Here is a 238,767-nt window from a genome sequence, read left to right as displayed (position 1 = left end):
CAATCACACTACCACCACATTTGACTGTGAGTATGATGTTATTTTTTTTTATAAAACACCGTGTTTATTTTAGGCCAGATGTAATGGGTCACAAACCCATATGTTCCCAGAATTCATGGGGATCATCATCAAGATTTTTATTGGCAAATGTGAGACAAGCCTTTGTGCTGTTTTTGGTCAGGAGCAGTTTTCTCCTTGGAACTCTCCCATGGATGCAATTTTTTTTGGCCTCAATCTTATTGTTCAGTCCTTTATGGGTTCTTTTGTGACCTCCTGGACGAGTAGTCAAAATGCTTTTGAAGTAATTTTGGTAGTGGGGAGGTTCGCCACTGTTCCAAGTTTTCTCCATTTGTGGATAATGGCTCTTACTGTGGTTTACTGTAAGCCTTGCCACACTCATACACGTCAGTGACTTTGTATCTAACCTGTCATGGTCCTGGGCCATGTGGGCCCAGTATTCTTAGTTTTCATGTATTTTTGTATTTTGTTCTTTATTTAGGCCATGCTTCCTGGGTTGATCTGTTACGTTGTTCCTTATGTGTTTTCCCTTCGTGACTCTTACCCCCTGTGTGCCCCTCTGTGTATTTATGAGCCCTCGTCTCTCTTTGTGTTTTATTCTATGTTTTCCCCAGCCCGTTATGTCTGCGTTCTCCCCGTGCTCTCTCTCCTCCTGTTTGAACCTCTGTGTACTTCCTGTTTTACTTTGCCCATCTCCCATCAGTGTTACGTTCACTCCTGCCGTGTCTTGTTATGATTATCAGTGTTACCTGTGTTCCCCGTGTGCATCCACTTCCCCTGATCATCCCTCATGTGTATTTAGTCTCTGTGTTTCATACAGTCTGTGTCGTGTCGTCTGTGTTCCCACCCCCTGTGTTCCGTATTTCCAGCCATAGCCTTTCCTTAGTTTGTCCAGTTTAGGTTTCTGTTGAGCTACTACTCATATGCTGCCTTCACTCTGTTTTGTTCCTTTCATCAGCCATAATAAAAGGCTCGCTTTTGTTTAAATCCACTCCTGCATCCTCGCTTGTGTTCGCACCTGGGTCCACCATACACATTCCCGCACGGTCTGCCTCCGCAGACCGTGACATAACCTGTTTTTGAGTTTCTTTAGATTACTCTTAGATGTTATTATCCTTTGCCTTTTTTTTAGCTAATTAATGATTTAATGAGTGGGTGGGGGTAGTTTTTCACACAGGGCCAGGTAGGTTTGGATAACTTTTTTACTTAATAAATTAAATCATCATTTGAAACTGCATTTTGGTTTGGTTTGGTTTGGTTTCTTTCACTGGATTCAGGCCAACCAACAGCAGGGGAACTGAGGGAGGTGAGAATAGAGCCAATGAGTTGAATCTGTTTTTCAATAGATTCGACACCACAGTGTCTGCTCCTACCCCCACAACCTCACCTGTAGTCAGCCTGGAATCCAGAGCCACACCACTGTGCCAGCCTCTCTCTTCACATGTTGCCTCCTGTGAGATTCCTGACACCCCTCCCCCACCCATCACCTTCACTCAATACCAGGTTGAGATGCAAATGAGGAGACTTCACTCAGGCAAGTCTGCTGGACCAGACGGAGTGAGTCCCCTTGTCCTCAAGACCTGTGCCCCCCAGCTGTGTGGAGTCTTTCATAAACTGTTTATGCTGAGTCTGAGTCTGCAGAGGGTCCCGGTGATGTGGAAGACATCATGCCTCGTCCCTGTACCAAAGACGCCACGTCCCAGTGGCCCCCAGGATTACAGGCCCGTGGCATTGACCTCCCACATCATGAAGACCCTGGAAAGGCTCATCCTGGACCAGCTGCGACCCATAGTAAGACCACACCTGGATCCCCTTCAGTTCGCTTATCAGCCTCGTCTCGGAACTGAGGACGCCATCATCTACCTGCTCAATCGTGTCTACACCCATCTGGACCAGCCGGCGAGCACTGTGAGGGTCATGTTTTTTGACTTTTCCAGTGCTTTCAACACCATCAGGCCGACCCTCCTGGGTGATAAGTTAGCAGCGATGCAGGTGGATGCTTCTCTGGTGTCCTGGATTGTTGATTACCTGACAGGAAGACCACAATATGTACGTCTCCCACAGTGTGTGTCTGACAAGGTGATCAGCAACACAGGGGCACCACAGGGGACTGTCCTCTCCCCCTTCCTCTTCACCCTCTACACCACAGACTTCAGCCACTGCACAGAGACCTGCCATCTTCAGAAGTTTTCTGATGACTCTGCGGTGGTTGGATGCATCAGCAGGGATGATGAGACAGAGTACCGGGCTGTGGTCGACTCCTTTGTCACATGGTGTGAGCAGAATCATCTGCAGCTCAACGTGGCAAAGACCAAGGAACTGATCGTGGACTTCAGGAAGACCAGGAAACACTTGACCCCTGTTTCAATTCAGGGGGTCAGTGTTGACATTGTGGAGGACTATAAATACCTTGGAGTACACATTGACAATAAACTGGACTGGGCTAAAAACACCACAGCACTTTACAGGAAGGGCCAGAGTCGTCTCTATTTTTTGAGGCGACTGAGGTCCTTCAACATCTGCCAGAAAATGCTGAGGATTTTCTATGAGTCTGTTGTGGCCAGTGCGATCCTCTATGCTGTTGCATGCTGGGGGAGCAGGCTGAGGGTCGCAGATGCCAACAGACTTAATAAACTAATCCGTAAGGCCAGCAATGTTGTGGGGATGGAGCTGGACTCCCTCAAGGTGGTGTCGGAGAGGCGGATGCTGTCCAAGATAAAGACAATGTTGGATAACACCTCCCACCCACTCCATGACATGCTGGTCAGTCACAGGAGCTCGTTCAGTGAGAGACTGAGATTACCGAAAAGCACCACTGAACGACACAGGAAATCATTCCTGCCTGTGGCCATCTCCCTGTACAACGCATCCACTTAACACACTGTTTGCTGCTACAACTACACATGTTTCTTTTCCAACTATTTATTTATGAGTGACTTATGTATGTATGTATGTATATATATGTATATATTGTACTATTCTTAGTTAGTGTATTGTCTGTCTTGTCTTAATGTTGGTTTAAAATGGAGCACTGTAACAAAAAAAAATTTCCCCCAGGGATCAATAAAGTATTCTGATTCTGATTCTGATTTTGGTGATGAAGTGTGACAAATATGCACAATCCAGCCCCCTCAACCCACCCCCCCCAAAAAAACAAAACCCAAAACTGAGAAATCAGGAAGGCGCAAATACTTTTTCACAGCTGTGTAAATGTAGTTAGGTGGCCTAGGTGTCCAAATTTGTGTGGGACTGCTAAGTATTTTTACCTCTTGTTTCCCAAAAATTGAGAAAACGCCCCACATTTTCAAAGGTTATAGTTTTCCAAATATTTTAAAAATATTTTACCCAAAGAAGAAAAATACAGCTCAAAAGGGGATGAGTTAACAGCTTTAATAGCCATTCTATGAATACAAACTTTAGCTGTCATTTACAGCTAAAGTTTTCACTTATTAAATATAGTATTAGTCCTTCAAATGACTGATGACAGAGCTGTGTTAGATGTATCAACAGTTTAAACCTCTCATTATTGGGTAAGATCCCAGTCCCTCATACAGGCATATTCCTTACCCCACACGTTTTAGTTATGAACTGGTCAACCTACAGTCAGTACAGTGCTCAAAAATACTCCTACTGTATGATAGTGCTACTGTAAAATTTTGGGGACAAAGTTCAAACAACATAAAAGTCATATTTTTACGTTTTTACATTTTTAAAGTGGAAAAGAAAAACGTTAAATACAACCATCTCCAGGTATGGCTGTGTTTAACTATTTACCTTCTCTATACAAGCCAATGCACCCACGAAAAACAACGCAAAACGTGTTAGCTACAACTGTAAAAGCCTGTGTGCCTGAACGTCACGTGCGAGAGTGCGAGCACGGTTTTAAAACTACAAGACCCACGATGCTTTGCAGCGAAACAGTCATTATCATCACATATCTTCAACATAAGGAAAAGCTTCCTCTTTGGAAGGGTTTTATTTGCTAACCTCGGGCAGAGGGTGACTCCTACTCAGAGTCAACATTTTGAGTCAATAGATAGTTCCTTCTCTCGTAAAGTATTGACTGTTTGGCAAATGTGCGCCATAAGTGACATAGTGCTAGCGTTGTAGCCTAGGAGCCTGCTCAGAGAGCGAGCTTCAGAGGCTAGTGCGAGCTAACGCTAGCAAAAGCTAGCTAAACTAAGACCGAATCCGTGAGATTATAACTGTATTCACCGAAAACATCAGGCGACGGGAGTAACCGTTGATGTTATATCTGCAGGAGATGTCAAGAAGCAGCAGCATAAGGTAAGCAGATCATTACTGGTGGTGTTACTGTGTGTCCTGAAAGACTGCTGATAGCTAGTTAAACTTGACAGCTAAGTTAGCGTTACGACTGGAGGGATTGAAAACATGTATGAAATGTCTGCTTTTGCACAGTGACAGTGAGCTAAATGCACGCTTTTGTCTAAACGGGAGAAAAAAATGCTAGTCAGATGAGGTATCGGTAGCTGTGTCTTAATGCGCTGGCTTGTGAAACGTTATCACGTGAGTTGCCACAGCACAGGAAGCATATGTTAACCCCTCTGACGTGGATTTTTTATTCTTCTGGTGGTGTTATTTTTGTTCTGTAGCGTTAAATTTTTGAATCGTTAAAACTGTCTCTGAAACTTTTCGTTCATTATTTTCAGTAGCGCACCTGCGGTCGACACGTAATCTATACTTGTTTAGACGTGTGATTTTCAGACTGTTCAGCCCTTGATTGTATGATAAGTTGATTAACCGGGCTCGTAGGGTTACAGTAAGGTGTAACCTGCACCGGTGATCCATTTAACCCTCCGTACAAATTCCCTGCACCCTTTTGATTAATGGACTCCTTGTATTGAATTTACTTCGCTGCCAAATACACAAAGGTGAAATACTGTTTTTTTAAAGTGTAATTAGTGAACCCTTTTAAATCCCACATCTGTTCCTGTTACTGAAGGAACAGTAACTCTGGGAGAACTGTTTTGTATTTGTCTTTTGTTAAGACAGTCAGTGCTGTTTCAGCTATGTGCAAATATGTACCTTTGACAGTGGTTTCAAATTTCCCTCCTGTAACTAGATAATGTGCACAGAGCTAGCAAAACATGAGCTACACCATCACCTTGCTTCTGCAGTGCTCCCAATTTTAGCCACAGTGAAAAATACCCTTCATATTTTAGCCCCTATCACTTTTTATCCGTCCTGGTTGTTACTCCATTTATTACAGATTCTGAATACTTTTCTAGCACAATTAGAGACTGGTCTGCCAAGCTGACTGCATATCTCTTTCAATTAAAGCCCTCTTGGTTATAACCTCTAAAAGTGCTGATGTTGAACTAATGGTGTGCATTTTTAAATTCGGAGATGGGTCACGGGGATCAGAAGAGCTTTGGTGCCAGTTTGCTAAGCTGTCTGTTTGCTAAATAAAAAGACTAATACCAAGGTACACCAAGGCTCTTTTACAAAATATTTTTAAGATTACTGAATCTCTTGCCTTCATAGTGTGGTTTGACAAAGACTGTTTAGAGACATGTATTTCTTCCATGCTAATATTACAAGTGCTGAGTGTTAAAATTAATTTGCAGTCAATATCCGGGAGTCGGTAATGTACTTGAGGCTTGACGCTGACTGAACCAAATCATGTGCTGTTTATCTCTTCCTCCTCTTCTTCTTGTGACAGCAAGTCTGTAGTGATGCTGCTGATGTGAAATTATAGGTTACGCACAAAGATGAGCAAATCCTTCTCATGGTTTCCCATGAATCTCACCTGGAGTGGGAGGGTTCTGTGAAAAGGGCAAGAAGAGGAAGGATAACACGTGGACTATAATCAAGAGTCATGAATCTCCATCAGGTCCTTACGGGAGCTGTCAACCCTGGAGACAACTGTTTCTCTGTAGGAAGCGTCAACAATGTGCCATTCACGGTAAGATATTTCAGACTCTGGAAGTATTTCCCCCCTCAGCAGTTTAGGAGCTTTGATTCATGGGGGGTGGCTAAACTGATTTGTCACAATAGCAGATTTCCTAGCAGATTCCTTTGAAACCTAATGTGCTAATGTACCGCACAGAGTTGTTTAATGGGCTTGGGACTTTGTTATGTATGAAAAACAGAAGCTGAAATACATGTGATCTCAAAGCTTAAAACTCTATTAGAGAATTACATAAATGTTCGCCACACTGGTGGCAACTTTGTAAATAAAATAAATGTAATTAAAAAACAACAACAATAATGAAAGTCTCTGCTGTATTATAGGCTTTCTGTGTCATTGTTTTATTATTTGTCAAAATGTTATTGTATGTTCTGCTGTCACCCAGCTCTGCCTCGAAGTAAGTAATAAACACCAACTAATCACCAGTATGTGAAAACCTGCCTGTACTGGTCATTCTGTGGTGTCATGAGTTTGTGAGGAGGCGGCCAAACCTTTGAGACCATGCAAAGAAGAATGTGATTGCAGTAGAGTCTGAACAGTGAAGAAAGGAGATTTAAGTTGATTAGAGTAATTAGATTACATTACGTTTTTTAATGCTCTAATTTTTCAGAGCATTGAGGGCTGAAATCAACTTCTTTTTTCCTTCAAGGGTAGGTTTTATTCAAAATGTAATTCCATCTCATGAGACTGGTATAAAAAAACAAAACAAAACAAAACCTTACTGATGGATTTTGTCTACCTGACCCCTTGACAGGTGAGTCAGAGTGCTAATTTCAGACACTGGCAACATGCTTTTCAGGAATGGATTAATCGGGGAGCCATTATTGTCCTTATGTCCTCTTGTGAAAGAGGAAAAGTCATAGTGAATCACAGTTCATGTGAGGAGCTCCTTTTGAGTGCCACAGAAATAGAGCATGGAATTCTAATCTTATCTGCTTGGACTTGAGGGCTGTCATATGATGGCATGTTTGATGCCTTGACAATAGCTCTGGGACAAGTGCAGTTCAAGTGACCCTTCATGCAATCCTGGCCGGATGAATCTTAGAGTTTTATGTTCATTTCTCTAACCCTCTCACTGTCTTGTCTCTTGATAGGCCTATGCATCAGGTTGTGACGTGGTGATTTTGGGCAGTGATTTTGAGCGACTGCAGATCATCCCAGGGGCCAAACATGGCAACATACAGGTCGGCTGTGTCGACTGCTCATTGCAGGGTGGACAGGTAAGACCAACGGTGTGGTGCTTTTTTTTCACTGGGGTCCTCAGGTTGACTTGTGCTTGAATGCGCAAGCGTGAGATCCCAGTGATGTAACTAAAGCAAATCCCAGTGAAAATAAATGGAGCCAGATTTCAGTAAAAGATAAATGGTTTGCCACATAGAGTAATTATGTAAGACCATTAGACGATAACATATATTTATAGCTAGAGCAGGGTGATATGACCAAAAATATTTATCACGATATACATTTGAAAATTTGCGATAACGATATAACTGACGATATAATTGACACTAGACAAAATACTTTACAACTCCACAACTTTATTAGTGCAAAAAAAAAAAAACCCATCAATGTATTTTCACTTAAAGAAGCAGCTGTTTTTTATTTGCATTAAAGTTACATAAATATTTTACAGTGCAAATGCAAATTCCTTGCTGACAGTTTAACCAAAAGGCATTTCCAGTGGAAATTGGCCAACATATCCTCAGCATAACCATGTATAATATCCACAAAACTTAAAAAAAGGTTATACACACACACAATACAGTAATATTATGTTGAAGCACAGTAAGTATCACTCTGCGAGGTTCCTGCCTACGATAGCTGTAATGCCCCGACAATCCATCAAGCGGTGCGGCTTCGTAGCTTAGCAAAGTTGTACTAAAACATTTGACAGATTTTTGAGCGCCGTGTACGACATAAAATCGTTTCGAGGTCAGTAAACACAACCAGAATTCATACATAAGGCCCACAGGATCATAAGGGGCACTGTCGATTTTCAGAAAAATCAAAGGATTGATTTTAAGTGTGCCGTATTTTCCAAACAACACGTAATAACGACGGCGTGCTAGCACGCTCTACCAAAAATAGTGCTGTGTTGTGTATCTGACGGATGAAAGCTAAACCAGTTCCACACCACTGAAGTTGCAGCATTTTTACAAACCAATTCTGGTTCATCCGTTTCATTCAACGATCCACTTTCGCCCTTCTCATTCTCCATCGCCGCCATGCTTTTTCCGCCATACGCATATGAAAACAAAGGCACGGTGCATGCGCATTTACCCATATTCTATCGCGATATTTCATTTTCTTATTATTGCCCAACATTATTACAGTGAACGGTATGATATGGCCCAGCCCTATTTATAGCTCATTAATTGTTTTAATTATATTTATTTTTCCACATAAAAATACCAAACACTTAGTTGCTTGAGCTTAGAAAATGTGCAGATTCAGTGCTTGTCTTTGTTGTATATCATTTTAGGGTATTCGTTTGTGCTCTGAATGGCTTTTTAAAAGTTTTGTTTTTTAGACAAATTAATTGAAAAATGGAGTTTAAATATATTTTAGTTCCAGCCTTGAATAAAGTTATAAGACATTATATTCATTCCAAACCCATAAACTGTCTTTTGGTTACATGGGACAAAGCAACGATCAACTATAAATTAGCTTTAATGTTTGAAAAAATATCTGACCCATAATTAAATTAAAAAGAAAAAAAGCAGAAGGTGCTAAACATTGCAGGGCCCCATGACATACCGTTTTCTTTGACTTTAATATAATGACCACACACGTGTGGTTGATTATATTGAGTGGTAAGCAAGTTCCACTTTGTGACTTGCTGTTTTTAGTTGTTTTGGTATATTAGCTGTTTTGCAGTGCAATTTATTAGCAATCTCTACTGCTGTCTTAAGTGTTGGCAGCTTATGCTTTCAGGAAAGTCACTTGCGGGCAACATCAATGGGCAGCTTAATGAACTCGAGCTTCCCATCATCAGCTCTAAGTGAAGTAAAAACCACCCAGTAAAGCTGGTGATTGTACAGCAAGTGCATTTGCTGTTGTCACTGACAAGTCCTTTAATGTGGGCACAAACAAAAGATCTTCTGTGATTGTAATTTGCATTTAAGAAAAAAAGATGTAGTTATTTAATGTAGTCTTTCTGTTCTGTTCTTAATTGCCTTTCTCATTTCATTTGCAGAACAAAGACGATGAAAGATTTTCTTTTGCATTTGCTTTGATGGACCTAATTAAGGAAGTAGATAGTGATGTCATTGCAGTTGCAAAGTTCTTAGGAAAATGAGGAAATGCATAACGTTACTTAAAAAATTAAGTTTGCAATTTAAAGAATCTGACTGATGCTTGCCATTCTTTCTGAGCTTCATATCAGTTACTCTGCAGTCAGACCACAAATGTTTGGAGACTCATAGCAGGTGACCTCTGCGATTGCCTTATGATCAAAAGCGGTCAGCTAAAGATTGAAAGTGTTGCACGTTCAACATTTGGTTAATCAGTTAGTGGCCACAGCTGTTTATAATTGATTACCAAATGCAAAAAGTCACCAGGCAAGCATTGGTTGTTCCTACCTGCGAGAGCCATTTGGAGGTGGACCGCTGGAGATGGCCAATTTTTACTTGTGTGACTAAGCCATAACCATAAGTGGCTGCCATTAATATGTTGTCTTCTTTTATCTGAGTATTAAAGACAGTCAGTAGACTGATATTGACCAATATATCATCTCAAGTTTTCATCGTAAGAGTATGACTCTTCTATCAACTTTGGGCTCTGCTGACAATTTTACTTTAAAGGTTGTCCCTCGTGGATACTGTTTACTTGTCTCAGGCTGTATTTATTTATTTGTATATATTTAAATCTAAATATATATATATATATATATATATATATATATATATATATATATTTACAAGATATTCACCCTGTACAGTGGCTTCTTTTCATGAATTTAAATTTGATTCTTCAGTAAAAAAAGAAAAAAGGAAGAGGATAAAATAACACAGAATTTAGATTCTTTCTTAATACACTACACATTTCTTGTGTCTCTGGAAACAAAACTTGGCACATAATGGCAACAGTCATTATGCAGTCGAGTACTCACAGTTCTGCTTGTTGGTAAGTAGCATTGCTGCAAAAGGAGCCACAAAAGCAGCTTGCAACATCTGCATAAACCTGATAATAAAGATCATATAGCAGAATTCTAATGAACTGGGATTAGTTTTTAATTAGGGAGGGTGGTAGCCTTTTTTTAAAAAAGTGCAGGCAACACTGCAATAATTTAAATAAATATAAAACATTCTCAACCAGTCGTTCACTTCTTCCCTTGTGACCTTAAATCCAATCCGTTGGGCCAGAACTACCCACACACGCCTCCAGCATGGTCTAGCATCTGTTTAAGTATGCCAAGTTGGTCTGCTTGCCATTTCCACTTCATTGCCCTCTGCTCACTGTGATATTTGCAATGCTTTTAGTTTACATAGTACATCCTTTGTGCTCATACTTTAAGTGTTGTAGCACTTCATATCATTTTATGAGCTTTAGTAAGTTGTTCCTATTAAGGATATATTTTCCAAATACATTATTTTAAAGGCTAATTAGGTGTCTAGAGCATAAATATTACTACACTATTTTGAGAAATGTATGTCTACTTGCGATGAGAAATCAAATAAAGAAAGTCAGTATGGAGGTGGAGCAAGCGATCTCTACAAACATCATAAAGCAGTAAAAATAACTTTTTAAAAGCTGCATCCATCACAGTTAGCCCTGCAAATCTACTGTTCATCTCTTCTTGGTAAAGTTAATGGTTTCATGAGAGCCTTAAGATGTCTCTTGTAATATTCATAAATATTAGCATAATACCATCTTAAAGTCTCTGTTGGGGGTTTATGAAAATCAGACCAAAGAGTAGTCATCATTATAACCACAGAGAGGGAGACTTAATTTTTTACAACTCACATTTTCTTTCTTTTTGTCAGTCGCTCTACAGGCTCATGTTGAATTGACTGATTTATCCCCAGAACTTGATCTCAGCATAAATGTGTCTGCCTTTTAGAATTTAATTAAATTTGAACTGTGCTGCTTCTGCAGAACCTATATTTGTGCCCCAAAAAGCCTGTCTTATACTTTGAGCCATTGTGTAGTGTCCATGTGACTATGCTTGTGCATGTGATGACTTGTATGTCTGTGTACACACATTTAAACATGTGCATGTGACTCACCCCTTCACAGAATTCCCTCCCTGACAGTTGGCATATTATTTACCACATTAAAGACGCAGCTTGTATTATCGTTTGCTCAGTTAACATTATGACTCTTGGGTCCCATGGAAATTACTTGAAAATTTAGCCCTTACAAATTGATGAAATTGAGGTGTGAATAGAGTAGATAAGACTATATTCACTCATCACTGAGTTGTTATGACTTAAGGTATTTTTTATTTATTTATTTATTGGCCTGTTGTCAAGGTGTCTTCTCTCTTACTATGTAGATATGCCATGACTCATAAAGCAAGTTATAGTTGATTCTGATTAGGATCTATAAGTATTAGTATTTTTGATCTATATTACAAAGCATAAGTTTAAGCTTTCAAGAATTTTTTTGAATTACTTAAATTTGGATAACTAGGCTGATATGGAGGACAGTATATGTTTCTGTTTGCAGTGATACCTTTGTATTTGTTTTGTAGTATATCTAAAATGTCGACCTTTTTTTGCTGGCAGATTGCAGCTTCCTATGGAAGCATTGTGTGTGTCTTTGAGCCTGTTCAGCAACCAGATCAAAAAGACTCATCGTTGACCGTGAGTAGCCTGCACTTTCTTCCAGTCACAGTATAGTCATGCATGTTTTCAGGTCATCCAGAATGAATGAATGAAGCTTTTTCTGTGTGGCAAAACTCTCTTGATATTTGAAATGGAGCAGAATATTGTTCCTCTGTAACTACTTGCATAAATCATGCAATTATTGTCATGTTCACTGTTTTGGTTTCTGTTCTGTAGTCCGTAAAGACGTTTGCTTTGTCTGAGCTGTTGTTAGAGAAGTCAAAGAATAACCACAAGAAATGAGAAGAATTTACAACATCTTAAGTACAAACCGTATTTCGTTTATTGCAGAAGTACCCTGGTATTACAATGCTGTGTGTGTTGCCTGATTGCATGTGACTCAATTGAAAGTTCACTGTTAGCGCTTGTTAAAGCTTCATCTATAGTTCCACATGTACCATCGAAACAGGGAATTTATTTATTTCTGAGCTTATCTAAATAGGGAATTATTGCACAAAGTTTCAGCCAACATAATTGCCAAAACATGACATACTTGTTTTGAATTTTGCCTTTTTCTGTTTTTCCTGTACAGAAATTGAACTGCCAATGGCAGAAGACTGGTCAATTTGTATTACAGTCTATAGTACGGAACCTAGCATGGCACCCTACAGGTACTCTAACCATTGTTCTTTCTTAAAGTAACACAGACATATTAAGATAAACAGTTGTGATTTAAAAAGAAGTGTTGGGGTGGTACTACAGATCCGGCAAAATATAAATGTTTAATAATTTTTTTTAAACAGAAATTTGATGATATCTGTCCTGAAAGATCATATCTGTATATGTTTGTCTGTCCAGGTTGCACTCTCCTAACAGGCTCTAGCAGCCTGCAGTTGTGGTCTAATGTTGATGGAGTAAAGGATGAAGCTGATGAAAGGGGGCAGCCGGCAGAAATGACCATAAGAGACTGCCGTTCTGCCTGGAGGTGTATCTGGCAGAGCAAGTAAGAACAGAGTTTGTAAAATAGTCACAAACAAGACAGAGACTTTAAAATTAGGATTTTCATTTATCTTGTAAGCACCAAATAGACATTAAAATAAAATCAGCTAATGCACATTTTTCTGTAACATTATATTCAATACAAATCTGACTGCAGCAGGACATGCACTCAGTTATCTGATTGAGTGCATGTCCTGCTGCAATTTGTTTAAACCTATTTTATTTTGTCCTAAACATTACTTATTATATTGACATGGAGTGTTGAATATAATTTTCATTTTGTATCTCAAGGACTGCTTCTCCAGTCAATTTAATGAAGTTCTCTCCTGACGGTGAGTTCTTTGCCACAGCTGGTCAGGTAAGTTGTGTCCCTTTGTTACATCGCACTTAAAAACCGAACACTCTAGATTCATGTGAAATTAGTTGATAATAATTAACTTCTACCTTCTGGTGTCGTGTGTTTTTTGTTAGAACTACCTATGGTATCGCTTATATCCTTCATTGCCTCTTCTTTTCAGGATGATTGCCTAATAAAGGTTTGGTACAGCACCAGTAAGTGGAAGATGGGTGTTACCACACTCTTTACACCTCCAGACGCCAATGTGAGTGACCCGGGAGAGCTGGCCTTCTCCTTTATCTACCTGGCTCATCCCCGCTCTGTCACCAGTTTCTCCTGGAGGAAGACCAGCAAGTACATGCCACGGTACAGACACTGTTAATTTGTCATCTCCTAGCCTTTTCTAACTTCCTTTTCTTTAACTTCCTTTTCTTTGAAGGTTAGGTCAAAATGACCTAACCTTCCACAGCTGGGCAAAAGAAAAAAATGCCTAAGTTAACAAGCTGGTTGAAAGGATGGTTGAAAAATATTAGGTCTTTATCTTCTTTACATTAGAGTAGAAAGCAGCTTGAGGTAACTTGTTGTGGACAGGTTTGATGTCTGTCTTTGTTTATTTAAAATATGTCACTACAGATGATGTGGGTTGAATAAATTTGGCACATTCCAAATTGTTTCATAGCTTTATATAATATTGGCAATCGTATGTGACCTTCAGAGGGCTTCCACACAGGAGGGGAATTGCAGCAATCTGGTGCTCTTGTTGCAGGCGTCAAGCAGAAGAACCACACAATTACGTACACAATTAAATTTAAGAAAACTACACTGAACTTTGAAAAAGGAAAAACACAGTTGTCTTAATTAAAGAGATTTAACTGAACTTCAACTATAATTTAAGAATTAAATAAATAAATGTGAGCTGGCAAGGTGTCACAATGTGAATTTTTTTTATTAGAGGCAAAAGTAAGTGAAAATAAGGGGCAGAAATGCAAAACGAGAGCACAAATGTGAAATGGATTGAGACAAATAATCATTTCTGTCTCAGTTATCGTGATGTAATAATCATTGTAAGACAGAATTGTAATTGAAATTAAAATTCCATTAATTTTTTTTAAAAATCTCTCTCTTTTTCTCCCTCCTTTATCCTAACAGGGGCGCAGTGTGTAATGTGCTGCTCACCTGCTGTAAGGACAGTGTATGTCGGCTGTGGGCAGAGACGCTGTTGCCAGGTGACAGCCTCTTATCTGGTCACCATAAAAACCCTTCTTCTGGCCAACACAGTGAAACGCTTAAATCTTCTGCTGGCCTCTCAAAGAAAAACGGCTGCAATGGGAAGACACACGGACAAGCCTCACAAGAAGTAAGCCACAATGACTTTGACTTTCCTGCTTAAAATAAACACTCAGTATAATCAGCAGGACTTTGCTAACGTTAACACAGTCTAATTAAGCAATCCTGCATTTAACCTTTATTTTCAGTTTCAGCTGTATGACAGTGCAGAAAACAAGGCCTTTTTAGCAACACATCACTCAAAACACATGAAATGTAAAAATCTATACTATTTGCACACAGGCTCGAAATTAAAAATCAAACACAAAAATGCTATTTGTTGTTTCGATAAACAAAAAAATGCGCAATTACTTTAGTTTAATTGTTTTTTTTAATTTGGCAGGACCCTTTGCTCGTGATCAGTTTAAATATAGTTTACTAACACAAGTGAAACACGTGATTTTTATGGTGCTTTATTTGATTTGAAGAATTTCTCATTATACGCCTTTAAGTCTAGCATTGCATAGTAAGACTTGTATGTCAGTGTTTTATTTTTTCTTAAGTGATATTAATAATTAGGATAAACTGAATATTTAAAAGGACCTCACATCATTTTGTGTAAATAATTCTATCTTTATAACAGAGAACAAGCTATGAAATGATCATCAGCGTTGTTCATGACTTCCCTAGATACTCCCATATATGCACTTTATCAGGTGTTCAGATGTCATGCTTTCTTTCCTTTTTGCTTTGAAATGATAATCTGACAGAGTGTTACACTGGCTGCAGAAATTTCATTTCATTTCATCACACTGTTGCATCGGAAACGTTGTGCTTTTTGGGTATAACTTGTCCGTATCAGAAGTATTATTTGTAAAGCTGTATCGCTCTCTAGTTTGTATACAACATGCAAAAAGAAACAAGTTGTAATTTCCTGTGTAGTTGGAAATGGATGGTACAAATGATATGATTTGTGGTTTCCCCTTTTTTCTACAGAAATAATTTCCAAGCTTTTGTATTTTTATGTATTGCACAGTGATAATTTAAGGATGAGAGTAAAAGAACAAAGAGGCACTGAGAAATTTCAAAACAACTTTGAGAAGGTAGATGGAGAGCAACAGAGGTTTGGTATAGTTAAAAGGGAAAATTAAGGGTCTCAGACATGAAGGTTTTTGAAACTGTCTGCCTTTCTGTAATGTGTACGATACCTTAAAATTATACCTCTGACTTTTGATCAGTGTTTAATCTTTTTCAGTTCTCTGGCGCATGTTTGTGTTTGCAATACTGGTGTGTTCTGTTTTAAGTGACCCAGCTTGTTCGCAACATCCTAACCGACATTCATTTTATCTTTGGAAAGTTGTGGGTGTCACCAGTGCTTGAAAAGCTTGGGGCATATTAGTTTACAAAAAAATGGATACGCAGAGTCTGTAAGACTGTAAGACGGTAGGGAATTATTCATTAGAAATCCCAGCAAATGTTCTTGCAAATCAGTGCAGTTAATTAAGCCCCAATATTCTGAATAAGTTGTTATTTGAGAACATCTGGAGGAGGCAAGGTTATGGGATTTCATTTAAAAGTATTTGTACCTGCTTTGTCATGTCTTTTTAATGGTGAGTTTACTTGTAGTCTTCATAAATCTCAAAACCTACAGGTTTACAGCTCATTTTATCTTACTCATTTTGCACCTGTGAGTCTAGATACAATCACATATTTGGTTAAAGAAACTCTGCTTTTAAATGATTGTTTGTCATCCTGTGAGACTTGTTTTCCATTGGGGCATTTAGCTGCAGTCTGCTGTGAGACACCAAATTACATAACCTGAATACCCAATAAACTTTAAAATTTCTTCTATACACGCTCTGTGACAGCCACTCCTCCATGTTGCCAGCTCCTGTTGCTCTGTTTTAAGACAAATTGGGCTCTTCACTTAAATGCAGTTTAAACATCAATACCAATAAATTAAAATCCCACCCTGAGGGGACCACCTGTTCACCAAAGTAGAGTAGCTTAGCACAGACTGGGATGAGAGCTGGAGAGGTTTGTAAGTCGACACAAGTTGATTAATTCACATCAACCTCCAAAAGACAAGCTCAACCTGTCTTTTCAGCCTGAAAAGGCAACAAGGAACAATGGTGTTTCATTTTTCTCTTTTTAATCTTATTTAAGTAGCTCCACATTTCTACAGGTTAATGTAATATTTTAGTGCCTCTTACATTTAGTATTATGCATTTGGATGGCACAGACGATGTCTGCAGTCATAAAATATTAAATTGACATTTGAGCAATACTTCATAATAATCATACTTGTTTTCTGCACAGCTGGATTTTCAAGAATCGCGGCACTATCGGGACATACCTCAGCTATCATGGACCAGCGGCCTGCCTCACCTTCAAAGTGGACACTGTAACCACAAGAAGAGCAGCAATAACATGCCCCATGCCAATGCTCTCTGCCACTTTCACATTGCTGCCAGCATCAACCCAGCCACAGGTTTGACTTGAACACACTCTGAAACTACTTAATAATCCTGTTGATCCCCATCACTGGTATTTTGTTAAATACCAAAAGAAATCTCACAACATATTGAAGAACTAAAGCTTTAACATGACATAAAGTTCTTGATAAAGACGAATGAACTAAAGCACATCATTTGCTATTCCTGAACTGTACAGAGTACATGGATGGTTAACTCAGCTGGAAGTCAGAAGTCTTAACCTCTTGGCAAAAATACCATTAATTTTGCAGATTGCCTGAGGTTGTTTCTTTAACATTCCAATGAGCTTGTGCTCAGTGAGAGCTGTTCAGAGTAACTGTGAGCATTTCATTTTCTTCCTCTCCGTTTTAGTTGGGTAACTTAATTTGACCTGAATTAGGATAAAATCATGTAGACTCTTTCAGCCTTCAGGCTGAGAAGTCCTGCAGGATTTGTATGCTTGGATTATGTTTTAGGATACTAAACCATGCTTACATTCATGAAAGTTAATTTGCTCCAGCAGATATATTTTTGTCCTGCATGTCAGCAGCCCGGTCTGATGTATATTTTGTTGTTGTTGTTGTTGTTATTTATTCATTAAGTTTTCTAAATGTTTAACAGCTTATAACTTGTATGTTTCACAGACATTCCCCTGTTGCCCTCCATCTCCTCTCTGAACGCTGTGGATGATGAGGAACCAGGAGGCCCATTTTCTGTCCACTGGCTCAACAACAAAGAGCTTCACTTTACTTTAGCCATGGAAGTCTTTCTGCAACAGCTTCGAATTAGTGTAGAGCAACAGAACGAGTGCTCCAATGAAGGTAGAGAGAAATGATTTGGATGAGTCAGTAATGGGTGTGTGCATGTGAAGCTGTCATAACAGTGACAGTTAAAGTCTAACCTTTAGAATAGAATTTAACATATTGTTTGGCTACCATGATTTGTATTCTTTTCCAGAGCCTGAAAATGAAGATGACTTTGAAGAAGAGGAGAACAGACCAAGTGAACCCCAAGGACCAGGAACAGTGGAGCTGCCTCTGGCAGCAGTGGAGCACCAGTTGGATGTGCTGTTAGAGGAGTGGAATAAAGGGGCCGACATGCTGTTCAGTATTCATCCCATGGATGGCTCTTTGTTGGTCTGGCATGTGGACTGGTTAGATGAATACCACCCAGGCATGTTCAGACAAGCTCAGGTACTTTGCTGCTATTGTTCTTTATATAGAACAGTTGTACATTCATTCTGTTTGTTTCATGAGAGTATTCCTCCAGTTTCTTTCCTCTTTATCTTTTATAGTCTTATTTCAGAGGTTGATACACAGAGAAACTGCACAGTTAGCTGCACAATTGGTCTTAATTTAATCTCAGTATGGATTTTTCCTCTATAATAAATAAATGAACATAAATAACTGTTATTGAAAATGCATGTTCTTCCAAAAGAACACAAAGTAAAAACAAGTCAAGCACCCCCTTGATCAGGACCTGATACTGTGCCTGCGTCTGTCCCATGCAAGCTTGAAATGTTCTTGATTGGTCTGAATAAGAAAGTCTTTGTTAAAAATACAGATACTACAAAATTTTAATGTCTAGCACAACAGCAGGTGAAGAACTTGTCCCTCAAAGTGGGTCGTCATCCGTTGTTTGGAAGTACTTCTGATTTGGCACAAGTAACATTAACTATAAAGAAATCATCTGCAAAAAGTGCTGTAGAGTTAACTAGTCTGTAAGGCAAGACTACTAACTTATATTCAGCCTCCTGAAAACATGCCAAAAACTGCAGTATTATTAATGCATGAAGGCTAAGAAAAACAATGCAGATGTTGCCAGCATGAGTCATTCAACCTCATCTGAGACATTTATAAAAGCAAGCCTGTACACCACATCTGCATAACCATCTAGCTCCCAAAGACGCACTAAAATCATCCATCTAATCACAGTTTATTTGGGCAGAGACAAGTGTCCAGTAAACACAGTGAACAGTAACAAAGGCTTTGGAGAATTGGCCAGCATGCTGCTGTTATCTATTCTGGAATTATTTTTCTGGTAAAACCTACACAATATGCAAAACATTTGCTGCTAAGTTTTATTAATCATGCAGGTACAATCGATGGGGTGAAAGACTTGATTTTTCTTCTTAGAGATTTACTTAATTTAGGTCAGTGAGGAAGTTCAGTATTATTTTTAAGCAACTATTTTACATTAGTGGAAATACTGCACAACATAAAAACAAGTTTATGTTTAATGAAAATTGTAATTAAAACCTTTTTTCCACTATAATCAATAAATAACAGTGATCTCAATATTGATCAAAATAATTGTTAATCATTTGACCATAATCATGCAGCAATCAAAGGTAACTGAATTCTGAATTCTGCTCAAAATATAACTTTAACCTTTAGATTAAACAGTTTTCTATTTAGTTATTTGTTTATATTCAGAATTTCAGAAAGTGCTTTGTGGGAAATCATTAATTTATCATCAGAGTATGGTTGTGATTTATTTTCACAGTTGTGATGGTGTACTTGTTCTAATGTCTTCTCATCTGGCGACTCACACAAATATATTGTACTTGTCTATGACTTCATATCAAATTCAGACATGCCCTAGTGCATTTTTATGAGCAGTAAAAATAATGAGGACAGAGAATCTGGTCATTCAGGCACAAAACTGAATCTCAGGTTTCATTGGCATTCATTTTTTAGGCCTGGCTGTTTTAATTAGTTTAATTAGTCCTCCTCTTTAAATCTGAGCTGCAAATTACAGTCACTTTTGATGACATTGCTATGACATCTCTTTCTGTCTCAGGTGTCGTTTGCATCCCGCATTCCTGTAGCGTTCCCCGCAGGTGACGCCATCTCCCTGAGCCAAAGTGTGGTAATGTATGCCTGCAACAAGAACGTGGATCTAGCTATCCAACATGGCAGACAGCGACCGCCTGGGAGCACATTGCCTCAAGCCAAATCTGCTCTAATAAGCTACGGAGGTCAAGGAAAATCTGCACCCAGCAGTAGTCTTCGATTAAGCATATTTACCCCCAATGTCCTTATGATCTCCAAACATGCTGATGGCTCTTTAAACCAGTGGGCAGTCAGCTTTGCAGAGGACTCTGCTTTCTCGACTGTGCTCAGTGTCTCTCACAAGTCACGGTACTGTGGTCACCGCTTTCACCTCAATGACCTGGCCTGTCACTCGCTGCTCCCTCTTCTTCTCACCACCTCACACCACAATGCCTTGAGGACGCCAGAGGCAGACAGCATATTGGTTCCTCCAGAGGCCTCCTCCTCTGGTTTTTCTCATTCTGCATCTCTATCTTGTGGGTCACGACCCACGCGGGTGTCCCTGGGTATGGTTTCCCAGGATCCCAATGCGATCTACAGTGAGCTGATTTTATGGAGAGTGGACCCCGTCGGCCCGCTGTCGTTGTCAGGCGGGGTCTCGGAGCTTGCTAGAATCAATTCTCTCCATGCATCAGCATTTGCTAATGTAGCCTGGCTGCCCACACTCATTCCCAGCAGCTGTTTAGGTGAGAAAATATTATTACTGGTCAGATTGCTAAGTACTTTATTGTGTGTTGCCTTAGCAAAAAGGCAGTAATGAGATTTTTTTGTTTGTTTGGGGGGGTTTTGTTTTTTGTTTGGGAGGGTTGATTGATGTGAAGGATTGTTTATTGTTATTGTTTTCTATATAGTTAACTATGTCCAACTAAGAGTAGGTCTGAGACGAGTCTCCATGTGTGGTTATTAGTCCACTTGACACATCTACTGTGCATTGTAGATAAATGTACAAAAGCAACTTACTTTACCAAATGACTTCAGATTTTCTGAATTAAACATGAGTGAATGTTAAATCTCAGTAGTGTTCGCTTGACATATTTATTTAGAAAAAAACAAGCATAATAGTGGTAACATTCAATTGTTTTTCTTTTTAGGTTTGTACTGTAACTCTCCCAGTGCCTGCTTCGTGGCAAGTGATGGCCAATCACTCAGGCTTTATCAGGCTGTCATTGAGGCTAAGAAACTTCTGAGTGAGCTCTCCAATCCGGAAATATCAGTAAGTGATCAAGCCTGACAATTTTCATGCACATTAATAGCAACACTCAGCCATTTATAGAATCTGTCAAATAATGTACGTCACTGTTTTGCCATTTTGTTATTACTAGTGTTGGCCTGAGATGACTTGGAGAAAAATGACTGTAGGCGAAATTATATAACATGAAACATTAATTGGAGTGAAACATTTAAAACTCAGGGAAAAAAAGTAGTATGCAGCAAGAAGAGGAGAAATTGTTATATAAATGTTTTTGGGTTTGTTTGTTTTTTTTGCATTTCTTTTATTGCGTTTACTATGCCACCTGTTAGCTGTCAGTTGCAAGATGTTAAGTGATTTTCAAATTGGTAAAATAATTTGCTTGCATATTTAAACTGTGTAATACTAATTTATAAATGTATGCAGATGATTTTTTGTGTGTGTTTGCCACCTTTCAGAAATATGTTGGGGAGGTTTTCAACATCATCAGTCAGCAGTCCACAGCAAAACCAGGGTGTATTATAGAACTGGATGCCATTACTGACTTTGTAAGTATACACGGAGTCCAAGAGAACCGAATTGTTTTCTCACACTAAACAAAGTTCAACCTCCTTTATTTGGGGACTTTCTGATTGTCTCATCTAACAGTAGACAGACATTGTCAGAATCTTTGAAGGTTTTCCCCTGAAAACAAACCAAAAAAAAAACCCATTGTTGACTTGCAAACCATTTGTGGCATGAAGCATTCGGCAGTGGCCTGAGTCGCTGAAAGGTCAACCACAATAATAAAAGGCAAAAAAAACCTCCCTCGTCTCCTTAGGGTGTGCGTGTCTTTGTGCATGTACTATTAATACAGCCTGTGTCTATGTCAGTGTGTAGACAGAAAATGATGTTCAGAGTCTACATCTGATGTAGTTTGACAATATCTGCTGCTGTTCTCTGCAGCAGGGGAAGGAGACACAGCTCCTGCATGTTTTTGAGGAACATCTGATTCTTGGCACTGAGATAACGGAGAGCATACATGAAACTCCCGACTCTCCTCGCACGGGTAAAACCTATTTTTCCTAGTTTTCATGCCTGTATTTAATAGCAGCTGCTTGCATCTTTCATTAAAAAAATCACTGTGTGGGTTTCTCCCCCCCTGCAGCCTCCAGTAAACCAGCCTTCTCAGCCCGCTTTTTTCTGGTGGTGGTAGAATTAAGCCCAACAGGTCGCTCACTGCTCCACATGTGGCATCTCCATCTTGCTGCTCGACCAGTCACTATGGGTGGGTACTTATACACTCATACACCCTAAAAGTTGGGTGATGTAAGAGAGGTTTTCTGCCATCCTGTCTAACCTTAGCCAAAATAAATGATTGCAGACCATAAAGGGAAGTTTTTAAGGGTTAAAAGAGCTGGAAGCGTTGCAAAATTATAATTAGTAACTAAGTAATGACTTTATCACTGTAGATGCCTTGCATTTTTTAAGTTCCAAGTCCAGATTTGTCTCCCTTGCAATCTTTATTACAAGTCTGCTGTGTAAAAGTTGTAAAATTACTAAAAGTATCTCTAATGATTGAAAGAGACCTCCAGTATCACAGTGTGCTTTAGCCAGATGGTGATTCATCTGTTGAAAGATTTGTTTTTATAGATTTTTCAAATAATGACTCTGATGAAGTGTAGTAATGGTGAATGGATTTGACCAAGCCTAACTGTTCTAAATATATTCCCACTTTTTGTATGCCCACAGAGGAGACTGCAGCTCATAAGGATCTCACCACGACTTCTCCCTTGAACAGCTCTCAGTTTGTCTATGACGCACCCAGTTCTCCGGTAACTCAGAAGAGTAAATCCTGCACTTCCAATCTGCAGAGTGCCTGTCGTCTCAGCCTCACAACACACAGGCTGTACAGCCAAGAGCTGGCTCTTCCAGCAGAAGTGGAAGCCATCAGTGTTACTCCCTCGGCAGGTGAGGGACAATGAGGACAGGCATTCTTATTCCAAGGACGCAAAGCAAAACCACTTATGCATATTGATGCATGCTAAGGTTCAATGTTGCAGCTTGAACCTAAACTCTAAATAATTGATCGGCTAGCTAATGATGGAAGAAGTTACTCACTAAAGTCATTTTAGGCATTAAATCTTATGAAATATCATGAAATCACATGAAATTATTCAGACATACCCACCACACAATCGGTGCAGTACTTAGCATTTTTTATTGGCGAGACTTGTCAATACAGTAAGCGAGACATAACAGTTTGTGCAGCATTTTCCTAACGGGATGGTTCAATTTTGATATTTAGAGAAAGCTAATATGTAGTCTATATGCTATATGTAGTCATGGGACAACATCCATACACACTCTTGAGTAAACCCATCAAAAATGATTAAACCGTTGCGTATAAATGACATCTTACCCGTCTGAAGTAAAGTGCACATCGTAGTTTCCTTTTATTTCACCATCAATGTCCTTGTATTGGGGATGATTTATTATAAGTAATTAATGACGTTTCCTCTGTTGTGACATGTGATTATGAATTGATGAAAAACGTTATGAGTGGAATGTAAGAATCACAGAAAAACACTTAAAAAAGAAAACAGCTGAAAGCTACCAACAAACTCGGATTGCCATCAGAACTCAGTTGATAATTATTAGTGTTTGATCTGACCTGTGGTATCACAGGCTCTGTCTGCATCATGTAAAGAATTCCCCTTGAAGTTGAGTTGTTAATGATTTTGATGAGGCGGTGTAAACCACCAACCACTGTGTCTCTTCCAATGTGTGATGTTTATGGTCCATTGTTGGTGCTAGAGTGTCGAAATACCTGATTGTGACTTTGCTTTCTCCTGCACTTAAATCAATGTATAATGTACACTTATTTTCTTTTCACAAATGAAGTGGTTTAATGCTTCTATAAGATTAGTTTGGATACAGTGAGAACCTAAGACAGTCTAAAAGAGGGTGCTTCGTGCAAAAAGTGTATTGGATTTTATTTTTCTCTTTATTTTTCTTTAGGTTGTTTACTAAGGCAGTGGTGTATTTTTGTGAACTGAGTTATAATTTAGTGTGTACTTGCACCTTAATATGAAAGAATGCATTCAGGCTTGTTCTGTGTTGAACATGGTGCATAAATGTTTTTTAGGTCAAGGTTTTTAGGTCAAAGTTGGTAAGATTGTGGCAACACTGTTAAGATAAAAATGAGCAGGGTGCACAGTGAGACAGGAAGCCGACTTGTAGATTAAGAAAAGCGTGTATGGCTGAAAGAGGCCTGAGTAAAAAGCTGCTGCTAACATTATTGGAATGAAACATAAGAATAGACGAAGGCAATCTTTTGTTTCGTTTACATTGTATTTTTTTTTAATATATCTGCCAAATGTTTTCAAAATTGAATAAATCACAGAAATTTAACTCTAATGATATTATAGATCAAATCTTTCTTTGCTAATGGTGCATTACTTTTCTTCTCAGGTCACCTGAGTGCGTCATGTTCTCTTCCAGCCGGCCACGTGCCTTATCTCCTTGCTACTTTCTGTTCTGATGGTAAGGTGCGCTTCTGGAGGTGTAATGTCATGACAACAGAACCCCCCACTGTGGACAACTTGGTGTACCAGTGGGAGGAATGGCCTCTCCTGGTGGAGGAAAAACTTCCCAGCAGCAGTGCAGTAAGTGTGCCAGGCCGGCCCATTGAGGTCAGCTGCTGTCACGCTGGACGGTTTGCAGTTGCCTACAAGCAGATGCCTAGCACACCTCTGAACCTATCTCCTCATCTGAATGCTCATGGACCTCTGACTTCTCCCCCAGCCTCTGCATCTTCCCCATTTGTAAACTACAGCACCACCAACACCCACCTGACCCCGACCCTTAATGTGCCGCATAGCCCAAAACCCATTCACAGCCCTAATGCAAGCACTCGAGAGCCGCTGGTCCACATTGGCATCTTTCAGTGCGAGTCCACTGGTGGTTCGCAGTGGATTCTGGAGCAGACCATAGTATTGGACAATACAGACCCTATGTCCAGCTATCCTTTAAGTAGTAGTACCACTGCAAGTGCCAGCATTCCAAGTAACATGGATTTATCCATACAAAACGAGAACTGTCTTGGTTCTACTGGTAAGAGTCTGGTTCACTTGGACTGGGTTTCCCAGGAGGATGGATCACACATTCTGACTGTTGGCATTGGGACAAAGATATATATATATGGTCGTCTGTCTGGAAAGCCTCCAGATCTGGGAGTGTCTTCTGATGCTAATAGAGACCAAAGCTTGTCTCGCCTGGTTCTGCTTCGATCGGTCAGTCTGTTCTCCTCTGTCGAAGGCTCACCACCTATCCCAGTCTCCCTGTCCTGGGTACGAGATGGAATCTTGGTAGTTGGCATGGAGTGTGAAATGCACGTGTACTCTCAGTGGCAGCCTCCAGCACCACCCAAACCGACTGTCACAGTTGCCCAGGACAAAGACATCAGCAGCAGTGTTTCCTCCATAGTCTCAGCTGTCAGACAGTGCCAGGAGGAGGGTCTCAGCCCTGGGGCCCCCACTTCTTCACTTTCTCTTCCCAAAAAGACCCTGACACGATCAATGACGAGTCTGGCTCAGAAGCTCAGTGGGAAGAAAACCGCTTATGACTTACCTGTAGAAATGGAAGATTCTGGTCTTTTTGAAGCAGCTCACCAACTTTTTCCAACTCTACCCCAATACCACCCTGTACAGTTGCTAGAGCTTATGGACCTAGGGAAGGTAAGTTAAATAAATTACTCAATTACTTTTTGTACTCAGTCTTTAGCAGTAATAGGCTTTTTTTAAGTGTAAGTCTAGTCTCCAATTACTTTTGAGCTTCTAAAATGGGAGGGATTGTGTGTAAAAATGGCTCTAATTCCTGAACAGTTACTGTATTACTTTTGTATATTGTAATACTTGAATTCGAGCTGAAAGTCTGCTCTTCAGTCACATCTTGATTCTTTGATTTGAAATCCACGGTGGTGGCAAGAAACTACAAAAAAATGTCATTGTCTAAATACTTGGACCTGCGTGTGTATGTGTCTGATCTATTTGTGTATTGTCAGATGTTTTTGCTTGTGTGCTCTCTTTTTTCCTTTGTCCCCTGTGTTCTTTCTTCCAGCTTCCTTTTCTGTGTGTCTCTGCTTTCAATATCCTGCTCCCCGTCTCTCATTTCCTGTTTTCTTTCGGTCTTCAAGATTACATTCTGTCTATTTCTCTCTCTATCCTCTTTACTCTTGATACTCCCCCCCCCCCCCCCCCCATTCATATTAGTATTTATTTATTCCTTCCTCTCCCCCCCCCCCCCCCCCCCTCCCATGACACTGTTTTCCAACTAAAAATAATGTAGTAAACTTGTATATGTTCTTTAGTCCATCTTTGTGTTTGAAGTTAGATTGATTTTATTTTTCTTTAATAAAATAACATTAGGACAATATAATCTTGCCAAATTTACTTTAGTTGATGCTATAGGTTCGTTGTACTTCTACCATTAACTCTGCTCTTATAAAATTATGTCATTAATTTCAGTTGAGAATTGATTAGTGTATCTTTCTCACTGTCTCTGTTGCTACCTGGGACCTAAAGGATTACACAGTCCACACTGCACCTGTTCAACATAGTCAGTCACTATAAACTAAACCACAACAGAGTAAACTACCCACTCACTGTCCAGTGTAAACCTTAAATTGTTTTTAATTGTTTATTGTCTTTTCATTTGTAAAAACTCAAAAAGATTTTAGTGTGTGGAATATCCAGATAACTTGTCGTGTACAGATCAAATTTCTCATCCAATATCTCTATTACATCAGAGCCATTGAGTAAGTTACTTAATCAATGGCTCTGTGTGGCATCAGCTAAAAGGACCAGTGAACTGCAGGATATGAAACCTGAGCTCATTTTGTATTAAACTTCCGGTCAAATCTAATTACTCAGTAATTGAAGGACCTTGAATGCCATTTCAGATCCCTCTTTAACCCCTGCGTGGGTACACAGGATGCATTTGTCGATGATGTGTTTGACTAAATTGGATTGAAGTATTAAGTAGCTGGCTTCCAGTTACCTGCGTGTTGCTTCAGCTAATGGAGCTTCCAGTGTAGTTTCTTGAGATTTCCTGACAGAACTAAGTGCTGAGTAAACTGTATAATCAGTACATGCCAAAGTCTGCTATTTGGTATCGCTACAATATGTTTGAAGCACCAAAGAAGCATTATTTATGGGCTGTTTAATATTTTATTAAAAAAAACCTTTTAATAATAGTTGTCTGATTTCCACAATAGCTTAAGCAGTAGTAAGGTGGACCGATACAATTAAAAGCCATGAAAATTTCCAAAAACTGCTTTTGTTGTGGTTGCTGAACAAAATCTGAAATGTATTCTGATTTATTATGTTGATATTGTTCATCTGTCTTCAGGTTCACCGTGCCAAAGCTATCCTCTCCCATCTCGTGAAATGCATTGCTGGAGAAATCATAACACTTCAAGACAGTTCCACCAGTCCCGAAAAACGTGTGCGGTCTCGAACCATCAGTGTTGGGGGCAGCACAGCCACGGATCAGAAGATGTTCAGCAAAGCAGAGAACTCGTCCGCTGACTACACAGAGATAAGCTCCATCCCTCCACTGCCTCTTTACGCCCTTCTAGGAGCTGATGACGACACACCAAAACCTGGTGGGTATATACAGCATGTGATTTGAGAATAGTGGTCCCTCACTATAACGCGGGTCACTTTTCGCGGCCTCGCTGTTTCTCGGATTTTTTCTGTGCAATTTTGCATGCTTTTTTTTTTTTCTTTCTTTTTTTCTTTTTTTTTTAACAGCGTGTTGTGTTCTCCGTCCTGATTGGCTGTAGACCATTGTCATTCAGTCTCCTCCGTGCAGTGTCTCCTGTACAGTCACATTTACATAAATCTTTGATCGCTAGCAGTGTGACTCTGAAGTGCTGTACTGTTTGTATGTTTTCTCCCCAACAAACACAACAATATCAACAAAACATTTTGTACTGTCAAAGGCATGTGCGGTAGCCTGAAAACAGGGTTTGATCTTTGGTTTCATTCTATAATACTGGACTTAGTTTTCTACAAAGGTTTGAACTTTGAGGGTGTTTAAACAAGAGAGAAAAGTGTGAAAATGTTCATGCCTGTCTGAGAAAAGTGTATGAAGTGTGCCAGGCAGCAGGAAAAGAGAAGGTTATGGATGTAATGAAGGACGAGATGTAGAAGGCTGTGTGATAGAAGACGATGCAAGGGACCGGGAGCAACTGAAAGCAGAAGAACAAGAAGACTTGGTGAACAAGAACACTCTGCACCATGGGTACAAAAGCATAAGCCTTGGCTTTTTTGTTTTTCTACTTTTTGCTGCTGTTTTTGCCTTTTTGTTTTCCTTTGTTGACCTGGCACTCTGCAGGTGAAAGCATTTCACGACTAAGACTGAAGCCTTATTCACACAAGTCTAATATTATTATTTGAGACTTGTTGTATAAAGCTCGTTGAGTGCTCAAGTGGAATAGCAAAGTGCTATAAAAGAACCAGTCCATTTACCGTTTATCTTGGGACCTCTATGTAATGATTGCAGAAGTCAACTGTGACCTGATTCAAAGTAAATGTTCCACAGCTAATAACATAACATACTTCATCAAACAAAGATGTTCTGTGATAGTATAAGTCCACTAATAATCAGGATGTCACTGATTTCTTTGATATTTTCTATAAACAGCATTATGGATGCTCTGTTGGCAGTTGAATGAAAATAAATGAAAGGTAAAAGGCGAGCTTGAATCCATCAGAATAACAAAAGTCAGAAGCATGACTTGCTTGGCAGCATTTTGTAAAGAACTTGTTGCCTTTTTTTTAACATGCTCGGCAGTTATGTGGCAGCTTATTAATATTAATATTAGTGCTGTCAATAGATTAAAAAAATTAACTAATTAATCTCACAATTTTCTCTAATTAATCGTGATTAATTGCAATTACTTGATCAATAGCCTGGCTAGCTGGCTTTTTCAACTTTATATTTAAGCTTGTAACAGACATTTATGCAATATAATGAAGTAAATGGAGAATAAACACAAAGAATGTGTGCTTAAATTCAAAGAGAATTTGAATAGTTTTAGCACAGGTTCTTTTTAAAACTTTTTAAAAACCTACATACTAATAGGTAAGTATACACTAATATATAATATATATATGTTAGTTCTTTCAAACAATTACAATTTTTAATCGGACTCATCACAGGGTTACTGTAGATTAATTTTGATTAATCACAATTAAATATCATTCATTTTTAATCTACGTTAATCACATTTCATTTTGCATGAGCAAACAGACTCAGAAAAAAAAGGGAAAATATATGCATTTAACATGTTTATTGAACATCTTGAACATTCATGTTAACAAAAAACTCTGTAAACACTCTCTCTCTGTCACGCTTGGGGAGGCACTTAAAGTCCTTGAAACGAGGAACCAAAGCTATGTAAAGCAGCGGTCCCCAACCCTTTTTTGCGCCACAGACTGGTATATGCCCGACAATATTTTCACGGACCGGCCTTTAAGGTGTCGCGGATAAATACAACAAAATAAAACTAGTACCGGTACGGGAAAAAAAGAAGTTTTATCCACAACACACGTGAAAAGACCCAGGAAAACCGAGATAACGATAAAAAAATAACGCTAAAAACCCTGAAAACCATACATTTCACACCCGAGCCTCAACTCTCGCGGCCCGGTACCAAACGACTCACGGAACGGTACCGTGAGGTAGACTTACTGAGTCCCCGATGCTCCGTGAGTGGTTTGTCGGAAGCTGGATGACGTGTTAGCCAAAGTCCTAGCAGCATCCCCGACTAACATATGCTTCGCATCAATGTCATATTTTAAGCTGCAAGTGCTTCGGTGAAAAGAAAATTCCTTCTTGCACAATGTGATTGGTTCAGCTGGCCGTTACTCCCAGATCAACTGCCCATTTGCGCATGTGTGAAGGTAACTACTTGGACAAACTGCCCGAAATGCGTGGACAGAAATATTTCAGGGATTTTGAGTCATTCTGCACTCCAGATGCATTAATAGCGTTAAAAAAATTTTATCGCATTAATCATGATGACAGCTTTAATAACGTGTTAAGTTTGACAGCACTAATTAATATTAATATTAGGTCCCCAGGGGTATCGAGAGACGTCAGTAAATCTGAGTGAAACACAGACTTTTCATGCCACGTGAATATGCAGCATAAAACGTAGATGTTGGGGGGTATTTTTAAAGGTCATACATAAAGTCCCTTGTTAACACCAATCCCATGTGAATAGGGCTTATTCCTCTGGAGGCAATAACAGCCCTGAACATAAAGCTAGACCAGTGGTGACAGTTTGATAGTGCTGAATTGAAAATGAATGTTTATGACTTTTTGAGAGTATGCCTGCATATTTGTCAGAAATCAAAAATGTTCTGCAGATATGCATTAAAGCAGGTACACAAACAAGAACAAAGAAATGGTATTTATATTGTAAAACCAGTTACTATTATTAACCACCTCGCCTTAAGGTGAAGAAACTGAGAATAACAACTACACTTCTTTCAGATTTTCCCTCATTATCTGTCTGGGGATACATGGTGAAAAGAATGAAAGCAAATGCATGTATACAGTTTTGGGTTGTTGTTTTTTTTTTTTAAAGCTCTCTGATATTTTAATCTGCCATCTTCCCAGCAGGAGGATACTTTTCTTCAGGCCTCTTGTGAAATACTTGTCTCATGTTATTTAACTCTGTCCTACACTTCCTTACAGATAAAGTGGGCAGTGTGAGTGGAGATAGTGGGCATGGTTCCAGCCACACCGATGCTTATGATGAGCTCTTTCACACACCCAACGTGATGGATCTGGACCCCCTGGACAGTGATCAAGAGAAAACAGGAAATAAGGTGAGCTCTTTCGGTATTCCATTGTATAGATTACAGAAAGCATTAATCCAAACTGGGACTCTCTCCCTACCATTCAGTGCATGCAAATGACATGACTGTTAATTTTCTAAGAAAACTGATTTTCTGTGCTGTTGTGAAAACTTTGTGACACTGGGTTCATTTAGACATGCAGACTCAGATGTTTTATGCAGAAGGATTTACTGCTGCAAGATCAATAATCGACATATTATCACCCAGTCCTGAAAGCACTTGTTTTTTGGCAAGCGGTATTCATATTAATTCTAGAAATTTGCTTTAGTACGATATAAAAATAACACATTTTTAACCTGTTTATGCTGGCCCATTTATATGCATCTTTGGTGCACACATCCTTGGACCAGGGACACTGCAGTGAGAATAAGACTCTTTCTGAAAGGTCCATCAGCTCATTCCTGCCTGCTGTGTCACATCTGGCTAAAGCTCCTTTTTACGGCAGGAAATGTCCCAGTGCTCCTAACAGGCCGTCTGTTCTTGGTAGCCAAGACATGCATCTCAAGGTTTATTTTAAATTTACTCCTGCCTGAAAAAGCAGGCCAGTCGAATCTTCATGATGGGCCTTATTAATGCATTAAAAATCTACATTATTAACTAATCTCTAGATTTTTGAAAAAAAGGTTACTGCATTTGAAAAAGCTTATATAGTCAGTTTACACATAGAATATCATGCTTATGTTGTGAAATTGAATCCAGTGATGCTGTATTCTGCTTTGTAATATTATTGACCGATTCTGTATTGTCTTTTGTAAATTGGAAATATCAAACAGTGAATTTAACAGGTTGGCACCTTTTCTGTCTCCAGGTTATAGACCTGTCCCAGTACAGTCCTACATACTTCGGTCCAGAACACGCCCAGGTTCTGTCCAGCCATCTCCTCCACTCCAGTTTGCCAGGATTAACTCGTATGGAGCAGATGTCTCTCATGGCACTGGCTGACACCATTGCTTCTACAAGCATAGACCTCAATGACAGCCAGGGCAAGAGCAAAGGTACTGCAAGGAAATGATAACATAAATACAGACTTTTCAGATGGGTAAAAATTTAGTAAATAAGCTCTGTTATCATTCTTTTTACCTCCAGGGGGAGAGACATTGGATGAGTGCGGTCTGAAGTTCTTGCTAGCTGTCAGACTTCACACTTTCCTCTCTACTTCGCTGCCTCCAGCCCACAGAGCACAACTACTGCGGCAAGGTACAGTGGTGTTGTTTCAAACTCTTTTATGTCAAATGTCCTTCAAAAATGATGCGAGGTCTTGATTTTGAGTCTTTTGTGAACTTCTGCTTTGCTGCTTGTAGTTTTATAGCCCTGTTATCACTGTAATTCCTGAATGGGCAGAAACAAAAGTTATTGACATTTTTGTTTTTTACTGCTTTCTGTCACAGTAATGTCATCGCCCCTTGTAAAAATAGAGATTTATAATTTCCTTTTCCTCTCTTTGCAGGCTTGTCAACATGTCACTATGCCTGGGGTTTCCACTCTGAAGCTGAGGAAGAACTCCTGAACATGCTACCTGCAATGCAAAAGGGAGAGCCAACCTGGCCTGAGCTGCGCTCAATGGGTGTTGGCTGGTGGCTTCGCAGCACTAACAAGTTACGCAGATGCATTGAAAAGGTGAGGCGAACAAGTTAGCTGTCGGATCCCAAATGCTAATCCCTGAGCCAGTGCCACTTTTGTAAATTGACTTATTTGAAGTAGAAATTTTCAGACTATAGTTGGTTATAAATCTGCGTATTAAAGAGTTTGCTTTTTTTTAAATATCTTACTAAAGATTTAATGATCAAATAGTTCATGATCTGGTAATTTATGGGATCTACATGGTAATACATATTAGAAACTAGTTTGAAGATCATAAACACAAAATGGGAAACTATTTTTTGGTAATATCTTAATGGCTATTCCCATGAAAAAAAGAACAACGTACAGTGAACGATGTAACATCGGTTTTCGATTGTATTTTGCGGAGTGAACATTAACCAATAAATTGATTCAATTAATTTTTTTTATCTAGATTGCCTTTTCTTTTTTTTTTTCTTCAAAAAAAAGCATCCGTATAATTTAAGCGTGCACACTTAACAGCTCTGAAGGATGTCAAATAGTATGTTAGGCCTGTTTGCTTCCTCATGGGTGTTCAGTTTATAAGTGAAATACTCGCAGGTATATGGGAGTACAGTTGTGCTGAGGCTGCTCTAAACTGCAGCATACTGAGTTACTCCCTAAAATGACCCATAAATTTGCAACTTGTTCTGTGGATAATGCTGTGTGGTGTGCGGTGGGAGAGACTGAATGTACTTTTCCTTCTATTTTGTCAGGTTGCCAAGGCTTCTTTTCAGAGAAATAATGATCCTCTGGATGCAGCTATATTTTACCTTGCACTGAAAAAGAAGGCAGTGGTTTGGGGACTGTACAGGTAAATGAAACTGGCGTGATTTTTGCATATGAAATACACATACAGTTATCACATTTGTTACTAGATTTAACCAAGGCTAGCTATGTTAGAACGCTGAAGACCAGTGAATTTAATATTTCTGCTTTCAATCCCTAATCTCATTCTCCCCAGGTCTCAGAAGAATGCTAAAATGACAGAGTTTTTCCACAACAACTTCAGCGAAGACCGGTGGAGAAAAGCAGCACTGAAAAATGCCTTTTCTCTGCTGGGAAAGCAGCGGTTCCAGCATTCTGCAGCCTTCTTCCTTCTAGCCGGCTCCCTTAAGGATGCTGTGGAGGCAAGTGGAAAACAGACATAAAACAGTGTTTCCAAGAACCATCTTTTTTCCCTTCAACACCTCCGACGCATCTCAGCTCGCTAAACCTCAGTTAGAAACCTTACTGCAGTATGAGTTAAGTCAAGTGCTCCTCCTTTTCATTTGCAAACTGCCTGTAACTTAGTAAGCGTTGGGGTTTTTTTTGTGTTTTTTTTTGTTTTTTTTTTCCTCAACAGTTCATAGTCAAGGGCAATGTTTAATGATCTATTCAAAAGCAGAGAAACCACATTGCTCAAAAACAGAGCACACCAGCAGTATTTCTGTGGTGTTCTTTGTATTATTAAAACACCTCAATACATTTCCACTGTGGTGTCTTTGTCAAAAGCTTTTAGCACAATTCTCTGAAGCATTTTTGATGTTGGCAATTGACTCTTGGGTGTTGCTGTCGCTACTTCTTTTTGGGTGAATTATCAGTTGCATGTTATCTCATTCATAAACCAGCATCTCTGACCCCCTTTTTAGACTCTACTTAATGCCTCTTACATTATATTTGGAGAGTGCTGGTTAGTTAATGTGAAAACATGTGTTTGTTGTGAATAGTGGTTTGAAAGCTTGGCGTCAATCAGTGCGAGCCACAGAAATGTCCAGAAAGCTGCTCCTGGTCATGTCGATTGTTTAACCTTTAATTTGTCAAGGTTATTTCTGTTTAGTGAGTCCCTGAAGCAGTGGGTCACATTATTTCATCTGCATGAGTAACTGAAAGCCCTTTAAGCATTTTATGGAAATAAGCACCACTCAGGCAAAGGGCTATCATTGACTTTGCTCAAGTCTGTCTGACTGGGAGGTAGTCTCATTGATATGCACCTCACACCTTCCCAGTTGGGAGCAACCACAACAACTTGAACTAGTCACTCAGTTTTTGCTGTGAGTACAGGCTTTTGTTGTTTGCATTTTTGGCCCTTTCCTTTCCATTTTGACAGGTAAACAACAGTTTCAGATGATCAACACATACCAAGTCATATGTATTATTTATCTGCTCTACCTCACTCAGTCTTGCCAGTAACAGAATCCACTGCTAAAAAATACCTGGCTTCTTTGTCGTCCTCTAGGTGTGTATAGAGAAAATGCAGGACCTCCAGCTAGCGTTGGTGATCTCAAGGTTGTATGAGTTTGAGTTTGAGACGGCATCCACCTACAAAAAGATCCTCCAGAGACATGTTTTAGGACAAGACAAACAGGTGTGCAGACACCAAAAGTTGTTTTTTCAGTTTTAAGTGTATAATTTGAGCAAAATACCAAATGTTTGAATCCATAACATGAAAAAACGCAAGATGAGCCGTTGTAATTAGTTCATGAATTTCAGATTCCGGCACACCAAGACCCATTTCTGCGGAGCATGGCTTACTGGGTCCTGGAGGACTACAGCAAAGCCTTGGATACTCTACTTGAACAAAAAGCTAACATTGCCAGATCTGGGTCTGCTGAGAACCGATATGACACTGGTAGGTCTGCTGTGCTCTTTATGTTCTTTAACTAGAAAAATTCCATAAAAAAAAATATTTGTAACAATAGATCTGTTACACTTGGTTTCACTGTCTGATTCACATTACTACAATCTTTTTCTTTTTTTAAGCTAATTAAGAAATCAAGAAAATAGGGCATAGTGAAAATTTTGGTTCATACACATACCATCATTTCTGACCACATTTGTTTTAATAGCTGTCTACAGTGAACTTTAGCTTTTCTAAATGGAGTTTCTCAGATAAATTTAAGTATAATATAGGAATCCAATCCAGTTTTCTGATTTTTATCTTACCACTCCTTTAAAATATAGAACAGTTGTTTCAAGGGCCATTTTATTTATGAATGGAAAAATGTAATTCAGCCAGAATCTGCCTGTCAAAAGATTCCTTTGTAAATTTCTGTTTGATATAGCCTTTGTTGTCAGAATATCAAAGGGCTGTCCAATATAGGTTGTCAGATAATAACACGAGGTAGACTGAAAGTGCTGCAGATTGTAATACACACTAAGGTTAAGTCCTCATTCACAACCTTGCAACTATTTTTGGTTCGTTAAGTGAGCTGAAATTGCACAAGGAACCTTCTGACCACAGAGCTCAATTTATTAAAAGAAATTATAACCAGCATGAATTATGAATGGATGAAGAAATGAACTTAAAGTGAACCTCACTTTGACTTAAGGGCCCAACCAGTCCCACATTAAAATGCTGTGACATGTGGTTGGTAAATGATGCTTCTCAGAGCATGCTTAGTATGGTTCTAGCAAAGGTAACACAGCTTATAAAAACTGCAAAACGGTTCTTTAACTCTGTAGACATTTCTGCTGCCAGGTACTCTGACATTTTTATACCTCAATGAAAATGAGTGAACATGATGCTTCACCTCTAATTTAACTGTCAGTTTTTGAGCTTCCATCTACATCAAATCAAAATTTATTTATATAGCACATATTAAAACAACAATGTTGACCATAGTGCTTCACAGTCAGTAAAAACACGAGACAATTAAAACAAACAATAAAACAGGACAACAAACAATAGGTAACAACACAACAAGCTAGAACAGCCAACTAGTTAGAATCAAAAGCCAAAGTAAAAAGTTTTAAGACGTGATTTAAAAGACTGGATAGACTCGGCAGTACGAATATGAACAGGGAGGTTATTCCAGAGTTTAGGTGCCACGGTTGCAAAGGCCTGGTCACCTCTCGACTTCAGTCGAGACCTAGGTTGTGCTAGGAGCATGTGATTGGACGATCTTAAGTGCTCTGCTGGGATTGTATAAGTCGAGTAGTTCAGAAAGATAGCTGGGCGCTAAATTATTCAGAATTTTAAAAGTGAACAAAAGAATTTTAAAATCTATGCGATATTTAAAAGGGAGCCAATGTAATTTGGCTAAAATTGGAGTTATGCGTTCATAGATTCTCGTACCTGTTAAAAGACACACAGCTGCATTTTGAATTAACTGAAGCTGGTAAAGAGAAGAGTGTTGGAGGCCCAAGTAAAGGGAGTTTCAGTAGTCCAATCTGGATATGATAAATGCGTGGGCAAGCTTTTCAAGGTCCTTTAAAGGAAGGAACGGCTTTGCTTTAGATATCTGACGCAATTGGGAAAAGCTGTTTTTTTTTTACCACAGTGGAGACCTGTTTCTCAAGTTTAAAAGAGCCATCCAGAAACACTCCAAGGTTTCTTACAGTGAGCGAGAGATGGCTAGCGAGAGGGCCTAGGGAATCAGCTAACTGGTCTAGCAGAGTGCGACTACCAAAGACTATGATTTCGGTCTTATTCTCGTTCAATGTAAGAAAATTATGCGATACCCATATTTTAACTTCATGCAAACAGTTGAACAGAGGTTGCAAAGAAGCAGACACATCGGATTTCAAAGGTGAATAAATCTGGATATCATCAGCATAACAGTGAAAGGAGATGTTGTATTTTCTAAAAATTAATCCCAACGGCAACATGCACAAAGAGAAAAGAGCAGGACCGAGCACGGACCCTTGAGGCACACCACAATAAATAGGGGCAGAAGCCGAGGAGTGTTGCCCCATAGCAACAGAGAACGACCTCTCTGAGAGGTAGGATTTAAACCAAGATAAAACCGTACCTTTGAGACCAACAACATGTTCCAATCTTGATAGAAGAATGTTGTGGTTAACAGTGTCAAAAGCAGCAGTCAAGTCTAGTAAAACTAAAACCACGGAATAGCCAGAGTCAACGGTTAAAAGAAGATCATTAAAAACTCTAAGTAAGGCTGTCTCTGTGCTGTGGCGAGGTTTAAAACCAGACTGAAACTTTTCATTAATACCATTTGCATCTAAAAAGGTCTGAAGTTGTTTTAGAACTACCTTTTCCAATATTTTGGAAATAAAACGGAGTTTGGAGATCGGCCTGTAGTTAGTGAGACCATTAGGGTCAAGATTTTTCTTTTTCATAATAGGTTGCACAACAGCATGCTTAAAGACAGACGGTACACAACCTGATGACAATGATGCATTCAGCAGAGATAAGATACAAGGACCAATAACATGTAAAGCTTCCTTAAAGAAACGAGAAGGAAGAATATCATGCGGGGAACCAGAGATTTTGAGATGATCAATTATATCTTTTAAAGCAGAATAAGACACTGGCTCAAACTGTTGAAAGACAGTCAAGCATTCAGAGGCTGGAACTGGGTCTAAAACTGATGATGAATGAGATGGATGAGAAGCCCTTAGAGCTGAGATTTTTTCAGAGAAATACTTTAAGAATGTATCACAAAGAGCAGGGGAGGCATCCCTATAAGTGGTAGTGCGAGGGTTTATCACAGAGTTAAAAGTATTAAAAAAGGCTCGGGGGTTGTGGCTATTAGTCATAATAATGCTAGACAAAAAGGCAGGTTTGGCAGCTTCAACAGATTTTTGATACTTAGATAAACAATTATGGAGGATGTCCAGAGAGACATGGAGTTTGTCTTTCCTCCATTTTCTTTCAGCACAACGACATTCACGCCTAAGGGCGCGAGTAGTATCATTTAGCCAGGGTTGTGAGGATTTGGCACGTTTAATCCTCAGAGGTGCCACAGAGTTAAGAATGTCAGCGCATGTAGTATAAAAGAGGTTAGCAAGCTCATCCGCTGATAAAACCCCATTACAGTTAGCATCAGAGAGGGGAGAGTCAAGGAAAGCATCCGTGACGTGAGCGATTGACTGGGAGTTAATAGTGCGCGTTTGCCACACAGGACCATCACTGTTCAAATTCACATCGCTACAGTATTAAATAAAACTGGGAAGTGATCAGAAATCCTTGCCGTGAACACTGGTGCCATCTTGTATTTGCATTCGAGTGACAAGATAAGGTAGTTTTGTCAGTCATTAGTTCTCTCATAAGTGCATACCTGAAGTTGTCTGAAGCTTTGACAGTGATTCAGTTAGGTCAGGTATAGTTGTATTTTGTTTTCCTCTAATATCACAGCTTGTCTTTGCAGGTATTGTTGCTAGGACTCGCCAAAGAAATAGATGAAACCGTTTTGTCTAACTTTCTGTCTGTGGCAGGTACCTCTTCTGTGTCGGCTTGTAACCCTGAGGTTTTCAACTTTTACACTTACCTGCGTACTCACCCACTCCTCCTTCGCCGGCATTTTGGCTCATCAAACAAGGCAAAAGTTGGTCTGACTGCTGAGGTTCGCAGCGCTGACTCCATCAGCCTGGATGAGAGAAGACTGTTTTTCACAGCTGCATATGCACATTTGCATGCAGGGTGCCCTATGCTTGCACTCGAAGTCCTCTCCAAGATGCCCAAAGTCCGCAAGCATTCTAGACCCCAGGATGATACAGGCAACACTGCTGAGCTCAGTGTTGGGAGTAGGAACGGACAAGCATCGGACCCGGATTGGTGTCAGTCAGCTCTGAATGGCTATGAGTCAGATGGCAACAGCTTATCAAACAGCCGGTCGGATTCAGTGTTAAGTTTCGATTGGAGCCAGCCGTCAGTGGTAGTTCCAGATGAGCCCCTAGAGCTGAAATGGGATAGCGACAAAGATGATGAAGAAAATGATGAGGATGAAGAAGAAACTAAAAATGGCAAGAGTGGCAGTGGTAGTGTGTTCCACGAACCAGTATCTCTGGTTGAGGAGAGCGAGGACAGCAATGATTACATTGAACCGTCTGATGATATCCTGGTGACTCAACTGAAATTTGCAGCGTGCTTGAAGATTATGACCAATGAGCTCCGGACACTGTCAACAGGGTACGAACTGGATGGAGGAAAGCTACGTTACCAGCTCTGCCTGTGGTTAGAAAGAGAGGTACTGACATACACATATTTAAACAGCTTTGCAAACTTTGAGGTCAAATTTCATTTTTCTTTTTTTTTTTAATGTATTTATTCATTCATTTGTGTTATATAACAAGTCTTTCTGCAGACTTGAAGCCACGCAATAAAACTTTTGTATTTTACATAATGCCCACACATCTCCTTCTTGCCTTTATGATTATTGAGCATCTTGTCTGTGTGCATATAAATGTTACATTTCATGGATGAGGAGCGCCTTGTTGATTAATTGATTTTTAAGATCGGATTCTGTTTTGTTTTTGTTTCTTTTCCCCTCAGGTGGGGGCTCTCCAGCATTGCTGCAGCTATAAGCGTTGCCTGCCAGAACTGTCAGTCCAGGGTGATGTCCCTGTTTCTGGGTTAGTGGAGGAGGAGCAGGTGGGTGTTGATAGCTGGCTGCTTGCTATATTAAAATTAAAACAGCAACGATATCTAATGACGTACTTTGAAGAAATATTATCTCTGTTTGTCAGACATGCATACCCAATTATATATACTTACCCTTGCACATTGCACCTACTGTGTGTTTACAAATTACTTTAGAAAACCCACTACTTTTTTTTTCTCTATTGTTGATAGACCACGTTAATATATACCATTTCAAAGCATGCTGCTTTTTGTTTGTGCCCTACCCAGGTGGGTGGATTTACAGAAAGGCTGAATGACTGTCTATAAAACTAATGAAGTCTGAATGTTTTTGCCAGCCTGGGAGCCCCCGTGGTGACAGCCACAGGAGCAGGAGACACTGGCTGCAGAGTAACCAGCCCTTACTGAGGATGTTTCTGAGTTACTGCAGCTTGCACGGCTCACACGGAGGAGGTCTGGCCTCTGTACGCATGGAGCTCATACTGCTGCTTCAAGAATCTCACCAGGTAATTAAAATGGCAACTTTTCTTTCAGTTGGAGCTGTTTTGTCAGTGAATGAATGAACAATAGTAATATTGTTTTTTTTGGGGGGGGGGATTTGATATGAAATGTTTAGTTGATTACAACATAATTATAATTCAGGTGATTCAGAGGAAGATTTTCTCATGCTTTTCTCTTTGATTTTGCGTTTATCAGCGTGTTTAGAATTAAACATGAAACTGTTTTTTGCTCATTGATTACTAGTGTTGGTCTTCATGGATTTAAAAGTGACAAAAGTGATAGCTTTAAAGTTTTCTAACACTGCCATGTTTCTTAGTTTGTAGTTTTGGTTTGGTTTTTCAAAGGGGCTTCTTGCAGTAATTTATAGTCTTATTAATTGAGTCTTAAGCAACAAGTCAAGAATAATTAATTATGACTGTGCTCTCTTTATGGCCACTCTGTTGTCTTACAATACTTGAATACTGCGTCATATTTAAAGCAGGTCTTTTTCACTACAGACAGTGAAGTATTCTGGGCAGTATAATCCGCCCAGAGTTTCCACTTAATTTAACTGAAGCATATTCTCTTTGAAGGGAATGATACTGGGCAGATGAGTCAAAGAGTACGCATGATAGACGGAACATGAAGCCATCTGAATAGCTTGTGTTAGCACACACCACCACGCGCATGCACACACCTCGTTGTTGTGCCCAGGCAACTGTCTGCACACTGCCAGCAATAGGCCGACAGGCTGTACTGATTCCTGGAGCTCCTAAGGGAGGGTCGTGCCTCAGGCTGGCGATTAGAGAGTAAAATTTTAGGAGGTAAACAATTCAATGAGCCAACATGGGAACAGTGCTATTAAATGTTAGCACAAGTGATGATTTGAGATAAAATTGGATTATTTTGTACAAGCTCTGCTCCCATGGTTGTCAAATTTAAACTTTGGTGTCAAGGAAATTTTTGCATTTTTGCTTTTGCCTTGACTTCAGTCAGGGTGCAGAGCTTCTGTTAAGATGGTGACAGCTGAATGTGATTCATCAAGAGTGACGAACATAAGTCTGTGGTATTCTTACACACAGAGTCATATTCAGGAATTTGGTAGATACATAAAGAACCAGACATCCCTCCAGTGCCAAAGCTTTCTTTTTTTGCTCATTAACTGTCATTCACACAAAATGTATGTAGAAATCATGTATGACATTTACACGAATTGGCTCATCTTGTCATTATAGCTACAGAAAAGGCTGTGCTGTCAAAGGTTCAAAGCAGCTCCCCTCTGTTCCTTGTTCTTTTAGTGAGGTGTCTTTCTTTCTTCATCCTAAAGAAAGAAATAAGAAAGTAGAATCCATCTACATTTTCTTAGTTTGCTAAGTTTACTGTTGTGTAACCTTAGTTTGTGTCCTTGTGTATAGGTGTGGGGGTTTGTATTTACTATGATAGACATCTACAGATGTACCATAATGATTTGACACTCATCTATGACATTTGTACCCAGGATGACTTCATCCAATCTGTGGTGACGGTGACTTCACAGCCCACCTCCATCCCTCTTTTGATGGCTTGTACAACCAATGTAAAGACAGTGGTGGCCAATCCACTTGTCTATTTGACCAACCTGACTCACGACATCCTGCAAACCATCAGTGCACTCGATTCTCCTCCACATCCAGATGTTGTTACCAACGAGGTGAGACAATTAATTTCCTCCTTATCCAGATAATTAAGAGTTGATTTTGTTGTGTTATGTCTGTAGGTTTATATACTGCATACTGTTGTGGACATATGCTTTTTATTTGGATTATGTGTGTGCCAAACCGTTGAAAGATGGAGAGATGTTGCATTCAAATAATATTAAAAACTGTAGTGAGCAGTTTGTGTTTTTGCACCAACATATGTGCACAGTAGAGGTTTGCAACAGTTTTAACTGTGTAGTTTTCTTGGCATCCATGAAGTTTATTAGTAGGGCTGCACCGAATCCTGTGAAAACCTCTATACGACACTCTTCTCGCTCACATTGCTTCTGTTTCTTTGGGGTTTATGGTCATTTGTTGATACATAGCTCTCTTAAGGTCCCTCCACAGCATTTCAGGCAGCCTGGTCAGTCTAGACTAGACTGGGCCAAAGCAACACCTTGATTCTTTTCTTTTTCTGCTGTGTTAGGGGTCACTGTTCTGACATGGTCCAGTATGGATTGAAGCTTAAGCTGTCCGACAGATGCACTCTAGAAAAATATGGTATTTAAAAGAGGTCATGGTAGACTAAATGACTGAGATCCTGTAGCTGCAAAATAAGCTATTCTCACCTCCTATCCACTGTCATACGTATCACCTGGTATGAGGTGCTTGCTTTTTTTTTTTTTTTTTGGGGGGGGGGGGGGGGTTTACCAAACATGTTTCCATGCGTTATGCTAGACATCTCCACTTTTGGTCTCATCTGTCTAATGGACATTGTTACAGAAGTCTTGTGGTTTGTTTAGATGTAATTTTGCAAACCTGAGCCATGCTGCCATGTTCTTTTTAGAGCGAAAAGGCTTTGTGCTGGCAACCCTTCTAAACAAGCCATAGTTGTTCAGTCCTTTTCTAATTGCACTGACATGAACTTTAACATTTAACATGCTAACTGAGGCCTGTAGGGTCTGAGGTGTAGCTCTTGGGATTTCTTTGTTTTACAATTTCTCTGAGCATTGCACAGTCTGATATTGGGGTGAATTTGCTGGTACATCCTCTCCTGGGAAGAATGTGGCATTGTGTTAACACACACCTGAATGCGCCAGACCAGCAAACACTTCTGCTTTTATAGAGGTGCTCACACTTGCTAATGATCAAGTGTTGCACCTGTCTGCTATTTGCCCTCTCAGTTCCTCTAAATGTACATAGTTTTTCAGAGAACCGCAGTCTTGTGAAATCTTGTATATTGATCTTTTATATACAGTATATGAGACTGAGCTGTAAATAAACCTATAAATGTCAGGAGACTTTGCAATACGTAACATAAGAATAACCTGGGGTAGTAAGGCAAATGTTAGGCAGTTTTAATCAGAATTGATGTTAATAGATGGTGTGTGTGTGTGTGTGTGTGTGTGTGTGTGTGTGTGTGTGTGTGTCCATGAGTGCTGATTGCTGCCTTATCATTAAACTTGTTTCTAGAGAGATTTTGGTTCATTTTGCAATATTTTGAGTCAGAATATATTTGCTATGCTGCATATAGGAGGCTGTTTGCACATGAAGCATTTGTGTTTGGGAAATGAAAAGGAATGTGTTTTTGTATTCAACAGATGAATGTGTCAGTCACTTGTCTTTTAGCTGTTATTTGCTCTTGATCAGATTTCTGGGAACTATGCGTTGATTGAAAACCAAACTTTAAGTGTAGCTTAATTATTGAACTCTCATGCTAATTAATGTTTTATTTTGTTGTTGTTTTTTCATTGCTTCTTATTTCAGATCTATGTGATGCACACACTGGCAGCCTCCTTGTCTGCCTGTATATATCAGTGTTTGTGTGATGGACACACATACAGGTAAGTGTTGCAAGAACTTTATTTCCTCATATATTTATTTGCTCTTGAGCATTTGCTAAATACACCCACTTTACTATACTTTTTAGACTTTTAATCCCTAACCTGTCATGTTACAGATACTATCCATCAAGGTATCATGAGTACATGAGTAGCTTTATACTAAACTGAAATCCACCAGGGCAATTTGGAAAAACTCTTACATAACCTGACCCAAAAGGGTTGGAGCTCATTGTGGGTATCCACTGGGCTGCATCTCTGAGCAAAAGTCTTGAATTCTTTATGTATTAAAGCAAAGCTAATTACACATTTCTGTTCATTTTCCATCACATTCACATTGAATATTAAGACAAATTATTAATCTGTCATAACTACTGTTATTATATGTCCCTGGTGGTTCAATTAAAGCCAAAATGCTGCCAATAATAATGCACATTTGTGTCCTCTGGTTCACCCTGTATATGTGTTAGTGTTTTTAGGCTTATTGGAGCAGAATAATAAGAAATAATGGGGACAGGACCTGACTGCTGGTAACCAAGCATACTTTATAATGGGAGCGTAATGCAGTCATACAGCCAAACACTATACATGTAATAGCAATGTAGAAACTGCTGTTCAAGATCATCTAAGCATATTCTTTGTTTCAGATTTGCACTTTTTTTTTTGGGAGGGGTGAAATAAAGATGTGTTGGACGTTTACCACACAGAAGTATGACAGTTACTTGTCTGTTTTGATCATGTTGAGAATGAATTATAAAAGCTGCAGGGCTGCTGTTTGTCATTCTTATTGTAAATACTTAATTAGATTCTTGGTTTTGACAGATGGGAGGAACATTGTTTATTTAAGACTCTTATCTACCATAACTCCCAATCACTCTGACAACAACCCAGAAGGATTTAAGCTTAGAATGGATGAGTGTGTTTTTATTTATAACATTTTTTTTAATGACCCATTTGGCTTACAGCCCTGTTGCTATGTGAGTTCCTTTTTTTCTTTTTTTCTTTTTAAAATAATGTAGCAAATTTTATTAACTAGTGCTTCACCAGACTGGGACCTGAGTCACAGTGCCGTGACTGCAGAGAGACTTGCTCGTGTGTCATGTATCAGAAAAGATGAAGATTCATTTTTAAACTGAGAGCAAACTTTCATTATTCTTTCAGAGCAAGCTGTCCGACCTCACTATTTCAAAGTTAACACGACTCTAAGTGATGTGATTAAATGAGCACATGGTTTGGCATCTTTCTCACTAAATACTTTAAACGTGTACACACACACACACACACACACACACACACACAGCCATCTATCCCATGCTGTTCTGAGTTAAATAGTGTAACTAAATTTGCAAGGCAATTTCTAATTTAACACTATCTTTGTTATGGTAATTATAATATAAAAATCTCCCGTTGTGCCGCTGCAGAGGTTTGATGAAGCGCTTTTTCCTCTTGAGCATCTGAGCAAGTGTGTGAATTTTTCAAAACGTATTTTGAGGATGTAGGTTGCGGGGGTTGAGTGTTGCAAGGTTGACAGGGTTTTAATTCTTTTCCTTCCTACCAGTGATTTTGTTATCTTCAGTCTAATTTGGTTAGGAAATCAGCCAAGAGGTGTATCAAAATGAAGCCTAAACATACGTGAGGTTACAATACCTGCACAGTTGCAGCATGTGTGGCTTTATGAATAAAGTTTGTTGTGAAAAGATGTCTTCAGAGTTGTGACTTGCCGCTCCTTCTGAATGACGTTCCCTTTGACTTTTGAATTCTGTTTGAAGTGGAGGCAATTGGGTTTTTTTGTAGGAGCTTAAAGGGGGACTTATTGGATGTTAGAAACTTAATAGACTCCCTGGTGACTTGAGCATTCCATATTCTCTATAAAGATTTCCTCTCTAACCGTCCAAGGATTTTTGTATGTTCGAAAGCCACTTGATGTGAGAACTCGGGCACTGATGTTTTCTTTATTACGTAGCGTTTCTTCTCTATCACCAAACAGCATATATAGGCAGCTAACCTGAGATGCAGCCCATTAGTATTTCATATCCTGACAGAACAGAGCTCAAAAGTGGTGTCTCTTAGAAACAACATCCTAGAATTGGGAACAGAGTAAAACATTTTAGCATTATATATTTACACCACCTACCCCTTCCTTTCCTCACTTTTCTGTACAGCTTTTCATGTTTAATATAAATGTTTGGCTTCGCAACCTCATACTTTGCGGGGTCGATTTCTTGTTTCTGTTTCTCCCACAGCCACGTGAACCATTTCACTGGGACTGTGTACCAGAGTGTTTTGCTGTCTCAGAAGCAGCCTCTCAAAGCTATAAGCATGGATGAGTCTGTTCAGCCCAACACTTCTCCTGCACAGTGGCCAGGTAAATCAATCAAAACAAACTTTTCACACCGAAGCATATTTTAGTTGTTTTCAGTAAACAAGAACAGTAAACAAGTCTTTACCAGCTCACCCTTCCTGTTTGTGACACGCTGCAATAAATCTTGTTATCGGTATGCTGTTTTATTTCTGCGTCCCACCAACATGTCATATGTTACACACATGGTTATGTTTTAATGCTTTTGTCTGAATAATTCACTTTAGCTACCTTCGCCACAGGTATAAAGTACAGATTAGTTGATCTGATTAGATTTTCAAGTACTTTCCTGCATTAATTTGCTTTTAAATGAGGAAAGACTGAGATTTTTTTAATTAATTAATTAATTTCGATAATGAAACTGCTTTTAAGCTACAAATCTGTGCAAATTAATTAGCTAATGGACTAAGAACACCGACTGTGAGCCTGAAAACTCAAGAACGAAGCATTGCATAAATGTCTTAATATCACGGGTCTTCCATACATAGGGGATTTGATGGGATTGTGGTGTTTCCTACTGCACAAGTTTCTAAATTAGTAAGATAAAAACTTTTTCTAAACTTCTCTATGAACTCTTAATTATGAACACTATTAATAATGTGACCATGCATGGCACACAACATAAATATTGCCTTATATGAATATCACGAGAAGACATAAGACACAAGGCAATATTTAAGTTGTGGGCTATGCTATGATACGCTGTATTTATTTCCTTATGTCACGGGCAGACATAGAGTCAATGTTCCTTTTGTTAAAATGGCTCGATTTACTGAAGTGCACTGAATTGTTATGCACTGTAATATTTAAACCGATCAAAGAGTAAGGATTTTGGGTTAAACTACTAGGATCATTTTTTGACGTCTTTTTCTTAAGCTGTATTGCAGATAAGGTAAATGCACTCTCTCACACACACACACACACACACACACACACACACACTACATCTGCAGGAGCTGTTCAGCCATCAAAACCCATGCCATGAAGCTCCCAGTTTTTGTTCTGATGTTAATGGAGGAGGAGATTTGGAACCAGCAGAGCGTTGGCAGCTTTCACACATAATACACCTCAGCACTCAGCAGCCTCGCTCTGTAGCTTTACATGGTCTGCACTGGCAGAGTTGCTGTGGTTCCTAAACGCTTCCACTTTGCAGTCAGACAACTTTCTGTTGATTGTGAAATATTTAGGACGGCAAGAAATTTCATGGACTTGTTGAAACAGTGGCATCCTGTTACAGTACCACACTCAAATTCCCGGAGTTCTTTCGAAAGACCCTTTTTCCTTTTCTTTCCTTTTTTTTTTTAACAAATGCATGGCTAGGTGCTTGATTTATTACACCTGTCCCAGTGAGACTAAAAACTAAAGACAAAGATTAAGAGGTGTGGCCTAATACATTTGTCCATGTACTGTATACGATGTCACCAGACTCATTTAAAACTTTAAATGTATTACTTACTTTTTAGTATACTTCTATTTTCCATGAAATGTTTCTTAAAATACAAAAAAGAATGCTGTCTGTGGGGCTCAATGTTTTACTCAGCAATTAGCAAATGTAGTTTTTTAGTCTATATTCAGATTCTGCTGTCTAAATATCTTTTTTTTCTTTTTTCTCTTTTTTTCCCCCCCGCTGTCCTTTACTCGTTCCTCTCACCAGGTATCGCCTCTCTGATTCGTCTGTTGAGCTCAGCAGGTGAGGAAAGCCAGCCAGGCTTAGCTGTGCTGCTGTGTGAGATCCTGACTGCTGTCTTCCTCAGTCTGTTTGTTCACGGCATGACCACTCACTCCTGCAACGAGCTGTTTCGCATCATGGCACACCCACTCAACAGCAAGCTTTGGGTGACGGTGTTTGGAGGAGGCGCTCGAATCCCTGTCATCGAAAAACTCAGCAGTCCAACAAGGACGCCCCCACCAGGTGATTCATTTGGAGGATGTAGTTTCCTTTGTGACACTGGTGTGTTCTTCTGAAGGTGACCTTGTAACTATAAACCACTTTACCCCTGTTAAATTAATTGGACTGTTAGCGTAGTGATATCCACCAACTTATTTGTGTGGGTGTGGGTTTGCCTTAGTGCTTGCTACTGCTTGGTAGACCTGATATAAAGTTACTGTAAATATTTGGAAAAAATCTAGGCGCTTTATTTATTTATTTATTATTATTATTATTTTTTTTTTTAATGAGCAAAAGGCACAATCAGAAGCATTTTAATGGCAGCTTGAAAGGGCGATTTAACACACTTTTAACTTTCTCTCAACACTCCAGCCTCACCAAGTGGCACAGACAGGAAGTCCAAACGATTTAGGCTTCTCTCATCACGTAGCGGATCCAAGGAAGAGTCTGGGATAGAGAGGGAGGGACCATTGAGTCCAAAGCACCATGTCCCTGTTGTGGAACAGGAAGCTCCCTCTATCTTTAAAGAACAGTTCGTCCCTCCAGAGCTCAGCATTTGGGATTACTTCATCGCAAAGGTAATCCAAATATTAGTAACAGTGGTTAAGAAGTGGTTTTAAAACATAAGCCTGCATATCTGCTCTCATTTCTGTTGGGATTTTGTTGCATCTTCAGCCTGTATAATGATAGAATGACTTTTTAATATAACTTCAATTTAACATCTTCTATAATACATTTAATTTTGTAAGTTGTCTCTTCTTTCCTTATACGGTTTTGTTGTTGATCTAAACAATTTTGTTTGTCTGTCTTCTGTTTTCTTGCATTCAAGCCTTCACTACCACCGTCAGAAAACAGAGTTGATTATGACTCCGAGGCGAGCCAGGGAAGCGAAGATGAAGACGACGACGACGACGACGACGATGAATATGATGATGTGTTTGATCCCAACTCACCGCAAAGGGAGCATTCAAACCACAATTCGTACAGGTATTGGCACAGCACTGAGTGCATATTTCTCCAGTCAGTGACTCATTTTTGAGCTGCCAAGATTTAACCTGAAGCTCTTTACAGCTGCTTGTCTTTTATTTATTTGTGTGCCTCTAAATTTTTCTCCACTCTATCTGAATAAACCTAAATGTAATTTTTTAAAGACTCTATTTCGGTTCTAAACTGGTTTCTTCTCCTTTTAAGTTGGTGTTTGATGCGGCTGGCCATGGTTCAGCTGGTGTTGGCCAATCTCAAGTCTTTCTACCTTACGGCAGGATATGATTTGTTAGGTAAACACTAAAATATACGCCAGCCCCTCGGATGTACATCCAGGATGTAAAGAAGCACTGTCCTATTTCTTACTGCTTGTCTCAGCTAGTCTTATTGTCTTCTTTTTAACCACAGACCTGCCTGTGGCCTCTCCTTTGTGTCATGCTGTGCTGAAGACGCTGCAGCGGTGGGAGCAGGTGCTGCAGAAAAGGCTGGAGATCTTCGGGGGCCCCCCTTCCAAGTATATCTCCACCCACCTCCATGATGAAATTGCCACACCTGGCCCCGCCCTCCTCAGGCACAAAACCCTATTTGAAGCATCAAATACCCCTTTCAGGTATTGAATCAGATTTTTTTTTTTTTTTTTTTTTTTTTACTTTTTTTGTCTTGTGGTTTGTTTATTTATTCATTTTTTTTCTCTTGTGTATCCACAGAGGTCCTCAGTCAATGCTTTGCATTTTCCCCATGTTTATTTCCACAAACCTGTTTATGTCAGTACTTCTTCATATATTTGTTATTTATTTTGGCATGTAAGTGAGGTGGCAGTGATTCAGTTTGTGGCCTGGGGTAAAGTTTTCATCTACAGCAAAGTAAACACATCAGCAAAAAAAAAACAAAAAACAATATTCCCTGCTTGTGCATGCAGCTTAAGAGGAAAGTGCCCAACTGTCTCTGCATTGTTTACATTCAAATTCAGGCTATGACTCACAATGAACAGCAAGTACACCTCTGTGTACTGCTGATGTATACTGCTAATTAAAACACTGTCTTTAACAGCGTCCACATGAGTGGAGAAAATTCCGATTGGCAGTTCTAATAAATTCATTTGCAGAGTTCTTAGTGGACTCATGACTTACACAATTTGCATACTGATGGAGAAAATAAAGAAATACATCGGTTAATTTGGCTTGGGGAAAATGCTAAATGAAAATTTGTATTAAAGGTATTATTAATAATATTTAAAAGTGAAAGTAAAACAAAAGAAAGGAAACGGCTAACCTAATAATCCATAAATAAATAAATGTGGATAATTAATGGATCCAAGTCATCCTCCCTGCCACTTAGTGGGCATCCAGCTGCAACAGTTTTGCTAACATCTGTTTCAGAACAGCAGACAGACAGAAGGATAAAGACATATTAATTACTGTCTGTTATTTACTTTTTTCCTGTTTAACTGGCTACTGTAAGATAGTAAAATCACAAAAATTGGGATTTTACTAACTCAAATATCTCTTATCTTTAATAAATTGTGGAGTAAATAGAAAAATATTCAGTAAATTCAAAAAATCAGTTTTTCTCACTTTTTTAGACCACCATTTTATCCATGTGCAGACTGACCCCGTTGGATACCACAGTAACATAGTCCATGGATTTACTGTTCTTTGAACAACATCATTCGTGATTTGTGATGTTAAATGCACATTACTGTTGACGATGTTCCTTTCAGGTCCAGCCACCACTCGGCGCTGCCAGTCAAACGTTTATGGCACTTTTTGGTGAAGCAGGAAGAAGTGCAGGAGACCTTTATCAGAAATATCTTCACCAAGAAACCGGGCACACATCAGGTATTTACATCATATCCCCCTGCTGCATGATTGCGTTGCTGGCACATTTTAATCATAGTCACTGAATAACACATTAACTATTTTGATATGATAACAAAATGCATCATTCCCAAGCTAAACTGCATTATTATTGCTTTTACATCCTTGTTATACTGTTTTTGTTTTGCATGCCAGCCTCTTTTTTTTTCCTTATTACTGCCTCCAGTTGCATTATTTTCATTCAAATAATTCCACCTTTTTTGATTAACAGCACAATAATTGAGTCTCTGTATGTGTTTGCATGGCTTGCCACTGGTGGTGGTTGCACTTGTGTGTGTGTGTGTCTGTGTGTCCACCCTGTGCTGCTTCCCCTGTCATTAAAGTCGGTTGAGGACCAGACTGACAATATGAAATGTTCAGGGATGGACGAGACAGGAAACAATCAGGTACTGTTTCTGATGAATTTTTGCTCATGATGTTGCAGTGGGATGGGTTGCTAAACAAACCTCAGTATCTGTTGCAATATTTAACCAACTGAAAAATCAAAAACTGAAGCTTTTGATTTTTTTTTGCTGAATGTGCATCAAGAACTACATTCAGCAAAAGCTTAAATGTAGTTCTTGATGCCTAAGATTGGTACATACGTCGACAGTGATGGATACTGAAAGACTGCGGGTGATCAAATGCCTTGCAGGTATAGCATGCTTGCAAGAAATGTAACATTCATGTCAGATGTTGTGTACATTTTTTACAAGTTTGACAAGTCGGCTTCAAAAAAATCCTCCCACATTTATTTGCTCTTTTTTTGTTTTGTTTTTAGGTTGGGTTTTTTGTGTGGTTTTTTTTATTTTTTTATTTTTTTAATTTTTATAAATAAGTGAAAATCACTGTTGCTTCAAGGCTGTTTAATTGGTCACAGAGTTTTATAGTTTATAAGGGACTTAAATATGAGTTTTACATATTGTCCCTATGACCCAACTGCAAACGTAAAGCTTTGAAGCCTGCAGTACCTTGCCTTTTTGTTTTTCTTGTAGCATGTTTATTCAGACGTGCATAACAAAGTAGTATGTCTGAGTTGACAAGACCCCTCTTTATGCTTCAGTCACACTAAGGAAAAACGGTTGTTGGCGATCGGGTGCAGAGAACTTGCAGTCTCATTGCTTTTGAAATTGGTGTCAGTTTGCTCTGAGTTTGTGATAATACAGCAGTTGGAATAAATAGGTAAAGATCACAAGTCTCTTGATGTCACTTGCAAATTTTGTTATCTACAAAGAAATTGACATTAAACATTAAGTACTTACATTCAGAGTTCAGTCAAAACCTCATAGATTTGAAATTCAGAAACTTCTCTACAAATACACTCAACAAAAATATAAACGCAACACCTTTGTTACTGCTCCCATTCCCCATGGGATGGACGTAGAGACCTAAAATTCATTCCAGATACACAATATAACCATCCCTCCCAAACAGTGGTCACAAATCAGTCCAAATGTGTGGTAGTGGGCACATCTGCTATATTGAGATAATCCATCCCACCTCACAGGTGTGCCACATCAGGATGCTGATCTGACATCATGAGTAGTGCACAGGTGTACCTCAGACTGCCCACAACAAAAGGCCACCCTGGAATGTGCAGTTTTTTGCGCTATTGGGGGTCTGGGGACCCAGAACCGGTCAGTATCTGGTGTGACCACCATTTGCCTCATGCAGTGCAACACATCGTCGCATGGAGTCTATCAGATTGTCAATTGTGGCCTGTGGAATGTTGGTCCACTCCACTTCAATGGCTGTGCGAGGTTGTTGGATATTCGTGGGAACTGGTACACGCTGTCGTATACGCCGGTCAAGCACATCCCGAACATGCTCAATGGGTGACATGTCCGGTGAGTATGCTGGCCATGCAAGAACTGGGACATTCTCAGCTGCCATCTGCCCTGAACAATGTGAACCATGATTCATCCGTGAAGCGCACACCTCTCCAACGTGCCAGACGCCATCGAATCTGAGCATTTGCCCACACAAGTCTGTTACGGCGACGAGCTGGAGTCAGGTCAAGACCCCGATGAGGACGACGGGCATGCAGTTGAGCGTCCCTGAGACGGTTTCTGACAGTTTGTGCAGAAATTGTTTGGTTGTGCAAACCAATTGTTCCAGCAGCTGTCTGGGTGGCTGGTCTCAGACGATCTTGGAGGTGAACCTGCTGGATGTGGAGGTCCTGGGCTGGTGTGGTTACACGAGGTCTGCGGTTGTGAGGCCGGTTGGATGTGCTGCCATATTCTCTGAAACGCCTGTGGAGACGGCTTATGGTTGAGAAATGAACATTCAATGCACGGGCGACAGATCTGGTTGACATTCCTGCTGTCAGCATGCCAATTGCACGCTCCCTCATTGCTTGTGGCATCTGTGGCATTTTGCTGTGAGACAAAACTGCACATTCCAGGGTGGCCTTTTGTTGTGGGCAGTCTGAGGTACACCTGTGCACTACTCATGATGTCAGATCAGCATCCTGATGTGGCACACCTGTGAGGTGGGATGGATTATCTCAATATAGCAGATGTGCCCACTACCACACATTTGGACTGATTTGTGACCACTGTTTGGGAAGGATGGTTATATTGTGTATCTGGAATGAATTTTAGGTCTCTACGTCCATCCCATGGGGAATGGGAGCAGTAACAAAGGTGTTGTGTTTATATTTTTGTTGAGTGTACTTACAAGCTGTGCTTTTCATAGTATAACCAAAATACAACCAGTAGAGTAGAAGTTGAGAGTCAAAAAGGCGTCATAAACAAGTTGTGCTCAACTGAGTCTGATTGACTACAATGTGTCTGCATTTAGAAGTTAAATGCCAGTTATTTGCATCCGATCCAGGTTGGACTGCAGTTGTTTGGATGTAATCTGTACAATCAAAATTTTTGCTCAGTGTTCGGGGGTTATACACTGAACCTGTGGCATCTGTTGCATTCATTTACCAACAGCAAAAACATTTAATGGTTTCTAGTCGCAGGGAGGTAGCTGTCCTACTTTTACTCTAGTGTGGCTGAGCCATTATACATGTGACTGTATGAAATGTAAATACCATATGAAACGAGACCATACTGTTTAATGCGGATGTGCACATTTTACGTCTTGAACCTGTCACGCATTATCTTAAATGCTAAAACTGTGATCAGGACCAAATTATAGTACATGTATTTTTAGTGCCATGTACCCTGAATGCTCTTGTCAAGAGTGAGATATTAATCTTGCATTTAGCTGTCTAAATATTCATGTGAATGTGAACCATCAATTTTAAATTGCACTGTAAACTGATGCTTCATAGAGGTTTTCTAATCTTCTTGCTCTCACCATGCAAGCTCCCATATTATAGCTACTCCATTTGGCTCAGTGTTAATTAACCCAGTCTCTCTGAGGACAAACTATGAAGCTGAATAGCTTCTGATTAATGGGCCCAACACTGTCGCAGTGAATCTGCATCCTACAGGGATTATGTGCTCGGCAAAAATGGCAAACCACCATATTTAGATTTCTGCAAGTCAAGTTATATTTTATTCCATCCGACAGAAAATGACATGGTCTTTTCCTCTCGAACAAATGCGGTGAAGACGTTAATTCAATCTCATGCTTAGAGGATGCTTGGCTTTGGCATCAAAGTGTAACATCTCTGTACAATATCCCACAGGACCACAGTGGTACAGTGTGTACTTGTGCTTATTGCTGAAGGGTTTTTGTTCTCATGCTGTCTAATGACAGTAGCCCAGTTATGCTGGCTGCTGTATTTAACAGTGTGGCCTGATACACTGAACATGGCCTTTCCTAACCCTAAGGGCAAGACAAACGAATACATAAACATAAAATACACAAATTGCATAGCAGAGAAAACTGTGAGTACGCTTACCTAGATTTATGAGCATCATCTACAGCAAATAATTTGATAGTTCACTTGTCAACCCTTCTCTTGTCGGGTCATTGGTCCTGTAGCATGAAAGGAAACTGAAATTATGGTGGATATTTGTCTGCGGGAAATGTTTCAGTTGTAATGATTGAATCCGTGTGTATTTTCTGCTGTCTGCAGACTGAGTCAGATCAGGGCAGCCCTGGAGGAAAAGCACGCATCATCCACAAGGAATCTGACATCATCACAGCCTTTGCCATCAACAAGGTAACAATTTGCTGACACAGATGTCATCGAACAATACGAAGTACTATGAGAATAAAAGAATGCATTACTCAAGCATGCAGCCTGTATTGGTCAATTTAATTAAACATTTAATATAAGAAAATTGCCATTAAATTGATTTAGTAATCTCTCTCTTTAAGAGAGTGTTTGGAAGGATAACTAAATAACCACAAAGTTTCCTCAGTGCAAAAGTATTGGAATCATACTTTTATCTATTGGAAAACTGTAATACAAACAAAGTTAACACCTTAAATAAACTGTTAAGTTTATTCAGCTTGTTAAGTGTGAGGTAACCTTTTGTGGGAGTTAGACATTTAATGTGATATACACCCCCAGGATAAGAATCTCGCCTCCAGAAATCTTCCTTAAGAATATTTGTTTCTCTAATCAATATTTTCATGTGTGCAGGGGGTCAAACATTGTTGTCGGTTACGAGGAAGAACTCGCAGAAGATGCAGATACTTCTAACAGTAGTTTGTGCAGACCAAAGAAGGAGACTAATAGGAGGATTGGACTAATAGGCAATAAATATGTCAGTGTCGCATTTCTCAAGAGGCAAAAAAAATCAAACAAGTAGCTTTACCCCAATTGTGCATAGTGACAGATCGATCTTGTGTGGTAAAACAAAAGTACCACTTACCAAATTAAGGAATATGTATTGTGAATATGGGGCGGGGGAGCTCTTCCCTATTCCCTTTGATAAATAATGCATGATTATATGTAATTCTTACAGGACTTGCTTATTTCAAAGCACGATTTACTCTTTTCACATTTTCACATCCATATCGGATGCTTTGTTTACATGCGATGGATACCTTGTTTTTCTGTACTATTATAAAAAGATGGCAACTATTTGAGTCGATTCCCCAGTTGCAAATAGATGTGTGGCACATGAGTTGCATTCGTCAGTGCAAACTAAATCAGACTGACGTGTTCGCGCTCTCAGGGCTGATTGTGCAAGCCTTTTTATCTTCTGTGTTTTTGTTCATTTTGTTCAATGGTTCGGACCTGGTGTTAGTGAATTCTTCTCAATATTCATCTCTGTTCACATTAGTCTACGTTAGTCGGAGCTGTGTGTTTATCCAGAGTGCTGTATTAGTACTGGCTTCTTCTAAAAAGCAAAAATGGAGAAGGGTGGTTTTAGTGTTGGTGAATCTCTACATTTCAGATTTGGCACATGCATCCAATCCAATTTTATTTACATTGGGACTCATATTTCCCATACCCCAATCCTCTCTGCGCTCACTTCTCTCTCTGTGTTTCTCCCAGGCCAATCGTAACTGTTTAGTCATGGCCTCCACACATGACATTCAGGAGTTGGATGTGTCATCCATCTTGGCTACTCAGATCTTGACATGGATCGATGATGACGAGGCTGAAGCCAAAGGGTAAGACAGCAGTCTGCTTTATACATATATACAAACAGCCATGAGTTCATCCAGAGTGCCATCAACTGTTCAACCTCGTGCCAAAAGAGCAAAATGTAAACGTTGGATAAAGACACTTTAGATTGTGTACATGCATCTGCACTGCCTCTCTCTGTATAGCACAGAGAGCATCTGTTTTTATATACAGAATTCTAAATATTAGCTCACAAATCACATTAGGCGTTAAGGTACTTTGCAGGTTTGTTGTTGAAACCTCTGTGCATATCAGTCCAGCTGTTGCAGGACTCATTGTTAGCTAATGATGGCTCTTTATGACTGGTTTGAACCAGCCAGGCACCTCGTCTCATCATATACATCACTTCTTCTTCTTTCTTTTTTTTCCTCTAAGTGTGGGTGGTGACGACTTCCTGGTGGTCCATACACGCGATGATTTTGCCGCCCTCCACGGCACCACGCCATACACCCACAGTAACCCTGGCACTCCTATCAACGTACCGTGGCTAGGAGGCATGCAGACGGGCAGAGGTGCCGCCGTGGTAAGCTCCCAACCTGGATTTATACAATAAAACGGCCAAATCACAAGGAGTGCTGTATTTTTGTTGGGTTCTTTTGTTTGTTTTGTGTTTACATATAAATAACATAATTGTGACTTTTGTTGTATAATATTGGGCCGATTTCAAAAATGTGCTAGTGTTTTAAAAGTGTTACTTTTAACATTTGCATTTCACCAAAACCTGATAAAACAGTTGTGAAATTAAAGTTGGCTGAATGTTCACCGGATTATCTAAACAAATAGATTTTAGCAGATTTCTGTTGTCTTGATGTTTGGAAACGATCAGATGTAATATCAAGCACAGTTTTTCACAGTTTGGCTCCATGAGCTTTCATTCACTACGCAGTGATAATGAGTTTATAATACTACCTGCTGCTTTTGTGTAATTAATTGATGTTGTCTGCACTTTTTGTACTCAAAGCAAAAATCCTCAAAGCATAGCTTAAATAAATAATTCATTTTTGTCTCTGTCTGTTTTGCCAAAAGCGTTGCGGCTGCTAACATTAGCTCCTCTCATTGGCTTACTGAGGAACTGAGATGGTGTTTTGAGATGTATGAGTCAAACGTTTCTGCTGTTTTTGTGGAAAACTGTGCTGATTTCTACCGAGCGGAGAAGGTTTGCTTTAGCAGGAGGGAGATAATTTGGTTCTTGTGGTGTCATTGAGTCAAGTAGATGCGACTCATGTTTGTTATTTCAGCTAGTTAACTTATTGCTCCTGATATGCAGACTGGACAGTAAGAGCCACTTTGCATCGTAAGTATTTTACCAACCAGTCAGTTTGTTCAGTGTCAGAGTGGAGTATATTTTGAGATGAATGATAAATGGAATCCTCGATAGAAAATACATTGCCATTAATTTCAGCCTCTCTCAGCCAACAGTCATGTTGCATATTTTCACTCTGATATACTGAGGCTCAGTAGGTTTTCCCTCCTATCATTATAATAGAACAGCCTTGTATTTATTCTTTAATTTCAAAGCAGGGTTTATTATTAGCTAATAAATTGACACACGGGAACTCTAATACTTGTATCAGTTTGGTATCAGATGATGAAATACAGTAAATACTAGGATGGTCTCTGTTGACTAATGTGAACTATGTCCTCAGTCTTTGCTTAAATGAAGGATGTAGTCAATGTGATGTCACCCAGTGGTTTTGGGCACCAGATCTGGCAACTTTTTCTTAGAGACAGAAGTGATTAGCTCTGTGTGAACGCTAGGGAATATTTAATTGTGTAAAAATATATACCAGATGAGGATGGTAAGATATGGCACTGCCCTGGTGTACAGTTATTCATTAACTCTCATATTACACATGCCAGAAGTTTCAAATAATGGGTTCACTGTATGAACATCAGTTTCTGCAAGCCAAAACTGAGCATGTAAATGGCTAAAGTTTATGAGGGGCAGCCAATCAGAAGAAACAGTGGTCTTAAGGGAGAGGAGTAAAAATGGAATGCACCATAAAACAGCTCAAAATCCTCCTTTATTTTATTATCTTTTTAAAAAAACTGGATTATTTCTGAGTGCAAGAACGAATATGGAGTTACAAATAAATTACCCCTGAAAGAGAGCGTCAAACAGGAGGGAAGCAAAGTGGCAAAAGTTTTTTCCGCTCAGGCTGATGGGCTATTGTCCTCACCCCCCTGGGCGTGCGGGCAATGTGGTCACCTAAGTTTGTGAATGTAGTAATTTGAAAACTAGGTAACGTAGGATTTTCAAAATAATACCATAGGTGTGTTGACTGGGAAGCTGAGGGTTGGCTAATGGCAGTTGGCCAACCCTCCAGTATTTGATGCCAATATTTTTAATTTATCCATCAGCTGCATGAACAAAATATTGAATATCAATTAAAATGTCTAACCTACAGTATGTGAAGACATTAAGTTAGACTTAGTGTCTGCCTTTTGGACTATAACGTAGACAGAATTTACTTTAACGAGAAAATGATAGGTTGTCAGTGGATTCACTGGAAGCAGGAGTAAGCACCTTTCTTGCTTTTGATGATCATGATTAAAGGGGTCACGTTAAAGTTAATCATCAGAATCTACATCATGTTATTTCTGAATGAAGCACGTGTGAGGGAGCCATGTGAGAAGGGATTTAAAAATCATTCCTTCAAGTCATGTGACACCGTCAGGAAACATGTATTTTGTGTAAAAGGGGCTTTAAAACAGCATAACACTGTTTCACTACATCTCTCTGCACTTCACCTGGTTTTAAAGATTTATTCTTTACCATGATGAAGCTCTGTTTTCTCACTGAATTTCTCCTCCTCCTCCTCTTCACTTTTCTTCTCCCAGATGATCAAGAGAAATATCAACAATGTGCGAAGAATGACCTCCCATCCCACACTGCCGTACTGTAAGTACAACTCCGATGTCTGTCGGTAGATTAGAAAACTATTCGCCTATTAAAAGTGGTATTCGGACATCATATATCTGCTGTTGAAAAACAGCCTTCAGGGGGTGATTACATACAAAAAAAAGTTTCTCTTATGTTGATATTTGTAAACTGGCAGAGCTGTTTTCCATTAGTCCCAGTGCTGCTAAAGGCTGAGTGCGCTCACTTTGCTGCAAACTTGTATTTTCCAGTCAAACTGCAGACTGGTGATGCAGCTGAGGAGTGTTTGTCTGGGATGAAAACAGCTTTCAATCAATTTAACCTGGTCTTCACTTATGTAGTAGATGAATTTGGGAACAAAGAAGTGCCAAAACCCTCCTGTTGAGGTCTGAATGGTCACTGGGATGTATTGGAAGATGAGCTGTTATCACGTGCGGTTTTGTTTCTGTTCATCAGACCTGACAGGAGCTCAGGATGGTAGCGTGAGGATGTTTGAATGGGGTCACTCCCAGCAGATCATCTGCTTCCGAAGTCCAGGCAACTCCAGAGTCACCAGGATACGATTCAACCATCAAGGAAACAAGGTTACAAACTCTCACACCCCTCCTGCTCTGTGTACCAGGATAGTGAACACATTGGCCTGCTGACTACCGCCATACAGATGTCAGGCTATTCTTAGCTTTGCAACATGACTGCAGAGTGATGTGAGCCTGTCGCATTCGGAAACGTTTTCACACTTCCTCTGCCGTTCAGGCACGGACCACAGCGGGGAGGTTGGCTTCAGCACGCATTGTTCTTCAGCTCAGTGATTCAAACACTCTAAACTGAGGCACTCGCCTCAAGCTAATAATTTTCTCAGATGGTGCCTCTCTCGTGCCAGCGCTCTCTTACCTGCTTGATGCAGCCCAGAGCGCAAAATATGCTTTAAGAGGGCAAAAAGGAATGAGAGGATATAGAAAGCACTTTAGTTATGTAAGTGGTGCTTGGCCGTATGAGGCTGTTGACATGTTTTGGAGGACAAATTCACAGTGAGGGAGTGAGCACAAACATTTTTTAATATATATGTCAAATGCAATATAAGGGATCATTCTATCCTATTTACAGCAAAGTGTGATATCTGCTTTGTGCTTGTTTTCTGTAGTTTGGGATTGTGGATGCTGATGGAGCCTTGAGTCTCTGGCAGACCAACACAAGCGGGACTACACCGAAACCATATCTGGTGAGATGCTCGCAGCTCATTTAGCTGGTTTTTCTTCTATATCCCTCAAGTGTCCTCCTGTTTTTCTGTCACACTCCTTTTTGTTTATTCTTGTCCTGCTTTATTATTAACGTCACTGTCACTTCTCTGTTTCCCGCTACCAGACTCTGCAGTGCCACAACAAGACAGCTAATGACTTTCTCTTTGTGGGCTCTTCCTCCCTCATCGCCACTGCGGGTCTTTCAACAGACAACAGGTCCCACAGACTTTCCAGTCAATTTAATCCTATGCCACCTCTCATTAAACACTGAATCTGCTGTGCCTAATGATATGTTCTGTAATGAAAATGTTAGAAAATACTGTAATTTGGTTACTTTTGACTCTACAGGAATGTGTGTCTGTGGGACACACTAGTGACTCCTGCTAACAGCCTTGTGCAAGGTAAGATACTGCACCTAATTAGCCTATTTAGTAGTGTCTTTGGCATGGTTAATCACATGCTTCAATGGATTTTCTCCAGCTACTCCAGCTTTCTCCAACAGTCCAAAGACATGCATATAAGACTAATTGGTCTTTCTAAATTGGCAGTACTTGTGAATGTGAGCATGAGTGATTGCGTCTCTGTGTTAGCCCTGTGATGGACTGGTGGACTATTCAGTTTTCTCCCCCTATGACAGCAGGGAAAAGGACAAGATATTAAATTAATGGAGGATGCCTTGCAGGCTCCTTGGTTATGGTTCACAGATTCCTGGAGATTGCCAGTGTCCCCACATTCAGAGCCGCTGTTCTGTAATAAATACCTTTTGGTGTTGGAAAGAAAGTTTGAAAACAAATTAAATCAAATGGCGAAAAACATTTAAGAACTATGATTGACATTTTTCTCTTCTGTCTACCTCTCTCTGTCCTTAGCTTTCAGCTGCCACGAGTCCGGTGCCACCGTGCTCTCCATGGCCCCCAGGCAGCAGCTGCTTATCACAGGCGGGAGGAAGGGCTGGATCAGCGTGCTGGAGCTTTCCCACAAGCACCAGCGGCAGAGCTTCCAGGCCCATGACTCGCCGGTCAAAGCACTAGCCGTCGATCCAACTGAGGATTGCTTTATCAGTGGATCAGCTGAGGGCAACATTAAGGTTTGTCAACTAGTCTTTTTGACATTTGATGTGTGATAAAATGTTTCTGAGTGGCATTTTTTTTTTCAGGTGTACAGCACTTGTTAATTTGTTTGCAAGTGGGAAGCAGACAGTTTGCTGTGATATAAATGCTCTTCGAGTTTCTTCTCGAAGGTCTTTAGTTTTACATGAGCTTCGCTGGGTACAGTGATCCTAAAAATCTATATGAAGAGACTTGATCATTTCCTCTACCCTCGTAAATTCGTCACTTGCAGAACTGCCCTCCAGGGCGTTTGGCACCCAGACGTGTATGTCTCTGTTGCGTTTATCGGTGGAGACGGTGACCTCCAGCAAAGCAAAAGAAATCCATTGTCACTTGTGATTAACCACCTGCTCGGGACAGCTGTGTGACTGATGGAGACTAACATGTAAGGTGAAAGTGGGTTGACACTGGGAAAGGCAGAGGAGAAGGCAGTAGGAGGAGGATGTGAATGTCTGCAGCTAATATATTACCAGAGACAGCAGGTCTTTTTTATCTTTTTGACTTGGATATGCTGCTGCAGATCACACAGCTGTCACTCCAAGGATGAAGCCCCTGTGTCGCTCACATGTAGAATGGTGCAGTGCACATCTGCTTGAAATTCAAATGACTTTCACTCTGGATAATTGCTCAGAAAAAAAAACCTTTCAAAGCTGTGCGTGAGGTTACTCATCTAAAGTCTTTAAAAGCTTATAAATGTGCAGCACAACAGTTTGCAGTTTGCAGTCAGTCAGTATACAATTAAAGTGTTTGATGAGAGCTGGAACTTCAATAAATTAGATACCTTAATGAATCATGCAGCTCCCAGACTGAGAATACGAGTCAAATGATCCAAGTTGTTCAGAGCCTATCGAGGTCTTCAGTGGAAACTCAGCCATGTATTTCTGTTTTTTCTGGTAAAGAGGCCACAATACATTCTGCTGCAGTAGCACCCAAACCTGACCGTATTACATTGATGTTGTTTTCAGTGAAGAAATAATTCTTAAATACAGGCTTAAAGGGGCAAAGTAAGAATGCATGAAACAATGAAATGTCAACAGCGAGTTGTAGCCATGACAGAATAAAAGGTACCAAATTAATCTCAAGTTTGAACTGGATACCACTAAGAGCACATTTAAGTTTAAACTACATTAGTGACTATAGCTACAAAGGGATGAGAGGGGGGGGGGGAGACAAATGTCCAACATCACAATAATAATCATAACCGTGATGAGACCCTGGCACTGCAAAGATTATTAGGACGGTTTGCTGTGAACTTGCTTTTGAAATAGTAGTTTTGAAGGCTTGGACCAGGTCTGCAGCCACTTGCATTCTTTGGAGCAACTTTCATGCATTAAGATGGCAATAAAACAGAAGCTGGCAATTACATACATTTTGAAACAGAAATTCAGAAAATCATCCGCAAACAGTGACCCAGTTGCTGCAGGATGGTTACTAACTGTAAGTCATAGGACATAGTTGCTTAGTAACCTTGCTTTTATACAGGAATATAAACAAGGATGCAATCAGTTGGCAACCAGTTGAGTTGAATCTCCTACTGCACATTGAGACACGTCGCAGACAAGTTGCGCTCACTGATTCACATGAATTTAAACATGCTGGAATTGTCATTTCTAAATTGGAACCTTCACCAGTTTGTCTGAGACTGATTCCAGTCTGAGTCAGAACATGATTGTTCGATGGTTGAGTGTGTTGCACACTCAACACACAAGTAACACAGTTACTTGTAGAAAGCAAAGAATTCAGCACAATCATCAAATTAAGAAGCAGTTTGTGACTTTTTCATCTTGGAGTTAGAGCATCGGAGAGAATTTATGGCAAAAGATATTTGGTTTGGGGGATTTTAATTAATTTTTTTTATACTGGTCATGTTTTTTAATCAGAGAATGAGCTTCATCAGGTTCTTAGTAGGTTCAGTTCATTCAGGTTTGGATTGTTTATAGATGTTTTTATAGAGACGCATTCTCCCTTTGACCGAAACAAACTCCATTAAACTGTCCTGTTTCTGATTTTTCAAATCTTCCCTGCTTCCTCCAGGTTTGGAGCCTGACCACGCATAGCCTCCTTTACACCTTTCCCAACGAACACGCTCGCCAGTCGCTGTTCAGGAACCTCGGCACAGGTGTGATGCAGCTCGAAGTGGGACCAGCTAACTACATCTTCTCCTGCGGCGCCGACGGTACCATGAAGATGAGGATCCTCCCGAACCGCTTCAGCGTTACGAACAACAACCACGGCAACCTCAAGAATGATGTGAAATTCTTCATATAGACAGAAAAGTGTGGCATTAAAACAGTTTATGTGAGCAGAGGCACGATTTGTGAATTGCGTGTCATACGTGATTGGAAAAATGGCAACTGATTCATTTCTAGGATTTATAGACTTTCACAGAAGGGAGCGCTCGCCGGTTGATCGGGCGTGACCGTGCTGTATCACCTGTTGTGATCCACCTGAATCCAAATTTGACTTTAAAGCTAACCAAACACAGGAGCTTTTACAAGTGTTTTAAAATGTAGAGAAAGGCAAATGCAGGCTAATGTGCACGGGACACCTTCAGTCAGAATCAGCTGAAGGAGAGACAAAATAAGCAGCTGGAGACTCTGCACAAAACAGCCATCTCTGTCTCCACCGAACAACACACGGAGAGCACTTTTTGCACAGGAAGTGAAAGCTGTAGGAGCAGGTGTGAAGTCTAAACCTGCAGCATTGTTTCACTTATACAAGATACGTTTTAGTTTGTATTAGGAAATCAGTTGTGATGATGGCAAAAGCTCTTCTGGAAGCATTCAGGTGATCACTTTCAGAGCCCTTGGCACAAAGCGGAACAGTCGGTGGACGTTCAAAGCACATCATATCCAGTTCTGGTGCTCCAGATAAACCAGCTTGGTTGGAGTAGCAGAGGATCAGGACGCTTCACAGCCTCCTAGTGTTATGTTGCTGCTGTGTTTAGTTTTAGGCACCTTTCTGTAACCCAGCTGCAATTGAAATGAACGCAGGATTTATAACTATGGTACCAATAAACATGGTTCATGAATTTAAAGCAGCGGCTTAACATATTTGGGAGATTCTCTCATTCGTTTTCTGATACAGACCTTACGCGACAGTTTTAGACTACTCTCGTGTTTGTCCGCTTAAATATGAGCCTTCAGCGAGCTGCTGGGTGGCTTAGAACAAAAACCAGAAATGGGGAAACTGCTAATAACGGTCACAAAATCAGCCGATCAGCACACACTTTCCTGGGATCCACGCACTCATAGGTAATTAGCTCCGTCCGTTAAAGAAGAGTCTGGCATATTGACGCTTTTTACCTTCATACACACCATCGGAGAGCAGTACAAGTGCTCCTTGGCTGATTTTGTTACTGCTAGACGAAGCCAATAGTTTCCACATCAGGGCTGTCTTTATTTTTAACAGACAGACATGAAAGTGGTCGAACGCTGTCAGAAAGCAAGTGTTTTCCAAAATGTTGAGCTGCTCCTTAACCAGGCTAGCAGGATTTGGTACATTTAAACCACTCTCACGTGACGTGAGTAGCATTCATCATCCATGCTCTGCCGGGAAACCTCTGTTTTTTTGGTTTGTTTGTTTGTTTTTTACACACACCAACCATGCAAGCACACCGCCCTCACTCCCCAGCGTCTCCTCCCAGAAGCCACCACAAATACTGCTCAGGAACAGCATGAAGAACTTGGAAAAGAGCCCAGACACCCAGATTCCAATGTGATCTGCCACCAGAACAAGCCTCATCCTCGGGGGCCACCCCTCCGCCCCAAACTCACAACCCTACAGGACCCGAAGGATCCGCTGCACCGACCCAAAACCACTCGCTCCATCCCTCAGCCGGTCAGAGCTGTTCATCTGAGCAGCTTTGGGAAACTGTTTCGGTCTTTTTGGATGGTTTAATGTTGTGGCTGATCGGTGTATGCGTGCCACCACCCAGTGGGCTATCTGATTGTGCCAGATTTTTGTGTATTTGCACGTAAAAACTAAGCTAAATTATATGTAGTGTTATGAATATAAGGATAGAAGGCAGGCATGGTCTTAGGTGATGAGATGATGACAATACGTAATGAGATATTTGTTCATCTCGGCCTAGAACCAGAGGTATTCATTCAATATTAAGTGTCCTTAAATCTCTGAAGGCTACTTCTGCCAACCTGGCACAGTACTAGGACTGCTGGTTCTGCTCATGTTGTTTAACACATTGATAGGGGCCGTCAGAACACCACCTCTGGGTGAGTTTTGTTTTTGGAAATGTTAAGCTTCCGATCATGTAGCAGGAAGCTTTGCTGTTGGCAATGGAAAGGGTTTTTTGAGGGGGAGGGGTTCAAATTTTATGGAGATTTAGTTTTGCTGTGGAAATGTTTTATTCCGGTTACCCTGCACCTCCCTTTCATCGACTCCTAGCTCTAATTTTTCACATGGACCATGATTGACAGATGTCTTTTGAATAATTTGCCTTTATTTTAATTTGATTAGATTTACTTCTTCTTTTGTCACACTTAATTATCAATTATCTTTTTAAAAATTCTTTAACTTCTTTTTATATCATCCAAATGTAGCTCATTGCCTTCAGTACACCTTTGGAAAATACAATCTAGGCTGTTGTATCACATGATGCGTCTTCCACTTGACTAAGGAAGAGGCTCTTACAAACTGTTAATCCAGTAAGCTAACTGCCCATAGAGCCTTGTTTTGCTGCTGTAGGGAAGCAAATAGAGATTAGCTTTGATTTCAGGGTGGATGAAGTATAGAAAGCCTTATATATGAAGCAGGTTGATCACAGTTACATACTGCGTGTGTAAATATAAAGATCCATGAACTAGCTTCTGATAATACCTGCATAATCGCAACGATTAGTCGTAGATTAGCGGTAGGTAACGACGAAAGCCACTTTATGAAGAAAATCATTGTGTACAAACAGGTATATTTATGAAAATGTTCATATTTAGAATTATACTGTTCAGGCAGCAGATGTAATCTTACTAATTTTTCTTTTCTCGTCATTGTTTCCTTTTGTTTTGTTCTGGGTTATTTTGTTTTTCTGATGTGGACTATTTTTGTTTTTCACACCAATTAAAGTGTTTGGAGATTCCTTTGTACTCCTGCAGCAGAAGGACAATAAAATGAGTTTTATCAAAGCCAAACGATATCTGCTCGAACAGACACTGGAGAATAAATAATTGTTGTTGTTTTTTTTAATCTAATACTTCTCATTATTCTTTCAAAGACTGGAAGATTTCAGATTCTCTTTATTAACGTTAAAATCGTAGATGAAAAAACTCACTTGGCTTGATCACAAAGAAGCGGATCGTCATATCAAGCGCTTTAAAAACACTTGCATATTGAAAATGTGAATTTGATCAGATTATTCTAATTTTATAGTAGAGATATTGTATAAATCAGTGTATTATAAACAGGAAAATGTACTGATGTAATAAAAGGATTGTATAACACGAGCAGATGTGTTCTGTGATGTCAGAGCATTGCAATACACAATCATATCGGTATTCACTTAGTTACACCTGTTAATCTGCATATTGATCTAATCAGCCAATCGTACGGCATCGAGTCGATCCATTTAGGTACACAGACATGGCAACGATGACCAGCTGAAGTTCAAATTAAGCATCAGAATGGGGAAGAACGATGATTTAAGTCATTTTAAACGAGACGAAATACTTTAACTGTGATTTGGCGCTATATGAATGAAAGTGAATTTAATAAATAATGGTTAACTTTTTCACACCCATTTCCAGCTCCATATATATTCTTCCGCTTTGTTCGGTGAACCTCTCGGTTTATTTAAGCTATACGAGCTCATTTACGTTTAAAACATTGACCTTTTGTCTGATCGGTACGGAAGAGGATTAGGGCCACGGGGGGGGGGCAAAGTGGGCACGTCTTTTTTATTCTTCTTCTTTTCCTGAATTCTGAGAAAAAAGTCAGAATTCTGACTTTTTCTCAGATTTTTTTTTCCAGTGGCCCTAATCCTCTTCCGTAAATCGGCCATCTCTTACAAACCAAAGATTTAACCCATTAAAGCCTGAAAATTCTTTTTTATTATTATTATTATTTTAAATGGTGAGTTTATTAAACCATCTGACAAATTTGTTAAAAAAATAAATAAATTTAACTTCCATATTGACTTTTAATTTGCATCTGGCTTTTTTAATGTGTTTTGCAATTTATTTTGGTTTTTCAGAGGGGAAAAAGTCACACTGGTGATGTAGTGAAGTCTCAGAAACTGCATATATAAAATATGACACACTCGGCATAACTGCACATACACTGACCTCATATTAAACTATATATAAAACCACTGTAAGACTAACATATAAAGAGGAGTCCTTACTGTAGGCTGATTGTGGCAACCACTGCAACACCAGCTAAAAATACATTAAATTCAGTTTTTCCTTTTAAAGAGCTGCCGGTGGTGACTCTTTGGTTCGACTCTGAATCACTTCATTTCCTTTAAAAAGGGAGGGAAAAAAGCACATCACCTTTGCTCTGATAAAGATTTGGTGGTAATTATAGCAATTACAACAAGGTCCACCTGCCAAGTTTTTGCCTCTGTGTAAAACCTCAATAGACCTGAAATGAACAATCAGTGTGATTTTAACTGCAAAATTACATGTTTATTTTAGGTGGTACTTTTACAAAGAAGAGGAAGAATTACACAAAGGATTATGTTTTAACATTCTTCAGTTAGTGATTTTCCAAAGTCTTTGCCTTCTTGTTTGTGGATCTACATAATGAGAGTTTCAATATGAGCAGCTACAAAACAAATTCAGCTAGAAGAATTACCTTCAGACCTTCTATCCTTTCATTTGTTAGAAAAGATGAAAGAAACAGGCCACACCTGGCTGCAATTTATTTTTGCTAAACCTCTTGAATTAAAGCTGAAAGTCTGCACTTCAATCACATCTTGATTGCTTCGTTTCAAATCCACTGCTGTGGTGCACAAAGGAAAAAAAAAATATTAAAATTCAGTTTAGATGCTGTAAATGCTTTAATAAAAGTTCTGTTACCGTTTCAGACAAAAATCAGTCTCAGCATGAAGTTTACGTCTATATTCACACTCATTCAATTTTTATAACTCCAGATGACTGTACAATAAAAACACAGGATAAATACTTTTTTAAAAAAGGATGTGAAGAAAATCTGTCATTCTGCAGGAACTATGGTATTTTTCTATACTTTAAAACCAGAGCGCTGTACATACGACAGGTCTTCCTCAGTGCCATGGTTGGCACTTTGGCTAACATGCAAAGAAATGCAGCAGTGTCCCACATTTCCTGCCAGAAAAACTAACAAAACAGGACTGTGGCATAAAAAATGTTTGCTCCAGTGGTCAGTGAGTTCTTATTAACCTACAATAACTGACATTTTTGGACACAACATTGACATTTGGAGTGGCATTTCCAACAGCCTGACAATCTTATAGCTTTCCCCTGCGGGGCCCCTTAGCCATTGAGTATAGGTACATATATGAGGAGCGTGGGGGGGGTGTAGAGCGTTTATGTACTGCCGTTGCCAAAAATACAAAAAAACAACAACAACAACAGAGTGTTGAGAGTGAATCAGAAAAGCTGCTGGAAGCGAAGAGAGCTGCAGATGCAGGAGGTCTCTCATTCACACTAAACACAGTCAGTAGATACATTAAAGTAAAAAACAAGACATCTTTAGCCATTTAAGTGTTAAACGATGAGGTTTTATTCTCATTTAGTTCTTTTTAATAGAAGAGCAATCGTTTCATTAGACACATTTGAGCACAGTCTTTGTGAAGCAATTACATTTATGAAATGCTTTGGTTATTTTCTACATGATTCATTAGGCACAGGTTAGCAAGGACCGACTGTAGCCAGGTGTAAATAACCAGGTGCTCTGAATTACAGTTTCTCCTCATGATGGCTGAGAATAAAGACGTTTTATTTCAGACTCTTTGAAACTTGATTAGTGACACTTCAGAATTAATTCTCAGGGTCACTTTGTGTGTTTCCCTCGAGTGGAAAAGTATGTACACACACACACACACACACACACACACACACACACACACACACACACGGAGAAGGCGAGCTTGTAGGTTGGTCAGTTCTTGAAGTCATTTGATTGGCTGGCTGAGGAGCTCACAGCTTGGCGTAGTCCTTCAGGATAACCTCCAGCTTCTGACTCAGCATGATGTTCCCTCTAACCTTCAGCTTGCCAGAGAAGAAGGCCTAACAAAGAAAACAACAAAGAAACACTTGAGCATTTTTTTTTCTTCCCAAAGAGCCACAGTCTCTTCTGTTTAGGAGCCGGCTGGCTGTTAATCGTTTTCAAGAACAAAGAGAGAGCAAAATGGGCCAAGACGCCTGCAGCTAACACCAACAAGGTCTCGGACAAAAGGGAATCTTTGGCTACCGGTTCTCTGGCAGCAGAACAATCAAAGAATATTATATTATTCATATCCACAAGGTACGGAGCCAAGCGTGCAGCAGAGAAGCGCCTTCACTGGGAAAAACTGAACCACTGCCGACTTGTACCGCTTTCCACAGATAAGATTAAAAAAAAAAAAATCAATCACATGATGGGGTTATGATGACCCTGCAATGACAGCGGTGTCCCTTTCAACCCCATCGACTAATCTTCCTCCAGCTGCTCCTTTTCATCATGAGGGAGAGTGGAAAAGCAGCACCCAGCCCGATGACACTCTTTGTTAAGAGCGTGCACATGCGCTCCTCAGATCAATATCAGGCGCTCCGGGAAGCATATAAATTCTTTACAGTAGCCACATCCCATCTGTCATCGCCAGTGACAGATGGGAAGTACTGCCGATTGATTACCCCCGCCGAGAGCTTTCTGATCTGATAGATCATTGCATTCATTATTTTTTTAAAAATCTGACATGACGAGATCAGGGAGGTAGTCGTTACAGACTGAAGGGCTCCTCGAAGGCACTTTCCCTTTAATTACAATGTACTAGAAGTGATTTTAACATCCCAAAGAAGACGTGATTTAAAATATGAGGCTTTTTTTTAAAAACAAAACCACTTGGTCATAAAAGGATTTCTGCAGGTTTTTGTAAACTTTAACTAAAATATTTACCAGTGTGAGCACAGAAGCTTTAAAGAGCATGAAGCAGGTGAGTCACTGTGCAGAATTTTAAAAAAATAAATAAAAACAAGGTCATTCTTCACACAGCAACTAATTAACCTTGTTTTATTACGACTCGATAGTCACCTTCTGAGGGTTGAGCTTCCCCTGCACCACCTCCATGAAGTCTTCGTCCGACACAGTCATGGTCACATCCGCCTTTCCGCCGTAAGGCCCTTTGTGCAATGACCCGCTGCCGCTCTTCAGATCAATGGCTAAAGGAAAACGGCACAGAAGAAAAAAGCTAAATCAAAATCAAAGCTTCAAAATTGACCTGAACGGCTTATTTAACCCGTGACCTGTGTCTTAACCTTCGTTTCATGGGTGCGCGTGGGAGCCAATCATATGATTTTTTTTTTGAGAAAAGAAAGGAGGAGGAAGACAGTCGAGCACAAATTTACTACGGGACACTCCAGTGAGCAGCAGCACAATCAATTTTATGCTGACAGGAGGTTTGCGGCCTTGTAAATCCATCACAAAAATCACTCCCAACCCTCTCTGGGGAAATTTAAATGTGTGAACTCCGAACCACCCGAGCAACATGAGCAGCAGCCTTTGTCAGATATGTTTAGCAGACCAATTACAACACAATAAATCTGCCTGGAATACTTGAACCAACTTCCAAAAGTTGCATGTAAAAGGTTCAAATCTTTATTATTTCTTATTCTTTACTCATGTGCTCCCTTAAGAGTTGTCTAGCGCACCATCTCCCCCCATCTCACACCAGCCCTCTGCATGACCTTCTTCACTACATCCATTCATCTTCTGAGGTCTTCCTCTTTTCGTCCTCCCTGGCAGCTCCATATTTACTCCTCTGCACACATCCAAACCATCTCAGCCTTTCATCTCTTACTTTGTCTCTAGCTGTACCTCTGATGCACTCATTTCTAGTCTTCTCCATCCTGCTTACAAAAATGTTAACATCTGCAACTCCGCCTCCTGTCTTTCTGTCAGAGACACTGTGTCCAAACCATACATCATAGCAGGTCTCACTATCATCTTAGAAACCTTCCCTTTCACTCCTCCAGTCACAAATCACCCCTGATACTTGTCTCCACCCACTCCACTCTCATCTTCAGCCCTCTTGTGCACTGTCTGTTGCTTTGCAAGGTTGACCTCAGGTATTTAAACTCTCGCTGTTACACCTTTCCTTACAGACTTTTATTCCTCCACCTCTCCACGCCCTCTTCGATTTCCTTCCGTGTCTCACTGCAGATCACAGTGTAATCTGCAAAAATACTCCACGGGATGTTTGTAGTATTTATTTATTCCACATAAAAGTCAGGACCTTCTAAATATGATACAACCACCGCGCTGCATCAGACCTCCTTTGGTGCAACAGATCCACTGGCAAAGCAATCAGACAGCCCCTAGAAAAGGAATGGTATTGCACAGCTGCATGGTGCCCGGCTGTGAGCACACACTTCATTTAAGGATCTGTGCTCGCCATTGTGCAACTGTCATGATGAAGGTCGTTTTGTAGAACACTGGAACTTGACACTATAGTACAATCCCATCCAGCTCTCCTCATGATCTCTCCTCCACTAGACAGAAAGCCTTGAGGCGGCACATGTAGATGTGCTACCCTGGAGGAGCTGGACTACCTGTGCTACCTGATATTAAACTGACTCTATGTTATACTGATGATCAAATGTAGTTACCTGAACTAAAGTTATATTTTTATTCTCAAAGCATTCAGTAGACTTACTCCACTGTGCCGCTTTCTTCCCATCTTTCGTTATCTCCCAGCCGAACACAGCGTTCACCTTCTTGACCAGCTCTGAGCCCACGTCTTTGATACGACGGCCGATCTCTGCAAACACCAGCTCACTCTGAAGGCCACCTCCCTGCACGAATAAGTAGAAATGACATTAAAAGCTCATGTCCATTCTCATTTTCAGGATCCATTATCGTGATATGTCCCAAGTACAAATTCATTTTGTCCAAATTACCTACAAATACGAAAAAAGACATCAGGTGCTCTAGGACAGAGTTAGGTAAAATTGAATGGAGTATTTTCCGACTGATGTACCTGAGAGAGATTTTCTGGAGATGCTCCTGAGGCTCCGTGCAAATCCACATAGGCTCCTGCCAGCACGACTGCATCGGTCTCCTTCACCTGGATGAGAGAGACTGGAGCTGAAACTTCACTGTAGTGTAACATTTACCCATTCATCCCTAAAATTGTTCTGATTGTATCCAAGCCAAACTTAAAGACACTCACTTTGCACTGGATGTGAACTCTGTTGCCTTCCTTCCACATCTCAGTCTGCAGTGACTGACCCGGCATCACCGGCTTCACAAAGCGAACCTGAGGAGCAAAGGCGGGCGGTTAAGGAGAGCGAGGGTGGCGGATCTGCAGATACAGGTTTCTGAGATGGTAGCCATATTAACTCTTCACTTCTCACTCCTTTTTGCACACAAGCTTCCATCACAAAAAAAATGATTTCCAAAGCATAAAAGGAATTTCACATCAAAAAGCTTAAAGGCCTTGTGACAGAAATCAGGAGATGAAACCATAAAACAGTGTCAACGGTATTGCGGAGATAAAAAAAAAAGCTTCAGTGACACATCATTACAGCAGAGCCGTGCTGTGATGGAAATAAGGTGGGAGCAATCTGACACAGAATTAGATTATAAAATGTTGCGTTAATGTGAATCAGTCCATTACTGAAGTGTGAGACGTCATGGGAATGAATAAGAGAATATTAAACTATTGTCACGCTGTCGGGTGCAACGGATGACGTTAACCTGGAAAGCAATTTGTCTAAAGAAGCTGACGCAGCTGCACAAGTGGCCAAAATTAAACGCTGTCTAACATCTCGGTAAAGTTTCCGACCATGAAGATGATACTTTATGGCAGAATATTAATTTTGCAGGTCTACTTTTGCATTTTTATTGAGGTTATTCTGTCTCTGGAATATTAAACTTCAATCTCAATCAAAGATGATCGAAATCAAATGATTTTTTCCTTCGTCTAAAGAAAGCCTCTCTGCGCACAGTCTGAATGACAGGTTCAGATGATATCTGTCAGTAATTGTCTGTTAGAGAAAACCATCTAGACAGAGGGTGGACCAGAGTAACGAACCACTCATCAGCTCTTTTCACCCTCAAAATCAAAGAGGAACCACTAACGTAAGACATTCTCTGAAATCACGAAAGTAGTCTTCGCATGAACTCGAAAGCCTCATTCGCAGGATCACACAGTTTAAAATCGCAGGTTACGCTCACCTTGATGGCCTTGAACCTGGAGGGGTCGTTGTCGGCGAACTGCTTGAGGACGTGTCTCGCAGCGAAGCCGAACGAACACAGGCCATGCAGGATGGGAGCTTTGAAGCCTGACCAGAGAGCACGTCGAGTACAGCATGTCACGTTTAAATAAGACCAAAATGCATTCAAAATACCAGACAAAGATTAAGTCCTAAGCAAAATTTAAAAAAAAAAACAAAAAAAACCCCCAACATGTTAGACTCTAACCTCCCATAGCAGCAAAGCTGGGGTCTATATGAAGAGGGTTCCAGTCTCCACTCAGGCGATACAAGGCAGCCTGTGACCACAGGGGAAACAGAAATTGTTTAGATCTATATCTAATTCATAAACCCCTGAACTTCTCATGCACAGATCTTGGATGAAATTAAATTATCATGAAGGCAATGGAAGAGATACCTAAAATAGGAATATCTTTGAAGTAATACAGTCACAGCCCTTTAAATTGCTTAAGGGATTTAGTTTTAAATTCCTCTTCTTTTTTTCCCCTGCATCACACAGTCAGCACCCCCCCCCCCTCCCCAAACACTTCTGCCTCTCTGAAAAACTTCACGTTTATTTCAGACCCACACGATATCACCCATATATTATAAATGCAGCTAATTTATTGTGCGGCAAAACCCACACAGACTCACTCACTTGGTCTCTTGTGGTTGAATCGATCACAACAGCATCTGGTGAGCGTTTAGGAGGAGGAACAGGAGGCTGGAAGCAGCACAAAACAAACACTTGACATGTGATAACATTTTTATTTATTTATTTATTTATTTTACATTTTCTTATACTGTCCCTTTAGTAAAACAGCTTGTATACAGAAAACTTACTTTGGCTTTCTCAGAGCTTCTCTTTCCTCCGAAGCCTCCAGCACCGACAACAAACACCGAAAACTGGTTGTAGCACACCAGCTCGTTGCCACTGTAGGTATTCACTGCAGGAAGCACAATTTCTTGCAGTTAATGACAAATATCAGAGCCAGAGAGAGCATTCATGTCCTTTTACTTAAGGGAAAGCAAATCCACAATGATCTTCTACTACTACTACTACTACACTTTATGTTAAAGCCCTACATGCAAAATCTTACTTCTGCAATGAATTGCACATAAAAAAATAAAATACACCCTTTTATTATTTCATAACTCAGTAGTTTCAGTCTTTTCCTCTGCATACAAACACACACACGCCTTAAGATTCTCCAAATCTATAAACTATATTGCATACCGTAGATACCTTACAATTAGAAATATTGTTCTTCTTAACTATTTTCGCAGTCTCTCACAGCAGAGAACCACTCCCAGCCCCTACTGTAAACGTACTGTGCTGGAAATAATTACATATAGGTCATATAATAGTATCACAAGGTGCTGCACATCCAAGAGCTGAATCTCCAGCTCCACCACATGCCTAAGAATGTGGAGGTCATGAAATTATTGACATGTTCAAGAAATCAGTTTTAGATGATGTGAGCTTTGCTGCATTATCCTGCTGGAAGCAGACATCAGGAGATGACGACACTCTGGTTATAAAAAGATGGACATGCTCAACAACAATCCTCAGGTAGGCCAAGTCATTTAAATGTTGCCCAGTTGTTGCCAAGTGTGACAAGAAAACATCCCCACACCATTATACTACCACCAGCCTGAACTGATGATACACCCTAGATTGGATTCATGCTTTTATGTTGTTTACACCAAATTCTGATCCAACAGTCTGAATGTGGCTAAAGAAATCGACACTCAGACCAGGCAACCTTTTGCTGGTCAATTTTGGTGAACCTGTGCAAGCCTCAGATTCCTGCTCTTTGCCAGAGTGGCACTCAACACTCGAGTGTTGTGCATTCAGAGATGCTTTTCTGCATACCTCCGATTTTAACAAATGGTTCCTTGTGTTAACGTTTCTCTTCCATCAGCTTGAAGCGGTCTGGCCATTATCTGACATCAGCAAGACACTTTTGTCCAGATAACGGACACTCCCTGCATAGTTTCTCTTGTGAGATGTGTGAAAAAAACCCAGCAGATCAATAGATCTGAATGTTCAACTAACGTCCAGCAAAACAGTCCCAGAAGACTTTTTATGTTTTGAAGTGAGATGTCTTTGAGATTCAGAAAGCTAAACTCATCCTTGTGCAGTACACGATTTCTACGCAGTGAGAAACTTATTAAAACATTTAAACAAACATCCCTAGTGTGGCAAAGACACTGAACGACGGTGAATTCAACATACTTACACATATCATTACCTGTAATAATAAACAGACGGGGGTAAAAACAAACCAGCCAGACACAAGCCAGAGCAGGAGGAAGCGCACGAATAACCGCATGGAAGCCGAATGAAGAGGAACAATTAGCAGCTTATCAGAAGGAATCAAATCCTCTTCATAGTCGACGCGCTGCCTGATTAATTTAATTAAGTCAATTCAAAACATAACAGGCACAGAGACAAACAAAGCTGTTTGTATGAGACATGACTGTGACAGGCCATCTTACTGAAATGACTTTATCCTAACAGAAGCTGACTGGTTTTGTGTGCATGAAGACGTTTCTGTGAAGACTCCAGGGAACCTTGTGTCCCATGCTATTTGTTTTAAGTTGGATTAATTATAAATCAGAGTTGCTCTAACATCCTCCATCTCTATGGACTTGTCCAACAAAAATAAGAGCCGCTCTCAGTCCCTTATTTCAGTCCCTGCAGACACAGACTGTAAATTAACTCGTGTTAATTCAGCCTTAGAGGCGACTCTCAGGAAGAAACACATTAAAGTGGTAAAAACAAATGAATATGGAATAAATACTGTAAATGATATCACCTGCTTGGCCTATATGGCAAAAGAAAAAAAGAAACCTTACCATCCAGGAGGATGACGGCTCCAGATCCTTTATCCAACACGTCTGCTATCGTGGCCTCAGAGGTAAGTTTACCTGAAAATGTATTTTATTTATTTATTTATTTATTTATTTAATCCAAGCCCTGCAAACTATTACCTCTCTAGTTTTAAGTCAAAGTATCTGACATAAGGTCAATTAATACTTTGTAAACATACAAACTCTAAAAGCCTTGAGACAAATCTCTAAACCTCTCTGTAGCATGTGCTGGATCCTCAATTCTCCAATTACAGATTAGTCAGTCAGAAAGTTAATCTGCAGTAGGTTAATTACTAAAGTCAATTTTCAAGCCAAAACACCAAGACTCACAAGGGTGTGCTACTTCTCCTTGTCTTAAATAATGGATAACTAAATAGAGTTTTGGGTGTTACAACCAGAAAAAACACCATCTGGTTTCAAATAAGTATTTTTAATGATCACTTTGTACAAAGCAAGGACATGTCGGCTACTGAGAGAAACTCTGAGGCATTCATCTTTAAGAAAAACAAAAGCCGTTCTCTGTAATGGTAACGCATGAGGCAGAGCTGGGCTCCTCACAATCCTATTAGTCCTGTTATAGGACACGTGCAAAATGCATCAATGCTTTTGAGGTAACCTCGGTCATATCAGAGTTTAGATTTCTAGACTCATTATTAAAAAAAAAATGAGACTGAAAATACCCATCCATGTAAATACACCTAAACTTGTCCCTTGCTGTATGTAATGTGTTATCCACTGCAGTGTGATTTAGGCTAAAGTGACACAAAAAGGCTCTAAAAGTGCTTTTAATAAGCAGAAATGTTTAAACGCTAAAAGAAATAAATGTTTGGAGTCGATATTCAATTCTAAATCACAACAACGCCGGCTGCTCCCTCATTTTTCACAGTGGCTGGATCCACATGTTTGATTTGGCACCGATTTTATGCTGGATGCTGATGCAACACTCCTATTTATCAGGCTTGAGACTGGCAGTGGGAGTACACTAGCTTCTGAGCCCCCAAGGCTGGCTGTGTTTCCTCCCAGTCTAAAACCAGGGATCTTGCTTGTGAAAAGCAAATGTGTCAACCAGTACACCATGGAGCCACAAGGAAGCGCTATATAAAATACTTTAGTTATAATCTCAGTAAGTTAATTTTTCCAGTCTTTTATGGGTTCAGTGGGCAGATTGACACGTTTTGTTTTCACGTTTCATGAAGTTTTTAACCAAACTTTGTAGATTCCATGTCTGGACAACCTTGAGCTTTGCTTGTGCGTTTTACATCAAACAAACATTTGCAGGCATGGCCAAAATAACTGAATCTAATAATATCTTGTAATGAGACTGTAACAACTGTAAAAGCTACAGAATGCACACATCTGGCCTACGGCAAAATGCCTCACATGATCAGAAATGCCAAGTTGTAAAAAAACAAAAACCGTACACAACTTTCACGCTCTGTCTCTTATGCGCTTTCAGCTACAAACATGCTCCCAACCCTCGGCAGGTCAAAGCTCCACGCCGCTGCCAGCTCCGAGAGCTGCAAGCCAGCTGCAAGGACAGAGAGCCCGCCATCGCAGCTGTGAGCAAGTCCTGCAAGAAGGCAGCAGCGGCAGCTGCCAGAGTCAGGAGCTGTAAACAAGCTGCTTCATCTCCCAGAATTTCTCCAGCAATTTAAAAAAAACCAATTCTTTCTGCAGAATTATCAGAGGGAAAATACCTGAAGTTGGCAGAGGTTTGTAAAGCTCCAAGTACTGCTCCCCATGCAACACCTAGAAAACAAACAAACAAAAAGAAAAACGAATATATCAGTTGCGACATATAATTATAAGAGGCATAAAGCCTCAGTTACTGTTTTAAGCAAGACTTTGTAAAGTGTTATAACAGGGTGCTTTTTTCCCCCGCTCTTTAATGCCAGCTTGTGCTTCCTCGTATTTCCTCTCCTCCCAATACTCAGAAACTGTCACTGCCCCGCCCCCTCTCTCTACCATGATCTTTTAAATCCATGAACTTGCCTTGAGGAAACTAGAGAGGAAGCTTCTGGAGGAACTAAGAGCTTTTATAATCAAGTGGCGTGATGCATAAACTCCTCACCTCCGTGTGACAGTTGATTCTTACAGCGCTTACTTTGTAGTGTTTGTGCATATGGATCAACAGATAATAAAACAGAACACAGTCAGACGGCGAGATGCATTGCAAAGAAAGAACAAACGCCAGTGATTGGTGCTGCTAATAGGACGAAGATGATAAATCATCAGCTCCATTAACAAAGTTAGGAATCTAAATATATAAAAGGCCAGGTGATTAAGCTGTTTGGCGCATCACAGCTAACTGACATCGCTTAAGACTGATGTTGGGGTGTTAAGCATTTCTCATTCGGCAGCTCCGGCTTATCCATCCTTGTATCGCTCCCTCACGCTCTTGCTGCAAAGATGCGACAAAGAGATGCAAGCGTAACCGCCGATGGGATGCATTAGCATAATTAAAAGCATCCCGTACGATACGAACATGTACGTACAACAACAACAAAAGTCAAACTCAGCTGCACACAAGGACAAATACAGACACAGCAGACATCAACATGCACGTTTTCTAACCTGGGTAAAATCTATGTTGAGTCCAGGGACTGAGCTCAGACCACCATCCATCATAGCTGCCTGGGAGGGAATGACCCCGAAGGTGGGGAGGCAGCTGAAGTCCGGATGGCCTTCATACAGGAACCTACATTAAAATGCAAGTGTTAGTGCTCAGTGAAACAGCATACCTCTGTAGGAATAGGTTGCTGACAGATAAAAATAACAGCACAGATGGCTGCACAGGCGTTTCAGCGTGGATGGAATCCAGCGCATTCTTCCCCCTCCATGCAGGTCAAGGTAACAGTAATGATTGAAGCCATGATTAGCATTATTTTCTGTCCAATTTCATGTAATTTGCCTTTTTACAACTACTGAGGAAACTACAGTCAATAACACAAACACATGCAGAATCACACCTCAGATGGTCTGGGTCCTTGGTGGACATGCCGACACCCAGCGCATACAGGATACACTGGGTGTGGTTGAAGCTGAAAGTGGTTGGAGGAAGTTTTTGTCCCACTGCTTTAGTCTGAGAAGAGAAAGAGAAAACAGAAAGGGGATTAAAACAAAACAAAGGTGTAATTTAAAGAAAGAAAACAAGTTGCATCACAAAAATCACACCATAATGGTTTAGCCTCACAGCTACTCGGTAAGAAGGATCAAGCAAACATTTAGAGTGAATGCGTCAGTGTCAGTACACCATGTAATGGAACTACAGACACACCAAGAGAAAAGGCATTTCTAAATGGTTACATGTATTTTTTAGGACGCTGAAATGAACAAGATCATTTAAGAAAACACTGAGGAGCAGATGAAATGCCGGCTTATGAGAAGATCTGTTGCTTCGCTTCAGGTGCCGGTGATAAATCTTTAAATGCACCCCTCCCTCTTTCAAAAATTTATTCAATCTGACAACAATTAGGCTGCAGACATCCAGTGTAAACAAGTGAGTGCATATCTTCCAAAGTTAGAAGGAAATTTGTTAGAAAGACTCTTTTTTTGTTATCACCCTCGGCTGTTGTTAAGCAGTGAGTCGCTGTCTAGAGTAACACAAAGAAATTTTGCAGTTAATCGTTACTGTGGATCGTTTCCTCTTCGCTCATCTGACTCTGACTTGATTAGATTTAATCACCCATCACATTACAAGCGCATTAAAGAGTTTATCATCAGGTCTGAAAAAGAGGTGTCCACACCAAAGCCTGACTGCTGTCTTAAAAGATTTTGCTGAACTTATTCTTTAATATACAAGAACCACGTAGAAAACAAAAAAGTATGCATAAATGCTAATAAAATATTACAAAAGGAGACCGCATCAGAAGATATAAAAAGATTCTCCCCAGATGATCACATATTTGATTTGGCTGTGATCTGTGAGGGAGGTAGTTTGAGGACTCGTGGGACCTCAGAGTTGAAAGGAATCAGCAGTTCAGAAATGTACTCCTGTGTCGCACCAGGCAGAGCTTTGTGAGCGATCAGCACAATCAGTCCAAAACAATCCTGGTCTTGAACGGTGGCCAGCGCAGGGAGGCCAGAAATTGAGCCATGTTAAATTTGTGCTTGCACTTCTCTTAACGAGCAGCCGGAAAATGAACCGAAACTCCTGAACACGCCATCGCAGTAATCGAGTGTTAATGACAAAGTCACAAATGTCTTTTAAAGGCCTCAGCGGTATTGTAAATATTTTAAAGCCCTCGTTAATTCCTGGGTGAGGTTGGTAGGAGGTTGTTACTGGTAGAAGTTTTATGAATATAGCATATCTGAATAATTTTCTCCGGCCTGACTGAAACTCATCATGAAACCACCAAAAGAAGAAATATCTTTTGAAAGGATGGTGCAAAAAATAAATAATTTTTTCAGAATTTTAAGGCCTTGATAAAAATGCCATTTCTCAATCCTAGAAACTGAGGTCTGATTAAATAAATATTTTATTTGTCAGCATAATATTGTCAAATTTAAATATGCTTGAGTGCATCCTATAAACTCAAAACTGCTTAAAAATGTATTTTTAACTGAAGGATAAAACATATTCCAGGAAAAGCATGAAGGTCCTCGGGGTTCTCAGAAGCAGCTTTCTGTGTAATATGAATGTTGTTTATCATTGTACTGAAGCACTAGTACGCGACACATAAGAGCACAAACTGTATTAAGTGTCTGACTCAAACAGAGCAGGAAAGGGGGTGAAACGGTCCCGCCGACTCCTTCATGTTAGCAAGTATTATTAAGACATACAAGAAATCCAGTTAAAGCGCACTATAAATATACATCTCTGGCAACATTACAGTCACAGCAGTACTGCAGTTACTCATTTGTCATGTTTACAGCCACTGTGCTGTAAATAAGACAGCTATTGTTCGAAACAATATTGCTTGGCAGAATGGTACGATTCACACTCTGCATAATATCACCTCTCAGCTGATCGAAAGACATCATAAAACCTGGCCTCTGCACAGCAGTTTTTAATTAAAACTGCATTTAAATGCAGATGTGGGGAATTGTGTGTTTTCAGACCAATTCCAGCTTCCCAGTACTTGGGAATATTATTAGTGCCTGCTCTCCTGCATGCACACGGCGAGATTAAAGCTGCAGTTGAGGAGCGGGGATAAAAAGCAGTAGTGGCTTGTGTAGGAGTAAGTCAAGTTAGTCAGTTACTTGAGTGAGATGATATGGGAGAGGGGGAAAAAAAAAAAAAAAAGGTTTAAAGCAAAAGGATAGCTTTGTTATCCGGTCTATCTTCACTCATTTACTGTCTGCTCCACACTGCAGATCTATGTTTTTGTTTCTCTTCTTTCCATCTATTATTCAGTGTACAAATATGTAACTTCAAATTAAGCTTGCTGATATTTTGCCACTTTTTCCTCATATATTAATTATTGCTTTTCCAATGAAGAGTCAGACTGGTGATAAAATTTTAATTGTTACTCAGTTGATCAAAACACATGATACACAGTACTCTGTTAATTCTGTTTGATAAATCCATAACAACTGTTTCACCTCCACCTGAAACTGATGCACATTTTAAGTCATGATTGAGATTTTTGCATTTGTCCTATTGTTTTTTCAGATATTTTTGTTAGTCATGCAAAACCATGTTGCTAAATATATCAATATAACACTAAAGTTACACGAATAATAAAGCGCACTTTATGGGCATTTTTATAATACTTGTACTCCTTATATTAAAACTATTGTTGCCAATTTCTGATAAAGTACACCAACCTAAAACTAAAGGAGTACTTGCAGTTGCTTCATTATTCCCCAAGCAGTTATCAGCAGATGGATCCACATATTTGGGTTGGCACAGACTTTTCACTCTTCCTGGCACAATCCTCACATTTATCCCAGATTGGGACCGGCACTAGGAGTTCACTACCTTGTGACAGTTTTTTTTCCTTCCCTACACTTAGCTTTTTATGTATTAAAGGAGAAGGAGGATAATGTGATCATCCCAGGCACACAACTGCTGTTGTCTCAAGACGAGAGGATTTAAAACAAGAGTATGAATGTAACTAAGACTGAATGGCAGCCATGAAATATGAATATATGAAATACCTTGATATCCACCTTGCATGTGGAGAGAGGTCAATACAATACCAAGAAAGTCACATGTGTGTCTTGGGTGACACATGCACCCAGCAATCATCAAAATTCCTACAATAACTCTGGCGGTCAACCAGAATTCATATACCCTTAGTTACAGTTTTAACTCTTGTTTCATTCCATTGTTCCTGACTGCAAGAGACGGCATGAAATACCCGGATGACCCATACCCACAAAGTCAGAGGGGATCTCCACTCACCACAAGCTCAGACTGCAGGGAAAAGGGGTGGGGGGTAGCCATATTACCCCTGTAGAAGCAGGCAAAGAAGGAAGCCCAACCAACAGCGGCACAGAATTTGGAAACCTCAAAGTCTTTAAGCTCCTGAAGTGGTATCAACAACCGAGTGTGAAAGGAGTTCCCTTCCTGTGCCCATAACGGACAAAGAATGCATCCGTTATAGAACTCAGCATTCGTGCCAATCTACAGTCTTACAGCCTGAAAAGGGCAAAGTTGACATTATAACACAGGTCCTCTGCCCCCTCTCTGAGTGCCAAAGGCAGACAAAATAATAGGTATGACAGGTGGACAGCATTCTGGAAAGAAAAGAAGTGATGAGCAACAAAGCAATCCCACGCCCATTAGGATGACAACACAAACAGTCCATGGCAGCAGACAGGACATGAAGTTCAGTTACATGCTTTGTTGATGCAACAGTGAGAAGAAAGGCAGTCTTACCAGATAACCATCTCTGGTAACTCCCCTCGAGGGGTTCAAAGGATGGAGAAGACGAAGCTTCCAGAACAATTGTGTTTTCCATGAAGGAAGTGACAGCATGTTGTGGCCAAAGGCAAAGAGCACCATTCAGAAAATGACCCACCAGAGGATGACACCCAACATAACAATTATCCACCACAACATGATGGGCTGAGACAGGCGCGACATACACTTGGATAGTTAAGACTGAGAGCCGGTGGTTCAGTAACATTTGGAAATACAAGCTTAGAGCACTGCTAAGGGACCACATGTTGATCTTTACATCAGCTGGAAATGAGCTTTCACCTATTGGTAATACAATACCCTAACTGATGATGCCCAATTATTTAATATGGTCTGGGCCCGGGTTTCCTCACAAGAACTCAAAGGTTTGCCCAGCCCTTGAGTGACCATACATATAGATGAAGGGGATCTGAGTGTGGAAGAAAAAACACACCCCTGCAGCCGAGATAGGACATCAAAACTCAGTGGGATCACTGGGAACCAAACCCTCCCTGGTCAGTATGTATCCCTCTATCCTGTGAAGCGCATGAGCAAAGGAAGCAAGAGAAGACATACAGCAGGCAATCTGGCCAGGGGTGTGCCAGTGTGTGCTCTGGTAGCCTAGTTGGTTTTAAGGGAGAGAAGAACAGTAGATTGCTTTGGAAATGTTGAGACACCAAACAGGTCGACTGTCACACCGCCATATATCCTTTCACTGGGACAGGGCTTCTAGCAGCACGCCTGCAGCCTCATTGTGCACGCCTGTTAAAAAGCCAGATACCTCATCAGGTTGCTTGCACCACTTAGCTCACATATGTAATTTTGACAGCATTACGTCTTCATCCCTGTGCATGTGTGCGATGGATATCCAGTTATTTCATACAGTCTCTTGCAGTCAGATAGAATGAAACAGATCAGGGCTGCACTATGGCCTAATATAAGATAACTAAAGACTATTGAGTTTTGAATAAGGCCAACCTACTTTAGTAAAAAGTGCAAGAACAAAAATATATGGCTCACACAATAAACATAATAAATACATTTCAATATAATAGAGTTCTATTTCTGTCTGCTTTATGGAAGCGTTAGAAAGATTAACCTTGAAACCTGGAGTTTGAATTGCATTATGAAAAAAAAGGTGCTTTCTTTTCTTTTTCACCCCATTTAGAAAACAACATAGAAACACGTCTCTGGATGAACCAAGATATTTCAATGACACTACCATAATTACTGAACATGGCACTAAACTAGAATAAAAACCTCTATATTTTAACCTTGCTATGCCTCTGGTATATTGCTTTGCCTACATAAATGTTACAACAAATAATATTTTGGGCTATCAGACCTGTATACAGATTGAGCTCCATGGCATGCCAGCAATACAGAAGCAGCACAGCTGATAACTTAAGCAGTGTGTGTACCTCTTAGCATGACAAGGACAAAGGCACAAATGCAACTAGCAGAGCATGTGTGGGCAGAACTACACACAGACACACACAAACGTCAGCCGAGGACACGGTTGTGATGTTTGTCTTGAGGCTACAGTGTGACTCTGTTCCAAATCTCCTAACCAGGGAGCCACAAAAGCTCAGAGAGCCACAGCAGAGAGGACAGTGATACACAAGAGTGAGTATACCTCATTTCACATTTAGGCACTGAATCATGATATTATTGAACCTGGCTAGTAAGTGCTGTTAATGACTCACAGGATTTAAAAGAACAGTTTGCAAAAAAAGGTAATTTTGAGAAGGCAAATCAATAAAACACCAAGAAACAAAATGTGCAACCATAAGACACAGCAGAAGAAAAAATTATTTAGCCAAGGCAGCTAGTAATACTGACATTATCTTTGACTTGTACAATTTATTGTCGTTAGAGCCTACAACTGGGTGAAAGTATGGATATACACTAGACAGGCCTGTTGCAGGCCTATTTATCTTATTTCATACTTGTGCATGAAAGTTTTGTTGCTGTTGTTTAACATAGTTTTGAAATCTTGTTTTTTATAAAACATTTTATGTGTAAAATGAGAAAAAAATCAAACAAAATCTGATTCTAAAATATACAAACATTCCACAAGTGCTCATATTTCTTTATTGTTTTTAGACATTTGATTCCATTATACAAATGTTTCACTGTCAGCTTTTTTTTTTTTTTTTTTTTTAATTTCTACATGAATCCATTGTGGCCATTTACTGAAAACCCCAAATATTGTCCAGAAATGTATAGGCATGCATTTGGTGTACACTGTAACCACTGAACCATTAAAACACCCTCACTGTGCATCATCTAGCACCTAATATTCCAATTAGGAATTCCACTATTCCATGAATAGTGGAATTGTAAAGCACTTTGAGGGTTTCGAAAAGCGCTATATAAATGCAATCCATTATTATTATTAATAATATTCTTAAGCAATGCATTACCTAACCAATGCACAACGGCAACACAATTCAAAATAAGTTTATAAATATTTGTGCAAAAAGAGAATTCGGTTTGAGTAGCATTTTGGACATCTGTTGGTCAGTTTAACTACTGCATACTACACGCAGCTCAATGCAAGCTCAATTTGGCCATTTGTGTGGAGAACCATGTTGGGATGCAGCACTACTTGCAGCTTGGTGTTTTTTTTAGGAACTCAGCCATGTTTGAGCTGTAACAAGTTCCCTTTTCTGAGCTTCAGTAACAGGAAACACAGTAAAGTAAAGGAGAACATATCCAGGGATTCATCGCTGCTCTGTGGTGCTCCAACAGCTTAGGAACTTTACATTTTAAAAGCTAGTTTGAGCAGGCTCTTGTCTGGTACCATCCAATATTTACAGGTGACATCCAAGTACACATGCATGTCGTAGAAGCAGTTTCTGAGTGGTTTATTATTGTTCCCAACTAAATTTAATGTGTTGACATTAGAAAGTCATGATTTGCCATATTTGAAACACTGTTTAGAGCTGCATGTGTCATTATGACCCAGCTATATCAGAGAGTAGAACAGTCTCAGTAGGAAGAATGATAGAAATTAAATGAAGAAGACAAAACAGATGACTGAGTAACACAGATGGCAATAAGGTTAAGAACTGCAGAAGCCAGGAAACAGTGGAAGACTTTAAAAAACATCTTGTATGTCTGTTTTTTTACATCATAAAAAGGAAAGCATGAATGGATATGGGTTTCTTTATTCATGTTTCCTAAATGCATCCCAGATGCATTAGATAATAAAGTCCTGATGTTTTTTAATTAACCCTCTCAGGCTCAAATTAAACTTTTTGTTGCTAATGCACAGCCAAGTCCTGCAGTGGTACTTCTGAGTAAAAAAAAAAAAAAAAAACTCATAAAATATGTATGTGGGGTAATCAGGTTGTTAGTTTTTAACTGTTGCAAATTGACAACGCCTGCCTTGAGAGGGTTAAAAGCTATGTCTACAGTTATCTAAACTGTTCCAGATATATCTCCTGCCAGCTAGCTCAAATGCTATAATGCTACTCTGTACCTGAAGATGCAACTGTTCCACACCCTGATCCCTTTCAGGCATTGATACCATGTCGTGGACAAATTGCTACTATAAGAGTATGAAAGTCTTTCGATTTATAGTCAGATGCTAGGGTAGATGCCCTAGATGCTAGGGCAAAGCCTTCAAAACATCAATCCACAAATCAGTTAGACCTGTCACAGTAGCTACTTCCACTTTTACTAACATACACTGGCTCTGTATTAAACACATGCAGTGATCCCCTCCAGACAAAGCCATGCATTTTGCAAACCATTTAATAAACAGCTGCTCTGAGTTTTTGTTTACATCTGACTGATATCTCACATCCACCTTTGATGTTTCTCATGTTCCACATTTCATATAAAGCACAGCAGCCAAGAGACAGCAGTTAGGACTCTTTATGATTTAGTTTTATATCAACATTGAACTAAAGAAGAAAAAAAAAAAAAAGCAAGAAAACACATTAACAGATTATTTTACTTACAGGATCAATCCCTGATCCCAAGCCTGCAGAGGCTGCAGCTGCTGCTGGATTCACACCAACATCACCCTGCGATTCCACTTGAGACAGCACACTCACCATTGACTGCAGAGACTCTAAATAAATGTGAGAGCGATACATGCTGTTAGCCAACCAAGATAATCATGTTACTTCTCAGCAAGATGAATTTATTCCTCAGCAATAGTCAAAGAGTTTTGTTTTCATTTGGAAATAAACACAGCATGGGTGAAGTGTTGAAACTGGCTCTCTTATACGAGTAGAAATCAACAATTGCTACAGAAGAGGAAACTGCCCGTCTTAAAGGAAAACCAATGACATTTGTAAAACAACTGTGTGAGGTTTGTTTTATCTATGCGAACAATAACTTACACAGATTGTTTTTATTGTGCCACTAATTTAGATGCTGCACTTAGCTTAATATATTGTAAAGGCATGACAATAATAATTAGTCTTCTCGTGTAGCTCTTGGTAATATAACGAATAAGCATCAACATAATCATCTGCTAAATGTCAAATGTTTCATTAAGCATATTGTGTAGAGTGGGGTGTGGTTTTTACAACTCGGCTAATGAAGGAGAGTAGTTCAGGGAGCCGTTTTATATAGCAGCATGCTGGGACCTGGACACACACACACACACACACACACATACACACACACACACACACACACACACACACACACACACACACACACACACACACACACACACACACACACACACACACACACACACACACACACACACACACACACACCAAGCTGTGCAGCAAGTCTAAGAAGTATCTTGAGTGTGTTTCACCATGCCGGGCAGTCTCCAGCCGAGTATACAGTTTGCATGCATGTGTGTTGCAAACAGAAGAAAGACTGGTGCCTCCCCAATTCCTTCTGCACTGCTTGTTTTTTCCCCTCCCCATCATGCTGGATTTGACCAAATACTCCTCATCTAGGTACTGCATGCCATTTCACATGTATTACATATTAGAATTTGCTCCACATAAATTATATATAGTTTGTGTATACAGCCAAATATAATTATGTTTTTTAAACCAAATAGTGAAACTTGAATAGATGCAATTTGTTTATAACTAATTCAATATAATACAAACCATTAACAGAAAAAAACCAATCTGTATTGCAGAAACTAAACGGTTGAACTGTAATCAATCAATCTGGCAACTTCAAGTCAAACAATCTAAATCACAGTCAAACACAAAGTGGGCAGAACGCAAAAATATTTGATCAACATCCAGGGTAGCAATTGAACTGTCCACCAATGAGAGCACAGTATCACTCATTGGTGATCATATGAGCTGGTAGTAAGTATATTAAAAGGTTACCAAGACAACAGCCAGCCATCAAAGCGATGCACGACACAACTTAACAGCTCTAAAAAATATTTTTAGCATATATTAAATGAATGGAAATAAAGCCACCTTCTTCCAGGTTATATCGGCTCTAAATAAACATATCTTTCTTAATATAATGCAAAAAGTCTCCCTCTATAAGCCTGAAGGAACATCTTAGTCCCCTGGAGGTTTGTATATTATGGCATAATCAGTATACACCCTACCAATGAGCTAAAATGACCAGTTTTCTACTGTTTATGCAACTATAATACTTTATAAAACCATTGTATCACTGTAATGGCATGACAATGACATTAATCTATATCTACAAAAGGTTGAATTATGAATGACATACTATGTGATCACGTCGCCTAGCAACAACCAAACAGACTACAACAACATTTATATAATTGAGCAGGACCTGAGCATTGCAAGAGACCTACAATTACTGTAATTACATTTTCTACGTGTGATTAAATATCAGTATGAGCAGATGAAATAATACAGCAGCATGGGCATGTACTAGTATGTTCAGCTCTTTAGCATTTATTTTTTAACTGTTAAAAGGCTGCAAAACAGGAATTTGGTTGCGTTTTTCGAACCTCACTCTGAGTTGATGATTGCACTGAGAGGTCTTTGAATTTCGAAATATTCTTTCAATTGTCTCTTATGTGTAGTTGCTCATTCTGGTTTCACAGTTAGGAAACTGCAAAGACTGATTTTTTTTTTTTTTAACCCAGCTATAGAACAACAAGCCTGGGGTTCATGTTTCAGTGAAACTATGCAAATGCTGAATAAATGAATTTTAGTCTAAAACATACTGATCCAGAAGCAGCTTTAAAATGGAAATACATGAGAGCCCTTATGTACCTGCAGAATAAACATTTCTCTATTCAAACAGTTGTTTGCACAAGTCCTCACTGTGGGTTCTCAGGTTGTTTTTTAAGAACACCCAAAAAGTGTAAATGTAACAACAAAGGCAACACAACTCTTTAAATATATATGCTGATTCAACCTGTTGCTGCATGAACAAAGGAAAATAGCTGAAACGTGCACGGACCGGGACCAGGGTAAGACTGAGAAGACCAGAGATCCTATTACCGTCACTCAGCGGCAGGCACTTACCAAAAAGAGGTAGCAACAAATAAGATACAAATGAGGTGGTACTACAAAGCCATGCTAATGAGACCAGCTAGTGCCCTGTGGGACTGCCACCCCCGTTCTGTTAATGTTAACACCGCCACCCTCTCTTTGAATGTGGATATGAAAGGAAGGATAAGGTGGAGGAGGTGGAGAGAAATAATAATCAACAATCGCCAGCCTCTTGTTTGCTGGAGCTCTTTTCTGAACAATACTGCACTCGTTCACACTCAACATCATATTGAACTTGGCTTCTTTTCTCCACCTCATTCACATCATCTCCACCACCATCTGGTCCTCAGTCTTTGATTGTTACCCAACTCACTGTAAATACAGATGATTTCAGAAGGTTATCACCCTCATAAGCGCTGAGCCTGACAGCATGACTACATGAGGGCTAACAAGCCAGGTGCTTTTATTTTTCCTTTCATTGAGCTCTTCAAAAGTGGTTCCACTCAAAAGAGGCTAATCATAACTTTAATTAAAAGACAGGTCTCAAAACACTGCTTTTTTATTTCCCTCTCTTCTAACAATCAACCAATATCACATAAAAATGTTGCAACAAAACTGCAGATTTATTTGGGTATAAACCAGTATTGTGGAAAATGACTCAAAGGTTGTGTATATCTAGACATTTACTAAGGCCATACTACTAAAACATGAAAGACATGAATTTCTTTAGAGTAGCACAAAGTTAGCCCACTACTACTCCAAGACCAAAGGGCAAATTATGTAGCCATGTAATGATCTAAAATCTGAATAATTCTGACTCAACAAAGAGTGAGTCAAACAAGTGTGAAAGTGTGATCCGGGCACTAATAAGGAAAGCCGCTGTGAAAATAGTCTCATCTCTGGTCTGTGTTGCGTGGTTACTGCTTTGAAGAGAAATGATTCAGCTCACAGTGAATAAATGACCATTCAAGACTAAAGGCAAGAAATCAATTCTTAAAGACCGTGTTTTACATTTTCATAAAAGCTTACATCTCTTACATCTTTTAACAACGATGGACAAATCTGATGGTTGTCAATTACTTTGAAGGATAAGACCACTGAGCTTCAGTAACATGAAATAATTCACATGTGAAACTGTCAAAAGCCGTGCTTGCAGTCTTGGTGAAACGTTACGCTAGAGCACATCTGTGACGACTATCTGCTCAGAGAAAGCACACGCCACAGTGGCTTGCAGTGCTGTGAGTCCATGTTTAGACAACCTGATCACTTCAGAGTGTAATATTTTTTAACTTAAAAACTTTCTGGGAGGCACTTGAGCTCAGCGGGGAGCAGAAAGTGCAGTAGGTGAAAGTGCAGTAGCCCAGGTTCAAGTCCGACCTGTACTACATGTCTCATTTACCCATTCACAGCCATGGGTATCTTGCCCATCCAGACTGGTAAACATTTTTATGTTTCTGAATTGCACTGCATTTCTCACAGTTTCATTACTGCTTAGTAATTAGTTTGCAAGACAAGTTGGCATCTTCCATGCAAACTAATGATTCCCTGTTAGCACCCACAGCAATCACAAGGTTTCAGTGCAGCCTCTTTATAACCAGTGTCATGCTAGCAACTGCCAGCAAACTCACAACCAGTTGGGGAGTACAGATTACTCGCCAGTGCAGTGGTTGCCAGTTGCTCGCTGCAAGATCAATAAAACGATCTGACTGAGGCCTCAGGTAATGATGGTAATTTTAATGTCCAGACACAGACAACAAGTTCAGCGGAAAACAATTAAATCACATCCAAAATCCAAATGACAAGCATCTCAACAGCATTCATTTTAATTCAATTTAGCTCATCTTTGCCTGTTTAGGCTGAATTACTAAGTTTTACTCCACTATGAGTGAAAGGGGGAAAAGCCTGCCTATTCAGAGTGTCTTTATTCATTATTTTCTCTCTGAGCCCATATTTTGTCATGTCATGTGTGTGTATATTGTCCTCAAGTGTGTCCAATAAGATAAAAGAAAAAAAAAATAGTATCTGTAAGAGTGTGTGGATCAGCTGCATGCAATATATGTTTTTTTACTCCTACCTGAAGGCATAACCGTTTCTGTGAGCCATGTATTAGTTATTGTAAACAATCTGCTTTTATGATTAAACTGTATTAAACATATTTTAATATAGTAAAAAATACAGCTAAAACCCATGAGGACGGACTTGAAGTCGTGTGTGTGTGTGTGTGTGTGTGTGCGCGTGTGTATATTGTCCTCAAGTGTGACAATACACTTATACATTTTTCTGTAGGTTACCAATTGCGTAAGTGTGTATTTGGCCTGGTGCATCACTGACCTTGTATATTAGCAGGTTTGGTGGCATCTGTGAAGTCACATATTTTTTCCCAGTGGTCCCTGATGGACTCGGGTTTCATGGATTGGTTCTTCTGTCTCACTATATAGCCCTGAGTGCGCTCCCAGCGCACTACACACACAAAAATACAGGGGTCATGGCACAGTATAAACCCCACACATACTGTAGCAGCAGTCTGGGGTACTAATGAATATGGCAAATGCATACAGACATTTCCTCTGGACAAAACACACAGTACTCACATTTACCAATCCACCCTGCACCAACCTAAAGGGAGTCAAACATGAAGAGAAGAGCAAATGCACATGGAGATTAAGAAATATTGCCTCTTTATAGAAAAAGAATATGCTATTGTACATTATTTTTCTCTAAGATGAAACAAAGCTACAAGCAGTATAGTGACAGTTTCAGTACCTCAAACAGTCCTCCATTCTCCTGGCATTGTTCATGACAGAGCCAGAGGACCAAAGGAGCAACATACTCAGGCTTCAGAGACGCCACAAGATCTACATAAAACAAAACATCTGGTTTACATCTGTAATAAAGGGCAAAGAAGGTCTTGATTTTTAAAATATGTTGCATTTGGTTCATTTATACATGGAGTACAATACTACATATTGTTTGTTTTTGCGTTTAACTTATAATCTTCTGCAAGACAGATGGCAAAAACATGAACTGGCTTCACATGAAGAAACAGACAGAATGCTTGAATTCATGAGACCAGGTCAGTATCAGTCCTAGTACTAGCAATCTGTTAGCGAAATATTTCTTAAACATGCTGGAATTAACTGAAAAAAGAAAATATGGCACAAGCTTAAACTTTTTTTTTTTTATATCCCTTGTGTGTGCTGAAAATATCTGTACCCTAGTGGTAAAAAGAAGCCCTTCTGCTTCACTAAACACGCTGCTGCTTAGCAAGATGGGTTTTGTCATTAATTTTTTTTAGAAAAGTGTCAGTGAGTGAAAGCAAACATATGGAACCAAGTCATTTACTAAGGTGAGGCCCCTGTGACAGTTGGCACAACGCAGTGTGCGACAGATGCTACCGTAGGCTGGCACGGCAGGGCAACAAAACCTTTCCCTTAATTCACTTAATACTTCTTATTCCAGAGCTGCAGTCACAGAGCATGCTCAGTGTAACTGTGACGTTCAGATTTTTACAAATACCGAGTCAGGGGTTGGAAAAACATTCCCAGTCCCAGTTATTCTTAAGGGTGATGTTTTTTTGTTTTGTGTTATATTAATACACAAGATAAGATTGCCAATTCTATATCTTTAGTTGCTTAATCTTAATTGTAGGCATTCAATGCTGTATGCCCTCTTTCTAAAATGTGTTCAACACAAAAACTATAAATGATTTGTTACCTTACTTTTTCTCTTAATACTGGAAGACAACACATACAGTAATGCAAGGAGGACATAGCTGCCTGCTAAAATAAAGGGCTGACACATTAAAACTTTTAAAGCACTCACAGGGTGCATGATTTCATCATGGCCCTTGGAAAAGCAAGAAAACACTGCTCTTGAATATTAGATGAAAAATTTGCATGTTGAACGGGAGTGCTGTTGCCTCAAATTTTGTAAATCCACATTACATGGTATTACATTATGCAACTGCTCTCAAAAAATGCTTTGGTTAAAACCCATTTGTCCATTTCAGCCTGTTCAATGAGATAAAAGGAGAAAAAAAACATTATCTGTAAGGGTGTGTGAACCTACATCATATAGACCAGCTGCATACAATATATATGTTCATATATGTTTTTTACTCTTACCTGGAGGCATGACTGTTTCTGTGAGCCGTGACCCAGCAACAGGAGCAATCGTATTGCAGTGGATGTTGTACTTGCGACCCTCGATTGCCAAAGTGTTAGCCAGCCCCAGCAAGCCCAGCTTGGCAGCGCTGTAGTTGGCCTGGCCAAAGTTGCCATAGATCCCTGCGGCTGAAGCAGTCATGATGATTCTGGCCACAGAAAACCGGAGGCAACGTTAGGATTAATGCAAAGTGACAGGCATCACGAAGGAGTCATAAGAGACCCAGACGGCCTCTCCACACACAATCTTACAAAGACTTAGATATTTTTCATGCCTGCTTACACCCAGGAACGTGCATATGTAAGCATCTAGTCATGCAATCCTAGCATGTTTACACAGACACTAGCTTTAACAAGGTGACCATCATAAACAACGCTACATTAGGTGCAGGAGACTTCTGAGGAACACAGTCATCAGATACAGTACTCTGTATAATAACTCTGTAATAACTCTGTATAATAATATCAATTTCTGTGCTCAAATGTCTCAGTCAGTTTTCAGAGTCTCAGCACAGTAATATTTAAAGAGCATCGCATGATAAAATGTTGCACCAGGGACTTGATCCAGAACATAAACACATTATGTAAGTGTATTCCTTCATGTTTTCATATAGTGAGTGAGCAGGGGAGTCAGGCTATGACCTTTATCATTTCATTTATTTCTGCTGTGGTTTTACCTTTAAATGTACCGTACAGTTTTGTTTGAGGTGACTGCACACCGAGATTGGATTTTAAAATTTCCCATGAGCACTGCAAAATACAGAGGGATGACAAATTAAATGAAAAACAAAAAACACAAAGTGTAAGGCGGTGGACCAAGATGTGCTTATAGAACAGGCTTAATAAAGCTTGACATTATTTCTATACATTTCTGGAACTCTACTGACATTGTTCATTCTCGAGACAGTCCCTCCTCTGGTGTTCTGATGATGGTGGTGGACAGCTTCTTGTAAGATGTCAGTACATCCTTTTTTGCAACATTTAATTACCTCTTCGTGGCCCACTGACGGGGACATTGTGTTATTGGGTTATAGATGGTTTAAAACTAAAGCGAATCACTCAGAACTCTTTGGAAGAGGAATAATTTTTAAAAAAATAAATAAAATGTGGGGTGTGGAGCCTGGACTTGTCTTCTGAAATGGGGCATAGCAGAAAAAGGTTTGAGAAGCACTGCTCTAACTGGGGCAAGTAGATCCAAACTATACCAAAAAGCAGCCAACCACAGCTGCCGGACAACCTTCATTCAATATCAGCATCATTATTTCCAAAGGTTTTTTTTATTCTACACAGTAATAAGATGCTCTTGAGCTCAGTGCAGTACAAATGTTACTTTAGTGTTTATGAGATGCTATTTGTGTAAAATGGTTTGTGTGCACTTGAGAAGGACATCTATTACCTATGATAACACTTGAGCAACATTCCTCTGCAAACTATAACACAGACTTTTTTCTGAACATAAAAAAAAAAAAAAAAAAAAAGGCTTTTGTTCAGAGTCTGTTTTGCATGTCACGAAAAGCCCATCTGTAATTAATAAAAATCTCAATAACAGTTCCGTTCCAGAAAACAGCCACTGCTAATGTTATTAGCTGCACATGCAACAGAGGCCTGTTAGTAAAACCCCCATTAATCAAACACCGGAATATGCACTGCATGTCTGTCTAAGTCGACACTGTCATCATTTATCTTCCATAAGCAACGCATAGCATCGTTAAAGCAAAAATCAATACAAACTTCATCTGCTAACTTCATCACTGTTTCAAGTTAGTAACAATCATCCACTAGAATGGCTGAGCGACATGGAAAAAATATTAGTATGTTATAAATCAAATCACAATTTCTGTCAAGATTAAAGGTTCACTTTTGCTCCTAAGTGAAGATTAAGGTTGATTTTGTTTCAAATACTATTTATTTTACTGTCCGAACTTGAACATGATGAATATACTGAAGAACAACACAACTAACACAGGTATATATAACATATAATAAAGTAAAATCTTCAGCTTTTATAGAAAAACATGAAACAAAAAGGGAAACTTAATTGTTTCACCAGTTCCAAATAAACAATGTATACATTTATACATTGTAATCTAAAATAACTGTCGCCAAAGCCAGTCTGTACATATCCTCAGTACAAGTTCAAGAAAGTTCAAAGGAGAACATAAACACAACTGACATATTCACTCGGTTGTGGTCCGCTTTGCTCCAAGGCAGCCAAAGAAATAAATTATTTTAGATAAGGCAAAAGAAGTGTAGGATAGTCTCAGTGGAGTGGGCAGTAAGCTTCATATGGAACAGATGTGCAACTTCACCACAATTCCAATGTGGTCAAGTTCGACACAGCTGTTCAGTCGTCTCTCTACAAATAATGAGTGGCGGAAAGTAAAAAGCTGCACCAAGAGCAAAACACTAAGGTGCCAGCTGGACGTTAGCCACAGCTAATAAAAAATAAAAATAAAAAAAAAATGGGACTAATGCTAATGGCACCCCCAGATCTGTTTGCAGTGTTTGCAGATCTCTAAAATATTCCTGAAATCCCTCTGTGTACGGTGCCTTATGGGCAAAAGACAGCTTTCGTAAAATGACTTCAGGTTGAGAACAAGTTGATTATTTCAATATTAAAACGGTGCTATGGAACATCAAGCTGGTGTTTTGGGAATTAGACAAAAATAAAACTAAATTGTATTAGTCACAGACAAATCCTGGTAATTCCAAAAGGTTTACTGACTCTTTCTAACATTGCATGTCTTGATCCAGCAGTTTTTATGGTGTAAAAGTAGTAGAGAAAAAAGCAAAAACAAAACCATAAATCACAAAAATCATGCTAATAAAAGTATGTAAAAAAATCATCAAAAAACAAAAATCAAAAAACAAAAACAACCCAAGATAGGAATTTTGTTTTGCACCATTTGAGGTCTATCTGTATTAAAGAATAGTGACTAAAGCAGCATCTGAATATGTCTATGACAATTATCCTCAAGAGACCACTTAATCATAGTCAAAGTTTTTTGTCGGCCTATCTTTAGTACTGTTGCTGACGTATGAACATGCATCACATGGTACCGAGGTCTTGATAACACTCCAGTAATGTTGCCTGTTGAGGATACTGTAACTTGACAGATCTAAGGAAAGAAAAATATCCTACCTGCGTAATAAGAGGATGACACAGTTTTACCTGCGTCAATAGCTGTTACAAGCTGAGCTACTTACCTGCCAAACTTTTGGTTTTTCATGTGGTTCCAGGCAGCTCGAGTCACTAAGAAAGAGCCTCTCAAGTGAACTCTCTGAATGAGGTCTGTGATGCAGAGTAAGAGGTAAAAAACACAAGTAAACATTAATGCATAACAATACACATCTCTGATATTTAGCATTAGAACGGTGTGGTTTGAAGCATATGGCAGGTTTTAAACACAATTTAAAACATATTGATCTACATATATCATTGTGAGGTAAACAAAAGAAGACACAGAGGTAAGCAAGTAAATATGTAATTAAAGTGTAATTACCCCAATCCAAATCACTCGTCCTGGCAAATGATCGGTCACGAAGTATTCTTGGTAGGGAAAAGCAAAGAAAGAGTTTTAGCATTTTTTTCCTGCATTTAGATTTTTCCCCCCCTTTTTTAATAAACTAATATTGCATGCTCAAATGAATCTGGAAACTGCAACCAAATGGCCATTCCAATAGCACATGATATGAGTAAACATTTTTTTAATAATAAATAAGAAAATAAGAAAATAAAATGTGTGATTGTTGCTATTAGAGGACTTACCCAGCATTGTTTACAACAACATCTGGAAAAAATAAATGTAAGATATTAAAGTCAGTGAATAACTGTAACGACATTGCTGACAATCATTTTATGATCATTTCGTAAATCAGTAGTGACAGGTATCAGCACTAGTGGCCGCAGGATTTCCATAGAAGGTTTATACACACCTATTCTTCCAAATGCATCCAATGCTGTCTGGATCAGCTTCTCTCCATCTTCTACAGAATCTGCATAGACATAACAAAACTGTCATTTTTCACAGTTTTACATTCTTTTTTTTTATTTTTGAGAAATTGGTCTTAAAAGATTGTTTCTTGTTAGCTTTAGTTCAGGTTGTACTTCAAAGTGAGATTAACAGAGTTTAAAATCTGAGCTTTTCATGTCACAAAAGTGACTATTTTCCCCCTCGGTACAATCACAGCGATAACTTATGTTGAATATATGAATATATAATCTAGTTGGGAATTTTAGGTTAAAATCGACTGGAATCAGCATTTTTTCATATAACAGGCAGCAATTTGTGCAGAAGAAGAGTCAGATGACATGTGAAAAGTCACTTTTTATGTTAGCACTCACAGAGGCTGAAGCAGGAATCCGGGCTTAACAAAGAAAGTTGATAACCACTGTTGCAGTACCCGTTATCTACAACTGGGGTTTTATCAAGCCAGCTAACGCAAAGAAAGCCTGACTATATTGAACATCCTTTATAGTTGGCTCATAGTTATATATACACAGAAGCAATGAGCAGATTTGGGAGGCATATAAGAAACTTTCATAGTGATAAAGCTTATGGCCTCACTCTTCTTTCAAGTTTAAGTATTGATGTGATGTGGCAAAAAAAAAAAAAAAAAATGGACAAAAAGTCAACATTTAAAATTGCCAATAAAACAGAGTGATTGTTTTGTTTTCAAAAACGATTTTTTTCTCCTAAAGGTGAGACACATCTTCAATACTCACCAACAGTTTCATCACTGAGCAAGTCCAACTGATAGAAATCAATACTATTTTTCACTCAGCCACTACATGAACTAAATACGTGAAGCAAGCAGAAGAGAAGAACTCACCATAGTTCGCCACTGCCTTGCCTCCCTTCGCTCTTATCTCTTCCACCACCTTATCAGCAGCTGCAGAACTCTTTCCGCCTCCTTTAGTGTCTGCCCCAAGGTCATTCACTTTATTGCAACAAGGAGAAAAAGATTAGCAATAATGGGGTGAGTTTTGCAATTCTCCATGAGTGATTAGGTTAAGAAAACAACATAGGCAAGCTGATTCCTTGACAGAGTTAAGATCAAATTCAGTCATGGCAGGAGGAATATACTGAAATTAGAAAATATTTATGCCTGCAACTGTGTAATTTTAAGAATAAAAGAACCAACAGTCATAATGCAAGCTTCTTACCGACAATTTCAATATAATTTATCTTAGTCCAACATTTCCCTCTCCCAATTTGGTATAGCACCTCAATTCAGGACATTTGTTACAGAAGATCTGTTGCGCCCCACATTTTTGGAACCAACTGTCATGTGTTTCACTTAGTAATATGGAATTCAGTCGCAGTCTCTTAAAACTGAATCAGTGAATCCCAAATCAACTCAACGTCAGCCTGGAACGCCACTAAACCAGCAGGTATTTTCACCAGTATGTCATACAGATGCAGCAATCTGCACGTTTTTGCTCATTTCAGGTAAAAATCAGCTGGTGCTTTAGTGTAGTCAGCAGCAAGTCATATGAACATAAAGTGGTATAAACCTTATGTTCAAACTATGAACAGGATATATGAAACTAGCTGGATCCATGCGGAGCTAAATATGAATATGTATACCAATATGATACTCACTAATATTTTTTTTTAAATTAAAAAAATAAAAATACAGCACTGAGAGATCACAACTTCCCCCAAAGGGCAAGCTCTATATTTACAACTTTGATGTTTTATGATTCTGACATAACCCTATTATGGCATCATATTGAAAAAATAAGACGTATGTTGTACAGCTCTCTCCGTGCCCTTTTATATGATATATTACTCAATATGGTTTCTTTAAAAAAAAAAAAAAATTTAATGGTCAACTTTGACCTTGGGGAGTAACAATAAAGGTCAAGGTCAAATGCTTAGCCAACCAAGGTACTCATGTCCCCCAAGGCCTAGTAAACGCTCTGAAGCTTGAGGACAACCCATAAAAAAAATAAAAAAAATATTGTGGGTAATATGAAGTTTGTACTGATTTTCACATTTGGTGGGACCTTCACTCGATTTTCGCCAAAGTGGAATCAGCTCGAGCGGTTGTTGGTGTCCACTGTCACACAAAATTTGAATATGATAACTTGAAAATTGTGGATGCTGGACTGCTAAAAAACAGATGAACTAAACAGAGTATTCTCTCCCTAAAGGGAGGGAGTATGTAAACTTACTAAATTACAGGTTAGGTGTTTACCAGCACAGGTTAAGCCTACAGCTATGTTACCATGGCAGTTTAACTTGGTACATTGCCTATCTGGAAACTCTATGTCCCTATACCACATTTGATAAATCTATCAGGGAACTTGGTGTAACATTTGACTCAGCTTTCTTTCTAGATGCTCATATTACATCTCTGCTTCGCTGTTGCCTTTATGCTGAGTTCCATTGTGTTACGCTCTGAATTGGAAATTGTTATTCATGCATTGATTTCATCACGTCTGGATTATTGTAATTAAGTGTTCACTTTTCTTACCCGAACCTCCCTGGAACATCTGCAGGTTGTTCAGAACCTGACTAAATCTTCCAAGATTTCACATATCACAGCATTGCTAATTAACTGCCACATGCTCCACATTAACTTCAGAGTCCAATTTTTAAGATTCTGGTTTTGACTTTTGGAGCTCTGCATGGACAAGCACTAGCACACATCGGTGAACTTTTACATCTGTACATCCCCAGGAGATCCCTGGGGTCATTTGAATAGGGTCAGCTGGCTATGTAGGATATAAGGCTGAGAACTAAAGGAAGACAGCGATCCTCCAACAGTAGCTCTCCCTTTGACCCTGGAATATGTCGACTCAGTGATGTCTTTGAAAGAGCAGCAAAAATTCAGTGTTTTTAATTTACTTTTACTTTTTTTTAAAGTAACTTTTTCATTTTAATGTTTTGGAATTTTTCTTGTGTAGCTGTTTGTAATATTTATGTTGAAAGGTGCTATATAAATAAATAAGATTTGACTTTGCTTCATTGTCCTGGATAATCCAAATTCTGCTTTGTTGCACGTGTCCCAGGACATCTTAACAATACTACGATAGAAACACAAGGTAAAATAAGTAAAAAATGAATATCTTTTATTTACCTATTACTGAGGCACCTCTCTCAGCAAAAGCCAGTGCATATTCTCTGCCAAGACCTGTGCAAAGAAAGACACATGAGTAAAAGGTATAAGCTTACTTCCAAAGAATGAAAAAACCCATCACCACCTGCAGCACTGCTGTGTCGTTGCTGCATGCCCTTTCACACACTTTCCCTGGAGCTACAAGCCATTGCAACATTCGTACTTTGATCTCCGTTTCCATTAAATAAAAAGACCGACATACGTCGGTTTCTGCTCGAATTAAAATAGCTAATTTTGTATAACAATAACAAAGACTTGCTTTACTGATATTGCAGTTATTGCCCAGTGTTAGCAGTCAGCAAGACGCCGTGATTAGAGCAGCTGTGCAGCTAACAAACGCGCAAGACGAGAAAAAATTAATGCAATTTCCGTCCTAATAACTGGGCTGTTCACTAAGAAACTAACTCCACAACTACCAGATTAGCATTTGGTGCTAACAATACAGGGGCTATTTTAGCGTCAACATAGTCGACAGCTCAGCTAACGGCGATTTTTACCTCCTCCGGCCCCAGTAACAAGCACGACTCTTCCCTCGAAAGACAGAGACATTGTTTTGAGATTTTACTATCTGGTTTGAGAGGGTGACAGAAGCTACAAAAGCTGCAGCACTGGCTTTCTGAGACAGCAGGATGAACTCTGACAAGTTCCACTTCCGCGATATAGGGAGGCTGTAACGAGCAGTGACCAATCAGAAGCCAGGATTTTATTACAACGTTTTTATCATTTTTTACACGTGTAATCTGTGTACTTTGACCTCAAATTTTGATATTAAAATTTTTCAGGCTGTTTTATGACATTGTCCAATTCACATAATCTGTAGCATCTGAATTATACAACAAGAAAGATAATCAGTCAGAAAAAGATAAAAAAACAAACAAACTGCAAAACAGCTTGTTTTCAGCACGGATTACGTTCTTTCTTCCATTATCCACTAAGTTCCAAAACATCTTGAGGAAAGCATATGCTCATTTGCCTTTTAGTGTTTTTAACCCCCCCCCCCCCCCCCTTTAGTTTCTGTTAGTTTCCAAACAGTTAGGAGTTACTTCTTCAATTATGAAGTGGTATCTCTCTAACGCATTTCTAACAAATAGGACTCAGCAGGTTAAGTTCAACAATACTCGGTCTGAGCCAGTACAACAGAACAAGTATGTAGGCTACTTAAACAATCACAGAGAATGCTGTGTGATCCATCTGAGTACATTCTGCACTCTTTGTATGAGTTGCTACCATCAGGCAGATGGTTTAGAGTTCATCAGGGAGAAATTAATAATTTTAAGAACTCCTTTGCTCCTCTGTGAATCAGAATATTAAACTGTAGCCTAAAATAAGTTGAAGCTTCACAGGTTGCAATATAAGCCAGTTCAAAGCCAGTTGGAGAGATGCAGATTGTTTGGTTGTTTTTGATTTTAAATCACTGCTTTTATCTCCTAACGTTACATTCCCATATCTAACTAATCAACAAAATAAAGTTGGCAAATATCCTAATTTTATTCATAATAGTCATATTTAATACATTTATTTTACAGCCCTTACAATACTATTTATTCTATATACAGATAATAAGAAGTCCTGCATATTAATTATGCATATTGCGGGACTGGCAGTAGTTAGACTGTAGGGATAGCCCACCTGTGGTGGGGATGTAATGATGTTATTTGAACGCAACAAACAGAACCGTTCCGAATCACGAAGAAATGTTAACAAATTTGCAGGGCAAATGACGAGAACACCAAATAAAGTGACTGAATCAGCAGCATCCTCTTGATGTAACAGAGAGAGAGAGGGAGAGGGAGAGAGAGCGTGAGGAGGAGCGAGAGAGAGAGAGCGCGTGAGGACAGCGAGAGAGACCGCGCACGAGCATCCTGTGCTCAGACTCTCCAAGGAGGCTGCGATGTAGACAGGATGAAACTGGCGGGGTGTTTTTCCGAGGACCGTGCCTCTCGGTTGTCGTTACCTGTCATGGTATATCATTACCATCTATTAATTATGTGGAGAACAGGAGGAGCTTATTATAATTTTGTCGATGCCTGAGGATTATGGACCGTTACAGTAACGAACAACTGTGTAACGGTTCGGACAGCTGCCTCTTTCTTTTTCTTTTTCTTCTTCTTTCCCTTCTTTGCTTAAACAATTTTTAAAGCGCTGGCGTCGCTGATTTTCTAACAAAATGTTGAATTTAGCGCTCTGTCGACGTGAAGGATGCCCGTGGCACGTCATTTTTTGTTGCCGTTGGACATAAACCTGTGGACGGGCGCTGTTTCCCAGGCAGTATGATACAATATTTTGACATAACCGTTATTTTTGTGTGTTACGCTCTATTGCGCATGCCTAGTGTTAGCTATAGAATGCTGCCCGACGCCACTTCTCTCCGTCCTGGCCGTGATTTAGGAGAGAAAAAGTGACGGCAGCTGGGGGACTACATAGCAAAAAAGAGAGAGAAAATGCGTTGGCAAAGTGGCAGCGTGGCGAGCAAAGGATTTGACTTGAGATCCTTCATGAAATAGATTGTGCCATAAACTGAAGAATGTCAGGGACACCAAATGCAGAAGCTGAAGGAGTAGTCTCCAAAGTAAAAGTGAAAAAGGAGATCAAGACAATCGTGGAGAATTTGGAAACCATCCTGGGAGATCTTAAGGATGTAGCTAAAGAGCTCAAAGAGGTAAATTAGAAGAAGTATTCTGCCATGTGTCGTGTTATTTCCACAGGCTTGCTGTGAGGGTGCTTTTTCTGAGCATCCTTGACTGAGAAGAGATGGAGGGCTGACATCGACCTCACCAGTGGGGCCTGGAAAAGACTACACACCGTGCTCCTGCCTTTCCCATTAATGTATGTGATCATTATCACCAACATGAGAGAGATTTGGCACTGGGAGGACATAGGGTGGGAAATGGCAGGACAGCTTCTTCACCCTGACTCATAAGCTTTGATGAAAGTGTGAAAAAAATGTGATCACAATTAATATTTAATGGACAAGTTGGTGCAAGCAGGAAGGTGATTTTGCATTGAATTTCATCATCTTAATGCTGACTGTTTTGTTGGTCCAAATGATTTCCTGTCAAATAATAGAGAGAAAGTGGTCTTCTTCTTTTCACCTGTCACCTCCCTGGACTCCTTGTGGTGTCTTGCTTATCTTCATCTTTCTTTGTCTCTCGGCATGTGTATTTGTGGCTGTCCTCCTCCTCTCTAGTCCTAAAAGATCAAAACTCTTTTAGAGCTGTCTGACTGAGGTCTCAAATCTCAGTGATGGAGAGACTACAGATGTTTCTGTAGAAATCAGGATGATATTTCAGGTTTATATTCACAGTCACAGAACCAGTAATATATAGCTGCCTCTGTGACATATTTCCCTTCATTCACATTAAAGTGGTTTCTCTGAATCAGTCTCACCCCCTCACTTGAAATAACCTGCAGTCTTACCTGCTTTTATGCTTGCATTCCTCTGCCGACTGCACACCAGGCATCCAGTCCGCTCTGCCAAACCTCTAACCTTAACATGACAAGCTGTCATTCTAATACAACTCTATTGCGTACAGCCTGTGGTACATTATGGATGGGTAGCCGACACAGCATCTGTCTCCTTCTGCCGCTCTGTTCCCCTCACTCTCATTTTTTCCTGCAACTTTGACTAAATTACACTCCTTTTGTGTTTTTCAGCAGTTTACAATATGTCACAGCAGGCACCAGAGATAAATGAGAAGAAGAAGCCATTGTAATCTGTCTATTCTGATCTTTTTATGTGATGTGCCCTTCCTTTTTCTTCCCTTCTTGCTTTTTTTCTTTTGCTTCTGGGAGATTGTGTAGAGGATCAGTTATTCTGACACCGCACACACTAAACACATACCTCCAGGGGGTGTTACTATCAAAGCCAGTGTTTGGGGTGTAATCCATTTGAAATGCAGTTATCTGTTATAACTCACAGACGGGGCTGGAGCCGAGCCTGGCTCCAAGGAGGGACCCTGCCCAGATGCTTGGCACTGCCGCCGAAGCTGCCTGGCCTACAACAGGGGCTGCACACTGGGATACTGGTATTACCTCTTGTGTGTGTCCCAACAAATTATCCATTTAAAGACTGCATGGAGAGTTTAGCACTCTGCCCTAGCCTTCTCATCTTTATTTTTATCGCTCCCTCTCAGTCACTTGCTCTCTCTTCTTAGTTGCTGTTTGCACATGCATTTAAAACCACATGATAGCAAATGTGCTTGAGAGCAGGCTAACATACTGGGTACTCTAAGATGAGAACCCCTAATCCAAAAGATAAACAACATCTTTGTCTCAAATGTTGTAATTTTACTTTCTAGAGAAATTTTCTCCTTGGTTGCTTTAATGGCTAGGATACTGTGAACCTATGCATGCTCAGCTCAACTTATGTTAGACTTTTTTTAGACCCTATGAGAGCTGCCGACTTAAACATTAGCAAAATGTCCAACACCACTTCAGTTCTGGGCTTCAAAGGAAGCACCACTCTCCAACAAGGGAAGAGAAGCAGGAAGGAAATGTACTCTAAAGGGAAGGTTTTTGGAAAGACTTCTGAAAATGCCTCAATAACGTGGGCATTATATTACTAAGTACCAGTTATTAGTTCCCAGTAGAGTTTACTATGATTATTAAATTTTATCTGCTGTGTTAAAGACTTCTTGGGCAATGTTTATGATGTATTATAAACCTTTCCAGCATCCAGATATTGCCTGAGCACTGTAGGTGTAAATGAATAGTAGAGTATCTGTGTCCATGGAAGTGCTGAAAGTGCAAGTACTTACATTTCTAAAGATAAAGTGTGCATGGTCTATCATATTTTAGTTGTCTAGTCAGCCCTTGGTTTTAGGTGGGTGTATCTTGTTTGGTCGACAGCTGGAATTTAGAGGTGTCACAATTAGGGTTAATATAGCTTTTAGTTTATTTTTTTATTTCAACTTTTTAATGTTTTTATTTAGTGAGTTTACTTATTCAATTTATTGCCAGTTATTCAAAATTGTTCAGTTTAATTTTGAATAACTAAAAAGGTTAATTTTATTTTCCTTTGTAGTTAAAATTTGTCAGGGGCAAAGCAGAAGTTCAGAACTGAAGGAAGTTTCCTCTACAGTCTACATCTTTGTTCTTTTTTCATTAGTTCAGTTCAGTTAGCTGGACTTTTTTCATAGTAAGCTCTAGTTAACTATAATAGCCTTGGTTTTGATGGTAAATGGTTAATGGGCTGGTACTTACATAGTGCCTTTCTACTTAATTTGAGCACTGAAAGCACTTTCTACAACAAGTTTAATTCATCCAATTACACAACACACATATTCAGGCAGTGCTTTTATCTATATGTAAGCACTTATCTAATATTCACTTAAACTCAAAATATGAAAGATGCATCTGGAGTAACGTGGGGGTTTGACACATGAACAGGAGTATCTGGGATGGGTCCATTGACCTCCAATTGGTAGACGACCCGCTCTACCACCTGAACCACTGATAAATATAATCACATACTGAGAATAACATTGATATTTAAAATTGAAATATTAATATTGTGTCAATAAAGAATATACGATAATATAACACATATTGTTCTACTGATTAATAAATGATTGCTAAAGAAAAATCACTACCAAAGTGTTAGCAAAAGACTTTTAGCTTTTGTTTCATAAGTATTTTTAAATAATCTGGTTAAAACTGAATTCTATTGATCAATTCCAGAAACAAACAAAAGAAGAAAAAACATGCATATATATGTAGATTAATCATTCTTAGATGTGTAGTCCATCCAACCTTCAGATCCACCATTTGTTCATCGCATCCAGTATCAAAGCACCAAGATGGCAAAAGTGAAAACACATAGCAAGGGACTTCACTAAGCTGGCTACTTCCATCATTTGTTAGCTATATGAGAGCAGCTGAGAGCAGTACGACGTGGTGTATTCCAAGAATGGTCAAACACTTCCCAGTGAATATTGATGAAGTATTCATCTTTGTTTTTAATAGATATCTAGTTAATATTGTTATCAACATTTGATACATTTTTTATAACAACATGATGTGACAATCTAATAAGACAGTGTTCGAGGAAATTCAGCTATAGCATTTTGCATGTGCACTTGAATATATGCAGGTCTAATTTTTAAAAAATTAAAGGAACATTTTAAAAACACATAAGATTTTAATGGAGAAAAAAACATGCTGGATATCTCTGCTGATATGGACTGGGTTTTGGATTTATTGGGAATGAAAGGATATCACATTGTTTGATGAAAATTAAGATTATCAACTTACAGAGGGCTGAATTCAAAGACATTCCATAAAATCAAAGTGAAAAAATTATGCGGCTGACTAGTCCATTTTGCCAAAATGCAGCAACTCAAAATGGTACTCATTGGTGTATGGGCCCTGCGTGCTTGTATGCATGCCTGACAACATCAGGACCTGCTCCTAATGAGATGAGTAATGGGTTTCCATCTCCTCCTAGATCTGTGAGGAGATCTGAGCTCCTGGACAGTCTGGCGTTCAATTTGGCTGTATTGGATTTAGGTCAAGTGAGCATGTCTGCCAGTTTAAAGCAATGGGTCCAAGGATTTCATTCCATTTCCTAATGGCAGTCAGGGTGCTGTTGCTCACCTTGTAGAGGTCTGTGCATCCCTCCATGGATATGCTTCCCTAGACCATCATTGACCCATCATCAAACTGGTCATGCTGAACAATCACATGTGTCTCCAAAATCACGTGTCACATGTGTTAAGGGTGAACCTGGTCTCATCTGTAAACAGCACAGGGTGCCAGTGGTGTACGTTCCAATTCTGTGGTTCTATGGCAAATGCCAAATCAGGTTCCACAGTGCCAGGCAGTGAGCACAGGACCCACTAGAGGATGTTGGGCTCTCCGGCCACCCTCATTAAGTCTATTTCTGATTGTTTGGTCAGAGACATTCCCATCGGTGGTCTGCTGGAGCTCATTTTATAGGCCTCTGGCAATGTCCATCCTGTTCCTCTTTACACAAAGGAATGCCCTGCTGATGGGTAAGGATCTTCTACAACACTGTCCAGCGCTCCTAGAGTAACTACCTGTCTCCTGAATTCTCCTCCATGCTCTGGAGACTGTGCTCGGAGGTGTTGGACTGTGCAGCCTTTCTAGGGTCCAGGTATCTCACACTACCAGTAGTGACACTGACCATAACCAAACGCAAACCTAGTGAAAAAACAACCAGAAAAGATGAGGAGGAAAAAAGGGGTCAGTAGCCTTCATCTATAAAACCATTCTTGTATTGGGTCTCACTGTAGCACCTTTAGTGCATCTGTTAACCCTCTCTGCAACTTAAATGACGAGAAGTTTAACTGGCTCAATTCTATACTCTAATTAAAGTTTTCCTCTATTTATTGTTTTTATTTATTTTTATCAGTACATATTGCTTGTTATCTTCCTGAACAGTTCTTAAGTACTTTCATTATGTAGGATGTGGATGCAAACTTCCGATGGGAAGACATAGATGTATTTTTCTATCTGCTGTTTCATATCTACTGTATCTACTGTATTCATATCCTTTCTGATAAAGTTAGTAGGGCATTTTACATAATTTCTTTTTCATTACAGATTTGTTAAATGTCTCCTAATGGTCTGCTGTCACATGTTGCATTTCAAGGAAACAAAGCCTTCGGTTATGTCTTTTTCATGGTATTTTGATTAATAAGAGACAAACAGTTTAGTGATCTTTTCACTCCTCTGCACTGTTCTTTTTTTTTTTACATTCCTTTGTCTTTGTCATCTTTTCTCTTTTCTTCTTTCTCAAAATTGGTTGCATATTACAAATGATGGTTCTTCCGTCTTGCATCACAGGATATGTTTGGTGCTGCTACTTCTCTTGAATTCTGCTGGTGCATGAGATTGATGTAATCTATCACTTAGGTCAGAATCTGGCAGGCTCATGGCTTCTCTCAAAAATCCTATTGATAGTTATTTTCTCTCACTGTGGTTGTCATTGGGATGTATTAAGCAATCTTCAGTCTTATAAATTTGGAAGTGTTTCCTCTTTAAAATGTAATTAAGAACATACAAAGATTTTAATTTGTCTTTTCCTCTACTTCATCTTCTTACCCTATATCCTAATGCATTTTTTCCAAGTTGGTAACTTTTTAGATGAGACTGTAATAGTAAATATTTTCTGTAGGGCTTCGCAATTGAAAATTATGATGGCTTCTGCAATTATGGAAATAAGATTATTGATGTAAAACAAATAATTTTAAAGTAGGCTATCTGCTAAAGCGTTAAACTTTTGCTCTTTACTAAAAAAATCCAAACAAACTCTCCCATATGCTTTGGCTGGTTTAGTTCATCTCAGTTCACCCAGGATGACAAAAAGAGAACCTTTTGTTAACAAGAGTTTGGCTGTTAGGAGGAACTTTGGTTCTAGAAACAATGTTTCAAAATTAGGTCAATCTAATTAATAATCACTGACCAAAATATTGCATCATTACAACTTATACCATAACCAGTGGCTCCATGGTGAAGTGGTTTACACACATTCTCCTAACAAATCATAAGCTCCTCGGGTGAGTCTCAGGAGGAGACACAAATCCCTCTGGGCTTGAATCAGGAAGGGCATCCAGCATAAAAATTCTGCCAAGTGAAACATGTGGAGATACCTGCTGTGGACATCCCTTGTGAATAAGGACGCAGCTTTTACAGTTTATACCATAATCTAAGTGGCCTAATTTCATCTTCTTGTGACACACTTATTTATTTTTCCTTCAGCTGTCATAGTTACACTTCCTATTATCACCAACAGGTTGTTCATGAGATTGACACCCTAACTTGTGACCTGCAGTTGGAGGAAGACGGACTAACAGACAGCTCAAAGACAGACACACTGAACTCCAGCTCGAGCTCCACCACCACCACTACCACTGCATCCAGCCTGGAGAAGATGAAACTCTTTCCCGAAGACTGCATATTTAAAACACCTGCTTCCCTAATGCCAGTCCCCATCAACCCTCCTGGAGTCCTGACTGTACTCAAGAAGCCACACCCACCTCTACCACCACCAAGGCATACCCCGCTGAGAGCCGAGGACCACAACGTTAAAAATCTGCCTCATCCAACTTTAGTGTTATCAGGGAATCTATCCAAGGCTAATGGGTCTCTATTAAGGAATGGTGGGGTTTTCCCATTGAAATCAAACAGGGATTTATTTTCCTCTACACCATGCTTCATTTCTAATGACAGTGGAATCCCTGAGTCGGGTCTTGTTCCTACATTGCCCAGACCCATGCCTCTTCTACGGCATGAAAAGAACAAATGCCCCAAGGCCCCTGGCAGGGAGCCACGTGAGAGGGAACGTGTACGTTTCAGCGAGAAGGTTCAGTTTCATGGCTACTGCCCGGACTGCGACCTCCAGTACGATGTAGATGACACAGAACTACACTTGCAGGCTGAGCTGAATGACTTGAGGCTCAGCCCAGTACACTGCTGCTCCTCTTCCCCTCCTCCTCCTCATTCTCTTTCCCATGAATTCATGTTGGAAAATGGCGGTCTACCAGTCAGCCACAGTTTCCCACCAACAGGAAACACTGCTCCACCTTGTGTGCCTCCCCACACACCTTCTCTCAAGCCCCAGAAAACAATCCTTCGCAAATCAACCACCACCACAGTTTGACACCAACCCCCCTTGTTGTGTCTAGTTTAAACATTTTCGAATCATTCATAGTGTTTTCTACTTTATGAGTGCTTTCTACTCCAGTTGAACTTTGGATTATCCAGAGAGAAGAAAGGATTGGAAATAATAAACAAAAGAGCGGATATAGTGAGTGGAACAGAAGAAGGCATCGCCGTGGGCATCGAGATGTACATGGAGAGATCAGGACGAAGCGGTGAGTGTTCCTGAGTGTGCCTATACGAGTTGTTCATCAAGCAGGTTTGTTTGCTCCAGCACATCCCCATGAGTCTGTCTGTGTTTTTGTGGTTTTTTAGAGTATCTTCATATGTACAGTACAGAGGTGTTCCCAGGATATTTTTAAAGAGCACAGCACAGGAAGAACCAAGAACAAGACAGGGAATTAAAATTGGTGTAGAAAACTTACAATTTTCATGTTCATGGGTACTCCTGTGCCCTCATACAGATGCCATTGCTTGAAAACTGCCACTGCAACTTACCAAGCCTCAAAAGGCACAATATTAGCATGTATAATATACATGATATTATTAGATCATAACTGTTGATTCATGAATTTGTATCTTTTTAATGTTGCAGCTGGAAATTATTTCATTACTTATAGCTTAAAAATATTAAAACGACAGTATATTTTAAAGTAAGCAAAAAAAAGGTAATTACAGTTTCTTACAATTTAAAACAGTTGTTGTGAAGCACATAGTATATTTGAATTTAAAATATAGTGAAAAAGAAATAGCAAGCACTAAAAGAAAATTGCATGTGCATATGCCATACCAAGTCTGTATATTTAATTTAAGAAATACTTAAATAAAGTACATTAAAACACTATAAAGTAACTTGTTAAATATAACAAGTTATATCCCAGTACTGTTCCTGCTAATGCTATTATCTAAAGATATAGGGCACTTTATCCAGGAGTGCCTATTTCATATTTCAAACATGGGGCGAGTGCCACCCCATGTTTCCCCTCTGGACACACCACTGCATCTGTTTGTTGGTTCTTGGGCAACTGATACTGGTAGACTGCTTTTTGTTTTGTTTCTTCCAGGAGATTGTTGGTACTGAGTCTATTACTTGGGATCTTCTCCATTAGCAATAATATAATGAATTAATATCTTTCTAGATGAAACAATAGCACCCACTTCCCCTAGATTTTATACAAAAACTTAAAGATCTTCCAATATGCTGGCACATAAACAGAATATATCTTCACACATACCTGCCTAGATTCACAGTTAGGGTTGTGAGACAGACAAGTGAGTTGGTACTACCTCTTCCTTCATCACCTTCCAGGATTCATTTTGTTGACGTGTGAGACTGTAGAAGTAAAAGGAGGGAGAGAAAATGAAAAGAGTGACACGGCAGGTTGGAGAGAGAGAGAAGGAAGTGTTAGCTGATACAGCTGGCATTTTGATTTGTGTCGACAGACGTCTCCACAGCGCATACTAATTGAAAAATCTTTTACTTTATTTTCTAATAAAAATCTGTCTTTAGCAATGCAAGTCTCATTTTTGTTGACATCTACCCTCCACCCGCTGTGATATCAGCACCACCCCCCTGTGATGTGAAGCTAAATGGACAGTAAGCCTATCAGTTCTGCTCTTGAGTGGAGAGAATCAGGCGAAACAATGCTGAACTATTTCCTTTTAAATCAGCAGTAACATCGGACCATCTCAGTCTATATGAACAGTTGGTAGTCTCCACTTTATTGGCTTCCATTAAGAAGCATGTTTCAGAAAGTCTGTTATTTTTGCATGTGTGTGTGAGAGAGAGAAATGTGTGAGCATATGGCTGATATTTCAGTACATCTGAGATTGTTTTCAAATCTGTGTGTGTGTGTCTGCATATACGTCTTTGTATTTACAAAGGTGTGTGTAAAAGCACGAGTCAGTTTGCCAGACTGGGGAGACAGCACACCCAGGAGTTAGATGAGAATAGTAGCACCTTCCTCCCAGCAATGCCCTTAATTAGCTAGATTAGACTAGAGGAGATAACAGCACTGCCTCAGAAAGCCTTTGTACCAACATTAGCCTTGACAAAGCTCTGAACCGCTGCTAAACATATTTTTTATGACAAACAGTGAGAGAGGAGAGAGCAAGCCGGCAAGCAGAGAAACTGAGGAAAGAAATAAGGAAGATAAGAAGTAAGAAATAAGGAAGCAAGGTAAAGATGTGTGGAGGACAGTTGTGATGTTCGGGAGGCATGTTATATAAACAGTGAATTTAATATGTATATCACTTATATGTTCTGTTGGGGTGGTGGGGGTGGAAATCTTGAAGGTTAAAGCTGAGAAAACCAGGGGAATGAAAATCGCACATTGATGACTAAATCCAATGCAAGACCTCGCTGGCCTTACAATCTAAAATCGGCATATAGATTAGGGATCAGTGGATATTTAGCCATGTAAAAAATGAGAAAGAGTAAGCACGAGTGGGGATGAGGGCACATAGGGTAAAAGTGTGGGACAGAGAGAAAGTGAGTGTGCCGTAGAGAGAGACAGACAGAGAGATGGTGATGCAGTGAAAGCTGATGCTCTTTTAGCTGCATTGCCCTGCTGTTATGTAGCAAATGTGGATGTATGTTTTTCCACTCGATTAGTGCTCACGGCACAGAACATCCACTGTATTAATGTTGTATTCATGGTTTTATGTCTGGCAGCAGCATGCACACATACGTACATATTGAAATACTCATACAAATAGGTACATCATCAGTAGATCCTACTCATATGGGCTTCTGCCACCGTAGTAGTTTTTTAGTAGCTGAGGAAATTGGCACAGTGTCATCATGTGATTAAAGATGTTTAAAGTTGTTTTGTTGCAAATTCTGTGCTTAAAAACTCTTAGGCTAGCTCAGTTTAGTAATAAACTTCAAAATCTTTTACCATATCCATCCATTCGCTTCCGCGTGTCCTTTTCAGGGTCACGGGGGCGCTGGAGCATGTCCCAGCTGTCTTTAGGGCGAGAGGCGGGGTACACCCTGGACAGGTTGCCAGTCTATCGCTGAGGTTCCTTTACCATATTTTTTTTTAAATCTCTTATCCACCTCAGTATCTAGGGCTGGAAATTTACCCAGCTGTCACAGAGTGAGAGGCAGGGTACGCTCTGGACAAGTCACCAGGGCTAGACAGAGTCAGACATCATCATAGACAGATAAACAGAGAAAGACTTCGATTCACATCACATCCAACCAATTAAGAGTCACCTAACCCTTACTTTAACCTGTGGGAGAACATGTAAACTCCACACAGAAAGGGCCAGCCCCAATTGAGGTTGAACCCAAAACCTTCTTGCGGTGAAGCGACAGCGCTAAACATCATACCACCCAAAATGCATACCAAATTTACCCGTTTCTGATCAAAAACTGTGATCAAATAACTAAACACAAAAAGAAAAACATTGAAAACATTGGAGGCATCTGCTTTATTTTTCTTTTCCCACTCTGTCTCATTTGTGGCAATTTGCTGTTGCACCTTCCAGTCAGATGTCTTACTGAATACAACATGATATACATTTTGTAAATTATGGGCCTTGTTAGAGACAAAAGTGCTCAGTTCTGGTATGTTTTAGGGCATGCCTACTTTGGCATTGATAAGCTTTTGCCACATCAACATAAAGTTGCCAGGGTACCAGAAAGGTGGTGGTCAATACCAGAAACAGTAGAATGACATGGCTCTCAATACCCATGTTGATATGAAAACACAAAGATATTCCCATGTATTTGAATGTATGATCATGTATTTAAAAAAAATTACAAAAATGGCATTTCTGTATATTAAAGCACAGTACAAAGAACAGTACAAAACCTAAAAAGCTAAAAGTATATTTTGTTGACTGAAATATTAGGAAGCCTGCTTACATTATTACAATTACATTACATTAGCTTAAGTACGTTATATTAGACATTGCAAACATTTTAGCCTGTGGGAACAAACTGTCTTAAACAAAATGGTAATGTGTAATTCAGGATAACATAAGAAGGATAATACTTTAAGTGTTGTTAACATTACGTAAAACGTATTCAGCCTGAATTCTTATGAATAGATTTGGATGACTAGGTGCTTCAGTAAAAAAAAAGTATTTCTTCCCTTGGTCTGAAAAGCATGTTTGCACATTTACATGCTGCCTTTTGTGTGGCATGTAAGGATAGACTAGAACACGTGCTCTGCTTAATGTTTCACAACAGGACTAACCAATACAAGACATCACAGTGGCTCACATTGTCCATTTTTTCTGAAGTGTTTCTAAATGTTTATTCAAAAATATTTCTCTCTTAAACTAAATCTGCTGACTCCAAAATGTTGTTGATGGTTTTTTGTATTATTTGTTTGTTTTGCCCTCTCACTTCAACACTGCAAAACAGATTATCATTATATCAACCTGTTCTTAACCTTTAAAATGTTTTGGCACTAGTGGCAATTTATTCATTTTAATAAAATTTCACAATCATTAAACATAGTTAAAACAGAAGCAGGTACACATGAACTTTGTTTTGTAAAAGGGACGTTAAATTATAGAATTTGTGGACACACAGACTACAGCTAGCTTTCATTAGGTTTACATGTTTCAGTGTGTTGAGATTTGCTCTGCCTTTCAACCTACTCTGTATTAATCTACCAGACATGTGTGACAGAAGGATGCCAGTATGAAGTGGGAGAAACTGTTCTGCCATTTGGGCTGGCTGACCGATGCAAAAGTGTTTCATCAGTCACTGGTTTAATACATGCATGACCTATTATCAGATTGTTCTTGTAACACAAAAATCACTACTCCTCTGACCATGGGTGTAGGAGTTTTTCACAGTTTTTGCAAAGGCTAGCTGAGCTCCAGCGCTCCAGGCTTGAGGATGAAGTTGTAATGGGCAGGGAGGAGGTGGATATTCACCGCCTCCATCATGAGTCAGGACTGACTCAAATGCACTGACCTACTCCCTACAGCTCACAGCTCTTGTCTATAACCCATCTTTCTCTCTCTCTCTCTCTCTTCTCTCACCCCCCCGCCCGTCTCATGCTCTCTCTCACTATTTCTTCATTTCTTTCTTCCTTTCCCCTTGGATGATGCTTTACTCCCACTCAGCAGCATCTGTATGCATAACACTCTCTTTGTGCACATGCAGCTCCATATACATGTGGGTGAGGTAGCTATTATTAAAGCATATCTGACACTTTGTACAGCAAACACTCCTGTTTGTAGGTTTAATAAAAAAAAGGTCAGGCACTTCCTGACTTTGAATGACAAAAAACCTTCTAGGGATGATGGCTTTTACTCCCTATTGTTATGCGTCCAGCACCGCCTCCATGTACAGCTTTTACATTTCAATCCCACGTCCTGCTGACGTCAATAGTCCATTTATCGGGTGAATTGGTAAACATCCGCGTTCCATAATGAGTTTGAAAAATCCTTACATGTAAAGGCTTGATGTGTAAATTTGGATATGTTACAGTAACAAGTGCAGAAGAGAGGATGAGCTCATGAACGGGGGTTCATTTAAATTAACAAACAATCCAAGTTTAAGAATGACCAATTACAAGTGTAGGTCTCCATTTCACATTATTGTAACTTAAACAGGGGCTCGTCCAGGATTTGGATCCAAGACTCACACAGAGTCTTAGTAAAACTGTAAATCCAAACCTGTCCCACGGCCTAATAAAGGAGACGTGGAAATCAGTTTACTTTGTGCCCAGATCAAAGTGAAATTCATTTTATTGATTGTTTTGGTATTCTTGGTGATACATAGCCTACAAATGCACCTGATTGATTTTCTGTGTTCCAGAAGCTGCAATTCAAGCAGAGTTAAACATTTTCTGCATCACCAATTGAATGAATGTAAAACCACAGACAATACGAAGCACAGTTTGTGCTGGTGTAACTTTATAGCTGGCCTTCAATTGGTAGTGTTAACAGGTTGCATTCCTTCAGCAGAGAAGCTGAATGGTACTTAAAGCACACTAAATAAATCAACATAAATGTGGTGATCCCAGCTGATTATAAATACATTTAAGAACATAACCTGCTCCAGACCAGGTTATATGTTCAGGAAAAGTTGCCATGGTGATCTAATCAGGTGATAACCACCTCTATAACACATAAAACTCTGACTTTAAGCTTAACATAGCTTGCTAACCCATTAATCATGCTTTGTAGTACACCCCTCTGCTCTGTTACTATGATTTGTTTCTTGCTATAATAGTCAATGCATGTGCTTATAGTGCTCCCACTGACTGTATTGTCTTCGTTCCATTTTCCAACCTGGCATGTGCACAATGTGCGATAAAACCCAAAAGATGTGTCAGAGTGAGACACATTTTGCCAGTGAATATTAATTAGCTGTTGTGTCTCGGTCTGATTGTTTGTGGTGATAGTCTGCCAAGAGACACAGTTGTCTGTTTGCTCATCCCATTCTGCATGCATCATTTACTTTGATTTTTGTTTCCCTCAATCAACTATATTTCATAGCAATCATTGAAAAATTAAATTGGTATGGGGGAAGCATTAAACAAAATGAAAACCAAATCATTTTGGTGTTTTGTGCCAGAGGCATTACATCTGTAATGGAGATGCTGTGTGCAGGGTTCATTAGAATACAAATAGACATGACCTACATTGCCAAACGCCAGAGCATTCAGAAGTAAATCTGGTGCACATTAGGCCTGAATACTGGCTCGTCTTGGTGCTTCTCTGTCAGTGACTCAGGCAAAGTGATGATTTGGGAACGTGAGTGGGCATGTGTGTTATTAAAATGCATGTGCGTGCTCATATGCATTTATTTTCATTTTAAAGGGGATACGTGTGCATGAGTTTTAAAAGGTGAAAAAGAGTGCAAAAAGACTCATGGGTGTATGCAGCCATGTGTGTAACATGGAGTCAAAGGCCGTGAGATGGCTCGGTGCAACTTAGAAAGCTTTGGTGGTGAAGCAAACTTAATCTGAGGCTTTCACGCTCCTTTGGAGATTGTTAAAAGTTAGAGGCATCAGCTGCACCTTACTCGGGGAAGGTAAACAATATTTCAACAACAGGATCAGATCTGTAAGAGCCACAGTGGCCCAGATGGGGTCCTCTGCTCATTGAACCTCTTCAGACTTGAGTGAGAAACACAGAAAAAAATGCTATTTAAGGAGTCCCACAAGTCTGGGCAAATTGTCTGTCACAAAAGGGAAGGCTTTTTAATCCACGAAGAAAAATGCAAGACTGTTCAGTCTTAATAACTTTGATGGCTCGTGTATGTGTTACTGGGCGTTTGTGCTTTGGCATATTTTCATTTTGGTCAATGAAAAGTGATTGTTAGTGCTGTGACTGCTCTGTCAAGTGGCTCTCCACTGTGCAGCCAGATATTCACACTAATATGTTTCCTCTTTTTTCTCTCTCTCTCTCTGCAGGGCCCATTGACACACTTGAGATACGAGACAAAGGGATGCTTGCTTCATACACCGATCGACCCCGGTTGATCAGGCAGGGAAGAGCCAGAGCTGAGGCCAAGCATCCACCACCATTTGCATAGCTCTTGCATAGTGCTTGTGCTGTTTGTGCACTAAGCAATCTCTGGGAACCAGCTGTGCTGGAGCAGTGTTACTGTCTAACTGGCAAAGCAGGAAGGGTAGTCACTGTGTGTGTGCAAAAAGATGAATCTATTGATGTGGAGGTGATATTTTCATTCATATAAATGGTTGATTTAAAGATTCAAACACCGATGAAACCTTATCATCAAAAGTAAAGATGAACCAGTACAAGATGGGGTGAAATAATGTCAGCCAGTATTTGATTGATGTCTATACTTGTTTTTGCTTTGTGCGTGCTCAGATGGAAATCAATAGCTCCACTCAACCGATGGAATTTGCCTTTTAAGAATTGTAATTGTTTGTGTCTGGAAAGCCCAACGGTTCGGCCTGGGAGCGAAACGCTCTCTGCTGGACTGCAGATAAGGAGAAAATAATAGCTATGTCAGTACGTGCCATATGCACAACCACAGCATGTTTTTGGAAAGACTCGTGTTTTGAAATGGTTGATGATGCGGTCACTGGTCCTTGTCCAGACATTCTGTTCGTTGTACATCAAAATCTATCCGCTCATCTGGTGCCATACAAGCTGTGTTTATTTCACAATGACATGCAGAGATTCAGTACAGTGTGGCATAGTTACAGCTTTAAAGGGTTATTGAAGAAGTAATAATTTGCATCAAATTTTTTTTGTATACAAATGTACATGTATATTTCAGGCATTTTTCTACAGAGACTTTAACATTTAAAAAGATGATATTTTTGATATTGTGTTGGATGACTGAGAGGTATTTTGATGAAAGCTGACATTCCCTCGAGGTATATGTTTTTCAGGGCAGAGCAAGATGAGTTATTTATACATACCGAATCGTGTTTACATGAATGACAAACTTAACTATTATAACTTAGAGAAACTTTACAATGTCGGCTGCAGTGGGAGGAGGAAAATATAATGCAGAGATGAAACGTGACGAAAACCAAATACCTAGTTGTGCTTTATCAGAAGGGAGGCATGGGACTGAATGAACGCATGACTGACTCTTCACTTTGTCCTGCCATCACTGTGTTTTTCTATGCATTTCTGTGGAGAAGCTGTCTGGTAGTGGGCCTGGAATGCTGGATTTTCTGCCCTCCAGAACAGAATTAAATAGTATTCCCTCTCATTCCCTCATCCATCGGGTCAATCCTGACGTCAATATAAATCTGACAAATTTCCATGTTGCTCTGGGTAATGAGTCATAGGTAATTAAAAAATGATGAAGTACTTTTATATATATATATATATATATATATATATATATATATATATATATATATATATATATATAGCACTTATAAAAACCAAATGAGTTATAAAGAAACAGAGTAACAAGATGAATATTACTCCAAATAGATCAAATATATACAGGATATACATAGAAAATCAGTCAAAACTCATCAAAGTTCCCACCTGACATCCAAAAAAATCAGCTAAGCAAAAAATGCAATAACTTACATATTAAATGAAATCATGCAAGGTTTAGTACAATGAAAATTAGTTACTGGCCATCAGAGTAGATAAGGGTTAAAACTCACTTTTCATTCCTTGCAATTTCACCACAGGAGATAACCAAATGACCTTTTCAGCACTGAGAAGGCACTAAACTCAGTTAAAAGCTGAAATTAAATCAGTTCTATACCCACTGTAAGTGTCCCCATCTACAGCCAATTCACCATATTTTTTTCTAAAACCAACTGTAAGCATCAATATTATGGAATATAATCACCGTTTCAGCAGAAAAATTGTACTAATATAACATCTGTGAAATAGAGTAACAGAAACACCCATCAAATATGGTATGAGTGTTGATATTGCGTAGAGAAGCTAAAGAGGGCACTTTGCAACTTATTTGGAATGCCAGAAACACAACCAGCCTTTCTGAACAGAGTCGGCATAAAGGAGTGAATAAATAACTACAAACAAATATGTGTGTCTGAAAGAAAAAAAATATTGGCCGATATAGCAGACTTTTTAAATCAGAAAATACGGGTATCTTAAAAGTCCTACATCAGTCAGGCTCTAGTTTAATGATATCACCATGTGTGTAACTGGTAAAAACCAACAGCATGAAAGGTCTGCTTGGTACCAGTTTGGTACCATGCTCATCTGTGACTTCTTCTAGTGGGTGGATGTAAAATTCATTTGGTTAAGGTTAAATGTGTTTTTGCACTCTGATAATTTCATGTACTTCATGTACTTAAGAAGTGCATTGAGGTCTAAAAAAACGCTGTAAAAAAATAAGGCGAATTAAAAGGCGACTAAATTTCCACCCGCTCCATGTACTCATTTCAGGTCTGTAAGTCAGAAAATATCCACAGTATGAACAGAAAATGTTGCATGACTTCATTTAGTATGCTGAAGATATTGCACACAAAAATAGCTTTTCTGGGAGGTTAAATGAGAGGCATTCACAGGTATTTCATGTAAACATGATTGCTGGTGAGCAACTTTTTTTTATTAGCACACCCCCCTTGATACATTTAGATTAGAGGCATCACACACACTTGTAAACCTCACCTCTTTGTTCAGATACTGAATTAAGGACTAAACTGACTCAGCAATGAATCGCTTTTAAAGCTGATTGGAATGTCTCAAAAAGTTGTTTGTGTTATTTTATTGTGTGTCCACAAACTGTTGGGAAATAACCTGTGAGAAGTAAACACTTTGCACTTGGTCAGTGTGCGTGTGTGTGTGTGCTTTAAACCTAACAATACTTTTAGTGCTGATTTTATGTCTGTATTCTCTATTAAAAGCTGTCCTCTTGTGCGTTTATCTCACGGATATGTTGAGCCTCTGTGAACCGGGAGCCCAACGGAGGAAATTAAACTGCCTCCGAGAGCGTCACACTTCATCAAAGTTACCAAAAAGCAGTGAGAGCAAACGTTTCAAAAAGAGAATGACAGAAAATGGCATCAGCAGCTGCATCAGTTAATTGAAGATTAGTGTGATGAGATAGCAGGCTGGCAGTGCTAAAGGCCATCAGCTGTCTCCCGAAGATATTCAGAATATCGTATTCATTAGAATAATTCAGATGAATTCATGGTGGCTTGTCATGGTCATACAAAAACAGACCGCAGCCAGCAGCTCAGTGCCATAAAAGTGACAGGGTTACAGGAACGGGGCAGCGGTGGCCTAGAGGACAGAGGGGAACATCATAAGTTCAAATGCATGAACTGGAAAGCTCTGCTAAGAATGTGCATGAGAAAAAGATATCTTTAACTCTGCCTTTTGGAGTGCCCTCAAGCAGGGCTCTCCATGAAAGGACTGCAACAGAGCTGGGCAGCTGTTTGCAGCCCAAGTGAATGGGAATCAGGCCGTGACAATAAAAAACTACTTGCATTTAATCCCGGGGTGCCTTATGTTGTAATTATAGTAAATGTGCAAATTTTCACAAAGCAGAACAAACTAAAGATGCTCGTGGTGCTATGATACTATAATGAATGTGTTACTGATATATAACAAAGCTATGATTATTTAGTTACAATATTAAAAATTTAGGAACCAATAGCCCTACTGATTGGAGAATGTTAAATATATTTTGAATCCTGAGGCAGTAATTACCATAATATGTGATTATTTTACTTGAAATATGATTAGCAAAATATGTTATTCAGACACTTGTTAAAGTATATTAGATTTACAGAGAAAGAGTGAAAACACAAGAAGTGAGGCTGGTGTTTGTATTTTCCATTTAGTCCACGTCAGACCACATCAAGAGACCAGATAATGTCTAGAGTAAAAACAGCTACTCTTAGGACCACATGAATCCCGAAAAGCTACTGACTGTTTAAAACAATGTTTCAGATTAATGCAATACCATGCAAAAGTCTTAAGTCACCAATTTCTTTATGTTGTGCAGTGAAAATGGGAAACACTTGCAGTGATTAATTAAAATATGTGCAAGCATACATGAAAATCCAGTAAATAAGGGAGAAAAAAAAACCCTACAAATTTCAACAAGCTTGAAAATTGACGTCTAATATGATCAATTTTGCTGTGCATCATAGCCTGAACTCGGTTAGAAAGGCTTTCTTGTTATTTCTTCAGGAATAGTTAACCAGGTTTCTTAAAGGAGTCTTTTGGATGTTGGGTGTCTTTTGTCCGTCAAGATCACTGCATCAATATTACTGAAGCAAATTTGGATTCATCACTCCACAAGTCCTGTTGCCATTGCTTTTCAGTCCAGTTCTTGTGAAATGTGGCATACCTCAGCCTTTTCTCCCTGCTTAAGAAAGGGTTCATGTCAGCCATCCTTCCACTGAGACCATTTCCAAACATTAGCTGGATCATCTGAAGGGATCTCTCAGGATCCTGTTGCTAGATTTTTTTCTTAAGGATATCACTTATAGAGAGTTTTTTTAGGCCTGTCAGATCATCTTTTGTTCTCCGTTCGTCCAATTTCCTCCATTTTTTAAGGCCACACTGCACAAAGTGCTGAGGTATTCCAAGTTTCAGGCTAATAGATTTTTGGGAATCACGTTGTTAGTACCAAATACTATTTGAAGCCTTTCAAACTGTGTTATTGTTGGTATTTCAGGTAGATATAATTAATGAAATGGGAACAAATTGTATCTTTTTACAACAGGCTGCTGGTAACAAAGTGCCTAAAGAGATACATTTTAAAACCGGTTCTTTGCCAAGTTGTTTGTGATGTAGACACAACACTGGTTAATTCCTTGAGTTAGGTGCCTTTTTCATGCTTGAATGATTCATAGCTCAGTGTTAAGTTGCCCAATAAACAAAAATAATGTCTATGAAAATGGTCAGGCATAAAGACATAAAGAGGAACTTTGAAAGACCTTAGGAAATCCAGGTGAATTATTGTTCAATACATTTTCTTTTTAAATACAAACTCTATTTAAACCCTAAATATAAAGGAATGACAGGTGACTCGAGACTTTTGCACAGACCTGTATATTCAGCAATGCTCCATCCGTGCAGGTGGAGAAGACAGCAGCCACCTTTCCAAGGGCACAGACAGGCGCGCCTGTTTTATATTACTGCTTATCCGGATGACGGCTGTTTCACCAGGATGGCACGAGAGCTAAAGTGAAGTGATCACCCCGCCCTGTCAAGCTGGCAGGGTTAGGCACAACGCGCGCTCTGTTAGTGTGTCACGTGACCGGGGGAAAAGAAGAAAAAAGAAAGAGGCGAGGAAGAGAGAAAGGGAAAAGCAAAAAAAGAAAAAAAAACTGTGGGACTATCCGCTTGGAAGAAGAGGGAGGTTTTCTGTTTACGCGCAGGTAATGAATACTAACACTTAGCTGGTTATTATAATATTGTCCTAACTTGTGAGAGTCCACCTCTAGCAGCTCGTCTGCAGTCTGCCGGCTGGATAGACGTTGGATGCATGTTTGTTTCCACGAAAGAGGCTAAAGGCGTGAAGCTAGTTGGCACTGAGAGATGTGCCTTCAAGCACGCTCGTTCGTGTTGCTCTCGCTGTGTTACTGAAGGCCAGCACGAATTCCTGTAAAGTGCTGATGTGTCAAATGCTTGTGACCAGTCAGCCCTCCTTGATGGTGAATCACTCGCTCCAAAAAAAGCACGAAGCGGTGGAAAAAACTTGCGGCTAATAATCCTCTTAACGTCTAAAACGAGCGAGGACGCTGAACTGGCCGCTTCCTCTTGGATTCTGTCGTTTATGCGGCTTCCTGAGTGTAAAATAAACGTGAAATAAAACTCGTTACTTTGGTCTTTTTTAGTATTTAGTCGAGAAGGGCGAAGAAGTCAGAAGAAGTGGGAGACTGTTCAGTTAAGAGCTCCAGATGTGATGGGAGGACGGACGTGGATGTCGGCTGGATATGAGACAAGCACGTAAGTGAGGGATGGGTTTTGTTTGGACGGTCAGTAAGCAAGACATGTTTTTATTTTCTTTTTAGTCTAATTTCAGCTGTTTTAAACTCTTACTTATACTTTTTCCTTACTTGCATATTAATTTTTCAGGAGTAGATTTAAGAAGTTAAGAATCTGTGTTACAAACACTTTTGTTATTCCTTTCTTTTTTTAAATGGTCTGGAGCATTGGCTGTCGAGGCTTTCCGAATGTCTCTCAAAGTTTTTCTTTGGCTCTTTTTCACTCATTTTCAGGGAAGTCTTTTACTTGTTTGTTAGGTCACTTAACACTAACCTATGAGTCATTAAAGCATAAAAAAAGGCACCTGACTCAAAGGATGAACCAGGGTTCTGTCTACAACTTGTCTGACAACTTGGCAAAGAACCAATTTTAAATTGTGTCGTCAGGAAATTTGTTGCAAAGACACCTAATTTGTTCTCATTTCCTCATATGAATCTGTGAAAAATGCCAAAGATAACAGTCAAGAAAGGCACACAAATGACATGCTTGCACCAAAGGTTGATTCCAAAAGAGCTAGTAGCTGAAAGCATGGTATACAGTGTGTCCCTAAAGCACATGAGGAAACTGGACAAGAGGAGGAAAAAAGAAGAGGAGGCAGGTTTAAAAAAAAAAAAAAAAAAAAACTACGGCAGATGAACAGTATCTAAAAATGATGAACAGTGCTCCAAAGAAACAGAAAAGAAATCTGACACAAGATCTGAGGGATGCATCTGGCTCTTTAGTTGATCCATCTATTCTTCCATGAAGCCTTATCAGAAATGGCCTCAGTGGAAGAATGGCAGTCAATAAGCCATTTTTTTAAGGAAGGGAAACACAAAAGGCAAAGGAATGCCAAATTACAGAAGAACTGAAAATCAGTGGAAACGGGTCTGATGGAAGCAATTATTAGTGATTACTGAAACAATGATCTTAACAAAGAACACAACAAAAGGCAGCCAACATCCAGAGAGGAGCTCTGAATGTCTTCGACACTGTATAAGCTGTATTTCCTGTCATGTTTGCATGTTTCAGTAAATCACTGCAACTGTTTACCATTGTCCTTGCAAAATATATATAGACATGTGGGGTGACTAGAGACCTTTGGAAAGTACTTATATCTCAGTTAACTAAAATACTGTTTCATATCTAAGTTATTATAGTTTTAATGAACTATAATAAACTTAGTGCATACTCAATGAACCTGAAGCTTTTTAATTGGTTTCTCCTGTTTTTATTCTGATGTTGGAAGAAAATAAGAAACATGAGTTATAGCATGTGCAAAGGTGAATTTGTCTGATGGGGTATTGATGCCCATTTTGGGAAAACTATCGACGTGGGGTTTCCCCTGTATCCTAAGGCAGTACACATCTAGTTTAAATTTTAAAAAGGAAAAGAAAAGAAAAAACATTTGTAGAATTTCAAGGACTAGAAAATGAAGGAATCTCGAGCACTCGGAGGAGCCTTGCTTGACCATCAAGGAGCTACAGAGAATACACCAACGTGGACATCCTGCTCCACCACCTTCCTACGCTCCACTGTCTTCCTTTTTCCAGCCCGATCTTCCACCACATCTTCCTCAATGACTTCCACTGCCTCCCAGACAAGTTTCCCTTCCAGCTTACTCTCATGGTCCTCAGATAATAGCTTCATTACCAAAAAGCGAAAGCTATAATACAAACAAGCTATTAACTACCATCAAAATAATAAAGTGCCTTACTTCTGTTTCCTAACAAGAGTAAAATTGGATTAGCAGGAGGTAATCTGAGCCCCAGTTTACAGTTGAACATGTGATTAAACAGCATGTAACGCACTAATCTGTCCATGCTGTGCAAGTTAGACTTTCAATTTGTCTTGCACCTGCAGGGGGTTGCAGTATTTATGTGTGCTACAGCGCTCTGTTGGTGTTATGACAGGCAAAACAAAGTAAATGGACAGTGTTTACATTGGCAGGATGTCTCAGCGGGGAGAAGAAGAACAGGAATAGGTTGAAGTCCACTTTGCAAGCATGTGCCCTTTCTAAAGTTCCCAAGAGTGCAAAATTCAGTCACTCGTTTTTAACTCCTGCCCCACGGCTCTGACCTTTTCTGAAAGGAGAAATGCAAATAGACTGTTATTGAAGAACTTATTATAACTACTTTACAGTGTCAGTGAACCACAATTTAGTATGGTACTGTGATAAAGTTTTTTTTTTCTTTCAGCAAACATAGATAAGCACAAGTTAAAGTTGGCAGGAAGTACACTGTGCAGGTTCTTGTTGTACCTTTTGAGTATGAGCTGATAAATTTAACCTTGTGATGACCTCTGACTTTGTAATATTCTTAGGTAAATAAATCTGAAACGGAGGAGGGGAGAAGATGAAGCTGAACGAGCGCAGCATGGCGCACTACGCCACCTGTGATTCACCACCAGACAAGACGGGCTTCCTGTTCAAAAAGGGGGAGCGCAACACTGCTTATCACCGCCGTTGGTTTGTCCTGAAGGGTAACATGCTCTTCTACTTCGAAGAGCGCGACAGCCGAGAGCCCATTGGCGTCATCGTTCTTGAAGGATGCACCGTGGAGCTGTGTGAGTCGACCGAGGAGTTCGCCTTTGCCATCAAGTTTGATTGCGCCAAAGCTCGTGTGTACAAGATGGCTGCTGAGAACCAAGCAGCCATGGAGTCCTGGGTGAAAGCGCTGTCAAGGGCCAGCTTTGACTACATGAGGCTGGTGGTGAAAGAGCTGGAGAGGCAGCTGGAGGAGATCCAGGAGGCTGCCGGAGGCAGCTTTGTTGGGGCTGGAGTTGGAAACCTGCAGGGCAGGCCCAAGTCCTCAAAGCGAAACCATATGGGACGGTCCAGGTCTGGAGCATCTTCTTCTTCATCTTCCTCGTCCTCCATATCATCGTCATCATCAAGTGTCCCTCCCATGTCAGCCTCCTTCTCTGCCCAGAAGAACCAACAGGATGAGCTGCAGCTCATCTCTGGGCCCTCCAAGGAGAATGGTGTTGCATGGAGTAAACCACCAGCTGCCTTGGCTAACGGCTTTGTGGAGGGAGCTTCATCCTGTGCGGTATGGGAAAGCTCCGGGGACCCTGCAAATGTCACTGGATACGGAGCTGATGGAGCGAGGGCTCCGCCTGTGCCTCCCCGGAGAAAAGGTGCTTCTCTGGAAAGCCCCGTATGCCCTGGAACCGGCTGCTTCTCCAAACTCCATGACTGGTACGGCAAAGAGGTGGAGGAACTGAGAGTGCAGTGGCTTCAGAGCCAGTAAGCTTACTGAGGTAGATCGCCTCTTTTTCCACAGTATATCATTCCTTCCTGATCATTCTGCAGTGCTTCACCTATCTGAACCCAGCAATAGAGTGAAGTGACTGAATGGAGACTTAACTGCAGTCTTAACTAATGGCAAATGAAGGAAAAAAAGCATTTGAGATTATTTTAAAATCCTGTCAGAGGGGAAAAACTGCCATAAATGTTAACACTATCCTTTGTATAAGCCAAAAAACACAAAATATGCTCTTTGTCCACAAACCGAGTTATATTTGCCAATTGCAATTTTAAAATCATAATTCTTGTATTACAATCATCAGTTTTTCAAAAATGATGCAATGAGTTTAGCCTTGATTGATCCTTTATTAGATACAAATAAAATAATGCAGCTTTATATTTGCTGTGACCTTTTTCCCTTAATAAGAACCATGACGTTTCTCATTCCTTCCTTATCATTCTGCAGAGATTGTACATGCAAATTACTTTGCTAATCATGTGGACATTGCAAAAAACAACAGGTAACTGATAAGGTCACAACAGGAAAGTCTTTTTATAAGGAAAAGGAAAAGCATGAGGTGATTTCTGTTGTGTAATAACAATCTGGAGACGTTGCACAAGACAAATCCACAGAGTTTGAAGTTGTTATGTCACATTAACCACGCTATAGTGCAAAGACAATTCTGCAGCTTTATGATTGAAGTCCCAGTTTTGTGCTGTCCAGCTTTCACCCCTTTTGGTGATGCAACTTTTCAAAGCTGCTGGACTGTTTTTGAATCGTGTTCAACCTAATGACTTGGGCTCCAGAACAGTTTTCATATTTCAAGTTATATATTCAGGATTTTCTGTTTTGGTCAAACTCCCGTAACGCTGAGATAATTCACTATAGTAAGGTGCAGGTGTATGTACTGTGTATGGCCATCGCCAGTATTTTTATTGATCTGGGTGACCTGGCCCTTCAAATCTTTAAATAACGAGGGTGAGAAGTGCCACAGTCTACTTGAGGTCCAATATTACCTCAGATATTTCGTTGTCATTCTTGAAACAGGCAAAATTCCTCTAACCACAACAATATAAGGCACAAAAAATGTGTTTTCATTTCATTACTAGGCTACTTATTTCCATATATGCACTAATGATTAAAGAGGTCATGTCCTCTATAGTAGTTGGGATCAATGCATATAACTTTGATACAGTAATCACTTCTGCAGATATTGACTGACTCTGTCTGCTTCAAACTTCCTTTTACTGAAAGCTTTTATGAATGTCTTTAATATTCTGTTCATTTCCACATTTTTATGCTTTCTGTTTAATTTGTTTCTGCGAAGCACTTTGTATCTTTGTTTAAAAAAGTGCTGCATAAATAAACTTTATTATACATATTACAGTTTCTCTGAATTTCTTTAGGATATTTTTGTCTAAACATTTAACCGTTTTCACCTAATTAGACATAATTTGTAAATGTGAGTCAGTCTGTTTTCGCACACAGTTGCACATTTTGTTTGCTTGTGCGTGTCAGCCATTTTGCTAGGCACGCTCTTTAACATAAGTATCTGATCAGTCAATTGCATGGCAGCAACTCAAAGCATTTAGTCACGTAGACATGGTCAAGGCAACCTCATGAAGTTCAAACTGAGCATGGTTGATCTGGGATTTCCCCCACACTATCTTTAGGGTTTAAAGAGGCTGGTGAGAAAAAGGATGCGTCCAGTGAGCAGCAGGTCTTTGGGCAGAAATTCCTTGCTCATTTCAGAGTTCACAGGAGAATGGGAAGGCAACAGGAATTCAATAAACCACTTTTTACATCCAAGGTACCCAGAAAAGAATATCTGAATGCAGAACACATCTAACCCTAAAGCAGATGGGTTACAGCAGCAGAAGACCATGCCGAGTGCCACTCCTGACAACTAAGAATAGGTGATAACTAACTATGATAGCTGTAATAACTATCAGGCTAATTCACCTAAGTTGGAAAATTAAAAAATTAATTTCTAGTGCAACATTCAGATCATGGTCAAAATTAAGCACTGATCAGCCTGATTAGCACATCAGGCTGATGAGTAATGGTGTGGGACATATTTGCTTAGGCCAAGCAAAGCAAATATGAGGATCATTTACATCCCACAGCCTATCTGAGTATTGTTGCCGACCATTCCTTGATGATCAAATCTTCTGAGGGCTCCTTCCAGCAGGATATCACGCCAGTTGGTAAAGCTTTAATCATCTCAAACTAGTTTTTGATCACAACAAGTTGTTCACTGTACAGTCACCAGATCCCAGTCCAGTAGAGTTCCTTGTGATGTGGTGGAGCGGGACACTTGTGTCATGGATGTGCCACCAAAAAATCTGCAGCAATTGTGTGGTTGACAGAATTAACAATGCTATACTGAATTTTTTCATTTGAGGAGATCGACTAATAGAAGCCTAGTACAGCAGCAGCCTTTATTGCTGCTCCTCCTGCTGCTTGTTTTCAGCAGAACCCAAGCTAATTGTATTATATTGTAATTACCAGGAAGAAAAGCAAAACTTGAGTCTCATCTCTACAGTTATAACTCATATCATTGCTTTTCTGTACCCCTGTTTATAGCTTGTCTTTCTCACTCATATCTTTCCCAAGGCCTCTGAAAATATCCATCAGTAATTCTCCCTGTTTTAGACCTTTATGTTCACTGCCTGATTATCAAAGTTGACCAAATGTTATTCATTATGTTCAGATTCATGCCTAATGAGCAAAATTAAAATAATATAAAAGTATTCAAGCGAGTTTGAACCTGTTTAAATCCTCCATCCTCCACAGCCTGTCCAATATCCTCCAGGTTACAGAAACTATATGAAGGTCACTCACCTTCATATGGTTCATATGATTCGCTCATATTCTAACAATATTGTTGTCTATGTTTAATTCTGCACAGATTTTTTTTCGTAGATGGAACAAACGGTTTTAAGGAATTTTATTAACAGCCCTTTGGGGTACGAGGTGTTGATTTGCAAAGCGGTTTACATGCAGGTCAGGTAGCAGGCCCCCTTAGCACAGTTCTGCTCATCGGAAATAATCCTAAAAGCAGCCAGAGGCAGCAAACTAAAGTCAACCCCTTTTAACATTTTGGGAGAATCTGAATTACAGTCTGGTGAATCGTAGACAGGTCTGTGTGAGTCAGCACTGGCGCTGAAATATGGAAATAGTCTCATGATCAGATCTCATGTGTGCAGAAAAAGGGGCCCATTTAACCTGTTTTTTAAACAATCATCGGAAAGGGTTTTGAGGGATCTTCTCTATATTTTGTGTATTTTCTGTGGCAGTGTGAGAGCTGAGACATGAAGGTCAAAGCAGCAGAATCACTACGCTTTCGGTACCATCACTGCTTTCTCGCCTGTGCCTGTAGCATTGTGACCTGGTCGCTGAAGCTGCTTTCCTTCCTTTCGAGACTCCAAAACCTTTACTCATTTTCACCAGGAGTTTTGTCAAAACTTCAATTAAGAAGCACTGAACTTTTCCAGGTAAGTCGCCACCTTTATTTCCCCCCACAGGCGTGCTTTGCTTCCCGTGTAGAACTTTTGTGCATTGTGGGTGAATTACAATTCACAGTTCAGCACCTGAAGCTTTAATAGGAATTCTGTCTACTGCTCCACCTTTAGTGGCATGGCTTTTACAAAAATGCAGGCAAGTAGAGCAGACTAAAGCAAACCACATTGTGATTTTCAACTGGACTCTCTTACCTTCATCTCTCCTGTTCCACTCTGCTTGCACAGCTTCATCTTTTGGCAGTCTCACCTGGCTGTGTCAAAACTTCTTCCTTTGAGCTGCCTGTGAGCATGTCAAATGCATAAAAAGACTCCATTCAAAACCTTACTTGAATAAAATTATGTAAATGTCACCGGCAACATGTATTTAAAATATCATCAATACTCTATCACCACTCTGCAGCACAAAAATATCTTACCTGTCAGTCTTTCGGTGCTTTAATCTATAGAAATGTACCGTATTCTGTACAAAATATGTATTATTTCCCTTTGAGGTATAATTCAGAGGAAGTATAGCCTAAATTCACACAAAATGGGAAAACTAAAGTATTTGTACTCCAGTCACAAGCTTGTATTTTACTGCCTCGCTGTGCATATTACTGCAGATCTGCAGAGTGCCTTATGTCTTGATTATCAGAACAGAAACCATATAAATATGAGAGCTAAAAAGCACAGCAGAATTAAAATGCTCAGGTATGATGTGGCATAGTTAACTATAAGTTATGTACAGGTAATTGATAAACTCATAAACATAAGGTAGAGTAATAAACAAACTGATCACTGGACTTCAGAGTTCCCTCTCTTAATTAATCTGAATGTTCTGTGTGAAGTCCTTCCAGACTTCTGCTCATGAATATCATTAATGCATGCCACCCATCCACATCCCCCATGCAACTGCCACCTGAGAGAACGTTGTTATGATACATGAAGAGATGTGTTTTGCTGCGATCTGGTGTCTGTCTCAAACTTTAACTGGTCAAGAAACTACTTACTTTGCTTGTTGTGACTGCACACTCAGTGAGGTGCAGCTAGCCTTGGGCTCAATGCCTTATTTGCAGAGCTTCTGCGACACGTTAGTCTTGCAGGGTTGCAAGTGTTGCTTACTGCCTGCTCTATTTACCTGCACCTCCTGACCTATTAGTGCCTTCATGAACTGAATACTACCATGTAAGTAGTAAGACATTTAGGACGACAGTGGATTAGATGATTATTTTTACTGTTTGTCTCTTTTTTTCTCTTCCAGAAATGGAGAAGCACATTTTATATAACTGTATGTCTGGTGTCTGATGCGCTCAGTTTCTCACTTGCAAAAGGATTAAGAAATTCTTTAATGGTGCATGTTTGACATTTTCAATACAGAAGAGAGACGTCTCTTTCGTTGGGTTGCCATTAGCTCTGCAGCACATAAAAAAGACACACACAGAAACACACACACATGCATTTTTCTTGAAGTTCATTTCACTTTTCTCCTAATTTAGTTTCGAGGGCGAGCTTCTTGTTTCAGTGTTTTTTAGTTGTATTTGAATATGCATGTATATCATATCAAGACATTAAGGGAAATGCACCTGACTATTATCTTTTCTAGTTTTTGAAATTTTAATTGCAAAGGTTTTACACCTAGTTTGGTTTTTAGTTTTTATTGCCACTTCCTAGCTTTTATATCAGTCTTGGTACAGTATGAGTCTGAATGCATACAGTCATATTAAATAGCTATACAGACACAGACTGCACACATCTCTCCTGCATCTTTGTGAGCTCTTCTGCTCACTAGAGGAGATCTAAACAGTAACACATAAACACATATTCACACTTTGTCTCACCAGCTGCATTTCTAAATTGCAGTGAAATTAAATCATTCTTTAAAGATCTATTTCTGCTTTTCAGAGAATAGATGTGTGAGGTTCTTCAAAACCTGCAAACTGCCAGAGCATTTCCCGGTGGCCTGAAGGTCATTTTCGGCCTGCAGCGAACCGTCAGTGAACATGCATTGAACTTGAGCAGCAAAGTCACAGCAAACACAAGAGAGCTGACGGACCTCTCAGGCGTGACTCTGCAGGGTTCATGGTGAGCACCGAAAAGGGGAAGTGCATGTGGGCTTGCTCTTTCTTTCTGTAAAGCCTTTACATGCTTCTAGTGGAGTCAATCGGCATAATGCTGACTCCTCTAGAAGAAACATGGAGCACAGAAGGAGAGATTGGAAAAGAGGGAATGAAAAACATGAGCATGAAAACGCATAGTTAGCCTTTTTTTGTACTCTTGTAGCTCATGCTCAATTTCAGTACGTTCAAGGTTGCATTGTAGATTTATTGCATGACGTATGAAAACTTTTCTGTGTCTGTCCTTGTGGAAGCAGAGCTGATTCTGCTGTCTGTGCAGTGATGCAGAGGGCCTTCAGTATTGCCCATGATGGATAACAGTTTGTTTAACTTCAAGTGTTTTCCCACTTTGCAGGAAATCCCAGAGTAAGACTCACTAATTACTTTATTGAGTCTGCTCCAATGCTGCTCCCAGAGCACAACATACCGTTCTCACCACGGCAGACTGGTAGAAAATCTCTAGATAAGGGGAACTCACACAAAAATGTGTGTGGTGCTCTTGGTTTATATAAATATTTATTATTAAACTTTGGATGTTAAAACTGAGAGACTTTTCAAATTTAAAATTGCTGACACGGAAATTCTAGCATATCCAGTCATGGAGCTGTTCACATTATGTGTGCGTTGTGTTATATTCACAATTACATTATTACACTTGCAGCCATTAGCATATATCTACAACCACAATAGCTGACTTTTGCTCTTTTTTTTGGTTTCTTAATTTTGTCATGAAGTCTCATCTCCATTCAAATCACTTTTTGGTTACACGGTTCAGTTCCGTTAGTTTTCATTAGTGCATAACACCATTATCACTGATACATGAATGACTTGCGCAGAAAAGGGGTAGGAGTGATACAGTGTGATTTTATGTTTGTTTGTTTGTTTGTTTTTCAAATTGCAAAATGTAATATTGAGACAGCTTTCATTTTTAGCACGTATCATTAAAAGTCTAGTTGGATGGGTACATTTTTTCACAACTCCAAAAGTTTGTTACTGTAATCGCAGACTGAAGGAATATGTGACTGTGCCAAATTAACACTGTCATGCAGTCTGATGCCTCGACTCTGCTGGCTGGGTTCTCTGCGGGTGCTTTGGCTTCCTCCTTCAGTACAAAGGCATGTTAGATTAAATTGTGATTCTGAAATGTCAGTAAGTGTGGCTACGTCTGAATCGATGGACTAGTGACCTGTCCAAGGTATATCCTGCCTTTGCTCAGTGACAGAAGGGATAGACTCGAGGAAATGTAAGTTTATTGTGTAAATATCCAGTGATTTTTAACCGATTTCCCTTTATGATACCGTAAAAAAGACGTTTTCTATAAACAGGCACACGCTCCTCATGCACTGCAGGCCGTCTGCCATTAGATGTCGCTGTTTAACAATTTTAGATATGTATTTCACAAATAGCTTCAAACTTTATACTCATACCTGGCAATATAATTTAACGTTTTTACCATCAAACAAGAAATAAACAACGGATTTCGGGTCTCTAGAGAAGTAAAAAGCAAAAACAAAACAGAAAAACACAACAATCCATTGTAGGTCAAGATAAAATATGTCTTCGTTTGTTTTTATTTCCCCTGTCTTATGTGTTAGAGAGAAAGAGAAAATATTAACGTCACATTTAAGTGATCTCCTTACTTTAAAGTATAGCATAGTACAGATCTACTGAGTTAAAGCCACAGCAAACATTACACACCTGAACATCTGTTTTGTTAATAATTTTTTTTTTAAATGATCTGCATCCATAAATAAAGTACCAAAATAAAGGTGCAATAACTAAAAGACTTCACCTAAGAAACTAGACACCTTTTGCAGTAACCTGCCCAGGATGGTATTCAATAGGAGCTACTTCCTCCCTGATAATTTCAACATAAAAGTACACTCTTAAAGCTAAACACTGGTGACTCAGAAAGTGTTTTTTCATCTATGTATATCACACTTCTGTCATAAAATCTGTCCTTATGACAGTTTTAGAAGATTATTAAAGGATACATTTACAGCTGTGGATACATCTCATTGAGTGAAATCAGCTGAGACACAATACAGTGTTTGTGTGCATAAAAATGGGTCAGTGGTGGCAAACATATAAGCATGTTTGCACAGGAAATAGGTTGCTGACACTGCTGGGCCAGAGTGATTATAGACCGCCCAGCTGTCCCAAACATCCTGTGTTTGTTGTGAGCTCATTTAACTTCATATTTTTTGTGAATATGCAGTAATACAGGATGACAATAAATTAAATGACATGCGTGTTTTCAGGCAGATTGTGCCTTGTTTCAATATTTGGTGCATATTCCTAAATAGGTTCATATTTGATTGTATCATGTCGAGCACAGTGCCAGTGAAAAGTGGCTGTAAGTAATTTAGTTGGTGTGCACTGAGCTGTACAATTAAGAGACTGATTTCATGCTGTTTTATGCTTGTCTTGCGCCACATGCATGTCACAGGAAAATATCTGACAGCTGCAGTTTGCAAATAGAATTAGATGAGCACATTCAGTTACTGTATTTTTAATAAATTCTGCATTTAAACAGAGCATTTGCTAAATGCAGTCAGCTGTTTAATACTTGCCACGTGTATAATTAATAATAACACGATCTAAGGTGACGATAAATAATTACTATAATGTGAACAGGGGCCATGTTGCATGCAAAGTGAGGATATTGATAGCAAAAAGACAACTGAAAACTAAAAGTAGGCGTGATAGAATTTCAGTTGACTCAAATAAAAATGAAACCTTGACTCTGAAAACCAATAAAAACAAAGTAAAGCACTCTCATAAAACACACTAACAATAAATAAATACATAAATCAAACAGGAAATGTCCCAAGTTTTCATCTGTGTAATTTTGGTCAAATTTGTCAACAAGCCCCACATTTCTTCATGATTTCATGTTAACTGCCATCACAATGTGACGTTTGTTTTGTAATAGTCTACTTACTAGAAACACCCAACATATTATAAGAATTAAAAAGACTGAATCTGAAACTAATGAAAAATGAAGTAAAAGTGAACTGTGGAAACAAACTGAAAGGAAAATATAAAGGAAAGTTCATTAGAAATACAAAACAGAAGAAAAAAGTAAGGTGTGGTTTATGTTGATTTCATGTATCACTATTTCATCACAGAGGGTCCTGTTCTCATCTTGTACTAGAGATCTTAAACAGCACTGTATGGGGTTTATTTGCAAGACTCCACAAAGATCGCCTGGTTATCTCTGCTCTTTGCCTGAATTTAAACATAGGACTTTAAATGTCAGCTCACAGGACATTGTTACCTTGGCTGTACCTTTTACCCACAGCAAACTATGGAAGAACTACATTTGAATACTTTCCTGCACACAGATGGAACAAGCTAAAAAAAAAACAAAAAACTATGAAGTTATCTGATTCCATTGGAGCATTTTAAAATGTTATATTTGTGTATCTGCAACTACTCTTGTACTTTTTCTTTTTCCTTCTGTCTTCTCATTTACAACAAGTCCCTTTAGGGTTGCTTTGGCAACCCCTAAAGGGACCTCTTGTACATAGCTTTTTTCATTTCTGAGCGTGTATACTGTGTCATTGTGACTTTGTGCTCTTAAACTGTATGCCCTTTGTTGAAAAGAAGATCTCAATCTCAATGGCCATCTATTTGAATAAAACAATTTAATTCTACTCTTTCTTTTGGCTGCTTCCTTTAGGGGTCACCACAGTGGATGGTCTGGCTCCAGCTGACCCTATCCATAGGATTCACACCATCTGCACTGTTCTCCTTCACTACATCCATGAGCCTCCTCTGTGATCAACATCTTTTGTCCAGTATATCCAGTCTCTCTCTTCTACACAAGTCCAGACCATCTCACTAACTTTGTCCTAAAACCGCTCAAGCCGTCCCTCTGATGTACTCATTTCTAATCCCGTCTAACTTGGCCACTCCCAACAAACATGTAAACATCTTCCACTCTGCCCCCTCCAGCTCAGCCTCCTGTCTTTTTGTTTGTGCCACCATCTCTAAACCATAGATCATAGCAGGTCTCACCAACATCCTGTAAACCTTCCCTTTCACTCTTGCTGTAATTATCTCAAATCACATCCGACACTCGTCTCTGGGCCTGCACTCTCTTCTTCACTTCTCTTGTGCACTGTCCGTTGCTTTCGATGGTTGACCCCAGGTATTTAAAGTCATGCACCTTCACTACCTCTACTCCTTGCAGCTTTACAGTACACACTGGGCCTCCTCCTCTACTCCACCTTCCTCTCACAGTCCAAAGACATGCATTATAGACTTATTGGTCATTCTAATTTCGCCATGTAAGGCAGAAAAGGTGACTTGTAAATGTACGGTTAAAAAATTGTTTTTACAGAGCAGTAAGACAAGAAAAGTACATTACATTTCACTTTGAATTTTTATTTTCATTTAGGTTTAGTTTCAGTTCCTTTCCTGTGTGGATCTGCTCATTTCAGTTTAGTTTTTATTGTTGGAAAATGTTCTGTTTCAGTTCAGTTTTTATTAGTTTCAGTGTTACTTTTGGTGTTTATTTTTTAATTGGGGTGGCATTTGTCAGTCTATTACAATGCAAACACTTCTCATCATGTAGACATTGCAGTCTCAATGAACATGAAAAAAGCAAACGCTAAAACTAAGCACATTACCTTGGTGGTTTTTATTCTAATGAGCTTTGTAAGCATACAGTTTGTTTGTCTTTATAAAAGAAACTCATTTTTAATTCTTATTTAATTTAAGTAAAATATTTTCCACGCAATATTTTACTTTTGTTTTAGTCTACTGTAATAACGGTGTTACAATTCGGATATTGCCTCCTTAAGATAGAAAGTCTTATTTTGAAAATACAAATGCGGAAGTAAGTTTAATCGCGAAAGCTCACTGGACCGCCACACTTTTTTTTCTTTTTTTTTTTGACGGAAACGAGGGCTAACCATTTTTTTCCGCGTCAAGTTCGTGGCTGAAAGTTTTCTTCCTCTCTCTTTTTCCCCCCTTTTGCGGAGGACCAGTCGCATGCAGTCACAATGAGGGAGAAAGCGAAGGACTTTTTATCGCACGGCTTCTCCTCCGGTGTCCACTTCACGTTGCTCTTCACTGACGTCGTTTAGACTTACTTTAATGCACAACACATTTCCGTTATGCGAAGTCCAACTTGTTGGTTAGTCGTCGTGCTGCGGTGGGTGCCCATCCGAGATAACGGAGAACGTGAGTATGTTGTGGCAGTAACTTTCACCCCCCCCCTCCCTCTCCCACACTCTCTTCTTAGCATTGCTAAACTTTTCTTTCTTTCTTTATTAAATGTAGCCGCTTGGCGACTAATCCCAAAATATGCAGCAGCCATGTGAACATTTTTTCTTCAAGGTCGGAAAAAAGAAATGTAAAAAAAAAACAAAAAAACGTGGTTGTGTATAGTTTAAAGGGTCTGCAGGAGTAGCTTCCCGAGTTGGTTGCATGCAGGCGGTGCTGGCGCAGATTTTCCTTTAATTTTTTTCCCTTTTGCCCCTAAAGTGTTTTTTTTTTTCTTTTAACTAGAAATTAACTTGGTCCTGTCAAACCACAGAACAGCTTCTTCTGTCTCAGCGAGCACAGCTGTCACAATATACACACATGGAAATGTGCAGTTGGCAAGTTTGTAACTAACTCGAGTGAATTTATGTCACTCAAAAAATTGTTTAAGGCTTTGGCGCAAATTTACTCAGCAGTGGTCGCCATGGTGATGACGCAATACTAATCCCACTGACCCTTGATTTTAGGGATTCGTGTCAGGTATTTAAATACAGAGACAGGCACTGATAAAGTACGCTTTAAAAAAATACCGTGTTAAAAACGTGCATCTGAAATTTAGTTTGCGCCTATTCATGACTGCTGGATGGAGATTAGAAACTAGTGGGGAGAAGCCACTTGGTTTGAGAGTCCAGTGCTGTGTGAGTGTGTGTCTGTGTGTGTGAGAGAGAGTAAATCAAAGTACTCATTTTGGTGTGTGTGTGTGTTGGAAGGAATTCAGGTCTATTTCTGGCTCATGGCTGTTTGTGTGTGTGTGTGTGTGTGTGTGTGTGTCTTTGTTTGCACCGATTCCAGCTTTTAGAGCTTTGAAATGAAGGTACTTTTGGGAAGGTGAAGGCGTGTTGTGCCTTTAGTTGTGATGGTTCAGTTCAAGGTGTGTGAATGTGGAGTGCTTTATGTGGCAACGTTGGTCTGTGTGTGTACTACAGGAGCATGATCCTTCAAAGTAAAAGCTTCACTAGCTGTGGTGGTTGCTGAAATCCTCTGACCAAAAAATGTGTAGTAAAGAGCAGATGGAAAACTACATTCTAAGATGCTTTTTGGAAAATATTGGGGTTATGGTTCAGATGAAAACAAAAAACACCAGAGGCTGCTAAACATGTTAATACCAATGTATTAACACTCAATTGGGGTTTGTTTTGTTGTGATATAACTTGGGGAGTACCACATCAAGGCTTAAATGCATTTTTTATTTAAAACATTTTCATGACCACCAGATATGTTTTGCCATCCTTAATCGCCATCAAATGGGTAAAATAGCATAAAGACATGCTGACTTCAGTAAAATTAGAAGGCCCATTACATGCACCACTGTTTGGGTCACAATATAATTACAACATTATATTGGAGGTAATAATGAGCTGTCATTCACGTTAACATTTTCTTTGCATAATTCTGCCTCTTCTACATTTTTCGGTGGTTATGTTATTTTACTTTTGCCCGTGTGTGATCTGTGTGATATTAACAGGTGCTGAAGCTTACCTGCAGGGTACATATTTACCTTGTGAGGTCTGCATACTTTGACGACTGAGTCATTTCGATGCAACAGTCACACCTTGAGCCACAGAGGCAAAAAATATCCCTCTTGGGTGGTAAAGTAACACGGCTTTGTATATAGTTTCTTTGGCTGATAATTTTAACTCTGTCGAGCCAACCTGACGTGGTTTATGCCAGACAGGCCTGCAAAGCCAGGAGAATATTTAACGGTGCATTGGGTTAAGGGAGCGCTATTCAGTCACCATAACTTACAGTGTGGGATAAAGAGCGATGGTGAGCGATGTAGGTGCAGCCATGGCTACGTCTTCTGTGCAGAAATTAATGAATTAGAAAGGCGAAAGAGAGACAGCAAGGACTTTAGTTCCTGCTTCCAGCATGAAGAGAATGTAATGTAGGCCATACCAGCTGGAAAACAGTGAACCATATCAGACACAAACTAAAATGACCGAACTGATTGCATCAGAAGGTGAAACTGTATTGAGTCATGAAATATTCCTTTTTTTGTAGTTTAACCACAAGTTAACTCTTTTGTCTGTTGTGATAGTATCTTTTGTTTGAAAATACATCCTAAAAAATTCTTCAGTCTTGGTCGTCATTGTTATAAGCTGGTGAAAACCCTCCACAGACTAAAGCCTATCTGTAATCTTTTTACAGGTTTGCAGCACTTCCAGATTCCTGTTTGGCTTGTGTAGTCTCAAGTGAAACTGTTATTTCTCAGAAAAAAACCCTTTTACTTCCCCACAGATTTTCTTGATTTCTGATGCATGGATGCATTGGTTCTGTCTTCACTTCTCTTTTGCTCTTTGTGGTATGGCTAAAGTGGGGGTGTCACACTTATAGGCCACATGCAACCCAATTTGATCTCAAGTGGGCTATGCCCGTAAAACCGTATCAATGCAAAGGAAGAAAGGGAAGAAAAAACTGAATATACAATCACAAGTATATTCTAACAGAGACATGCCATTAAAAATGAGCTCGAGTTGAACATTATGCCTGACCTTTGGCATTCATGTAGTGCATTTGCTCTCATTGCAATTTACTAATCAGAGTGGAGCTATAGAAGGAACAAAACCTTCACATGTGGTGTTGTTGTAACTAAACAGCATTAGTGTTTTATGACTTTTATTAATCCGACAGCCTGGTTAGATCTTAAAATCCTTTTGGCTTTCTGTACATTTTCATTCCTGTGCGATCCAGGATTAGCAGTGCATTTTGTTTTCAGTTTTCACAAAGCCATGCAGTGGCTCCTGGTGGTGCATGTTTAACACCCGTGGACTAAAGAGGCGGTGTGGTGTACGCACGTAAGCATTCAAACATAAAAATAAATAATAAACCTGAATTCTGTGGCTCATCCTAGCAATTCTGCCATCATTTTTTCACCACCAGAGTATCTTGGAGTCTCTCTAGAGAGGAGCATGACTCTTTTCAGCATGATTATAACAAGATTTTTTCCAACTTGATATGATTACTTGGTTGGGGATTTTATGCAATACAGCACATTAATATCCTGGAAGCTGTGAAAGAAAGGAGTGCAGCTTAATCGTGATCATTTTTACTTTTTTTGTTTTTTGAACCAGTTGTGCATCCAGAAACAAGTGAGAGGAGTGAACTCTGAAGCTTTGGCTATCAGATGCGGATCAGACACTGTCATGGTTCGATGTCTTGAACTGAGATGTTATCAGAGTCAGCTTTTCCGCTTCCCCCAGGGGTTCTAAGAAATCCACTGATGAGACCACGAGAGAGGTCTGACCCACAGTGGCCTCAGTGGGGAAGAGGGAGGAGGCGGCAAAAGAGAGAGGAGAGCCATGGGAGATAATTTGGCAGGGAGCTGGGAGTTGACTGAGAAATAAAGAAGAAACAAATTAGGACCAAAAAAAGGGGAAGGAAAGAAGGCTATTTTCTGGTCATAACAGACTTTCTACAATAACCCGGACATTATTGAGCTGTTGGTGTGTGTTTATGTGATATGACTTGCACAGCTTTTGGCATCTGAGTCCTAAAATTTTAGCTTTAACTGTGGATTCTCACCACAGACACACACAAACATATTCATATAAGGCGTTCACTAGGGTTAAGTACTTGCCTGTGTGTGAACACGTTTGTGCAAGTGTTAGAGAGGGGATACGCATGCGTGCCTGTGTTTTTTCCAAAACAGCAATAATTAGAGAGTGTGTGTGTGGGTGTGTGTTTTACTCCAATGCACCCTTGTTCTTGTTGTTGGAAGAATGTTGATTATAGTCTTGATTTAGCTGCAGCAGCATAAGGATCTCACTTAAAAGCATGTGTGCGCTTGCAGGCTCGGCATTTGCTGGACATTGATGGATATGTGTGTGTGGGTGGTTGCACACAGTGAAGGTGTATGATGGGGTCAAGAGTTTGTTTTGTTTTCAAGTTGTCCAAAGAAACACTGCCCGTCATGACAAGTTTTTCCAGATTCCTTGGCTGCGTGGTGCAGAGCTGGAGTTGTTCGCTGCATTTAAACTGTGCTATTCTTTTGTTGTTGTTTAATTTTTTTACAAAAATGCTAAGTACTTCATGGTTGTAGTATTGCAAATGTGAGAATTTTCTGCCCTTGCATGTCAGACAGAGCTGTGTTTTTCTATTTAGCAGAAATACGAGTCGTGTCTCAGCTGAAGTGAAAGTAGGATTACATTTCTCACACAAAATGTCCAGTTTGCAGCAAGTCCCATCACAAGCACATAATTTGCTATCAGTGCAGAAAAACAGGATTCTTGGGAAATGTCTTTGTGCCAAAAAGAGGCACTTTGTAAGGCCTAACACAGAAACTCTGTTCGCTCCTTATAAGCCCCAACGTAGAAAGGTTTAGACTAGCCTTCCGGGAAGTCAGATGCCTGCAGATGATTCACTGCTGATCTGAGTGAATGATGGAGTCAATTATGTCTCAGCCAAATCCCAACAACAACTCAACACAGTGATGGAGTATTGCACCTCTTAAATATTGGCAAAGTGAATCAGAACAATCATGTGACTCATTCATAAAGTGCTTGTGGATTTCAGACAGACATGTATGTGGAGTTTTGAGTCGTGAATGTGTGAATCGACTGAATTGTTTTGATTTGACTCAGTTTTAGTGGTGAGTAGCTGAGTCAAGGATTGTGTCATCAACTTTTCTGAAACTAAGCTTTTGATCCCTTACCTTCCAGTAAGAAGTTGAGGTCGAGCTTTCGGTGACAGTCGAGCTGAGAAGCTGTTTTTAAATTCAACAGTGAACTGATTTTTGTGTTTAACGGTAAAAAAAAAACACTCTCATTTGTTCTTGGCCAACAATTTCTAAGCTAATTAGACCAAAATTTGAATATCTCTTGATAATGTGGGGATATTTTGTACCCAAAAGGTCAGAGGTAAAGTTTTGGCTCGGTTTTCGACCTGTGTGAGTAGGGGCTCAGTTCTTCAGTGATCTGTTTGGATTGCAGGCAGCCATTTTTGTTGTGAGTGAGTCTGGCCACTGGTCTTTGTAATTATTCATACATCTGTTTATTTATTGATTGGCAGTTTTGGTTCTCTATTGGAGCTGAGTGTCAAAAGTAATATCCATATGAATGTCAGCAGAACATTGCTTTGTAACAAGATGATCAACCCACCTGTCAGTGTTTTTTGATATTGTGACTCATTTGTGTAGCTTTAGGGAAAATAATAATTAAATATTAAAAGTCAGGAGTGTATCATTTATCCTGTGATGACGCAGAAATGCAACAGATTTGTGACACATCAGTGGTGGATATTCTCTTGTTCCCTTCTATGTTTGCATTAGTCTGCATCACAGAGCTGGAGAAATCAAGAGGGGATAAAAACAGTGGTCAAGACTTGTCTTTTGTACTGGGTACACTGTTTCTTGCTATACACTACATATGGGCAAATTGCTATTACTTAAGGGGGGGGGGGCTCAGGCCTCTGCATTCCGACAACAATAACACAATGCTGCTATTCTTAAGACACAGAAATAAAGTCCAGCCACTTTCTGCCTATTTCCTGTGGTGGGAACTGAGACAGGGAGGCAGGTTGGGAAAGTAGGAAAAGCAAAGGCTGGGTCTATGATGATAAGAAGGAATTCAGACTGTGTGCAGGAGTAATCCACGTTGAGCACTGGAAAACAAAACTGGGGTTTTAGCTTAAATGAAACAGTTAATATGATGATATTATGTATCCTGACTAATACACATCCTTCCAGCTGTCCGACATCCTACCAATGACTAATACAAAACATCTTTACACAATCTGCAGTCTGTCATTATCCTGACCCTGGCATGTGAAGGAAATACTAAACTATAGGGCTCGTGTAGCAACAGGCAAAAGAAAAAAGAGAGAGGCAAGTTATGACTTTGCTTTGATTGTGTGGATTTGACATGTGAGGAGGGAATGAAGTCAGCAGCAAATGACAGGCATCACAGACAGTACAGGCCTCAAAGCTGACAAAACACAACACACAATGAGGTCTGTGTTACAGGCAAACACTTCATTACAATCAGGTCCGGTAAAGGTCTGATTTGGTGTAACAATTCTCAGAAACAGCGGTTTTAGATTACAGCTTTAGGTTTTGTTAGTTTTTTTCTTTCAAAAGAAGACTGATAAAAATTATTTTTGCCAGAGGCCTGATCATGTGATTTCTGATCGGGTCACAGATAAAAATTAAACTCCTCATTTGCGACTAGTATGATTAAAGCAGGCTCCACACGGGCAGACGTTTGACTGATTTTGGTCTCGGTTTCACAACTGTTACACCCCCTGCTTTCACTCCACATCTAACGCGGAGATTTTTTTTTTACAAGATATTTCCTTCTGATTCTCCTGGAGCATCAGTGTGAGGTATTTTAGCTTTTGGAAGACTGATCAGTTTATTCTAGGCCCCATCACCATTTCTTGTGGCCTCTAGTAAGTACATTTAAACCACTTGAAAGCCACAGTGGGTATGTTATCTGTTCAGCACTGTAGTGGTATTTGAAAAATTCATATCGCGCTTGACATTATAAAGAGTATATCAGTACAGCCGACGTACTGGCCAACACTGAAGCACGTGGAATTGGGTTTACATTTAGTGCTATTTAATCGTTCCTATTTTTTCAGCATTTTTGAGTCTTTATAAGGACATAAATTTAAAACACACCGATAAAGAAATCTTCAGGTCTGAAGAAACACGTTTTCAGAATTTAAAGCCAAAATCAAATTTTTGAGCATAAATTTAAGCATCTGTCTGTTGAGATATAAAAGATGAGATATAAAAACTGCACCAATTTGATGATGATGATACAAAATAAAAGAAACAAGCACTGGCAATCCTGGATGTTTGACCTTATTTCTGATAATTCAATGAAGGAAACCTGAAAAAGTGCATTTTCGGGAAACTTGAAGGACTTCTATCACCATGTGGGATAGATGGCTGGTCAACATATTTTCTAATATAGGAATATTTTAACACTTTCAATCTTATGGCATGGCAAGTCCAGATTTGCAGATCTTTGTAGTGTGATTTCAGTCTCAGTTTCAGTACTGTTACACCCCTGCTCTTACTCCGTAGCTTCTTTGTGAGTAATATGGCTACATCCGAATTGTTTTCCTTTGACATGTGTTAGACAAAAGGTTTCCTGCTCATTCTCACAGAGCAACAAGTTAGTGTTTGGAACAGGGATTACAGAGCCAAAGCTTATCCATGTCTTTGTGATATCCAGATTAAACTTGTATAACAACACCACTGGGCTCTGGCTGTGCCTAGTAGTTGCAATCGCCGCCTCCCCTCGTGTTATACCTTTGAATCAGCTGATGCTTTCCTCGGGCTATGGGAAGTTAAGCCCAAAGTTATCTCATGTTTCAGCGCTACTTCCTCCTTTACAATATGTTCTTCAATTATGTAAGCTGTGTGCGTCTCGCTTTCTGCTCTATGTATTATCAAAGCTCTTTCACATCTCACTTCACACAAACAGGAACAGTAAGCCTCAGCCAATCCCAACCCTGCGACTGTATGTCTTTTTCATGTCGGCCTCTGCTTTTATGCACCTGATCAATCGGCCTCAACGCAGCTCGTTGCGGGTAGCTGATGTCAGGCCGTGCCACTTTGGCGTGATGCAGAGCAGCTTGTTGCATTCAAGTATAAAACATGAAGTGAAAGGAATGGAAAAAAGGTCACATGGTGTCGGTTTGTGTTAACTGGTATGTTGCCTATCAGTACAGCAGGCAGTTGTGCTTGTCAAAACAATATTGAATGGTGGCTGTATTAGAGCGAATTCCTGGACCCTTTTCTCTTGAAAACAGACTTGGATAGTAGTGGTATGTGGATTTTTATTCATGTCGGCTTTTTTGTTTTTTATGGATGTTGTTGATCAAACTTGGTGGGACATTTATTAACTTTATGTACACTTACAGCCATGAAGCAGACTCTTCACAGGCATGGCGATATTTTTTCTTAGTTTACCGATCAAACTAGAGAAGTTATGAAAGTATAAATTTGCTAGTTCGTATCGTAGACTATACATAAAAGATCAGAATCAGAATACTTTATTGATCCCTAAGGGAAATTATTTTTTGTTACAGTGCTCCATTATAAACAAACATTAACAAAGACTGGATGGAGGCAGCCACTGAAGCAGTACCTATTAATTTCTTGATTCCTCGTTTTAAAGTATTTAGTTTAGGTTATTGGTTACTGCCAGTTTGTCTTGTCACTAACTTAACAGCTAACAGTAGAAAACTTGGTTAGTTGTATCTAAAATCTGAAAGTACTAAAAAAAAGATAAAATTGAACTTTCACTCAGTGGTGCCCACATGTTCTAAAAAAATTAACTTAATATGCTCAAAAAGGCATGGTTGAGAGGATTTGAATGAAGACTAATTAGTAGACAGCTACTGGTTATAATGGTCTCTGTTGGTATACTTGTCAATCAAGGCAGTCAAAATCTAAATGGTTTTATTCATCCACTCTACAGTTATTAAAGAGAAATAAGCTATAGAGACCAAAGCAGTTTCTGTATCAGGCTGCTAACGTGATTGCTGCTGCTTAAAATGGGATTGTAATGACCGTTTATTCTCGCCGTTCTCACTCTCCCATCTATAGCAACAGTGTTAAAACATAGCAAAAATAAGTAATCATAATACTAAGATCACTAGTGACGACGTGTCTCAGTGGAGTGATGGCAAAAAAACAATTAGCGATTTCACATCTTTTCAGTTTCATATTGTGACTCGGTTTATTTTTATCTCAGAAGCCGATAAAAGCCGACCCATTTCCTCCCATTAATATCATGTTGATAAGAGCTAAAATTACCAGCTGTTCTTCAGCGGGAACATTTTGTAGCTAATTTGGCTTTTTGTGTGCTCTCGTATATCTGACCAAATGATCATGTCACAAGCTTTCGGTGCTGAATTATGATCTGACTTACAGTTTTTCTCTCAACAGTTTTAGCTTAGCTGATGTGATCATATGATTTTTTGTGTGCATGTGGATAAAAAAACCCCCATGCAACTCTAAGCTGAAGGTCCAGTGCATAAATCTGCACCTCCAAGGTGCATCGTGCAGGCTATGATGAACCTTAGCTGTGTCACAAATGATCTCGGTTTTGCTTTGTTCTTGTGGAGAGAGGATGCTTGAATTGCACTTAATTATATATTTATTTAATGACACTGTCTGCGCCATTTCTCTGAAAAGAAGATCATATGCCAAATTAGCATCAGCCACTTTCGCATATCATCCACCCTCTTAGTCTAAGTTAGAAATACCCTATAGCTGAAATCACAACTTAGCTGTTGTTTTTAAACTTCTTTAAAACTTGTAGGGTTGTGCAGGAGTTTGTAATGGCTTAGAAGTAAATGAGTTTAGTGGGATGCTTTTTATACATCATATATTTCATACTCTTTAGGGTATCTGAGGAGCTGTTTTGGGGAATTATAATTATTAAAATACATTATGTAGTGGCGAAGAGACGAAAACGTGCGTAAGCATGCCTAGTTATTTTTTGATAGTTATTTTTGGTTATTCTCCTTCTCAGGAGTTGGCTCACAACCGATCATTAACAGATGGTTATAAGCTAACATTATGCTGGCTAATGTTAGGCTTAGGTGTCCTAAAAATGACACTTTCCCTTTGATAAATAGATTGATTATATGACAGTTTATTCGCTAAGTGTCCAAGTCCAATGACCTTAGCTCCATTCCAAATAGGGCTGGGTGTCGTCACTGATTTCTAGAATTGATTCAATTCCGATTAACAAGGTCCCGAATCGATTCGATCCACGATTCGATTCAGTTCGATTTGATTTGAATCGGGGAAATTTTGCCTCAGACAGTCAGAAATATTATAATTCTGATCACGTATCAGTACATTTCCATATTTTTATATCTATAAAAAGAAAGCTGACACTTGCGAGACTTTATCAAAGGTCTAAGCATCACAGCAGATGCCTTTGTGTCAAAGTAACTGAGGATAAAACACAGAAAAACATGAAGGCGATTTTCCAGGCCTGGGCTTTTATAAAAAATATTCTGCAGTACATCAAAAACAGAAGGAAACCGTTAATCAGCATATGAACATTACCTGATGCTGTTGAAGCATGAAGCAGAGCAAACTTACAGAGGGTTTATCAGCGACACAGCTAAGCGTTTTCAGTCAATATTGTTTGGAGAGAGATCAAACCTGCAGCTTCAGAATCAGCGCAAAAACGACATAAACACAAAGCGCGCACCCGCCGAAACATCAGAATCAGCGAGCTGTCGGGTTTCGGCCCCGACCGTGTCCGTGCCATTGGGTGAGAAAGGCGACATTTCGCTGATTCTGATCTGTCGGCGGGTCAGCGCTTTGTGTTTGCATCTTTGTGAAGAATCCGTGTACCTGCTCTCATTTACTGTTTTAGCTGTTTGGTGGTTGTTGAAATTTTGTGAGGTTTAACCTGAGATTCTGGCGTTTCGGGCAAAATAAATTTATATTAAAAAATTGATTCAGGATTTTAATGAATCGATATCACGTTATCCAAGCTAGAATCGATTTTAATCGATAAATCGATAATCAAAACTCACCCCTAATTCCAAAGACTGGTGTTGCTAATAGCGGCAAAAACAGGATCAATAACAAAACAGGATACAGTTGATGGCAGTCTGCAATCTACTGACATCTAGTGGTGAGATTTTACACACTGTACCTTTAAATTTAACATATTAGGTCATTATTAAGTAATCAGTGTAGTGTATGTATCAGAGTAGATAAATCGAACATTTATAAAATAATTTAGAGGTTATTCTAAAATATCATGATGTGTATTGTGTACTGCGATTTAGCCTTAAAATACGAAAGCAGAAAAGTTCCCAGAACCACTTGTTTGTTTTTTTTCACTTGCAGCTTTCACCACAAATGTGTATTCATCATGCTCACAGTTAAATATTTTAAGTAACACTTGTACTTGATATTCTAGTTCTCTCCTCACGTAAGGCAGCACGTTGGTGTGCATGTGAGTGTACATGCACGGCGTCTTTGCATGTGTGCACTGTTTGCTGCTTGCCAGGGCAGGGCTTCCTGTTGCTGTGATTGCTGCCCAGGCAGAGCAGAGCAGTGATCCTTTGGTCTCCTTTCCTCTTGTGCTCTGCCACCTGGACCTTCATCCACAAACCTGGCGCCGTCTCCTCTCCTCTCAGCTTTCTCCTGCTTGTTATTCTCACTTCCTGCCTGGCCTCTCATTATCCGCCCATCTGTCTTTCTCTCTGTCCTTGTGACTGTTGTTCCTCCTCCTCTTCCTTTTCTCACTGCTTTATTGCCTTCTCCCCCCTCTTACAATCACTTACTGTGCCCCTGCTTTATAAGTTTATCCGTATCTCTGATTCATTCAATGATTCAGGGAGTGAAAATTCAGAGGTAATAAAATCTGTTTTTGACCCGAGTTCCTTGGATGCACATGTTGCTGTGTTGTTTTTTTTATTTTTTGGCTTTAGGTTTTTGTGTGTGTGATTTATATAAATTTTCCACTGCAGTTTTTACAGGAAACGCCGAGTGTTTGATGTCTCTGTGAGCCTCTATGCCATGCATATTAATTGAGTCATAAGCAATAGATTGGATCCGGCTGATGTCGGTAATAAGGCTCGGGCTATATAAAGGTCGGACGGATGTGGTTCGCTGTAAATTGCATTTTACTTAATGAGCGTGACAGTTAGGACTGCATCCTATTTTTTGCAATAATGTACAACTAATCAGCACATAGAGGTGTACATGTACACACATTCCCAGACCAGTTGCTCACACATCTGTATGTTTGTGTGTTTTAGAGCAAGAGCAAACAGTTTAGCTCATCGCCCAACAATCTGATATCTATTCATGTTTAAGTGTGTCTGAAAAAACATGGAGGTAGTGTCTGTGATGTCATGTCTGGAGGGTCTGGCGGGAGTGCAGTGTTGGAGCTGATGTGTAGCAGTCAAGTAGTAACTAATGTTTATTGCGCCTGTGGTTGCATCTTCTTCCTGTCTTTGTGCAAAGGAGTTCAATTCCACTTCTGCTGTCGTTAGTTTCTCATATTTATCTTTTTATTCTTATAGTTTACAATTTCTTCACAGCTTGCTCTTTAGGGAAAGTTCGCTTGATTTCCACTGTGAATTCAGTGAATTTGGAATTTTTTATAAACATTTTTTATTTTAAAATGATTTGCTGATTAGTAGAGCTATAATCATAGAGTTGGCTAGTTGATTATTTAGGCGATATTGTTTACATGACTATAGGTTTTGACAAGCCCCGGCCACACATGCCTAATGACTGGTGATCCCCTGAAAACCACAGGTCACTCTGGAAAATGTGTATTCCTCAGTTGAATGGCAAGTGATTGCTGGTGATTGCTGCCTGTGTGGTACTGCAAGGCAAGGCAAGTTTATTTGTATAGCACAATTCAACAACAAGGTGATTCAAAGTGCTTTACAGAGACATTAGAAACAAAAACAAATAAAAAGCACTGCGCTGAAAACCTGCTTGAAACCAAGCTGCTTGCCAGCAGATTGTTGTGGGTGTCCATAGTTTGCATGGAAGATGCTGACTTGTTTGCGAACATGTTTGCCAAGTGATGTTAAAACTGTGAGGAGTGTGATGTAAATTGAGAACAAGACCGGTTGCCTTCAAAATCAAACTTGGATCAAGTTGGCATCATGCAAACTATGGGCGACTGTAGAAATCTGCAGCCAAAACTATCACATTGAGGTTTTTGGTATAGCATCCTCTTTGTGACCAGTTTCACCTAGAAACAGCCACCTGTTGGGGAATACATATATTTCCTTTAGTGACTGGAGGTTGCTGACCCCTTACTTTCATAAGGAGAAAAGTGCAACACCAATAGCCTTCCTGGACCAGTTTAATGGTAGTTTAGTAGCTGGAAAAGAAGACTACATTATGAAAAATGCTATGCTTTGAAACATCCAAATGTAATCTCCATAAATCTGCAAAGTCTTGTCTATTTTTCCTGAGTCTGGCGTGCTTTTTCCAGTTGTTTACAGTGGCAAAAACAGCTGTAGCAACATAACAAGGTGCTAGTCATCTTTTCCACGCTGTGCACCTCTTCCTAGCTTAACCAGCTGTCCAGTAACAGTGGAAAGACGGTCGAGCAACACACTGACCGAATGTCACAACAAGTGTGGAACAGCAATGAAGGACAAGTTAATGCTGCTGCTCTCTGAGTATTTATGCCTGCACCTGTTCAGTAACCAGTGTCAGAGCTGCTGAGGCTGTGCCTTTTTGGTACTATCAAGGACTGAGCTGAGTATTGTCAGGAGTGCTGAGTACTTTTAGCATGAAAAAACCCAACAACTCCGAGATGTACAGAATCTGCTGAAATTAAATTGATACTGTTTCAGAGAACTCATTGGCATATAGTCATCTTGTTGTTGTTAGGATCTTCCAATACTGTCATTTTTCAGTATGCAAGGTCTGATAATTTTACATTGGCAAACTTGAGTTAAACCACTTAAAACTCCAAGCCATTAAGTAAATTTTAAAAACATAAATTAGATAATTGAGCTATTTGACGTTTACCAACATCAAATGTTTTACATTTAAGCTAAAATTATTTTAATTATGCTTTTTTTGCCATGTGACTCCGGTGACAAAACATTTCAGCTTCGGTTGGCAGCGGGACTCAAAAATTCTCCCTTATACAAACTCACAGGAGCCTCGAGATCAGTTTATTGGTTAAGTAAACTTGTTTTTAAAACCCTTTAAAATCTTATTTTACGAGGTAGTTTAGCACTTGTCAGACTTGTAACATTTTCCCACCCAGTCTGCATTTCGGTTATGCATCCAGCATCTAGTGGCCATTAGAGGTGCTGCAGCGCTCTCGAACCAGACCCCTACTTCCTAATTTGAATGCATGACCTGAAAACTCAGGTCACTTCAACACTTTCATGGATGTGTGTGTCCGTTGCATCAAACGAGCTGTTCCCTAATGGGGACAACAGGGTAACTCAGTGGTGTGTGAGAGCTGATACCAGGCCTGTGAGATATAAATAGCAGTCTACATCCACCAGCAGCATAGATTATTATCTATGAGTTGTAGTGTTATATAAGCCGCGGTCTTGGGAGATTTTATTTTCTTGGTTTTGCTCCAAAAAAAGCTTTTTCTTTTCTTTTTGAGAGGAGCCATGTGGTGTTAATGTTTGTGCAAACAAAAAAATATTGAGCAAAAGATCATGTTGTCTCTGTTCCCTGCAGACCACATCCAGGACGCTGTTTACTGTAAATCATACTGCTAGCACTTCCATTTAGTGGGAATAAAATGCCGCAATATAACACATGAATTTCCCCAGTAAGTCCTGAGTCATGAGGTTACTCACGCTAACAAGATCGATTCATGTCTGTGTTTCACACATCCTGTTTCCTTCCGTCTTGATTAAAATCAGACTCTTTTATGTCCACTTCTGGAGCGTGTACATCATGAGTATTAGGGATAGATGAGAGCTGTGTGACTCATTGTGGTGTCTTGCAACCTGACCTGGTGTGTGGTTAACTTTATAGGACAAGGTCAGGATACAGTTTTTATATTCACTGACCAACTACAAGCTAATTTAGATAATAGATAATTACTGCCTAAGTTATTGTGGAGGTGATTCAAGATGGCTGCTGAGTGGTTAGGCTTGCTTCTAGAAGGACTTTGCCTCATGTCACATGCTCAGAAGAGATTGTTTTATATTTGTCTAAATGTCAGCAAGTGTGACTAGCTGCTGCGTTTTGACACTTGTTTGACATTTTGCATTTGTCCATTAAAGACTTGTGTGGTATGCGTCACTACCTGTTTGCTCTTTTAAACAGCAGTGGTTGACTTGCTGCATCAGTAGTTTCACAGTAGCATTTGTTTGGTTAGATCATTTTTCTCTTTTTTTCTTCTTGCCAAAAAAATCTGACGTTGATCTCGACACAGTGCAGCAGTTCCTCAGGTTGTTTTGTGGTGTCGATGGGGGAGAAAAAAGCGGTGCCAAATTTCTGTAAAGCCCACGAGAGAGACGAAGAAAGCAATCAGTGTGCCATCGCGAGCGTGCGTGTGCTTCGCAGAAGAAGAATGCGGGCATTGTAGGGGAGGAGAAGGAGCTTGAGGGAGTGATGAGTAAGGTGAGGAAGGAAAAAAGGCAGGAGTGCACAAATGTTTTCCAGTTGCAATTTCGTGTGTTTGGATTGGCTTTTTTTTCTGCCGTCTCCTGCCGAATGCTGTCTAGGAAAGCAATAATACAATAACAAAACACTGAGCTGAGGTTAGAGGTCCCGGATAAGAACAGAGAAAGGAGACACAAACACTGTGTTAGCCTTTTTGTTTCCCCTCACAGTTTGAATATGGCTCTTCGTCAAGGTAAAAAGTCAAGGAAGTTTGAGTCCAAACACATCTGGAGATCCTCAGAGGACAGAGAGGATGAAAAGAAAGGGAAAACCCTGGGAACGGAGGCGGCCAAGACCCCAATGGATACGGCGAGAGGAAGTGTGTGTCTGTGTTTTTGTGTGCATGTGTGTGTGTATGTTCTCTAGGCAGTGCTGAGTCATCGCTGGGCTGGCCAGGCAGATAGAACCAAGCTTCTGGGAGGCCAGCTGAAGGGGCAAAGTGAGGCATGCACTGAGCATGCTCTGAAAAAGTACAGGAAGGGGATTAGTTGTTGTGACAGGACACATCCAGGAACTTTAGTGACGCAATATTTCACGATGCCAACTTTTCACTGCCTCATTGACGTACGTGTCCCCTTGATATGTTTGATGGTGCTAATGAAAAAACGGCACGCTTATTTTAAGATGTGACCTCACGACTTTTACAAGTCTTCATCTCAGAAGGTTGTCGCTCAGGACACAGAGAGAAATTAGATAACAAGACGCGTTGCTCCATGTTTTGGCCCGACCACAGCGCGACCCCCCCATCCCCCCACCCCCTGTTTCTTGTGGTTGTCTGTGATCTGTTGGACCACAGTCTGTGACAACCCCCCCCCACCAGACACAGAGACACAACAGCCCACACGCACCCATATGCAAAAGCACTCTCACACTTCCTGTATGCCGATTAGACTCTTCTCTGCAGCACTGGAGGAAGATGGTATGTACTGTAGGCACATGTTGAAGTTAGAAGGTTAAACTCCTGTTAATGATACTGCAGTTTACGTCTTATAGTCTAACTGTTCATCTGTTGCTCAACACTTTATTATGGAAAGACATGCAGGGCAGAAAAAGAAGCAGCTTATATATAATGCATGTTGACTTCTTTGCTAAAGGCACCTTGAGGTGTTGCTTTTGGTTTGTGTTATGGTGAATATTCTACCTGTGTTCACCGCTTCACTGTGCAGCACATAAGAAGAAATCTGACTAGTTGTTGTATGCTAGTTACAGTCTGTTAGTTACACCATGTGTCTGCAGTGTTTACACATGCAAAGTGGCAGTTTTAAGATGAAGCTTAAATTCACCTCTGTATGTATGTCTGTGTATGTGACTGTATTTCTTCCAGTGGTGGGTTTGAGTGTCTTATATCCAAGCACAAACTTCCAGTTATAAAATTAAGCCAATGTAGAAGTGCCAAGAACTGCAGATGGCAACTAATGGCTATTTGAAGTAGGTGCCAAAAGTGAATCAGTCGCCATAGACTCTCGTGGTAAAATGCCCACATTTAGTTAGTGCAGAAATGAAACATTTTGACAGTTTAGCACAAAAATCAGTTATGGTCTCTACAGATGTTTTCCCCCCTTCAGAAGTTTCTTTTTTCCTGTTTCCTGGCTAAATCGTATTAAGACTTAAAGTTCGGCATCATTGTGGGCGTCTTCTGTCCATTCGATGGAGTCAGGAAACATTCTGTTTTAGTTAACACCTTGCTAAGTAAGCTTGCACCAGCACCAGGTGATAATGCCACAGCTCTGCCTTCTTGTTCCAATATGGCCACGTCTGGATCGAAACAAAAACTTAAGATGAACACGCACAAAGTACCAAAATGGGTGCTCCAAAAGTCCACACAGCTGATATCACAGTAGCTACATCCTTTTTTTTTTTTTAAATATCCTATCTATGGCTCTTCCTGTCTGCTTCAGAATTTAATATGTCAGCGTTTTAGGACTAAAAAGACTCTAAATGTCCAGTCATATTTGTCTTCTTTCATTTCCAGAAGACCCAAATCTGCTTCTTTATTCTACCAAAAATGGGACTCTTTCATTGCCGTCATTGGCTGTCTCTAAACGTCACTTGAATCTTGCTATATCTGAACAGAAGTCGTGTCCAGTTATTCCAGCTACCAGTCATGCCTGGGCTACTCACTTCCAAGTCAACACACTTTTATGTCATCCTTATGCTACATGCCCAAAAATGTGTTCTCCCTGACCCCCTATGCCTATTTGTTTAGTATACTCAAGGTCAAAAAGGGATAAACACACACACACACACACACACACACACACACACACACACACACACACACACACACACACACACACACACACACAGCAAATGGGCGTTTAAAAAGAAAGAAAAGAGAAGGGCTTGTTGAATACTTAGGAATACATCCTTCCTTTATTCTGATGAACTGTGTGGTTAAAGCTGTTAACCACGGAGTTCTTTTAAATTACAACAGTACTAGTTTTTTAACGGTGGTGGACAGGTTGAAACACGTGTGCACTGTACAGAGAAGCTGCGTGTTAACTTCTTCGTGCACCAAATGATGCAGTACCTACAGTTGATAATGTAGTTGTGGGCCCTGATGAGTAAAATGGTAGATGGCTTTTGATAGTTTCAATTTAGTGATTATTATAAGAAAAGCCACAAGTTTAAACAGAGAAAGCCCTGTGGGATTAGACTAATCAGCAAACACTGAAGCACTGTGCATTAACAGAAGCAAGGAAGTGAAACAGTGCACGCAAAAAAAAGTAGCAGAGCCCTACTGTAGGAGGCCAAGCCTTCCAAGGCAACCCGAACACATCAAGTTCAGTGCAGTATATTACCACATGTCACATCTTTACTGTCTCACTCATAAAATGAGGTTGCGTGTGTGAATGTTTAAGGTTGGATGATTAATCAGTTTAAAATTTTAAGATTTTGCCACATTCATTAAGTCCAAACTCAGTCGGTGTTTACTTCAGTTTGAGCAAAGATTATGAAAAGCGCGGCTTTGGTCAACAAGAGCTGTCCAACAGAAACTAAAAACTTTTAAAATCTTTCAGGAGGTTTATTAGATGTTGTCTGCAGCTGTTTTTCTCTCCATATCTTTGAGAGTCTCTCACTAAACCTGGTTTCGGCAGCATATGACTGAAATGCCCTTTGGTTGACTGCTACGACTTTCTGTCTATTAAGTCAGCTTCTGCCTGGGCCCCTTGTTGCCCCCCCCACCCACACCTGCAGATGTTGTGGTGGAGGCTAGCCGGCAGAAGTGGTTACCCTTGCGAGACAGGTTATAGGGTCAAAAACGCTCATTAATATGCGCCTCGCTCTCTACCGGATGAGCCTGTCCCCCTCCACCAACGCCACTGATTTATTTATTTTTCGTGTTAATTGTACTTAAAGAAATCCCCTTTAAGTATAATAAATAAATAAATAAACACTTTTGTTTTCACTACACTTATGATGTTTGTTAAGTTAATGAATAATCATGTTGTTTGTGTATCGTGTTTTAAAACGTGAGTGATACACTGGGGGGGAAAAAACGGAAGGACCATTAAAATAGGTCACGTGTAAGTACACAAACACACGGATGAAAATACAGGCAGCGTGGCTGATTGAGAGATTTTCTAACCGTACTTCCTCAGTCAGGGCCTCATTCACCTTCTGTCTGACTGACTAATTACTGTTTCCATTCATAAAATACTTGAGTTGCCATCATCCATATCAGTGGAGGTTAGAACGCAGTTTCTCCTTTCTCTCTGCTCGCCTCTGCTGTAGGAAACAATTTCCTGAAATTTACTTAAAATGTGTACACTCGCTGCGTTTTCTCCCATTAACTGAATGGTAACCGATTGTCCTTTGAAAAGGTCTCTGGTGGAAGCACATCATGGCTTGGGGTGATTTCTTTAAAAGCTTATTTACAGACTTCCGGATTTGGCTGAAAGAGAAATGTGTGACTTCTGAGTTTTCAGGGTTCTAGGATACTCTGGTTGATTGCCAGAGATTTTTTGCAGGCCCATGTAATCCAATTTGTGCGGTTACAGATCAAGCTCAGATGAAATCAGAGTTTTGAATGTTCTTTCTTAGTGTTTGAACTGTTTTTAAACTTTGAAGCAATTCAAAATGTGCTGTAACTGTTGTGCCATTTCCCATGTTTAGTGCTGCATGTCTTGCACAACCCTCCACATTATCCTGATCTAATTGCATTCCTATATCTTGCTCTCGTTATTTGCTCCTCTGGCTTTTTTCGTTCTTTTCTTCCATGCTTCATCCATTCATTTCTCTTACCCGCCTTCTTTTTCTGTTCCGCAGTGATTCTCATCCACTCTGGTTACTGCAATGAATGGTAACACTATCCATCCAGCCAACACCACAACAGCAGCAGGCCAAGGTGTGGCAGTTGCCCAAAAAGGCTGGACGGAATTCTGCGAGCTGCATGCCATCGCCGCAGCCCAGGAGCTGGCCCGGCACTACCGGAGTTTTGCAAGAGAGCGACCACACCATGATGTGCTTCCACCAGAGACCTTTTCAAAGCAATTTACTGACCTCTTCCAGCAACACTTCTGCTGCGAGGTCGACAAAGACGGCACGCCACTGGGTCAGAACACAAGCTCTGCCGCCTCCGGTAGTGCTCCCTCATCGTCTCCAGTGGTCCTTCGTCCTCAGCCTGTAATCACTCGAGTGCGGACTTTGCCTCGGGTGCAGGACTATCGGGAGACTGGCAGACCAAATGGAGGAGCTGCTCCACTGACTGCGTCACCGAAAGTGGAGCCGGTGGTGTTGAGCCGGGAGCAGGAGCTGCCACTGAGATGCGCTGCGGGAAACTCTTTTTCAGGATCTCGCACAATTGGCAGCGGGACACTGGTGATTCATAGCCATAGCAACGAGGAGATCTCTGGCACAGATCATCGCCAGGTATCTGAACGGTACTCTTCTGACTCTTTAACCTCGAACCCTGAAAACTCAGAAGTCACACATTTCTCTTTCAGCCAAATCCGGAAGTCTGTAAATAAGCTTTTAAAGAAATCACCCCAAGCCAGTCCGCGCTCATCCCGGGACCTTACCCCTAGGAACCCCACCACCACCAACAGTAATCTTCCAAATAATGGTGACAGAGTGGGTGCAGTTTCCTCCATCAGCGAAGAGGTGTCATCCTCTTCTTCCCACTCCTCCGAAGCCACACCCACAGCTGCTTCACACCGTCCTGGAATGAAGGAGCTGATCATGGCTCCTTTCAATAGGTTTCGTAGTAAAAGGCAGAGGCGATCCGAGGCGAGCGGCTGCTGTAAAGAGGGCCAGTTGAGGTACTTTCTGGTGGACGAAACTGTTTCAGACTCACAGCCCCGCTGGCAGCGTTGCCACCTGCTGGTCAGGAGGATCAGAGACATTCAAGGAGGAAGAGGAGCAGGGGAAAGTTACCAGTTAGAGCTCTATGATCCTCCAAAGGTAAAAACACAAGCTTTGGCACACTTTATATTCATCGTACACGCGATTCACTAAACTCTAACAGCTCAGCTGTGGTTTCACATGATAATATGTGGGCATTTCTTTGAAAACAGTTCACAGCAGGTGAAAAGTATTCATTTTTATTTTTAAATAGCTTTCTGTACAAAATTTGACTCCTGGGGTTTCTATCTGAAACAGCTTCATGACTTTTGCTTACAAAGAGAAAGATAGAGAAAGATTTGTCTTGACATCCTTATCAGTGGACTGGTGTTTCATGTAGGTTTAGCTGATCTCACAATCGTTTACCGTGGTCTTTCTTTATCTGCCACATTGCAGAGAAATCATACAGATTAAATCATTAATGCTGCTATGTGTAAGTATTTTATTTTGAAAGCTCCACTACTGGTAACCAGCTAGCCCCGGCCTAGCCCCATCTCACATGTACACAACTACTCATGTGATCACGAGTTAAACTAAATATGCGAAAGAAGTATCATTTATATCATGAATTGTAAAACCCTTGCATGATCTTCTGGCCTGATTGCTCGCCTCTAGTTGCATGCATGAAGTGTAAGAATGGTACCGATGGCACTATTCTCAATTTTTTCAAGTTTATTTAGTCAGGCTAGTATGAATATCTTTATCTGCCTTTATTATAATTTGGAAAAGACAAAAGAGTATGAGTTGTTAGTAAAATAATTCTTTAGTTGCGCACTTTTTATAGTTTTCTTTTGGTCTCTATTGGACATAAAAGTCATCAAAGTGTGTGAGGAGTGTTTAAGTCAAGAGGTTACAGAAATACTGTTTAGCTTGTCAGGCAACTAAATATATAAAATTATGCCATGATGTTGCAAATTAAAGGAGATTGCAAATCATTTACTTTCTTTCTCGGAACACCAGACTAGAGTTTTTTTGCCTGAAAAGTCACGGTGTAACCCCTCCTGTCACCTCATATCCTCCTATATTCAAACAAATAGAATTTAGCTATGCTAGTCTGCAGCTTTTGTTAACTGTGTATGGAAAGAGACTAGTCATGCACTACAAGTGCATCCTCAGTACTTTATAGATTTGAGCGAGAAAGAAAGAAAACAAAAAATATATTTTCAGAAATGTTGAAGAAGTCAATTCAAAATATTGTCTACTGATCTACACACATCACGATTTATCTTCTTGATGCTTAGTTTGATTGCAACAAGCAGATGTTCATGAAAACCACTGATCGTTTTCTGTTGCTGCTGTTCTCAGTACAGGAGAGCTTTGCAGAGTTTCACTGGATTGTGTCTGCCGCTTTTGCAGATGTGCATGTGTTGTTTTTTTGTTTTTTTTTAAATAACCTCTTCTCAGAACTGCTCACACTGTGACATGTTACAGCTGACAGGTTTGTCATCTTGTGTTTCATATCTATGCATGGTAGGTCACTAGATCTGTTTGTGTCAATAGGATGGAAACCCACATTTGCCTTTAAAGGGCTGGGTAAAGTTTGCCAAGCAGTGTCACATACTCTTAAGTTAACGCACACACAAAAACAAGCGCACACACATTAAGGCACAAAGTCATTTCCTGTTTCCAGCTGTTTAGTTGCAGGGGTTTCCCCCCCTCCTTCAAATCATCTCTTTTCTCTGCCTGTGTTTGTTTTTGTTTGCATAAATGGTATTTTTACTGCCTCTAAGAAGCTCCTTTTAGTGAATAGTTTGCCACATGACAAACAAGACGAAAACTGTGATGACATTTAGCTTTGCCTCAAAAAAAAAACGTCTTGTCTTACTGGCGGTTTGCATTTCACCTTTACTTCTGGTGATTCAGTGGCATCTAGAGGGAGTGTTTTGATGATAAACACAAAGCTTTTTTGTTAACCAAACTGAAAACACAAACTGAAAAGATATTAGTCATATACTCACAGCTTAGTTTAAAGGAGGGCATGAGCTTCAGATTCACTCATGCTTTCCATGCACAATAGGGTCATCACAGTTCATAGATGATTTGTTTCACACTGGTACCCTTTAAAGATTATCCTAACTGGTTTACCCTTTAACCTAGTTAAAGAAGTGGAAATTAAGTTGCTAGTCATATGAGATAGATTTAATCAGTCCGTACTTCATTGACTATTGTTACTTATCCCTTTATTAATATACAAACATATACAGGGCATTTCTATAGCTCAGAAATATAGCTCAATATTTTCTCGCTGTGACATTTTCACTCGATTACATCAACAAATCTGCAACATTCATGTCTTCTTTTAATCCTTGGTGAGTAGATACACCTCCCACACTGTTTCCTGTTTGCTTGGGGTTTTCTGCAGCCAGTCACAACTTTTCTCCTTACACGAAGCAACCATGACATTAAAGCCGATGATCTAACATTAGTTAACTTACCCAAATGCCAGTAAAACAGCTCTGACCCTGTCAGGGTTGTGCAATGACCTGATACCTGCAGGGTTGGATTGAGCTTGTTCACAATAATCCCACAGATGGTTGGTCAGATTGGAGTCTGGGGTCTGAACAGTTTTGGTTTGAATATAGTAGAGAGTTTTAGTAAATAATTAAAAATAATGCTTATATAGCTTCAAAAATTATTTACGTTTTATCAAAGTACAGTTCAGATTAACTGTTAGGTCTATGACATCACTAACCGAACTGTAGCTGCAGCAAGTGGCAGGTAGATGTAAACAAGCAAGGTGGAAACTTAGATGGATAACAACCCTCAAACCAGCAGTACTTTGAACTGTATGCGATCCATATGTTGGCTGCAACAGAGTAAACTGGCATATAACCACTGAAGAGGAGTAGTAGGTAGCCATGTTCAGCACATGCATGTTCATGTTAACCTGCAAGTAAAGAAAGAAGAAGGCTGCTGCTAGCACTGCAAACATTAGTGCCTCACATAGCAAACTAATCTGATAATGTGCGTGAAAGTGACACATGTCAACAATCTTTCTGACTTTTGGATTAGTCAACTATTATTATTTATTAGTAGTAGTATTTCTTCCCATTTTATCAACCAGTAAATAAGTTGCCAGTATTATCCCTTCTGTATTGTACAGTGTATTTCCAGGGGTGTTGGTCTGCCACGATGTGTAGGTGGGTGGTGATGGATGATAGGACTAAGATGATTAGTTTTATTCACTAAAGTTGTCAGTAGTTTAAATGCAATGCCTGACTGGTGTATTACTTCTTAATTAACACTTGTTAATGCCAAGTGGCAATTGTAACTTGGAAACATGACATCAGTTGTTGCTGTAAGCTCTTCGCAGCACAGCAGGATGTATTTCTTTCTTTCTTTTTCTCTTTCTCTTTTTCTCTCTCTCCTCGCATGCTTAGCTCCCCCCACAAGGCCTCATGGCATTAAACCCTGCAATATTTCCAGATGGGGCCAGCTGTGAGGCTGCATGTAGTTGCACACTTAGCCCCTAAACCAGTGATCAGAGCAGGTCGAATGCTGTCCTGGGCCCTGCCATCTATAAGGTGGCAGGGCCCAGTAAGCAGAGTTTAGTCTCTTTAGGGTGTGTGCAAGTGTGCATTCAGACACACATAAAGGTCCATGAGAGAGACATTGCATGCATGTGCATGTGTCTGAAGGCGTATGTGTGTCTGTAGAGTTTTATATTTAGCAGCCCTCGAGTCCTCAGCCGCTTACAGCCCTAACCATGTGTGTGAGGTAATTCAGTTGATTTCAGAGCCAAAGTCGTGCATGTGTGCACGTGCTTGCGTGTTTATTTAGAATGGGAAGACATTGGCAGGATTTGCCTGGCTGTTTGCAATTTTGCTTTAATGCACTGGTGCTCTGAATACGCTCTCTCTTAATGTGTGTGTGTGCGTGCGTGCGTGTGTGTGTGTGTGTGCATGTGTGATCTTGGAAGGCAGATAGATAAGGGCCTGAGAATGACCTTAAAAGGAAGGAGAGCTGTGGACTAGCATTCTCACATTTAATGTACACATGAAAAACTTGTGCATTAATTGCCGTAACAGTTATTTAAACACACCAAGCTGGAATGCGTTGAGGTTGCTATTAGTACAGTTTCCCTATTCTGAATGAAAATTGGGGTTTTTCACATCTGTAGGCAATGTGTCAGTGTGTGAGCATGCACGCCTGCACACATCACACATATCTTAGCTGCACAGAACATAATAATCCTTGAGCAAAGTACGCATGCATTTTTATTTATATCTTTATGTGTGAGAAACAGAAGTAATATCAGTGAGCTCATTTAGCACAAAGGCGCAAGCTGCATGGAAACTGATAATGAGTTTGCGTGAGAAAGCAGCAGGCAACAGCACAGTTGTCAGTTGCTTAGTATTAGCCTGAAAAGGCAATAAACCAGTAAGATGATACCCCGTAAGATTTTATGCAACACATTAGGTTGTCTGTGAGTATTGTTGTTTTAGTAGGTTGACTTTAAAAGCAAAAACATGCTAAAGGCAACAGTCAGCTAGGTTACTTCTGGGAAAGATGCAGTCACTTTTCAGCCAAGTCCTAACAAATGTCTGTTTTGTCCTATAATTATATTTAAAACTGAAGGCAGTTTCACTTCTGCATAATCTGAAGTGTTAGCCCATATTTAGGCCTGAAATAGATTTTAAGCATGCAGCTGCTATAGGTACTGTGTGGAAGATTAAAGCCTCGATTACACCGTGAGTACTCCATCCGTGTCCGTGTCTGCAGCATGGAGTATAATCAAGGAAAAGTGAGATCCCAGAAGTGCAGTTTTAAGGAACTGATCTGTGAATGCAGTTTATCTGATGGCAACACAATAAAGAACATTTTGTATCACATCATTTTATATCTCTGTACAGCTGTGGGAGTTTCCTCGGTGATTGCAAAGTGAATATATTATACTGTTTTAATATTCTACAGAAAAATAATGTCAAATATTGGTCATAAATTGCACACATTTATAGTAGAGTTGAAACACTTTACTGGGTTTCATATTAAAATTGATGAGTAACATAGAATGTGCATTTTTAGTGTTTAAAAAAAGGGCAACAAGAGAGATAATATATCTCTATATCTTTATCCTTCCATCATCAGCAGCTTGTCAAAATTAATAACTTGGTTTCATGTTTAAAGTATATCACAGCATCTGATCTCCTTCTTCAGATGGTTATCATACTGTGAAAATGTTATAACCTGTCATCCTCTAACCTAACAGTGCACTAAAATTACGATAGCGTTCTAGTTAAGGAACTTAACGCAACTTTCTGTTGCTGCTTTCTCCTGCTTAGTTTGCTTGCTTTGGTCAAATTAGTAGCAATAGAATAATTGCTTTCATTTTTTAGGCTTGCAAGCTGCTGCTTGCTGAACCACCACTGTCTGTGTGAACTATGTGAGTCACTGATGTCTCATCTAATGTGCACTCAAGTCCTGCCCAGTGTGTACTGGGATAGACTCCAGCACCCCCGCAATGTTAGTTGGATGAACTGCAGTTCTTCAAATGGCCACTTGAGGCATGCTCCAAAAAGCAAGATGTCCAACCATCGATTATTAACTGCCTTGAACAAATAACAATTCTGGTTTCTGTGGATGGCTTCCCCCTTTCTAAAGACCTCTATAGGGTTGAATTTTTATGTGTGACTCGTCCAACATGAGACCGGAATAGGGGGCGTGGCTACTTGGAATCCTAGGTGTGCAAACAAATTACTAACAGAGTGGCTTGAAAAGGCAGAGTTAAAATGACACCATAGTGGCTACGTCCAATTTTTACACTGCTGCCAATTTAGAGTCAGTTAGCCTATTAGCCTTGTCTTAGGTCCATAGGAATAAGTCAAGTCTTTTATTTGTGAGGGTACACATAGCTGTGAAATTTTCTATAGTGTAAAAAAACAAAGTTAAGACAATGTAACTCTTGATATATTGCAGAAGTGAAAATTGTTATGTCAGCTGAAAAGAGAAGCAGTCTCCAAATTCTCATTTCGCCTCGGTATTCAACGCTGGAACTTCATGTTACAAGTTAATTTAAATTATTTATTGTGATGAAGTGTTTTATTGTGAGGTTTTGTGTGTATGTTTGACATAATTCGTTTAGCTTTTCTTTGCTTTGATTGTTTCTGTACCGCTAAGGCTGTTTATTCAATAGCGATTCCTACTTTTCCTTTTATCTGATGTTCAGTAGTCAAGGTTACAGACAAGGTTTGTGTCTTGCCAGGAAAATCGTGGCTCTGTCTTCCAGAGAGAGTTCCCACAGACTGCTACAGTCTGATATGTTTCCTCAGACCTCCTGTAGACTTCATCTTAATCATACGCCTCTCATCTCATCCCATCTCATCTCAGCTGCGCATATGTGCGTGCTTGTCCATTCGCATGTGTTTATTCCAGCTCTTCTAATCTTTCCCACATGCTCTTGTTTCATGCTTGTGTGTACACGTGCATGCATGATGTATATTGTTGATTTTCGAGCAGGTCCTTCGCTGTCTTAGTGTGTTTGTATATTCGCACACATACTTTTATGTGTGTGAGCATGTATCGTACAAGCTTCTTTTTTGCCTCCCATTTAATATGTCATGCTTTATCATGAAGCTGCAGCAAAAAGTCTGAAGTAGAACTTTCAAAAATGGATCTTCTGAGTCAAACATGGATTTTTTCCACAACGATCAACAGAATCAAATGCTTTCTTATATGCATTAGATGCTGTTTTCTTTGAGTGAACATTCACTGCTTTTTTTCCCTCTGCACTTTCTTACTGACAGTAAGAGAGGAGTTTGCAGCATCAGTGGAAAATAGTTTTCAAAGAGACTCTGGTGTCCATCTGTTCTGTGTTACTTGTTGTAATTCAGTCTCTCATATGGCAACATGCAGCGTTAATTTGGCTTGGCTCGTTGCATACCACAACTAAAGCCCTAAACACATGGGCCCCAGTCAGCTGTCCGAGAAACAGAATGAAACCAGGCGAGAGAGACGCAGGAAACACAACAGGAGGAGACATGAGAAAGACAGACTGACGGTTAGGCTGAAATCAAAAAAATATCAGAATGTATCAAAGTTAATTTTCCCTCGTGAAAAGTCTTCTCTAGTTTTGCCCATTTTATCCATATCGAATCATTTAAAAATGCATGTTTTCTCACATTGAGACATGCATATTTTTAAAAGTTTGCCTCTGTGGTTTCTGCTGCTAAGCCGGCACAATCAAAGTGAATCAAATTTTATTTGTGCTGTTCCAAGCTTTTGCAAATGGCATTTCAAAGGCTCAACATCAGTGCGTTTTTCCATAAATAATGTCCTACTTCGTGAGGATCACATGCACAGTGCTGAGGCTTTACTGGAACTACAATATTTCTCTGCTACAAACCCTTTTTTTATGTTTCTAGTATGCGGATGACATCGGATGACTACTTGTTTACACTAATTTAGAAACAAAGTCGATTTCAGCTTTCTCAGAAAATGCAAACCAGACTTAAGCGCATCAGTAAAGAAATAGATTGATTACATGATCTAGAAAAATCTTTAGGTTTTATGTATTCTAGTAAACTGAATAAGTTTGGGTTTGGGAGTTTGGGCAAAAAAAGACTGCCTGTAAGACAATACCCAGCTGATTGTATAACAATAATGTTTTTCCATTGTCTGGCCAAACATTTAGTCAGTCGATTCTCAAATCAAATAGCAGATTAATCAATAATGGAAATATTACCCTAGCAAAGTGAAATGCAATATGTCTTTTCTTCCAAGAGAAGCACAATGATCAGTCTGTCACCATTCACAACAGTATTTAGAACAGCAGAGATTGTGTCTCTTCAGAAATAGTTTCCTTCTTACTCAGAACTGTCTTCATATCTCACCCACAAAGTTGTATCTTTTCTGCTTTCCAGGGATCGAGTTTCATGAAATCTTCAAATGATGCCTTCAAGTAACTGAGTCATGTAATATGTGTGGGTGCGCTTGCATTTTTGACTATTCACCAAAGGTGCGCTTACCACATGTATTTAGGTGCAAACTTTCAGGTAACGAATCCATTTGGTGGATCGAGACAGATGAAACAGACTCGAGACTAAACGTTCATGTTCGTGTTTGTGACGTTAAAGGCAACAAGGTTTGAAGAGGACAAAGGTTCTTCTCACATGCCTCAACTCGTCCTCGCTTCCTCTAATTTTACATCATCTGATCTCATCCAGCCCACAGGGATCTGAGGGATGTTTTGAAAGAAAGAAATTAGGATAGTTAGAGCTCTGCAAAGACCTTAAACATCTAGCCAGTTGGCTTTGAGCATGTGTGGTTGGTTGGAATAATAAATGTTTTGAAATGTAATGGCCGCCCATAGTGACTGTGAAGTGAAGGAAAAACTGTTTTGCTGGATGAGTTTTTTGATGTCTTTCTTTTCTTTAATAAGAGTTGTATGTGGCGCTACTGTGGATTTGATTGGAGGGTTATATAGAGATTAGAGCAGGATTTTTAAAATGGCTTAAAGTCAAAGTGGGGGGAAAAAAGATAGTCATAAGTTTTCGGCTTACATTACATTCTGTCTGTGACCATTCGGGTAGATGATTGATGGCTGGCCTTTGTGCGGGTGAGAGTGTGAAAGACAGCAAACCCACACATTCTCAGGTTACTAAGTGAATAATGCCATGAAGTTGTGGTCAAAGGTTTATATACCCACATCATGGGCATGAATGTCGTGGTAATTTTTGGGCTCTTAATGATTTATCCCCATCCAAAGTTGTGTTTCTTAATGTTTACAGGCCTCCCAAATACTGCACAGACTTTTTTAATGACCTCAGTGAACTGCTGTCTGTGATCTGTGTTGATTTTGACTGTGTAATTATTGCTGGGGATTTTAACATTCATGTGGACAACCCTCAGGACAAAGGGACTAAAGACCTGAGTAACACTCTGGGCAACTTTGGGCTGACTCAGCATGTAACAGAGGCCACACATAATAGAGGACACACTCTTGACCTACTGATCTCCAAAGGCCTGAGCATTTCAAAGGTTACTGTGTCTGATGTGGGCCTGTCTGATCATTACTGTGTTTTCTTTGAAAGTAAAATCTCAGCCCACACAAATATATCAACAACAGTGATCACAAAACGGTGTATAACTGAACACAGTAGTGCAATTTTTAACCAGGTCTTCCCATTAACACCTGACCTGCCCAGAGGGTCAGTCAATGAGCTCGTCAATAGCTTCAATGCTAACATGTTAAATGTAATGGACACTATTGCTCCCATTAAGGTGAAGGTTATCTCTGGAAGGAAAAAGTCTCCATGGAGAAACTCCACACTGGTGAAAAATGAAAAAAGAGAGTGTAGGAAAGCTGAGCGCAGATGGAGAAAAACAAACCTCCAGGTTCATTATGACATTTATAAAGAGAAACTTCACAATTATAATTTACAACTGAGGAATGCAAGGAGGTCCTACTTCTCTGACATCATCACTAAAAACAGCCATAATGCTCGGGTCTTATTTTCTACAGTTGACAGGCTAACAAACCCTCCTGTGTCAGTGGCAGCTGAACTTCATTCGACCATGGCCTGCAATGACTTTGCCAAATTCTTCACTGAAAAAATCCAAAAAATTAGACAAGCAATTGGTACATCAACAGCAGATCCAGGATATGTACTGTGTCCACCAAAAAACTGTTTAAACACCATGAAACAGTTTCAACCTATTAACAGCAAAGACCTGAAGGACATCTTAGGTCAACTGAACTCCTCCTCCTGCTGTTTAGATGTCCTGCCAACAAGTTTTTTCAAAAAGGTCTCAAAGACTTTAGAGTCAGACCTGTTACAGATCGTCAACTTTTCTTTATTATCAGGTGTGTTTCCAGAATCACTAAAAACTGCTGTAATCAAACCTATACTGAAAAAGGACAATCTTGACAAGACACAAATGAACAACTACAGGCCGATCTCAAATCTCCCGTTTTTAAGTAAGATCATTGAAAAAGCAGTTTCTCAACAGCTTAGTTACTTCTTAAAACAGAATAATTGCTACGATGCCTTCCAGTCAGGTTTTAGACAGAACCACAGCACTGAAACCGCTCTGACCAAAGTGTTTAATGACATATGTCTGAATACAGACAGTGGAAAAATGTCAGTCCTAGTTTTACTGGATCTCAGTGCAGCATTTGATACAGTTGACCACAACATATTACTCAAACGACTGGAGAACTGGACAGGTCTTTCAGGAACTGTACTAAACTGGTTCAAAACATACGTAGAAAACAGGAAATACTTTGTATCAATAGGTAACTTCACATCTGAGCAGACAAGTATCACATGTGGAGTTCCCCAAGGTTCCATCTTGGGACCCCTTCTGTTTAACATCTACATGCTCCCACTGGCACAGATTATAAACAACAACAAAATAAACTATCACAGCTATGCAGATGACACACAAATATATATCACAATGTCACCAGGAGACCGAGGCCCTGTACAGGCTCTTGGTAAATGCATTGAGGAAATCAATGACTGGTTGTGCCACAATTTTCTCCAGCTAAACAAAAACAAAACTGAGGTAATAGTCTTTGGCGCCAAAGAAAAACGATTACAGGTCACCAGAGAACTTCAATCTATACATCTAAAAACCACAAACCAGGCGAGAAATTTGGGTGTAGTGATGGATGCAGACCTAAACTTAGAAAAACACATTAAGACAATAACAAAGTCAGCTTACTATCACCTCAAGAATATATCAAGGATAAAAGATCTGATGTCTCAACAGGACCTGGAAAAACTAGTCCATGCATTCATCTTTAGTAGGCTTGATTACTGTAACAGCATCTTTACAGGTCTACCTAAAAAATCAGTCAGACAACTACAGCTCATTCAGAACTCTGCTGCTCGAGTCCTCACTAAGACCAAAAAAGTGGACCACATCAGTCCAGCTCTGAGGTCCTTACACTGGCTGCCTGTCCGTCAGAGGATAGACTTTAAAGTTCTGATGCTGGCCTATAAAGCTCTGAATGGTTTAGGACCAAAATACATCAATGACCTCCTGACCCAGTATGAACCATCCAGATCCCTCAGGTCATCTGGATCCGGTCTTTTATCAGTTCCCAGAGTCAGAACCAGACACGGAGAAGCTGCATTCAGCTTTTATGCTCCTTATATCTGGAACAAACTCCCAGAAAGCCTCAGATCAGCTGAAACACTCAGTTTATTTAAATCCAGGTTGAAGACTCACCTGTTCTCAGCTGCATTTGAATAAAGCACCAAATCCACACTTTAAGCTTAAATTTCAAAACTTACATTTAACTACTGATTTTATCTACTGTTCTGATTTTATCTGTTTTGATTTTATATACTGTTGTTTGTTTGTTTGTTTGTTAATTAGTTAGTTAGTTTATTTGCTTGTTTTAATCAATTTTAAATCATGCTTTTTATTTGTTCTTGTTTCTAATGTCTCTGTAAAGCACTTTGAATCACCTTGTTGTTGAATTGTGCTATACAAATAAACTTGCCTTGCCTTGCCTTATGCGATCTATTCTTTTTTGCTTGGACAGCATCAATAACAGCTCTAAAAAACAAACATTGGGTGCACAAGTTTGAAATTATTTTACTAAAAGGAGGATGCCACTATAGCTCAATTGAGTGCACTGGAGACTTCTAAACCAAAGGCTAGAATCTGTATTGCTGGCTAAACGATTGGTGCCATTCCCCACATTGTCTCCCTACTTATCCGTGCACTGTCATGTCAAACAAAGGCTAAAATGTCCAACTGTTAATATTTAAAAAAAAATGTATAAAATAAAGTAGAGTTGAAAAAAATACCCAGGTAGCCTGCCCAAAAGTTATTTGTGATGGAAAACTGGATTTCTATTGCTTTTTTCCCTCTGGCAGTATTCAAAGATTCTTTATTTTGATTGATTTGCTGCAGTTGTATTTACTTTCGATGTCCCATTTTTTTGCTGGCTTTCTTGTTTGATCTTTGCCAGTCTCTAACACTACATTTTGTGTTTTGTGTAACCGTTTTCCATTGTTCATGTACCAAGCCAGCAGCCAACACTCCAACAAAATCCAACTTCATGAAGTTTTCAACTTTCATTAATTACTGAAACTGCTTTAGAGGCGAGTCAGTTGATTTTCGTGTTGAATTTGAGTCATATGTTTATTTTTTTAATCATTTGTATTCAAACGGGAAGAAAGTAAATGTTAAAATATCCGCCCAAAGCACAGCTCTACATAATTCAACAGGCTAAAGCCTGCACAAGGGCTGAATACTTCTACTTCAGCTCTTGCTGACCAAATGAAGTCTTGCTGGTTATCCCTACCTAAAAACAAACATTTCACAAAGCACCTGGACTTAACATCAGATGCATTAAAAGCAGCTGACAGAGGCTGGAAGCTTCAGCAAGTTATGTGGATCGGTTATTATATGACATCACCTGGAAGTCCTGTGTGGAGCTTATTGAAATCAGTTTCTTGTGGAGTTTCAAAGAGTTGGATTTAAAGGTTTGCTGGCAAGGTGAGGTGCTGAATTATGGCTGAGTTCACTAGTGTTGAAAGTAAAGTCATGGGAAAGTGCAGTGAAGTGCTTGGACAAAACTAGTCACAAAATTGCCTCTGTATGTTGTCACAGTGGGAGCCGAAGTGGCAGTGCTATGAAGTGATACAGCAGGAGCATGAATTAGTGAGCATAATAAGCACGAAAGATTTCAAGTACATAGCCTGGTGATTAGAAAGTGAAAAGTGAGCACGGGGCGCTTGCTACTGTCAGTGTTAGTCATTCTTTACCAGAATGTCTCATTAGACCATTTTCTCTGTGTGGTTAAACATAAGAGCTCCATTTGCCGGTGCTGGATTTCAGACAATTCCCCGTCCAGAGTCTTTTTTTAAATATATAATTTTAGATTTTGCGTCTTAATTAAAAAGTCTTCACAGACCAGTCTTGCATGAAAGTAGGCTTGAGGGATTAAGACTGAGTAGAAAACCAGTGTTCAGTAAGAACTGGCAGTAATGACTCCTGTCAGGAGCACATGAGGACTCATAGAAATCTTGCCAAGTACAAGCCCACAAATTTCCAAGAAAAGCACTTGGTGTTGATATATCTCAAGGCTTCAAAGGAGTAAAACCTCTCATAGGTTCTAGACTACAGACAATAGATCACTGGCAAATGTTCCTCTTCTTCAACTTGCCTCAACCGATCTAGATATGGGCAGAAAAAACAAAGGCACTTTTTAACCTTTAATTCTTTTTCCTCTGCATTGATGTCCTGTGATATGAATTATGTACAGATTTGTGATGGAAACACTCTTTAAGTTTATGTACCGGATCCATCTCAGTTGACGTGTTTATATGAACCTGTCTACCCACGCACTTCACAGCAGGAAGGAACAGCTGATCCTGTTTCCAGGGATGGCCATGACTTTCAAATATATTAGTCATTAAATTATGAAAACAAAAATGGGATCGCTTATGCAAGTATTTTTCATTTTAAATTAGCAACTTTTCATCTTCTGCCAATGCTTTGGATGATGTAAGGCGTTTCTTCTGCCAGAAAGTGGCAGTAATGCACTTACACGCTGTTTGAAAACCAATATTAAACAACCAAAATAGAGGACGGATGTGTTACTACCTACCAGGCGGCAGGTAAAGCAAGTGTGCTGCAGTGAGATTAGTACAAACAGAAGAAAGAAACAGCTCAAAAAGCCCTTAAGGGAAAAAAATTAACGAAATCGAGGCGCAGTGTACACAGCTGCAAGCAAAATTAGCACGTTTCACATCATTTTACTGCTATTTGTGGAAGAATAGTCAAATAGTTCCTGACTACTAACAATCAAATAGCATCTTTGCTTTAATTTCATATTTCTTGTACAGATGGATTACATATTAATGGGAATCCTGAACCCTTGCGAGGAGATGCTGGCATAGTTTAAGGAAGGCTAAATCAATACAGAGTTGTTCTGAAATATTTCTAGAAAGCCCTCGTTCAAAGGGCCAAAGAGTCACTGAATGGTTTGAGTACTGTGTGCATGACAATTGTGCTATGACCTTTGTAGTCCGCTTTGAGAGATTAGGCCTGTATTCTGACACTGCCTTCCACCTTCATCACCAAACCACCAAATGAGGGAATAGCTTACAAACATCGCTCCATCAGACTTTAGACTAGAAGAATCTCCGGCCCATAACTTTATTATGGTCATTTCTCCTTTAATTTGTCATTCAGCTTTAGTTATATGGAACGAGCACCGGCTATGTTTTCATTCGAGCGTTGCACTTTCAATAACATTTTAAGAAAATCTCCTGAAAACAATGCAGATGAATGTTTCCATCCACTGTTATGAGGAGTTGGTTTGTTAAACAGCTGGCTGCACTAATTCTCCAGCTGCCTGCCATTAAATTACAACAAGATGATATAATTAACAGGGAAATAGTTTAAGCCCACAAGCCATGGCAAACAATATGAACTCCTTCACCAAACTTTTGCATTAGTGTTTGTTTTGCATATTGATTTGAGGAGCATTGTGATGGCCTCATCTGTCCACACAGATCAGATGTTTCCATCTGCAGCTCGTTTTCATGTATTCAGTGCAGAACAGCCTTCAGTGAACATCTGAGTTATGTTTCAGTGTTTCCATAACTTTGTCATTAACAGTATCCGTAGGAGAGGATGAATGGAAACCCAGAAAAATAACTATGTAAGACCTGCGCAGAAAAATAGCCAGGAACTATTAGGAAATTTGCCTAATTATTCAGACAGGTTTCAAGAAAAAAAGGCAAAAATATGCCTCCTAAAACCACAAAACCAAACACATTTGTGCCTTTGGATGCTTGTCAAATAATAACCACATAATTTTCTGTAATTTTTTCCCACTATTCCTTGGTCTTTGGTAGAGGTCACCCATTACCATGAAGCCATTAAGCTGCAATCTAGAAAGTCCAGCTTGAGTCTAACAGACTTGTCTACCATCTGACTTGTGCAATGCATTTTACTAATGCATAGCAGTTATTCCTCCACATAGTTTTGCAGCATTTTTAAAAAGCCCAGAGTGAATATCTGCAATTAGAAAAGAAGCCAGCTAAGCAGCACAGACACTGGACTGACTCCTTTGAGGAGGATGTAGGCAAGTAGAAGTTGTAAAAGATCTCATGGCAGGTCAAGATTTTACTTCCAATAAGTTTTCCAGCATAACGGAATTCGCTTTCACCGGGAACTCTTGTTTCTCCTGTCAGCGTAAAATATGCAGCCTGTCAGGGGGATTCTTAATCTCACGAGTTATATTTCCTGGTTGAATAAAAGTTAACCTCACGAGCAGCTTGTAGATTGTACCTGCAAAGAAAACAATCAGCGCTACCTTTCATAGCCTGCTCACTCTGTGACTGGAAAGGTTTAATAGTAAAATGATGCCATTTTAAATACTTGAATTAATCTTCTTTTTTTTTTATTGAGGCTTAAAAGGTTGCTTTTTAATACCTAAAAGAACACTGTAAAGCAGAAGCAGCTGAGCTGAGATATGGTGAAAACAAGAAAAAGTTCATGGCAGCAGGCAGCTTGTCACATCATTTTTATTTCTTTTTTCTTTTTTTTTGTTTGCATTAAGTCTAAAGGAGCCCAACATATTTCTCATGCAGAGTGGAAAAGTTCTCTCTCTCCTCTCTCACAGTGCTGAAAATGCACGTGTTTGCCTGTGTGTATTTCAGTGTGACAAAAATGTAGAGAAACATCTAAAGGAAGTAGAGTGGTTAGAGTCATGTGGTCAAGATGTTTGTCAGATCTCTTGCTGTGTCTTTCTAGTTCTGTCTTCTTCTGCACAAGGTCCTCTCATGCTGCGTTTATATGTCTTTGCTTGCGTCAAAGAAAACTGCATATGTGTGACTCATGAAATGGCTACTATTTATTTGTTCATGCATTTTAAATGTGTTTTCCCCCCCTCGTGTTGTAAGCTCTTTGTTGGCCTCTGTTTTGTGTGTGTGTGTGTGTGCAACCTACAACCACAGTGCCAGCGCACATGACCTTGCTGAGTGGCGTGTGGAAAGCCCCCAAGCTGTGCAGCACCCTCACCCATCAGTTTTTTTTTGGCCTTTATTCATCTTCTTCATCAGATCCCATGCAGACCTGAACACACTTTCACACCTGCACACTTTCACACTCACCTGCAAAGGCTATTGTATTACCAAGAACAATTATGTCATGGTTTGAGTAAGCAAAATCGCAGCGATATTAGGCATGTGCATTTATCGAAGGTGGTTTGTTGTCACGGAAATGAACTGCATAGCAGTCGACAGAGGATGAAGTTCGTGTATAGTTGTTTTGCAAAATCAACTGGAAATGTTTAATGCAGCATGAGCATGAGCTGCAGACTAAGCACTGGCAGAAAGGGTTGCACAAAGACAAGGCTGACCCCTTTTGTTTGGCCTTCCTCCACCCAAAATCATAATGCTGAACTCCTCAGACAGGAATTCAAAGGTCACATATTGCATGCTCTGTGATTTCCTTTAATTTTCTTTAGTGCAGTGCACTCAGCAGAGCACATCCCTCAACCGACACCATGTTTGTGTACTGCTTTAGCCGTGGCAATGCTATGCTCTAACCTATACCCCCTACTTTTATAGTGCTGGGATTTTTCTACATCTTTACATAAAGGCACAATTGGAGCAGGTTTTTCCATGGTTGCCCTTTTCTTTTCTTTTTTTAGATCCACACAGTTGAAATGATTATGCAAAACTTTATTAAAATTTAGTTCAGCAAATATTGGAAACCATTATGTGTGAAAAATAAATATTATGACCTTAAAGAAGGACTTTCTTAGTCACAGGACTCTTTTGCATTATTTTTAGCTCAATGTATGCAATGATTTGGGGAATTAATCTGTTTCTGTCTGCTATATTTATTTTGCACTTTTCTAATAATACCAGTTTTTGATCATTCACTTATCTGATTCCCACAAGGTCATTGTGAGAATCTGACATTTGCTAATTGTTCAGGTTGGCTGTGCTCTAAAATTGTTTCTCATTTACAAATTTTCTCAAGGCTGCAGACAAACTTCCTGTTCTTTATATGTGGCTATTGAGGGCTTTTTGTTAGTTTTTCTCTTTCAGTGTGAAAATCTTATCATTTTCCATATTTGGTTTTACTGTAGAACACTTTTGTGCAAACTCTGCAAAAAAAAAAATTGCACACATATTTTTTTTTCTTCCAGCACCTTCAGACATGTAAAGCAGTGGTTCACAGATGGACCAGATGTGCCTTGGTGGTATTATGGCAATAATAGATTATTACTGCATTATATTAGATTACTGAATCAGTATATTGCATGCACCCATTTGCCTTTTAGGAATTATAAGATGCATCACGGGCCTCTGATTGGTAAATAAGGGAGATCATGAATCACTTTATTTTGTGTAGCCAAACACCAATGCAGACACTCACCACTAGGGCTGTGCGATATGACGATATATACCGGATGACAAAATTAAAACGTCTATCGTTTCATATTATACAGCATCTTTTGTTTCGTGGTGTCGCAAAATACCCTGTTTATGGCAATATTTTTTCATCTTTTGGATGGTAACCACGTGGATGCAGACACAGAGAATACCAGTGAGGATGAGGCAGAACAAGGTAGCTCCAAACAGGAGGACCAGTCAAAAAAAATCAAGGACCTTGTTCCTAAACGAGGGTCTACCTCTGTAGCATGGACATGGTTTGGCTATGAAAAGTCTGACATGGACTAGGAACCTTTTTTTTTTTTTTTTTTTTTTAAACGGACCAAGAAACTGCGCTATGCAAATTATGCCGCAAACCGGTCCCCACCACAGACTCAAACACGTCAAACCTCCTCTATCACCTACACAAGAATCGCGTGAAAGTATGGAGAGAGTTTACGGATGAGAAGCAAAAAAGAACTGTCAGGTGTTCAAAATGAACCTTAGACTCAAATGTTAGAACAGGCAGCATGCCATGTTATAAATGCTCAAAAAAATAAAATAAAATAAAAATCGCGGCCGTTACAACTTATATCTAAAAATATATAGTTTCATGCATCGGTCAAAACACTCGACCCCAGTGCACAACACCCAGCTGAATACGCTTCACACACGTTGAGTTGCCCGAGATTCACAGAATTTACAGAAAATGCACTATTTTGTGATATATGTGTTAGACATGAGATTTTGTGTGTATATATATATACAGTGGGGCAAAAAAGTATTTAGTCAGCCACCGATTGTGCAAGTTCCCCCACTTAAAATGATGACAGAGGTCAGTAATTTGCACCAGAGGTACACTTCAACTGTGAGAGACAGAATGTGAAAAAAAAAATCCATGAATCCACATGGTAGGATTTGTAAAGAATTTATTCGTAAATCAGGGTGGAAAATAAGTATTTGGTCACCTCAAACAAGGAAAATCTCTGGCTCTCACAGACCTGTAACGTCTTCTGTAAGAAGCTTTTCTGTCCCCCACTCGTTACCTGTATGAATGGCACCTGTTTGAACTCATCATCTGTATAAAAGACACCTGTCCACAGCCTCAAACAGTCAGACTCCAAACTCCGCCATGGCCAGGACCAAAGAGCTTTCGAAGGACACCAGGAAAAGTATTGTAGACCTGTACCAGACTGGGAAGAGTGAATCTACAATAGGCAAGCAGCTTGGTGTGAAAAAAATCAACTGTGGGAGCAATCATCAGAAAATGGAAGACATACAAGACCACTGATAATCTCCCTCGATCTGGGGCTCCACGCAAGATCTCATCCCGTGGGGTCAAAATGATCATGAGAACGGTGAGCAAAGATCCCAGAACCACACGGGGGGACCTGGTGAATGACCTGCAGAGAGCTGGGACCAAAGTAACAAAGGTCACCATCAGTAACACACTACAACGGCAGGGAATCAAATCCCGCAGTGCCAGACGTGTTCCGCTGCTGAAGCCAGTGCATGTCCAGGCCCGTCTGAAGTTTGCCAGAGAGCACATGGATGATACAGCAGAGGATTGGGAGAATGTCATGTGGTCAGATGAAACCAAAGTAGAACTTTTTGGTATAAACTCAACTCGTCGTGTTTGGAGGAAGAAGAATACTGAGTTGCATCCCAAGAACACCATACCTACTGTGAAGCATGGGGGTGGAAACATCATGCTATGGGGCTGTTTTTCTGCCAAGGGGACAGGACGACTGATCCGTGTTAAGGACAGAATGAATGGGGCCATGTATCGTGAGATTTTGAGCCAAAACCTCCTTCCATCAGTGAGAACTTTGAAGATGAAACGAGGCTGGGTCTTCCAACATGACAATGATCCAAAACACACCGCCCGGGCAACAAAGGAGTGGCTCCGTAAGAAGCATTTGAAAGTCCTGGAGTGGCCTAGCCAGTCTCCAGACCTCAACCCCATAGAAAATCTGTGGCGGGAGTTGAAAGTCCGTGTTGCTCGGCGACAGCCCCAAAACATCACTGCTCTCGAGAAGATCTGCATGGAGGAATGGGCCAAAATACCAGCTACTGTGTGTGCAAACCTGGTAAAGACCTATAGTAAACGTTTGACCTCTGTTATTGCCAACAAAGGTTATGTTACAAAGTATTGAGTTGTATTTTTGTTATTGACCAAATACTTATTTTCCACCCTGATTTACAAATAAATTCTTTACAAATCCTACCATGTGGATTCATGGATTTTTTTTTTCACATTCTGTCTCTCACAGTTGAAGTGTACCTCTGGTGCAAATTACTGACCTCTGTCATCATTTTAGGTGGGGGAACTTGCACAATTGGTGGCTGACTAAATACTTTTTTGCCCCACTGTATATATTGACCAGGAATGTGAACGAGAGTCGTACTAACTTAAACATGGTGCGATTCTCGTTAAAGAGGCTCTGTGAAACTAATCATTATTCTGAGAAAAACGTGGCCTGTTTCAAAAGACGAACTGAATCTGAATGATAAGCAACAAGTTTTTTGGATTGTGTAATATAGCAAAGAGGTGAGGTATATGTCAGATATACAAAGTTGCAACAGTACTGGAAAAAAAGGCTGCAAATTAGCTGCTACTGCTACTGACATGTATTATTGTACTTTAGAAATTGTTGCAAACCACTGCGCTAAACAACATCTTTGTCACTTCTACCTAAAGGAGCTTGAAGGCATGTGGGACTTTAATATAACTCGAATGTATTTTTCTCAGTTTTCCGAGGCTTGTCCAATTCCCTGATTAAACTATTTCATTAATAAGATTTATTTCCAAGTGTTATTTACTAACAAATTGTGGTATGTTTTCTAAGTATTCACATAGTAGAAAAAAAAGTCCGTAAAAATTGTTCAAACAGTACTAAAAATGTTTCTATATCTGCATCTTTTCTGTGCAGTCTACAAACACATTCAGGGCACGTGTATTGGCACTAAGTTATTAAATATTAATTGAGAAACTAATCTGCAGACTAATGACTTTTTGTCTCCTTCTCATTACAGTTTTTCCGTGAAGCATTAAATAGGAGTAACAAGTCCATGCGTACTTTACCCTCTCCTCATCACACTTTTCTCTCTCCACTCGGCTTATCCTGAGGCACATCTCCAACCCTGCAGATCTCCCTCCTCCCGATTCTTTCTGGACTACACTTCCCACTAGAGAGCCAAACACAACTAACATTTATTCATTATCTACCCCTCTGAATTTCACCTCAGAAAGTCTGGGACTCTTTTTTTCTTTTTTAAATCTTGTTGCAAACTGATATGATTTGTTAAATGAGCTGTAGCTTATAAACATTTAGAGCTTTCTCTGGTCCCAGCAAGACAGGAGTGATTAGTGCGGCTTGTGTCTGGGTCAAAGTTAAAGTTGAGTTTAATATGTTATTTTAGGATTTGCACACAGTTTTAAAACAGAAAACAAAAATGCACAGCAGAAAGGGAGTGAAGAAAAATGTGCTTCATGCTGGAGAGGATTACACTTTTCTCCACACATATGAACAGTTACTGGACCCAACACACCCTTAACTGACCATCACAAGTACACACACACACCCATAACTGACACAAGTACACATGTGGGTTAGTAGATCCTACACAAACAAGCAATTGTCCATTCAGTGCTGCATGAATTTGGTGCCTTTTTGTTGGTTTTTTTACAAATTTGTGCTCAGCCAGTAAAAAGCATAAACAGCATCGCGCTGCAAATAACGACACAACTACATGCATAGTTTATGGGTTAAGACTAAGAGCTGTGGGCCAGCTTTTCATTGTTATTTCATAGTCTGTTAGATTTCCAAAATGATACATCTCTTAACTTCTTTACTGAGAAAAGCGTGTCATGCAGGTGTGAAAATATTTTTGCAAGATTTTGCTCATTGATGCAAAACTGAATCAGTTAAAGTACTTGGAAACTCAGCTGCAGCAAAGCCCATGTAAGCGTGCGCAGTTTCACGTTCAGCTCACCACTACACCCAATCGCATAATCTATTTTCTGCTTCTCAGTAAGCAGATTTCACCATCGGAGCAAAGTCTCCAAAAAGGTGCTGCTTGGGAAAATTCATCTTGAATGGATTATTTTGTATTTATATTGTATAAAGAGATTTAAGTTTTACGCGATAAAGAGATTTAAGTTGGTCCCACTGGAACAGCGGTTAGGGCAATGACCTGGTAACAACTATTCACAGACATTTGTCTTTCCATTGAGAGTCTGGAAAAATATATTTCTATAGTTTATAGTTATTTTAAATACAGTTTTTGGGGGGCAAAAGGAAGATTAGTGGTTCAGTTTCCAGCTCTTCCACTCTTTGTGTCTAAGCGAACCCCAAACTTCGCTTGAGTGAGTCTGAGTGATGGATAAAAGCTCTTATCGCCTGTAGAATAAAGTGCTGTGTAAATCTGTGTGTATGTGTGTTTGGGTGAGTGTGGCTTTTAGTGTGAAAGCACTTGAAGTGGTTAAAAAAAGAAACAAAACAAAAGCGGTATATAAATATTGATCAATTTGCCATTTACCATAGTGACAGTAAAGAAATGGCTTTAAATAAGAAAAGGGACTCAGATTGGGATTTCTGTGACCCTGCTATATATCCCAGATTATAAGCAAGCCGTTCACACAAGTTTACACTGTAGGTTTTAGTGGAAAACCTGCAGAGATGATATTTATTCAGCTTAGTTTCACTTCATATTTTTTTCCATTATTATCCGACAGTAGCTGCCCTGTGTTTAAGAACCACTCGTCGGCCCACTGAGACACCCCGAAAGTGGTGTCGCTGCCATGCATTTCTATTTAGGGTCATGAAGCCACTTTTGCCCTTTGGTTATCAATGCTGTGCAGGTCAGTTCATGGTGCTTCAAGCTTAAAAAAGGATGATTAATTTCCAAAGCAAGATGTATTTCCAAAAACTTCTGTGCTGCAAAGTATTTCACAGACCTCTCTGTCAGATGTTATTATTGGGAGTTTGTCTTTGGTCGAAAACAGTGCACGTTTTCGGTAGAAGAAAGATCCAATGAAAACTCTCAGTGGGTCTGAGGATTATCTTGAGTAACTGATACGTGATTTCTGTTTCAGTTGAGGTTTTAAAAAGTTGTGTTTTTTGTCAGAAGCACAAGAAAATGAAATGCCATATCCCTCCGCTGTGTTTCAGCGATGACAGAAGTCTCACTGGTGAATATCTCACATTTAAAGTGCTGCTGAGGGGTTTAAAAAAATGGAGAAATCGGGAAAATGCTTCTCTGTGATTTGCATAAACACTGGCAGAATAAAGGCACATTATACAGCTATGCATGACCTATAACTGACAAACAGTTACTCAGAAGTGTTGACTTGTTTATATCATGTTATAGTATATTCTCGTGGCTCAAAGGCTTTAGGTTTTTTAAGCCTGTGTGTAAAAATGCATGTTGATGAGTTATGTTGTAACTCTCTGACTTTTCAAGCTCGCTGTCACAGGAGTCGTGTTTTCACAAACTCAGAAAGATGTTGCTCCTTTCTTCTTTTTTTCTGCTCTGTCAGACTTACTAATTGGTCTTTACTCGTGTGCAAAACCGCAGCTAATTCATTTACGAGGAACTGCACTAGGTTCTGTGAATCTTTAGTGCGCTGTCTTAACTTCTTCATATTTGCTTATATATCAGTATTTCTGAGAACTAAGCAAGGAGGGCAGCGCACAGTGAAGTGACACATTTATTCATTACAGAAGGCTACGTCTCTGACAGCTTCTGACAGGTTTCCAAGAACACAGTCATCACATCAGTGTTGGTAACCCCACAAGTAGTGCTAAGTGTGTGTGCGTTTCCCACATCCTCCATGATGCCACAGATAGAGCTGATAGTGAATGTGATCAGCTCTAGTGATCTCCTGCTGCATGAACTCCACCTATATGCACAGCTAGTCTGCGCAGAGGTGACTGTACCGAGTTATTCTCAGTGACGTGAATGTTTTTAAAGTAAACTAAACTTCAATGTCTGTAGTGATGATTAATTTTAAAGTTGCATTTTTAGCACAGCTGCTTTAAAAAAGGTTGCACAAATCTCAAAATGCTACTGCTGCCAGAGTTAAGTTCAAACATGATTCAGTTTGCATGAATGTTTTATTTTGTGATTACAGCTGCTCTCCGTCTATGTAATCCTCAGCAGGGACCTAAAGTTCTTATCGTGTTTTGGATCTGTTTTCTTTGCAAGCTAAAAGAGACCTCGTCAAAGAAAAAAGCTGGAGTTAGCTGGGGTTTAGAAAGTCTATTTCTGTCCCACCAGCTATGGAGGGCAAACTCAGGAGTGTTTATCTGCATGACACACGCAACAGGTGCTAGAATCAAGCAGCAGAGTGGAAAAACAATGCCAGCTGCAGCTGTATGTGTTCATAAAGTCGTTAAAAAGGGAACAATTTTTTCTGTACAAACATACCAGGAATTTGTGTACGGTAGCCAAGATTCAGGCGGCGCAGTAAGCTATTCATCTTAGATTATAAACACAATCCTGTAACATAAAATGTCCACTAAAAAACATGCAGACAGGCACAAAGAGGAAGATTAAAGCTGGCCATTTTCTGTAGCTAATATCAACAGACCAAAGCCAGAGTTAGTCTGTCTGCCCCAGTCTGCACAAAAGCATTTCTCATATGAAGTATTTGTGTTGTCATTAAATGTCAACCATGCAAATGAACACATGACATCTGTGTAGCTTCCTGAAATTACTAAAATAAACATTGCTTGCATGTAGTTGACATTTCTAGTAGAGCTGGGCGATATGAGATTTTTTTCATATCACGATATGTTTTTTTCATTTCAGGCGATAACGATATCTATCACGATATAAGCCAAATAACTATATTTGTAAGATTTAAATGTGCCGTTGCTCACAAGTAAAATGTGAAATAATCAGCAGCTTGTTTTTATTTAAATATTTATTTCCCATAATAAGTTCAACAGGGTAGATGTACTTAAGGAACATGAGACTTTTTCAGATAAATAAAGGCAAATATTGCAAACTACACAAAAGGCAGCCACTAAAGCGTTTAAGTTTCAAAATAGAACAAACAAAACAGACTAAATTGTCAATTCCACTTAGAAACAAAATATTAATTCTAAAAATAAATCTTAGTTTGCTTTACAGAAGAACAGACAAAACTGACTAACTTTTGTCAATATCAAATAAACTGAGAACTAAAAGGAAATTCTCAATCTCTCCTTGTTGTATAGCTTAGCTTTTCAAACAGTTTTAACAGTTACTTTAGTCTGACAAAAGCCGAATGACGAATTAGCGCTTCCAGTCAGAGACTGAGGCTACGTCCACGGGTACACGGGTATTTTTGAAAACGGAGATTTTCCGTTTTCGTTTTAAAAAATAATCCCGTCCACACATAAAGGCAGAAATGAAGGAAAACGCTGCTATGAACATGCCAAAGCAGCAGGTGGCGCTAGATTCCTAACCGTGCCGAAATGTTGGCCAATCAGAAGTCTAGAAGCCTCGGTGGGAAAAAGTAAACAAAGCTGCGGCATAGAAGCAGAACCGAGTCGTATGTGTGGAGGGACAGTAACTGTGTGTATATGTAAGCATTTAAACACTGCAGAGAGTAGAATTAACAGTAACAGTATTGTAGAAATCCATTTCACCGAAACAATAACGTGGCGCACAGTGTGACGCATGCACCAGTTTATTGTATTTCCAGACTTGCTTTCGGCACAATTTACAGTGCACGCTACTCTGTTTTTTGTCAGACTTGAAATAGCCGAAATACCTTCACACTACGGAACTTCTTTGGCTCTTCCATTCGACAATCTCTCCGGCGTTGGAACCATCATCTGTTTTCTCTTCGGTCACGCTCAGTTGATTTTTCTAGTCGGCACACTCATTTCCTCCATTACCCGCTGGCTCCATTACCCGCTGGCTGCTTCCCAAACAAACACACGTGCGGCTTGGCACTTGTGCTGTACGTAACAAGTCACGCGGACGTGACGCTGCGGCTGTGATTGGTTCGGCTCTGCGCTACTTAATTTGGATTGGCTGACCTTTTTTTTTTTTTTTTGAGGACAAGAGCGGCGAAGTCTATCGCGATAGCTTAATTTCTCTATCGAGTAAAAGTTATATCGCGATACATATCGTTATCGTTCTATCGCCCAGCTCTAATTTCTAGTTATATCACAGACGTGCACATCTTTTCTCTCGTAGTTTAAAGCTAACATAGTAGTTTTGTACTGTTTTCTTAAAGAAGGCCTGGATGCAGACGCTCAGTAGGTAGTGCAGGTAGTCTCTCTTTAAGCCAGCTTTCTGCTGATTGGCTGACCCTCGCAAACAGAAGATTGAGTAGTAGCTGGGCGGGGCTTCTATGCCCACGGAGATAACTGTATCAGGGATACTCCCTGTCCCATCTGGCTCACAGGGGTTACTTTTATATAGGTTGACCTCATTCTCTGAAACGTGGGTCATTATAAACATTAACTTTAATATGTCAGAACATTAGGAACAGCAAAATCATTTCTTTTTAATGTAAAAAAAATCACAACCAATTAGGTTTGGAAAGTTAGTTTGGATTTGTTTCGAATGCTTTTTATGGAAAAATATAATATCATTAGAAGGAAACTTGGCTGGTGTAGTTTCTTGGTATATTTTGGAACAATAACATTCTGTTGCACAGAAGAATGGATCAGGTTTTGGATATAGGTCTCTGCTTGTTTAGTAAGATTATTTTACTGCGCTGTGTGAGTCCTTTTAAATGGAATATCAAAGACAAGAAAAGCACAAAACAAATCGTCAGTGATCCCGATGTCAAACCGGGGGAAGTACAGGCCGATGTGTTGGTTACTGTGATTGAGGTCATGACCTCCCATGCTTGAAGAGGGTCTGATGGGTCGTGCTCTAACCATTTAAGCTGTGTGTGTGTGTGTGTGTGTGTGTGTGTGTGTGTGTGTGTGTGTGTGTGTGTGTGTGTGTGTGTGTAGGATAACTGTGCACATACAGTTTGCAGAATCTCTCCAGAGACCAGTTTGGTAACCCTGCAGAGTCTAAAGTCAGTGCAGCACACACACACAATGCATGCACCCCAGACAGCGTTGGCTACGGTGACCCTCGGAGGGATAGAGGAATGTTGAGTGTCAGTCAGTTGCTGTGCCGACGGCCTTGAGAAAGGGACCCTGGGAAGATTGTTTTGGACTCCAAACATCCTGTGTGTCACCCGTGTGTGTGGGTGTGTGCGCACAGACTGTAGATCTGTTTGTGTGGGTGAGAGGTTGCATGGTTGCATCTGCTGTCGTGTCTCTGTTTGTTTGTGCGCTACTTTCACCAACTGTTTACACCTGCTGCCATGTGTGTAAACCAAGGTGAAAGAAGAGTCATTACAATGTCTGAAAATTACTTTGTGTTTGATTTTTTTTTTTTTTTTTAAAGAAAAGTTATTTTAATAGTAATTTATGATAGTATGGTGAAAATAATTCTTTTGGTACTTTAATGATGATATAAAAGTTAAAAAAGCAGCTCACACGTTATTAAAGCATCTGTGTTTGTACAAATATGACCTGTAGGATTTGGATTAAATATGTAAAATAACCTATTTTAAAAAGTAATGCAAAAAGTACAAATATAATGAAAAATATAATAAAGGAGAGATTTTCAACTGTGGGGTTGCTGTAGCTCAGGGTAGAGCAGCTTATCTACTGATTGGAAGGTAGGCTCCCCCTAGTCTGCATCCCAAACATCCTTGGGCCAGATATTAACCCCAAGTTGCTCTCTGATGCAGCCATCGGTATGAATGTGTGTGAATGGTAGTTAGTAAGCACTTAAAAGCATAGAAGACAGTGCTTGTGTGATTGGGGGAATGTGGCATGTTGTATACGGCGCTTTGAGTACTCCGGAAGAGTAGAAAAGTACTATATAAGAATCAGTCCATTTACCATTTAACTGCTAAAGATGCTGAGTAAGAACTGAAAAAATACTTATCTTCAATCAAAAATCGTTCCAAAAGACTTTCATTACAGTCCATTGATATTTGGGTTTTATGGGGGGGGGTAACCTATACATGGCAGTTATTACAAACTCAAGTTCATTTTTAGGAATTTGCAGCCCAGGATGTAGGCTGTATTGTCACTGCTGCATATCAGTGTTTCATATTTGTCATATCTGTGTGACTGTGCGTATGTTTGAAGTTGAAACATAGTAGTGAAAGTTGACTCAAAGTGAAAATTTGTGGTGTTGTATTATTACTGGCACTGATCACCATCAGCTTAATATTTCATAGTTGACATTCTCGTCCCAGAAAAACTGTATTATGAAAGGATTTACTTTAAATTGTCCTGCCATAATTACTTTGATTATCAGATAAACTGTAATTTATTTAGTTAAAAAATCAAAATGATGGATAAAACATGACTCAGAGAATGTCTTTAAACAGTCATATTCAATTTACGGTAATAAAAAGCGCCCCCCAAAAAACAATCCTGCTGCTGGACTTGATTAAATTTGACATTTTGGTTCAATAAAAGTCATAATCTCGTATGTTCTTTCATCACCATCTGGATTTTAAACAGAAACGTATAACTTTTAGCCAAGTGTCGTTCATGTGGGGATGTCAAAGCTTCAAAAGACAGTTTTGGTGGGTTTAATCCGTAAATAATGTCTAATATATTTCAATAAAAGATAAATGATAACAGTAACGAGCCCGAACAAGCTGACACTGACAAAGTGTCACTGATAATGTTGAACGTTGTGAAATAAGATGATTTCCGGCCTCATTAAAAAGGGAAGTTTAATTCTGAGCTAAATTAGAATTAAGCTCAGATAGCATCACAGAGGCGTGTGATTGGTCCCAAATTCGATCACCACCATGACAGCAGCGCATGCAGCTTTGCGAGCACTCAGCAGCATGTAGCCGCCCTTTAACGCGGGCCAGAGGATCCACGCAACCAGTCCGGTATCAGTGTATATATGTTGTGTTTTACTGGTAAAACTTGAGCTTCTTTCTCTTGACTGTTTAAACCACCCACAATCAGGTTGGATGCATCAATAATTTACAGAAAGTTGTCCTAAATAATTGCTAAAACAGTGAAAGTGGCAGTGTGCTGCAGCCTTGCGTTCTTCCGCAGTTGCAGGGTGAGGAACAGGCCATAGCCTCAAGGTCTGCTGGCAAAACAATGCAGCGAGCTGTCGAGACAAAGAGGAGCAGTAATTTAAGACATAAATGAAAAGCTTTCCCGTGGGCGCTATTGTATATTTACGCTTTCAATGTACTCAGTCTCTAGGGTTACTTGCGTCTGGATGTGGAGGAGGTCGATACCAGGCAGTAGTTGGTACAAGCATAGCTTTTGTGTGTTGATTTCTCTCTAGTAATCAATCAAGCTGTGTAGTTGCTCGCAGACCTCACAGACGGGGTTTGAAGTTTTTGTCTGGGAGGGGGAGAAAACAGCAGAAGTGAGAATGTGCTGCTGTGACTCACATTTAAAGCCCCGGTCGTGGACAATGCTAAACCGACATTTTTAATGCTTTTTATTTGGTGCAAAACGAATTCAAACATATCAGGGACAGTAAATACAGTGGGGCAAAAAAGTATTTAGTCAGCCACCGATTGTGCAAGTTCCCCCACCTAAAATGATGACAGAGGTCAGTAATTTGCACCAGAGGTACACTTCAACTGTGAGAGACAGAATGTGAAAAAAAAAAATCCATGAATCCACATGGTAGGATTTATAAAGAATTTATTCGTAAATCAGGGTGGAAAATAAGTATTTGGTCAATAACAAAAATACAACTCAATACTTTGTAACATAACCTTTGTTGGCAATAACAGAGGTCAAACGTTTACTATAGGTCTTTACCAGGTTTGCACACACAGTAGCTGGTATTTTGGCCCATTCCTCCATGCAGATCTTCTCGAGAGCAGTGATGTTTTGGGGCTGTCGCCGAGCAACACGGACTTTCAACTCCCGCCACAGATTTTCTATGGGGTTGAGGTCTGGAGACTGGCTAGGCCACTCCAGGACTTTCAAATGCTTCTTACGGAGCCACTCCTTTGTTGCCCGGGCGGTGTGTTTTGGATCATTGTCATGTTGGAAGACCCAGCCTCGTTTCATCTTCAAAGTTCTCACTGATGGAAGGAGGTTTTGGCTCAAAATCTCACGATACATGGCCCCATTCATTCTGTCCTTAACACGGATCAGTCGTCCTGTCCCCTTGGCAGAAAAACAGCCCCATAGCATGATGTTTCCACCCCCATGCTTCACAGTAGGTATGGTGTTCTTGGGATGCAACTCAGTATTCTTCTTCCTCCGAACACGACGAGTTGAGTTTATACCAAAAAGTTCTACTTTGGTTTCATCTGACCACATGACATTCTCCCAATCCTCTGCTGTATCATCCATGTGCTCTCTGGCAAACTTCAGACGGGCCTGGACATGCACTGGCTTCAGCAGCGGAACACGTCTGGCACTGCGGGATTTGATTCCCTGCCGTTGTAGTGTGTTACTGATGGTGACCTTTGTTACTTTGGTCCCAGCTCTCTGCAGGTCATTCACCAGGTCCCCCCGTGTGGTTCTGGGATCTTTGCTCACCGTTCTCATGATCATTTTGACCCCACGGGATGAGATCTTGCGTGGAGCCCCAGATCGAGGGAGATTATCAGTGGTCTTGTATGTCTTCCATTTTCTGATGATTGCTCCCACAGTTGATTTTTTCACACCAAGCTGCTTGCCTATTGTAGATTCACTCTTCCCAGTCTAGTGCAGGTCTACAATACTTTTCCTGGTGTCCTTCGAAAGCTCTTTGGTCTTGGCCATGGCGGAGTTTGGAGTCTGACTGTTTGAGGCTGTGGACAGGTGTCTTTTATACAGATGATGAGTTCAAACAGGTGCCATTCATACAGGTAACGAGTGGGGGACAGAAAAGCTTCTTACAGAAGACGTTACAGGTCTGTGAGATTTTCCTTGTTTGAGGTGACCAAATACTTATTTTCCACCCTAATTTACAAATACATTCTTTACAAATCCTACCATGTGAATTCATGGATTTTTTTTCCACATTCTGTCTCTCACAGTTGAAGTGTACCTCTGGTGCAAATTACTGACCTCTGTCATCATTTTAAGTGGGGGAACTTGCACAATTGGTGGCTGACTAAATACTTTTTTGCCCCACTGTAGCTGTTACTGCATTCTCTGTTAATTATTATAACATGTCACGAATCAACAGGCCTCTGCACAAAGTTGTGCAAAAGGACCCCACTCCTCTCGCATCACACTGTAGTGCTGCTTGTGTTTTTAGGTGTTTTGCATCACTTCGACATCACTTTGCATGTCTTTATGGACATTGCACTTTAAAAAAAAAATCTTTTCCATCATCAGACAGTAGTTTCAGAACAGAGCATTGTCAGGGCTACATAGCTTCAGGGGCTGTTTCCTACTTGTACTCACACCAACGTTAAGTCGACATAGTAACCAGCTGGCAGTGTGCTGAGCAGCAGCTACAAAAGAGCACTATGTGTGGGTTTTTTTGTTGTTGTTGGGGTTTTTTAATGGTATCATATAGAGCAGCGGTGTTAAACATAAGGCTCGGGGGCCAGAATCGGCCCCACTGGACTGCTCTGGAAAAAAGGAGTGCATAGATTTTAGTTTTAACTATATTTTCATAACTTTTACAATTTCTCTATTGATAAAGATTCCTAATTACACCAAAGCAATTAAGTAATTGATAAACAGTTAAATGATAACTGTTCAACATTTACTGTATTAATTTGTGGGGTTTTTTACTGTGGGTTTACAGGACAGTCTGGCCAACTTTACACAGTTATAATTTTTTTTGATGGTCCGGCCCCTTTGATCATAATAGTCAGTACTTTGTTTTAATGCTGTTGTTGCACATGTGGTTAATAAAGCCAGGCCCATTTTTAGACCTAATTCTTGCTAACATGGCTGTTGCTTATGGGGGTATTTTTAAAAATCCTGAGGACACAAGTTCATATATTTACGTCTACATCAGTCATTGTACATGTAGGTCAGTTGTGCTAGACATAGGCAGTACCTGTCTGAACATAGGTACCACCAAAAAAACCAAAACTTGCTTCTGTGATGCTGGTTCCTGCAGTGTAAAGATATAAAACATGGTAGTCTTGTTTAAAAAGTTATAGGAACAATAAAAACGTTTTTATGGGTAGAAAGCTGCTATTTTTAGTCCGTTTGTATCCCTTACATGATCATTGTGCATCTTTTTGGGCAGGCTAATGTTTCCTCATCTTCTCAACACTAATGTGTTCCATAAGTTACAAAATGAAGATAATTTTATATTCATAGAGAACTGAAACTAGAGTTTGAGACCATAAACTCATGAGGAAAGTATTTAAAAAGGCCACAAATCGATACTTTATGTTGTGAACTTCTTTTTTTGTTTCTTCGATCCTGCTGGAAGTTAGAAAGATCGCAGTGTTGAATCTCTTCCTCATAGCATCTGTGGCTGTGGTTGTCTTTTATATACGGTTTATGACACTAACAAGACTGCTGTGTTCTTTCCTTTGACTCTGCCGAGGGAGGGGCGGGGGTCACCACGGGTGAGCAGAAAGAAAAAGAGACCTAGACCTCTGCACTTCTTTGAGAGCTTTAAAACATTAACACTCACGCAGTTCGTAAATGCTCTGACTGTTTTCCCACATTACTCACCGGTTCTGTTGGAGATGGGTCCAGATTTAAAAATGAAAGAAAAACAGCAAAGACTGCGCCTTGTGTGTGTGTGTGTGTGTGTGTGTGTGTGTGTGTGTGTGTGTGTGTGTGTGTGTGTGTGTGCGCGTGTGCGTGCGTACACTCTCCAGGGAGTATTACAGGCTGCAGCAGTTTGCAGTAATAGGAAATGCGCTGTGAGCTTGAACTTGCTCCCTCGATGAAGTTGATTCACAGAAATCAGGCCTGTTACGTTGTTGCTCAACCAGTCAGACATCTGCTGAATGTTTTTTCTTCTTCTGTTTTTTTCCCCTCCACAGACACACATGGTTCCTCAAAGATGCTCCTAGTCAGGCTCTCATTCATATTCACACAATAAATTCTTCTCAATGAGTCACTCTCTGCGCGAATGTTCACCAACACACACACCCAGAGTGAGAGTGACTGATAGCATTAGTTGTTGCACATCCGGTGCAGTTTTAACTCGCATTTGTAAATTAGTCTGCAGCTGCAGTCAATCTGCCTGTTGCTTTCTTGATTAACTGCATGCCGTGTTAAATGATAAAAAAACAACAACAACGTACAAATGTCTCTCTTCTTCTTTTTTGGGGCTGCAGATGCTCAGACTCTAGTGCAAAGCTCAAATATAATCTCTTTAGATCATTTTAAGTAGAAAGAAGCTGACAAAATGATAAAGAGATATTTTATTCTTCCTTTGATGAGCTGATGATATTCGAGCCACCGATTTATCACGCATCCCTGCTTCGGCACGATGCATGAGGTGGCGTAAAAGAGGCTGAGGTTGAGTCAAACAGAAAAACAAACAGAAATGTGGCACATAGATCAGATTTCAGATAGATCAAAGAAGGGGTATCGGAGGGGTCACATGTAGGTACGCACTCCCAGATAATCATCACCTGAATCCTCTGAGCTTTACAGTAAGTTTCACCTCATTGCTTGGCTGCCCAGGCTCAAGCTTTACTGTTGTGGTTCATTATCGAGGTGAGCTCTACAAATCCCCCTGCTCAGTGCTCAGCACCGAGACAGTCAGCGACTCACCGATCCACACTGAAGTATTTAGCAGATATTTCCCTCGGGAGTTGGTAGAGACCAAAAGCAGAGCTAAGACAGAGTGAATATTGAATTCAGCAAGACTTGAAATGAGCCATGATGTTGGCTCTGTGGCTGCCAGATGTGTTGGTAGCAACTGACCTATAAGGTGATGTTTAAAACTTGTGTTCACTGCCCCCAAGTGGCCAAAGAAAAGCAGGATTATTCAGTACACAGTTTTGTCACTTCTTATTTCTAAATTAATAATCCATTTTTTAAACTTTGATTAATATTAGCTTTCAAACTCAGCTTCCAATTTGTTATCAGACAACATGATTATTTTCATACGAATCTTGTAAAAAAAAATCATTTTTTTGCATTGTTGTTTTTCTCTTAGACTGTATATTTATGTCATCTTTCTGGCTTTATCTCAATCTTTCTACAGGGGAAATTATTAGAAAGCCTGAAACTTGTAACGCTGATGTAAATTTCTGTGAACATACTCGACTGAAATACAGCTGCGGCAGCAATTTGGTGCGAGCTCCCTTTAATCGGTTCCTCTTGCACTGACTCAGGTTCTCTAAATGAGTCACATCCTTGACCTGTCTGCGTCATTGTGCTTTTTAGTGATAATATTAGACACTGTGGTTGAAACTCATAGCATTAAGGGTTGTGAGGGAGAAAGGTAACTATTCTTTTGATGATTGCGCTCCTGTGTTGTTTTATGCGTGTGCAAAAGATTAACATATGCATTCCTCGGGCTCATGCACTGTCACATGCGCTCAAACTCATGCGGTGCACAAAGCAGTGGAATTTGTCCTCCCTGCACTTTCTTTTGCCCTCCGTTCCTCCCTCTTACCCACCCACCCGATGCCGTGTCTTTTACTGTCTTGTCTGTTTCCTTTCGCTGCTTCTGCTCTCTCACGGTGCTGATTTAGTTAGCTTCCATTATTGTGCAAGTCTGTTTAATTACACAGTTTCACTTCGCGGGCAATTTGATGCTCTTCGTCTGGCTGGTGATGTGCTTTTCACAGGAACTGAACAGATCATGTGAAGAAATGCTTCACAGCATGGACTACACCGGAGTTCACTTAGTTGTGACGCATTTATTAAGGCACTTGCAGCACTAACTGCTGCACTTCGGAGATCCACTTCGTCTTGCAGTTCGACAGCATGGCTGACAAAGAAAACAAGCAGATACAAATCACCATTTCTGGTCAAAACGTTAAGACAAAAAGCTGAATTTAATGCACAGATGCAGACAGTCATGCAGTCTGGAAACCCACAGGCTAACTTCTCGCATTGGCTATGAACACAGATTAATTTGATAAAGATAAATTGATGTCAGTGCTTTTGAGATTACATTTCTGCGTGTGCACTATTTACCTTCATGCAACCAATGCTCCCTTAAATATGTTTGCTTAGTATTTAAATGCACTGGCATTTATATAGCAGTATTTACCACTCAAAGCACCTGCAAGCCACATTTAGCCATTCAGTGCTTTCTTTTGTACACTTCACACACCTTATCTAGTTCTCATACCTGAAAAATTTGGAATCATCAGTAAAGCCAACATGTATGTCTTCTGAGCCGAAGGCCGAAGGAGAACATGCAAACTCCACACAGAAATATAACTTGGATTGTTGCAGAAATCTTGTCCCTTACATGAGACAGATTCAACAATTTAGGATTTGCGTTTTGAAACGTTTGTCAAACACAGCTGGGTGTGACAGATGTTAGCTTGGACTGAGGGGAGTTTGCGGGCCACACTTTTTAATAATTGTCAGATAAATCGATAAGGTAAAGAGTCACGAGTTGTCACTATAGCTTGTGATTACGTTCACTCTTAAATTTTGCTCTTTATCTCCAATTTTGGATTATTGTGAAAATAATCAGAAGTTCAATCCAGAACTTTGCTTTTCTCATATTCTGTTCTGTATGACCAAGTTTGCACTCGCACACATGCAGTAACAGAAACTAGTGATGAGAGCCGTGTTCTTCTTCATGACGCCTGACTACTAAATGTCAAGGTTTGACAGGATTTGACATTTCCAGTTGTCAAACATGAAAATACTGTATGCAGCTGACACGCTGTAGTTTTTAAACTTTTCATAGTAGCTGCTGATGTTCTTGTCTACATGTGTTTCTCTCAGTTGTCACTCAGCCTTCGTTTCAGCAGTGACTTCTGTCCCAGACATGCCGCGGGCACTTTACACATGGCTGACTGAGTCATTCGTCCATGCATGTGTGTTTGTTTATGCCGTTGGCTCTGTTACCACTCGTTTGGATGTAGGGGTTCGGAGGCTCTTCAGAGCTGTTTTAGTGGATTTTTTGTGTGTGTATCTGTTCAGCATTCTTTAAAAATAAATTTTTTCCCCCAAAAATGTGTCTTCGTGGATTGTTTTAAAAAATAAAAACTAAAGCGAGGTCCAGTGCAAACTGCTCCAGGTAAAGTATGTCACAAGTCAGCAACAGCTGTGTGGAGTCATATGAAAGCAGCCTGGGATGGAGTATTTTTGCTTTCAAGATCCTTTCGCATCATCATCCTTTTGTCCAGCTGGCTTCAGGTTCACCTGACTGGGAGGGGATTTTGAGAAGTTTAAAATATGTGTATTTTTTAATAATAATAATAATAATACATTTTATTTGAGGGCGCCTTTCAGAAACCCAAGGTCACCTTACAAAAAACACAATTAATAAAAGGAACAGTAGTCATAAAATACATAAAATAAGTTACAATTTTAGTATATTGAAGCCTGGATCCTTTCTGGTTTTGTTGGTGGTTAATAAACTCGCAGTGTCATAAGTTCATGCTGAGGGCCTCGGGTCAAACAGCCACCAGAAAGCCCCTCATATCTCATTTAGGTTTCTTCAAACACAGCCAGCCTTCAAGCCCCGCTGCGGGAGCTTGCGTCACGCTTGTTTGTGTCCCGTGGTATTTTTAGCCTAATTGGTCAACATTAAAATAAATCTACAGAGGTGATCGCACAAGTGCAAACTGCCTCTAATCAAAATAGAAAAAGGCCCCAGTGCACAAACGAGTCCTTACTTGGCAGCCTTCTTAAATGTTACCCATGACAGCCAGATTGAGCTGAGTAGTACACAGTGTTGCATGGCATCCTTTTTTGGGGGGCAATTTCCTGTTTGGAACAGTCTCTACTTCTCAGAAAAGGAAAACCAAATGAGTAACAAATCTACACAGACCATGAAAGTTTGACCACTGCACGCTTTAAGCTAAGTTAAAGAAGACGTTTGCGTGGAAAAAATGTTTCCATTTTGTTTAAAAGACGATGGGCTGATTGTGTTTTTCTTATAATACTTGAGTGTTGAAATGTGATGTATGTCACCGACACATCATCTGCTATGCAAAAACAATGGAGGTAAAAGGATTTTCTTTGAAAAACCAGGCTTCCTCGTACACTACCTGCAGCAACCCTGACCTGTTTCTTTCAAAGAATTTGGCACATGCTCATATCTGATGACTCATTTTGCACTTTTGATACTTGCACAAGCCCATTTAAAAATGTGTTAAAGATTATCAGGCCAGCTTATGAGGAAGGTTGACGGCGTGCATACAATTGTGAAACCCTTTTTTTTTCTCCGTTTCTTTCCCTTTTATGTGTTCATCAGAGGAATTACTCTCATGTATCAGACGCTAATTATGTACTCACTGTGTGTTTCAGGCCTCCAGTCCCAAGCTGACGACTCACTGCTCAGATATCCAAGAGGTCCGGCGTTGCAACCGGCTGGAGATGCCTGACAACTTTAACACGTTTGTTCTAAAGGTTTGTACACGATTACAGCTAAATGGAAAAATGATGCTTCCTAAGAGAAGCTGTAGTTTGGGACTCTGACCGCTGAGTTGTTTATATCCACGTTGCTTAGATCTTCACCGTTCAGCCAGAACAGGATAAACACTGTCATTTCAAAACTCACAAAGTGGACTGACAAAGTAGACGTTGCTGGTTTGAAGTGAAACGATATTCCACCATAAAGTCTCTTTTTTTTACCCACCAGCTGCTCAGCTCTCCATCAAACATAAACCCACTCAAACAGACAGCGGTGTTGCTGCACTCCAGCCGTTTTTTTTTATTTTATCTGCAGCGATATTTGAATGGCATTTTGTTTGTTTATCGAGCACATTCGTGCACAGCAGAGGATTACAGCCTTTGTTCACAGCGAAGAAGCAAACTACAAAGTTTTCACAGCCACAGGAGCGAGTATTTGATAGCGGTTTTGCACATCAGTGGTGAAAAGTGTTAACTTTCACTGTTGTCTTCTTTTTTAGTAAATTTAACAAAAAGCTCTCATGCCTTTGTTTTTTATTTCAAAAGTTCTGCTTCACCCAGAGGCTCTTGATATTGATAGTATCTCTCCTTACCAAGGAAATGCTTTCCTGTAGCAGGTGCAGGCAGCTTTTCTTTGTTTTTAATTGGAGCACAGTAAGCACACCTTCCCTCGAGCTATTTGCCTTTTTAACGGTAAACCTTTTGAAATTTAACAGAACATTTTGTTATGAGGGTTTTTTTTCTTCTTTGTACTTATTAAATTGCGGTGGTTACATTAGTATGCAGTGTTTTATTGCCCTGTGCTTTCCTTCCTGTTACACTATTAATTCTGTTGTAGTGAAAATAAACGAAAAAGCTCTAAGTAAGTGCAGAGGTTCAGGGCATTTTATGCATTTGCATCATGTCCATTTTGTGTAGCCTGTTTTTTTTTAAGCATCTTTATCTCTGCAGGTTAATCGAGGTAGCCTGATATTTGAGACGGACAACGAGCAGCAGGTCAGCTCCTGGACCACAGAGCTAAAAGAGTGCATCAGCAGCAGGTGAGAGATGTGTAAACACAAAACAAGGACAGATGTTTGTGTGATCTGCCTTACACGTGTCTCATTTCTTTACCCGTTCTTTGTTTTTATGAGTGTAAATTGACTGAAGATCGAATCAAAAACTAAATATCACACAAGAGACTCAAAGTATATTCAGTCAAGCTCTGTAACGTCACAGAGGAGTAGCGACAGGTCTGCAACCCCCTGGTAACCTAGAGAAAACTTTGTTTATGGTTTAAAGTGTAGAAGATTACATTTATCAATCACATTAGTTATATAGTGCAGAACGAGCATTTTTATTCTCAGCTTGCTGTGGGTACTTCCTTGCTGTACTTTCACTTCTGAGTGGAAAGTGGAGACACACTGACATGCCAGCTTTGGCCAATCTCAGCTTTGTTGACTGATATCAGTACATTGGTAGTGTTAGGTAGCATTTTTAAAATGATATTTTTAAAAAGTCAAAAAATCTTACCTGCCAAATTGTTATTTTAAACACGAGCGTCAGCCCAGAAATTCACATCGCGAGAGGAAATATTTAACACTTGGCTGTTTTTAGTGTTTGTGGGTGTGTTGGATGTTTACTTGTCCTGAGGTATGTGTTTGCAAAAGGAAGTGAGAATAAATGTTGATGTATGTGCATATGTAGACAAACAGGTGTGTGTGTGTGCGGCCTCAAGCGTATTTATCTTTTCTTGAACTGCACAGTTTGTATTCGCTCTGGTTTGTCCGTACAGCTTTGTGCTGGTTTCAACTTTACTGCATTTGAAGTATTCCTCCTAACTGATCAGTCAACAGCACCATTAGTCAACTTAGTGCTCGCTGCACACCTTTGAGAGGTAACGTATGATGTTTAGAGGGAACGTGTAGCAGTAAATGTAGCTTTTCAAAGGTTAAAGTAGGAGACGGCTTTAAGAGCCCTGAAGGCCCTGTTATTAAGATCTTTCATGTGGTGCTTCATTTCCTATCAATTCTCTACTTTGCACGGAAAGAATGAAGAAATCTCTTTGAATTTTAAAGAAATGGGAAAGTAAGAAGAGTAGAAGTCATGCAAGAAGACAGAATTATCAGTCATCTTCTAAAAGGAGATGCAGACCGCACTGTTGAAGCTACTTCTGTTAAGCAGTAATCAGTGCAAACTGTACTCACAGGAATACCCAATCCTGGAATAAAACTTAGTGGTACACAGGTTTTCTGTTTCTTGTTATAAAGACAATCTCTGTCTATTTGTGTGTGTCAGTGTGCGTTTCTCTGAAAGGAAGTGTGGGGGAGGTCTGAGAATCTCGGGGCATTTCTCGTTTCTGCAGATATCTGGAAGTGCACACACTCTAAAAACAAACAAACAATGAACTTAGAAAAAGAACTGCCGTTAAATTTGAATAAATGTCTTAAAGTAAGTACATGTTAGATTCTTCAAGGCTTTGTTTAGAGCCGCAGCTGGCCTGCATGTTGCATTAATTGAATGGAAGCAGCCCACAAATGCGTTGGAGCTGGAAGATGTTCAGATGAAAGAAGGGCTGTTCAGAAACAATCATATGATTCTGGATCAACTTTTGCTGCAGTGTTGCGTTAAAAATAAAATAAAGGACGTACAGAAATAACAGTCCAGTGTTGTAAAATCAAGTGTGTAATACTTTGCATCTGATAATCCTTTGAATGCATTATCTGGACCTTTGAAAACAGCTTGTTTTTGTCTAAATTCTCACTAATATCATCTAAAAGCTGGTTTAGTTTTTGTAACTTCACCAAGCAACACTTGGATCATCGTGACTCTGCAGTGCTGTTCAGACACGCCTCAAATGTAAATATAAATTTTTACAATTACACTTGAGCTTTACTTTCACGGTCCAGATACCAAATCTAACAAAGCATTGTTTCTTATGTGAAGCAGAGTCATTCTTAATCCTTTTAACAGCATCCATACTTTTCCTATCAGTACAACTCACAATGTCTACTGTGGAAAAGGCTTGTTGTCCAAAAGTCCGTGGTTTTATTTGTGCGATTCATCATGCAGAGACTACAGAGGACCTCAAAAGGCACACAACACTTGGTGAGACATCAGGGAAGCAGTGTGAGGGAAATAAACTCACATTTTTCTTCAGATGTGGTAGGTGTAGCGTGCTTTAAGTGTGCTGAGGGCTAAATTTTATTCCTTGAAGATTTGCTGACTGTGTGAAATGATGTCCATACTCAGGGAAAAAATGATTGTCACAAAGATAGAAGAACAAGAATGGACACACACACATACACAGTGAGAAGTAAAGTCTTCCTGTTATTCATTGCTCTGCAAACTCAAGTCAGCATTTAAGCAGGATTTTACTCCAACTTCCTTCTTTAACCTTCCCGTTCTCATCTGTCGGGAAGCGGCACACACAAGCGGCCCAGATATACCACTTGTGTGTGCGTGTATGAGAGAGAGAGCGAGCAGTGAATCAGAAGAAATGTAAGTTCAGATCTCAACTGGACTCACTTCCCGTCTGTGGCTTTGTTTGCCTTCAGCCTGCAGACTCACCTCACCAGCACATCCTTGTGAGGACCCTCAGTAGTGTAATGCATTTCTAGCCTGCTGGTAAGCAGATAGAAGTCTGTAGGCAATGTTTGGCCTTCTGTCAAAAATATTAGGCCCCACTTTTTCATTATTTTATTTTGTAAAAAGCTCAACTTTCAGTTTTTATACTGTGCGTCTAACTGTTTGCATAATGTCCCAGAAATTCAACAGTAGTTGCAAATGTAGAAGTTGGTTGCCTGATATTGTGCAACTCTTTAACCAGTTTGTGTAGTACACTATGTCTTGACGCGTACTCAAATACATCTGCTGATTCGGAGTGTTAAACATTAAAGCTGCAGACAGCTTACAGTTTTTAGATTATGTCATCTTGGCTGTTGAGCTGTGATATGCAAACTGCATTGAAGTCGTTCTGGGGGTCCATTCTAACAACATGGAGCCACGCCAGTGACATTTTTGATATGTTGTAGATTAGTTTGAAGCTGACACAGTGTCTAAGCTCACAACTCAGTGTTACGTTCAAGTCCACAGCTGCAAAGTCCTGAAGGGCTTTCAATGTAGCGCTTCACTTTATAAAAGCCCCACCAGTGAAATGGGGAGACCGCAGCTTACATATTGAGGTTTGATGACGATGCAGGTCAAGTGAATAAGGTCGCAGTCACACACTCCTAGAGATCGATCTATGAACATCTGCCAACCACTGCTTGTTAGGGAAAAATGAGTATTTCCCAACCAGTTGCGAGTTGCTGTTGCAGGTTCACCTTCAAATTAAGAGCTGCACCTTTTGGTGGCTCCAGTGCTGATTGCACAACTTTTACTTTGAAGGAGAACCTTCTCATTTTTGTTATGCATTGCACTTTTTCAAGTTCTACTACAGCTGACTTAGTACTTAGTGAATTTTTGCGGGCAAACATGAAAAGCTACAGACAGCCACGGCAATCCGCCAGCAGCCAAAGCAGACACTAGAGCCAGAAACCTCCAGGAAACACTGCCAACCAGTCGGGGAATACACATTTTTCCATAGCAATATGTGATTATATCGCATCCATTATGACAAACAGCTGTTTGGTTACAAGAGAAATCTCAAAAAACAAATGACAATTTGCAAAACAATTTGCATCTCAGTCACAAATATAGAGTAATATTATAGAAGTATAGTATTAAATTAGCTATTTTTAATAGCTAGCAAGTAAAGGCTAAGACTCTTCTTTTGGGTCGAAAATTGGTCGACGCATCGGGCAGTGGACGACCCGAGGGCTTTTCTCCACTGTCGTCATTAAGGGTTGCCGATCATCATCTTCGCCCTGATTCAGTCGATACTGAGATTCACTTGCTGTTTCCGTAGCAATTGGAGTTTTTACAGGGTGGGGTTGCTAGCCCCACGCCCAACCCTCCTCCTTTCTCATCCGGGCTTGGGACCGGCAATGGCAGAGACTATTGGCCCAGCTTCTATATGAATTTGACTCGTACCGTATGGACATCTTGGGCATCTCAGAAATGCGATGGGCAGGAAGTGGGAAGATGGTTAGTGATGGAAAGATGGTGCTCTACTCTGGCCATGCCCAAGACCATGCACGTGGCGTGGGCTTCATCCTCTCGCGACGTGCAACAACATCATTGCTGGCCTGGAAGCCCATTTCAGACCGCCTAACCTTAGCTCGTTTCCAAGCTAGGCATGTGAAAGTCACAATTCTTCAAGTATATGCTCCAACAGAAGAGGCTGACGATACTGACAAGGATGGGTTCTATGCGATGCTCCAGGATGCCATTGACAACTCCCCGCGTCATGATTTGCTGATCGTGGGCGGAGATTTCAACGCGCAAATAAGCAGTAACCGGGATGGCCTGGAATCGACTATCGGCCCGTTTGGAATCGCAGCAATGACAAATGAAAACGGTAGGCGGCTGATCTCGTTCTGTGCGGCAAACCTGCTGACCATCAAGAACACCTTCTTCGGCCACAAGCGGATACACAAGGTGACGTGGAAGGCCCCCGGTGGCAGATATACAAGCGAGATCGACTACATCTGCATATCATCCCGCTGGGCATCCACCATTAGCGATGTTAGAGTGTGGCGTGGAGCCGACATTGACTCGGATCACTGCCTGCTAATTGCCAAATGTAAACTTCACCTGAAGCGCCTCCAACCACGACTGCAGCGGCCAAGTCCTTTTAACATTCAACGCCTAAAAGAAGCAAATACGGCAGCAGAATTTCAACTCGAATTGAGAAACCGCTTCCAGCTCCTTGCTGCGGAAGGAAATAACAACAAAAATCCAGATACACCCTGGGATGAGCTAAAAGAGGCTGTGGTCGGTGCAGCAGAATCGAAGATTGGTCGCCGACGGGGCGGCTTTAAGGAGCGCTGGATCTCCGACCGTTCATGGGAACTTATAGATCAACGTCGCTTGGCAAAGTCAGTTCGGGACCAGGTGGCCTTTGACCCACATGCTTCTGCAGACCAGCGTGAGAGGGCCATGGCCACCTACCAAGACCTTGCCCGACAGGTCAAACGCAGCTGCCGGCGTGACAGGCGTGAATGGATCGAAGCTAAAGGCATCGAAGCCCAAGAAGCAGCCGATCGGAACGACACCCGAACCTTATATCGCATTGTACGAGATCTAACTGGGGCTCGTGGTGGCCGCGGTGTTCCAATCCGAGACAAAAATGGACGTGTCCTCCTTACTGCAGCTGAACAAGAACAACGATGGGTCGAACACTTCCGCTATACTCTGAACCAACCTGAGCCACCCCAACGGTTCGAGGCCGAAGACCTGGCACCTTCCATGGATCTTCTTCCTGTCGATATCGGACAAATCAGCATCACTGAAGTCAAGACAGCGATCCGACTCCTCAAGAGTGGAAAGGCCGCAGGCCTGGACGAAATCCTCGCCGAAATGCTGAAGAATGGTGGACCCCATCTTGAAGCCGCCCTTACAAGACTCCTAAACGCCTGCTGGTCAACATCACATGTACCCGATGATTGGACAAAAGGCACCATTATCAAACTTCCAAAAAAAGGTGATTTGGGTGACTGTAACAACTGGCGGGCCATCACGTTGCTGTCGGTACCCGGGAAAGTGTTTTGCCTCGCTCTTTTGAATCGGCTACGACACGCTGTGAACGAACGATTGCGAGAAGAGCAGGCTGGGTTTCGGAGTGGCCGGTCATGCGTCGAGCAAATCTTCACCCTCCGCATGATCATTGAACAAACATTGGAATACCAAAAGAAGATTTCTATTAATTTCATTGACTTCGAGAAGGCTTTTGACAGCGTCCACCGGCCGACTCTATGGGCTATCCTACGCCACTATGGAGTCCCTCAGCAGTTTGTAGATGCCTTTCGTTGTCTCTACTCCAACTCCCGTTGCTGCGTCCGGACGGATGACGGCTGCACAGCCTTCTTCAAGATCAATACTGGTGTCCGACAAGGATGCGTGCTATCCCCTTTCCTCTTCCTGTTGGTAATTGACTTCATCATGCGACGATCAGTTGACCAAGCTGACATCGGTGTGCCCTGGCACGAAGCGCGTAATCTCACTGACTTGGACTTCGCAGATGACATCGCCCTGCTGGGCTCGACTCAGGAAGACCTCCAAAAGTTGACCGCGGCCCTGCAGAGGGAGGCAACGAAAGTTGGATTAAGAATCAGCGCCAAAAAAACCAAGGTACTCCGAGTTGGCTATGCACGTGCCCGCATTCCTGTCATGATCAACCAACAACGTGCTGAAGAGGTGGAGAATTTTACATATCTTGGCAGCATCATCTCGAATGACGGGGTCTCTGATTGGGATGTCGACGCCAGAGTAGGGAAGGCAGTTGGTGTCCTGCGACGTCTCCAACCTATTTGGAACTCGACCTCCCTGAATGTAAGGGTCAAGATCAGACTACTGAACTCTATAGTCTTCCCTACTGCACTTTACGCTAGTGAAACCTGGCGCTCAACAAGTGCAATTATTCAACACCTGAACGTGCTTCAACAACGTGGCTTGCGGCGAATCCTGAGAATTTCCTACCGGGACCGAATAACAAATGAGGAGGTCCTACAAAGAGCAGGCACCCGCCCATTAGCCGATGTTGTTGCAGAAAGGCGCTTTCGCTTTGCGGGACATATTTTACGCCTACCCCCTCATCGCCCAGCTAAGATTGCCATGACATGGCGTCCACGCACTGGCAAGCGAAAGCAAGGCCGACCAAAGACCACATGGCGTCGAACATTTATGGACGATCTGAGAACTGTCGACATTGCCTGGGACGAAGCTGAAGCAGTCGCTGCTGATCGACATCGATGGAGATCACTAGCTGCCCGATGCGCCGCTCGGCGTAGGAGGAACTAAGTCTAAGTCTAAAGGCTAAGACTACCAAAGAGGGTTCAAATAATCCCTTTTGTGACAAGTAAATAAATCAAAGACCAGACTAAATTCTCACAAAGACATCTATGCAGTAACAATGAAGCGTCTTAGCAGCTTTTCATCACCGTGGTTATGTACACCCAGGGCTGAATCCGTGCTATTGGAACTGTGGTCCAACCTAAATGTGACTAAGGCGTGGTGAAATAATCCCAAGCAAAGTCTACAGACAGAATAACATTCGTGTGTGTATAATCTGAGTCTGCTCTTGTCTTTCAGGTCAGTCAGCGTGGATCTGGAGCCCCTCCCTTCCCCGCCTGACACTTCTGCCCCAGCCAATCACAGAGGGAGCTCAGAGCCAGAAAGTCAGAGTCAGCGTGAGTACTGGGATGAGGGGACGTTACCTCGGCGACACATCCTCTGATAATCAGAGTGTTGCTGTGTATTTCAGTTCAAAACTGTTATTTTTTTATTTCTGAGGTTTTGTTTTATCCTGTTCGTTCACACGTGGGTACCCAGAGATAAAGTAACTACACGAGAGGAAGTGCAAACATTTAGTTTATTTCTGTTTTGCTCTCCTTTAGCTCTGCTTTTAGTCTCTACAACAACATACTCCTGTTCGTCTGCTATAAGCACTCCTCTGTCTTTAACTGGGTGGTCACTGGGTTTCTGGTGTGTTTTTAGAGCTTATTTGCTCTCTTCAGCAGCTCAAAGATAAAAACAGACAAGCAGGTTGGCTGAACACAGAACCAGTGTTTCACAGTGAACACGGAACCATTACAGTTTACACAGTATTGATTATTTCAGCCAGTTTTGCACATTCGGACAGAAACAAACACATTCGCCGTCTTTGATCATCCCTACAGCTCCTGTCACCTTCACCCTGCCAGAGCAGGTAATCCAGAAGACAGATCACTTCCTGTTCTCCTACCCCTGGTTCCACGGACCCATCTCTCGCGTCAAGGCGGCCCACCTGGTTCAGAGCTCCGGGCCAGAGGGACACGGGGTGTTTCTGGTCCGACAGAGTGAGACACGCAGGGGCGACTACGTCCTCACCTTCAACTACCAGGGAAAAGCAAAGGTACGGATCAGTATGTGGGTACAGTTGTGGTTGCAGTTGAGGATTGTCTTTTGAAACCCAAGTTGTTTTGTTTTTTTCCATCTGGAAACGTGAAAATTGTGCAGACACAGGAAGCATTACACAAGCATAGATAAACAAGTGTGCACACTGAGCACTGTGGTTAGGAAAAGAATTCACTTCAGCCAACGTGAAACGTCTGTTTCCTCATCTTTTTTCCCTCTTTCCTCTCTGCAGCACCTGCGCCTCTCTTTGACAGAATGGGGTCAGTGCAGGGTGCAGCACCTGCGCTTCCCATCTGTTATGGACATGCTCAGTCATTTCAGACTCTTCCCTATCCCACTGGAGTGTGGAGCCGCCGGTGCTGTCACTCTGTCCCGCTTCGTAGTGGCGGGTTCCACCCCGCCTTCACAGGGTGAGACTCGTGGATTTGGACCTCATTCAAATAATAATGTGTACCAACGGTGTTATCGCTGAATTAGTAGTGTGATGCACACACGTTTAAAGGCAGTACACCCGTACTTATACAAATTAAAGGAGCAGCTTCTCCAGTAGTTTGTGGTTGTGCTCCACTGCAGTTTGTAGTACCTCCGCGAATCAGTGCACATCTGAAATTCAGACTGAATAAAGAGGTTTTTAGTTTTTATATAATCAACTTCTACAGCTCATGTTTGCTGATTTATTTCCTCTTGTTTCCCTCAGGTCAGCTCTCAGGCGCTTTCCTCGTCCCGTTCTCCCTCCATCGCTGGAGCTCTGAGCCCAGCTTGGCTCACTGCAGCCTGGCTCGCAGCTCCAGCCAGCCCCCTTCCTCCTGCTCCACCAACACCACGGCCAGCACCAGCTTTTCCACTTCCAGCTCCTTTTCCCAGTCTGGAATCCATTCTTTTACCCGCACCGGCATGGTCCCCGAGCCCACGCTGTCAGCCCCGCCTCCACTCCGTCGGAGCGAGTCGGTAGGAAGGAGGAACCTGCTACGCCACCCCAGCACCCACGCTCCCATCATCCCTCAGCGGGACTCAGACTATGAGCTGGAACCTGACCGCGGTCGCAAGCGGGCAATAGACAACCAGTACATGTTGCTCTGACCCCGCTGAGTCAAACACCTGCAACACCTCTGAACGACAGCAGACACCTGTGAAGCTGACACACTCAGACACACACAAACACACTTGTGTTTGCTTGTCGCTCCCCTCCCACAGGTATATAACCTGATTGCAGCAGACTCATGAACTTGAGTGAAGAAGTCTTTGTCTGATGAATGCATACCACTGTGTATGTGGAAACACACACAAACACTCACTTTGTGCGTGTGTGTGTTTACCAGTGTCAGACCCTTACATCCTCCACCCAGACTGTCCACAGTGAATGTATTTTCGGAGCTTTATAACAGAGCTGATTATTAATGTTGAGGTTCTCTGTGAGAGTGGGAGAGTCAAATGACTATTGACCTAAAGCCCAGGCAGAAAATAGTTTTCTATATTTCTATTCTGGTCATTTTTATAGAGGTGCACTTGTTTTCATTTCTTTGGCACTTAACCAGAACTGATGGGAAGGCACTCCCTGCAAAATTGGTTAATTTAAAATATTTAAAAGACATTTACTCTCCACACAAAGTTTCCAGTGTGGAGCAAACTCTCACCTTTCTTTCTTTTTTTGTACACAGACAAAGAGCGCTCATTTTAGAGCATTATTACATTAGATATTCTCCCACTTGTGCTTTATTATGTATTGAAGTATATCTTCAGTGCACTTTGAAAGCAATGTGTATTTTTTCTATGCACAGATACTTTTGTAGAAAAATAATAATGATTTTTATTTTTTTTTACAGTCAAAAAGGGGAAACTTTTGTTACATTTTGCTAAAAATGGATTGAGCACCGCTTCCACTCCTTCAAACTTACAGAGAAGAACGGATTCAGAATCAGATTTTCATCACCGCTCTTTAATTTTTACCCTAAATCTAAGTTTGAGTTGTGCATCTGGATGTGACCGTTTATGCGAGAATAAAGCAAGTGTGTGGTGTTATGTTGAATTTTGATCACCTAAGGCAGTTATACTCAACTTATGGGTAGGTCAGGGTCACTTTGAGTGTCAGCTGGAATATCTGCCCTTTCAGATTTACTAAATAAAAAGGACAGACGAGGTTCCGGCTCTTTAATTGTACCCAAAGCAGCTACAGCTACAATCCAGCTGCTGAATGCCTTAAAAGATATTATTTACTTGTAATATAGTCAAGTATTTTAAAAATAAACTATTTTACAAGAGAGTAAATTATTACTTATAATTATAATTACTTATATAACAACAAAGCACCACAGAAATCATTTCTGCCACAAAATCAGAGAAGCTGGAGTGATAAAGTAACAAGAGAATTTTAATATGTCGCCATCCTGCAGCCGTGAACGGTGGGTTTAGATGGTCTGTGGATATTATTACAAGCACTTTTTAAGAGTTTGAAGTTTCAACTGAATGAACGACAGAAAATTGTACTTCTGCTCTGGTTTATATGCTATAAGATGTGACGTGTAAACGTTTTCCTCCATTGTCACAGGTTTACAGGTCGCAGGCATTTAAGAGCTCATAAAACAACCTTTAACAGCAATAACTCTGAGTGATTGTTTGCTGGATCAGTTTCTCTCACAGTTGAGGAGCAGTTTTTATCCCACTCTTCTTTTGTGGCCATTCATTGTGCACACCTCCCATATGGAAAAGATATATATAAATCTTATAAAGGTTGTTTCTGTCTTGTGTGAAACTTGTATGAAAAGCATACAAGAGTGAAAACAGATATAAGATCCCTTGAAAAATTATATAATAATAATGATATAATGATACTTACTAAAACAATATATGAAAGAAATAAGAAAGTGGCCACTTTCATGAGTAAATCATATACGTTTTTACTATCTCTTTTCCATATGGGCTCTGTTCAGGACCCACTGCAGTATTTCAGGCTGCTGTGGTTGGGATCGTCGACCTGTTGCACGATCCAGTTTCAGTCAAGCTTTAGCCTTCACACAGTGGCCTTACATTTGGCTCTAGAATACTTTGGTATAGAAAGGAGTTCCCGGTCGACTCAGTCGATGCTTGAACGTTGGCGTGACAGCTTTGTGCAGGCGTGCTGTGTTTGGCTTTCATCAAATGTGGCACTGACTGTGGCATCTTTTGATCCACAAGTCTTGTGGTTTGCTCAGATGCTCCTTTGCAAACCTAATCTGTGTGCTGACATGTTCCCTTTAGAGAGAAGAGGTTGTCTCCTTCCAAACAATTCATACTTGTTCTGTCATGGACTTTAACATTAAGAAATGTTAAAGGTGTTATGGAGGTGCTCACACTTGCAGACGATCAGTTAAGTGTGTTTAATTTGCTTCTTACTTTCTTAATTACTATGGAAACAATAAGGGTCTTCTTAGTTTTTCTGCATAGAGTAATGTGTGATTTAAGCGGTCTCTTTATGTTTTTTCAGCAATACCTTCACTGCATTTTACTGATTTTGTGGCATGAAACGATTTACCAAAATAAGACTTGGCACTCCAATGTGAATTTTGCACTTGTATGTCAAAAAAAACAAAGACATAAACTTGAATGGCTTCACTTCAAAGAGCACAACAGGGGGGGAACTTTATGTGCAGACCAAAACAAAGTAGTTATTGAGTCAAAGTCGGGCATTTAACACAAGTCTGATTGATTTATCCTTCACGTTGTCTGGAGTCTCAACCTTTTTCCAATCAGTTTTGCATCGGGCTGTTAATCCAGCATTAAACCCTTAATGCTCCGGAAAAACTGAGGTGGCTCAGTTAATATTAACATGTGCTTTCCTGATTTGGGGGAGGAGCGTCATGTTCTTATCTGTATTTTTTACACTCACAGCATTAATTTTTTTTTTTTTCGTATTTTCTGTGTGACTTCACCACAGCAGCTAAAAACCAAGGAATGGCTGTGAAGTTAATGTCTTTTTTTTTACACTATATGTTATTTGTAATAGAATTTGTATGTTTATATCATAGAAGAAGTTTGGTTTCAATCAGCAAAGCTTTGAAAGTGTCACGAGATGTTAGACGCCAGTGATCGGACGCTGTTCCTCTGTCCTCCAGCTTCATGTTTTTGTGCACTTAAACTGGATTTAATCGATAACATAAGGTGCCTTGTGAGTTTGTCATCATAGCTTTTGTAAGGTTTATCCCACCAGTTGAAAGTGCACTGACTATGCCAGGTGTCAACTCAGGTGTAAATTTTATTGCTGTGAGCGGACTTAAAAAAAAAAAATCTCATTCCACCACATTGAGTTTCTTCAAAGGGCATCTAAACAGCTGATTTTTACCCCAGACTTTATGGTGTTCTCGTTTTTCACACGCCAAACATGAAATGTCATGTTTCCTGTAATTTTTACTTTATTTTTATTTTAATAATTGAAGCTTCAGTGCCACTTGCAGCAGGATTTCTTGGGGAATGGTGTTGTAGGACTTGTCTGTCTTCTAACCTTGCTTTAACACTAACTTTAGCAGATGATTTTAGGTTTACTTGCAGTAAATCTGTGCTTAATATATGGTTTAGATATGATTCTGTTTGTCTCGCTGTCCTCTTAATTATTGCAGTTTGCTGGAGAGGTTTCTTTCCTTTTTTTTAAATAAGAGAAAAAGAAAAATGCAACTTGACTCCCTCCTTGTCACGATCAGAGCGAGATCGTCGTCATTACTCCTCTAATAACAAGTCAGCTTTGTCTACCAAAGGAATATTTGTTACAATGGTTGTGTAGTTCTCTTTAATGTAATCATCATGATAAAGACTGACATCTTTCAAGGGGAACAAAAACAAGAATGTTTTTGGCAAAAGTACGGTTGGTCTTCCTAACTTTTATGTTGCTCAAAGTCAAAACAAATCACCTTCTCCATCAACACCTCTGTTTCTCTTCTGCTAAACGAAAGCAACGGTAACAGTAACTATTTTTAAAAATATACCAGTCCCCTCTCTTTGCTGATTTCCCTTTAAGGGAGAATGACTGTGCCTTTTGCCAGAAAGCTGCTGTTGCTTTTCCCCTTTTTAATTGTTGTTGTTGTTGTTTTTCCTCTCCAGAGCTCAGGGTGTGATTGTGTAGTGCAATATCTGAGAGATGCCCCGTGCTTCACACCTTCATGTTTGTAGCTAGGGAGCGATCAGAAGCTTGGATGGATGGCTTTCGGTGTTTTCACCTGGTCATAGATTGAAGTAAAAAATAGCCAATGACTGCCCAAGATGCTGGGAAAACATGCTATGTTAGAAAAAATAAACAGGGCTACCACATATTTCTGTTGCTTCATGGCTGATATTTGCAGGAATCGAGATAATGCAAGAGAAAATCCCCATGTACCTCAGGGGTCTTTTAATCTTTAACATCTACTCCAGAAATGCCCCCACTCACCCCCCCAAATCCATGTTTTATTTTTTTAATGTCCAGTAGATGAATGTCATGTGTTCTCAATACTGTTCATCCCGTTTTGTTTTGTTTTTTTAACTCAGCACTGTAAACATTCCAGTTTAACCCATCATCCCTTCTACAGTCAACGAAAACCACCTTTGAAAATCTGTCATTGTGTTTGCATCCCTTTCAGCATCTAAATTATATTAAATATATATCAACTGTATATTTGACCCATTTTTTAAAATAAACCCAACCAAAAAAAAAAAAAAATGGTGTGGTTAGTTTGTGTATCTGATGTTTGTCTTTGTTCATCACAAAGAACAAAGTTGGCAAATGCGACATGGTGGCATTTCTGTTTTACAGCTGTAAGATACAGAGATTACAGTGACTACACTTACCTGACACTTTGTTGGGTACATCTGTTCACATGGCAACAAATCAGAATCAGAAAGGGTTTTATTGCCAAATGTTGAGCAGGTTTACAACATTAGGAAATTGCTGCGGTGCTTCAGTGCAAACATAGTGTCATAAATAGCACTTAAATAGACATGAAAAAATAAAAGTAGGGATAAGAATTAAGAGTGCTACGTAGAAAGATATATACATGAGTGCAGGTGGTGATCAGTGCCAAACATGGAATGATGCAGTGACACAGCGTAGGGTCATGTGTTAGTGGTGGGAACAGTCATATGGTTATTGTTCATGTGTCCAACAGCAGAAGGGAAGAAACTGTTCTTATGGCGAGAGGTTCTGGTGTGAATGGACCGGAGCCTCCTGCCTGAGGGGAGCAGGTCAAACAGACTGTGTCCAGGGTGAGAAGGGTCAGCTGAGATCCGGGCTGCACACCGCAGTGTCCTGGAGGTGTACAGGTCCTGCAGAGATGGGAGTCTGCAGCCAACCACCTTCTCAGCAGAGCGCACAACACGCTGCAGTCTCTGTTTGTCCCTGATAGTGGCTCCAGCGTACCACACGGTGATGGAGGAGGTGAGGATGGACTCGATGATTGCAGTGTAGAATTGCATCATCGTCCGTGTTGGCAGGTTGAATTTCTTCAGCTGCCTCAGGAAGTACATCCTCTGCTGGGCTTTCTTGATGACGGAGGTGATGGTGGGCTCCCACTTCAGGTCCTGGGTGATGGTGGTACCCAGGAAGCGGAACGAGTCCACAGAGGTGATGGGGGTGTCAGTCAGGATGATGGGGGGGGAGTGGGGCTGTGTGCTTCCTGAAGTCCACAATAATCTCCACTGTCTTCTGGGCATTCAGCACCAGGTTGTTGTGGCTGCACCAAGACACCAGACGTTCAACCTCTCTCCTGTAGGCAGACTCGTCCCCGTCAGAGATGAGCCCAATAACGGTGGTGTCATCTGCAAACTTGATTAGCTTGACAGACTGGTGGGTGGAGGTGCAGCAGTTGGTGTACAGGGAGAAGAGCAGAGGAGAAAGAACACAGCCCTGAGGGGAGCCGGTGCTGATGGTCCGGGAGTCCGAGACATTCTTTCCCAGCCTCACATGCTGCTTCCTGTCCGTCAGGAAGTCAGTGATCCACCGGCAGATGGGATCAGGCACATTCATCTGGGAAAGCTTGTCTCGGAGATGGTCTGGAAGGATGGTATTGAAGGCAGAGCTGAAGTCCACAAACAGGATCCTGGCGTAGGTTCCTGGGGAGTCCAGATGCTGCAGGATGAAGTGTAGGGCCATGTTGATGGCGTCGTCTACAGACCTGTTGGCTCTATATGCAAACTGCAGGGGGTCCAGGAGGGGGGCCGTGAGGGTCCTGAGATGGGAGAGAACTAGGCGCTCAAATGACTTCATGACCACAGATGTCAGAGCCACGGGTCTGTAGTCATTTAGTCCAGTGATCCTAGGTTTCTTGGGGACAGGGATTATGGTAGAGGACTTGAAGCAGGCAGGCACATGACATGCCTGCAGTGAGGAGTTGAAGATGCCAGAAAACACTGGGGCCAGCTCGTTTGCACAGTGTCTGAGGGTGGCAGGAGACACGCCGTCTGGGTCGGGAGCTTTCCGAGCATTCAGGTTCTTAAACTGCTTCCTCACATCTGCTTCATGAATATGAAGAGTTGTGGTGGGAGGAGGTGGTGTGAAATCCTCTTTTGTGTGGGGTGAGGAGGGGGGTGTTGTAGGTGAACAGTTTGAAGGTGGTGATGGCTCTATGGAGGGGGGAGAGGTGGGGGAATTAGTGTCCAAAGTGCCTCTATTGTTGGGGCCGTTGGAGGTGTGAAGGCTGCCTGATGGCTCGTCAAAACGGCAGTAGAAGTCGTTAAGGGTGTTGGCTAAGAGCAAGTCATCAGTGGAGTGGGGGGTTTTAGGCTTGTAGTTTGTAATATTCCTAAAACCTTTCCACACAGAGGCCGAGTCATTCTCTGAGATCTGCTGCTGCATCTTCTCAGAGTGCTGATGTTTAGCAATGTCCACTTCTTTAGTGAACCTGTACTTGGCCTCTCTGTAGCAGTCCCTGTCTCCGCTTCTGAACGCCTTTCTCTTTTCCAGCCACAGCTTTTTGAGTTTAGGAGTAAACCAGGGTTTGTCATTGTTATAACTCACCCTGGTGCGTGATGGCACAATGCTGTCCTCACAGAAGTGGATATAGGAGGTGACAGTGTCCGTAAACTCGTCCAAGCTGTTAGAAGCAGCCTTCATTGTGTCCCAGTCTGTAGACTCCAAACACGTGCGAAGCTCCTCCACAGCCTCGTTGCTCCACAGTTTTTTAGTCCTCACGACAGGTTTGGAGAGCTTCAGCCTCTGTCTGTACGCGGGGATTAGGTGGATCATGACGTGGTCAGAAAGTCCGAGTGAAGCGCGGGGCACCGCGCGATAGGCCCCGCTGATCGTGCTGTAACAGTGGTCTAATGTCCTCTCCTCTCTGGTCGGGCATTTAATATACTGCTTGTATTTGGGAAGCTCATGGCTCAGATTGGCTTTGTTAAAGTCCCCAAGAGCAATGATGAGAGAGTCCGGGAATGTCCGCTCCATGTGCAGTATCTGCTCCGCGAGTGCGCTCTGAGCTGCCTGCGCATCTGCGTCTGGCGGGATGTAAACAGCGGCCAGGATGAATGAAGCAAACTCCCGCGGAGAATAACAACCAAGTGCATTTAGACATGGTCAAGATGACCTGTTCAAACGCCAAATGAAAATCAAAAGAAAGGTGATTCTTAGTGCAGCAGATAACTTAAGATTACAAGGAAATGGTTCACAGAGATGGATGCCCAAAGTTGGTACATACATTCTTTTATAATCACTTTCTTGATAAAACTCAAGATGGTAGTCATTTTCATGATGGTTATTGACAAAGGCAAAAAAGTATATTTTGTTAGATAAGTAGATCTGAGTTTTCTGTGATCTACTTTAGCCCAGTAATTTATAAAACACTTTTTGGTAGCTCCGACCTTGCACTGTAAACTCCACCCCCTGAGATTTTTTCAGTGTTTTTGGACACATGCAAACCCACATGGATACATTATGGGTTATTCACAATAAACAGGATTAAAAATTTTTTTTTTTTTTTTTTTTACATTAAACAAAGAAAAACCCAATATTATAAAAAAGCAGTTTAACACTTGCACTTATGTATTTTCCTTGCTCAAAATCAAATCCAGTCATTTTATTGCTAAGATTGCACTCAAAGAGTGAAATGGACAACTTTTTCCATTTACTATTCAATGCACAGTACAGTGGAAAACTCTTGAGTCATCACTCATTTGATTCACTTATTTACTTGAATAGATGAAAAATAGTAATGAAAATGCAGTTCGACACCCATTTTCAAAGCAAATACAAATGAGGGGTGGCTCAGGACTTTTGCACAGTACTGTACCCTACTACTGGAATGCCATGTAAAGACCTGAAGCTTTGTAAATCTAACGTCCACTTGCCATGCTGTGTTATCAGCGTTCTTGAGACTGAATAAATACAGTTAGCGTTCAGAGATACAGTGGCTTGCAAAAGTATTCGGCCCCCTTGAACTTTTCCACATGTTGTCACATTACAGCCACAAACATGAATCAATCTTATTGGAATTCCACATGAAAGGCCAATACAAAGTGGTGTACACGTGAGAAGTGGAACAAAAATCATATATGATTCCAAACATTTTTTACACATAAATAACTGAAAAATTGGGGGGGAAATTGGGGTCTGCGTAATTATTCAGCCCCCTGAGTCAATACTTTGACCTTTTGCTGCAATTACAGCTGCCAGTCTTTTAGGGTATGTCTCTACCAGCTTTGCACATCTAGAGACTGAAATCCTTGCCCATTCTTCTTTGCAAAACAGCTCCAGCTCAGTCAGATTAGATGGACAGCGTTTGTGAACAGCAGTTTTCAGATCTTGCCACAGATTCTTGATTGGATTTCGATCTGGACTTTGACTGGGCCATTCTAACACATGGATATGTTTTGTTTTAAACTACTCCCTTGTTGCCCTGGCTTTATGTTTAGGGTCGTTGTCCTGCTGGAAGGTGAACCTCCGCCCCAGTCTCAAGTCTTTTGCAGACTCCAAGAGGTTTTCTTCCAAGATTGCCCTGTATTTGGCTCCATCCATCTTCCCATCAACTCTGACCAGCTTCCCTGTCCCTGCTGAAGAGAAGCACCCCCACAGCATGATGCTGCCACCACCATATTTGACAGTGGGGATGGTGTGTTCAGAGTGATGTGCAGTGTTAGTTTTTTGCCACACATAGCGTTTTGCATTTTGGCCAAAAAGTTCAATTTTGGTCTCATCTGACCAGAGCACCTTCTTCCACATGTTTGCTGTGTCCCCCACATGGCTTGTGGCAAACTGCAAACAGGACTTCTTATGGTTTTCTGTTAACAATGGCTTTCTTCTTGCCACTCTTCCATAAAGGCCAACTTTGTGCAGTGCACGACTAATAGTTGTCCTATGAACAGATTCCCCCACCTGAGCTGTAGATCTCTGCAGCTCGTCCAGAGTCACCATGGGCCTCTTGGCTGCATTTCTGATCAGCGCCCTCCTTGTTCGGCCTGTGAGTTTAGGTGGACGGCCTTGTCTCGGTAGGTTTACAGTTGTGCCATACTCCTTCCATTTCTGAATGATCGCTTGAACAGTGCTCCGTGGGATTTTCAAGGCGTGGGAAATCTTTTTGTAGCCTAAGCCTGCTTTAAATTTCTCAACTTTATCCCTGACCTGTCTGGTGTGTTCTTTGGACTTCATGGTGGTGTTTCTCCCAATATTCTCTTAAGACAACCTCTGAGGCCATCACAGAGCAGCTGTATTTATACTGACATTAGATTACACACAGGTGCACTCTATTTAGTCATTAGCACTCATCAGGCAATGTCTATGGACAACTGACTGCACTCAGACCAAAGGGGGCTGAATAATTACGCACTTTGCAGTTAAAAAAAAAAAAAAAGTTTGGAATCATGTATGATTTTCGTTCCACTTCTCACGTGTACACCACTTTGTGTTGGTCTTTCACGTGGAATTCCAATAAAATTGATTCATGTTTGTGGCTGTAATGTGACAAAATGTGGGAAAGTTCAAGGGGGCCGAATACTTTTGCAAGCCACTGTAAAAAGCTAGAACACAAGAGTGCACGTTCACAGTAACGACACACCAACAGTACAAGCAAACCACAAGAAGCAGTTCAGTTTTTAAAACTTTTTTATTGTTTTTAAATTTTTTTGCTCATTTTTTAAATTATTTATATTATCTACAAAGTAAAAGTTTTAACTTAAAAGTTACATAAGGGTCGGGTGAGAAGTGGGATCTGATCACCTCAGCCGTTATAATTTCATAACACTTTCTCCTGTCCTCTCGGCTGCCAACATGAGTTTATTTCACAGAAAGTTTCTCGTCATGTTTCATTTTTAGTTTGGTTAGAAACGTGTCGTGTAGTCTGGAAATAAATGCAGCACATAGCAGCAGCAATAAACAGTAGGATTAATACTGTCTAAAGGTTGGAAGATTCTTTTCATAACAAGGTGCGGACAAAAATTACGAGTTCCAGTTGAATTTTCTTCTTCACACTCGCTGATTGTTTACTCTCTTTCACTTCTTACTTGGCAAGCTGACTTAAGTTGCAATTTGGGACCCCTGAAAGTGTGTGTAGATGTAGGTATAACTATCTGTGTTTGCAGATCTGTATGTGTATGCGTGTGTGCTTGTGTGTGGGGGGCCTGAATAGGAGCAGTCTTGTCTGTTAAAACTCTAGCTCGTTAAAACATGTCACTGCATCAACCTGTTAACATTCTCTTATTGCCTGGTCAGGGAGGGAGGGAGGAGGGAGGGAAGAGAAAAGCTGATGTGAAGCATGTCTGGTGAGGATGAGGGAAGAGAGGAGAGGGTGGGCTCTCTCATCCTCTTCATCGCCTGGTTATGAAGGCTCTGGTTGAGAAGCGCGGCGCAGAGCGGGTCCCTCAGCTCGCTGACGCATCTACAGCTGCTGCTGATGATGAGGTTGCACTGCAGGGATGACAGAAAGTTTCTTTGTAACACGTTAGACAGCTTTACAAAATACAAACTATTGTTTTAATCACACTCAAATAACAAACCAGTAATTCTCCTCCAATCATCTAAATCTGCACCTAAAGACGGAGTTTTCCCTGGTTTAACCTGAGGAGAATTAAATATCTGATAAAAAAAAAAAAATAAGTGTGTTTCTTCTGAAATTACCATTACTCAAAATCTCACCCCGATCATGTGTCCCAAGCTGAATCTTTTTTAAAGACCTATCTTTAAATAACTGATGGTTCTGCAAAGCCCACAGTATGACTCGACCATCTGCATGGCTCTTATTGTGTGTATCGAATAGAGGACAGATGTTTTCCTTACAAAACACAATCTGAAAGTCACCAGTTCACCTTCGACCAGTGTTTAAATGCAGTTAGCTCAGAGCTGGTTAGTTATTAGCCCCTCAGTGGATGCACCTTTACCACCTTTACATCTTTCAGCCTTTTATGACTCAGGGGCGAAATGTGTTTCTTGTACTGACTGGACACTTGTTACTTTGTCCCAAAGAATATGACAATATGTTAAAATCTTCTGACCAGTGACTGCTGACCTATGTGTCAGCAGTGTCCACGCACATATTTGCCTGCTGGGAATAATACAAAAATCACCTCTTTATGGTCATTTTTAACTGAATCAGATGAAAGGTGTAACATGTGCACAACTTTTATTTATTGCTTTATTTCCCAGGGGATAAATTCTCATCTGAATCAATTCCTACACAGGACAAATTTTACACGCCAAGTTTATGATTTGGGTCAAATACAGCAGCTGCCACTTCTTTCAAAGCTACCTTTTCTTGGCCTCTGTGTTCGCGGGAGTCGCCACACAGAAATCTTACTTCCTATTAAAATTCATTATTTTGAGCTGACTGTAACAAAAAAAAAAAAACAGAAAAAACAATTTGTGTCCATGAACATGACCGACTACATTGCTGTTCTCCATGGCACCGACACTTGGGTGTCCACGCCTCCCCCTGCCTGCACAGGGAGTGACGACAGAACCTCATCAGACTTTCATGGCTGAGGGATAATAACTGTCTAAAGAATTAAAAAAATAAAATTATGTGTGATTGCCCCAGCTAACTGCCATTATATCTATTAATGACACTCACCCCCCATGCAAAAAGAATTGAAGTCTAAATATTTCAACCATTGCCATGAAGAGTACTCACTTATTGCCTCAGTTTGCACAAAGGTGTAAAGAGGAGCTAGTAATGTAAAAGAACATTAGAGAAGGAAAACAACACAGTCTCTTTATAGAGGAAGGAAAATAATAAAAAATACCTTGTGGATGTGCCAGGTAGGAGAAATGTGTGGTTGAGGAAACAGGGATGGGGTTAAGGGCAGTCTGGGGCATAGGTGGCTGTGGACCAGCGGGAGGACCCTGGGTAGCCATGAGCATCATTGTGGGATGGGTGGGTGCCGGGTGGTGGGATGGCACAATACCAGACTGCATATGGGCCTGGGAGCGAGAGAAAGAGCACAAGTGTGAGTGAGTGCGCCAGAGTGAGAACAAAAGTGTGACAGTGAGAGATCAACAGAAGGACAAAAGCCAGACTGGGTAAAACGATGAATCAGATGAGTTTCAGTGACACAGCGTTTCACGGCTCCGCCTGTCTGTTACCGACAGGAGCAGCAGCTCTGAACAGACACCGCATGATTCTGAATGTTTTTTTCCTGTCTTCTTCAGCAGCCTGTTTACATAAAGGTGGGGCTCAGAGACAAACGCACATACAGCATGTGACTTCAGCTAAGACAATAACACGAGGTTACAGTTTACTTTTCAAGTTTGACTTGGAAACAGCAACGTTTGTTTTCCATGTGCAATGAAAACTTCCTGTAAAATGAAACGGTGCGAGTACTTTAACACCTGTAGAACAAACAGAAAATAAAAGAGCACTTTCACTGTGGTCGACCCTTCACACATAAAAGTCTCCTTAACGTACAAGGAAGGAAGAGCCAGGATAACAGAGGACAGGACAATAGCACAATGATTACCTTGAAAGTCTTGCTTTTAAGGCTTATACATGCCCAGACAAAATCTGAAACGGATCCACCACTAGAAGAAAAAGTTTAGCTTCCACAAGGTTTATAATATCTCTACTGTACTGAGACAGGGGTATGAAATCCTGCCAATCACAATCCTAGGGCTTTGGAAAGCTGCTCCACTCGAGTAGCATCATACAATTTACAGTTAAAAATATCCATATCTCATATTTGGCCTTGGTGGAGGCCCTCAGTAGAGACAGATTGATGTATCTCAATGGCAATATTAGCTAATTGGCAGTCTATTGGTATCTGTATTTATAATGGTCAATAGATGAAGTAAAGTTGATGTGTGAAACACTCTTCAGCCAGACAGATTGCAGAGTGGCCTCTGGTGTACAATTCTGAGCAGAGCACAAACAGGTAAATAACTACACATAATGTAACAATGCTAAGGAAACCCATTTGTTTCATGTATCTAGGGGGACCCCCCCCCCCCCCCAAAAAAAACCCCAAAACTGTCAGCTATTAGTCATCCTCCCTCTGAAGCAATCTGCTTTATCTCCTTAACCAGTTTCCTTCTGATTGGCTGCCCCTCATAAACAGATTATTTGAACAACAGCTGCTCTAAGCCAGAGCTGCATGTCTGAAATGATCATATTAAGGCCATCCACTCTCACTGACTTCATACATATGAGAGTAGAAAAGACTGAAACTGATCACTTAGTAACTTAAGTCGTGCACAAACACTGAAGTCATCATTTGAAACTTTGGGCAGGTTTATTGTGAGCCTTCTCTGTGATCAACTCTATAGCCTATATATGACACGCAACAAGGGAACTCTCAATAGGTCTATTTAAAGAATTCCTTCATAGACTCAATGGGGCCAAACTGCTATGGGTATCCAAGAATATCTCTGAATTCCGTGGTTAGGTTGTCTTCTTATCAGGAAATAATGTTTCTTTTCCTCTGTACCCCACAGCGTACCGTGAGAATGACAGCGCTACATCCCAACTTGATCATACTGCCAACAAAATGTCTACCTCATTTAAAGGGATTAATAAAAGCCAAATATGACCCATTCATAAACTCAAACACCTACTGGAATGGATCCCAGACCTTTCTCACACCCACAGTTAAGTCCAGCACAGGAAACACTGCCAATCTGATTGCCTGGCTTGAGCCACTGTGGTCGCTGTTGAGCACGTTCACAGCAAGCTGTGACCTACCTGCTGCACGTGCGCCATGTGGTTGGGGTTGTAGCCATGCTGGACCTGCTGTGGGTGGATATACACAGCCTGCTGAGCAGAAGGGAAAGATGCCTGTGGGGACTGAGGGTTTGGCCCTGGGGTCATCGAAGGTGGCGTGGGTGCCAAGGCCGAATACATCTGCTGCTGTGGAGGCTGGTTAGCCAGGTGGAGGGCCTGGGCTGCTGCTGCTGCTGCTGCTACAACAAAAATCATAAACACATGTATACATTACCATAATGCTCCACTTGAAAAAAATCCAGCTCCATGGGGGGAGGGGGTAATTACTACCGCCAACCTTAGGGCACTCACCTGCTGCTGCCTGTGGGTGCTGTGGGTGCTGGACTGGGCTGGCAGCTGGATGGCTAGGAGGGCCTCCATGTTGTGGTCCACCCTGCTGTGCCTGGCCTGTAGGCGTGGCAGAGGGCTGAGGGTGCTGCGGGTGAGGGTGCAAGGTGGCACTAGGGTGGGGGTACTGCTGAGGCATTGGCCCTGGAGACACTGAAACAGCAGTCGGCGTTAGTAATAGTGAAAAGCATTAAAAATCACACCCCGTGCATTGGCCGCACACGTACCATACATGGTGTGTGTCTGCTCTGGGTACTGTGTAGTAGAGGAAGAGACGAGACTGGGCTGGCCATGCGTGGGAGGCGCCATCATCCTGGCACTGCCCTGCATCACTGGACTGAACACATGCTGTGCCTGAAAGAGGCAAAAAGGAAGCCAAAAAACTGAGGAAAGCCTCTATCAACTCCTGCCGTCACAGTTTTGGTAACTGAGTGCCAATTTAGAGAGCCAACATTTGTTCAGAGGCTGCACATGAAATATGGACATAAACACTTTTTTGTGCTTCTGATGCATCTGTTCAGAGAAAGGAAGCTTATTTCTTTCTTGGTTTATACTTTTTTGTAATCATTAGTTAGCCGACTTGCATTTCTTAACACCAGCTCAATTTGTAAGCGCTGTGATGAAACTGAAAGAGAAAAAAAAATGGCTTCTATGGTCTCACTCTGTGGTTCTGGCATATCACATGAACTGTGGTCTGATAAAATCTACAGTAATGCATTCTATGTTCATAGGTTGCATAAAACATTCTCACAAGCTTTCATTTAAAGAGCCTGTGTGTGAGATCATGTTTGTCTGTCTCATCCCAAAGCTGGCCATCTTCACTCAATTTAATTGGCACTGACGATCAAAGTGGCATAAGGTTCATTATTTTTGGGGCATCAATGATTATGTGCGTACGATGTGTGTTCGATATGTCCTGAAAAATGCTTCCTTAAAGAATTATGTATTTAAGAGGCCAAATCCTTTCATGACTGTGTTAAAGAAAAATGTAACATTCATGAGGTTTAACTTATTTTCTTACATTTATTTACCTATTTTACATTTCACAACTTAACAGTCATTGTGGTATTGGCATCAAGCCTCAGATATCTTTTTGTCAATACCATCTACTATTCATTAGTAATCAACATAAAAAAATATAAATGTGTGCTTTGAGTAGGCTCTGCTCCAAAAAGTGCTTGAGCCTAGCTGTTTGTATTACTGAGGATTTTCCAGGATTTTTTAAGTCACTGCAGTAAAAGCTGCAGTTTTTCCAATGACAGCCTGTAGCAAACAGGCAGTAACTCTTCAGGTATAAGAAGCAGGAGTACACTTTGAGCTCAATAAATCAGAGGTGATAAAAAAACAAAAACAAAAAAACTGGCATGACATTGGCACCCCATCAAACTGCTAAAGACCACCAGCATCTGTCAGCCAAATCACCGACAAGTGAACAGCTGCGGGAGATAAAAACTGCCAGTTCTAATTGATGGTACCAGAGAAACTTTAATGGTTACATACGAGTCTTAATAGACGAGCCTGTTCAATCTATCCTTCCTCAATGAGCTGCTAAAGGCTGTATAGTTGTGATACTGCTGGTGCCAGAGTAAATCATACCTGTGACTGGTAGTGAGGCATCTGCTGGACGAGCTGCTGACTGGTGAACTGCTGTGGGCTGCAGGTGAAGTACTGCGCTGAGTAAGCCGGGCTCGGTGCTACAATCGGTGGCCCTGCTGCTGTGGCTGGGTGCATCATGGTGGGTGTGCCTGGCGGATGGTGCTGGTCTGACCTCTGCTGGGGCATGTTGGGTACTAGAGATTTATGTTAAGAGATGGGCAAGATGGAGAATAAGTTCAACATCCCATATCACACATATATATACCAACTCTAGAGGCTTTGGTGAGAGAGAAGGGTCATTGGCTATGAAAGACACTAGTAAAGTCTATATGTGAGGGGGAGAAGAAAAAAAACACAAGCAACTGATCATATTATGAGCCATATTTAAACTTACTGAAAGATAATAAAGATTGGCCAGATCAGAAATTAAAAACAAAATCCTGAAGCCTCTCTCTTGTAAAAGCAAACTACAAAAATACTTGCACAACAGCATTTCTGTACTTGCGTAATAATTGCAGGTCGGTAAGCGTGTGTGGTAAAACAACATATACAGCATCAGTGGTTTTTGGTGTCCCGCGTAGTGAGAAGAATATACAACATTCTTTAAATGATTGTATAGCGATTGCTGTTGTTGCACGTTTGATTTTGTGTGGGCAAAGCAGCTCAATCCCCCACATGAATAATCAACGTAATTAATCAACCAATCCATCACACTTCATGTAAGACTGGGGAATTATTTTCAGCTTTCATTATTCTCAGCTCCTCATCATGATATTGAGTGACTGGTAATATTTCAGATTGCAGGCTCCTGCGTGGTGTGCTTCTGCAGGAAGCCCTCTCTTTGTTTTTTACCCCATTAGGAATTTATTTACTCCACCAACAAGACATTTTAATTCAACCGTTTTGTAAAAAAATGCCACAACAATGCCACATTGTAAACAATGTTTGGGCTGACTCTGAAAACAAGCTTATTATCACATACTGTCCAAATAGCTGGTTAAAAATATTTATGTATTCACATGGTTTGTAAATATTGTTCACCAAGTTGAAAAAAAGATTATGTGGGAGGGAAATGAGAGAAAGAAAGCGGTGGTTATTCTCACCTTTACCTGGTCTGTAGGGTTTAGATTGGCTCACTGTCATAGGCATCTGAACCTGGTACATGGGAGACTGGAGAGAGGTGAGGAACGAGGAAAGGTAGGGAAAAACAAAAAATAAAAAACATGTTTATACTCAATTTTCTGTGAGATTTCCAACAAGATTATAAAACAGACAGTCTGAGGATAAACATGGGTGCATCTATGCTCATTTGTCTGGGAACCTTAATAACAATCTGGCTGCAGATAAACTTTTCATCTTCTTTTTGTCTAACACAAACAGCTTACTAGAATGTAAGAGCTTGTGGGAGTCATCGCTTACCTGGGGCCACATGCACTTTCTACACCTGACTATCACGAGCCAAAAAGGTGTTTTTACAGCATTCATAATACTGTTTTTTCAGTTCCTGAACTCATTAACATTGTCCACCATGCATTTGTGTTACAAACACCCCTTCAGCAAAAACAAGCTAGCTTAAACTCATTTTAGCTTGCAGCCATTTGTTTGGAAAACAGATGGAACAAAGGGAAATGAGCACAGTTTTAAGTCCATCTGAAGAATTGCAATAAGAAGTTGGCAAACCAACATCTGATGATATTAATTCAACAAGCAAGCAAAACATCCCAGTACTTATTGGGCTTAAAAAATAAAATAAAAATAATACAAAAAAAAGTTTTTAAAAATAGAAATCTTAGAAAAATTCACAAACCTTCCATATTATGCTTTTCTAATGGAGCGAGAGAGAGAGAGGGGAGGAGGAGGGGGAGAAAAGGGAAGAAGAACCACTTTTTAGTTGTTATCGTTTGCACGTGTCTGATGTTGGATCACCAAGTTTTTCTTAAAGCAACATAAGAAATGTATTGATCACAGCTACATATATGCAACATCAAAATTATATCTATACTAAACTTCTAAAAAAAGCTTTGACTAAACATTTCTAAGCTTGTTATGCAAATAATCACCTAAACATTTCTCAGTTCATTCTGTAAGAAAACCATGTAACTAACACCTTCTCAAAAGAAGACAGGGAACAACATGTCATGGGGAGGGGGACCTTTTCCCCCCCCCTAATGCTTCTTCTGCTACATGGAGGGAAAAAGTTTACAATGAAACAAATGACAACAAATGTGAGCTTTGTCCTTAAAAACATAAAATACACTGAGAAAATAATGATGGCAGGCATGAATCAAAGAAAAGGAAAGAAAATTACCACGTGAGGACAAACATAGACATGTTAGTCACTGTTGTTAGGGGTTGGTCTGAATGAACCCTGCATTTCATACCAACACAGTGTGATGCTCTGGGTGATTTGCACTGAATAAAAATGAATATCTCCATAATGTACATTTCAGTATGCAGGTGTGTATCTCACCTGAACTCCAGGGCTGACTGGCGTCAGCGGATACATCTGGGGGAAACAGACTGTCTGGCCATAAACAGTTGGAGGTTGCTGGACAACGATGGAGGGGCTGGGCTGGCCTTGAGGCCGGGGAGGCGTTGGGGTGTTGGCTGGTTTGGGCTGAGGGAAAATACAAAGAAAAACAAAAGCATATAGAGACATAAATTAAATACCAGACCTAGTTTTTGGTTTCCAAATGTTTTAAGCTTGGCAGAAGTGGGTTATAACTTACCTGTGTATTAAACCTGGGTTTGAACTCATTAGCATTTGGGTTCAGGGTTGATTTTCTCACTTGACTGCAGAGAGAGAACAAATAGAGAAAAGGAATGAAAAGGAAGAATTTGTTTCTGAAGCTACTTAAACTTCATTAAATTGTGTTTCTTTAAATTAATAAATATTTATCATTAAATAATTTGTTGTTGGTTTTGGACAGTAATAAATCCCTACTGTGCATTATAGTAAACTGACTACAGACCACACAAAATGCAATAAAGTCATTTTTGGTTTTCTCGTGGAATGGGTCTCCTGTCCACTCACTCCTGCACTGCTTCTTTTTTCTCCTCCTTCTCTTCATGCTTGGGTCCGCTGAACGTTGAGGTGGCCGTCGTCTGAACTCCCTGTGACGTCACATCAAGCCCTGGCCTCTTCTGGTCAGTAGCAGAGGGAGACTGAGACATTGCAGCGGGGCTGCCAGGCTTACTGGTGCTTGTGGTGGTAGTCGGTGGAGCATGGGTACCACTAGGTGTGCCAGCAGCAATTACTACAACACCATCTTCAGTGGCCTCCCTCCCCACTGTGGAGGCTTTGTCCAGGGGAAGATCTTTAGGTTTGTCTGCAGGGTCTCTAGCAGACTTGGTCATCACTGGTTCACAGGGAGGGTCTGGGTTGGAACTAGACTGCAACTGGCAGAGGGACAGAGGAAAGATGAGTGGAAGAGGGGCACAACCTCTGCTAAAGCCTCACAAACATGAGATGAGATCAGTCATATCTTAGCAATTTGTATGTCATATAAATTCAAGATATACTTACCCTAAAATCTACACTAAATTTCTTTAAATTATCTATTTGTTTTCTGTGGTCTGATGGTATAGAAGGCGGTCCTGCAAAGTGAATGGAGAGAAATAAATGCAGATTCTGGAAATATCAATTTTTAAGACATTGTTACATTACGACTACTAAAGAAAGGAACAGATGAGAAACCCTCGTACTCATGTTTAAAATTGTATTGCTTCTCAACATTCTGAGGTTAAAAAGAACAAGTTAATGCAAATTTCTAGTGTTTACCAACCTTTACAAACTTGTCTTGTAAAACTAGGTGAACTTTCCAAAGGCTTGATGTTCTCCTTGTTTGTAGGAGATGTTTGTCTAGTCTCCTGGGCACGACATTCTTTTGCTAAACATACAAAAAATGAACGTTTACTTACTCCCATCAAAATGATTTAATGATAGCTTTTTCTGATTGTAGCACTTATTTATTCATTATAAAAACCAACAGACGTGTTTTCATATCACTATTCATACTCAGTCCTTTGTTAAACTTCAGCTTACCATCTCCTGATGAAGAAGTGACTATGCTGGGGGCAGGGCTAGCTGCAGTAGGAGAGGAAGCTGATGTTGGAGTAGTAACAGTTTCCACAGGAGCTGTACCTGTCTGAGGTGATGGGAGGGAAGAGGAGCCAGCTGAAGCTCCACCCATACTATTCTGTCGGGGGGAGCGAGGTCTGTGAGCTGAGAAGGGGAGAAGAATTTGGTGTTCACAACACATTCAGGTTAAATAACAAACAATAACAGGTGCTTTGAAATATGCCCTCCAGTGGCATTAAACTAAAATCTCTGCAAAGGGAGAAAAATACTGGACTAGTAGGTTCACCATTGGGATGCATTTAAAAATCCTATGTTGCCTTGTTCTCAAGTTACATTGCATTCACAAGCTTTGGTGTCCACACTACCTGCCCACCCAGCAGGGTGACAATATCCCATCAGCCTTTTATGGCTGAGGGGTACAAACTATTCAGATTAATAGTCTACCTCCGCTAACCACTGAGGACCATGTCCCTCCAGAGGAAGAGCTGCTCCTGGTTTGTGGAGTCACTATGGACTCTCCAGGGGGATTATGGGAAATTAAGTCCACTCCTTGGGGTACTCCACTGGTCCGACAGGGTGGCACTCTGTGAGCACGAGGCGTCCGCTGAGATTTTGGAGACATCCTTGGTGGACCTAGAGATGTATAAAGACAGAGGCAAATGGATAGAAGCTGGTAAACACACAGTGACAGCAAAGTGAACATGTGTTTCCTAGCATCCCTCTGTTAATTGTTTTTTGTTTTTTAACTCACCAGTGCCTCACAAAAACTTTCAAAAACTCAAGTCTACATGCTGATAAATATCACACCAAACAGTAAGGTTATTTGTTGCATGCATGCTAGTGGAGAAATTACAGATGATCCTGTAAAGTGATCAAACACCACATCACAACCAAGCAAAGTGAGAGATGAGAAATGGGAAAGCAAAGGCCAAAAAGTGAGATGAACAGTGGCCTACAGTAACAGCATATTAAAAAAATAATGAGAGGCCAAACACTAGTTAACAATTTTTCTATTCAAGTAAAAATAAACGTCAAGAGATTAAGCCTCACTACCAGTTTTTTGGGGGCTTTTTTTGGAGGAACTCTGGAAATTGACGGATCACATTTCTGGTCAACAGTTCGTATCCCAATGGAGTGGAATACAGAGAAGACTTTTAAAAACCGCATGTGAAACTTAACTGGTATTACAACCACTTATCAAATTTGTCAATTCAAATATCTCTGAGCATCTTTCTCATGCCTCAAACATCAAGCCTTTTTTTTTTTTTTTTTTTAAATTAGAATATCATCGTGCACCTTCTTTTGAATGATCTACCAGAGAAGTTGATAAATTGGTGCCTTAAGTGTTACCACACCCAAAGCATGGCACACATTGGTGCACCCACATGCCAAGGTGAAACTGCCTGATGTACTGACAGAGAATCAGAGTTTTTCAAATCTGATCCCAACTCAGTCTGACCAAGCAATTTCTCCTATTTCTGCTGTTCCACACTAGACCTGGGCAAACTTATTTTTCAACTAAAACTGATCGCCATCAACTTTGAAATATTTCACATTTCTTTGTGACTTAAATCCCTCCACCTTCAACTCGTGTTTTTTGCCCAGGTCTACTCCACAGAGATGTGGGTACCTTCTGAAGACATGCGTTTGGCCAGAGCGGAGGCTGGCGATGTGGGCCCATGGTGGGAAAGGGAGGATGAAGAGGAGGGATAAGAGAGGTGGGATGAATGAGAGGAAGGTCTGGAAGGTCGAGAGGGGGGCCTGGAAGGTGGCCTGGTGGGCGTGGTTGCCCGATGAGGCAGGGAGGAGGGACCGGACTGGTAACGAGAAGGGGGACGGGAGGAAGGAGATGGACAGGGTGAGGGCCAATGGGATGAACCTAAAAGAGGCAAGGACAAATGATCAAGGATGACACAAGCTATAGTGCAGGGGAAACAAAGGTATAGTGGGGACAGAAAGAAGAGAGAAATTTAATTAAAAAAAAAAAAATGACAAGGGATGGGGAAACAGGAAAAAAATTGCTTAAATAAAAATAAACTAACAAGATAACACAAGAATAACCCAAACACTTTGCCACTGCAAAAGAACTTATTTCGAGTCGTGGTTTGATCACAACAGTGACTCACTCATCCACTCCTTTACTCTCACAAAGACTGTGTTTGATTTGCAGCAAGTAACAGCAGATTTGTAGGTGACATATTAAATATACCTCCATTAACCACCCTCTGGTCGGATCCAGAACTGGGACTGTAGTCGTGGGGTCCTGGTCGAGGAGTGGGGGGTCCAGCTGAGCTCTGACCAAGACGAGGTGAATTCTGACGCCCTGGCCCCCATGACATTGCCTCCCTGTTTCTCTGACCAGGAGGAATGTACTTGTTCTCTCTACAAACATACAAACAGACTTAACTCAGCTAAACATATACACAAGGCAATAATAAAGATGAGCAATTAATTCTATACTTTATTCCATTCCAGTAAGTGGTCATTAGCTAAAATGAGCTTATTTTTTAATTTTAATTACCAGTTATAGGAAGTATTTGTTATAGGAACATTTGCTGTCTACTTGTCTAGTAGGCTTAAATATTCCTCCCAAAGAACAGGAAAAGGGGCAATAGAGTTCTACATGCAGCACAAGAAGCATTAGAAAAAAACCGACAGAAAACAAACTCCACAAAGATTTTTTTTTTTTTTTAAAAAGGCACTAACAGTAGTAGTAGTAGGCCCTGTTCAAAATTTTTAACACTCAGTTTAGAAGTTCTTTGTGTATTATGACTTTGTGTTCTTCACTGCCAGTGCAAAGCCAAATGAGCAAGAGAAGCATAAACTAAAGCAACAGTTTTATTTCAGTGCCCCCTGGTGACAGCACACAGCTACAACACAGATGATTGTATGCAAAGCTCAGCAGTATCCTTTTCCAGCTCCTCTTAAATTCTTATAACAATAAATTGTGAATAATGCGAGTTCTAACAACTCCACAGAATGCATCAAGCGGCAATAAAAATTGAAAATCGTTCAAATATGTTTACGAACACAATTACATTTACATAATTGCAAAGTGTACACAAAATGTATTCACAGAAACACGTAGTATTTTTGTAAAAACTCATATCCTGGCACCACCTGCCAAGTGTGTGAGTCTCCCTTTCCCCTCGCACAACAGCAGTGAATTTCTCCTCGTCAGTCCGTTCATCATTCTCCAGAGCAACGCGGGCCTTGTACGTGGCACTAGCCTCGATCTCCTCTGCCAGCTGGGCAGCACGCGCCTCCCTCTTCAAGAACTCTTCTGAGTTGTCCCTCTCTAAAGGTACCCTGGGAAATAAATTCAGGTTAGACAAGGAGTAACATGGGACAGGATGGTTCTAAGTCTTTAATTTTATAATAAAACCAGATTAAAGAGTGAACGTTTGTTTACTGTCAGAGATTCAAAATTAAACATATCTAGTATGACAAGTATACAAACAAATACATGGAGAACATGAAGAAGCTTACGTATATGTGGACAGGCTGCTGTCATATGTGGACAAGACTCCATATTTCTCCTCATTGTACTTGAACATGTCATTGGGATCCCACCCATTAGACTGATGTGAAAACAGTAGCAGAGACAGAATTTGACAATCAGCATGTGAACAAATTTAAATGCTCTGGATCACATGAAACAAACTCTTTGTTTCGGTTGAATATATAGCAAGTTTAGCACCAGCCTGTTTCTGGTGTCTGATACTTTTCTCACCACATCAGTATCCAGAGACTCGAGGCTATCAGAGTTGTGGGTCTCTCCTCCATCCCAGGGCTCAAGATCTTTTTCTTTATGCTCGCCATTGATCCGGCCAGTCACTGCTGCATCTGTGAAGTTGTCTGAAACATGAAGAAAAGAATGTATATATTTATGTACTGCATGATACCACACACACGCATGCACGCACGCAGGCTCCACTCTCACTGCTTAGAAAACAAAGTGCTCATCATGCTTCAAGAGCCTCTGAGAGAGTTCTTACAGCAAACGTCTATATGGAGAGTTTGACGGTTCAGAAAGACACACCGAGTTACATCCAAACACAGGTTCAACAGGATTTTTTTTTTTGGGGGGGGGGGGGGTTCCTTTCCCAAAAAAAAAAAAAAAAAGCAATTTTCTTGAGCTGGCATTGGTGAGTCTGGAAGTGTGGGCAAGACTTGTGAATAAAGGGAGAGTCCTGAATCACTGTCAGAGTATGTAGCATAATGTCTCTAGGTGCTACAGTATTTTCAGATGGCTCACTTTTATCAGAAATTAAATCCAGCTACGAGCAGTGTCTACAATGCTTGACTTGCACCCTATTTATTAAGAATCACCATAGCAACATCTTGAAAGGGAGCACATTAATTAAACAATTTACTTTGGGCTAATTGCGGTTTCAGGATGTTCATTATTTTTATGTAAATGTATGGAATACATTGACTCAACAAAGTCATAAACAGACAGATCTGCTCAAAGAAAACCCCCAATTATAACTGAATTGAAATTCTAATCTCATGTTAGCCCAAGTCTGCTCTCACATTTGCAGATCTGGCACCAGTGAACTATGTGCTCAAAGCATACCAGCCACCTGGAGTTGCTTATCTCACACGTCATAACTCATTTCACAATACAAAAAGGCATTTAAGCGTTTCAGGCACAGAGCAAGTTCAGAAACATTAGACTGACACCATACGGGCAGTTGGGCCAATAGACCTGGTTTATATTTCCAGTGTTTGCTGGCATGCTTTGTGCACACTGTCCACCAAAGGAATTATACAAAGTAAGAAAAATTTTAAAATCAAACGTGAGAATAGTGAGAGGTAAGCAAACATGCATTTAGACTGCAGTTAATTACATGACCTCAAAGCATTTCAGTGCCAAACAAAATTAAACTTCTCCTAATAACCTTTTAAAAACAATGCTCAGAAAACAAATGATGTAAGAGAGCCCAATATGACTTTTGAATCAGTTGCTTTCAATGGAATCACATTAATGTTGCTGATAATCTACCATTTAAGTGTGACATGACTCGAGCAAGGCCAAGAAAGGTTTAAAAAACAAACAAACTGATGTTTAGGAAAAATCCTATAAAAGATAAACTAAACAAAAGCAATAAACATTACCTTCTTCTTATACAAGTCACTGCTTCATCATTGCCACTTCTTGTTGTTTATTTCCCCCCCATCCTATTTTCTCTGGTTTTCACAATTTCTGTGATTTTTTATTTTATTTTAATACAAAGCACTTTGTAACCTTATTAACACAAATAAAGTTTATATTAGTATAAAAGAAATTACCTAAATGTATCCCATAGGCTGTATCAAAAGTTAAAACTGGATAATATTTAAAGACTCCAAAAATCAGCTTGAATGATTTTGAGGGAATAATTCTTCCACCGAAAGCAACATGCAGTCTGAAGACGCAGTTAAAAATATAAAGCAACACTGATCAGCAATACATATCTCATTTTTAGTTTTTGGGTGTATGAGAGCAGTGATCCTAAAACTTTGAGAATCATACTGGAATCAAAATGCAGTAACAATACATACAGCAAAAAAAAAAAAAAAAAAAAAAATAGATCATCATGCCCAAATGTTCATAAACGTTACATTTCTAATTTAATATCTAATTTAACAGGTCTAACATAAGAGCACAGTACATATTTTTAAGAGCATACAAAGATGTGCAAAAGGAGAAAACAGCCATAGATTACCTGTGTCTGAGGAGACTAGACCATTGGAAAGGAGAGACACACAGATGACAGATAGTCAGAAGAATGACTGACAGATAAAATGACTGGCAATCACACCAACAGTTAAATTCATACCAGACATATTTATGATATGGTTCACCTAGATATAAGTTGTAAAGGTACTCAATTCTAACAATCTGAGCTTGGGTCAAGCCATGTCTAGTGCACTCCTCACATCCCATGATTTCAACTGATCACTTATTGAGCATTTCTTTAAAAAAAAATAAAGGGGCAAGCAGACAAACATGGGTACTTTTGACATTTTATCTTTCTGTGTAAATTTCACTCACTTCACAAGTTGTTAAAGTGAAGTGGCATCATTGTAGTGCCATAGTTTCAAATCATGAAGCAAAACCCCTCACACCTTCATGCCTGTATATTTTCAGACAACAAAACTCTCCTGCAGAGTCAATTATCGTCCAAAGCAGAATCATATGGGTGTACATGAATTACATGAAGCAGGCTCCTTCAGCCTTTATTGAGTGTCCTTGTTGCACTAGAGCAACCTTTGGACCAATCGATAGATCAAATTAGACTTCAATGACTGGCCACTCTGAGCAGACACACAAGACTTAACTCACAGAAAAGCCTCTGCAACATCAAGATAGAGAAGACTGAGAAGGGTAATACATTGTATGTATGCAAAGATGGGAATTCACTGACATACGTTTATATTTTCGTATGTGTAAATGGACAGTGTGACAAACTCACCCAGTTAACATTGTCCATAGGTTTTCAATATGCGCATGATAACATCTCCAGTTTCAATAACTAAAAAAAAATCTTTGCCAAAAAATAAAAATATGACCACACTACCTTTCCTGGCGAAATTTAGATCCACATCTTTAAAGTTCACAACTACGACATCAGAAGCCTTGAAAATGATGCTCTCTACAATATCTTCTTTCCTGGGCCCTGTGCTCGGTTCTGTACTCTTTCGGTGGGCTGCATCCAACACCAGGTCACACTGAGGGAGAAAAATATCATTTGAAACACAGAGGGCAAAAAAACAAAAAAACAAAAACTATCTGCAAAAGACACAAGAAACTATGGACACAGGAGACTGGGACAATGCACTCTTTCATGCCCATCACACTCCACAGTAGCTAGAGACACAAAACAGCTATAAACAATCTCAAGAACAACCCTAAAACTAAAACATACTGAGAAATCTCAAGAGATCTGTTTTAAGCATCACAAGAAAGATATGTGGTGTATGGTTATGAATTAAAGATCTGGAAAATTGTTGCAGGCTTCCTTTAACTATTAGTCAAATAAATCACTCATCACTCTTATCAATTAAACTACTTTGTGTAATCCTGGCATCAGCAGAAAACCTCAAATTTACTTATGATTATTACTTTTGGGAAATAATTCAGCCTAAAAGGGAAGGTAAATGCTCAAATATCAGAAAAAGCAATGCCGGTCTAAACCACCTTAGGGGTGAAACTAGTACCAAGTGTTAGCAAGACTCCATCACATTTAACCCTAATCATATTCAGCTAGTGAGAAAGTAACAGATTTCCCTCCATATTGGCACAATAAAGAATACCACATTATGCATGAGCCTTACCTCTGGGCCATAGGTCTTAAATACTCCCTCATAGATGGCTCCATTTTTCACTTTAAGCTCACACTTGGTCCCCTACAATTAAAGAGGCTTGTCGTTATATACGGTATGTGCCTTTCAGTACAAATTTTAACTTACATGTTCAAAAATATAAGTTCAGAAACCCATTTTTCTGCAAGGCAAACCATTGATTGATCAATCACTCGTTTCCTTTTATGCAACCAGCTGTCTCTACAACAGGCTTTGTTTAATGCTGTATAAACAATTTGAAGAAACAGCATGTGGTAAAACAGACTGCAGTAAATAATGTTCTTACTAACTCACTTAGAGTAAGCATGATTCACAAGGCTACTTCATCCAAGGAATTTTGCAACTATGCATATTCTTATAATCATTACACACAGAAAAAAAAAAAAGGAACAAGGTAGGCACACAGTAAACGTACCACCACTGAAGTCAAGACATGGACCATCCTCATATTTGCATATACACCATTGAAAATGACCTAAAGAAAAGATACAATTAATTTTGATGCTCCCATTTTGAGCACAAAAAAGATGCCAAATAATGTCTCATCACTGTGGAATACCAATACACTTGTTCCATTCTTAATGCAATTAAAAAGGCGATATCTGGATTTATGCTTTCTCTGGCATTAAAATGCTTTAAAAAGAGGAAACCAAGAAAAAGAAGTGTTAAAGCATTGTGAGGGTTTTTCCTGCATAAGATAAATTCTGGTGCCCACCAATGACATGCCTCAAGAGGAAAAAAACACCATCACTATGTTCAAAAATCTGTATTTTTATTTTATTTTATTTTTTAAGTTTTTTAAAATACTCAAGCTTGAAGGTAATTTTGTTTCTCAAATGTATATGAAAAATAACAGGTTACTCACTGCTGCTGGACCTTTGCCACTGTGTCTCCCCCTGAGGGACAGAAAAAAAAAATCGCATTTTGATTAAATTGTTGTCAAACTCACCATCAACTGTAAAAAATAAAATAAATAAAGACTTGACTTAGCACATGCGCTGATATGTGCAACTCACTAAGAGAAATCATAAGAGGCAGTGATTAAGATGATACAGAAGTGCACTTGAAGTTAATCAATACAAGCTATATAATTTGCTTTAACCTTAACCTCATTTCTAAAATATACTTTCACAGCATACTGCAAGTATCTGCATATTACAATCACTTGTAGCAAACTACAGAGAACCAGGTTTAAGAATACATGAGGGTCTTATAATGATGCTTTACTGAGATTATGACTGAAGAGGACATGTGAAATGTTTGCAGCTGCAGACATGAAAATGAAATCACTTTGGTTTTATCAAGTATAAGATTTATTACCATCACTATCGATTTCAGCTGTGGAGACATCACCACAACCATCAACACAGCCCTCTTACTTGATCAATTGTTTAAATTGTGGACATTGACTTCATATTTAAGATCGACAGAATTGCTCTTGCAGATCACATTTCCAATGTGCAATGTAAATTCTGAAATTTCCCCAGTGTCTCCAAAACATTATGCTTATAATAATGATGTTTGTGATGCAATCTAGCCAAACACTCAGCCGCTAAGAGTTTTCCCAGGCATGTCCTAAAATGCACCTTGTTCAGCAGCTGGCACATAACCAACCATTCAACGTAAGCAATGGCCACTAACCCCTATATTATATCCGTTGCAGTAAATCAGCCCTAAGCTTTCTAAAACACACTTAGCCATGCCATTTTGAGCTGTAATGTGCAGGTTTTGTGAGCATGGTTATAAACTGGACCAATATTCATTTATAGCATCTTCACGATGAATCCTACGCAGTGAAAGGGGAGTGCTGTCCTAGTGACCGGTGAACAGCAGCCTGACCACCAAAAATCACAGCATGCATGCTGTTCATGCACTGACAGTGTGCTTTATCTTCATCTTGGGACGACGTGTAGAGAGAAAGTCATGCCTCAAGGACACTATTTCTCACGAACAGCAATGGCAACGTCAAGGTTGAAAGCCAGTCGGTCTGTAATACCCCCGTTTCCACACCCGCCCCTTTCTTCTGAGCGCCCACACGCTTTATATCCATTTCCTGGCAACCCCGTTGCAGCAATGTTGCGGTAACGTACCAAGCTACATGGCAGCCAAAAGACAACAAATGCCGTTGCGTGTCCCCCATTAGCCAACGGTTACAAAACTGAAATGCAAGCATAGGCTGGCAATTGGCTAATTAACGCTAGCTGACTTGGCTTCAAGCTTAGAGTAAACTGATACCAGCAACTTGGCAAGCAGCGTCACTAGTACTACACTCATGTGAGGAAAGATAAATGTCCACCCGAACATGTATTTATGGAAAATCAACCTCGTGGTGGCATGTTTGATTTAACGTGCCAGAGAAGATAATGTCACGTCGAAAGTTGCAACAGCACTGGACCAAGCAGACAGGCAGGCCTCGCTAGCTGAACTGCACAACTGGCTGACCAACACGTCGCAAGGCCCGCACAACGTTCACAAACACGCACTAGTTTTGGACCACTTAACGGCAATGTCATCTCTTACAACCGCTACCGTTTGGCAGTGACTATGGCCAAATATCGAAAACGTGTCAAACCAACCCTCCTTGCTGTGTTTTTGCTTCGCTATGTTAACGTTCTAATTTCACATACCTGCCCAGATTCTGTCTTCCCCCGCCGCTTCCTCCGGCACCGGAGGCGGCGGCGGCACCGGCGGTGCTACCACCGCCGGGCTTGCTGCGATTTCCACCGGCCTTCATTGACATGGTGATCCCATAAAAGACAGCGTCTTTAACAGACCAGTTTCACGCCGCAATTTCTTGACGATGAGACGGTGTGCGGTACCTCACTAACGTTGGGCAATCCGAAGACCTAGCTTAGCCAGCAGGCTAAAGTCAACGTGCCTGTTCAGGAGGATGCTTTGCTAAGCAGCTAGCCTGGCTAACAGTTGCTAGCTAAATTAGCGACCTGTACAATTCCTATTAAAACTGAAAAAAAATATATTTAAAAAAAGACAACACGCTCTAGTAACTTTTCCGAAATGAACATGTGTGTTACACCTCTTGTCAATTTGTTATATAATTATTATCTCAAAATCGGGTTTGCAGCTATCTCGGATTCTTTCCGTTGCTAACAGCGAAAAGACCAAAACAGCCTGAAAGGGGGACAAAAACAGCGGAGGGATATGAGAGGCGTGACGGCTCGCAACACTTCACTCTATATTTTTATACGCTGTGTTATTTGAAAACTATTGATCTTGTAAACAGATGAACATGACCATCTTTAACGTAAAAACCCAATGCAGACATTTGTGTTAAAAGAGACACAGTGACATCATGGCACTATTTTCAGGAAGTCCATGAATTTTCAATTACTATGTAGTGTCATCCACGTGAGCCGGCGAACTCACTACTAACATACACACAAACACACACACACGGCGCGTGTGGGCATAGTGATGGCTAGTATCCACTGAAGCATGAAGGTTTCCAATTAGCAGGATTGGAGGGTCACTTTGAGATAGTCCCATTTTTCGTTAATAACTGGTGTAACTTCCACAATCTTGATATGACAAGACAGCTGTACAAAGAGGATTCCAGTCTAGTAAACTAAACTAAAACAAAGTAAGGATAAAAAAAAGTTTCATCAAATAAAAAACAAAGTAAAATAAAATAAATAAATGGACCTAGAAAACTAACTAGTAGGGCTAAGGGGTGTGTCACAACTCTGTTGCTTGTGAAGCTCGCACACAAGAATTTCACTCGCATGTGCTGTGACAATAAAAGTGATTTGATTTGATTTGAGAAGAGGGGCATTGGGTGGCACCAATCCCCCTAAGATCTTATGTAACAAGTCTAAATACTTTTTCCCACTTTGCAAAACATTTATACAGTGCGTGATTGTGCTTAAATTCTTGTGCAGCATCACTTTATACAAAACAAATCTGCAATAGGAACCAGGGCTGCACATGAGCCTGAAAATTGTCTTTTCTTGCCCATTTCTATACCTTAAAATTTTATTTTATTTCATTTTCCCACAATGTCAAATATGGTAGAGACAATGTTGTTGCATGGCCAGGTATGGGCTGCCAGTGGAACTGAGTCAGACAAATAGTGCAAGACTGACTGGAATGTAAATGGATAATGACCCAAAGCTTACTGCAAAGGCAACCTAAAAGTTTCTCACGGCAAGAAATGTGATATTCTTCAGTGGCCAAGTTGGTCACCTGATTTCAATCTAACAGAGCATGCTTTTCACTTACTCAAGGGCAGAGCGACACAAACAAGGAGCAACTGGAGGTGGCTGCACTAATGTTTTTCATTTAAAATTTCCACAGTCAAATATTAAATATATTATTGAGAAAAGTTCAAAGGTTTGACCTGTTGGTCTAACATAATGAGTCACTGCATGAAGAAATATCAGGACTTTCTGTTCTATAATAATCAAAATATATTACTTCACAATTTATATGGAACTGAAACATATGTAAAGACCAACAATAAGAGATAAACATAGTCCTTTAAGTAGGTATTGATGGATACATTTGCCACTTTAATGTTGTAGCATGTGGATTAAATGAGATTCATAAATATTTATGTCATGTAAATTATTCAAATGGTATTAATATTGAAGCTATTATTGAAGATGTTATCCTGAACAAAGTGTATGCCTATCAAGTGCTATTTAGTGCTATTTTTCTGTTGTCTTCCTCTTTTGGATTTATTATGGTTGGCAAACATCTTTCAGCTGCATTACTACAATCTGAGCTGGACTGTGGCCCAAAGGTCTGCCATCTAACCATTCTCAAAAAAAGAAAAAGGGAGAATTGCAATGACCAGTATGACCTTTCCTTAATCTTGTCATAACACTTTAGTCTTTCCCATTTTGTCCTCCACAATGTGCGCCCAACTGATGGTTTAGTTAAAACAAGCAAATAAATAAAAACCCCACCCCAAAGCCCTGCTGTGATTACTTTGTTCCATATATTCTTCTTCATCTACCCGACACAGCAAAGAACCCACAGACAAACACATTTGGTGAATTGTAAATAGAATGATTCAGTGCTGCGCAATACTCTGATGCTGTACTTGCTCTGGGATGGATTCTCTGGTATGATGTTTCTTATCTTGACTGGACAAGTTATAATCTTACAAGATAACTTGTGCACACTAAATAAAAGCCCATAAGTGCCTAACACCATCAAATGCATGTGATGGTGATAACTCCACTTATCAAGTTTTATTTTCACCTTGGGTGGTCATAAAATAAAATTCCTTCTTCTCTTGTGCATAACTTGAGCACTAACAAAAGGACTGTATAGTAGTATATGTGGTGCAGCAAGAAATTTCCACCTATTTACGTGCTTGAGCAGCACAGATTTCACTGTATGACATTCTGAGGTGAGAAGAAAACATAATTAGCTGGGTTTTCTGACACTGTTACATATAGTGTTGTAGTAAATTATATATACAATGTGATGTGTCGACACATAACAGCCATCTTAGCAAAGAACCAATTTTAAATTATACCTTTGGGGACTTTGTTATTAGCAGCCTTTCACAAAAATGCATAATTTG

General features: G+C 40.2%; 6 protein-coding genes across 29 annotated transcripts; 4 read left to right on the top strand and 2 right to left on the bottom strand.

Annotated features, from left to right (window-relative positions):
* The first annotated feature begins 3,917 nt into the window (after window positions 1-3,917).
* On the top strand, window positions 3,918-64,527 carry dmxl1 (Dmx like 1). 3 transcript variants are annotated; one of them, XM_080309335.1, is made up of 51 exons: window positions 3,918-4,305; window positions 5,738-5,944; window positions 7,045-7,170; window positions 11,680-11,757; window positions 12,311-12,389; window positions 12,577-12,721; window positions 13,009-13,075; window positions 13,236-13,420; window positions 14,204-14,411; window positions 16,640-16,811; window positions 17,439-17,615; window positions 17,752-17,987; window positions 19,597-20,314; window positions 20,720-20,841; window positions 21,276-21,365; window positions 21,763-21,865; window positions 21,965-22,084; window positions 22,549-22,767; window positions 24,271-25,535; window positions 27,208-27,463; window positions 30,568-30,701; window positions 31,540-31,726; window positions 31,818-31,928; window positions 32,179-32,348; window positions 33,047-33,144; window positions 33,295-33,460; window positions 34,549-34,677; window positions 34,803-34,941; window positions 38,490-39,241; window positions 39,547-39,645; window positions 39,972-40,139; window positions 41,612-41,803; window positions 43,557-43,633; window positions 45,874-45,995; window positions 47,644-47,901; window positions 48,250-48,455; window positions 48,707-48,864; window positions 49,069-49,154; window positions 49,270-49,471; window positions 50,582-50,699; window positions 51,062-51,124; window positions 54,757-54,843; window positions 56,131-56,249; window positions 56,638-56,785; window positions 59,104-59,164; window positions 59,600-59,727; window positions 60,285-60,362; window positions 60,506-60,597; window positions 60,730-60,782; window positions 61,251-61,468; window positions 63,525-64,527. In XM_080309335.1, the coding sequence occupies exons 2-51, from the start codon at window positions 5,858-5,860 to the stop codon at window positions 63,756-63,758; spliced, it is 9,306 nt and encodes a 3,101-aa protein (XP_080165461.1). In that variant the 5' UTR covers window positions 3,918-4,305; window positions 5,738-5,857; the 3' UTR covers window positions 63,759-64,527. The 3 variants fall into 3 exon arrangements, with proteins under 3 accessions (XP_080165461.1, XP_026044529.2, XP_080165462.1); XM_026188744.2 differs by having other exon boundaries at window positions 3,923-4,305; window positions 5,702-5,944; XM_080309336.1 differs by lacking the exon at window positions 51,062-51,124 and having other exon boundaries at window positions 3,923-4,305; window positions 5,702-5,944.
* Window positions 64,528-69,179: 4,652 nt separating this feature from the next.
* Window positions 69,180-101,980, bottom strand: hsd17b4 (hydroxysteroid (17-beta) dehydrogenase 4). Of its 2 annotated transcripts, none has more exons than XM_026186962.2 (25): window positions 101,814-101,980; window positions 101,278-101,331; window positions 99,022-99,129; window positions 98,125-98,184; window positions 97,958-97,979; window positions 97,692-97,738; window positions 97,396-97,480; window positions 94,150-94,337; window positions 92,789-92,880; window positions 92,617-92,641; window positions 92,357-92,485; window positions 87,569-87,681; window positions 79,720-79,832; window positions 79,325-79,448; window positions 78,448-78,499; window positions 76,736-76,807; window positions 74,717-74,820; window positions 74,532-74,597; window positions 74,103-74,172; window positions 73,857-73,963; window positions 72,850-72,936; window positions 72,658-72,744; window positions 72,334-72,472; window positions 70,713-70,840; window positions 69,180-69,709 (listed from the first exon to the last, which is right to left on the bottom strand). In XM_026186962.2, the coding sequence occupies exons 1-25, from the start codon at window positions 101,863-101,865 to the stop codon at window positions 69,620-69,622; spliced, it is 2,214 nt and encodes a 737-aa protein (XP_026042747.1). In that variant the 5' UTR covers window positions 101,866-101,980; the 3' UTR covers window positions 69,180-69,619. The 2 variants fall into 2 exon arrangements, with proteins under 2 accessions (XP_026042747.1, XP_026042748.1); XM_026186963.2 differs by lacking the exon at window positions 101,814-101,980 and adding an exon at window positions 101,402-101,446.
* Window positions 101,981-102,629: 649 nt separating this feature from the next.
* Window positions 102,630-121,257, top strand: prr16 (proline rich 16). Of its 2 annotated transcripts, none has more exons than XM_026188137.2 (3): window positions 102,630-103,975; window positions 110,072-111,152; window positions 118,329-121,257. In XM_026188137.2, the coding sequence occupies exons 1-2, from the start codon at window positions 103,841-103,843 to the stop codon at window positions 110,936-110,938; spliced, it is 1,002 nt and encodes a 333-aa protein (XP_026043922.1). In that variant the 5' UTR covers window positions 102,630-103,840; the 3' UTR covers window positions 110,939-111,152; window positions 118,329-121,257. The 2 variants fall into 2 exon arrangements, with proteins under 2 accessions (XP_026043922.1, XP_026043924.1); XM_026188139.2 differs by lacking the exon at window positions 118,329-121,257 and adding an exon at window positions 112,247-112,396.
* A 1,945-nt stretch (window positions 121,258-123,202) lies between these two features.
* On the top strand, window positions 123,203-128,946 carry LOC113034201 (sesquipedalian-1). Of its 2 annotated transcripts, XM_026188590.2 has the most exons (3): window positions 123,212-123,728; window positions 124,188-124,299; window positions 126,640-128,946. In XM_026188590.2, the coding sequence occupies exon 3, from the start codon at window positions 126,672-126,674 to the stop codon at window positions 127,566-127,568; it is 897 nt and encodes a 298-aa protein (XP_026044375.1). In that variant the 5' UTR covers window positions 123,212-123,728; window positions 124,188-124,299; window positions 126,640-126,671; the 3' UTR covers window positions 127,569-128,946. The 2 variants fall into 2 exon arrangements, with proteins under 2 accessions (XP_080165460.1, XP_026044375.1); XM_080309334.1 differs by lacking the exon at window positions 124,188-124,299 and having other exon boundaries at window positions 123,203-123,728.
* A 9,119-nt stretch (window positions 128,947-138,065) lies between these two features.
* On the top strand, window positions 138,066-206,175 carry sh2b3 (SH2B adaptor protein 3). 4 transcript variants are annotated; one of them, XM_026186222.2, is made up of 8 exons: window positions 138,066-138,375; window positions 157,829-158,962; window positions 195,648-195,749; window positions 196,704-196,792; window positions 203,925-204,022; window positions 204,512-204,726; window positions 204,961-205,138; window positions 205,426-206,175. In XM_026186222.2, the coding sequence occupies exons 2-8, from the start codon at window positions 157,856-157,858 to the stop codon at window positions 205,806-205,808; spliced, it is 2,172 nt and encodes a 723-aa protein (XP_026042007.1). In that variant the 5' UTR covers window positions 138,066-138,375; window positions 157,829-157,855; the 3' UTR covers window positions 205,809-206,175. The 4 variants fall into 4 exon arrangements, with proteins under 4 accessions (XP_026042007.1, XP_026042012.1, XP_026042010.1 ...); XM_026186225.2 differs by having other exon boundaries at window positions 138,241-138,379; XM_026186223.2 differs by lacking the exon at window positions 138,066-138,375 and adding an exon at window positions 154,379-154,478.
* A 9,567-nt stretch (window positions 206,176-215,742) lies between these two features.
* atxn2 (ataxin 2) lies at window positions 215,743-236,348 on the bottom strand. 16 transcript variants are annotated; one of them, XM_026188099.2, is made up of 26 exons: window positions 235,844-236,341; window positions 234,082-234,112; window positions 233,632-233,691; window positions 233,190-233,261; window positions 232,433-232,583; window positions 231,578-231,592; window positions 229,600-229,724; window positions 229,356-229,447; window positions 228,987-229,175; window positions 228,076-228,248; window positions 227,497-227,745; window positions 226,311-226,499; window positions 225,831-226,010; window positions 225,571-225,675; window positions 225,312-225,382; window positions 224,820-225,184; window positions 224,515-224,578; window positions 224,256-224,402; window positions 223,593-223,610; window positions 222,889-222,955; window positions 221,786-221,979; window positions 220,417-220,543; window positions 220,154-220,342; window positions 219,824-220,041; window positions 217,893-218,070; window positions 215,743-216,561 (listed from the first exon to the last, which is right to left on the bottom strand). In XM_026188099.2, the coding sequence occupies exons 1-26, from the start codon at window positions 235,954-235,956 to the stop codon at window positions 216,533-216,535; spliced, it is 3,411 nt and encodes a 1,136-aa protein (XP_026043884.2). In that variant the 5' UTR covers window positions 235,957-236,341; the 3' UTR covers window positions 215,743-216,532. The 16 variants fall into 16 exon arrangements, with proteins under 16 accessions (XP_026043884.2, XP_026043885.2, XP_026043886.2 ...); XM_026188100.2 differs by having other exon boundaries at window positions 219,824-220,038; XM_026188101.2 differs by having other exon boundaries at window positions 222,895-222,955.
* Window positions 236,349-238,767: the final 2,419 nt, after the last annotated feature.

The sequence above is a fragment of the Astatotilapia calliptera genome, chromosome 12 (genome assembly GCF_964374335.1).
Source record: "Astatotilapia calliptera chromosome 12, fAstCal68.1, whole genome shotgun sequence".
In the NCBI taxonomy this organism is placed as follows: Eukaryota; Metazoa; Chordata; class Actinopteri; order Cichliformes; family Cichlidae; genus Astatotilapia; species Astatotilapia calliptera.
This window is presented reverse-complemented; position numbering and strand designations above follow the sequence as displayed.

Coding starts and splice junctions, on each gene's coding strand:
- dmxl1 (XM_080309335.1), top strand. CDS start 5,858: ATGAATCTCCATCAGGTCCTTACGGGAGCTGTCAACCCTGGAGACAAC. Junction 31,727..31,817: donor CAGCCAGGGCAAGAGCAAAG/GTACTGCAAGGA, acceptor TTTTACCTCCAG/GGGGAGAGACATTGGATGAG. Junction 33,461..34,548: donor CCCTTAAGGATGCTGTGGAG/GCAAGTGGAAAA, acceptor GTCGTCCTCTAG/GTGTGTATAGAGAAAATGCA.
- hsd17b4 (XM_026186962.2), bottom strand. CDS start 101,865: ATGTCTCTGTCTTTCGAGGGAAGAGTCGTGCTTGTTACTGGGGCCGGA. Junction 97,739..97,957: donor GTTGTTGTAAACAATGCTGG/GTAAGTCCTCTA, acceptor TTCCCTACCAAG/AATACTTCGTGACCGATCAT. Junction 72,745..72,849: donor GAGTTCACATCCAGTGCAAA/GTGAGTGTCTTT, acceptor TCTCTCATCCAG/GTGAAGGAGACCGATGCAGT.
- prr16 (XM_026188137.2), top strand. CDS start 103,841: ATGTCAGGGACACCAAATGCAGAAGCTGAAGGAGTAGTCTCCAAAGTA. Junction 103,976..110,071: donor TAGCTAAAGAGCTCAAAGAG/GTAAATTAGAAG, acceptor TATCACCAACAG/GTTGTTCATGAGATTGACAC.
- LOC113034201 (XM_080309334.1), top strand. CDS start 126,672: ATGAAGCTGAACGAGCGCAGCATGGCGCACTACGCCACCTGTGATTCA.
- sh2b3 (XM_026186222.2), top strand. CDS start 157,856: ATGAATGGTAACACTATCCATCCAGCCAACACCACAACAGCAGCAGGC. Junction 196,793..203,924: donor AAAGAGTGCATCAGCAGCAG/GTGAGAGATGTG, acceptor CTTGTCTTTCAG/GTCAGTCAGCGTGGATCTGG. Junction 205,139..205,425: donor TTCCACCCCGCCTTCACAGG/GTGAGACTCGTG, acceptor TGTTTCCCTCAG/GTCAGCTCTCAGGCGCTTTC.
- atxn2 (XM_080309322.1), bottom strand. CDS start 235,956: ATGTCAATGAAGGCCGGTGGAAATCGCAGCAAGCCCGGCGGTGGTAGC. Junction 233,692..234,081: donor GTGGCAAAGGTCCAGCAGCA/GTGAGTAACCTG, acceptor TCTTTTCTTTAG/GTCATTTTCAATGGTGTATA. Junction 221,980..222,888: donor ACCCTACAGACCAGGTAAAG/GTGAGAATAACC, acceptor ATAAATCTCTAG/TACCCAACATGCCCCAGCAG.